The sequence below is a fragment of the Arvicanthis niloticus genome, chromosome 22 (genome assembly GCF_011762505.2).
Source record: "Arvicanthis niloticus isolate mArvNil1 chromosome 22, mArvNil1.pat.X, whole genome shotgun sequence".
Classification (NCBI taxonomy): Eukaryota; Metazoa; Chordata; class Mammalia; order Rodentia; family Muridae; genus Arvicanthis; species Arvicanthis niloticus.
The window spans coordinates 50,047,371-50,324,682 of NC_133429.1; the positions used below are offsets into that span (position 1 = coordinate 50,047,371).

General features: G+C 47.7%; 13 protein-coding genes, 3 long non-coding RNA genes and 3 other non-coding genes across 40 annotated transcripts; 7 read left to right on the top strand and 12 right to left on the bottom strand.

Moving 5' to 3' along the window:
• The first annotated feature begins 9,640 nt into the window (after positions 1 to 9,640).
• On the top strand, positions 9,641 to 31,949 carry Cs (citrate synthase). Of its 2 annotated transcripts, none has more exons than XM_076920623.1 (11): positions 9,641 to 9,861; positions 20,466 to 20,516; positions 21,159 to 21,266; positions 21,973 to 22,038; positions 23,398 to 23,529; positions 23,783 to 23,971; positions 27,659 to 27,858; positions 28,513 to 28,642; positions 28,777 to 28,878; positions 29,330 to 29,539; positions 30,411 to 31,949. In XM_076920623.1, the coding sequence occupies exons 1-11, from the start codon at positions 9,820 to 9,822 to the stop codon at positions 30,579 to 30,581; spliced, it is 1,401 nt and encodes a 466-aa protein (XP_076776738.1). In that variant the 5' UTR covers positions 9,641 to 9,819; the 3' UTR covers positions 30,582 to 31,949. The 2 variants fall into 2 exon arrangements, with proteins under 2 accessions (XP_076776738.1, XP_076776737.1); XM_076920622.1 differs by lacking the exon at positions 9,641 to 9,861 and adding an exon at positions 9,892 to 10,170.
• LOC143436527 (U8 small nucleolar RNA) lies at positions 19,950 to 20,083 on the top strand. The gene has a single exon (XR_013106491.1). It is a non-coding gene; the product is annotated as a U8 small nucleolar RNA (small nucleolar RNA).
• Positions 31,950 to 32,793: 844 nt separating the features above from the next.
• On the bottom strand, positions 32,794 to 40,205 carry Coq10a (coenzyme Q10A). 2 transcript variants are annotated; one of them, XM_076920624.1, is made up of 5 exons: positions 38,302 to 40,205; positions 37,604 to 37,750; positions 34,376 to 34,568; positions 33,741 to 33,842; positions 32,794 to 33,496 (listed from the first exon to the last, which is right to left on the bottom strand). In XM_076920624.1, the coding sequence occupies exons 1-5, from the start codon at positions 38,439 to 38,441 to the stop codon at positions 33,329 to 33,331; spliced, it is 750 nt and encodes a 249-aa protein (XP_076776739.1). In that variant the 5' UTR covers positions 38,442 to 40,205; the 3' UTR covers positions 32,794 to 33,328. The 2 variants fall into 2 exon arrangements, with proteins under 2 accessions (XP_076776739.1, XP_076776740.1); XM_076920625.1 differs by having other exon boundaries at positions 38,123 to 38,308.
• A 5,783-nt stretch (positions 40,206 to 45,988) lies between these two features.
• On the top strand, positions 45,989 to 65,007 carry Ankrd52 (ankyrin repeat domain 52). The gene is made up of 28 exons (XM_076920634.1): positions 45,989 to 46,242; positions 46,562 to 46,645; positions 47,090 to 47,168; positions 47,356 to 47,426; positions 48,377 to 48,577; positions 49,496 to 49,583; positions 49,931 to 50,073; positions 50,357 to 50,569; positions 50,831 to 50,909; positions 51,154 to 51,268; positions 51,456 to 51,538; positions 51,614 to 51,731; positions 51,836 to 51,904; positions 52,056 to 52,196; positions 52,278 to 52,358; positions 55,080 to 55,191; positions 55,391 to 55,462; positions 55,951 to 56,152; positions 56,366 to 56,453; positions 56,571 to 56,688; positions 57,462 to 57,681; positions 57,825 to 57,912; positions 58,017 to 58,100; positions 58,181 to 58,326; positions 58,426 to 58,508; positions 58,845 to 58,927; positions 59,107 to 59,198; positions 59,559 to 65,007. Exons 1-28 carry the CDS (start codon positions 46,216 to 46,218, stop codon positions 59,807 to 59,809), a joined length of 3,231 nt encoding a protein of 1,076 aa, XP_076776749.1. The 5' UTR covers positions 45,989 to 46,215; the 3' UTR covers positions 59,810 to 65,007.
• On the bottom strand, positions 64,740 to 70,443 carry Slc39a5 (solute carrier family 39 member 5). 8 transcript variants are annotated; one of them, XM_076920639.1, is made up of 13 exons: positions 70,346 to 70,443; positions 69,987 to 70,066; positions 69,604 to 69,699; positions 68,941 to 69,294; positions 68,373 to 68,553; positions 67,478 to 67,640; positions 67,144 to 67,313; positions 66,812 to 66,952; positions 66,361 to 66,454; positions 66,116 to 66,274; positions 65,896 to 65,976; positions 65,570 to 65,760; positions 64,740 to 65,224 (listed from the first exon to the last, which is right to left on the bottom strand). In XM_076920639.1, exons 4-13 carry the CDS (start codon positions 69,222 to 69,224, stop codon positions 65,081 to 65,083), a joined length of 1,608 nt encoding a protein of 535 aa, XP_076776754.1. In that variant the 5' UTR covers positions 69,225 to 69,294; positions 69,604 to 69,699; positions 69,987 to 70,066; positions 70,346 to 70,443; the 3' UTR covers positions 64,740 to 65,080. The 8 variants fall into 8 exon arrangements, with proteins under 8 accessions (XP_076776754.1, XP_076776750.1, XP_076776755.1 ...); XM_076920635.1 differs by having other exon boundaries at positions 69,577 to 69,699; XM_076920640.1 differs by lacking the exon at positions 69,987 to 70,066.
• Positions 70,444 to 70,556: 113 nt separating this feature from the next.
• On the bottom strand, positions 70,557 to 78,937 carry Nabp2 (nucleic acid binding protein 2). Of its 3 annotated transcripts, none has more exons than XM_076920647.1 (7): positions 78,792 to 78,936; positions 78,303 to 78,404; positions 77,745 to 77,883; positions 77,579 to 77,650; positions 77,342 to 77,423; positions 77,184 to 77,247; positions 70,557 to 71,078 (listed from the first exon to the last, which is right to left on the bottom strand). In XM_076920647.1, the coding sequence occupies exons 2-7, from the start codon at positions 78,379 to 78,381 to the stop codon at positions 70,879 to 70,881; spliced, it is 636 nt and encodes a 211-aa protein (XP_076776762.1). In that variant the 5' UTR covers positions 78,382 to 78,404; positions 78,792 to 78,936; the 3' UTR covers positions 70,557 to 70,878. The 3 variants fall into 3 exon arrangements, with proteins under 3 accessions (XP_076776762.1, XP_076776764.1, XP_076776763.1); XM_076920649.1 differs by lacking the exon at positions 78,792 to 78,936 and adding an exon at positions 78,479 to 78,785; XM_076920648.1 differs by lacking the exon at positions 77,579 to 77,650 and having other exon boundaries at positions 78,792 to 78,937.
• Positions 78,938 to 80,372: 1,435 nt separating this feature from the next.
• On the top strand, positions 80,373 to 104,660 carry Rnf41 (ring finger protein 41). Of its 2 annotated transcripts, none has more exons than XM_076920644.1 (7): positions 80,373 to 80,614; positions 84,063 to 84,248; positions 94,734 to 94,846; positions 100,879 to 101,150; positions 102,044 to 102,179; positions 102,519 to 102,622; positions 103,295 to 104,660. In XM_076920644.1, the coding sequence occupies exons 3-7, from the start codon at positions 94,757 to 94,759 to the stop codon at positions 103,644 to 103,646; spliced, it is 954 nt and encodes a 317-aa protein (XP_076776759.1). In that variant the 5' UTR covers positions 80,373 to 80,614; positions 84,063 to 84,248; positions 94,734 to 94,756; the 3' UTR covers positions 103,647 to 104,660. The 2 variants fall into 2 exon arrangements, with proteins under 2 accessions (XP_076776759.1, XP_076776760.1); XM_076920645.1 differs by lacking the exon at positions 80,373 to 80,614 and adding an exon at positions 80,758 to 80,777.
• Positions 101,524 to 101,610, top strand: LOC143436504 (small Cajal body-specific RNA 11). The gene has a single exon (XR_013106474.1).
• Positions 104,661 to 107,193: 2,533 nt separating the features above from the next.
• LOC143436372 (uncharacterized) lies at positions 107,194 to 122,513 on the bottom strand. Its single transcript, XR_013106457.1, has 4 exons — positions 120,873 to 122,513; positions 119,823 to 119,974; positions 119,636 to 119,739; positions 107,194 to 109,928 (listed from the first exon to the last, which is right to left on the bottom strand). It is a non-coding gene; the product is annotated as an uncharacterized LOC143436372 (long non-coding RNA).
• Positions 121,736 to 121,817, bottom strand: Trnas-cga (transfer RNA serine (anticodon CGA)). The gene has a single exon. It is a non-coding gene; the product is annotated as a tRNA-Ser (tRNA).
• A 123-nt stretch (positions 122,514 to 122,636) lies between the features above and the next one.
• Positions 122,637 to 152,251, top strand: Smarcc2 (SWI/SNF related BAF chromatin remodeling complex subunit C2). 6 transcript variants are annotated; one of them, XM_076920627.1, is made up of 29 exons: positions 122,637 to 122,808; positions 124,609 to 124,728; positions 126,256 to 126,341; positions 126,984 to 127,065; positions 127,157 to 127,249; positions 128,426 to 128,495; positions 128,704 to 128,773; positions 131,738 to 131,813; positions 131,952 to 132,083; positions 132,193 to 132,308; positions 132,634 to 132,758; positions 137,373 to 137,432; positions 137,551 to 137,588; positions 137,865 to 137,995; positions 138,191 to 138,262; positions 143,286 to 143,399; positions 143,736 to 143,889; positions 144,610 to 144,702; positions 144,990 to 145,109; positions 145,190 to 145,252; positions 145,596 to 145,854; positions 146,095 to 146,256; positions 146,496 to 146,560; positions 146,952 to 147,087; positions 147,166 to 147,332; positions 147,858 to 147,992; positions 149,334 to 149,712; positions 150,022 to 150,447; positions 150,982 to 152,251. In XM_076920627.1, exons 1-29 carry the CDS (start codon positions 122,698 to 122,700, stop codon positions 151,056 to 151,058), a joined length of 3,732 nt encoding a protein of 1,243 aa, XP_076776742.1. In that variant the 5' UTR covers positions 122,637 to 122,697; the 3' UTR covers positions 151,059 to 152,251. The 6 variants fall into 6 exon arrangements, with proteins under 6 accessions (XP_076776742.1, XP_076776746.1, XP_076776743.1 ...); XM_076920631.1 differs by having other exon boundaries at positions 150,022 to 150,105; XM_076920628.1 differs by having other exon boundaries at positions 144,993 to 145,109.
• Positions 152,252 to 152,945: 694 nt separating this feature from the next.
• Positions 152,946 to 155,953, bottom strand: Myl6 (myosin light chain 6). Of its 2 annotated transcripts, XM_076920652.1 has the most exons (7): positions 155,819 to 155,953; positions 155,550 to 155,577; positions 154,620 to 154,763; positions 154,255 to 154,428; positions 154,090 to 154,167; positions 153,786 to 153,830; positions 152,946 to 153,100 (listed from the first exon to the last, which is right to left on the bottom strand). In XM_076920652.1, exons 1-6 carry the CDS (start codon positions 155,819 to 155,821, stop codon positions 153,802 to 153,804), a joined length of 456 nt encoding a protein of 151 aa, XP_076776767.1. In that variant the 5' UTR covers positions 155,822 to 155,953; the 3' UTR covers positions 152,946 to 153,100; positions 153,786 to 153,801. The 2 variants fall into 2 exon arrangements, with proteins under 2 accessions (XP_076776767.1, XP_076776766.1); XM_076920651.1 differs by lacking the exon at positions 153,786 to 153,830.
• Positions 155,954 to 156,158: 205 nt separating this feature from the next.
• Positions 156,159 to 160,715, bottom strand: Myl6b (myosin light chain 6B). Its single transcript, XM_076920650.1, has 7 exons — positions 160,572 to 160,715; positions 159,145 to 159,361; positions 158,544 to 158,571; positions 158,171 to 158,314; positions 157,033 to 157,206; positions 156,569 to 156,646; positions 156,159 to 156,463 (listed from the first exon to the last, which is right to left on the bottom strand). The coding sequence occupies exons 2-7, from the start codon at positions 159,313 to 159,315 to the stop codon at positions 156,435 to 156,437; spliced, it is 624 nt and encodes a 207-aa protein (XP_076776765.1). The 5' UTR covers positions 159,316 to 159,361; positions 160,572 to 160,715; the 3' UTR covers positions 156,159 to 156,434.
• A 108-nt stretch (positions 160,716 to 160,823) lies between these two features.
• On the top strand, positions 160,824 to 176,604 carry LOC143436371 (uncharacterized). Of its 2 annotated transcripts, XR_013106455.1 has the most exons (4): positions 160,824 to 163,835; positions 164,277 to 164,809; positions 167,661 to 167,736; positions 174,229 to 176,604. It is a non-coding gene; the product is annotated as an uncharacterized LOC143436371 (long non-coding RNA). The 2 variants fall into 2 exon arrangements; XR_013106456.1 differs by lacking the exons at positions 167,661 to 167,736; positions 174,229 to 176,604 and adding an exon at positions 165,423 to 167,643.
• Positions 171,671 to 186,649, bottom strand: Esyt1 (extended synaptotagmin 1). Its single transcript, XM_076920633.1, has 31 exons — positions 186,172 to 186,649; positions 183,996 to 184,037; positions 183,369 to 183,503; positions 183,194 to 183,267; positions 183,009 to 183,081; positions 182,809 to 182,898; positions 182,587 to 182,642; positions 181,924 to 182,047; positions 181,664 to 181,840; positions 181,416 to 181,498; positions 180,976 to 181,024; positions 180,783 to 180,869; positions 180,613 to 180,705; positions 180,328 to 180,399; positions 180,114 to 180,200; positions 178,706 to 178,855; positions 178,339 to 178,485; positions 178,045 to 178,221; positions 177,796 to 177,878; positions 177,651 to 177,699; positions 177,477 to 177,566; positions 177,266 to 177,361; positions 177,016 to 177,087; positions 176,815 to 176,901; positions 173,440 to 173,577; positions 173,213 to 173,367; positions 173,021 to 173,119; positions 172,811 to 172,942; positions 172,620 to 172,725; positions 172,426 to 172,475; positions 171,671 to 172,100 (listed from the first exon to the last, which is right to left on the bottom strand). The coding sequence occupies exons 1-31, from the start codon at positions 186,529 to 186,531 to the stop codon at positions 172,061 to 172,063; spliced, it is 3,273 nt and encodes a 1,090-aa protein (XP_076776748.1). The 5' UTR covers positions 186,532 to 186,649; the 3' UTR covers positions 171,671 to 172,060.
• A 24,119-nt stretch (positions 186,650 to 210,768) lies between these two features.
• Zc3h10 (zinc finger CCCH-type containing 10) lies at positions 210,769 to 216,568 on the bottom strand. 3 transcript variants are annotated; one of them, XM_076920654.1, is made up of 3 exons: positions 216,360 to 216,568; positions 215,491 to 215,554; positions 210,769 to 214,223 (listed from the first exon to the last, which is right to left on the bottom strand). In XM_076920654.1, exon 3 carries the CDS (start codon positions 214,169 to 214,171, stop codon positions 212,864 to 212,866), a length of 1,308 nt encoding a protein of 435 aa, XP_076776769.1. In that variant the 5' UTR covers positions 214,172 to 214,223; positions 215,491 to 215,554; positions 216,360 to 216,568; the 3' UTR covers positions 210,769 to 212,863. The 3 variants fall into 3 exon arrangements, with proteins under 3 accessions (XP_076776769.1, XP_076776770.1, XP_076776771.1); XM_076920655.1 differs by lacking the exon at positions 216,360 to 216,568 and adding an exon at positions 215,830 to 216,353; XM_076920656.1 differs by lacking the exon at positions 216,360 to 216,568 and adding an exon at positions 215,830 to 216,353 and having other exon boundaries at positions 215,417 to 215,554.
• Positions 216,569 to 216,783: 215 nt separating this feature from the next.
• LOC143436374 (uncharacterized) lies at positions 216,784 to 217,919 on the bottom strand. Its single transcript, XR_013106458.1, has 4 exons — positions 217,798 to 217,919; positions 217,658 to 217,682; positions 217,317 to 217,339; positions 216,784 to 217,122 (listed from the first exon to the last, which is right to left on the bottom strand). It is a non-coding gene; the product is annotated as an uncharacterized LOC143436374 (long non-coding RNA).
• Positions 217,920 to 223,240: 5,321 nt separating this feature from the next.
• Pa2g4 (proliferation-associated 2G4) lies at positions 223,241 to 231,402 on the bottom strand. The gene is made up of 13 exons (XM_076920657.1): positions 231,131 to 231,402; positions 228,977 to 229,105; positions 228,629 to 228,734; positions 228,473 to 228,542; positions 228,234 to 228,326; positions 226,446 to 226,509; positions 226,147 to 226,225; positions 225,670 to 225,748; positions 225,452 to 225,585; positions 224,911 to 225,005; positions 224,705 to 224,832; positions 224,539 to 224,593; positions 223,241 to 224,440 (listed from the first exon to the last, which is right to left on the bottom strand). Exons 1-13 carry the CDS (start codon positions 231,216 to 231,218, stop codon positions 224,433 to 224,435), a joined length of 1,128 nt encoding a protein of 375 aa, XP_076776772.1. The 5' UTR covers positions 231,219 to 231,402; the 3' UTR covers positions 223,241 to 224,432.
• A 1,972-nt stretch (positions 231,403 to 233,374) lies between these two features.
• On the bottom strand, positions 233,375 to 254,284 carry Erbb3 (erb-b2 receptor tyrosine kinase 3). The gene is made up of 28 exons (XM_076920658.1): positions 253,795 to 254,284; positions 250,454 to 250,605; positions 249,685 to 249,871; positions 248,949 to 249,074; positions 248,279 to 248,344; positions 248,013 to 248,131; positions 247,764 to 247,905; positions 246,741 to 246,854; positions 246,515 to 246,635; positions 244,460 to 244,533; positions 243,723 to 243,813; positions 243,137 to 243,342; positions 242,854 to 242,986; positions 241,953 to 242,043; positions 241,610 to 241,764; positions 240,937 to 240,990; positions 239,483 to 239,618; positions 238,549 to 238,668; positions 238,312 to 238,410; positions 237,922 to 238,107; positions 237,597 to 237,752; positions 237,105 to 237,180; positions 236,794 to 236,940; positions 236,567 to 236,664; positions 236,289 to 236,477; positions 236,084 to 236,155; positions 235,583 to 235,887; positions 233,375 to 235,422 (listed from the first exon to the last, which is right to left on the bottom strand). The coding sequence occupies exons 1-28, from the start codon at positions 253,874 to 253,876 to the stop codon at positions 234,900 to 234,902; spliced, it is 4,020 nt and encodes a 1,339-aa protein (XP_076776773.1). The 5' UTR covers positions 253,877 to 254,284; the 3' UTR covers positions 233,375 to 234,899.
• Between the last annotated feature and the right edge of the window lie 23,028 nt (positions 254,285 to 277,312).

Genomic DNA, 277,312 nt, shown 5'->3' on the forward strand with positions numbered 1-277,312 from the left:
GTCAGAACTGAAGTTACAGGCAGTTATGAACCAAATGTGGGATGTGGGTATGGGGAATTGAACCCAGGTCCTCTTCAAGAGCAACAAGTGCTTTTGACCCACTGACCCATCTCTCCAGCCCCAGTGGTTCTTTATGGAGTTGCTGGGGATGGAATGTAGAAAAGTTTTGCTCTTTAATCTTACATGTATTGTGTTTGTGAACTGCCTTTGGAGGTCAGAGGTCACCTGGACAACCTTTGGGAGTCAGTCCTCTCCTTCGTGGGTCCAGAGATCAAACTCGGGTCTTCAGACTTGGTGTCCTTTGCCTTTATCTGCTAAGCCGTATCACCCACCCCTCAGGTTAAACAAAGACAGTTTCAGCTTTTAAAGCTGGGTGTGTGGGTCCTCACACTAGTTTTCCCAGCAGTTGGAGAAATGAGGCAGGAGGTTTGCCCAGAATCGGAAGACAGCTGGGCTGCATAGACCTTGTCTCAAAAAAAAAAAGAATAAAAGGGGGCTGAAGAGATGGCTCAGCGGTTAAGATCACTGACTGCTCTTCCAAAGGTCCTGAGTTCAATTCCCAGCAACCACATGGTGGCTCACAACCATCTGTAATGGGATCTGATGCCCTCTTCTGGTGTGTCTGAAGAGAGCAATGGTGTACTCACATACATTAAATAAATAAATAAATCTTAAAAAAAAAAAAAAAAAAGAATAAAAGGGCTGGAAAGTGGTTCAGTAAGTAAAGGTAGCTGCTGCCAAGCCTGACCTGAGTCTAATCCTCAAATACCACTTGGGACTTGGGAGGAGGGAACTGACTCCTGCAAGTTGTCCTCTGACCTCCATGTTGTACACTGTGACAAAGAGTACTAAAAATTACAGTGTTTTAGCTGGGCAGTAATGGCATACACCTTTAATCCCAGCATCAGGAGGCAGAGGCCTGGTCTATAGAGCAAGTTCCAAGACAGGATTGTGCAGAGAGACCCTGTCTCAGAATAACAACAACAAAACCCCCAGTGTTTTAGAATCATTTTAGAAAGAGACTTTGAGCTGGGCACCATCATACATACCTAGCAGCTAGGCGGAGGATTGCAGGTTTGAAGCCAACCTGAACTAGTTGGTGAGGCCGCGTCTCAAAAGCAAAACAACTTGAAATTCTTGTGGTTTATCTCTTCCCACTCTACAGGTAAAGAAAATGAAGTCCAGAGAAGCCACAAATTCTAAAGTCTGAATTTAGTAACAGTGATCTATAATTTTCCTGTCAATCAAATCTACAGTAGTTACAAAGTAGCTTCATTTTAAGACTTACTGTATTGTGGTTGATGTTGTTGTTGTTATTATTATTATTATTATTTTGAGTATTTTGAGACTAGGTCTTACCAGGTAGCCCTGGGTGGCCTGGAATTCAGTTCACTATATAGACTATGCTATCCTTGAATCCAAAGAGAACTGCCTGCTTCTGCCTCTCCAGTACTGGGATTAAAAGCACATGCCACAAGGTTTGGCCAGAGCATTTTAACCCCCAGACTTATATGGGGGGTTGTCTACATATATATTTGTGTATTGTATATTGTGTATTGTATATTGTATATTTGTGTATTGTGCCTGGTGCCTATAGAGGCCAAAAGAGGGTATTGAATCTCCTGGAACTGTAGCTGTGAGCTACCATGTAGGTGCTGCAAATTGAACCCAGGACCTCTGGAAGAGTAGCCAGTGCTCTAAATCGCTGAGCTACCTCCAGCCCCTGGAGCATACTTTAAAGAAAAAAAAAAGAGAGAGAGAAAAGAGGGTTGTTTGTATATGCATACATGGGCACATGTAGAAGTCAGAGGAAACCTTTATGAAACCTACTTCTTCTGCCTTGACATTGTTGGGATCCAGGAGTCACCCCACAAACCATATGAACACTGATCTTAGGCAGACGGGGATAGTTTATTGAGCATTTGCACCAGGACTGATGGATCAGGGCTACAGAGCAGACTGTGACCCGGAGCCAGGATCCTATAGAGCTTTTAAGTCTGAAATCCAGAAACATCTATGCCAAGTTATTAGACCAATCAGGATTTAGGGATAGGAGATTTCTTTAGGAACATGCCCTTGTTGTACATTTATCCTGTTTCCATTGGTTGGGGGTATTCAACTGTGGTAGGAAAATTGCCTTGTCTAATATTCATGTTTTAACTTGCCAACCAGGATGTCAGTTACCCCCATACATGTCTTTCTGCCAAGCAGGATGCTAGTTCTCAGGGAGGTCTTGGGAACTTAAACTTTACTTGACCCCTATTCAGAATGGAAGTTTTACACCAAATGGCTTCTTATATTGGAGCGGGTGTCTCTCTTATGGTAGGGTCTATCCCAGGGGCAGTTATAAAGGCAAGAAACCTTATAAAATCTCATACATAGGTGCAGGAAGTACTGCTGGGTGGTTGGTTTAGGTTCAAGCTTATTGTGGCTAACTGTACAAAGCAGTTGTAACTGGCCCCTGTTGTGATTGGTTAACGGCTTATGAGCTGTTAATTGTCTAGCATGGAACTTTTTCATGAGCTGTTACCAAGAAAATTTCTCACACACTGTTACTGCTTTACCAGAATGTTCTGTGCTTTGCTGTTCTGGGAAACCAATCACAATAGAAGTCAGGACTGCTTTGTACAGTTAGTCACAATGAGCTAACTTGGACCCAAACCAGCCACCCAGCAGTACTTCCTGCACCTATGATTGAGCTCTTATGGTTTCTTGCCTTTATAAACTGCCCCTGGGATGGACCCCAATATAAGAGAGACACCCGCTCCAATATAAAAAATGATTTGGAGTAAGACTTCCATTTTGAGTAGGGGTCAAGTAAAGTTTAAGTTTACAAGACCTCCCTGGGAATTGACATCCTGCTTTGAAGAAAGAGACATATGTGTGGGTAACTGAGATTCTGGTTGGCAAGTTAAGACATGAATGTTAGGCAAGGCGAGTCTTCCACCACAGTTGAAATACCCCAACCAATGGGAACAGGATAAGTGTGAAACAATGACATGTTTCTAAGGAAGTCTCCTATCCCTAAATCCTGTTTGGTCTGATAACTTGGCACAGATGTTTGGGGATTTTAGGCATAAAAGCCCTATAGGATCTTAACATCACAACCAGCTTCTGAGTCTGGTCTGTGGCCCTGATGCATCAATCTTGGGGTATGGCATTCAATAAACCATTCCTATTTGACTGAGATCTGTGTTTGAGTGATTTCAGCAGCGATTCCCAGACTCCAACAATTGGTTTCCAAGAACACCAACGCACAGAACATAACTGAATGTGCAATCAACTGAGGCGTGAGTTTCCTAGTAACAGCACATTAGAAACTTTCCTATGCCGGGCATTAATGGCACACGCCTTTAGTCCCAGCACCTGGGAGGCAGAGGCAGGTGGATTTCTGAGTTCGAGGACAGCCTGGTACAGAGTGAGTTCCAGGGATAGTCAGGACTACACAGAGAAACCTTGTCTCGAAAAACCAAAAAAAAAAAAAAAAAAAAAAAAAAGTTTCCTTGTAACATTAGTAAGAGCACAAAATGGCAAAATGGGAGGCCAGACAGGCTGCTCACCCAGGCTTTAACCCACATGACTATGGGGATGGCATTGAGTTCAGTGTGTGTGTGTGTGTGTGTGTTTCGTGTTCACATCCTTTTTTTCTTTTTTACTGATTTTTAAAGATTCATTTGCATTGGTGTTTTTTGTCTTCATGTTTGTCTGTGTGGAGGTCCTGTGGAGTTTGAGTTACAGACAGCTGTGAACTGCCATATGGGGCTGGGGATTGAACCTGGACAAGCAGCTGATGCTCTTAACGGCTGAGCCATCTCTCCAGCCCCTCCGCCCCCGCCCATGCCTGGCTGAGCTTGTATTCTTAACCTTGCAAATCAAGTTCTACTTAAGCGTTAGATGCCTTCTTATTTATTTATCAGCAGTGTTGTAAAGTTTCATCAAACACTTCCAAAACAGAGTTTGGATGCAACCAGGAAACTTTATTACATGAAAAGGTGATCCTGACAGGACCACCTTTTCATGTAATAAAGTAGTGATAGACCAGTGGTTTAGAGCACTTGCTCTCTTTAAAAAAAAAAAAGATTTATTTATTTATGTTATGTATATGAGTACACTGTAGCTGTGAGACATACACCAGAGGAAGGTGTTGGATCTCATTACAAATGGTTGCAAGTCACTGTGTGGTTGCTGAGAATTTAACTCAGGAAGAGCAGTCGGTGCCCTTAACCTCTGAGGCATCTCTCCAGCCCAGAACACTTGCTCTTGCCGAGGTCCCGGGTTGGTTCTCAGCACTCACATGGAGACTCACAGCTGTCTGTTAACTCCAGTTTCAGAGGCTCTGACACCTGACTTTCGTGGGCACCGGACATGCCCATGGCTCACATAAACAAAAGGTTTTTTTAGAAACAAAATGTAGACCAGTAGTGTCATCCAGTGCCAATCGCCTGTCGTTCTAGCTAATCTAGAGGCTGAGGTAGGAGGATCCTTGAAACTATGAGCTGGGAACCAACCAGTGCAATGAAACAAAATGAAAACAAAACAAAATGAAAAAAATCCGTGGGATTTTGTTATCACATCATATAGAGAGGCTGAGACGGGAAGGTCTTGTCTTAAAAAACCAGACAAACATTTATTTTTGTTTATTTTTTTGTTTTTCGAGACAGGGTTTCTCTGTGTATCTCTGGATGTCCTGGAATTCTCTCTGTAGACCAGGCTGGCCTCTTTAACTCAGAGGTCCACCAGCTTCTGCCTCCAACCTGGGATCAAAGGTGTAAGCCACCACACCCAAGTGACAAACTGTTTTAATGGAGGTCAAACCCAGGGCTTTGCCCATGCTAAGCAAGTGTTCTGTCATTAAGCTGTGTATTTCCACCTTAGAACTCTTTGCTGTTGAGAAACAGCAGAGACAAAGTCCTTTTTTCTTTTTAAAGATTTATTTATTTTATTTATATGAGTACACAGTAGGTGTCCTCAGACACACCACAAGAGGGCATCCAATTCCATTACAGATGGTTGTGAGCCACCATGCGGTTGCTGGGAATTGAACTCAGGACCTCTGGAAAAGCAGTCAGTGCTCTTAACCACTGAGCCATCATCTCTCCAGTCTTCTTTGTAACTCTTAAAAAAGAGATGTTATTCCTATTTTACAGTGGCTCAGTGATAAAGAACTTGCCTGGCACGTACAAGGCTCTGAATTTCTCAATAATGGAAAGAAAATACTGAAATAGATGTTATTTCTTTGCTGGATTTTTTTTCTTTTTCTTACTTTGAGGCAGGGGATTGCCATGTAGTCCTGGATGGCTGAACTGGAACTCTTCATTGCTGGGTTTTGATTTGTTTGTTTGTTTTTTTGAGACAGGGTTTCTCTATGTAGCTCTGGCTGTCCTGGAACTCACTCTGTAAGAGTAATCAGACTGGCCTGTGTGCCACCACACCCAGCTTTGCTCTTGACTTTTGAGATTAGGGTATTGCTTGACATCCCTAGCTAGCTTCCCACAATCCTCCTGTCTCAGCTGCACTGCTAGAGTTACAAGCATGTATACCCACACCCAGATATAAATTATTCTTTATTTTTACTTTAATTTTGTTAATTATTATTATTATTTTGGTTTTTCGAGACAGGGTTTCTCTGTGTAGCCCTGGCTGTCCTGGAACTCACTCTGTAGACCAGGCTGGCCTCGAACTCAGAAATCCACCTGCCTCTGCCTCCCAAGTGCTGGGATTAAAGGCGTGCGCCACCACCGCCCGACAATTAATTTATTTTTTATGTGTATTGCTATTTTACTTACATATATGTTTGTGTAAAGGTGCCAGATCCCCTGCAACTGGAGTTAAAGACAGTTTTGAGACACAATGTAGTTGCTAGGAATTGAACCCAGGTTCTCTCAGAATAACAGCCAGTGCCCTTAACTGCTGAGCCATCTCTTCAGGAGCCATCTCTTCAGCCCCCTATTTTTTTTTTTTTTTTTTTTTTGAGACAGGATTTTTCTGTGTAGCCCTGGCTGTTCTGGAACTTGCTTTGGCAGACCAGGCTGGCCTTGAATTCAGAAATCGGCCTGCCCCTGCTTCATGAATGCTAGGATTCACGGCATTTTCCACACCTGGTCTCATTATTCTATTTTATAGATAAAAGGGCAAGCTCAGAGAGGTTGAGTGGTCTTGCCAGTCAATGGGGAACCAAGAATCCACCTATGATCATCTTAGCCAGTGACCTCTCTGCTACACCTTACTCTAGGAAGTACAGTCTGCCTGTGTGTATTTTCTAGTGTTTGCAAACCACCTGGAAGTTTGGATGCATGTGTTCTGGGTTCTAACAGTCGCCAGTAGAAAAGCATCTCATCCTCTGACCCCTTTTCCTAGACTATTTCTCATCAGACGCCCATTTTGCAGGTGAGGGAAGAGGATAGTCAGTTGAGGCTGAATTGTCAAAAAGAAGCAACTGGGTACAGTACATGCCCATTGCCTGAGCTTTTTGGAGGCTGAGACAGAAGGATTGCTTGAGCTAAGGAATTTGAAGTTAGCCTGGGTGATAGTATAAGACCCTATTTCTTCAAAATATTTTAGGGTTGAGGTTGTAGTTCACATGTTCAACGCTTTCCCAGTGTTCATGAGCCCTTGTGTTTGGTCCCTACTGTCTTGTTCACCGTGGTCATTTCAGCTGCTACATGGTCCTTCCTTCCTTCCTTCCTTCCTTCCTTTTTCATCTGTATGCATTTAGGGTGGGTGTCTCCAGTTCACGTACATCAGTTATGGGTGTGCAAAGGTTTTACAGATGGGTGAAACTGCATGGTTCTTATCTTTTAAAGTATCTTTATAGCAACACATTGTGCTGATGTCTCCAGGAGACCATAGACAGTGATTAAAAAATCCTCTATGGCCAGGGTGTGGTTCAGTGGAAGAATATTTGCCTAGTATGCAGGATGTCTTGGATTCCCAGTAGCTAGGGAGTAGATGGTAAAGCTTGGCAGAGAGACATGAGCTCCAGAATGAGGCAGGCTTGAGTGTGAATTAGCTCTAACTAGGCCAGCTATGAGCAATGGCTCTTGGCCAGACATTTTATCTGAGTTTCCTTCTCTTTAAAGGTACTATTACCTATATATCATAGAGTTGTAAGGATTAATTAAGATGACTCATGTACCATGGTTAGATAGTAACTTGAAACAGTAAGCACTAACTACATTTTAGCTTTGTTCAGCTAGGCATGGCAGTGTATGCCTATGATCCAGCTACTCTAGTGGCTGAGGCAGGAATATCACAAGTTCTCCACCAACCTAGGCAATTTAGTGAGATTTTTGCTTCAAAATAAATTTAATTTTTCTTTTAAACACCCCAGGCAGTCTCTATATACACCCCAGGCAGTCCTTGAACTTACTGTGTAACCAAAAATGAACTCCAGTGTTTCCTGCCTCCACCTCCCAAATGTTGGGTTATATATACATGTGAGAAACTCCTAGTTTCTCAACATTTTTAAAACAGGGCATTGATGTAGCTTATGGCTTGGCATGTGTGAGACTCATGTAACCATACACATGTTCCTGTATACAGCGAGAGAGAGAGAGAGAGAGAGAGAGAGAGAGAGAGAGAGAGAGAGAGAGAGAGCAAACTACTGTCTACTAAGTAAGGGAGTTTATCTATAAGTAGACAATTTTAAGAGGATTCTAGATCCGGCATTCTCCCACTTGTTTTTGACCACCAGGGGGCACCATTGTTCCTGAGCATTTTGAATCTTCCCAAGGTCACAATGATGTCAATTCTGTTCTGTGGCCTCTTCTTGTTCTCACTCAGATATATTTGGACCTAGAGTTTAATTAGCTATTATATTCATGGCAGTCTTAACTTTCCCATCTATGTTCAGAAAGAGACTCTAGGTCTAGGGGTGTGGTTTGGTGTTTGAGTATTCGTATAGCATGTTAGAAACCACATTAATTCCCAGCAATGAGGGACAGACAGACGGATACAGACTCAGCTTTTGGACAATACCACTTAACCCCCTTCATTTCTGGGCTTTCACATTGATTTTATAACAATGAACACCAGGACTGAACAACTTCAAATAAATACAATTTTGACGTTAAAATACAGAATCCTATCAAGAGGCTTAAAGCATTTACTGTCCCCGCACTCTCCCTGCAGTTATTAAAACTCCAGTTATCATTACAGTCACCCAATAATCGTCCCTTTGGCAGCCTCACCTGATGGGGACAGCCTCTTGTTACTTAGGGCACTGGAGTTCAGGCCTCTGATCTGGTAGCTAGTCTCTGTGGATAATTAACTATGGGGGGAAGGAACCAGGTCAGACTATTCTGGGCTTATGAGGAAACCCCATGCGAGATGCTAAATTGGGAGCAAATATTGATCAGTGAAGCTTTGAAGTTCCTGGGGAGGTAGTCTAAGGTTAGTGCTTCTCCAGGGGTGCAGCTTTTCTTGATAAAGTTCTCTCTCACCTAAGAACTACCCAATTTCCAAGCAGGACTAATACTGCTGGGTAGGTATGAATATGTATATGAGGAAACTTGGGGAAATGGGGGTTTTCTTTCTCTTTTTCCAAGCCACAAACTATATCCTCTATAATTAAGGACTATCTGAACTTGGCTTACATGGATACTGAGACCTCTGCACTTTGTTACTGCCTTGTGGTAAGATAAAAGGTACATTTGGGGCTTGGGGTTTATAGATAAGGTGCGCTGATCTTTAGGTCAGTTTCTCTCCACCCTTAGGCCAATTACACAGTAGGCACAGGAGAGTACAGAAGTTCTGAGGTGTTCTACCCAGGGTCATTTAAGAGTGATGTGTAAGATCATTAAATTCTTGTGTCATTCACTGCAATGGTTTCTGGGGAAGCAGGAATAAGAGAGAGAGCCAAGTAGGAGAAGTGTCCTTGAGTCCTTTGAAAATACTGTGAGTGATGGGACAAAAAGAGAGAGTGTGTAACACCTGATCTTGAGTGGAGGGTTGCAGCTCCGGATCCTGTGGCTTCATCTAAGGTGGGCTGGCTCTATGGGGTTGTATGAGGAATGACAGAATCATAAGGTCCAGGACCCAAAGACTGAAGGGCTCCTTCATATTGAGGAGGCTTTTGTAAGACTTAGATTTCATACAGTTCACAAACACGACTAAACATTCAGGCTTCTGGTTTTGCTCTTCTCCACATAATGGGGTCAGTATCTGTAATATCAAGATTTCTGCTGTTCACAAATGACCATCAAGCAGCTAACTCTGGCATCATAGCGGGCTTTCTGCATGATGTCACCTCGATGGCCATGAAGTCATTAACCAAAGACATTCTTTAAGAAAGCATGCCAAGCAGGTAGGAGAAGTGCAAAGGTTAGTTGCTGTGTGCTGTGACCTTCAAAAGTCGCGTGCTGGAGCTTTATCTTTTCCGTTCTCCGGAGAATCCGAAATGTGTTAAGGGCAAAGGGAAAAGCCAAAGAAGGAAGTTAACTGAGTTCTCAGGCACATCCTTAGACACCTACAAACCCCTCCCCACCCACTCCTTATTAGCCTAATCCGCATGGGCCAATCCTCCCCGCCATAACATCTGTCAACGGCTCAGGTCCCGCCCCTTCTCCATCTTCGGCCAATGGCTGAGGCCGGGCTGGGTCCCCGGAGAGGGGCGGGCTCAGATTTCGGCCAGGGGGCGGGGCCTCGCCGAGGACCCTGGGCTGGGCGCCTCTGCCGGTTTGTCTACCCTGTCCCTCGGCCGCCTCCTTTCAACCTTGTCGGCCGGTTGGCGCGGTCTCCATCACAGCGGCGGCCGTTCCTGTTGCAGCTACAGCTCTCTCCCTTCGATCCCTTCCCTCCAGGTCCCAGAGTTCGCCCGCCATGGCTCTCCTCACTGCGGCAGCCCGGCTCTTGGGAGCCAAGGTGAGCTTAAAGGAGGGAGCGCGCCGTGGCGCGCGGGGTGGGGCTGAGGCGACCGCAGGGCCTCCGCACCGGCTCTCCCTCCCACACCGGAGCGCAGCCCTCCGCGCCTTAAAGGGGCCCGGCACTGGCAGGCCGCCAGCCCTTCCCTAAGCTCCTAGGCCATGTGCTGCGTGCCCTTCCGGCTGAGGTGAACGTTGCCGCCGCCGGCCTGCAGCCCCCGGCGGCCCGGAGGCCCGCCTTCCGTCATATCAAGCATCCAAGGTGGAAGAGAGGGATGCACGGCCCTGGCTGCGAGGCCAGAGAGCAGAGGTTTGGGGTGCCCCCGAGTTAGGGCGAGAACTGTTTGGAGGAGTGGGGGGGGGATGTACAAATGCGCTCACTTGGTGACTGGGGCTAATTTGAGCTCTGCTTTGTGGGTGAGTCCTGTCAGGACCTGTTTCTTTCCTCAGTGTAATTGAAGCCTTTAAGTGACCCCGCCGTTTCAGTTTTGCTAGAGGACTAGAGCCCCCCAGCTCCTCTTTGTCCTTGGGACTTCTGTACTTAATATATATAGGAGGAGCTAGGATAGGGTGGGGCATTTCTGTTAAACCTGCTGATTGAGTATCACATAAGGCTCTAGCAAGAACCAGAAAGGTTGTTCCTCCAAGCTACAGGCCAATAAATGAAGACAGGCGTGAGGTAGTAACACCAAGGTCACGTGACTCAATTCCACTACTTACCAGGAGTACTTCCTTTTATTCCCTCGGGCCCTTTAATTTGACAGTTTGCCTTTTAAATTTTGAAGTCCAAGTCCAAGCAGGGATAACTCTTAATTTCACATCATCACTACTTTGGGCTCTGCATAACTAGGGCCTTTAAACTGAGGCCCAGCTATGCTGCAGGAATCTCATTTTCTAATCCAAGTGGGGACAGTCCCACAAATGACCTTGCCTTCTCTTTTAGTTTTAATGAAACTAATAGTTTTTCTCATCAGTAGACAGTTTGAAGAAGAGTACATCTGGAGGAAAGAAAAGACTCGCTTTGACTTGCTGTGTGGGATGCATAGTTGTCAGGTGTACCACAAAACCTGTAGGATTTATCTTGGGGTTTTTCTGTGTCCAGCAACAAGGTAGGGACTGGTTATTTGGTAGACACTTGTCTTACTTGGCTGTTGCTACTCCTGCTGCCAAGGAACTGGGTAAGGGAACCTCTTGGGAAATGAAGCAAATTCTAGATGGTGTTTTGGCAAAATGTCGGACCTATAATTAGATCGGTTCAGAGCTGCTCTCCCAGACCAGATAGTCTAACACAACAGTGAACTTGAAAAGGCCCTTGGATTTACTTCTTGCCTCTTAAAGCCCTGGGAAATTTCAGAATGCTTTGGGGGATGACTGGGCCACATTTGTATTGTCATTCTTTTATGTTAGAAATGGAGTTGAGGATCCCAGAAACTTGAAAGTCTTTTGGACTCGTTTGGTCAAGTTGCTTGAATCTCAGTGTGCCTTGGGTTGAACGCAGTGTTACATGGCTGTAATTCCAACACTGGGGAAACGTAGCTACATAGTGAGTTTGAGGCCATCCCAAGCTACATGATACTCCCAAGTAAAGAGGTGAGACTTACTCTTGAAATCAGCAAAGACACCCAGGCAGTGATAGCACACACCTTTACCTTTAATCCCAGTGTTCTGGAGGCAGAGGCAGGTGGATCTCTGTCATCTGGAGCTGGAGGCCAGCCTGGTGTGCAGACGTTCCAGGACATCCAAGACTACACAGAGGAACCTTGTATCAAAAATCAAAACAACAACAAGAACAACAGAATCAGCAAAGCCCAGAAGCAGAGCATGGGGTCCCTCAACTGTAAAACAAACACTGGGGAGCTTAGACAGGAGGATTATTACAAGCTCAAGGTCATCCTGGGCTTCACAGAGCGAGTTCCCTTAAGCTTGAACGCCAAGTGTGAGTGCTTGCTGTGTAAAGGTAAGAACCTGAATTCATATCCCTACTTCCACCTAAAGGCCACCTCAGTTACATCACCTATGGGCCCTTATAGTGCTGGGGTTGGGGGAAGAGTGGAGACAGACAGGACCTCAGGGTCTCCTTTGCCAGTCAGTCTGTCAGGAAACAGGTTTTAGTGAGACTTTGTATTCAGATGTTAGTAAGGTAAAGGCCAGTGGATGAAGACATCTGAAGTCACAGACACACTGGGAAAGAGAACAGTAAAGCAAAACCACACAAAACTGTCAAAGCCTAACAGAATTCAGGGGTAGAAACTTGAGAGGGCCAAGCAGTGCAGCTGGGAGTCTTTCAGCGCCAGCATTGCTCCTAACTACCTAAGATTTCCAAGTCAGCCCGTTTCCTTAGTCGTTGGTGACCAGTTTTACTTTTTAATACTAAGAGAGGCTTTAAAGACTGGTGGTGGTGCACATCTTTAATCCTAGCATAAGGGGGGGCTGGAGGAGCATAGAGGCAGGCTGATCTCTGAGTTCGAGGCCAGCCTGGTCTACAGAGTGAGCTCCAGGATAGTGGGAGCTACACAGAGAAACCCTGTCTGGGGGGGTGGGGGTGGGGTTTGAAAATAGGGAGATAGAGCTCAGTGAAAGAGTATTTGCCTTAGATGTGCGAGCCCCTAGGTTTGTAAACCTTCAGTGTGTGCACCTGCACTGACGCATGGCTGTGGTTCCAGGATTAAAGAGTCTAACATAGAGAGAGCTTAAGTTCCAAAAGTTTCAGGCCAGCCTGTGGCTATAAGAAACCTGTTAAGGGGGGAAAAAAACAATTGGGAAAAGGATTATTATTTTTTACCAAAAAATAAAATCTGTCAAGACCTATAGACAGACATAAGTAGATCTTGGCCAGGAGTTCTGTAGCACAGGCTTGTTTATCTTACTTGAGCTCGGCTTTGTCCTGGTCTTCTCATCGGTGATCTGGGATTGGATAGGGATTGGAATAGGGCCACCGGGTCACCTGCAAGCTTTTGAAGTCAACATGCTTAATCAGCCCTATCTAAAAGGAATGTTGTTTTAAGGATCTCACCATGTAACCCAAGTCTGGCCAAGAACTCTCTTAATCCCCATGTTAAGTCTGTCTCAGGTGCTGGAGTTCAAGACTTGCACCATCACACCCATCCTAAAGGGGATTCTGTATCAGTGAGAATTACTTCTCTAGGCTGGGATGCTTGGAACTTTGAAAAGATCAGTGCAGTTTTATATTAACGTGGCACAGTGACTTACAGCATGTCTGCACCACTACTTTCTTCCTCCCTGACCCCCATTGTTTATTTATTCCTCCCCCAAGACAGGGTTTCTCTGTGTAGCACAGGCTGGGCCCAAACTCAGATACACCTGCTCTGCCTTCTGCTCCCAGGCGCTGGAATTAAAGCCGTACACCACTGTGCCCAGCTTCACTACACGTTTCTGTAAGTCCCAATCTGAAGTTAATCCCAACAAAGCAGAGTCATTTCTCTCCTGTGGAATAGGCAACGTTCCAATCTGTGGCCATTTACCTTCCTTGACCAAGGGGGACTTAGTGTTAACTGTAGGATAGATAAGTCTGTTCCTCTGGCCTTTAAATTGGTATCATAGGACTTCATGGGCGCAGCAAGAACAGAAGCATGGGGAGGAAGTAGAGAAGAGATCTATTGGCATTCCTTGTCCTTAGAACCCGAGCATGCAGCGTAGGGAACTAGACTTGGATCTTAGCTAAAGCCACACTGTGATTTCTTGGGCAGCTTTAGCAGTATCCTGTTAGCGTCTGCCGTTACTAACACAGCCCGGGTCTTCCTCAGCACCATTGCCTGGCATGCTGATTTGATGAGACTGTGATCCTCAAGAAATGAGGTGGGATCTGACAGTTGGTGTTTATATTTTTGAACTGATGTGTGTTGCTGGGATTACAGGCATGACCTATACCCAGCTTTATTATTTTACATTACTTAAGAAAGGATTCTTGTAAAACCTGGACCAAAGTGTTAGGCGCTAAAACTTGTTTTATTTATTTTTTTTTTTTTAAATCTAGCAGAAGTGAGGGAACCATTTATTTTCAAGAAAATGTTAAGGTGATGAATCATGTACATTTAGTGTATATGTAATAATTTGTGTCTGGGCACATGTCACACAGCACTTACGAATTTATATGAGTTAATTTTTTGCTCCTACAAACTCAGATCATCAGATGTGGTAGCAAGTGCCTTTACGTGTTGGGCCTTCTCACCAGCCCAGGGATGAATTTCTAAGTTAAAAGTAATGAAAGCTAATACATTAAAAAACAATAAGTTGGATCTGGAGAGATGGCTTATCACTTAAGAACATATACTACTCTTGAAAAAGGTGAGAGTTTGGTTCCCAGGACCCACATTGGGTGACTTTACAATTTCTTTTAACTCTAGGTTCAGGGGATCCTATGGTCTCTTCTGGCCTTCTGCACGCATATGGCATACGCAGATGCATAAATTAAAAAAATCTTTAAAAATAAAATTTATAACCTAGGCATGTTGGCATTTACCTTAATCCCAGCATTTCAGAGGCAGACACATGTATCTGTTATGAGTTTGAGGCCAGCCAAGGCTGTGTAGTGAGACCGGGTCTCCCACACATAATTTTAAAAATACTTAATAAAATAAATTGATTTACTTTATTATTTATTTATTTATTTATTTATTTTCTGAGACAGGGTTTCTCTGTGTAGCCCTGGCTGTCCTGGAACTCTGTAGACCAGGCTGTCCTTGAACTCAGAAATCTTCCTGCCTCTGCCTCCCAAGTGCTGGATAAATTGACTTACAAAGAACAGAATGGATTTCTGCTGAAACAAAAAATTAAGACTCTGGGGCTGGAGAGATGGCTCAGGGGTTAAGAGCGCTGACTGCTCTTCCAGAGGTCCTGAGTTCAAATCCCAGCAACCACATGGTGGTTCCCAACCATCTGAAATGAGATCTGATGCCTCCTTCTGGTGTGTCTGAAGACAGCTACAGTGTACTTATATATAATAAATAAATAATTGTTTAAAAAAAATTAAGACTCTGTTCTTTGTTTTTGATTTGGGCAACTCAGTCTTTTTCTGAGTATGAATGATAATCTTTTATGGTTTTCCTCTCTGAATAATTAGTGAACTTGTAGGCAAGATACTGTGAGAATGACAGGTAGGAGCCAGCAAGATGGCTCAGCAGGTAATGGCACTTGGCTGCAAAGCCTGATGACCACTCCGGTCCCACGTGGTGGAAAGACAGAGCCAGTTCTGTAATTTGTCCTCTGACCTCCACACCAAAGCCATGGTGTGTGTGTGTGTGGCTCAAACACTTAAGTAATAATGTAAGAGGAAAGTGATAGGTAGATTTTGCCTTTTGTTTTGTTTTTTTTTTAAGACTGGTTGTAGTAGCTCTGGCTGTCCTGGAACTCGCTCTGTAGACCAAGCTGACCTCAAACTTAGAGATCTGCCTGCCTCTGTCTCCCAGTGCTAGGATCAGAGGAGTACACTACCACTGCCTGGCTTGACAGGTAGAATTATTAAGAGAGCTCTTATTAGTATTAAGGGGGTCAGAGTATAAAATCTGGACTACTCTGCTTGGTCTGTAAGTGGCCTGACCAAACATTGCAGGCTAGCTTCCAGCATGACCATTGTGAAACACAGGCTGTAAATGGCTTTAGTTCTCTGACCTGATTCTGGAAACAGAGGAGTCTTTGTTCTAGGCCAGTTTACTGTTGTTGTTTGTTAGTTGGTTTTTCTTTTTGGTTGGTTGTTCTTTTTTTAAATTTCCTTTTCGAGTTCCTCTGAGACAGGGTTCCAGATAACTGAGGCTGGTTTAAACTGATCCTACCTATACCGCCGCCCAAGCTCTAAGGCTTCAGGTGTGCATCACCATGGCAGGCCTTCAGGTTTAACACTAAGGAGGCAGGTGTTTCTATTTATTTTTGAAATAGAGTCTCATAATGTAGCCCTGGCTGTTCTAGAACTTAATGTGTGGACCAGGCTGCCCTCAAACTCACTGTGTCTCCAGTGCTACGATTAAGGGTCGGCACCACTGCACCCTGCCTGATTTATTTCACTATAAGTATGTTTATGTATTTTCCTCTGAGAATGGTGGCTTCAACCCCCACCCCCACCCGTGCACCCCCTTCCCTCCCAAGCTAGAGTTGGAAGGATTATGAGCTATCCAGTGTTGGTGCTGGGAACTGAACTCTGGTACTGCATCTTAGCCACGTAGCCATCTCTCTAGCTCCATCATTACTTGAGGTAAGGTCTCCTATGTATCTCTAGCTGATGTGGAACTCACATATAGAGCAGTCTATAGCCTTGAACTCAGAGATCTGCCTGCTTCTGCCTCCCAAGTGCTAGGATTAAAGACATGGGCCACCACTCTTGGCTTTTCTGGTTTGCGGAGGTTTTGTTGTTGTTTTTGTTCTTTTTGGAGACAGGGTTTCTCTGTGTAGCCCTGGCTATCCTGGAACTCACTTTGTAGACCAGGTTGCCCTCAGACTCACAGAGATCTGCCTGCCTCAGCCTCCCAAGTGCTGCCATTAAAGGCTTCAATACTATGCCCAGCCTCTCAAGGTTTTAATGTTGGAGTTCTGGGGATGTAGTCAGAGTCAGTGGTTGAAGGGAAATTGTCTTGTTCTGATAAAAAAGAGGGAGCCCTTTATAGGAATTAGTGATATAAGAAGATGGAAGGGTATAAGAATACAATATACTGAGTGGCTATCAAATAAGATTCCAGAGTGTGAGGTGCTAGTTCACTGATGCTTGACTAGCACTTTGCCCATTGACCTATTTTAGCAGGAATATTTTTTATTTTTCTAATTGTAATGGTCTTTTTTTAAAAGGTTCATTTATTTTATGTATGTGAGTACACTGTTGCTGTCTTCATGCACACCAGAAGCAGCATTGGATCCCATTACAGATGGTTGTGAGCCACCATGTAGTTGCTGGGAATTGAACTTAGGACCTCTGGAAGAGCAGTCGGTGCCCTTAACTGCTGAGCCATCGCTCCAGCCCTAGCAGAAATATTCTTAAGACTATAGAAAAGTTTTTTTTTGCCGGGCAGTGGTGGCGCATGCCTTTAATCCCAGCACTTGGGAGGCAGAGGCAGGTGGATTTTTGAGTTCCAGGACAGCCTGGTCTACAGAGTGAGTTCCAGGATAGCCAGGACTACACCGAGAAACCCTGTCTCGAAAAACAAAACAAAACAAAAAAGAAAAAAGAAAAGTTTCTTTCACAGCATTACCATATAACTCATTGGTCTTTTTCTCTCTTAGCCCTGTAAAATAGAGGTGATAATATTTTTTTGATGTCAGCCCATTTAAGAAACATACTTCCATCAATAACTGCAGAGTCACTGGGCCAGGTACCTTGTACCTACAATCCCAGTCCTCATGATGCCAAGACAGGAGGATCCAGGCCAACCTGGGCTACATAGTGGGATCTTGTCTCAGAAATGAAACAGATCAGAAGTAATCAGTCAGGTATAAAACAAGCACACCTGTAATCCCAGCACTCAGGAGTCAAGCAGGAGGAGCATAGATTCAAAGCCAGCCTGGGTTACTGTCTCAAATAAAATGAGCAACTGTGTATGATAAGAGGTTTGAAAAAGCTTCTTAATAGTTGTGGCACTTGCACTTTCATGCTTTAGGGAGGGAATCCTGGCTGTCGGCCATTACTCACACAGCTATGGTAGCAGCTCTCCCCATGAAGGAACTAACCTATTGAGTGGAGTGGCTGCCTGGTTCGCCTGACAGCTGCTGTTCAGTGAGGTGACTACTTGTGGCAAGCAACCAGAAGCCGAAATCCCTGGTGCCATGCCTCCAGGGTGGGGGAGGAGCTGGGAGGTAGAAGTTCAAGAGTGACTCAGAAGTTTGTAATCTTCCTGTCCTGTCAGTGAGAATAACCTGAGTGTACTGTACAAAGCTATTCTGCAGCTCTCGGTGGCAACCGATGGTAGCTGAATGGAGGTGTGCCTGGCTTGGGTGTGACCTCAAGCACCTCCTGTCTGGAACTGCTGTCATTTCAGAGGGTTTAAGGAGAAATTAGGCACAGGTTCCAGGTTAGCATGATTATATATATCCTGAGTCCCAGAATACCCTTGGCTATAGAGTAATAACCCTGTCTCAGTAACACCCCCTCACAAAAAAATAGGAGATTGAGGAATTATTTCCTGTTTTGTTGCCAAAGGGAATTAGCGATTCACTCTTTCCTAGTAGGGTTTAACTGACTCTTCGTGTTATAGCCAATACAATTCTGTTTTTCTTTTTTTCTTTCTTTTGAGATAGGGTCTCACATAGCTCTCAAACTGGATATGGTTTATAACTGAGACTGTTGAATTCCTGATCCCTCTACATACTTTCCAGCTGGTCCTGGCTATGATACCAGGCTTTTTTTTTTTTTTTTTTTTTTTTCTTTTTCAAATACACAAATTCACTCTAGCCCAGGCTAGCCTAGCACTTGAGTCCTCCTGCTTCAGCCTTTATAGTGTTTGGATTACAGTCATGTCACCACCATGCTGTACAAGGCTAGTGCATTTTTAAAGAAACAAACACTGAATTTATTACTTATACACAAATCAGTGTCCTGCATGCTTTAAAATTTGTTGTTTTGATTTTCGGCTTTTGGTTTTTCGAGACAGGGTTTCTCTATGTACAAGCAGCTTTAGGTACCTAGGAACTTGGTTTGTAGACCAGCTGACCTTGAACTGCAGCTATCCACTTGCCTCTCCTAAGTATTGAAATTAAAGGTTTCACTGCCAAACCCAGCTTTTAAGATTCTCATTTAAAACTTTATGTATATGAGTGGTTGCCTGCACATATGTCTGCGCACCACCTGCATGCCTGGTTCGTAGGGAGATTAGATCCTCTGGTACCAGAGTTACCATGTTTGTGGGCCAGCATGTGGGTGCTGGGTCTTCTGCAGGAACAAGTGTGCTTAACTGCCAAGCCCTCCTGCATGCCTTCATACAAATTATTTCCTGTGCTTTATTTAACTGTTCTGAAAGTGGCTTATTGTGTGTGGTGCATACTGCATATAAGTGTGTAGGAGTGGAGGCTAGGGTACAAGGTTGGGTGTCTTCTGTCACTGTCTGCAGGTGCTTTGAGACTGGATGATTACCCCTTTCTGGCTAGGCTGATTGACTCTTAGGATCCTCCTTTCTCAGCCCCACAGTTAGTTTCTGAGTTACAGGTACAAGCTGCATGCCTATTATGTTACTTTTTTTTTTTAGACCTATATTTGCAAGATACTAATTATGGATAGAACTGCACTTAAAACAAATATGTTAAAATATTCTGAAAAGAACTTACAGGTTATATTTATTTAATAACAAAATACCTAGTAACTTTAGAAAAACATGTCTTGCTTTTTTGAGGGTATTGGAGATTTGGGCTTGGTCTTCATGCTTGCAGAGTAAACACTCTTGCCCACTGAGCCATCTCCCACACCCCTAGAATTGGCTTTTTATTACCATTTTAGAGATTTTAAATATGAGACTATTATGTTAGGTCTATAGCCAAGATAACAGAATGAAGTGGTAGACCTTTTAGGACTTGCTGCGATTTTTCATGTAAACTGTAGATTGAAGTTAACTCTGAGACACAAGTCTGAATTTCCATTAATTTATTTACTTTTGAGACATGGTACAAGGGTGGGCTCAAACTCTTTCAGCTGAGGGTTATCTTACTCTGATTCTAGTGCCTCTGCCTCCTGAGTGCTGGGACTATCTGTGTATCACTGCATACATAAAGTTTATGGAGTTCTTTGAGGGAGCAGAGAGGGGATCCAAGGCCTTGTGCATATTAGACAAGTACTTCTGTGTACCATCCATGCCTGGTACCTGTGGAAGCTGGAAGAGGGCATTAGATTTCCTAGAACTAAAGTTACAGATGGTTGCAAGCTGCCATATGGCTGCTGGTAATCCTTAGTCCACTGGAAGATTTCTGTTTGTTGAGCTCTCTCTTCAGCCACCTCTGTTTTGATTTTGTGCTGGGATTAAAACCTGGGTCTTCTGCAAGAGCTGGTAGGTAGTGCTCTTAACTGCTGAGCCATCTCTGTAGCCCCTCTACTGATGGTCTTAAGTAGTTGTCTGTCGGTTGCTTCTTTGTAGATATTCTATGTGCTTTTAAAACCAGAAAGGATGGGCAAGTGGGATAATCCTTTCCTGCTTCTCCTTTTAACGGACATGACAGAACATGACAGTTGTAGTTTGCATCAGTTGTAATTAGCATCTTTGTATAATCAGACATGCAACACCCCGTTGCTCCTGTCTGGTTCTCTGGAAAATAAAATAAACTGGGAAGGTTAAAATGCTGTGGTTAAAGGATTGGACAGGTTAATTGAATAAGGAGACTTTAATGATGCAGACATCCTAGCAGCAGCAGCAATTGCCAGTGGGGCCACTCAGACATATTGACAATTAAATGTGGACGCACTAGACACTAGAACAGCTGTTGCCCAGGAACTCAGCTGTGTGATGGACAGGACACTTCTTGCAGGAACACTCGTGACACTATGGATATGAGAAGCAGAATCACTGGCCAGCTGTTCAGCTTTATGACAAATATCCTAACAGATGAAAATGGAGCGAGAGATTGAGTCACCACAACTCCTCAGTAGAAGGGCATTAGTAAGGATTTTGTCTTGTCTCGTTACAGAACTCATCCTGCCTCGTCCTTGCTGCCCGGCACGCCAGTGCTTCTTCCACGGTAAGATCTGGCAAGGACTGCGAGTCCGTGCCGCAGTCTGACCTCAGGATAGAGTGCTTGGCAACTACTTAACGTATTACCCTAAGTCTGATGGAGTTAGCCAATAGTTATGTTGTGATTATTATAACACTATTTAAAGAAATTTGTTTAGTGGAGCATACTGAGGAACAGCAAATGTTCCCCTTCCCTTTTTGCTTTTTGTAATGTTGAGCATTAAAGCCGAGGCCTCAAACATACTAGGGAAGCACGTGACCATTAAATTAAACTCATACCCCCTGGATGAAGAAAAATTTACAGTTAAAGGGTTTTTGTTTGTTTGTTTGTTTGTTTGAATTCCTGGTACAAAGTCCTGTTATGTGGCCCTTCTATTAGATTCGGGGTGGTTTCACTAATCCTGCTGCCTCAGCCTCTTGAGTGCTAGGATTATAGGCGTGTGTCCACCATTTCTGACTTTTTAATCATTAAGTGAGCATCACTGTCCACATCCAGGACATTTTCAACTCTGCAAAATGAAGCTCCCCATTCACTCCTCCCCATGCCTGTCAGACAGAAATGCTAACAAGCATTCACATACCTTTCTCCACAGTAGGAAACCCTATAGATTTTTCTTCTATCACTTAACTCGTCTATTTCTGTTTCCAGAATTTGAAAGAGGTGCTGAGCAATCTGATACCTAAGGAGCAAGCCAGAATTAAGAACTTCAAACAGCAGCATGGGAAGACAGTGGTGGGCCAAATCACTGTAGACATGGTAAGAGCTCTGGTGTCTTAGATGAGGAAAGTAGCTCTGTAATGTGTGCCACAAAGGTACCATTTTCTTTACTGGTAGTTCAAAAAGTATTCAGTTCTGCACAATAAAATGTTGGGGTTTATGGTATTCATTAGAGAGTTGTTCTTTTCTGTAAATTTAATAATTAAGCCTATCCTCATTCACCTCTGACAAAGATGAAGTTTCTATTTCTAGTTCAGTTCACAACTCTTTAACTGTGGCCTGGACTGTCTTCTGATTGATGCTGTGCCAGCCGTCCAGTTAGACTGTACTCCAGTAAGTCCTCTAGCTTTCGGGTAGCTTCCTCAGCCTTAAGAGTTTGGGCCACTCAGCTACCAGTGTCTAATCGTTGCCTCTTTCCCTCGACCTGCCCATAGTAGATCTAATTCCATCTAACTTAGCTTTAAGTCTAGAGGAAGTCGGGAATGGTCAGGAGGAAAAATAAAATACAGTAAGGAAAGGAAGCAAGCAAAGGCACAGTGGTCACTTGGAATGAGCATTAATTCCCAGCACTGGGAATGTGTCAAGCATGTCTTGTGACATGCTAGTTCAGGTCTAGAAATCCAGCCCCAGAAACTGCCTCCTAATGTAGTCTTTCAAGAAAGTGATCATCCTTTCTGGACTCCATGAAGCTCTACCCAGCTTTAGTCCGAGTCACTGACGATTGGTTGCAACTTCTTTCCTTCAGATGTATGGTGGCATGAGAGGCATGAAGGGACTTGTGTATGAGACATCAGTTCTTGATCCTGATGAGGTAAGACTTCATCGCCTGCCAGTGATGGTCGGGCTTCTGACCATACAGATGAGTTTGGAGCACAGTGCAGACAGACTAGGTGTGAATAGGAACTGAAGAACACGCTTTCTCTTTCGTACACCCAAGTACAGAGTAAGACAGCAAAGGCAGAAGTCAGTATGTGAAGAATGAATATTTGAAAGTACCAGCGTTTTGTTTGGTTTTGGTTCTTTCGATGTTCTTGTTTTGTTTGGTTTTTGAGATAGGTTTCACTCTGTAGCCTTGGCTGACCTGGAACTGACTGTGTGCACCAGACTGACCTTGAACTCATGGCAGTCTGGTGCAAGCATGACTTTTTGCTTTTGTTTTTTTAATTAAAAAGAAAAAAATCGCACTCCTCTAATGCACACTCTCGAGACAGAGGTAGGCAGATCTCTGAGTTTTGAAGCCAGCCTGGTCTACAGAGTGATTTCCAGGATAGTCAGAGTTATACAGAAGAAACCCTGATTTGAAAACAATGGTTCAGCCATTCAGAGCACTGGCTGCTCTTCAGGAGGTCGTGAGTTCAAATCCTAGCAACCACATGGTGGCTCACAACCATCTGTAATAAGATCTGATGCCCTCTTATGGGTGGCTGAAGACAGATACAGTGTGCTTGGGCCGGAGTGAGCAGGCTGGAGCAAGAGGGAGAAGGGAAAAGAAAGAAAAAAAAAAAAGAAAAACAAACATTTATGGGACTAGAGAGGTGGCTTAGCAGTTAAGAGCACATACTGCTCTTGTTGATAGGTACCAAGTTTGCCTCTCAGACTCACATGTGTTGCCTCACAAACACTTGGTACTCCTGCGCTGTGGAGATCTGGTGGCTCAGCAACCTGCACTCACCTGTACACCCACTCACAGAGAATAGTAACATGATTAGCCAGGCGTGGTGGTGCTTGTGCAACTCTTGAGGTTGAGGCCACTGTGGTCTCACAGTATATGCCAAGAGTACATTGATGCACTCTATCTCAAAACAAATTTTAAACAAGTGAATATTTTAAAAATACACATTTTTTATTTGTTTTGAGACAGGATTTTCTTTATGTAGTGCTATTTTTGAACTCACTCTGTAGATACAGGCTGGTCTCTAGACAAGCGGTTCTCCTGTCTTGGCCTCTGCCTCCTGAGTGCTGGGATTAAAGGTGTGCATTGCCACACCCAGCCCAATATATATATTTTTAAGTAAATATTTTTACTTTGCGTGTGTGCATTCGTGCATGTGCCCAGGTACAAGTGCCACATTGTAAGTCTGAATACCAGAAGATAGCTTGTGGGAAGGAGTCTATCCTCTCACATTGAAGTGTCTGGTATTGGTTGTAATTCTCTCTCTTCTTTCTCAAGGGCATCCGTTTCAGAGGCTACAGTATCCCTGAATGCCAGAAACTGCTGCCTAAGGCTAAGGGTGGGGAAGAGCCCCTGCCTGAGGGCTTGTTTTGGCTGCTGGTAACCGGCCAGATGCCCACTGAGGAACAGGTATGTCCTAAGAACATGGCTCTTCCCCTTCCTTCCCCTTCCCCTTTTCCCCTTTTCCCCTTCCCCTTCCTTGCTTTTCTCTAGTCAAAATGGACTCCTCACCTGCCCATAGCTAGAGTTCATAAGAGTGCTCTGAGAAGTGTCAGCAGAGTCTGACCAGTTCTAAGTGGAGTGTACTGAACCCTGCGGAATTATCTTTAGTAATATTATTTATTGCTGTTGTATTTTTCTGAGCATGTCTCCTTGTTCACAGGTATCTTGGCTCTCACAAGAATGGGCAAAAAGGGCAGCTCTCCCTTCTCATGTGGTCACCATGCTGGACAACTTTCCCACCAACCTGCACCCCATGTCTCAGCTCAGTGCGGCCATCACTGCCCTCAACAGTGAGAGCAACTTCGCCAGGGCGTATGCCGAGGGGATGAACAGAGCCAAGTACTGGGAGGTAGGAGATCTGATGGGGTGAACTGTTAGGGACTGCGATCAGAGAGCATTCGCTCACCGTGAGTGAGGCCCCAAGTTCAGTCCCCAAAACCAAGAGTTCCCTGTAAGATAGTACTTGTTTGCTGTGGAAGTCATAAAGAAAATAGAGCATGGGCTCTCCTATCTTTTCCCCATTCATCCTATTTATTTGAGCACTCACACAGCATGTGAAGGTCAGAAGACAGTTTGTAGGAATTTCTTCCTAATACGATGTGGGTACCAAGGATCAAACTGTTTGTCAGGTGCTATTATCCACTGAGCCATCTCACCAGCCCAGATAAGGGGAGCTTTTATGAAGCCTTAGGTTTGGGTGGGTGACAGCTAATCAATTACAGTCCAGGAGGACTAGTGCCAGTCACTTTCTGTAGACCACCCAGACACTGTCAGGGCTAGAAAGGTGGCTAGCAAGCCGGCCGGTGGTGGTGCACGCCTTTAATCCCAGCACTTGGAAGGCAGAGGCAGGCGGATTTCTGAGTTCGAGGCCAGCCTGGTCTACAGAGTGAGTTCCAGGACAGCCAGGGCTATACAGAGTAAACCCTGTCTTGAAAAACCAAAAAAAGAAGAAAAAAAGTGATTACAGTCATTGGAACTGTTATTGGACGTGGAAAGGCCACGGCATGCTATCCCAGTGCGTAATACAGTGCACACTGCTTGCTACAGTCCTCTTGCAACTCCACACAGAAGTGCGGATTATATAGCTAGGTTTGCAAGAAGACACCCATTTCTTTGTATGTGTGGAGTTTGTGTGTGTAGAGGCCAGGCGTCAATATCAGTTGTCTTCATTATCCTTTCTGCTTTATCTACTTTGTTTTTTGAGACAGGTCTTTGACTGAAGCAAGCTCATTAAATTGGCTAGCCTGCCTGGCCAGTAAACTCCAGGGATCCAGCAGTCTCAGCCTTCCCAACGCTGTGGTTACAGACACTATTGCTGTGATTGGGTTTTCACATGGTTGTTAGAGATCTAAACTCAGGCACTCATGCTTGAGGAGGGAGCACTCAGTCTTCTCAGCTCCCTTTGTTCATTTGGAAATAAGTAGTATAGGGAAAGTAAATGATACACGGACACATAAACACATACATATGTACACATATACACAGACACCACACAGACATGTACATACATACAGATGCACAGACACATACGTACATACATATATATGTGTATGTATATATACATATACACATATACATCACATATACACACAGACATATACATATATACAAATGCACAAACACATACATACATACATATATATGTGTATATACACATACATTACACAGACATGTACATGTAGACAAACACACATACACACCCATATCCCACACCACTTTATTAAATAGGGCAGGGAGTGGGGCATTGAAAGGATCTTGCTATGTAGCAGTTACTGTCTTTGAACTCACTGTATAATCCAGACTGGCCTTGAGCCTTCCTTTAGCCTTCTGAATGCTGGGATTATAGGCATTTGCCACCACACCATTTTATGAGATGCTGGGGATGGAAGACTAGGTGTATCCTCGGCAAACACCCTTAAAGATTCCACTGTGTGTGTGTGTGTGTGTGTGTGTGTACCAGTGTGAGTTTATGTGCATGGGAACCCATGAAGACCAGATGTTAGAAGGTGCTTGCGTGTCAAAGCATGCATGTGAAGGTCCTCCCATGTAGACCCCAGGAGTTGAACTCAGGTACTTAGGCTTCGTAACAAGCACCTTTACCTGCTGTTCAAATAATTGTTATAACTGGGCAGTTATAACAATTACATACCTTTAATTCCTTGAGAGGCAGAGGCAGGTGGATTTCTGAGTTTGAAAAGAGCCAGGGCTACACAAAGAAACCTGTCTTGGAAAACAAAACAAATAATAATTGTTATTTACTGTGTAGCTTTCGATAATAGGAAAGATTGCCATGAAGTCAATGATTCAACTATAAGTTTCATCTTTTGGGGTGGATTATCTTATATGTATGAATGTTTTGCCTGCATGTATGTGTGTGTGTTCCACATGTGTACAGTGCTTGAAGAGTTCAGAAGAGGTCATCACATGGCCTGGATCTGGAGTTACAGATAGTTGAGAACTCTCGTGGTGTCTGAGAACTAGACCCAGGTCCTCTGCAAGAGCAGCCAGTGCTCTTAACTGCTGAAGTGTATTTCTCAGAGTTAAATGCAGCAGCCATTTTGTGGTAAATGGCCAAACTCACTACAGCTAAAGCCCTGGGTATCTTGATATCTGAGACCTCTAGCTATCACTTGTCCTATCATATTGGCATGATGCTCCTGAGATCCCATATCAGTTGTGTCTCTTATCTTTGTAGCCCCTAAAATTCATGTTTTAGAAATAGACCAATCAGCTAGGTATGGCTTGACTGTCTTGGAGCTCAGAGACCAACTTGGAGCACTGCCACCACCCAGCACATCACACTTCAGAATAAGTGCCTGTAAGATATTTTAGAGGTATCCAAACATTTTATGTGGTTTTGTTGTTTTAGATTTATTTTTTGCACACATGTAAGACCCATTTAAAAAAGAAGCCATCTTTTTCTGCATCTTATGAATGATAAATGGTAGCTAATGCAAGAATCTTGGCCAGAATTTTATAGAGATGCATGAGGATTGTGGTCAGTTATATTCCTTTATTTAAGACAGTTGTCATAGTGGCATGTTACTGCTTTGGGGAAGTCTTTTAAATTTTATTTTTGAGACTACATTATAATTGAACCATTTTGCCTTTATTTTTCCTCCTCTAAGCCCTCCTGTATACCCCTCTTTGCTCTCTTTCAAATTCGTGGCTTCTGTTTTTTATTAATCTGCGTCTGTGGGTACGTCTGCATATGTATTCCTAAATACATAAATATGACCTGCTTGGTCTGTATAATCTATAAAATGTAAATGTGTGTGTTTTCACTGCTGAGCATTTGATAAACAGAATGCTGTCCTTTAGGCGTGTTTTTCAAGGTTTATTTATTCGTTCGTTCATTCATTCACTCACATATATGTCTTGTCTGCATGTATGTCTGTGCCCCACATATATACCAGAAGAGGGTGTTGATGCTCTGAATCTGGAGTTACAGACCACTGTTAGACAACATGGTGTGTGCTGGGAACTGAACCTGGATCCTATACAAGAACAAGTGCTCTTAACCACGGAGCCACCTCTCTAGTCCCATATTTTACAAAAAAATTAAGTGCCAGGTCTCCTACATGCTGCACACAGGTTCTCTGTCAAAGTGTACTTGTATCAAACCTTGTATAATAAATATATTTAGCACAGTGCATACCTAATGCATACCTAAAACGTTGGAGCTTCTGCCAGTAAATAATTGCTCGGCACTTTGATATGGACACTAGAATGTAAAATTGACTTGAAAACAGTAGTTTAATAACTAAGGTCTGGGAGCCTCGGTTCTTCATCTGTGAGTGGCCATCATGCATTTAGGGGAATGGAAACAATGGGGGATTGTGTGTTAATACATAGCAGATATTATAAACCTGGATCACAGTGGTTTACTCAATATATGCTTATTGTTACTACCTCGAAATATACTTAGTGTGTAACCACTCAGGACACAGCTGTCAATGCAAAGGACAGTCAGTATCACAGCCTAATGCCTTGTGGGTAATTCCTTTTTTTCTCCACCTTTCTTGTCTCTCATCAGCTCATCTATGAAGACTGTATGGACCTGATTGCCAAGCTACCATGTGTTGCGGCAAAGATCTACCGGAATCTGTACCGGGAGGGCAGTAGTATTGGGGCCATTGACTCTAAACTGGACTGGTCCCACAATTTTACTAACATGTTAGGCTACACGGACCCTCAGTTCACAGAGCTAATGCGTTTGTACCTCACCATCCACAGGTGAGCCCCAGTTAGTGTTACACCCCGGTGCTGGGACTGATGGGAAACTTTGTGTTTTGTTTTTATTTTTGTTTCTTGAGACAGGGTCTGTCTGTATAGCCCTGGCTGTCCTGGAACTCACTTTGTAGACCAAGTTGCCCTCAGACTCACAGAGATCTGCCTGCCTCTGCCTCCCAAATGTTGGGATTAAAAGCATGTGCCACTATGCCCAGCAATGGAGCTAGGGATTAGGGTATGTTAAAAAACAAAAACAAAAAAACTTCTTAAAGTTATGATCTGGAAACACATGGTCTGTAGCAAATAGGAAGAAACATCTTATAATTGAAAATAGGCAATTAATAAGGAAAGAAGGCTGAAAAGCCTGGGGAAATTGCCTCTGGGAAAAAGAGTAAGCCACTCACATAAGGGAGTCCAACTTCCCAAGAGCGCCCTCTTCTGGTCCTCATTACTAAACTTGGATGCGTAGCTGAGGATGTGTTTGAGCTATGTATTTGATATCCCTGTCAGTGGAAGTAGGCGTGGGGAGTGGGCATCCGCTGACTGGGCACTAAGATGTTGTGAGCCCATGAAGCCAAAATGACAAAAGAAAAGAATTGTCTGCGTCATAATCAGCCCTTCTCTTTCTCCCTTTGGCTCTGCCCTACATGCCCACAGTGACCATGAGGGAGGTAATGTAAGCGCCCACACAAGCCATTTGGTGGGCAGCGCCCTTTCAGACCCTTACCTGTCCTTTGCAGCAGCCATGAATGGGCTGGCGGGGCCTCTACATGGACTAGCAAATCAGGTGAGACTGGCCTTTCTTTTTCTTTCTGCTCTGTGTCTTGTTTTTACGCACATGCTCTGTTTTTTATCTTGACATGCTTTCCTTGGCATGTGTATTCACATTTCTCTTCGCCCACCCTTGAACTTAACATGTAGGAGGTGCTTGTCTGGCTGACACAGCTACAGAAGGAAGTTGGCAAGGACGTATCAGATGAGAAGTTACGAGACTACATCTGGAACACACTCAACTCAGGGCGGGTAAGCAGCTAGGAAAGAGACCAAGACCCACACACTGCAGTTTGATAGAAAATTCTAGACCATTGAGACCTTATCTCAAGGAAAAAATACAGAAAAGAATAAAAGCAGTCCCTGCATTAGCCAAGAAAGGTTTTTTTGTTTTGTTTTGTTTCTGTTTTTTTTTTTTTTTCCTCTGCGTGTTTTCCTTGTGAATTTAGTTTTCTTTTTTATAATGCTAGAGCTTGAACCCAGCGTCTTACGGCTAGGCAAGCATTCTACTACGGAGCTGTTTGCAGCCTGCCCTTCATTTATTCTCAGACAGGTCTCCCTGAGCTACCAGGTTGGCTGCATTTACAGTCTTGCATGAGCACCAGGATCAAATCACCCTAGGAATGAAGAGAAGAACTTTCTACCTGAACATGCCAACTCTGTTTTTTTGTTTTTGATTTTGTTTTTTTCCTGTTCTTTACAGGTTGTCCCGGGATATGGTCATGCAGTGCTAAGGAAGACTGATCCACGATACTCCTGTCAGCGAGAGTTTGCTCTGAAACATCTGCCTAAGGATCCCATGTTTAAGCTGGTTGCTCAGCTGTACAAGATTGTGCCCAATATCCTCTTAGAGCAAGGGAAGGCTAAGAACCCTTGGCCCAACGTAGATGCTCACAGTGGGGTGCTGCTCCAGGTGAGTCCTCTCCTCCCTACTTTCTCTCTCCCTTGTACCCACCATTGTTCTCTGCCAAGCACAAAATCAGCTCCCTAATCACAGCAGGGATGTGGACCCCAAAGCCTCACATGTGGCCCCTTTTTGAGACACAGGTCTCACCCAGTAGCCTTGACTGGCTTAGAACTCTATGTAGACCAGTCTGGCCTTGAACTCAGAGATTCATTGGCTCTGTCCACAAGGGCTGGAGATGAAGACGTACACATAGCACCAGGCCTGGCGCTTTTGTAGTTAGTTGGTGGTGAATGTGTTCATGTGTCTGTCCCATACAAGCACATGAGGACTACGGAGGTGACGTCGAGTGTCTTCCTCTGTTGCTTTCCGTTTTATTTTTGGAGACGGGGTCTCTTAATGAACCTGGAGCTCATTGATGCCACTCCGTGGGGACAAGCTCAAGTGGTCCTGTCTGCAGGATTTTCGGGCACATGCCACAACCCTGACTTATGTTTAAGTTGGGAATCTGAACTCAGGTCCTCAGCCTTAACTGGCAAACATTCTACCAACTGAGCTGTTTCCTTGGCCTCTGATTTTAACTTGATCTCCCACCTCAGCCTCTTAAATAGATGGAGTTTCAGGTCTACTCTACCAGGCTCCACCAGAGCAAGGAATCTTCTGTGTCCCTCCTCACAGAGCCCTTTTGATGTAGTTGCTATGGCAGGGGCTGGGTTCCAGCTCTTGACTGACTTGTAACTGCTTTACTTTTCCTGGTGTTCTTTTTATTTAAGGCTGACTGGACTAAGACTGGAGAAAGGGATGGCAAGAGAGGGGCTGTCTGTGTTACTGTGGACTGCATGTACCACGATCTCACAAGGTTTCTCTTTTTCCTCAACAGTACTATGGCATGACAGAGATGAATTACTACACAGTCCTGTTCGGCGTGTCGCGGGCACTGGGTGTGTTGGCCCAGCTCATCTGGAGCAGAGCCCTAGGCTTCCCTCTAGAAAGGCCCAAGTCCATGAGCACGGATGGTCTGATGAAGTTTGTGGACTCTAAGTCAGGGTAAAATGGGAGACTGGGATAAACTGACTCTAAGAAAATGAGGAAGCTTAAAAATAAAGTATAATTTTGTTTTGTTTCAGGGGCCTTTAAGACTTAAGATTAAACTGTATCTGAGGCACTGAAAATACATTTGAAGTTAAAATATAAATTAAGACTTGAAAGACAAAGTGACCCCCCCCCCTTCTCCCTCACTAGCTCACCTCCCTCTCCTGGTATGAGTTGCCCCCCGGCTGTAGGATGACCGGGACTGATGCATGTGGTCAGGGTTAGATCTGGCTACTCACCATCTAGAGTAAGAGTCTGGCTCCTCTCTTCTTTAGGTCAAAGCAGGTTACAGAAAAGCTGCAGTCACTCGGTGGCACTTTTGTTTCTACTCTGCCAGCCCCTAAATCATTTAGGCCAGGGCCAGGGCCCCTTTATGTCCATAGAAATCATGTTGGATGTCAGCTGTGTCAAACACTGGGACCTTTTCCCATGTACACAAGCACCTCCTACCTAGCAAGATCTATTGGTTATAGCTGGAGGCGCTTTGGCAACTTTTTATGCTATCTGGTGACCATAAATAGCATGGTATTTATTATGACCAGCACCCAACATTTGAATCTATTTCTCCTTTTAAATTATACCATTAAAGATAAGGAAGGTCTAGGGGAGTTCTGTTTCCTTCCAGGCTTTCTATACCTGCTGTGCCTCAAGCGGAGTATGCTCTGGGTCTCCCTGTCCTGGACTCTGCTAGGGTCCTTTCTTAGCAGGTCTGTCCCATCTGTGGTCTTCCCGGTCGTCTGGCTTTATCAGTACTTAATGTGAACTAGGTCTTTTACTTCCATGGAACATAAGCCACTATCTTCTGACCTAAGTTTTTCCTGTTAATATGCTCTGGCACAGAACAAGGGCTCAGGAATGACCAGCCTCTTCAGGGTCTGGTCCCAGGGGTTCCAGCCTTTCTTTTTGAACAGCAATTACATGTAGTTCCCTTGAATATTAGATGGACCTAGGGCTGGGGGCATTCAAAACAGTAAGCCTTCTTCTCATCCCGTGTCAACGAAATGGTCCTTTATTTATCAATGTCTTTTGCTCTTCCCTTAAGTAAGAGCTCATAGCACGGCCCTTATTTTAGCAGCCCCATTTGCACAGATTTTCAGTGACTCAGAATGCTCTACTGCCTTTTCTTTGAGAAAGGGTTGAGATACACTCCTGTTGTGCCCCCTCCTTTATCCCAAAACGCCTGCCTGTGTTTGTATGGAACCCGATTCCAGCACCACACTGTTGAGATGAACACACTGTAAACCCCTGGGTAACTGTTAAAGTCATGATGCAGACTTCAGGTTGTTCTGTATAAAATGAAAAATAATAAATGTTTTTATTAACAATGTTTGAGCTTGCTATTACGTAAGGCCTGAAAGACTCATTATAAGGTAAGGGGTCTGGTTAGCAAGGTCTGAAGCAGTGGGTGATCAATGATTTTGAGCATTCCTCTTTAGGCAAGCTGGACATTCAGAGGGAGGCAGATTTTCTTCTCCCATCTTTTTGTTTGTTTGTTTGTTTGTTTGTTTGTTTTGAGACAGGGTTTCTCTGTATAGCCCTGGCTGTCCTGGAACTCACTCTGTAGACCAGGCTGGCCTCAGAACTCAGAAATCCGCCTGCCTCTGCCAGGAGGCAGATTTCCAAAGACATTGAGTCTTTTCCCAAGGTTAGAAAGTCTTTACCTTTAACCCTCTTTGCTCCTGATTTGGACAGAGCGTAACAGAGACCTCACAGGTACTCACTCGCCTGACTAGTCCAGGAGCTGGTCTAGCCCAGTGGGTGAAAGGAGCAGGAAGTCTACCAAGGACAAGTGCAGGACTGCTAGCTCTGAGCCTGGACACTAGAGGGTGCTTGTAGTTAGTGTGTCTCCTTGCCACTTTCCCTAAGGAGGTCCCCAAACGGGTGGTCCTCAGGGGCATTAGATACATGGGGAAGTCTGAGACCATATGAATCTGTCCTGAAACTCCTGCTACAGATGACTTTTTGGAAATGTCTATAAATAGACATGAGGATAGGTAGTAGGTCCTGGCATACAGGATGTGCTACTATAGTTAGCAGGGACACTGTGTCCAAGAGGCCATTTTAAACCTTTACTCCTGCAGGAAAGGAAGCTATGACTTTCTTCTGCTTATTATGTTATCCCCCACCCCACCCCCAAAAACAATAATCCCTCTCCCCCCAAAAATGCCAAATTCACACTGTCACCATTTATTGAAGTTTTATAAAAACTCAAGCCACATGGAAGAAGAAAAGGTGCATCCCAACAGTATGAACAACACTGTTGAGTGATTGCTCCTCCTTTGCTCCGTGGCTCTGTGGTAAAGCAGCTCCTCACTCTCTACCTCTCAGACAGCATGGTCATGTTCCTAAACTGAGGCAGGTTGCCTTTTCTCCTGAGAAATCTTAGCAGGGTAAAAGCTACTTGCCAGCCAGTGTCTCTGTGTGAGGAAGTTACTACTATATTCCTTGACTGAGTAGTTTCTTGACCTGGCCCAGAGACAGCTACAGCCCTGGCTTTTATTAGGTGTGCACCTGCTGTGGGCATGTGAGGCTTTCAGAGTGTGCCTGACCCTTTCCTGTGTATCTGTCTCTGTGTCCAGACAGCATGCAGCCCAGTTTAGGAAGAATTGAAAGGTGAAACTTAGACCTCTCTCAGAGCAAGAGCCAAACCAAATAAATAAAATTGAGTGGGAAGAGGGGTTAGAGGCAAAGGAGCAATCCCTTGTCTCAAGTTTGGTGCACTTCATGGAACATCAGTTCACGGGGGATGGCTGTTTCTGGGCCAAACTTGGTTGCCGCCCGACGCTCAAAGGCAGCAACGTTCTGTTTTACAACCTCATCAAAAAACATGGTTGCCAGCTGGGAGTGGAGCAGAGAACGAAATTCAAAGGAAATCTGGAAATGCAAGAGAGAAACATCAAGACCATGGTGGATAGCTCCTGGCCAGATCAAAGACACTGATCTGTAATGCCTTTCCCCTCTTCCCCTCCAGACAGCACTTATGAACCCTAACTCAGAACTGAGCAAAATGTAAATCTCATATGGATGTAGACCTCTGGGTACTTGATGACTTGAAGTGTTTAGTGTTCAGTTTTACTCTCAGTCCAGTCCCAGACCCGTGTCACAAGACCTGACTCACAGAGAAGTCCACAGTGCAGGTTCGAGGGTAAGCGGGAATACCAGGGCTGAATCGCCAAATAGTCTCTAAGTGGTTGAAGAGCTTGCCATCAGTGCAAACAGCCTGGAATAAAATACATTTGACTAGTTAACTCCTGTTGTTAAGGAAGAGGGGTAGTGTTAGAGCAGCTGTTCTCAACTTGTAGGTGACAAGCATTTTGGGGTTCATCAAATGACCCTTTCACAGGTCACCTAAAACTATCAGGGGAAATTTACATTATGAGTCATAACAGCAGCAAAATGAGAGCTGTGAAGTAGCAACAAGAATAGTTTTATGGTTGGGGGTCGCCACAACATGAACTGTATTAAAGGATCTCAGCATTAGGAAGGCCGAGAACCACTGAACTAAAGGGTTAACTCGGTGGAACTTCTTACACAGCATATGTGATATTATCCTAGGTTGACCCAGCACGACTCAGAATAATTAAAAGTGGTTTTCCTTCCCTTTAATGTTACATTTGGTAAAAATAAATATATATGTATATATCTTAACACATAGACATCAACTAATTACAGGAAAAGCCAAAGTAGTCTTTGACTATGAAACTGCTAAGGAACATAAAACTTCGTGGGGAGTCCCTCCCAGAGAGGCCTCACCTTGACCATGTGTGGTTTGACCATGGAGACTGCAGAGGTATAACGTTCCAAGACAGGTGGAAACCCAACCTCCAGCTGGGCTTTCAGGTGACCCTTACGGCTGGATACTACCAGTGACTTCTTACACCACGGCACAAACTCTCGGTACTCCTGGACATTGGACACCACCTCAAACATCTCCTGCATTGAGTACCTACAGCAAGAAGAATCGGAGGCCAAGGGAATGCCAGCAGGTCAAGGTTTCCCTGTCATTGGTCTCGAAAAAGACCTGTGCCCACTAACCCAGGAACACAGCAAACCCAGATGATATATTTTACAATTAGAATGAGAGCTTCCCATCCCCACAAGGTCTCATATAGCCCAGGCTAGCCTTAAACTGTAAGTTGAGGTGATCTTGAACTTCTTTCTCTCTTTTTTTTTTTTTTTTTTTTTTTTTTTTTTTTTTTTTTTTTCGGTTTTTTGGTTTTTCAAGACAGGGTTTCTCTGTGTAGCCCTGGCTGTCCTGGAACTCACTCTGTAGACCAGGCTGGCCTCGAACTCAGAAATCCGCCTGCCTCTGCCTCCCAAGTGCTGGGATTAAAGGCATTCGCCACCACTGCCTGGCCGATCTTGAACTTCTGATGTTCCTGCTTCTACTTCCTGAGAGCTGAGATTACATATGTGCACACCACACCTGGTTTGTGTTATGTTAGGGACCAAACACAGACTTGTGAATGCTAGGCAAGCAGTCTGCCAACCGAGACACATCGTCAGACCACAATGCTTTTACATTATTTTATCCCAATACAGACTGTAGATGACAGGTTGTCAGTTTTATTGATGGTCAAATCTCAATTTTTTTTTCTGTTTTGTATGGAATACCTGTACAGATCAGAGAACAACTTGCAGCAGTCAGTTCTCCACTGTGTGGATTTGAGGAATCCCAATCAGGCCTTCAGGCTTACTGGCAGGTGCTTTTACCCACTAAGCCACTAGAGTTTTAAAAAAAGTCTTATGTAGCCCAGGCTGACCTTAAACTCACTGTGGAGCCCAAGTTGGCCTCAAGTTCCTGATCCTCCTGCCTCAACATTGTAAGTGTTAGGAATGACTGGAGATGGAGCTCAATGGTAGATGCTGGTTCGGCATACGGAAAGCCTTAGGTTCAGGCCCCAGCACCACATACATGGGTGGTGCTAGAGCAGTGGCTGCCCTTGCAGAGGACCCAGGTTTGATTCCCTGCACCCACATTGGGGTGCTCACTAGTTTACAACCTCTGTAACTCCAGTTCCAGGAGGGATCGAACATCTCGTCTCCAAGGACAAGTACATTCGTGGATACGCACACACCACACGCAGTTACGCGCACTTTAAGTCTTTGAGAAATTAAAAATAAATGGGTGGGGCAGTATTCACCTGTAACCTGACACTTGGGATTGTTTACCTGTTCAACCTAGCAGCTTGTATGTAACAAGCGCTCAGAGTACTTATCAATTATACTCAGGGTAGGTACATATTTTTATTTGTCAGAAAAATAATGCCCTGTTGTCTTTTTTTTTTTTTTTTTTTTAATATGTTACTCCAAGCATCATATCCACACACCTTTAATTCCAGTACTAGAGAGGCAGGTAGATTGCTGAATTCGAAGACAGCCAGGGCTACACAAAGAAACCCTGTCTTGGCAAATACCAAACCAGCCATTGTTACTATGTAGGTTGCAATCATAGCAACGCTTGCTAAAGAGTGAGTTCCGAGACACCCAAGGCTACATGGAAAGATCCTGACTCAGAGTACTTTACCTTTATCTGTGTATGGGAGCACGTGTGCTACAGTTTGTACTAGAGGTCAGAAAACAAACCCCAGAAATTGGCTCCCCGCTTCCACCATGCAGGTCCAGGGGACCAAACTCGGGTCGTGAACCTTGGCCCCAAGTATCCACCTCAAGAGCCCCTTCACCACCACCATCTCCTTTCTAAAGTCTAGCTGGTCAGCAGTGGCGCACGCCTTTAGTCCCAGCACTTGGGAGGCAGAGGCAGGTGGATTTCTGAGTTTGAGACCAGCCTGGTCTACAGAATGAGTTCCAGGACATCCAGGGCTATACAGAGAAACCCTGTCTCAAAAAAAAAAAACAAAAAAAAAAAAAAACAAAAAAAAAAAAAAAATAAAAAAAATAAATAATAAAGTCAAGTTGTATAGCCTGCAGTACTGGTTAGTGGCTGAAACTGATAGGAATCCTTCTGCCTAAGGTTGCCAAAGCCAGCAAATTTTAAACAATGTGTATGTTTGAGGGAGGGTATGTACACATGAGTGCGGGTGCCTATAGAGTTCAGAATAGGAGACAAGATCCTCTGGAGCTGGCTGCCTAGTGTAGGTGCTAGGAGTTCAACAGTGCAGGCTAATAACCATTAAGCCGTTTCTCCAACCTCCCACCCCCAGTGTTTTTATAGTTAAAAATATTTTTAGTTTTTTTTTTTCATTATTTTATGTGCATGAGTGTTTTGCCTTCATGTTTATCTGTGCATCAAACATATTGGTGCTGGAGGAGGTTGCAGCAAGAAGTGTTCTTTATCACTGAGCCAACTCTCCAGTCCCTGTAGCTTAAATTTTTAAGTATTTTTGTTATAGCTGGACGTGGTGGTACGTGCCTTTAATCTCAGCACTTGGAAGACGGGCCAGCCAAGCCTAAATAATGAGACCTTGTCTCAAAACAAACAACAACAACAAAAAGCTGTAGCTTTAAGTCCCGTAATATAGAGTGGTTTCTTAGCATGTATAAGGCCCTAGGTTCAATCCCCAGCACTGCAGAAAAACAGCAGCATGGTGGCACATGTCTATAGTCCCAGCTCTAGGGAGGTAGGTGGAGGCAAGATGTAAGTTCAAAGTCTTCTTGACTATATATCAAGTTCAAGGCCAACCTAGGCTATGTGAGAGCCTGTCTCAAAATGTGCGCGCGCGCGCACACACACACACACACACAATATATATATGACACGAGCTCTGGCTATGTAGTCCACGGCAGCTTTAAGCTTAGATTACAGGCTGTGCCACCACACCCAACTACCTAGTGGGTCTGATACCTTTCTATGATGTAACACAATTCTAGACTGATGCACACGCAGAGCAACTAAGGTGGGAAATTTAGGTTGAAAGGCTGGCAACAAAAACGTTGCTGGGGAGGTGAGTGGCCCAATATGAATCTTATCCACTATTGGTACATGGTTATTTATTGGGAGGGGGAATAAAGGATGCTCACCCCATGATCCTACGCTCCGAGTAAGCCTTTCGCTTGTTGGTGAAGGGGGCAGCAAAGCCCATGAAGGAACGACTAGGAGGTAGGCCAGCCTCTATCGCCAAGACTTGGGCAGCGCGAGGCAAGAAAAGGTTACAGGAAATCAGAAACCTAGCGCCAAAAAGAAAGGAGAGGCAGCGTCACGATTCTTTTTTTGTATTCAACCAGTTCCAGGTGAAGGGGAAGAGGGATGCAACTCGGAGGAAGGTCGTTCGGGCAAGCTTTTCTCCTCCTAGCACCTGCTGCAGCTAGCGGGGCTGGCCGGCCAGGCAGTCACGAGTGCGAAAGGTCGAGGGCGGCTGAGGACAGGGCCAGGGGTGGGGATGGGAAAAAGGAGGGCACGTCCGAAGTGCCAGCTGCCTTTGGAGCAACGCTAGTGCTGCAAGCAAACTGAAGCGTCTCCACTCCAGGAGACGCTCCAGGTCAGGCCAAGCACTTCAAAGCCAGAGCGCCCGCGAAGGCCAAGAAGTGGCTGGCACGCACCCGCCCCGAGCATCTAACGTGTACTTGTATCTCCAGAGCTCCATTCGAGCTCCCAGGGCACCACCAATGCCAGCCCTTCTCCAGCCTGCCGTCTAAGGGCTGCCACCCTCCACCGCAGAACTTCGGGATGCCGGGAGACCCCCTCCGGTCCTGCGCGGATGCTTGTGCCTGCCTCTCACCTCATTGGCCGCGGCGGCCGCGGAGGGCCCGGGGGCGGGGTTGGGACGGAGCGCGCGCCCGGGCAGAGCGAGAAGCCGCCGCAGCTCCGGGCGGCCGCGCGCGTCGGGGCCGGGAGCCTCCGCGCGCCCGCAGAGGCCATGCGCGCGCCCCTGCCTGGCACTCCGGGCGGCGGCGAGCTGCAGGGGAGGCCGGGCAGGAAGGGCGGCGCGGGCTCCGGCTGCCTTCGCCCTGCTCCGGCCCGCGCGCCGGGTAGGCTGTCACTGAAGCGGTGACCGCAGCTCCCGGTCCCCTCACGTCACGCGGTTGCCAGGGATCGGGATCGGGAGAGCGAGGAAGGAAGGGGTAACGCTGCCTGTCGGGAGATGTAGTTTCTTTGACACCTCTGGCGAGAAAGAAAGGGCGCTGGGTGCTTGTCTGAGGAGCTGCGGAGATGGCTGGGGGAGCGAGGTCGCTTGGCACAAACTACTTGGCGAGTCCGTGGTCACAGGACCTGATACGTAGGCGCAGAGGGGACGTCGTGGGCGTGTCAACGGCAGATGGCTGTAGACGTCCAGAGGAACGTCTCTCGGAGACCTTTAGAGGGAGAGGCTCTGTTCATCCTAGTGGCCTTCGCGGTGCCTGCTGCCGATTTACATCTTTGGAAAAGGATATTAATGTTGCAAGTTCTTGGCTGACTTGCATAATCTCTTCTAGATCTACAAGCCCTTCTCCCTTCCTCCCCATCTCGTTATTCGAGACAAGACAATTCAGACCTTGAATTTGCAGTCCTCCTTCATGAATGTCCCTAGGGGCATAATTTTCTCCCTAATATTTATGGAAAGAAGTCTGAGGCAGAAGCAGGAAGGTTGCCACGAGTTCCAGGCCGGCCTGGGCTACATAGCCAGTTTTAGAGTAACCAAGTCTATACTCTCAGACCAAACCAAAACATAAGATATTGTTGTTTGTTCTCTGCTACGCCCTTACTATATAAGCTTGGTTGTCCTGGAACTCTTGGAGATCCTCCTGCCTCTCAGCTGCTGAGATTACCGACATGCGTCCCAGGAAGGGACGGCTCTGGGGTGTTTGCTTTATTTTGAGACGTGATTTTGCTCATTAACCTGTGCTGGCCTTGAACTCATAGGAATCATCCTGCCACAGCTTCCCAATTGCTGAAATTACAGGTGTGATTCCACTAGCCAAAAGTTACTTTTAGAAAAAAGAACCATCATTGTCTGGAAATAGGTGTACTTAATAGAGGATGAGACATCACAGGCATAAAGAAAGCCCAACAGTGAATATCACTTCCCAGGATTCACGGAGGAAACAACTGCTCTTGTGAAAAGTACGACCAAAGGAGAAGAAGAGAAGAAAAACAAACTACAAATTAGAAACAGACTAGCCTAGATGGGTGCAAAAGCAAGCAAGCAAAACTCTCCCGTTTGAGGCTCAATTTAATGTTGTCTGGATTGCCACAGAGCAAGCTCTGCTTTCCCTCCGCTGGGTTAAAGCTCCACACATTCATTCGAGCTTTGCCTGACAATGGAAATGTGCTGGCCGGAAGAAGACAGGCAATCAAAGCTACATTGTGATACAAGTCAAATGCTTTACACAAATAAGGTCATAGACTCAGAATCGAGATGAGGCTAGCCAGATGGCTCAGTGGGTAAGGGTGCTTGCCACCCAGTCTGATCTGAATTCAAACCTCAGGACCCCCGTGAAGAGAACTTGCTCCACTGGCCTAAACACACACACACACCACACACATGCACACACATACACACCATAAACACACACATACACATTCTCTCACACACATCACGCACACACACACACACACACACGCATTCTCTCACACACACCATGCACAAACACATACAAATTCTCATGCACACACACACACTTTAATAAACAATTGGGTTTTTTAACGACCAAATGAATGGTTTGTCTCTCTTCCTTTTGGCTTTTTTCCACCCTCCTGGGGGCCATGAAACCTCCAGATGCAGAATGATTTCATTTCTTTTCTTCTCCTAGGATCTTTCCTTCTGAGCCCTTCAGGGAGAACCTGCTCTGCCCTCATTCCCAACCCCTTTCTTCCAGTTCAAAGGTGGTGTTCCTTCTGCGTATGACCTTGAAGGGCAGCTTACTCCTTCCAGCTTCACTCTCTGGTCTGAACCCACCTCCTCTGACGTCTGAGACAGCTGCTTGGAGTGAGGAGTAAGGTTGGGCAAAAGAGGGAACTTAACTGGGATACATGACTGAACTGTGACCTCATTAACACCGCCTTAACAGAGTTAACTGCCTCAGAATCCCTAAGGTCCAGGAGCCCTACAAAACCAACGTGCTCGCTGTTCTCCAGCTAATTAAGTAGCTAATTACTCCCATTTAATCCTTTCCTAGTTCATTCCCCTTACCTCTTGTTGTGCTCCTGACATTTTACACCAATAACTTCTTTTAAGTACTGATTCAAAATACCACCTCCAGGAAGACTCTCTTGACTGAACCCACATCAGTTACTGCTCCGAGTACTAGATTTCAAGAAAATAAGAATGTATCTTTACATTTTCTCTTCGTTTTCTGTGTTATATTTTTCCTAGGTTGCAAACATTTCCAAAAGAGACACTCACCATAACTTTTTTCTTTAAAAAACACAAACAAACTTTTGTTTGGGAGCTGGAGAGATGGCTCAGCAGTTAAGGGCACTGGCTACTCTTCTAGAGGCCCTGAGTTCAGTTCCCAGCACCCACATGATGGCGCAAAACCATCTATAATTATGATCTGATGGCCTCTTCTGGCATGTAGGGATACATGCAGGTAGAGCACTCATATATATAAAAACATAAAATAAAACTGTTTGTTTGGTTTTGAGATAGGGTCTCACATAGCCCAGACTTTCCTCAAACTCATAATTTAACTAACCAAGACTGGCCTTGAACTCCTGATATACCTCTTCCTGAATGCTGAGGTTACTGGCTTGTGCTGTCATACTTGGCTATAACTTGTTTTTTTGTTTGTTTGTTTGTTTTGAGACAGGGTCTCTCTACATAGTGCTGGCTGCCTGGAACTTCCTATGTAGGCCAGGTTGGCCTCAAACCCTCAGAGATCTGCCTGCCTCTGCCTCCCAAGTGCTGGGGCTAAAGGTATTCGCCACCACACACAGTTTAGCTAAAACTCCTAAGTTTCTATCTACTGATCAATTACTATGATGAAGTATAAATACTGAATCTTCACATTTGTTAGTGTTGCGGGTATCGCTCAGAGACTACTCAGTCATGGATTTAAGCCAGTAGAAACTCTTTATTAGGTGGTTGGCAGCTACACGGGGTGTTGGGAAGCCCAGTGTAGCTCCTACCCTTTCTCAGAGTGATCTTTTAAAGGACAAAGACCGTGTCCTGGTTGACATGCTTCAGTTAACTGGGATAGTTAGCCAGAACTACAGAAGCCAAAAAGCAAAGTTAATACATTTAGGGACTTTCCCCAGAACTATGGACTTTGATGGATTGGGTCCTTTGTTTTCATTTTGGCAGTAACCTGCCTATGTACCGAGTTTTATGGCCTGAATGATACTTCCATCATGGAGTTTGTTCTGCTAAGGTCTGAAGAATAAAAACCAAAGTCTAAAGAAAGACAGGCCAGCTAGGCTTGGTTCTGCAGATCTGGGATCTCAGAACTCAGAATGAATTTGAGGCCAATCTAGGCTACGTAGTAAGTGTAAGGCCATCTTTAAGAAAAAAGAAAAAAAGAAAAGAGAGAAGGAAGGAAGGAAAATGGAACAGAGAGAAAGAGAGCGAGAAGAGGAGAGGAGAGACTTGTTTTTTTCAATGCCCAAATGTATGTCTGTGTACCACATGTGTGCTTGGTGTTCCAGAGGCCAGAGGGCACTCGGACCCCCAGATGGTTGTGAGCCTCTTTGTGGATACTGGGACTTAAACCCAGGTCCTCTGGAAGAGCAGCCAGTACTCCTAAATGCTGAGCTTCCACGCCCGCCCAGCGATTTCTGAGTTTTAAGGCCAGGTTTTAGCCGTCCAAGCTGACCCGAATGTCAAGAGTGACCTTGAACTCCTGACTCTCCTATCTCTACCTCCCATGGGCTTGGATTACAGGTATGTGTTACCATCCCTAGCAAGTTCCACAAATAACAGTTCAGAAGTTGAATTCAGGACTGAGCGAATAGCCAGCGACAATTCCATTCCTCTCCACACATTCTCCAGGAACTCCAGATGTGTCAATGTTGTTAAACCATTTCCTTTCTTCCCTGGGAAACCCTCTTTCTTGCTCTACATAATATTAGAAAATAACCTCTAGTCCTTCCTCTTCCCATCTGCCCAGAGATTCAGTGTGGCTCTCTCCCTGGTTCACCTCCACTCCTGAGCCAGGCCTCAACACATGACTCCAGCTCAACCCCTGCCTCCAAATCCTCAGGTTACTAAGAGCTATTTTGAGCATTAGAGGGTGTGTGCTCCCTCCTCCTCTTGGGCCATGTCCTAACTTAGCCCATCATACCCAATGGCCAAGCAAGCACCCATGTGACCCCCAGCTATGTTCGGTTCTTATCTCCTCCTCCCTCCTCTTCCTCCTTCCCCTCCTCCTCAGATATAAAGTGCTAGTTCTTGATGCTGATTTCCTAGGCTTAGAAAACCAGCTAACCAACAAACAGTTAACAACAAAAAAGAATACTTCTGTGTGAGGTACTTTTTTTTTTTTCCAATTTGTAATGCTATGGGTCAAACCCAAGACTTCAAACTTGTTAGCTAAGCACTCTTTCATTAAAAACAAAAGTTTTACATTTATTTATTTTCTTCTTGTGTGTACACATAAGCGTTCGAATGCATATCATTGTGCCGTGGCTTTCAGGTAGAGATTAAAGGACGGCCGCGTGCAGAAGTAGGGTCGGCTGTTCCGCTACACCGGTTTCAGGTATTAACCTTCGGTCGTCTACACCGTTTTAACATTTAGTTAGCTATATCCTTATCCTCAGCCCTCTTTTCCTTTTGTCGAGATCTGTTTCATTTTTATTATTTTTTGTTTCTTTGGTTGTTGGGTTTTTCCAGACAGGGTTTCTCTGTATAACTCTGGCTGTCCCAGAGTTTACTTTGTAAACCACGGTGGCCTCAAACTCGCAGTGATCCTCCTGCCTCTGCTTCTCGAGTGCTGGGATTAAAGGCGTGCTCCACCAACACCCGACTCTGTTTTATTATTTATATATATGTGTGTGTTTGGGAGGAGTTGGAGGGGGATGCGGCACATGAGTGCCGGTGTCTGAGGTGGCCAGAAGAGGGCGTCAGGTTCCTTTGAATTACAGGCGGCCCATTGTGGGTGCTGGGAACCAAGCCTGGTGTTGCACTAGAGCCGCGAGTTCTCTTACTGGGTAAGATGTCTTTCCAGCCCCCTCAGCCCTCACTTGACTTTTTGAGACAGGATCCCACTACGTTTTCGTTTCCCAGAGTGACCCCGAACTCAATCTACAGTTCAGTCAGGACTGAGCTCCCCCTGCCTCAGCCTCCTCAATGGTTGGGATGACAGGTGTGTATCTCCACAACCTGTTGGTTCCATTGGTGCGGAAGGTTGAGCCTGAGCCTTCACATATGCTAGGCTCTAGAGCCCTAACCTCTTTTAATTTTTATTTAAAAATAATTTTTAAAAGAATTTTTATTTCTTGCATATGAATGTTTCTATGCATGTGTGTAAGCACACCAAGTGTGTGTAGTGCCTGGAGAGGTTAGAAGGTGTTGGATTTCCAAAAAAACGGGAGTTACAGTTGTCAGCAGTTGATGCTGGGAACCAAACTCTGCCGTTCTGTAAAAATAACAAGCACTTTTAACTGCGGGCTATTTCTCCAGCCTCCCTCCCAAATTTATTATTATTATATTTTATTATTGTTGTTGTTTGGCGGTGGGGTTTGAGACAGAGTGTTGTTATGTAACCCAGGCTGACCTTGAACTCACCATACCAGCCTCAGAAATTCTGGGAATACAGGCTTACACACTATCCCTGGACCTTCTGGGTTTTGTCTAGGGGAGGGAGCATTATCAATAGTTGTAAGAGAGTATGTGCTTATTTTATTTATTTATACTTACTTATATACAGTGCCGTTGTTTAGTTTTTTACTGTTAACTTGACACAACCCAAATTAGTCTGTAAAGAGGGAGCCTCAATCAAAGAATTGTCTAAGGTTGCCTTTACCTTTAATCCCAGCACTAGGGCACTAGGGAGGCAGAGGCAGGAGCATCTCTGGTTTTAGAGGTCAGCCTGGTTTTATAGTGAGTTTCAGGACAGCAGGCTACATAGTGAGAACCTGTCTCAAACAACAACAAAAACAAAACAAAACAAAAAAGCCTTCATCTGTGAGCGTGTCTGTGTGTGAGGCATTTCTTAATTCTTTTCAATTTAACTTATAAATTACTTTAATTATCTTTTATTTTTTGAGACAGGGTTTCTCTGTATAGCCCTGGATGTGCTGGAACTCACTCTGTAGACCAGGCTGGCCTTGAACTTAGAAATCTGCCTAACTCTGCCTCCCAAGTGCTGGGATTAAAGGCATGCACCACCACTGCCTGGCTACTTTTATTATCTTACACACATAAATGTTTTACCCACAAAAATCTCTGGAATTGGAGTTGCAATCCACTATCCGTTACTATGTGGATTTGGGGATTAAACTTGGGCCCTTTGGAAGGGTGGTCAGTGTTCTTCAACTAGCTGAACCACCTACCCAGCCCCTACACTTTCTTGTTGGCTAATTGTTGTAGGAGGGCCCAGACCACTGTGGGCGGTACCATCCCTAGGCAGGTGGTCCTAAGTTAGATACGAGATCTGTTAAGCTTGAGCTGGCAAGCTGCATTCCTCCCTGAGTTCACCTTTCAAGTTCCGGTCTGAGTTTCTCAAAGATAGACTGTATCTTGGAAATGTACTTTTCTCTTAGTTGGTTCTGGTCATTGTTACCGTAGCAACGCAAAAAGGAAGCTAGGATAGACTGGGGCTCATTACGTAGCCAGGCTAGTTCTTGAACACGCAATCCTCCTGCCTCAGGTTCCAGAGAGCAGGAATCTTATATATGATTCATGCCTGGCTCTAAAGCATCTTTTATAAATTGTACCCATTTATCAATCTCCACTTTTCTTTTTCCCCCGGCCAATTGTCCCTGATTGGCTGCCTCTTTTGACCTCTCCAATGGGTGAGGGGGAGTTCCTCTCTACCGCCGTTTTACCGAGAGAAACAGTTATTACCGTAACCTGGCAGGGGTAATTATGGCGTTGCTGTTGGGCTTAGAGGCCTTCGCCAGCTGCCAAGCGTCCTGCTCTTCTCGGAGGTTTTCTGAAGCAGGAGTCTTCCTTGGGATTTCTCTGCAGCTTAGCAATCTTGCTATTTTCTTTCTACCCAGTGGAGACTGGTTCTGGGGCCATCTATAAGCCTCGGGTGGCCACACTCGGGTTTCCACTATCTCTGGGGGACTCGGGGGTGTGAGTGCGGTCGGGAGGAGCATTGAGGACTGGGTGAGCTCTCGCCCGCTGTTTTTTTGGTCCTGAGCTCCGGAGTCACTGGGGGAACGAGACCCGACTCTGTGCCATGGGCTTTCGGGGATCCCTCGGTCCTCCCGGCTGCAGCGGAGGGCACAGCGCGGTCCGCTGGCGGAGCCGAGGAACCCGCGCGCGGGGCAGGGCGAGCTTGGGCCGTCCTGGCCGTCTTGGCGCGAGGCGAGGGCGCCGAGGCCTGGGCAGCCTGTGCGGACCGTGAGCACCCAGAGGCCCGGCCAAGGCTCGCCGCCAGGGAGCGCTGCGGGCTCCCGCTCGCCCGCCCCCCGGTAGGCGGGGCCGCCCTCTCCCCGCAGCCGCCGCCGCAGCCGCCGCCTGGGCCGCCCCGTGTCCCCGGTGGAGCCGCCGCCGCCGCCGCTGCCGCCGCCGCCGCGAGCTCGATGCGGACGGAGCCTGGGCCGGGCCATGGGGATCCTCAGCATCACGGACCAGGTCAGCCCTCCCGCCCTTCCCCACTTCCTCTTTCCAGGCCCGGGCGCCGCCGCCACGCGAGCCCGGGGATGTGCGGCCTAGGCTGGGCCCGAGCCCGGGGTTCCCGCGGCTCCCGCCGCGCCCCACGCCGTGCTCCCCTCGGCGGAGCGGGTGTCCTTGGGGGCCTGGCGACCGGGGGAGGTACCGCGGGAATCCGCTGCAGCCAGGACTCCTGTAGCGGAGCCCCTCCAGCGACGCCCCCCTCCAACCTGTGTGCTCCCCCACCTCCCGGTAACGCTGTGGCTCGGGCCCGCTCCCTGAAAGCTGGTTCTCCCTGCAGCCGCCCCTGGTCCAGGCCATCTTTAGCCGAGATGTGGAGGAAGTGCGTTCCCTCCTCTCGCAGAAGGAGAACATCAATGTACTGGTGAGTTGGGAACAGGGAGGATGGCGAGCTGGAATCCGGGCTCCGGTGTTCGGGACCCCTCCCCACAAGTGGGGCGGCTCCGTTTCTCCTCTGCTGTGATGAAACTGCAGCTCTCTCTACCCAGAAATGGGAGCCTGCTCCGCATTTAAGATTGGTCAGGCATGGAGCACCGACCGTGGGTTCTGGGGATGCCCAGAATACGGCGTTCTCTTCCCAGCCATCGGGGTCTGCAGCGCCCCCACCCCTCCTGGAAGAAGGAGTAGGTTTCTATGTCGGTAGCCCTGACTCCACCCTCCCAGGATGCTGGCTTTTGAAGCCCAGTATTGGGATTTAAGGCCCTGCAGAATCTAGAGAAGGGAAGGGCGCTTGGAGTTCTCATACTTGAACTGGCGTTCAGGATAATTTCTCTTTATAGCTAGCTGCTTCTCTTTTCTGCCTTTCCAGGACCAAGAGAGGCGAACCCCATTGCATGCTGCTGCCTACGTAGGCGACGTCCCCATCCTCCAGTTGCTACTGATGTCAGGTGAAAGTGGGGAGCTGGGAGGTGCGGCACCCAGGGAGGGAAGAAGTCTCTTTAGATCTGAGGATTGATTGCTGGAGCTTGGTCCAAGAATGGCTTTCTGTCCGTTGACGTTCCCCACTCTGATTATTGGTTTCCTTCCCTCCCCCTTCCTCAAATCCCAACAAAATAGGAAATTGTGTCCACACAGGTGCTAATGTCAACGCTAAGGACACACTGTGGCTGACCCCTCTTCATCGTGCCGCTGCCTCCCGAAACGAGGTAATTCACTCTTTCAAAGGTGATGGGCTGAGGGCTAAATAAACTCAGGTCTCTGCCCTACAGACTCTTCTGCCCCACACAGGGAGGAGACCAGAGTTTGGCCTCTCCTTCCTGCCCCTAGTACTGGCTGGTGAGGGGGGGCTGAGTGCTGCCAGCTGATGTGACGTCAGGGAGAGCTAACACTGGGCTGGCAGACTGCGGGGGCCCTGCTGCCAGGCCTGAGTGACTCATCCTTCCCTGGGGGCCACCTTAAGTCTGATCCCCCTCTGGGCACTGAGATTTCTCTCCTTGTAATGGGGTGGGGAATGGCGATTCTTGCATCATTGCCCCCTCAAGCAACATTTAAGTTGACTGCCTAAGGGGCCAAACTCACGGTGGAGACCTGTGCTTTGGTGTTATCAACCCCGCAGAGGAAGGGAAGACCTCTTTGATCTTCCATCACTTCCTTGGCTTCAGCCTCCAGGGGGAGAAAGCTTGAGGCCGTTAGGAATGGTGTGGGGCGTGTTTAATGGAGCATTGGATTTTGGAGCCGATCAGTGTGTTTTTGTTTGTTGGGGTTATAGATATGATTTTAGTGTCTATGTAAGGGCTACAGGGAAGGGTATTTTTTCGCCGTTAATATAGTGGGAGCATCTGTTTTTCCTGGAAGTTTCCTGGAAGCTTGGGATGTGTGGATTTTCCTAGGGCAGGTGTGTGAGTGGAGATTTCCCCAGAGCTGGGTTGCAGGGTGCTAGGTGGTAGGTGGCTTGGGGAAGATATACTTGTTTTCCTCAGCAAAGCAAAAAAGTTTAAGCTCCAACGATCTGATCTCAGGTTTGGAGAGGCTGAGTGTGTAAAGGAAATAGAGACCGTGCTAGGGAGATGGGCTATATGCCATGCCAGCCCCTTCCTTCTATCCTATGTCACTTCCTGCTCCCCTTTGTCTTCTCTCGTCCCTTGCTCCTCCACAGAAGGTGCTGGGGCTGCTGCTGGCACACTCAGCTGATGTGAATGCCCGGGACAAGCTGTGGCAGACACCGCTGCATGTGGCTGCTGCCAACCGGGCCACCAAGTGTGCTGAGGCTCTGGCGCCCCTGTTGAGCAGTCTCAACGTGGCTGACAGGAGCGGACGCAGTGCTCTACACCACGCAGTGCACAGTGGGCATCTTGAGGTGAGGAGCTTCCAGTCTAGGCATAGCCTTCTCTCTTCCTGTTCACCCTTGTGTGTTTCCAGACCTGCTGGGCAGGAGTGGCTCAGAGAGTTATTTAGACACTTGGGCTCCTGCACCCGAGGATTGAGGATTGCATTAGACAGAGGGTTTTTTTGGGGGGGGGAGGGGAGTTGTTTGTTTATTTGTTAGTTTGTTTGTTTGTGAGCTAGGGGTCTTAACTATGGATGCTTGGCTGGCCTGGAGCTTGCTATGTAGACTAGGCCAGCCTTGAACTTGAATTCATTGAGATCTACCTGCCTCTCCTTCTGAACGCTCAGGGTAAAGAAACAGATCCACTAGCATCTCCAGCTTGTACTGAGTTGTCATTGAACCGGTGTGTTCCACGTGCTTGGTAAAGGCTGTGTCACTGAGCTACACTTTGAACCCATAGATTGAAATTTCTTTTGAATTCTAGAGTTGCCAACGGTAGGCAGGTGATAAACTGTTCAGCTATATCTCCAGCCCTCGTTTTATTTACATTTTACCTTGAGACAGCCTTGAACTTACTCTGTAACCCGATTGATTAATCCTGACAGTCATCCTGCCCAAGTGACAGTATTATGGATTCATAAGATTTTGAGAGTCTGCAAGGATCTGAAGAAACCCTTGATTTTTTTTGTTGTTGTTGTTTTTTTGTTTGTTTGTTTGTTTGTTTTTTGTTGTTGTTAATCTAGTGGCCTCTTGTTGGTACCTGTTCCCACAGTTCTGGTCTTCCAGATTGTTCTGCTCAAGAACAGTGGCAATAGCTGTCAGCTATCACCCCCAACACTGCAAACACAAAGGGAGTGCATCTCCCTTTTCAGAGGCCTCTGACCTCTGTCTGCACTTTCGTAGGTTGAGGGCATGAACCTTTCCTGTGTTTTTTATATTTTCATATAGACAGTGAACCTGCTCCTCAATAAGGGAGCCAGCCTGAATGTGTGCGATAAAAAGGAGCGGCAGCCACTGCACTGGGCAGCTTTTCTAGGTGAGAGAAGAGATGGTGTAGGAAAAGGAGGAAGTAGACTGTTAGGATCCCCAGGGCAGGAAACAGGGAGTTTCAGCCTTTGGGAGAGGAGCATGGAGCCTTTGGGGGAAGAACCTAGAGTCCTTGGGGGAGGAGCATAGAGCCTTTGGGGGAGGAGCATGGAGCCTTTGGGGGAAGAGCCTAGAGTCCTTGGGGGAGGAGCATAGAGCCTTTGGGGGAGGAGCATGGAGCCTTTGGGGGAAGAGCCTGGAGCCTTTGGGGGAGGAGCCTAGAGCCTTTGCAAGTGGACCTTAGGGCATTTGGGTTCACCCTCCATTTTCTTCTTCCTTACTTTTTTTCCTTCATAGGGCATTTAGAGGTCCTGAAACTGCTGGTGGCACGTGGAGCAGACCTCAGCTGTAAAGATGGAAAGGGCTACGGGCTGCTCCACACAGCTGCAGCCAGCGGCCAGATCGAAGTGGTGAAGTACCTGCTTCGGATGGGAGCTGAGGTCAGAGCAGTATATACTGGGTCTAGGGCTCAGGACAGGGAGCTGGAGTTCAAAGCCTATGATAGAGTTGGGAATGCTGGGGCTATTGGTTTGCTTTCGGGAGGTTAGAAGGGCATGGGGAAATGGTCAAAATAAGGCTTAAATTATATAACAGTGCCGTCACTGTTTTGGATTGGAAGCCTGAAGGGGCTGAGGCAGTCGGATTTCTAGGACTCTTAGGCTAGCTGGCTGCTTCCAACTTTGTTTAAACTGATGATCTGTACCCTCACTCCTGGAAATCCAGATTGATGAGCCCAACGCTTTTGGAAACACAGCTTTGCACATCGCTTGCTACCTGGGCCAGGACGCTGTGGCCATCGAGTTAGTGAACGCAGGAGCCAATGTCAACCAGCCAAATGACAAGGGCTTCACACCGCTGCACGTGGCCGCTGTCTCCACCAATGGCGCGCTCTGTTTGGAGCTGTTAGTCAATAATGGGGCTGACGTCAACTACCAGGTACATGAGAGGGTAGTCTGTATACTAACGTGTCCAGATCGCCTTCCTAGGGGGGTTACCCATTGGTCTTGTGGGTAATTAGGTCTTATCAGGGACTTGTGAATAAGACTGGGGTGTCCATATAAGATTTCCGTCCTTGTTGATGTGTTTCTAAAAGGCACTTTACATGTATGTATGTATGTATAAGCATGTACATGTACATACGTGTGTGTATGTAAAGATAGAGCTTTATGTTTTGTAACCACCACCATGTTCCCACAGAGTAAAGAAGGGAAGAGTCCCCTGCACATGGCCGCCATCCATGGGCGTTTCACACGTTCCCAGATCCTCATCCAGAACGGTAAGGACTCGGCGTTGTCGTGCTCTCTTCCTCCGAGGAACGCATCCCTAGAACCTTCCTCCTACCTCATCTTCCACTTAGAGTAGGCATTTGGAACTCTGCCTTTCCCAGTCTAAGGTTTCCAAATAATGCATGCAGAATGCTCACATCAATTCAACATATAATGCGCGCGAGTGATCGCTGACCGGTATAAATGGACTTGAGCCTGAGACATACCTGGGTTGTGTATGTATCCTTGTCTCAGGTAGCGAGATTGATTGTGCTGACAAGTTTGGGAACACGCCCCTGCACGTGGCCGCTCGCTACGGACACGAGCTTCTCATCAGCACTCTCATGACCAATGGCGCAGATACTGCCCGGTGAGTCAGGACCCTTGACCCCACTTGTGGACCACACCAGGTTTGTCCATACTGTCCACACATCAAACACAGAGGTCCAGAGATGCTTCTTAAAGGCACATTTGGGGCCCCTCTTACCCTGACTCCTAGGGTGGTAGTGGCCACAGACACAAGCTCTGTAACTCTGTGTCCTCCCACCTCTTCCCAGGCGCGGTATCCACGACATGTTTCCCCTGCACTTAGCTGTTCTCTTTGGATTCTCTGACTGTTGCCGGAAGCTTCTCTCCTCAGGTACTTGCTGACTGGCTGGGTGATGGGGTGGTGGTGCAGGGCTCCTGGATGCAATGTGGCTGGTGTGCCCTCCAGGTCAGCTGTATAGCATCGTGTCTTCACTGAGCAACGAACATGTGCTGTCCGCCGGGTTTGACATCAACACACCTGACAGCCTCGGCCGCACCTGTCTTCATGCTGCTGCTTCTGGAGGGTGAGTTTCCTTCCTCAGCCTTGTGAGCTGAGCAAGAGTATGGGTCCCCCCTGGATTGGTGGCCGTGCTTCAAGACTCTCACACTGACCCCTTGTCTGTCGTAGGAATGTTGAATGTCTTAATTTGCTGTTGAGCAGTGGAGCTGACCTGAGAAGGAGAGACAAATTTGGAAGGTAGGTTAATGTGCAGGGGTGCACATAGCTAGTGCCCGGTCAGAGAAAACGCCGTGAGAGGAGGGGCTTAAGTGAGGGGAGTGTTATTTGTACCTTTTTATTGCACATCTGGTGTTCATTGCTGTTCCTGACTCTTTGACCTGTTCTCCAGGACCCCACTGCACTATGCAGCTGCCAATGGTAGCTACCAGTGCGCAGTGACACTGGTGACAGCCGGGGCGGGCGTCAATGAGGCCGACTGTAAGGGCTGCTCTCCCCTTCACTATGCTGCTGCGTCTGACACCTACCGGAGGTGAGGCTCCTGCCTCGGTTTGGCTCTTTTCATCCCTCGCACTCCCGGAGCTGCCCTGACCTCTTCCCTCTGTTCCGCCAGAGCGGAGCCCCACACCGCTTCCAGCCATGATGCTGGAGAGGATGAGCTACTGAAGGAGTCCCGCAGGAAGGAGGCCTTCTTGTGAGTAGTAAAGAGGCTGTGGACGTGCCTTCCCCACGGAGCCGCCCCGGCCTGTTCATCTTTCCACCCTTGTGAATCTCCACTGCCACCACTTCCACTGCTGCCTTGTTGGTTAGCCTGCAGGCTGGGGGAATGTGCAGGCAAAGACAAATAGGAGAGGTGCTGCCTCTCCTCAATGAACAGGGAGCTTTTTAGAAGGCTGGCAGAGCTACACACGGGATGCTTTAACTGAGTGCTTACTTGTCATGTTCCAGGTGTGTTAGGTGCTAAGGTGCTAGGGATTGGTCTGGGATGGTCTTTGTTCATTCCTGGCAGGCAGGACGCCACTGAGCCACCTCTTAGCTGGTACCAAGGATAAAAGATGAATTAAGTCGGGTGTAGTGGTACAGACTTTTATTTTAGCACTTGGGAGGAAGAGTTTGAGACCAGTCTGGTCTACACAGTGAGTTACAGGTCAGCCAGGGTTATACAGTCAGACCCTCTCAAAACAAAACAGAGCAGATAATTATTCTGGGGCTTTGGTGGTGGGGATTTCACTGTAGAGTACAACGTTAAAACCGTTCCCAACATCAAGACATGACAACCAAACGTCTTGAGGAATATTTGCCTAGAGAGCAGACCACTGCTGTGACTGCCATGACTGAAGCTGTGCTTCAGAAAACTTCATTAAACAATTGAGACAGCCAGGCCTGGGAGGGCACACCTTTAATCCCAACACTTGAGCGGCAGAGGCAGAAGGGTCTTCTCTGTGAGTTCTAGGACAGCAAGGACTCCATGGTGAATTCCTATCTCCCAGCTGGGTGGCACACATCTGTAAGCCCAGCCCTTAGGTGATAAGGATAAGTATCAAGGGATACGTGGAGATCAGGATCCAAAGACAACCTTGTTTGTAGAATTTGAGGCCAGCCTGAGCTACCTGAGACCCTTTTTTTCCTAAAGTACCTACTTTGTTGATTTCTGCCTATAGCCTCTAGCACTTGGGAATCTGAAGCAGGAGGAGTGAATTCTAATACATTTCATGCTATGTGGGTAAGATTCTGTCACAAACGGCAAAAAACTCACCTAAAAATAAAGTAAGAATCCCCCACACCCACCTTCCATCAGCTGCATTACATGGCTGGGACAGGAAGCTCTAGGCTGGGACTACACATTGAGAGCATATCTCAGATCAGGCCTTCAGATAGCTCGGCAGGAGGGACACTTGCTCTTGAGCCTCCGAATGTGAGTTCCATCCCTGGGACCCAAATGATGGAACGAGGACTGACTGCTGAGAGTGTACACACATGCATGCACACACACACACACACACGCATGCATGCACACACACACACACGAGCTGACTGCTGAGAGTCTACACGCATGCATGCACACACACACGAGCTGACTGCTGAGAGTCTACACGCATGCATGCACACGCACACACGAGCTGACTGCTGAGAGTCTACACGCATGCATGCACACGCACACACGAGCTGACTGCTGAGAGTCTACACGCATGCATGCACACATACACACGAGTAAGTTTAAGTTTAAAAAGCAGCCCGAGTCACTGTGGGAGAGGTTGGGCAGGGGAGAACTGAGCGAGAGACATACGTGAATTCTTCATATCTTCGTGGTCTTTCTGTAAATCTTATACTTCAGAAATTCACTTTCAAAAAAGCTAGTCATCATGGCACACACTTTTGATCCTAGTATTTGGGAGGTAGAGGTGGATGATCTCTGTTTAAGGCCACCCTGGTCTATATAGGTAATTCCATGATAGCCACAGCTATATAATGAGACCCACTGTTTAAAAACAAACAACAACAACAAAAAGAGGCAGGCATGGTGTCACAGGCCTTTAATCCTCAGGAGACAGAGGCAGAAATTGGAACTCATTCTTTGTTACAATGTGACTTCCAGCCTGGGCTACAAGATACTGTCAAAAAAGCAAACTAGAAAGCCAGGGGTAGTGGCATCCCCCTTAATCCTAGCACTCAGGATGCAGAGGCAGATGGATTTCTGTGAGTTTGGGATTAGCCTGGTCTACATAGTGAGGGCCAGGGCTATACAGAGAGACCTCAAAAGCAAAAACCAAACAAACAAACAAAAAACATTTCAAAAAGGCTCGGCTCTGTGACTTTGGAAAGGTTATTTATCCCCTCTGATTCAATTTTCTCAGTGCCAGTAGGGATCAAACTACATCTAGCTCTGAGAATAATTATGGTTAAACAGATACATATGAGATGCTTAGCACGCAGCATTCAGCACATAGTAAGTGCTGGATGTCATGGGGTCCTGTACTGTGACAAGGGATGCAAACAACACCGAGGTATTGAGAAGAGAACCAGTAGGGCAGATGGTCTGGAGGGTCGGCCCCAGAGGGCTGAGTTGGCAATGAGTGGGGCTTCTTCAGTCATGTGAGCAGAAGCAGGCCTGCCAGGCAAGGCTTGCTCTGCTTGGAGGCAGGAGTGAGCATATCCAACTACCAGCAAGGCTGGGAGCCCAGCATATGCCCACGTTCTCTAGAAGAGGATCCAGAGGATAGAGGATGGTATTGGAGATGGTGGCCCAAGTATGGCCAGAGCTAGGGTTGTAGAATAGAATTCTACAACCTGCAGGTGTCCTGCAGGGTGAACAGTGGCCTGCAGGGCTCCCTTGTCCCTGTCCTCTGCCCCTCAGAGCTGCCCCTTCACTGGGCTGGGCCTATCCCAGCCTCACAGTCTGTCTCTGACTCCCCAGCTGTCTGGAGTTCTTGTTGGATAATGGTGCAGACCCCTCCCTGCGGGACAGGCAGGGCTACACAGCTGTGCACTATGCAGCCGCCTACGGCAACAGACAGAACCTCGAACTGGTATGTACGGGGACCTGGCCCGGGGGAGAGGGAGCAAGGATAGGGCTAGAGGCAGGATCACAACCTTCAGGTTTGTAATCACAAAATTGGGCGGGCACAGTTGGATCGGAGGATTAAGGGATTGCTGTGAGTGTGGCAGGGGCTTATGTCTTAGAAGTTCCAGAACCTACCTCAACATGTACTTTCCTGTTCATTGCAGCTCTTAGAAATGTCTTTTAACTGCCTGGAGGATGTGGAGAGCACAGTTCCAGTCAGCCCTTTGCACTTAGCTGTGAGTGTACATAGAATGATGTGTGTGTATGGGCAGATGAGTCCGTGTGCGTGTGAGGATCTGAGGACAACTCCATGGAGCTGATTCCCTTCTGCCTTTATGTGGGTGCCAGGGATGGAGCGCTCAGGTCATCTGACTTGCAGAGCAAGCTCTTTACCCACTGAGCCATCTTGCCAGCCCTGTTTCTACATTCTCTTTGGGACGTGACAGGCAGGTTGTCTGGAGCCCAAGGAACTTGTGGGACCTGGAGCTTTCCCTTGGGTCCCAACAGCAGAGTAGGAAGAGGAATATCCTTAGCTATGTTTGCCTGTTGGTTGCCTGCAGGCCTACAGAGGTCACTATGTGTGCCTGTTGGTTGCCTGCAGGCCTACAACGGTCACTGTGTGTGTTTCTTGGTTGCCTGCAGGCCTACAGCAGTCACTATGTGTGTTTCTTGGTTGCCTGCAGGCCTACAGAGGTCACTGTGTGTGTTTCTTGGTTGCCTGCAGGCCTACAACGGTCACTGTGAAGCCCTGAAGACACTGGCTGAGACGCTGGTGAACCTGGATGTAAGGGACCACAAGGGCCGGACCGCGCTCTTCCTGGCCACTGAGCGAGGCTCCACTGAGTGTGTGGAGGTACTGACGGCCCATGGTGCCTCTGCCCTCATCAAGGAGCGTAAACGCAAGTGGACACCCTTACATGCTGCTGGTTAGTTGTCCCTTTAAACCACTGCCAAATCCTCTGAGCAGTTGAGCTGGGAGTGAGCTAGGGCAAGAAGGCTGGAGACTTTAAGCCGTTATTAATAGCTTCCACCTCCAGCTCTTCCCTTGCCCTAGGCCTTTCACAGAATCCTTGAGCCCAGATTCAACCTGCCTCCTGCCCTCCTGGCACTGTCCTGACTGAGGTTCCCTTTTATTTCAGCTGCCTCTGGCCACACCGATTCCCTGCACTTGCTGATTGACAGTGGGGAGCGAGCTGACATCACAGATGTCATGGATGCCTATGGACAGTGAGTGTGTCCAGAAATGGAATATGTTTTTCCCCTCTTTCAGACCCTCATCCTTTCTCTGCTTGGTCCTTGCCAAATAAGTGACAAACCTCATCCTTTGTCCTGCTTGCTCTGTAGAACCCCACTAATGCTGGCCATTATGAATGGCCACGTGGACTGTGTACATCTGCTGCTAGAGAAAGGATCCACGGCTGATGCTGCTGACCTCCGGGGCCGCACTGCCCTCCACCGTGGGGTGAGAAGGCTTCTGGGAGTGAGGTTGTTCACAGGCAGGTCTTGGGGTGGAAGCATAGGGCCCACCAGTGGTAGGCCATCCACAGGGTCTAGTGAGTAGAACAGGGTTTTGTCTTTGGGCCTTACCGGGCTTGCACTCACTCTGGGGTGAATGCCTCCCACCCCTGCCTGATGACACTGGTTTTCTCTTCTCACTCAGCTCATCCCTCCAAGACTGTGCTTCCTACCCACATAAATGTTCTATTGCTACTCTCCTGAAAGGGCTGGTCTCTTATTTTTTTCTTTTCCTTCCTTCCTTTCTCTCTTCCTCCCTTCTGTTTCTCTCTTTTCATAGACAGGATCTCACTACAGAGTCCTAGCAGGCTCTGAACTAACTCTGTAGTTTCCAAGTGCTAGGATTAAAGGTGTGCTGCACCACTATGTCCAGTGATCTTCTGATTTTAGGGATCTCACTATATCACCCAGGCTGGTCCTCCCCAAGCTCAGGTGATCCTCCATCCTCCTGAGTAGCCGAGACTACTGGTGTGCCTGACTTTCAAAACCACAGGACCCTTTGATGCCTTGTTTCTTGCTCTCTGGTCTTTTGTTCCAAGAACCTCAGGATTGACTGGTTTTCGGATGGTCAGGAATGTAGCTGCCAGTCCCAACTCTAGAATTATTATAGAGATGAGGATGGACTCCTGGAAGTAGTTCTTGCTCCTAGGCTGACCCCCCAGCAGCTAGGCCCTGGAAGAAGAGTGGCTTTTTACGCCTTTTACCTCTGTGTGCCTGCAGGCGGTGACTGGCTGTGAGGACTGCCTGGCTGCCCTGCTGGACCACGATGCATTTGTGCTGTGCCGAGACTTTAAGGGCCGCACACCCATTCACCTGGCCTCAGCCTGTGGCCATACAGCAGTGCTTCGGACTCTGCTGCAGGCTGCCCTTTCCACAGACCCCCTAGATGCTGGTGTCGATTACAGCGGATACTCGCCCATGCACTGGGCCTCCTACACTGGTACTGGTGGGGGCTTTGACAGTCATAGGGACCTGCACTGTGGGAGGGGATCTGGAAGTAGATTGGAGGGCCAAAGACAGGACAGAGAGGATGGAGGCTCTTGGTATTTCTCACCCTCACCACACTTTCTTCCTCATGCCCAGGACATGAAGATTGTCTGGAGTTGTTACTTGAACACAGCCCGTTCTCATACTTGGAGGGAAACCCCTTCACTCCTTTGCACTGTGCAGTGTAAGCATCATCAGGGTCAGCCCACGCTCGGTGTGCTGGCCTGGGCTGAGGTGGGGAGGCCCTCTAGTTTCCTGCTTCTGATGATCCCTCCTCCCCCACTCCAGAATTAATAACCAAGACAGCACCACAGAGATGCTGCTGGGGGCTCTGGGTGCCAAGATTGTGAACAGCCGAGACGCCAAAGGACGGTGAGTGGCAAAAGCCCTCTGGCTTTGGCTTCTGCCCATGCAGAAGAGCATCCCTGTTTCATTCTACTCTGGCCCCCCAGGACCCCCCTTCACGCCGCTGCCTTCGCGGACAATGTCTCTGGGCTCCGGATGCTGTTGCAGCATCAAGCAGAAGTGAATGCCACTGACCACACTGGCCGCACTGCGCTCATGACGGCCGCTGAGAATGGACAGACTGCTGCTGTGGGTGCGTAGGGGTCCACCATGGCAGGAGGGTGGTAAGTGGGGTGGCTTCTGCTCTGGAGGAAGACTTCAGTCTCTCTCTTTGCTGCTGTCTCCTTTGTAGAATTTCTGCTGTACCGAGGGAAGGCAGACCTGACTGTGCTGGATGAAAACAAGAACACTGCCCTTCACTTGGCTTGTAGCAAGGTACTGTGCAGAGCAGGGAGTCCCTGTGGAGGCATGGACTCAGCACAGTGCTGGGCTGTATACATCGAAACTGTGGGGGCATGGACTCAGCACAGTGCTGGACTCCATACATCGTAACTGTGGGGGCATGGACTCAGCACAGTGCTGGGCTCTATACATCAAAACTGGGGGCATGGACTCAGCACAGTGCTGGACTCCATACATCGTAACAGAAACCAGAGCTGACTAGGCTACCTGACTGGTGAAACATGGCTCTGCTCACCTCCCTCCTGGTTCCTACCCTGTTGCCTGTTAGGCTTCTGTTCTGAGTGTCTTCTTTCTGTTCCTTTTCCTCAGGGCCATGAGAAATGTGCCCTCATGATCCTGGCAGAAACCCAAGACCTTGGCCTTATCAATGCTACCAACAGTGCACTGCAGATGTGAGTCCCGGGGAAGGGGGCGCCTGGCTGGGGGAGGCAGGTGGGTGAAGAAAGCAACCTGTCCTCCAGGGGCTCTCTAGAGCTCACAGTATTTGTTTAGTGTCCTTGTCACCCACCTTGGGGTGGCAGGACAGCCTGGCACCCTACTCAGTGTGCCTTCTTTGCTTTTCTCTTCCAAGGCCGCTCCACATTGCTGCCCGGAATGGTCTGGCTTCTGTGGTGCAGGCCCTGCTGAGTCGTGGGGCCACAGTGCTGGCTGTGGATGAAGAAGGTGGGTGGGGTCAGGGACTTTCTTCAGGAGGTTGACCTTGTTATAAATGGGGTTTTCTTCCCGGGGAACTGGTGAGAGCAGGGACACATCACCAGTATTCTGACTCTCACAGAAAGTCTGATGCAACTAGGTGGATCTGTTAGGGTCAGGAAGACTTCCCACACACCCCAGTCTGCTGCCCTTTGCCCTGCACTCACCTCCCTGGGTCTCCCTGGGCCCTTGCCACCTGGTTTTCTGGCTGCAGCGGGTGCTTGCTTTCCTTGGCTCCCCCCACAGCCTAGAGAGCCCAGGTCCTAGAAGGGTAGGTAGGGGCTGGAGCATAGGACCCTGAGCCTCAGTTCTCCCCCCTTGGTCCCACAGGTCACACCCCAGCACTGGCCTGCGCTCCCAACAAAGATGTGGCAGACTGCCTGGCCTTGATCCTCTCCACCATGAAGCCTTTCCCACCCAAGGACGCTGTCAGTCCTTTCAGCTTCAGCCTGCTCAAGAACTGTGGCATCGCAGCCGCCAAGACGGTGGGTGGCTGTGGCGCCCTGCCTCACGGGGCCTCCTGTCCCTACAGCCAGGAGCGGCACGGCGCCATCGGGTTAGACGGCTGCTACTCAGAGTAGCCCCTCCAGTGTCCCTCTCCCTGCCGGTGGCTTGATATCTTATTCTATTTATTTAGAAAAAAAGTCTAAACATTTAGGGCACTTTAAAGGAGAACACGACTGGGTGGTGGGGCAGAGGGGACGGAAGCACTGGGGAGCAGCTGCTTACCCCTTTGCCATACCATCCTGGCCTGGCAGAGGTCTGGGACCTATGGGGAGTGCCCTAGGCTCTTGGTACCCTAGGGCAGCCCCTTCTGCCAAGTGACCCAAAATGATTGCTGAATGCCTGGCTCCCCCTTTGACTCCATCTCTGTTTCCCCTGTTTGCTGCCAGCTCCCCCAATTCTTCCTTTGATTCTCCTCTGTGCCCTGACTCCCTTTACCTCTGCTGCCAGGCAGACCCCTCCTTTTCTTCCATACCCATCACTGCCTCCCTGCTTGGCCCCTCCATCCCTGCAGCAGTGAGAAGCCTTAATTTCTGGTACTGTGTGAGCACTCTGGGGGTGTCCCCCTCCCCCTTCAGGGGCAGCTAGAGGATGAGGGGGGAGGGTATTTAGCACTGGGGCCTAGAGCTTCCCCCCCATATCCTATCACCCCTAAAATTCAAATGCAAACACTTGAAGCAGCAACTACTGAACCTGGCCCAGATCCTGCGCCCCCTTACCCCACGCCCCACCCCCAGCTCCTCATGTGCAAACCAAGGGCTGCTTCTGCCCCACAGCCTGCTCCTGTTTCCCACTTCTGGCCTGGCCCCCTAACCACGCACTTTAACCTTGCTTCTTTCTTTTAACTTTTTTTGGGGGAGGGGAGCCTGTGGCCATTCCCTCCTTGGCTCTCTTCTTGAACTTTTGAGGCTTGTCATGAATTTTTAAGTAAGCATTTTATTCTTTTGGGGAAGAAACAAATTAATATCCTGCCCATTTCAAAACTACAGCCCTAGTATATGTCCTGTGTGTTTCAGGCATGTGTGTGCATGTGATTGGAGGTAGGGACCATGCTCTTCCTCCTGTGTCCCCAACCCCAGAGTTCTCCATGCCCTGTGTCTGTTTCTACCTTCTGTCATGTCTGAGAGTACCCACTGCCCCAGTCACTCCTGATATGAAGCCAAAGATGGTGGGAAGGGCAGGGGCAGTGTGGGGACCTCTGGTTAGGGAAGCAGGCCTTCGTCCTTGGAGGGGGAGCACTGGTCAGGGGAGCAACAAACAGACACTGGCTCAGTTCAGTCCCTGCCCTCCCAGCATGGGAGAGATGGTTGAGTAGACGCTGCACTGATAAGGTTCTGGAATGTACCCGAGAAGCCAAACTGGGCTGGACTGGGGAGGGCAGTGTTCTCTTCAAATGTAGCATTGCATCTGGCCCTGGTCCCTTCAGATGCCCTGTCCATCTCCTTGGTGAGCCTCTATACGGTTGGACCCAATCCCATAACCCAGTGTCCCTTCCTCACACGCAATACCTCAGCCAGGGGCCAAGACACAGAACTTGAATAGAGGTCCTGCCCCTCCGCCCACAGTGCGTCCTTGCCCAGTTTGGCTGCCATCAGTATTGCCCCCTGAGAACTAAGAACTGGATGGGCTTCGTTTACACAGCACAGGGGTCTCCCCTGGGATCCCTCCACCTCCTTCCCACCTGCGCTTGCCTCACCCACATTCTTACGCATTTTTCAGTTGTGTCCCTTGAATGTCTTGCCACCCTTGCCAGGGGTGAGCTGAGGGGAGAGGGGCCGTCCCAGGGAGCCCTTCCTCCTGACAGATACCCTGCACCATACCTCATGCTGATTCCCAGAAGCCTGGGGCGTTTGTCTGAATCTCTCCTTTCCATGGTCCCTGCTCTTTGTGTCTTGCTGCCCCTACCCTCAGATCCTAAACCATTTCAAGGCTTCCAAATGACCATTATTGGTAAGAAGGATTGTGCAGCTTTTAGTTTTATTTTTGTTTTCAAAGCCAAAGGGCCTTGCAATGCCCCTCTTGCCCACACCCCTCATGCCCTCTCCTTCCCTGTACGACAATCAATGTGACCTCTCTTAAGGGCTGCCGCCCCCACCCCTGCCCCCACCCTGCTGGTTCTGCAGAGCTTGTCCCCTAACTTCAGTTCTCCTAGACTCTTCCCATTTCACCCCCCTCTCATCTTGGTGCTGGGAATGAGGTGGTGGGGGATGGGGGCAGGGAAGCTTCCCCCATGACTGGGGTATTGATGACTGGGGTATCGGTCGTGTTCTCCTTTATCAATGTTTGGTGATGACAGAGGAGAGTCTGAGGATTTGTCAGGAGCCCCATTTTGTTTTGCTAGATGAGATTTCTGTTCCCTGCTGTCCTGGGCACACTGTCAGCAATGCTGGGAAGATGGCGGGGCTTCTGTCCCTCCTCATGTGGCAGTGAGGAGGTCTGGGGGACAAGCAGCCTCCTCTCCTTATGCCAAAGGCAACCCCACACCCCCGCCCGGGCTTCCCAGCCCCTAGTGTTTTTGAAGCATTTTGACCATTCTCATGGCCACTGCATATTTATTTTAATGTTAAGATTTTTTTTTTAAACCTCTTTGACTTAAACGGGTGTGGAGAAGTAAAACAGGCAGAATGCCCTCCAATCTTAGGGCTGGGTGAGGAGGGAGCGTCTCCTTCCCTCCCTCTCCTCCCCTCCCCTCTCCCCACCGCAGCTCTAAAGCACTTGCTTCAAGTCATAAGCACTTTTGTGAAAAGGCCTATTTACGTGAGGACCCGGGGACAGCCCCAGGTCCCAGCAAAGGAGACAGAGCGAGGGCTACATAGGAGACAGGGAAACAGACGTGGGAATCAGAGGGCGACACGAAAAGAGCCAGTTTTTAGTTTCTGATTTTGGGGGGATGTTTCTGATTGGGCCGTGGCTTTGGTAGGTTTGTGTACTTCAGAAAAACAAATGGCACAAACTGTGGGTCCCAGAATGGACCAACAGACCCGGGTCACTGCCACTGTCCAACTGAGACTCTGAGACTGACGGGCTACCTCCCCCACCCGTGGCCCCCTGAGCCATAGGACTGCTGAAAACCACTGAATGTACAGCCCAGGTTGGGGTGGGGAGTTGCCCCTGGGGGAGGGGGCTTCTCCTTTTGTTTGGTGCTGTGGGGGGTGGGAGACATGAGACTGAGGGACTGCCACCCCACGTAGACATGTTCCTTGGGGTGGAGGGGCTGAGGAGGGCTGCCTCCCTCCCTCCCTCTCTGGCCCCAGCCATGGCCCCTCCTCTTCCTCACCCTATCCGTTCTGACTGTAAGTCCAGCTCACCTTTGCCTTCAATACGTAACCAAAGGAAAACGCAACACTGTCTCCACCGCTGTCTGCCCACCCACGCACCTTCTTCCTCCCTGGATCAGAAGGGGAGAAGAGGCTGGGGGTGGGGATGGTGGGGCCTGAGTGAATGGTTCTACAACTGTACCCCCAAAATCCTCTCTGTGGTCTTGGAAGGGGTCCCGAGAGGCGGGGTGAGGCAGGCTGCCGGGCTGGGAGTATGCACACTGTGTCTGTTATGCACGTGAGTGTCTCTTTGTTGAAGACTCCAGTAACTATGCTCCAGCGGGGAGGCCCCTTCCTCCTTCCCTCTCAGCCGTTTCTCACCCTCTCCCCCAACCCAATGTTCATTCCCTGCCTCCCCTTCCCACCGCAAAGGAAAATAGCCTTACAGACCCTAGCCCAGAAACCCTACTCCAGGGGCAAGCCAGTATGGCCCCATCCTGCCCGCCAAGTTTGAACCCTACCTTTTCAGGAAGGCCAGGGAGCAGAGCAGACTCTTCCCTTCTGTGGTGGCTCTGGCCCTCTGGGCCTTAACCTAGCTTGGGCCAGGACAGAGGTGAGGAATCTTTGAGGACCAAGCCCTGTGGTCTGGGAAGAGGGAGGTATAGAAAGAAGGGTCTGACTTGGGGACTCCCTCCTCCCAACCCAACCCCTATAGAGAAGCGACCAAATTCCCAGAGACAGGAGGGAGTTGGGGTGGGGAGGGTCTGCTCCTTGAATTACTTGAAGGTACTGACTCCGAGGCTGCTGTTGCCCACGTAGGTGTGAGGGGGACACTGTCACTGCATTCGGGAGGGCCGAGGACGGTGGGTGCCCTCGCTCACTCCTGCTAGGCCGTTTCCCTGGGCCCTCCTGCCCCCACCCTCACTCTGGGCGCCCCCCAGTTGCACTAAAGTAGCTGTTGTGCCAGTCTTACCCACGCCAGGTGCCAGGGTGGGGTCTCTGCTTCCAGTCCTTCCTCCCGCCTCTGCTCCCATCCTGGACAATCTTGTTCACTCGTATTCCTGGATAGCTCAGCTTTGTGTGTGTGTGTGTGTTTTGGGGGTGGGGTGGGTTTGGCTGGAGTGGGTCTGGCAGGGGTTTGGGAAGGGATGGGGAAGATGGAGGATGTATCTCCTACCCCCTTCCCCAACTCCAAGCCATAGAAGCCTGGGAGGGTGGGTGCCTACTCTCTGCCGTGTGTCTTGCAGATGTGCCAAAATAGGGGTGGGTGGGAGGGAGGGTGCCTGGCAGAGCAGCCCCAGGGTGGCTCTCTCAAAGCAATACAGTTCTCCTGCTGGGGAACAGCAAGACAGGGGAGAGGGTTGGGTGGGGACCCCAGGGTTCCCCATGTACAGCTGTGTATATTCAGGGGTGTTCTCTGTCTGGTACCCGCTGTGGGCATCTATGTGTGTGTGAACCTCTTCCCCATGCCCTGCATGACCTGTGATGCTGCAGACACCACCATCCTGTGTGCAGGTGTGTTGGGGGGCACAGAGGGGCATGTCCCTGTCCTGTTGCACCCTCCACCCTGTCACCCATGTACTCGGTTGTAGGAAGTAAAGAGAACTGAGCACAATCCACTGGATTCTAGTTGAATCTTTCTCTAAGCAATTTCCTCATTCCTGCCCTCCCCCATCCTGGATCCACCTGTGGTGCTAGTGTTGGGGTCAGGGGTGTTTAATGCTGGTGGGCAGCAATAAAGCCCAGATACCTGCATCCCCAGGGTGCTGAGGGCAGCAGAAAAAAATGGGGACCTTGGTGCATTTGCCCTGCCCCCCCCCACCTGGGCTAAAGCACAATGCTATCCCTGAAGACTGATGCACCCCACATCCTCCAGGCCCCCACGCTTGTCCTCCCCAAACCTGCTTTGAGCCCCACCACCACATCCCGGTTTTCTATGCTGTTTTGGTGCAAGTACAACTGTCGTAGTCATGGCTTTGGGACGGGTTCTGTTTATTAAAATCCTGTTGCTCCTACTGGCCCTGTGTCCCGCCTCCATTCCTGTGGTGGGGGGAAGGAAGGGCAACCTGGATCCTTGGCCACTGGCCCACATCAGCCATCAGGAACCATGGGCAGTAGCTGTTCCTCCAGCAGGGCTATAGTAAACATGAGGCTACCCCCCAGCAGCAGCCCCAGCCCCTGCAGAAGCACATGGAGCACAGGCAGCGGCTCAGGAGGTCGAAGCAGGGTTGGCAGCTGCAAGAAAAAAACTGTCAGGATTCTGCTCTGACTTATAACCTACTTATCTATCTACCTACTTTTCAGGCAAGACCTCACTGTCTGGCCCTGCTAGCCTGCAACATTTTGTAGACCAGGCTGACCTTGAACTCACTGCCTCCCTGAGTGATGGGATTAATAGTGCACACCACCAGGCCTGCCCCATGCAATGCCCTCTTGACACAAGAGAAAGGATGTCTCCAGTATCACCAGCCCCCCACCTTTGGACACTTGGGGTCAAGAGGTGGAGATGGACAGACTGGATTGTCTCTCCACACCACCTGCCCATTGTCCTTAAATTGTCTGTTCAACCCCACATCTCACCATATCCACAAGGGCCACATAGAGGAAGACCCCAGCCGTGATCCCAAACACCCAGGGAGTGAGGGGGGTGGGGCCCAAGCTGAGCCCCACCCCCAGGGCTGCACCCCCCAGTCCCAGGGCTCCAGAAAGGAGGCTCAGCAGCAGCAGCTTCCGAAAGGACAACCCTTCCTGAAGCAGCATTGCAAAGTCACCTGTGTTGGGGAGAACACAGGAATGGAGGGCTAAGTCAGAGCTTCAGAGCTGCCCCTCTATTTTGTCACCTGCCAACCAAGTTCTCAGAGACCTCCCTCTCTGGAGCCCACCTACCCCACTGGTACCATTCCTACCCAGTTCGTGGGGCAGCTCGTGGCAGAAGACTGCTAGGGTAGTGCTGAGGCCGCTGGAGAAGCCGTCAGAGAAGGCAGCACCTATCAGCAGCAGAGTCAAAGGGTGTTCGGAGTTGGTATCTGAGCTCCCTCTGGTTCTCCTCTCTCCCACCTTCCTGGGAGCTCTCCTACCCCTGCTGGCTCAGAGCCCTGCCTCCCACCACTGTCTGTGGCCTCAAACCTAATGCAAGCCCATCAGTAAGGTTGTGCAGGCAGTCTCCCAGGAGGACCATCCATGCGATGCCGCCACCCCGGTGCTCATGACTGTGGCCTTGATGCCCAGGAGGGGCTGGAGATGGTGGGGATTGGCTGTTCTCCCTCTGGCCCTGAACCTCTGGCTCTGCAGCAAGAAGGACCGGGTCAAGTGTTGGTAACTATAAGTGGGAGCTACAGGCTGGTGGTGAGCTCACTTTCTCTGCTAGTCACCTGAGGCTGCCTGTAGGGGTCGAAGCACCATCCCACTGCCATCCTCTGGATCAGAATTTGGTTCTCCAAGATCCCTTCTGTTACCACAGCATCTCTGAAATGGGAGGGTATCCCTCCTGGAGGAGGAGGTAGCAGGGCCAGGGGCTAAGGAGAGACCAGCCCAGCTGCTGAGAAGATGAACACCTGGTTCCACTGCTAGCACCTGGATAGTGTTTTCTGACCCACACCCCTTTCCCAGGTTGGCATCTCTCTCTGTTTAATGTTGATATGAACTGCAGAGAAAAAGCCATTTGGCCAGAAGTCCCAGGTCTATGCTAAAAGGCCCATCCCCACTCAGAGGTGGACAGGTCCTATGCAAGTGGCCAAGGACCAGAAGCACATGCTGCCCCTCCCTCCTGGCTTGGCTAGGACTCTGGGTTTGACAGGAGGAGAAGAAAAGGTTGTCACTCACTGGCCTGAGTCCTCTGTGCCTCACAAGTCCTAGTGCATTCTCTAGCATGAAGAGCAGGAAGAGGCCACCAAGCACTGACAGCCCTGGACCCAGATCCTCCTCTGCTTGCTCACTAGGTCCTGTGTGCCGCCCTCCTTGTGCCTGTCAGAAAGTAGATCAGGGCAGGCCCTGGAAACCCCTACAATCCAGTAGCACCCCCTTCTCCCAGAAGCCCAGGGGTGAGGGGTCAGGATGTGGGAGCTGACAGAAAGGGACAAGGGCTATGGGTAGAAACACATGGCTCTGTGGCCAGTTACCACTGGGTCAGGCTGTGGAGGTGGAGGTTCACATACATGTGGCAGCAGGTGGAGCAGGGCATCCCCACAGAGAGTGCCCACGGCCAGGGCTCCCAGAAAGCCTAGCACAGGCCTCAACAGACGAGGTCCCAGGAGCCGCAGCAGCAGCAGGGAGAGGGGAGCAGGGAGACTGAGGAACAGGACTGCCAGGCCACTGTGAAGCAGGGCTGAGAAGAATCAGGCCTCATGTTAGGTCAGGGATGGTCCAGAGGCATGATGTGGACCGAGATACACTCAAGGGAGGTTCAACCCCAATAAGCCCCCCCTCTTTAGCAAGAGATCCACTCCCTACCAGGATGCAGGGTGTTGCCCACCCCACTCATCCACTGACCAGACAGTAAATCCCCTGGAGGTGCTGGAGCTGGGGTTTTGATGCAAACACGGCTGTCGATCTGATAAAGCAGGGCTGGGCACAGCAGAGCAAACTGGCGAGGGGTCAGAGGAGTAACAGGGCTCAGTCCAAAATTGACCAGTAGCTGGGAACCATTCAGACACTGGAGATTGGGGAGGGGGGCATGTATTAGGGAGTCACCCAACTTGGGTCATACAACCCAAGTCTTGACATCTGTTCTTCCATAGAGTCCCAGGTCTCTCTCAGGGTCCCCTTGGCTCACACTGGCACATGCATCAGAGACAGGGGACAAGGGAACTTAATATGTGTTAATCACTGATGAGTATTCTATCCAATGTAAGTATCTGACATACATTTCTTAATTTGCTAGAGAACACTGCTGTCATTTCCCTCTGACGCCCTGGGATGTGTCAGTGATGAGCTACTTTGGTGACTAGACAAGAAACCTGACATCTGTCTTTAGTCAACACCCCACCATGTGTTGACCCAGCGTAGGCTGGAGTGTTTCTCTGGATGGGGCATGCCAACTGATCTCAGGGTCCAGCAGCTTTGTCTGCTGCCTTTTGTATGTAGAACCAGGGACAAATGGACCATTTTAGATGGACATACCATCATCTCCAGGACTCTTCTCCACATAACCATCCCCACAGCCTACCCTTAGATACCTCCCTGGATTGTGTGTTTGCTAAGTGACACCCTGAACTTGGCCAGCTTGTGCTAAGGTCAAAGGGAACATTTTACACTCAGAAAAACATATCTAAATACTGAGTAGCTATTCATTTTCTGACACTTCACACACTTCAAGCCCCCTAAGGGCCAAATACTTCAGGCTACCTACTCCTGTGGCTCTCCCTGTCTAGAGACTCAGACTTACATCCTCATTCAGATGGTCAGCCAACGAATGGTCCAGCAGCAGAAGCCTGTGGAAGAGGTCTAGGCCCGAGGGTCCTGACCCGTGCAGGTCAGGGGCCTTTGACTCTTCCTTGTCACCCCAACCTGAAGGGCCCAGAGGCATTCTTGCCCAGACATCCACACTCAGCTCCAGTTCCTGCAGCCTATGTTAGATGGATTAGCAAATCAGACTCACTAAAGTTCCCTGACACCTGCCCTGAGCTGCCATCTCCTGGGAGGTTTTGGGAAGGAGAGACAACTACAGTCAGTCCTGGGAAGATCTAAGAGAGGTGTCATTTATAGGAGAACCCAAAATGGGTAGCTGTGGGCTTGGCGGGGAAAGCCTGAAGCCTGGAGACAGTGAGTATGGAGAGCAAGGGCTTTACTGATCTGGAGGAGAATTGAAGGGAATAGAGGCAGACAATTTGTGTTAGAGGACTTGTAATTCTGGGGATTCATCCCCCAAAAGCCAGCACTGGGCAACTGGAGCCTAACCAGACACTGTGTAAAACCAGGAGAGGTCACATTTTGTCTGGGAGAGAGAGTAATACCTGTGTGTGAAATTGTCGCCACTTGTGGGTGCAGCCCGCCCAGCTGGAGGCTCATGGTGTCCAAGGCGGAGCCCCTGAACTCTGCCCAGTCCTAGGCTGTGGAGAAGCCGAGCCAGGCCCCCTGCAGTCAATGTCCCATTCTCTCCATATAGGCCAAACAGCTGGGCCAGGTAGTGGTTCTGTTCCTGTTCAGCTGGGCCCAGGTTGGGGACTGAGCCTCCTACCCAGCCCAAGGCCACCCCCACGCACAGGCCAGCCAACAGATGATGTACTGGGGGCCCCATCACTAGAGCTCTGGGTTAAAGGCTCTGGTTCTGACTTCTATTTCCTTTGGGACATCCTGAGGATTGTACCCTAGAAGAAGGAGGGGTTGGGTCAGAGCTTCTGCTCCTCTCAGAGCTGGGGAGATGCTCACATGCACTTACCACTGTTTACTCTGAGTCTGTCTGAAGCCTCTGCAGGCTCAGGCTTCCTCTGCCCCTCCCCTCACTCTGGAGAAGAACCTTCTGGAACAGCCTCTTCCTGACCCCAGAGCTCTCCTTATATCTAGTTCCGAGACCTGTCTTAGATCCCCAAGACCCACCTCTCGACCTTGTTCCACCTCCCTACTCCCTCCCCCCATATGCAGGGCCTCACCCCTACTGGCAGTGTGAGAGCTGTCACCTCAGGTCCCTGGAAGGCCTCACTGTGGACCTTAAGAGATCTCTGAGTCAGGGAGTTCAGCCTTCAGATGCAGTGGAAGCCACGTCACATAGAGGGCTGGAATGGATAGGTTTCCCCTTAGCCTACCTGTTTTGGGGTGGAGTCAGGGGTGGGGCAAGTGTGGGAAGGTTCATATAGGAGTTAATGGTTCACTGGTCTCTGGGATGGGGGGGTCAAAAGTCAGTCTCTGCTGGGCCCTGACTGGGGAGGGGCCACATTCTGCCCCGAGGAAGCCACATGGTTAAGAACCTGTGCTTACTTTTTCCTCTGAAATATTTTATAATCCGTAACCCATTCAGTTATGGCCACCCAAGCCTTTTCCTGAAGTACCCCTCCCCATGTACCTTACATCTGGTACTGAGCTGCATCTGTTTCCAACCCCATCCCCACATTCCCTGGAGAGTTGAGCCAAGATGTCCCTAGACTGGGTAGTTAGAGGGAGAGGCAGGTAAGTGTCGATCCTAGATGCATTCAGGAAAGAGGCTTCTTAGGGATGATGCCCACCCTGGGAAGTATAAGAGCTGGTGATTCCCCACTCCAGCAAGCATTGACCGTTAACCCCCTCAGCTCTGTAATCAATGAACAAGAAAGAGGAAGCTCTGTTGAGGAAAAGAAGCCAGAACAGGGCTTCCCTCTGACATCTGACCTGGCTTCCGATCAGGGGGTCAGAGTGAGTGGTCGGGGGGGTTGGGGTTAACATTACCTGACAGCAGGACAGGAGACACAAAAGACACCCAGAGGAAGGGGGACCCAGCCTTCTTGTGGCAGGCAGGCTGGACAAGGGTCACCTGCAGGGAGGGGGTAGGGGAGGGACACTACCTTAAAGGGGCAGGCTTGCTTTGCCTAAGTCACTACAATTTGCTAAGTGCACACCTGCTAACTTCTTTCCTAAGAGAGAAACAGAGAGTCCAGAATGAGTGGGAACATTTATTAGGAAGAAGGGATTTCAGTTAGACCCTAATATCCCACACAAAACCAGACTGTCTCTTCCAAAGGAGGGCAGGCAGAGGACCCTGGATCCCAGGGGACAGACAGCATCAGCAGGCCAAGGAGGGCGTGAGTTTGAGGTGGATAAGGCCGCTGCTTACCACCCCTCCACGGAAATTTAGTGGCTAAAACACAGCTACTTCACCCTCTAATCCCAAATCCAGCGGCCTAATAGAAGAGTGTCTCATTCTCTGGCAGAGACACCTGGGTTATGGCTGTGGTGGAAGAAAGGAGAGGACTCATTTCTTGCTATCTCTTGCTGCTTCTGCGAGTTTCTTTGCCGTTGCTGACAGGGTTGCTGGAGGGGCCAGGAGGTCCAGAAGGCGTGTGGTTGGGTTGGCTTCGAGTGATTCGGGTGCTGGGGGGATGTGAGGGGGTGTGAGAAGGATGGGGGCCGCCAACAGGACCTGGCTGGGTGCTTAGTCCATTCCCGTTCTGGCTCTCAGAAGCTGGTTGTAGGAGGGAAAGAAACAGAGTTAGGTAGTTAAGGTAAGATATGGTCCATCCTCAAAGCCCACTTCCAAGCATCTTCACCAAGCACAACTGCATGAATGCTGACCAGGTACAAAAGACTATGGGTTGTGAGTAAGAATGGGACCCTAGCATTGACAATATTAACTTGATACAACCTACAGTCTCCTAGGGAGAGTGAATGAGGGGCTGTTTACATTGGCTGGCCTGTGGGTATATCTATAGGGGATTGTAAGTAACTCAAGTTTTGCAGGAAGACCCAGCCCTACTGTGGGTGGCCCCATTCCCTAGGCAGGTGGTCCTGAATAGAAAAGCTATGGGCTACAAGTATGAATGGGACCCCTCAGTAATTTTGGAAGTTGCTCCATAAACCATATATATTTGTAATTTAATATATATTATATAAGTACAATATATTTAATCTTACGTATTTCTGCATCATTGGAAATCAGACCTAGAATTAGTTCAAGGCTCAAGGACCTGTGGAAAAAAATGTCCTGTGGCCCAAGATGATTGTAAAACTGGAGAAGCATGGGAAGAAGGGCCTTAAGTTTCTGTATAAATGGAAAGTGGCTGGGTCTATCATATGTGAGAAGTTAGTGCTCGGGTTAGATACACAGCACTATAGTAAAATAAAAAATACACCTGGGGATTGAACCTCTCTGCCACCGAGTCAATAGCTACACATCATCCCCTGTGTATATTTTGTATTTACTTGTATGTGTGTGTGTATGTTTGCACATGCATGTATACAACCCTCAGAAGTTGGTCATCTCCTCCCAACATGTGGATGTTCTGGGAATTGAACACAGGTTGTCAGGTTTGATGTCAAATACCGGTTCCTGCTGAACCACCTTGCCAATCCCCATCCGTATATTTTAAACATTATAAGTGAGCTGGGAGTGTGAGATTCCTTCACTCTGGCAGGTGTATGCTAGCACGATCCCCACCCACACACCTACCGCAGTGTATTATAATCCTTACTCCTACAGGGGCTGCAGGCGCTGAAAGGCAGGTGCTGTTTTATTCCTTGACATATACATATAGTAAGCGCTCTATTGATGCCTAGTGGTCAGAGACAGGACTGTCTCTGGCATAAAAAGGCATTGCAGACCATCAGCGACATAGAAACTATAGGTTACTGGTTCTCAAACCATATCCCTACTCAACTCTCTGGTTCTACTGGGCCAAGACTGTAACCTAGATTGAAAAGAAAAGTCTTTTCCTTGGTTCACAGATAAAGTGAATATATACATCTCAATGTTAAGATTTTATGTTATATTAAAAAAAAAAACAACAACAACTTTTGGGGGCTGAGGAGATGCTCAGCAGTGAGGAGCACTGGGTACTCTTGCAGAGTATCCAGGTTCAGTTCCCAGCACCCACATAGCAGTTCAAACACCTGTAGCACGTTCTGTGGGACCCAGCATCCTCTGCTAGCCTTTATGGGTTCCAGGGAAGCCTATGGTGCACACACATGCATATAAGCACACTTTTAATTTGTGTGGGGTGGTGCCATACACCTTTAATCCCAGCACTCAGGAGTCAGAGGCAGGTGGATCTGAGTTCGGAGGCAGCCTGGTCTATAGAGCTAGGGCAGATGGGACTATACAGAGAAACCCTGTCTCAAAAACCAAAACCAACCAACCAACCAAAAAGTAGGTGGGGGCTAGGGGTCATATTGAATGCTAGTCTTGTGTGGTGGTTATGTCTAACCGTCACCTTGACGTGGTCTAGAATCACCTGAGAAGAGGCAGGAAGGACTTTCTGAGTTGGTTGGCCTGTGGGTGTGTCTATGGGGGATTGTAATTAATTATGTGGAAAGACCCAGCACACTGCGTGGCATCACTCTGAGAGTAGAGAAACTGAGCTGAGTGCAAGCAAGCAGGCATGAATTGATTTTCTCTGCTCCTGACCACACACGTGATGTGACCAGCTCTGTCCGCCACAGGGATGTTACCCAGAACTGGAAGCTAGACGAACCCTTCCTCCCTACTGCTTGCTGTCAGGATAACTTAAGACAACAACTTAACCACAACACCCTCACATGGGCTGGCGAGATGGTCCACAGACAAGGCTGTTGTTGCCTGATGGTTTGAATTCGATCCCTGGAACCCCTATGGTGGAAGGACTGACACCCACAGACTGTCACTCTGACTTCTCCACACCCACTGTGTCAGATGAAAGCTCCTTTCCAAATTAAATACATAAATATAGAGAAAATATAACAAAAGGATTTACAAAGCCAAAAAAAAAAAAAAAAAAGAAAAAAAAAAAAAAGAAAGAAAGAAAGAAAGAAAAGAAAAGAAAGACAAAACAAAAAACCAAAACACCTCTCATTTCTATTAGGAGGTGACAAAGAGAGTAAACACCTGCACCTGGCAAGTGAGTTTTAGGAGCACGTGGTCTCAGGTGTATCTTTTCTTTTTTTCCTGTTTGTTTTTTTTCTCTGTATAGCCCTACTGTTCTGGAACTTGCTCTGTAGACCAGGCTGGCCTCAAACTCAGAGACCTGCTTGCCTCTGCCTCCAGAGTGCTGGGATTAAGGTGTACTTTTTCTTTTTTTTCTTTTCTTCTTCTTCTTCTTCTTTTTTTTTTTTTTTTTTTAGACAAGGGCTTGCTATGGAGACCAGGCTGGCCTAGAACTCATTCTCTGGATCCCAGAATGTTCTCAGAACTTGCAATAACCCTTGTTGCTTCTGCTGCTCAAGTGCTAGACAGCAACCATGCCTGGCTCTTGGTTGTACCTTATTAGAAATATTTTTGTAGCTAGACATGATGGCAACACACCCATGGTCCAGCACTTGAAAGATGGAGCAGAGGTAGGAGGAGCGGAGATGCCAGGCCAGGTTTGGCTACGTAGTAAGTTTGAGGCCAGCCTTACAAGAGACCTTCTCTTAAAACAAAATAAATAAAACAAAATAAATAAAAATAATGGAAAAGTAAAAATGGAAAAGTAGTATCCTATTTTATTCTCTCTTTTTCTTCTCCTATTGTTTTTTTTATGCCAGGGACTAAACCTAAGACCGTGCTACTGAACCACCTTCAGATCCGACAGTCATATCTACCTATCTACTTTGCTTCTCTTTTTCTCTCTCTCTCCTCCCTCTCCCTCCCTGCATCCTCGCTCTCTCTCTCCCTCTCTTCTTTGAGGCACGGTCTCCCTGACTGGCCTGATACTTTGGGCTAGCCACCAACATGGAGTGACCCTCCCACCTCAGCCTTGGTTGCTCTAAAGTATGAGGATTATAGGTGTGAGGCACCATACCTAGCATCGAGTCATTTTCCTTTTTTCTTTCTTTTTTTATACACTTATTTTATGTGTAAGAGCGTTCTGCCTGTATTTGTAAGATTGAGCACCACATTGCCTGAAGGGGGCATATGAGGACAAAAAGGACCCCGGATCCCCTGGAACTGGAGTTACAGATCGTCGTGAGCTGCCATGAGGGTGCTGAGAACCAAACCAGGTCTTTTACAAGAGCAGCTCACTGTTCTTGACTGCCAAACCATCTCTCCATCCCTTAAGTCTTCTTCAATTGTAAACATATGCTACCTTTTATGGTGGAATTAAATGTTATCCATTTTGATTATAATATTGGAGGTTCTCTGGAAAGCCAGAAGCAGTAGGAGACATATGCAGTCATAGATCATATATGAGGGACTGTCTCCATCAGTGGTCCTGTACACACACCTGATAGGAACTGTAATTAACTTAATTATGTATGAAGACCCAGAGCACCCACCATAGGTGGCTCGATATGTTTCTTGTTTTGAGACAGGGTCTATTTATGTAGTCCTGACTGTCCTGGAATGCACCAAATACACCAGGCTGGCCTCAGACTTACGGAGATCCACCTGTGAATGATTCCCAAGTGCTGGGATTAAAGGTGTGCAGCTGTCACACCAAGGCTGGGTGGCACATTTTGAGTGGAGAACCTGGGAAGAGCATAAGCATACAGGCATGTAAGCAAGCATGCATTCATCCTCTCTGCTAGTGACTGTGAAGCTGATGTGACCAGTGCTTTCAGTCAGCAATAGGTGGAGGCCCTGCAAGACTACTAGGAAGTTCTTGGTGGCTCAGTGGTTAGAAACACTGGCTGCTCTTCCAGCTGACCCAGATTTGGCTCCCAGCACCTACATTGCAGTAATAACCAACTGCAACTCCAATTTCAGAGGATCTGCTACCCTCTTCTGGCTTTCTTTGGCACTGTATGCATGTGGTAGAGCCATACATGTAGACAAAACATTCATAAAAGGTAAAAATAGATAAAATTTTAAAAAAAGAGAGTCTACAACAAATCCAGAAACTTCCCACTGTCTAGTGACTATGCAGACATAGCAGTTATAATGTAATACAACACTAATGTTTCTTATGATGCTAGTGTAAATCAGCCTACAGAGCTGTGAGCATTAAAAAGCTATATATCCTTATATATATATATCAACTTATAATAAATGGTCATGTGATTATATGTTACTAGCTTTTGTGTTTACCATTCTTTCTTTCTTTTTCTTTTCTTTTTTTTTTTAAGTTTTTCTTGGTTTTTCAAGACAGGGTTTCTCTGTGTAGTCCTGGCTGTCCTGGAACTCACTCTGTAGACCAGGCTGGCCTCGAACTCAGAAATCTGCCTGCCTCTGCCTCCCAAGTGCTGGGATTAAAGGCATGCACCACCACTGCCCGGCCTCTTTTTTGTTTTTTGAGACAAGGTTTTACTATGTATGTGGCCTGGAATTTGCTATGTAGACCAGGCTGGCCTCAAATTTACAGTGATTCTTCTGCCTCTACCTCCCCAGTACTGGGAAATGTACCACTAAACCATGTTATACTATATTTACTATTATTATTTCAGAAAAAGAAATAAAAATTTGTTGTTGCTGTTGTTTGAGATAAGGTCTAGCTTTAAATCCTAGACTGGATAGGAACTTGTGACAATTCTTTTGCTTCATCTCCTCCTCAGTGCTGGGATTATGGTTGTGAAATTTAACCTAAATAACAATAAAATGATTTTTAAAAATGTAGCATATACATTTTTAAAATGTAGCATATTCCAGAACTAGTCAGGCCTAAGCAGGGTGATCTCTGTGAGTTTGTGATCAGTCTGGACAACATAGTGAGACCCTATATCAGAAGAAAAGAAAAGGAGAGAAGAAAAGGAAGGAAAAAGAAAAGAAATTAAAAAAGAAAATGGCCGGAGAGATGGCTCACGGATAACAGCACTGTCTACTCTTCCAGAGGTCCTGAGTTCAGTTCCCAGCAACCACATGGTGGCTTACAACTATTTGTAACAGAATCCGATTCCCTTTTCTGGTGTGTCTGAAGAGAGTGACAGTGTACTCCCCCTCCCCCCGCCCCATACATAAAATAAACAATTAAATCTTAAACAAAAAGAAAAATATAATACAGATGATGCCACATAGCTTAGGAATCAAGTAGGCCACAGAATCAAGGTGTGTGTGTGTACCTACTTCTTAGAATATATTCCAATCACTCAGTGATTTATATATATATATATATATATATATATATATATATATATATATATGCAGACATGAATATATACACACATATATGAATATGAGTGTGCATATATGGACTTATTACAAGGAATTTACAGTAATATTTTAAATGTGGTACATGTGATTCTGTTTGCTCTTCTTCTTTTTTTTTTTTTTTTTTTGAGACAGGGTTTTTCTGTGTAGCTCTGGCTGTCCTGGAACTCACTCTGCAGACCAGGCTGGCCTTGAACTCAGAAATCCGCTTGCCTCTGCCCCCAAGTGCTGGGACTAAAGGCATGTGCCACCACTGCCTGGCCCTGTTTGCTCTTAACAGTCATTTGGCACGTGTGGAGAAACTACTCTCCTTTATTTTTTGACTGGTGGTAAGAAAAGGGAAGATTACTTCAGGTCTTCAAGTCTTTTCACCACTGAGGCTTGCAGAAGGTGTAAAAAATGAAGGTGGACTGGGTTGAGGGAACATCCTGAGAGAGGAGGCACTTGGAAATGGGAGGAGGGAATGCATCTTTCCTGGCTGGGGAGAATGGGGGACTTGAAGGGGTCAGTGGAAGGAAAGAAATGGATTCCTACCTGGAGAGGCAGCAGGGGGTCCTGTGGTAGCTTGTGGGGTAGTAGGGCTGCTGTCATTCTGCACCTGAAGGCACAAATGAGATACTCAGACCCTCCTCAACATTACGTGGCCTGGCCTGATCTGCCATTTTCTCTTAATGTCAGGCCCAGGGACTCACCGATTTGTTGGGCGCCTGCTGGGTGTTATACTCTGGATTGGGCTCGCTGAAATTAGGAACTTCAGAATAAACCATACAGAATCTGCAAAGAAAGAAGCGGAAGCCTTGGGCCTGTCCACTGGGCCACAGACAGATCCAGCCCTGGAATGTGGAAGGCACAGGCTGTGTTGCTTCCTTGTAAACCCTAACTTTCCCACTTTGGGTTCCTAGTGCTGATCTCAATTGCCGACAACTTACTCTCCAATCTTCTGCAGATCGCCCCCACGCCCAGTGTATAGTGTCAGACAACCTTTGAACACTGAAGCATACCTGTGGGTTGGATTGAGGGCAAGCAGGATTCAGTCTTCAGAAAAGTTGTAGGGCTTTTAACCATGCCCTACCGCTGCTAGGAGCCCTGCCTTACCCTTTGGTGAGTCGGATAATGTCCCCAGGTTGGATTAGGTTGCCCACATCATCCCACACTGAGATGTTGATGCTGCCTGTTTTGTCTGCCACTTTACAGGTCCGGACCTCGTGCCCGTCCTTTGTCTTGGTCACGCGGCCTTTAAGGGAAGAAATACATGAGAATGCAAATAAAGTCATACAGGTTGTGGTAATAGTGAGAGTCTGGGTATTGGCTGAGTGAGGTACAGGAATGGAAGCAAAGCCCACATCCCTCCATGATGGCAGGAAGTTTTGCGTGGGTGTACGTTGCGGTAGTGGAGGGTCCAGCACCATGGAGAGAGCCCTGAGTGGGGGGAAAAAAGGCCCGCGTGGCTAGTGAGACTTGTTTAGTTTTACCCATTTTATAGCTGTCAGCAGCTCACTATGCCAGCGATCTAAGAGATTAGAACGAGCAGGGCCTTGGGAAGCCTCCTCCCTGTGCAAGCAAGTTAAGAACGCAGGCGGTGGTCCCGTGTGCTCCCACTCTCCATGCTCTTCCCACTTTGCTCCCACGAGTCCACTGCGCATGCATAGCCACCTGTCTCCAGTACAATGAAGATAAGGTTCAGATTCTTGAGCCCGGGCTTGATATCCTTCACGAAGGTCTCGGTCGTCATGCTTCCCGAGCCGTGGCACCCCGCTGGAAGCGGAAATGGGAGATGAAGGTTCAAGGCTCGGAGCCTTTGCCCCCATGCTCCCGCTCGGCCTACCCACCACAGCAGGCGGGAATCCGGCAGCCTCGGTCCCCTTCTAACCCTTCTGGGAGGTTAGAAACGAACTTCCCTGGGGACCTCGTACTTCAAGATCAGAACTTATAGATCTCTGGGTAAGATGCTTAGGGGCTGGAAGGCCCTCTGTCAGGATGCTTTCAGTCTCACGCTCCGAAGCCGGGAGGCTGAAGGAGACTCGGAGGGAACCCGGTGCAGCTCCAGGGAACAGAATCTCACTCGGCGGATCTTCCTGAACCCTCATCCCCACAACCCAGAACTCGGTCCATCCCCTCCCCCATTCACGGCCCACGACCCACCCAGCCAGCAGGCCGGACTGTGCACACCGCCGAGCCACCCGCAGGGGGAGCCAGGGGGCTGGCTGCCGCCGGATGCTGCCGAGAGAAACGCGGGAGCGCCTACATTCCCGGAAACGTCCCCTGACCTCCTCCAGCCAATAGGGTCCGATCTGCCACCCAAAGCGCCCCACCTCCGGCCACCGCCCATCCAATCAGGCTCCGAAATTCACTCGCCGCAGTTTTAGGTTTTAAAGGAGCCTCGCAGAGTATTACTTCCGTAGGGGAAAAGGTGGACGGATCACCAGGGGTTGCTTCAAATACCAATCTTCCCTTCCGCTCAAAGAATGCACTACAGGCTCTTAAGATTTTATTTTCTCTTTAGTGTCACAACGGAAAAAAGGTCCAAGGGCTTTGGAATGCAGCGGGTAAATGTTTTAATTCCAGCCTGTTTCTTCGTTTCTTTTCTCGGCAATTCTATAACTATTTTACACATGAAAAGTTAGGTCCTGGACATGGCAGGAACTTACACATTATCTTTAATACAGTAAACAGTTCGGCTCAGGGCTCTGGGTCAAGTGGCATTTTCACTATAGAAAGACTCAGCCTCCTTTGAAAGACGTTGAACCCGGGACATAAAAAGCAAGTCTTAAGCCAGGTGGACACTGAGGAGGCAAGCGGCAGGCTGGTCTAAGGCCAGCCTATCCTACACAGTGAGCCAGAGCAACAAAGAAAAACCCTGACTCGGGGGAGGGGAGTGGAAGCAGACTTGGTTCACAAAGGCGCATCCGATTCCTATTTCATCATTTTATTGGATCTCAGAGCCACCTAGAAGCTTTAGTTTCCTCGGGTACTTGTCAGATTGTCTTTAAAGGTAGCAGTTAGCTCTGTATTCTCACGAGTAGGCTAGTTACTAATGCCAATTGCCCTTTTAAAAAGAGAGTATAACAAATACTATTTGACACCAGATTAGCCTAAGAGGAAATGTAATCGTATTCCTTGTCTTGTTTAACCGCTTACCTATCACACAGCGCTTTAAACTCCACCACGACTCTCCTCAGGTTCTCTCCCACCCACATTTCCCCAACCACAGCGTCGCAGCCTTAGGAAATCAAATCCATTAGTGTTTCGGGGCACTCTGAGTTTTTGAAGAGCCATCATGCATACTGCAAAAGTGTGTGGCTACGAGGCGACCCCTAAAGCACCTTAGATCAAAGCTTTGCGGTAAGACACTCCCTCCCTCTCCACCCTGCGGCCTCTTAAGTTAACAGCAGCATCCATCCCCATGACTGTGAGTCACAAGGTTGGGAGGCTCCGGGATGCTGACCACAGCTCTGGAAACTGAGGGGCTGGGAGGACAGCAGGCCACGCTGTAGACCAGCTGCTCCACGGCGACCTCGTCCCAGAGCTGCATCAGGTCTGGCACTCGAGTCGTGCACCATCGAGCACGAAGTGACTGTGCAGGGCGGGACACCAGGGTCGCCCCAGATCGTCACACCTGAAGAACATAGAGCCTTCCCTCCCAAAAGGCTACACAGTCCGTCCTTAAGAACTTCCGGTCCAGAGCGGAGGCCTAGCTAGCCCCCGCCTCTCGTAGGCCAGTCGCCAGCGAGTTAAACAGAGAGGCGGGGCTTCGTGACGAGCTTCCGCCTCGTTGCGTAGCAGCAGTGGGCGTGGTTAAGGGCTACCCCGAGACAGCGAGGAGTGGTCGGAACCTTCTCCATCCTTCCCTTCCCCTTCCCCTACGGGGAAAGGCTGAGACCCGGCACCTAGGCTGCTACGCGGTCGCTGTGGCCTCAGCCGCAGCCAGGCCTCGCGTCCGGAGAAGCCAGGCCGCGTCCTGGGCGGTGCGTAGTGCGCCTGAGCGAGCTTCTAACCCGGGGGGGGGGGAGAGGGGGCGAGGTCCCCGTAGATTGGCGCCTGGGTCCGAGGTGCTGGGTGTCGGGAGAAAGAATGGAGAGGAGGAGGAGGAAAATGGAGGAAGGGAGGTCTGCTGGGAGGAGTCGAGAGGTGAGCTAGGGGCTCTGGAGCTTGGGAAGGTCCTCTGGAGTAGGGGAAGCCTTGGGAAGTGCGGGAGTGGCCTTGGGCCGGTCTGAAGACCCGGGCGGGAGGAGCAGACCGCTGGGGTTAAGGGACAACATGGAGTTTAAATGGCCATGATTGACAGGCCTGGAGGCGAAGAAGGAAACGTTCTGGGGGCTAGCCTTGGCAGGGACCGCGGAACCCAAACCTCCGCCCTCTAAGCGCCATAGCTTGGCTTCTTTCCCATGCCTTGTCTTTGGCAGCCTTGTCTTTCTCTTTTATTTCTTCGCCGCTCCTCTCCCCTCCCAACCCTCCGTGGAGGACTCTTACATTCCTTACATCTTTGCCCCTGAATGATTTGCAGCCCCGCTCTCTGGAACGCACGATCCATCCACTCATTTAATACACTGGAAAACCCACCCCAGCCCAGGAGGCAGGAGATTTGTGGGGTAGAGAGCGGGGGGGGGGGGGGGGCGGGCGGGGGAGAGAAAGACCTGAAAAAGCAGGATGAGGATGTTTTGGGTTGGCACACTAACTGGTAGCAAATACGGTGCTTACCAAGGCAAGTCTTCGAGACTGACCTATGAGAATCTTGGCAGGTTCTTCTTATACGATAGTTTTAACTAATAACAGGGTTGTTGGCTGCTAGTATTCCCCCAAGAAAGAATGGGATTGGATAGTGCCAAGGGAAGGTGAGGGGTGCAATAGTATTGTTATGCAGTGTCTTCGGTACACCTTGTGGCAGAGCCTACTTCCCAATGATTGAAAAGAAGGAACAAGCATTTTCAAACATTTCCTCTGGTTCTCACTGTGAGTTTATTTTGCCACCCTGTTGCGACAGCTAACGAGAGCAGTCTTACAGAAGGCTCTGGAGTTTATTATCTCATTTGATTTGCGGGACGATAGGTTAGGAAAGGCAAGTGTAAACTTCTATTTGACATTTGCTAATATGGCTTTTTTGAAGGTGTCCTGTCAGTGGGTGGCAGAGCTAGGGTTGGAATCAAAGATCTCTCTCTCCTGATTCAGTGCTTGGCTGACAACCCCTGGTCCATTTTCTTAAGGGTTAATTTTCCCAATACAGGAAGCTTTTGGGTTTCTGTGTTTGGAACTTGTCCCTAGGAGAACAAGCACAGCCAATATAGTACATGTTCCTGAAGCTTTTTTTTCCTTCTTCTATGAGGTACAGGTGCATGTGCCAGATTGTTGGGAAATGGGGTGTTGTTCAAAGGAAGGAATTATTCCTCCTTCTGTGTTATGTGGGTTAGGGAGGAACATCAGGTCCCTCTCTGGGCTACAGTGAAGAGATATATCAGGCTTTACACCTTTCTCATTCACTGAGAATACACGCTGAACAAGCCATAGCTGATGATCCCAGCAAACTAGGAGCATGTGTACCAGATTCAGGAGAAAAGTAGCCTTTGTGTTCTGCATGAAAGATCATCATCAAGAAGTCCAGCTCCTAGGGAGCTGGAGAGATGGCTCAACGGTTAAGAGCACTGGCTGCTCTTCCAAAGGTCATGGGTTCAATTCCCAGCAACCACATGGTGGCTCACAACCATCTGTAATTGGATCTGATGCCCTCTTCTGGTGTTTCAAGGACAGTGTACTTATATACATTAAATAAATAAATTAATTAAAAACAAAACTCTATCCTAACTTAGCCCTTGCACTATTGATACACACAGGATAATGAGCCAGGGAGTTTAATTAGTGTCCTGTGTATCACTGACTCCGATTGTCAGGGCCCTGGAATAGCCCTTAGTCCCATCAGTCTACCAGGTTGTCCACCTGGAACAACACTGTCTCTACTTTTTCCTCCTTCCGAATTGTTTGAGAAAGAGCCCTGCCAGGTAGCCTCTGCTGACCTTGAGTTCACAGTGACCTTCTCTTCTCAGCCTTCCAGGTGTTGGGATTGTAGGTTTGAGCTACCGTACCTGACTTTCTGTTTATGAGTACCACCCGCTCTCTAGTCCTCATACCTTTTCTCTGCTTTTTTAAAACCTTATTCCCTTCAGAGGTATTTCCCAGTTTGCACATTATTGAGTATTCTCTGTGTGAAACAGTGTTTCCCATGTGGAAACCTGGATGTCTTGGGGTTTTTCTTAGTTTATTGAAACAGGGTCTCTCTGTGTACCCCAGGCTCACACCCTTGCCTGGCTGATCTGAAGCCCCGCTTTCTCCAGTCCTGGCACTAAAGGCCTGCACTCTCAAGCATGGTGCTAAGGACTGGGTTCCAGTGCCCTGTAAGTCCTCTTCTGTAGAACTGCATCCCCAGGCCAGTTTTGGTTTTGTTTGAGACAGGTTTGGAACTTGCTATGTAGTCCAATCTGGCCTTGAACTCAAATTTTCCTACTTCACCTACCTAGTGCTGAGATTGCAGGCATGGGCTGCCCTCCCTGACCTCTAGAATTGTTTTTACATGATATCATATAAATGAAATCACCTCGGAAACATTAAAGGATAGTACCGGGCGAGCATTATGGACTTGTATTCTGTATAGCTGCCGATTTAGAATATTTGGCATTGCTTGTAGTTATATGTGCTGAGTAAAGAAGTATATATACAGGGCTTTACAGATGGCTCAGTGGCTAAGAGCACTGATGGCTCTGCCAGGGAACCCACAAGGCAGTTCACAACTTTCTGTAACTCCAGTCAGTACAGGGGAATCCACTCTGGCCTCCCCTGGCACCAGGCACAAATGTGGGTCTTAGACATACATTCAGGAAGTACACCCACATATATAGGATGAGATAACATTAATTTTTCAAAATTAATGTGTTTATATGTATGTGTACACACACACTTTTTATTTTGAAACAGGATCCGTGAACCACAGGCTGGCCTTGAACTTTGATCCTTTTGTCTCTACTTCTCAAGTGCTAAGATTATAGGCAGTCTTCACTACCCCCCCCCCCCAAGTTTGTGTGGTGATAGGATTAAATTCAGGACTTTGTGAGTGCGGATGAGCACTCTATCACTGAGATACAACCTCAGCTCTCCTTTTCCTTCTCTGTATGTTTTCAGACAAGTCTTGTCTCCAGTGACTTCCCTCTTCACCTTGGCTTTTCCTTCCCCTCCTCTCAGCTGTGTTTGACTCTACCAGACCAAATGCCCTCCCATTCGTAGGGTAGTGCAGAAACCTGCAGTCCTGGAAGGAGCTTCTCCTCCTCCTGCCTGGATGCCCCACCCATCAGGTCCAAGTCTGTCCAGTCTCACTGCTAAGTGGAGACAGGTGCCCTGTCTTACCTTTTCTCTCCCTCTTCCTATTAATAGAGCGTTCCTGATTGTGACATCACACCCACCCCTGGGCCATGAAACTTGTCACTAGGAAGAAAGACTCAGTTGGAGAATAGCCAACAAGATGGGATACTCGGAGCATCTCCTGAGTGGCACTGAGCGGAGGCATCAGGAGGGGGTTGGAACCTTGTAAACAGGGAACCTGCCCCCGCCACTTAGAAGGTAAAGAACCTTGGGTTTGGAATGTCATTCCACCTCTTTTCCCTGGTCAGGGTTCCTTCCGACCTGGAAAATCTGGTGCCCCTGGAGCTTTCTAAAATTAATGGATGCTATCCTGTTCATGTCTCTATCTTGTTGGAAGTATGTTTAAGGTTTTTTTATCTTTTATCTTTTATACTTACTGGACTATACCTGAGCCTTAGCTTGAAGACAGTGGTTACATTCACTCTTTCTTCTACAAGTCTCTTTTGGCAAGAAGATTGTATTTTAGGATGAAGAAGAGATTTGGGCTAACCACACAAGTAGTGCTGTGTGCTGGTGGACAGCTGGGAGCACCTGCTGCAAATTAGAGCCTCTCAGCCCTGCATTAGGCATTCGATGAGTTCTTGTTTGCTTGTTTTTCTTTCTTTTTTTTGTTTTTTGTTTTTTGTTTTTGTTTTGTTTTTCTTTTTTGTTTTTGTTTTTGTTTGAGACAGGGTTTCTCTGTGTAGCCCTGGCTGTCCTGGAACTCACTCTGTAGACCAGGCTGGCCTCAAACTCAGAAATCTGCCTGCCTCTACCTCCCAAGTGCTGGACTCAAGGGTGCACTACCACCACCCAGTTCTTAAAGAACTACAAGTCCTCTGAATTGTTCTTTAAGAATTTGAGTTTAGAGCCAAAAGATGGTCCAGTGTGTCAGAGCTCTTGCAGTGAAAGCAAGAGGACCTGGCTGCAGCTCCCATCAACCGTGTAAAAGCCTACAAACCAAGCACTGCGGTTCAAAGACAGATGGCTCCCAGAGTGATGGCAGGCCCACGCACACACACCACACACACAGGAGAGAAAGAATTCAAATTAATTAAATATTCTAAACAAACTCAACCTTTCAAGTTCTCTGAGCCAGGTGTAGTGCCTTACACCTTTAATTCCAGAACTTGGGAAGCAGAGGCAGATGGATTACTGTGAGTTGAAGACCAACCTGGTCTACAGAGAGAGGTACAAGACAGCCAGGCTTACATAGGTCCTATCTCAAAAATTAAAAACCAAACAAACAAAAAAACCCCTACATAGATAAATATCCTCTGGTAAATGGAGATTCCAGCATTCTGGGGTTAAACAGAACTTAGAAGTCAGGTAGCTCCTCCATCTCCTAAGGGAGGAAACTGGGTTCTGAAGAGAAGTTTCAGTTTAAGGATTCTCCTGGCAGAATTGGAAACCACTTCTTCAAGGTGGTTGCTAGGGAGAGGAAGGTTAGGGAGTTGGTGGGAAAGCTAGGCACCTCCTGTAGTATAATTGCTATTTAATACCCATTTTTGTTTTATATTCTCAATCTTTGAATCATAGAAATTGTAGAGCCCTTTGGAAATTCATAGCCATGATGTTCCTGTCACACAGTAAGAGACCGAGGCCTGGAGAGCGCACTTGGTCAGGGATGGTGTTAAACCTGAGGCTCAGGTTCAGAAGTGTTGTTACACCTTTACTTTATTGTTAGTCTGTGCATGAAGTGGTGGGCAGGCAGTCAGAGGACACTGTGCACGTGCTTTCCTCCTCCCACCTTTATATGAGCTCCAGGGGCAGCAAGCACTTTCACCCTGCTCAGCCATCTCATCAGCCCCTTTTCAAATGCAGTCATGGAGATTAAACATAAGCTAGGCTAGGCTAGCAACTACCACTGAACCGCATCTCCAGCCCTGAGTGACTTTATTCTGTTTTGAATCAGGCTTCTTTGTTCCATAAAATAAAAGTTCTGTTGGGTGAGCACAAGAGTTTAGCTTTGAGAGATGGCTCAGAGGTTAAGAGCATTTGACTATGATTCCTGAGGTCCTGAGTTCAATTCCCAGCAACCACATGGTGGCTCACAACCATCTGTAATGGGGTCTGATTCCCTCTTCTGGTGTGTGTGAAGACAGCTACAGTGTACTCATACGTAAAATACATGAATAAAAGAGTTTGGCTTTGAGAAACTGAAGAAAACAGAAACATGAAATACAGGCTAGTTACTTTAAACTGATTAAGTTACAGTGTTAGTTCAAATGTATATAAGGATTAACACAAAGGAACATCATTTCTCTTCTAGATCTATTCATTAGGAGACCGGAAGATATGATGATATGTTGTAGGGACATGAGGTCTTTCACCAGCTAATTTTTTACCTAATTAAATTTCCTACGATTTGTCTGTCTTCTTAGGTGGGGCAGGTTTTAGAGCCATTTGTCTGTGTGTTTGATCTTTTGGTAGTAATTGAGGCTGGTCTGTACAAGGGTATGGAGAAAAGAGACCACATCATTTACCCCTGACTCGCCCTTATTCATTTGTCAAGAATGGTGGCAGCATGCCTGTTTACCTTGACATGCCTATGACTTATAAATCTCGATTCTTTTTTAAGATTTATTTTATGTATATAAATACATATATATATGTCTTCAGACATACCAGAAGAGGGCATCAGATCCCATTACAGATGATTGTGAGCCACCATGTGGGTGCTGGGAATTGAACTCAGGACCTCTGGAAGAATAGTCAGTGCTCTTAACCACTGAGCCATCTCTCCAGCCACCATAAATTGTGATTTTAAATGGCTGCTTTAATGCTTCGATTAGCATGTGTGTGTGCACACGTGTGTGTGTGAATGAATGCACATGCTTTACATATCTGTGCAGATAGAGTGAAGAACCTCTAAATGGTTGAGCATGGTGGTACATGTCTTTAATCCAAGTACACATAAGAGACAGAGGCAAGTGAATGTCTAAGTCTTCAAGGGCACCTGATTTACTCAGCCTCCATGAGTCTGGTCTTAATCACTGTTGATTCTCAGCTCCAGCTGAGTAAAACAAAGGTTTTACCTTAATGGTTCTGGTCTTTTGTTAATCCCAGCTGATTCTTCAGCTCTGGCTCACCAGAACCATAGATACTCAACTGAGAATATGCAAAGGCCCTGATAAAGTCTTTAACTTTCAAACTTCCCCCTGGAACTTCACAAGCCAGACTGGCCTCAAGTAACATCTTAAAAACACGGATTATATGAGATTCCTATGCTCCCAAAATAACTAGCATGGAATGTCCTCTGAGAGTACACAGACCACCGTGGGGAACTGAAAGCTTGGAATGGCTAAGGACTTCGCAGTAAGAGTTTATAGCACCCTGTAGAATTGCTGGGCATGGAGTCTTAAGTATCGATCAGTGGTAAGATTCTTGACTGGCATGCTCGAGGTCTTAGGTCTAAAACTGAGCCTCACAGTCAGGTATATTGGTGTTCATCTTTAATCCCAGGCAGGGGTAGCTGGATCTTTTCTGAGTTTAAGGTTAGTTTGAAGTTTCAGGACAGCCAGGGGTACACAACTGAGAGGCATGATCTAAAACAAACCAAAAAACCTAGCAGAAGCATAGGCATGTTTATTTCTTTTTTAAAGATACTCTGCTGGCTAGTTTTATGTCTACTTGACACAACTAGAGTTATCAGAGAGGGATCCTCAATTGAGACAACGCCTCCATAAGATCAGGCTGTAGGCAAGCAAGTAGGGCATTTTCTTAGTGATTGATGAGGAAGGGCCCAGCCCATTGGGCTGGTGGTCCTGGGTTCTGTAAGAAAGCAGGCTGAACAAGCCATGAGGAGCAAGCCAGTAAGCAGCACCTCCATGGCCTCTGCATCAGCTCCTGCCTCCAGGATCCTGACCTCCTACTTGGGTCCCTGTCCTGACTTCCCCTAGTGATGAACAGTGCTGTGGAAGTGTGAGCCAAATAAACCCTTTCCTCCCCAACTCGCTTTTAGTCATGGTGTTTCATTACAACAACTGTTGAGGCCCACATTCTGCCTCAACACTTTTGGGGCTAAGTGCTCTGGTCAAAAGAGAGAGTGGGGCTGCAGGGGCAGGAGACTCGAAGAATGGAGACAAGACCGGGTGTGATTCAGTCTCTTCTATTTTCTCAAGTCTCTCTTATTGAAGGGAATTCTGAGGTATTTATATACACAAGCAGGAGAACACAGGTGAAAACACTTTACCACGTGCACCATACAGCTGAGGTCACTAAACAGCAAAACAAGCTATGTGGGATAAACAATATATTTATCAGAGTGTGCTTCAGCTGTTGTAGGCTTTTGACAACCAAGTCTTTAATCAGGGTATATGGTTCCAGATGGCTGCAAAGTTGATCTAGCCACTTTCTACTAAAGTCAGCTCCCAACAAACAACAGTAACTGTAACCAAAACAGAACTATCTAGCAGGATTATGTTGTTTTTGGAGGATCGTGGAAGGACTTTGGGATTTTGGGTTAGAAGAGCCATTGAAGAATGTTCACAGTTTAGTGAGCTGTTCTATGGGAGCTTAGAAGATAAGAATGTAAGTGGAACTTTAAAAGCAAGTTCTCAGGACAGCCGAAGCTATGAAACAGAGAACCCTGTCTCAGAAAAACAAAACAAAATTATATTTTTTTTATTACACTAAAAAGGTTTTGTGTTTGTGTGTGCGCGCACGCACCCCCAAGTGTGGGCATGTACTCACATGCACTTGTGTGAAATCAGAGGACAAGAATCAGTTTTTTCTCTTTACAATGTTGGTTCCAAGGAATAAACTCAGGTCATGAGGCTTAGCATCAGACTCCTTCTTTCTGACCCCTCCCATAGCCATGTACATGCTACTTATAAAGATTGTCTTTATAAAGATGGACTTGTGGTACATTTATTATTTTTGTATTTTTTTTACCCTGGGAGGCACCAGGGCACAGTGGTTAACAGAGCGTCAGCCTGGCTCTGATTAAATCTGACTTAGCACTAGTTTGTCGTATGATTTTGACAAACTAAGTTTGTGCCTCTCTTACTCAGCAGGAAGATGTAACTGAGTAACAACAGAGCTGTTCCAGGCTTGGTTATAGGAGTGCTTAAAATGTGACAAACACATCGTAAAGCTCCGTAATCATCCATCAGTGTAAATAAAACATGACCATTCTGTGTTCCCTCCCTCCAAAAACAACCCCCCCAAAAGACCACCCCAAGCTCCATGCCTCTATCATTGTTGGGAAGGTAGGAAAATAAACAATAAAACAAATGTCAGTGTTTTTTTGTTTGATTGGTTTTTTATTTTTTAATTTTTTTTTTTTTGTTTGTTTTGTTTTTTTGAGACAGGGTTTCTCTGTATAGCCCTGGCTGTCCTGGAACTAACTCTGTAGACCAGGCTGGCCTCGAACTCAAATGTCAGTGTTTAAGATTTATTATTATAATGTGGATGAAATATATGTAAAATACATATGTAATACACACTAAAGATTTAGTTCTCTATGTATGGCTTTTCTCTGTGCACTGTGAAAGCAAGAGACAGATGTGAGTCCCTGAAACTCAAGCTGTGGTTGGTTGTTACCACTGTGGGTGCTGGGATAGACCTGAGCCCTCCACAAGAGCTAGGCCTGCTAGGCCTTCTCAGCAGCACCTTCCCCTACCCCACCTGTACAAAACTGTAAACTTATTCTAGTTAGTCTTCGTACTTGTATGCATGTGTATATGCACAGGTGCATGCATTTCCTGTGGATTCCAGAAGTGGGTGTGAGAGTCCCCATCCCCCCCCCAGCTGAGTGCACCTGTGAATTGTCTGCTGATGGTCCTAGGAGTTGAACTCTGGACCTCTGTAAGAGCTGTAGCTCCAGCCCCAGTTATTCTATTTATTTACTTTTTAATTTTTGTTTGTTTATAGGTAGGGTGTCACTGTGTAGCCCTAGCTGGTCTGAAATGCACTATGTAGATCAGACTGTCTCAAATTCACAGAGGTCTGCCTCCTGAGTGCTGGAGTTAAAGGCATGCAGCCTTTTTCTTTTTAATTTAATGTGCATTGGTGTTTTGCCTGCATGTGTGTCTGATCTTGGAGTTATAGACAGGTGTGATTTGCCGTGTGGGTGTTGAGATTTGAGCCTAGGAATAGTCAGTGCTCTTACCAAATGAACCATCTGTCCAGGATCCCCCACTACCACCACCGTACACATGCATACCGTTTGTTTGTTTGTTTGGTTGGTTGGTTTAAGACTGCATCTCATGTAGTCCAGGCTGGCCTCACGCTCTGTAGCTGAGAATGACCTTGAACATCTAATCTTCCTGTCTACCTACGTGTCAGGATCCAGGTGTGTACCACCCCACCTGATTGATGTGGTATTGGGAACCAAGCATGACGCTCACCAGTCCCACGCTCTGCAAGTTGAGCTGTATCTCTAGCCTTGAATACTTTATATGTTTTGAAGCAGGCTCTGCATCTGTACTACTTCAGCCAGTAAAATTAGAAGTCTTGGGGCTGAAGAAATAGCTTAGTCCGTAAAGGCACCTACCACCAAGCCTGACTACCTGAGTTCAATCCCAGGACCCACAAGGTGGAAGGAAAGAACCATCTTCCACAAGTTGTCCTCTGCCCTCCACACTCAAGCTATGCATGCATGTACCTATAAACATACATGCACTGACCAAGCCAGCTCAGTCAGTCAGCACGTTCTCCAGTGCAGGAGTGAGGATTAAGAAGACAATTAGACAACATTGTAGCATGACCCCAGCCAGTTCTGAGACTGAGGCCGGTTTATTTTTTCCCAGTCTGTTTTTATACCATTTTAATTACATGCAAGTATTAAGGTCAGTTCTAGATTGAGGAACTAGCAATACAATAGATGCAAATAGTCAAGGAGCTAGCAAAACAATAAAGTACCTTGATCACTGTTTCTAAGGTGCTAATTAGGGTGATCAAGATATCGGAGCCTACTTCCCTGTCCTAGCCCAAAGTCGTATTCATGCCTGAAGCCTACTTCTTTGTTCTAGCCTAAGATTTAGATTCCTGCCTGAAATTACTTTCTTGTCATGGCCCAATGTCAGATTCCTGCCAAGCAGCCCTAAAAGCTATCCACAATGCACACACACAAAATTAATAAAATGTAACAAGAATCCTAATCTTCCAAATGTAGGTTTCAGGAGATGGTACAGTCAGTAAAGGCCCTACCAGATAAGCACGAGGACATAAGTTCAGATCTCTGGCACCCATGTCAAAGCCAGGTGTAATCACTGAACTTGTGACTATTGCCCTAGTGCCCCACAGGGTCAGACAGGTAGATCCCAAGAGATTTCTGGCCAGTCTGTCTAGCCCGTCTGAATCCAGGCTCACTGAGAGAACTTCTTATAAAGCATGAGGGCTGATGAGATGGCTCAGCGGTTGAGAGCTGGATTGGTTTCTCAGCGCCGACTCGGTGGCTTACAACTGTCTATAAGGCTACTTCCAGGAGAGCCAGCACCTTCTAGCCTCCATAGGTACTTCATGCATACGGTGCACAGACATCTGTGAAGTTAACATACAGCACACGTAATGACAAAATTAATTTAAAAAACAACAACATAAGGACAGAAATGGTTAGACTCTGATGTTGACTTCTGGCCTCTATACACAAATACACACACACTATAAAATAAAGAAAAGGAAACACTTCACAAATCCTTGCACAGGACTATGCTAATCTTTTTATAGTTCTAATTTTAGTATATGTGCTGCCAAAGTGAGCATACGTTTTTGTAATTAATTTCTTTTGGGAATCTCATAGATGTATACAATGTGTTTGGATCACAGTCCCCCACACTTCCCTGTAGCCCTCTTTGTCCCCCCACTACTTTTCCCTCCAACTTCATGGGCTGCTCTTGGTTTTTGTTATGGTAGTATAGTTAGAGTTAGTGGTTTGGGACATTTTTCTAAGGCATCCATGTTCCTTGCACTTGTGTTGATTCATCAGTGAGTTCAGAGAAGCTAAGATTTACCAGGCTTCTTGATGTATAGCTGGTACTCAGGAGATGCTCACTGTGTGTGTGTGTGTGTGTTATAGGTTAGGAAGCTGTGTTTGCTCTTCTCTAAGATGGGCTCTCCATATAGTCTAGAAGTTACTATATAGCTCAGGCTGGCCTTAAACTTGTGGCTAACTACCTCCCTCAGCCTATCTAGAACTAGGAATAAAGGGATGTGTCCATATACTAGCTAGAGATTTTTTTTTTTCAGTGTCAGGGGTTGAGTCCAGGGCATTACACATTCTAGGCAAAAGGTCTACCACTGAGTTACACCCCCAATCTGCAGCTAGAAAGATTTTTTTTTTTAAATTAAACTGTTATTTTTGTGTGTGTGTGTGTGTGTGTGTGTGTGTGTGTGTGTGTGGCTGAGCAGTGGTCACACAGACATTTGATCCCAGCACTTGGGAGGCAGAGGCAGGTGGATTTCTGTGAGTTTGAGGCCAGGCTGGTCTACAAAGTGAGTTTCAGGATAGCTAACACTGTTAAACAGAGAGACCCTCTCTTGAAAAATAAAAAACAAAACACTTCTGTGTTTGTGATGCTGAGGCCTTGAACAGCCACCTGCGTGCCTGACAAACACTACTGCTGAGCCGAGCATGAACCCTGAGGGTGTGTGCATGCATGTGTGTAGAGACCAGTGTTCAGTGTTCAGTGTTGTCCCCAGTTGTTCCCGTCCTTGTTTCTGAGACAGGATCTATCCCTGAGCTTGGTGCTCCTAGGTTGGCAGGAGGTCCTGGGCCAGGACCGCATCTCTGCTCCCCAGCATGGTCCCCATGCTTTTCTTTCTTTCTTTTTTTTTTTTTTTTAAGATTTATTTATTTGTCTCATGTATGTGAGTGCACTGTCACTCTCTTCAGACACACTGGAAGAGGGCGCCAGACCCCATTACAAATGGTTATGAGCCACCATGTGGTTGCTGGGAATTGAACTCAGGACCTCTGGAAGAGCAGTCAGTGCTCTTAACCGCTAAGCCATCTCTCCAGCCCTGTGGTCCCCATTCTTTTTTTTTTTTTTTTTTTTTTTTGGGTTTTGTTTTTTCGAGACAGGGTTTCTCTGTGTAGCCCTGGCTGTCCTGGAACTCACTCTGTAGACCAGGCTGGCCTCGAACTCAGAAATCCTCCTGCCTCTGCCTCCCAAGTGCTGAGATTAAAGGCGTGCGCCACCACCGCCCGGCTTGTGGTCCCCATTCTTAAGGCATGTTTCCTACTGCTCTGTCTCCCCAGCCTCTTGTTTTGTTTTTTTAACATGAGTCTCAGTATGAACTTGTAGCTTGGAACTGTGGAGCAGGCTGACCCTCAGCTTGCTGTGCTCTGCCTGCCTCTGCTTCCAGAGTGCTGAGATTACAGATGTGTACGCTGCTCGTAATTCACCCTTCTTACAGACTTCCTGGGTGATGATGAGATGTTATTTTTGCTCTATATAAACTTTTTAAAAGTTCAGGAGAGTACAAACTACTAAAACATAGCTGTCTACTTTTCTGTTACTGTGATGAAACACCATGACCAGGGATGATTTAAGGAAGGGATTCTTTCTGCCTAAGGTTCCAGAGGGCAAGAGTCCATGATGTGAGGGGAAGGCTTGCGCATATTGGCAGGAATAGGAGTAGGCACATGGCTGGTTACATCTTTTGTCCTCACAAAGAGAAAACAAGGTTGAGAGTGGGGAACAGGAAATGGGGTGGGATTTTAACACCCCCAGTCAACACCATCAGCTGGGGACCAAGTGTTCAGTGCTGACCCTATGAGCACATAGCTCATCCAGACCTCTGCAAACCTCCATGTCTGTTCCTGTGCCACAGGTGCTCCCACCCTACACACAGAAATAATAAGCCAGAAAGTTAAAATTGGGTGGCCGGATTCTAAATTCCTGAGAGCTAGCTGACCCTCTTCAGGAATACCACGGGTTGATGGGTTTGGTTGGCTGTTCCAATATCAAGAACTCCTGATCCTCTTAGTCCACCAGCTGGATGAAGAGAGGGGTCTTAGACATCACTGACGTCGGGTTCCGCCTGTGGCAGGGCAGCATTGCTGTTCTGTGGCCTGGTCACAGCCAGTTATTTCAGGTTCACCATCTCTCTTGTCTACAGTTTTCTTCTTGGCTCCAGTCTCTCCCCTGAGGACACATTGTTGGTTCTTCTTCCTTTGTTTTTGGTTCTGCAGATTGAACTCAAGGGCTCACACGCTGTAGGCGAGCACTCGACCACTGAGCTGTGTCCTCAGCGGCATTGATCTTAAAAGATGAATGTTTTCAGCTCAGTGTAAACTGTTCAGTGATAGCCCCACGGCCTCTGTGACAAAAGTTCAAATTCTAAATTCTTAGTGGCCAGGCCCTTGCTTGCCTTTCAGACTTCTATTTTGACTTCTTTATATCTTCAGGCCAGCCCTTTTCTGAGCCCACCTGGGCCTAGTGCTCTGTCCCAGGCCTCCACCTAACTAGCTCTTCTTGGCCTGAAGGACACATTTCTGGAAAACTTCTCAGAACCACTGTTCTTTCAGCCCGGATCAGGAGTCCTCTCCTTCGATGCCTCCATTGAAACTTAGACTGCATTGTCATTTGTATGTGTGCTTATGTAATGTCTGCTCTCAACTGGATGTGTTCCTCACATAGCTACATTCTTAGTATCTGTTGGATAACTGAATGGATTTTGGCAAGTAAGCTCATGCTTTGACACATAGACTTGGCTTTTTCTGAAGTGACGTCTTTTACTTGTAACTCCTTTCAGGACCTGGGTTTCAGTGATGAGACATGGGGTATGATGTAACCCGTTTCCAGGGGGACGTTGATGAGGACCTTATCTGCCCTATTTGCAGTGGCGTCTTGGAGGAGCCAGTACAGGTGAGTGGGCCTCAGTACAGGTCTGTGGGGTCAGTGGCAGTAGAACTACCAGAAAGTACTCTTGAGGAGTGGGCTCCTGGGAAACTTCCACTCGAACCCCCAGTAGCCCTTTGGTGCTGAGAAGGGTGATGTTCTGGCGTCTGTCTAGAGTTGGTTCAGATCCTGAGGTTACTGAGACATCTGTAGTAGTCGGTGCTAAGCTGCTTGTTTCTTCACGGTGACGTGATAGTTGCTTTTCTACAGGAACTCCAAGGTGTGTGCTCTGTCTGACTGACCTTGTAGACGTGCTGGATTGGTTCTCGCAGCACTTGAACAGTGTGATCCTCTGTGTCCCTGGGACCCCTCGGGCCTGCCTCTAGTCTAACATACAACAGAGGGGGACTCTGCTTTCATCCTGGGATCTATTGAAAAGATTTGATGTTGCCATGTACTTTGCACTTTGATGTGGAAACTGCTGGGTCAATAGGTCATTTCCTCTACTGGTCACCAGGCCCAGAGGCACTTGTTCTGGGAATGCCAAGCAAGCTATAAGGTAAATCGCTGACAGTGACATTCTCGGGACAGCATCCTACACAAGCCTTATTACCCTTATTTGCAAATACCAATCAGTCCATTGACACTTGGCCAATTGAGGCAATATCATTTCCAAACCAGGACACCAGCTAACGCCATCTCATTTGCTTCTTTTAGACAGGGTGCCTTTAGGACTTTGATTCTTTCTCTCTAGTTTTCAGCCATCAAATGGAACAGAGATTTGAGCAGAGTAAAGTTAAGACTCCACTCCAGGGGCTGCCAGTCTGGGAACTTTTCTATGTCTTTGTACCTATTGCTATCAGAGGCGTATTAGATGGGTGTGGAGCAACTCTCTGGTGGTGTGGAGAGGTCATTGGGTAGCTCTTGCACCCTCAGGTCGTGGCAGGATATTGTCTGCTTTCTGGCACTGTCATTTAAGGGAGTCGCTTACAAAGCGATGAATGGTTGTTAGTGAGCCCAAGTCAGAAGCCACCCACCCATCGCCAGCGTTTACCTCCTCAGGGAGAAGGCAGGCAGCCTTCATGTCGTTGGCGTAAGCCCAAGGGCCTGTGTGCACTTGTCCTACTACTCTCTGCTTACTTAGGAATGGGTGATAGATTGAAATGATTAAGAAATCAAGCTGCAGCTGGACAGATGGCTCATGGTTAAGAGTACTTGCTGATGTCCCAAAGAACCCAAGGTTAATTCCTAGCAACCACATCTGTGCTGTCATGGCTCTTAGTAACTCCAGCTTTAAGGAGATCAAACCTCAGGCACCTACGCTTATGTACGCATATCCCATATAAGAGCTCACACCTATACAAAATTAAAAATAATAAATACATTTTTTTAAGGTGAAAGGAAAAAACTAAATTTTCCTTTGTAGTGGTTATCAGTTGGAGATAGCTTCTAGGTTAGGGATGGGGCTTATGTCCACTTTCCCCATGAAATTCTGGGATCCCCATCTGGCTTGGACCTGTGCTTTCTGCCAGAGTCTCTGTGAGTTCATGTTGTTACTTGAACATTGGTGTCTTCGACTCCTCTGGCTCTTACAGGATTTCTACCCCCTCTTCTGCAGAATTCCTCAGTACTGACTGAGGGGAGGGGTTTGATGACAACATCCCTTTTAGGGTCTCGGGCTCCAAGGGCTCACTCTCTGCACATTGTCCAGTTGTGGGTCTCAGAATACATTGTATTTTTCCAGTAAAAATAAGAAGGGGAGGAGGGTGGTGCGGAGAGATGGTATAGTGGTTAAGACCATTAACTTAGAGCAGGAGAGATGGCTCAGTGGTTAAGAGCACATACTGCTCTTCCAGAGGTCCTGAGTTCAGTTCCCAGCAACCACATGGTGACTCACAACAGTCTGTAATGGGATCCAATGCCCTCTTCTGGTGAGTCTGACATACCAGTGTACTACTCTAAAATAAATAAAATCTTCAAAAAAAAAAAAAATTATTAGAAGACCAGGGTTCAAGTCCCAACATCTGCAGACAGTTCTGTAACTCTAGTTCCAGGGCCCTCTTCTGCCCTCTAATGGTATCAGACATGTATAGACAGAGATAAAACATGTTGGCAAAACATTTAAAATAAAAATGAATTTTTAAAAAACCAGGCTGGTTGTGGTGGCTCGTAAAGTTAGATGTGCTGACAAGGCAGATGAAAGAGGATCTCAAGTTCAAGATCAGCCTGGACTCCCCTTTGTGCTCTTGAGATGGCTAGAGGTCAGAGGTCCTGTCAAGCAAGCCTGTGACTCCAGGTTAATCCCCGGCCAGATTCCATGTTGGGGAAAAAGTCCCTGCAACCTGCCTGTCCCCCATCTACCTCTCTGTCTTGTTCTCCCATATATACACACGTAATAACTTTTAAAATAAATCAAAATAGTCTAAAAAGATACACTGAGAACACCCATGTGCCCTGCCTCCTAGTCAGCTCCTCAGAGGAGCTTATTGCTTGTGACAAGGCTTTGCTGTGTAGCCCAGAAGGTTTCGATTTTTTTTTCTCTAAAATTTATACATTTGTGTGTGCGTGTGTGTGGTGTGTGCGTGTGCACGCGCGTGTGTGCACCATGATGTGCGCGCCATGATGTGCTCATGAAGTCAGGTCAAGACTTGGAGTCACTTCTCTCCTTCCAGTGTGTCCTGGGGATTGACCTCAGGACATGAGCATGGCAGCACCTGCTGCACTAACCTACTGAACTGAACCAGTCTCATCAGCTCTGGCCTCAGACACCTGATCCTCCTGTCGAAGCCTCCCTGTCGTGAGGACTGTGCATATGTGATACCATGCCCAGCCTATAGATCTATAGATATCTGTTTTTATTCATCTTTTTTTCTCTTCCCTTGGTAGTGCTCTGTGTGGCCCCAGCTGTCCTGGAACTCGCTCTGTACATCAGGCTGACCTTGAACTCAGAGAGATCCACCTGCCTCTGCCTCACTGAGTGCTGGGATTAAACTTGTGTGTCACCACACCCAGCTTTAAAATTATTTTTACCTGGGCAGTCGTGGCGCATGCCTTTAATCTCAGAGCTTGGGAAGCAGAGGCAGGTGGATTTCCGAGTTCGAGGCCAGCCTGGTCTACAGAGTGAGTCCAGGACTACACAGAGAAACCCTGTCTCGGAAAAATAAAATAAAATAAAATAAAATAATTTTAAAATGTAACTTAATTACTATTTTTAAAATTTAATCACATTTTTAAAAATTAATTTTAAAATTCCATTGAGTGTGTATGTACACACATGCACACAGGCAGAGGACAACTTGTGGAAGTCAGTTCTCTTCTTTACAGCATGAGTCAGTCCTAGGTGTTGAACTCAGGTCAGCGACTTGGCACCCCGTCCTCCAGCTGTGTCCACCAGTCCCTCTCCAGTTAGTCTTCTGTAGATGAAAGCGAGTGTCAGGAGGGAGGGAACCCCCTTTCTCTTTCCTTTCCTTTCTGTGCTAGCTATGAACCCAGGGCCGTGTTCTCTCAGCAGGACCTCTGTCTGTCACTGAGCTGTACCCCAGCTCTGGTTGACTTGAAATGATTATTCTAACAGATAATGTAGACTGAGAGGCAAGAGAAACCAGTTGGAAAGCATACTTGATAATTCAGGTAAGAGATGATACCGAGGAGCTTGAACTGGGTCAGAAGCAATAGACTTTAAGATGACCCAGTAATGGCACCTGCCTATAAACCCAGCACTCAGGGGTCCGAGGTAAGACTTCCCTATATAGCTACTACAAGGACAGGATAGCCTGCATGTGACTTTCAAAAACATGGGGGGCTGGCTGTGGTGGTATGTCTTTAGTCCTAGCACTTGGGAGGCAGGCGGATTTCTGTGAATTCGAGGACAGCCACGGCTACACAAAGAAACTCTGTCTCAAAGGAAAAAAAGAAAAAAAAGAAAAAGAAAAAAGTTTTGAGAAGAGTTATATGTTAAGGGTTTTATATATACATATACACACATACACACACACATTCATAGTTAGCTTTTTTTTAATTAGATATCCTTTTAGTTAACACTTTAAATTACATTTGTCACGTATTTGTTCGTGTGTGTTTGTGTGTGTGTGCGTGTGCCCTGACACATACTGAGTTAGATGTGTTTGTGTGTGTGTGTGTGTGCCCTGACACATACTGAGTTAGATGACACTCTGTAGGAGTTGGTTCTCTGCTTCTACCAGGCTTAGTAGCAGACACCTTTACCTGCCAAACTGTGTCCCCAATCCGGTTTCTCTGTGTAGCCCTGACTGTCCTGGAACTCACTCTGTAGACCAGGCTGGCCTCGAACTCAGAAATCCGCCTGCCTCTGCCTCCCAAGTGCTGGGATTAAAGGCGTGCGCCACCACCACCTGGCAGCTTTTGAGCTTCTTAAAAGTGAACTCTGAGCCCATGTGACAGCACAGGGGTTTGAAGCGTATTCTGCACAAGCCTAAGATCAGTCTCTGGAACCCACTGTGGAAAGGAGGACACACAGCCGTGCGTGCTCCATGGTGCGTGTGGCTTGCACTTACACATGCTCCTCAGTTCTGGGCACACACGTAATAAATGCAGAGTTCACTTGACTCAGGTACTGCTGTCCATTGCTGACTGCCAAGTAGTGTCTTCACAGGGCCCAGGGACCTTCTCAAGGAAGCAAAGGACAAAGGACGTCTTTATATATATATTGGGGATGGGGAGGGGTCACTTTGGTTTTTGAAACAGGGTATGGTTATATAATCCAGCTAGCCTGGAACTTGGGACTGTCTCTGTTTAGCCTTCTGAGTGCTGGAAGCCCCACCCCCACCCCACACGTTATTTATGAAACTGAGAACAGTGTCATTCCACAAAAAAAACAATGCTAGTCCTATTTAGGATCCCAGGTGTGGCGTTTGTGACTCAGGAGCAATACCTCATCGAAAGTTCATGACAAGCCTCATAGAGAAAGGACTTGAGTCCACACAGAGAAGTTGCAACTTCTCAAGAGAGTTTCTCTTACTTTTCAAACTATGTGATTTGTTGTTGGGTCTTTGATTTTTTAAAAAAAAAATTAAAATTTTTTATTTTTGTATATGTGTGGGTAAGAGAGAGGAGAGAGAGAAAGAATGTGCCTTGTGTATAGGTTCCTGGGGAGGTCAAAAGGAACTGTTGAATCCTCTGAAACTGAAGTTAGAGGTTGTCATGAGCTGCTTTGTGCACTGGGAACTGAACTTGGGAGACTAGCAAGTGCTGTAACTGCTGCAAAGTCTTCTCCAGTTGTTGAAGTTGTTGAGACAGGTCTTACTATGTAGACCTTGCTGGCATGGATCTTAAAGAGACCTGCTTTGCCTCTGCCTCCCAAGTGCTGGGATTACAGGTGTGTGCCAGTATGCCTGGAATTTTTTTCTTACGTTTACTTACGTGTGTGTGTGTGTGCATCCTCATGAATACACACACAGTCCATGGGACGTGTGGAACTCAGCAGTTTGCAGCAGTTCTCTCCTTTTACCTGGGAGTCCCCTCTCCAGCTCCATTTGTTTTCTGAGGCAGCTCTTGCCATCTAGGGCAGGTGCTTACCAGACTTCCTCCTCAGCCACATTCAGCCCTTGTACTCTCTTCTGTTGCGGTTAGTGAGGCTCTGCCCGTCCCTAGGCTGTGTCTGAGTCATCTTTGAAGTCCTATGTATAAAACACACCTATCTCCATAAGGGTCTGCTGTGGTCGCCCTTGCCTGCAGAGCTCACCTTCCTCTGGACTTACTTGGCAGTTACTGTGTATGGGCTCCTGTTGGCTATTAGTGATGGACAGCCTTGTGTCCTCATCTCCATTGTCCTGGAGCATCCTGTATGTCTCTTACTGTTACAGAACCTTTTGCTTGTTTATCTTGTCTCTCAACTCATTTCTACACCTGAGCATAGAAAGCAAGTCTTATGCCTGACCTGAAAATGCTCTGTCCCCCAAAGATCTGTCATTTACTGTGAGCCCTGGACTTCTGCTCCTAGAATCTGCTTGCAGGCTTTATTGGCTTCATAATGACTGGATCCAGGCTCTCAGCTCTTGCTAATTCCCTTGTGTCCCTTCTAGGCGCCTCACTGTGAGCATGCCTTCTGCAACGCCTGCATCACCCAATGGTTCTCTCAGCAGCAGACTTGTCCGGTAGACCGTAGCGTTGTCACGGTTGCCCACCTGCGCCCAGTACCTCGGATCATGCGGAACATGTTGTCAAAGCTACAGATTGCCTGTGACAACGCTGTGTTTGGCTGCAGTGCTGTTGTCAGGCTTGACAACCTCATGTCCCACCTCAGTGACTGTGAGCACAACCCGAAGCGGCCTGTGACCTGTGAGCAGGGCTGTGGGTGAGATTCCTCCTTCCACTTCATTCAGACAAGGGCCTTCCTGGCTGCACTCCTGTAGACAGGGAACACTCCTGACCTTCTTGGCTCCCTGCCCACAGATCTCCAACTACGATCATTTTGCTCTTGTTAAAAGAAAGAGGACAGCAGTCCAGTGACCTCTGGTAGCTCTGAAGATCGAGGTGCTTTATTTTTTCTCCAGGCCAATATACTCTGTCGGGCTGCCTGTGCCAGTCTCTCACCTCTCATGTTCCCTTGTACCCTATTTTCTGTCTGTGTGAGGTGGGAAGTATTAAATTAAACGCTGATACTTTGAGCAGTGATGTAGGACTCCTCATAAAAGAATGAGTGTGGGTGCAGGTAGACTGCAACAGAGTTGCCTGAGAGACACATAGCAATTTCTCTCTTAATTCAGGATGGCTCCTAAGATTTGGGCTGGCTCTTAACGGCACAAGAGGAGAATCCATGGAAGAGGCGCTGGGCTTGTGTTGCTGGCTCAGTTGGTAGAGTGCTTTCTTAGTATGCATAGCTGGTTCTGTCTCAAGCACCATGGGAGCTAGCATGTGATCACACATAATCTCAGCACTGGAAGGTGGAGGAAGGAGATCAGAAATTCAAAGTCATCCTTAGCACAAGTTGGAGGACAGTCTGGGCTAAGTAAGACTTGTCTTGAGGTGTTTATTGGCGGGCCCCTCACAATGCTGTCTGGTGGGTAAAAGTTCCATATAAGGGCAAGGAGCATGTTTGGAAAAATCGGAGAAAGAAAGGCCTGGAAAGATTGTTAGAATGTGAGCTGCAGAAAGCTCACTCAGCAGTTTTCTGTCACAGAATAAGCCATGAGCCTATAGTGTCCCATTGAATAGCCTGTTCTGCCCTTGTCTCATTCTGGACTGCAGCCTGGAGATGCCCAAAGATGAGCTGCCAAACCACAATTGCATCAAACACCTGCGCTCCGTGGTCCAGCAGCAGCAGACGCGCATTGCAGAGCTGGAGAAGACATCTGCTGAACACAAACACCAGCTGGCAGAACAGGTGGGGCCTAGAAAATGGGGTGGGGGGGACATGTCTGCCTTGGTAAATAACCTCCTGCCCATCCCAGATACCACTGTGAACACCACAGCCTGTGTCCTCCTCTGTATACAGTTTAGTAGAGAATCACTGGACCTGTCTGCTCTCAGTTCCTTTCATCCCATTCAACCATTCAGTTATCTGACACGTGGAGTGCCTTCTTCATGAAGCCATTTTGCTATCTCTTTCCCATCTTCCTAAAGAAGCTTATAGTATACTGTTCCTGAGATCTCCCAAGCACCCTCATTTTCAGACCCGCTGTTTGGCTTAAGTGTCCTCTCTGGTTCTCTTTCCACCCAACAGAAGCGAGACATTCAGCTGCTGAAGGCGTACATGCGAGCCATCCGCAGTGTCAACCCCAACCTTCAGAACCTGGAGGAGACAATCGAGTACAACGAGATCCTTGAGTGAGTGTCACTCGGGGCGTAGCGTCAGACGGAGGGCGGGGCCGGAGAGGAGAGCAGAACCCTCAGCTCCAGTGCAGGGTGGTGGTTCACTGGGGTGTGTGGCGGGAAGTCCTGCCTGAGGATGCAGTGGTCCAGAATTACCTGAGGACCACCGTGTACAAAGCATGTCCTAAGAGCTTTTGGGGGGGGGTACTCAGAATCAAACGGGGTAGCTTAGCACTCAGAGGAGAAGGGGCAGAGTGTACATCCAGGAAAGTCTCTAAAGTCCAGCAAAACCAAGCAAATGAACAAGGGAAGTGTAAGACCACGTAAGACCCTTTCCATTTGGAGGCCTGTGTGGTTGGTAGACTGGACTGTGAGTATGGAAGTAGAGAGGAATAGGACCAAGGTCCACAGTGTAGAAGACATTTCTTCACTCAGGACAGTCTGGCAGTTGCTGTGTGGTAGGCATGCATACATTGGGATTTCAAAGAATAACAGCCTAGACTCTGGGATTGAGCGTGGCGAGTGATGTGTCGTGAATAGCAGGCCCAACTAGAGAAGCATTTGGGTTTTCTGGACCAATGCTGGAAAGAAAGAAAGTCAGGTGGCCTGCAGAGTAGAGGTCACCTCTGAGGAGAAAAAGCCAAACCAGAGAAAGGCTGGAATGACCATCCCAACCCCTCTACACAGGTGGGTGAACTCCCTGCAGCCAGCAAGAGTGACCCGCTGGGGAGGAATGATCTCCACTCCTGACGCTGTGCTCCAGGCTGTGATCAAGCGCTCCCTCGTGGAAAGCGGCTGCCCAGCCTCTATTGTCAACGAGCTGATTGAAAATGCCCATGAACGCAGCTGGCCCCAGGGACTGGCCACACTAGAGACAAGACAGATGAACCGGCGTTACTATGAGAACTACGTGGCCAAGCGCATCCCTGGCAAGCAGGCTGTAGTGGTGATGGCCTGTGAGAACCAGCACATGGGTGATGACATGGTGCAGGAGCCAGGGCTCGTCATGATATTTGCGCATGGTGTGGAAGAGATATAAGAACGTAACTGGCTATCAGGGAGAGGTAGAGTTGGAAAAACCCATTGCTCCAGCAGCTGAGCCCTGACTTTTCCCACAACCCTTATGCCACGGCTTGTACCTGAGCCACGTACTCCCTGCTTCTGACACAAAGGACCTTGGGGCACTTAGCTCAGCCTTTCAGCGGAGAACCCAAATTCTTACCTTTTGCTATATTCTTTCCCCCACAATGTCTGTAAATTTTCAGTCAGGGTGGAAAAATCCCCACTTCTGTATTTTCCTGACTAAGATCCCTGGTTCCCAAATATTTTCAGAAAGCACAAAGAAATTTGTTTTCCCTAGAGGATCAGGGTGGAGAGAGGCATATCTAATTGTCCCTCTCTTCTAAAACCAGGGAATCCGAGCAGGCAGGCTTGCTGACTCCATGTAGCATTGAGAGCAGCTCTGAGGAGCCAGCATCCAGGAGAAGGGCTAAGGGTGTGACCAAAACCCTCTAACTAGTGAGGCCAGGCCCTGGTCATCACTAACAGCCCTTGGGGAAGACCTTTGTGCCAAGCATATCCCTGTCCAGGCCCCCTGTGAGGATGCAGGCCTTGGGTGTGCAGGGTGGCTCCCAGTGAGGGTGGTCAGGGTGGGTTGCTGAAATGTTGTCAAACTCTTTCCTACATGTTTCATAATTAGGGAAGGGAAGGAAGGGGTAGGCGTGAGAGCACTGGTGTTCATACGTTCAGCAGGAAGCTGCTGTCTGGCTCTGCTGACCTAAGACAGCACCGCCTCTTGAGGCTTGTCTGTGTTGCCTCTGTAGCCCCTCTTCAGCCTGTGATTGCAGTCAGCTTGACTTCCTTTGGTGTTGTTTGTTTGTATTTCCAAAGTCACAGACCCCATCTGTTACCCGGTCTTGTTTTCACAGGATGGACTGGCTGTGTCTATTCTCTGATCCAGCCCAGCCACATTGTTGGCAATTTAATTTATTTACTTTTTTTTTTTTTTTTTAAGAAAGGAGAAAAGAAAAAAAAAAAATCAACAAAACTTAAAGTCTTTCTTTTGCTGTTCCTGTTGTGGGATTTTGGGTAGGGTGGGGCTGGGTAAGGTCAGTTTCATGTTTCCTTTTCAGCACGGTCTTTAGTCTGATACCTGATCTGACCCTCCCTCCATCTCCCTGTCTGAGCAGGAGCTTTGGCTGTGGCAGTCTGCCATCGATGCCTGTGCCCCATGGTCTTCTTGTGAAACCCTAGAATTAATTGGCACCTGCATTTTGAAGGTGACTGTGCCATGTTTCCTGAGGAAACTTCCTGTCTATCTGGGTTCTAACCTTCAACAGCCAAAATAGGATACAAATTAGATATGTCTCCAAAACCAGGCTGAATACACTGCCTAACTTGAAGTTCATCTAAGGACTTTGGGTCCATTTAAGGCTCTTGGGATCATTGCTAGGTTCCCTGTGATGGTCAGCAGAGTGAGCAAGGAGAAATAGTAGGTATGCTTATTTTAAAAGCACAGCTGGGAGTGTGATTGGAGAGGCGAGAGGGCTCCCCTTAACCTTACAGTAGCTCTTTTCTCTGGCAGTTCCATTCCAGACTAGCCTGCTGTCTGTCTCAGTAGTTGAGTCAGGGCTCCTTTGGGATCAGGATAGAAGAATATAGCTTGAGGACAGTAAGAACAGGTTGGGTGCTCCAGCCCCAGGGCGTTGTGCTCAGGAATGTGAAAAGGCTGCTGTACCTGGTTGGGTCACTGCACTTCTCCTTCCTCTTTGCCCCTGTCTGGAAATTGTGTCCACTCCACATGTTGCACTCTGTGCTCTGCTGTGCTAGTGAGCTTAGCTGTATTCTCTTCAGAGTGTCCCTTCAGCCCAAAATCTGTTTTCCTAGATGTTCTTGCATTTGGAGGACACTACAAAAGACTTTCCACCTCTTTCCAGAAAGTGGGGAAGCTTCTGCCCCCTAGAGTCCCCTGACATAAATGTAGGGAGGAAACCTGAAACAGCTCTCCTGCTGTCTTCAAACCTTGATAAGGGCTTTCCTGTGGCCTAGGGAGATGGCTGTGGAGGTAAGAACTCTCACTGCACATGAGAATATGAGTTCAAATTCCCAATACCTGCATAAAACCTGAGCATGGTCAAGAGATGACTCCGTCATTCTGTGGGCAGAGGTAGAAGGCTTACTGGGGCTTGCTGGTACCTATCCAAGCTCCAGAGTCAGTGACAGCATCTCAGAGGAATAATGCAGCCAGGTGCGGCTTTAATCCCAGCACTTGGGAGCCAGCAGGTAGATCTCAGTGAGGGGCCAACAAGTGTAAAGGAATATGGCATAGTAATAAAACAGGACGCCCAGCATCCTCTTTCAACCACCTTAAAAGCATGAATATGCACATACACGTTCAACATGCTCACACAGTTTGGCTGAACATTTTTGTGTTACTACCTTATTTCTGCTGTGAGAAACCATCCGTGTGTGTTTGTGTGTACGCGTGTGCACAACACTCGCACACGCATGCACACTCGCACGTTTGTGTATGTGTGTGTGGTTTAAGATTTATGTATATGAATGTTTTGCCTGTATTTCTGTCTGTGCACCACATGCATGTCTCTTGCCCACAGAGTCCAGAAAAGGGCACTGGGTCTCCTAGAACCAGAGTCACAGAAGGTTATGAGCTACCATGTTGAATTTGAAACTAGGTGCTATAAAAGAGCGGCCAGTGTTCTTAACCACTGAGCCATCTCTCTAGCCCCCACCTGTATATTGAATTTGTTGACCATTTATCATGCACCTAATGTAAATCTAATGGAATTCTCCTGACACTTAAGTTGGGGAAAGGACATTCTTGTCTCTCTGAGTCTTCCCTTTCATGCAGTCACTGATCTGTGATGCACACGGGAGGTATGGTTCTCTAGAGATTGTTGAGTCAGAGGCCATTTGTTCTACATAGTGAGTTCCAGCCTGGGCTTCGTTCTGAGACTCAGAGAATGATTGGCAGTCACAGTGTGGAACACTGGGAAGTGAGACACGAGCCTGTCAGGAATGCTGGTACCCTCTGTTTCCCTTGAATCAGTTTGTTGTTGTTGTTGTTGTTTTTTAATTTTATGTGTTTAAATATTTTGTGTGTATATATATTTATGTACCACATACATACATGCCTGGTGTCCAGCTAATGTTACAGGCTGTGGTCCAGCTAGTCCAACAATGGCTGTCTACCACTGGAAAGTCCAAGAATCCAATGTTCAGTCCATGAGACTGGATGTCTCAGCTGGTCTTCAGCGTATGCTGGGATCCTGGAGGCATAGGCTCTAATGTCTGTCCGTGAAGGAATGGACTTGCCGGCAAGAGCAAGGAAGCAGAGAGTGAGAGCTTCCCCTTCCATATCCTGATATGGGCTGCTTGCAGGAGATGTGGCCCAGATTAAAGGTGGGTCTTCCCACTTCTAATGATTTAATTAAGAAAAAAATCCCTCACAGTGTGTCCAGGCTCTAATTCCAGACATAGTCAAGTTGACAACCATGACTAACCCTTGTAAGTCAGCTCAATACACAATCATGCTTTGCTTAATTTCCAAACAAAAACAATAACCAGGTCATAATTATGCCGAACACGAGAGAACTATTTTTCATAAAACTGCAAACACATTATAAACTCTAGACTAGGTGCAGTGTCCCTTGAGGGACATTTCTCGTGGCAACTCAAATAGAACCGCTGATCTTCTCGTCATTGGTGCTCCAGTACGTGACACAATGAGCATGTGAAATGACACACTCTAATCCCAGCACTTGCAGAGGCAGGCAGATCTTTTGAGTTCAAAGCCAGTCTGGTCCATGACAACCAGGGCTACACAGAGAAACCCTGTCTGGAAAAGCACATTTAAAAACAAGAAAGAAATAGAAAACACACCAATATCTGTACAAACACATTGTCTTAGTTAAGGTTACTTTTGCTATGATGAAACACCATGACTAAAGCAACTTGGGGAAGAAAAGTTTTATTTGGCTCACACTTCCGTATCACTGTTCATCATCAGTAGAAGTCAGGACAGGAACCTGGAGGCAGAGGCCGTGGAGTGCTGCTTATTGGCTTGCTTCCCATGGCTTGCTCAGCCTGTTTTCTTAAAGAACCCAGGGGTGGCCCCACCCACAATAGGCCTGGCCCTCCCACATCCATCACTAAGGAAATGCCCTACAGGCCTATAGCTCAATCTTTTGGAGGCGTTTTTCTCAATTGAGGCTACCTCAGCTCCAGTAATGCTACCTTTTGTGTCAAGTTGACATAAAACTAGCCAGCACACACATTTCTTTTTTTTTAATTAATTTTTATGTATATGAGTACCCTGTAGCTGTCTTCAGACACACCATAAGAAGGCATTGAGTCCCATTACAGATGGTTATGAGCCATCATGTGGTTGCTGGGAACTCAGGACCTCTGGAAGAGCAGTCAGTGCTCTTAACCGCTGAGCCATCTCTCCAGCCCAGCACACACATTCTTAACAAAATAGAACAGAATCTTATCAATTATACTCCTCATTTCTACAACTGGTTACATAGCCACAGCTGGTATTACCACCTGCCATTCTGTGTTCCTTCTATGCTGAGTGAGCACTTCAGGCGGGTGCCCTTAGTCATCCTACCTAGATTAGGCTGTTGTAAATTTCCCATTGTCTTTAATCACAGGACACAGTAGCACCAAGATATACCCCAAAGGATCTCCTGCACTCCAGACATCACCTCTTTCCTCCATTGTGGAGAGGCAATCCAGTTTCCCCATGGTAATCTGGATCTATCAGCCCTCCTGACACTGTTATCCTTTCTGAGCCTGATGGCTTAAGGGCATCAGAAGCCCAAAGTGGCCAGGGAGAACCCTGAGCATCCAATTCAATGGAATGTTTGTTGTGGCTCCTGGCAAGAGCCCTCCCATCTCTAAAACCAAAACTTTAGTTCTTAGTAGGCCTTAAGGTCACAGGAACAGGAAACAAAAGTTTTCTTAATGGGTCACTAGGAGTGACAGTGGAACTATTCCCTCTTCCACCCCTTAATCCCTGGGCCAGTCGGCCCTGACAAGGAGAGAAACTGAACCATGGATTGGAGGCTGATTCAAAGCAGATACTGCCTTCTGAAGAAGTCTGTCTCAGACTGCTGCAAACTCACTGGCACTGCCAAACCAGCCGCTTCAGGACTGTGGGAAACATGTTAAGACCAGTGGGTTCCATGATTGTGGGCCCAAGGTCACACTTCAGCTGTGAAGTCAGTTCCTCAGTCAGAAACAGAACAGTGTGGGATACCATGATGGTAAATAAGACATTCTGTAAGTCCAGCGATGGTAGTTTTGGCAAAAGCACTATGTGCAGGAATGGCAAATCCGTAAAGATCAAGTATCTACTCCAGTAAGGACAAAGCGTTATCCTTTCCGTGGAGGAAGTGGTCATAGCTATAGCCATGTCAGCTTTGTTGAGTGGCAGTGCATGTGGTGTAGCCCAGACACAACCTGTCCGTCTCTGCCACCATGACCTCTTTGTTCATTTGCCCAGTGAGCAAATGGCAGGGCTGGGACAGAGGCTGCTGCCCACAGAGCAGACGGTTCTCTACCTGATGGCGGAACAACTTCTCTTCTGAAGACACCTTTTTGGTTTGTTTGTTTTTTGATTTTTTTTTTGTTTTGTTTTGTTTTGTTTTTGAGATGGAAGTCTCTTCACGTTCTTCACCCATTTCAGGTGGTGAGGGTAGACATCTGCTGAGGGGGAGAGCACGTCCTCAGGTGACAGAAACCGTGAGAATCTGAGGGCTCCCACACACTTCCATCCCAAGTTACAGGATCCCAGTCCTTGACAATTACTGCCCTTTAACTGCCAACACCCTCTGGGGCTGGGGCCTATTTATTTATTTATTTATTTATTTATTTATTTGTAATTCAGGCAGTCGTATAAGGAGCACTTCCTTTGATTTCCTGCAACTTGAACTCTGGCTGCTGGAGTGGATTATCTCCCAGGGCACACTTAGAGCCCCTTGAGACTGTTCATACCCACATGGAGCTGGTCAGTTTTATCACTAAGTCCACTGTTGTTCTTTGCAGTATTCTGAGATGTTAGAAGTTGGTTAATTTTTTATCACAGAGTGCATTCTTTTCCTTGGCCAGTTTATCCAGAGATGATGAGCAACCAACCAGAATCAGCATTTCCCCCCAAATAGTCAAAGTTTTATATAGTCGCCAAATCCATTGTCTCTCACAATTGGTGAATTAGGATATCAAATGCATTTATCATCTTTGCAAAACAGTCCACACCATGGGCTTTCAGTAATCTTCTCCAGGCTCTCAGGAGAGGCATCTGCAAGTGGAGAGACTTTGCTAACTGTAGGTTTTGACAAATTGGAAAGCCTATTCCAGATACCTAAAAAATTCATCCATATACTTACGTTGCTCTAGAACCACTTCTTGTACTGAGATGTGTATTAGGGTTCACTTGTGTGTGAGTGTGTTATAGGTATATATTTGTGTATGTGTGAGAGTTTGTGTGTGTATAAAGGGGATTTATTAAAGTGGCTTAAAGGCTGTGGTCCAGCAAGTCCAGCAATGGCTGTCTACCAACAGAAGGTCCAACAATCCACCAGTTGTTTAGTTTGTGAGGCTGCGTGTTTCAGCTGGCCTTCTATGTATGCTGAAATCCTGAAGGAAAAAGTCTCAAATGCCAGTGTGGGAATGGACCTGCCAGTGAAAGCGAGGGCTTCCTTCTTCCATGTTCTTTATCTAGGGTTTCACCAGGAAATGTGGCCCAGAGTGGATCTCCTCACCTTAAAAGATCTGGATCAAAGGTGGTTCTTCCCACGTCAAACAAACAATCCCTCATATGTGTATACAGCTGCTTTAGTTTCAGTTGGTTACAGAGTCAAGTTGACAACCAAGAATAGCCATCATGGCCCTCTTACAACCCATACTGGCCTCATTGCTGGGCAGGAAGCTGGAAGATAGCAGTTCAGAGCTTGTACTGTTTCTTTTGGAAGACTGGAGTTTAGTTCCCAGCACCTGGGATAAGGCAATTGACTTATAACAACAGCTTCAGAGGATCTAATGCCCATTCTGGTCTCTGTGGGTAAACACAAATACACACACACATAATCTCAGCTCTACCTCCTGAGAGCTGAGATTACAGATGTGAACCACCACCTGGTTTATCCAGAGCTGGAGGATGGAACCACTCCTATGTGGCAGGCAAGTTGATTCCATCCACTGAGGTGGTCACCAGATTTTTGGGACAGTTGGGGGATGGGACAAATATTCAATTAGTCTAACCTAAAAAGTACTCACTAATATAAGGGAAGATTCATGTGGCAAAATGGCACCCGACTTACTAGAGATGAGTATGTAATTACAATTGGAGAGAATGTGCTAAGATGTAACCAGAGACCGATAAAGGATGCTGAAGCCCCGGGCTCTGGGAGTCAGGAGGGGTTTCTGAGAAGTGTTCTTTGTAGATCGGAGTGGTCTGAAACTACAGCGTGCATCCTGTTGCCTGCTGTTGCTTTATAACAGTGGAGTGCAGTCTTGCTCCTTGGTGGCTGAGGAGGGGACATGGTCTTGCACATTCAGGGCATTACATCAGCAAAGTTGAAAGTACTTAATCTTTTACTGAGTGAAATCTTTTACTAAGTGTAAAGGTGGGTGAACAAGAAAAGAAGGGAATCGGACTGGTGGTTTTAAATTTTTAATTCAGTGAAGCCAGTGAGGTGGTCCTGCAGGTAAAGGTCTTTGCCACTGATCCTGGCCTGGGTTTGATCCCCAGAAGCATAAAGGTGGAAGGAGAGAAACAGCCCCATAAAGTTGTCCTCTGACCCACAGGTCATACAAATGCACAGTAATAAAACATTCTACAGACCATGCACATACAGTCTGAGTGTGGGTCTCTGAGTGTCTGGGTGGGTCTGTGCACAGGTGCAGGTGTCTGGGTGGATCTCTGCACAGGTGCAGGTGTTTATGTGTGCAGGACTCTACACAGGTGTAGGTGTCTGGGTGTGGGTCTGGGCACAGATAAAGGTGTCTCCTGGCTAATTTACATCTAAACCTGGATTCAACCCAAGACTGCATTGTTGTTGCTTCTGCCTTCCTCACTTGGATTCCTAGGGTAACCTTTGTTTAAGATTTGGTCACTTCGCTTTTTTTTCTACATACAACATGATCGGATGCCAGCTTGTTGGGGAATTGTGGGATTGAAGTTGTTAGGCCTAGTGCAATCAATTTTACTCCAAGCCATGTACAAGCCCCATCCTTTTCTCTCTCTTTTTTTTCTTTTTTTGACACTGTTTTGTGTGGCCCAGGCTGTTGTTGAATCCCCCATCTGCTATCTTTATTTCCCAGTTCTGGAGTGACAAATGTGTATCTTCATACCACAGTTTCAAATTTTGTCTTTTGTTTAGGCAGGGTCTTGCTTTGAAGTGAAGCTGGCGTCTACTGTGGCCTCCATTAACGTGCACATTACCTGCTGCCAAACATGGCTTCTGCTTTACAAAGCCTGTATTGTTTCTGCAGTAGTGGGAATGGAGGCATACACCCTGGTCTATATAGTGAGATTCTGTCTGTCCCCTCCCCAGTCCAAAAAAGAAATGCCCTGGGTTTGGACAGCTAGAGGTGCAGCTGGGTAGGTACAGTACTTACTCAGCATTCACAAAGCCCTGGATTAAATACCCATCTCGAGGTACCACACCTATGATCCTAGCATTTTGGAGGCTGAGACACAACTGAGTTCAAGGCCAGCCTGACTGCATAGCAAATCTGAAAGCGTGGGGGCTGGGGAGGGGGGTGTTATAGAGATGATTCAGTGGTTAATAGCACTCCATGATCTTGCAGAGAACCTTAGCCAGAATTCACCATGGGCAGCTCACAGCTGCCTGTAATTCCAGTTGCAGGGGATCCACTGCCTCTTCCTTCTATGGGTACCCCCACACATGTGCACATATATGTACAAGTACACACAAAAAAAACCTTTTAAAGGGGGGCTGGAGGAGATGCTAAGCAGATAAGAGCACTAACTGTTCTTCCAGAGGTCCTGAGTTTGATTCCCAGCAACCAGGAGCCACATGGTGGCCCACAGCCATCCGTAATGGGATCTGATACACTCTTCTGGTGTGTCTGAAGACAGCTACAGTGTACATACATAAAATAAGTCTTTTAAAAAAGTGTTTTAAAGGGGAGCTAGAGAGATGGTGTAGCAGTTAAGAGCACTGCTCCTGCAGAGGACTGAGGTTCAAGCCCCAGCACCCACATGTCGGTTCACAGCCATCTGTAACCCCAGTCTAGGGAATCCAGAAGGTAAGCACATGGTGTACATATGCATGGACATAAAACATACATACACATTTCTCTGTGTAGCCTGGCTGTCCTGGAACTCAGTCTGTAGAGCAGGCAGGACTCAAATTCAAAAGAACTGCCTGCCTCAGCCTTCCTGGTTCATAAGAATTTTTAAAGAATATCTTTGGAGAGGTAGATTGGGGGTTAAGAACACTCATTGTTCTTGCAGAACCTAGAATTGACTCCTAGCATCTACACAGTGGTTCACAACCATCTGCAACTCTAGTTCTAGAGAATCTGACTCCTTCTTTTGATGTCCACAGGCAGCAAGCATGTGTGGGCTTCTATACACACACACAGGCAAAAACACTCATGAAGGTAAATATTAAAAAAAAAAAAAAAAAAACAACAGGCGGGGCTGTGGTGGCACACGCCTTTAATTCCAGCACTTGGGAGGCAGAGGCAGGTGGATCTATGTGAGTAGGTCAGCCTGATCTGCAGTGGCCAGAACAGCCAGAGCGAGACAGGGAAACCCTGTCTTGAAAAACCAAAATAAATAAAGCATAAGCTGAGCAAAGTGGTGCACCCCTTCAGTGCTGGGAAGGCGAAGGCTTTCCTAGTCTACATAGTGAGTTCTAGGACAATCAGGGCTGCATAGTATGAAACAAAAAAAGATGGGACTGGGACCATTGTTCAGAAGGTGAAGGTTCTTGTTCCTGAGCTCGGTGACCTGGTTCAATTCTTGGGACCAATATGAAGACGAGAAGGAAGTCCTACAGATGTCCTTTGAACTCTGTATTCTTACTTACGAACACAGAGTGATGTGTGTGAATGGATTTGGGGCAGGAGAGAGCTCAATGGCTAAGAGCCCTTGCCTTTTCTTCCAGAGGACCTGAGTTCAGCACCCATGTCACAAAGTTCACAACCATCTGTAATGCCAGTTCAGAAGATCCACTGCTGTCTTACGGCATATATATATATATATATATATATATATACATACAGATAAGATGCATATACATATATATATGCAGGTATACATACATATATATATGCAGACACAAATGAAAATAATTTTTCAAAAATGATGGATTTGGGAGTTATTCAGAGGTGATCAAGAAATTCTAGGAATTAGTGCCAATAATTAGGTGAGGTAGTGCATGCCTGCCATCCTAGTGCTCGGGAATTGGCAGGAGGAAGCCTGCCATACGTATAAGTCAAACACAGACTGTTTATCAAATACCAAGCCGTCTCAAGAATAGTAAAGCTACGTGTGGTGACACATTCTGTAGTCCCAGTGTGTGGGAGGTAAATGCGGGAAGGATAGGAAATTAACATTCTGCAGTATACTGAGTTCTGAAGCTACATGAAACTTGTCTCAAAAAACTACACAGAAGACAGGCAAAGCAATGGAAGGCAAGAAATAGAACCTAGATAAGTCCTATATATCAGAGGAGGTATAGATCAAAACAGAAGACATGATATAGTCGACTGTTTTTTCAAGTAATTTTGAAGTAGTCATTCAAAAATGGCTCATAAACCAGGTGTGAGGTCCTGAAGTGTTTATGTGTGACATCCTAACAGTTTTAGGTTAAAGTAGGTTTAGCCCAAGCCCTCCAATTTGCTTTAGGATAAACTACCAAAGCTTAACCAAGCCTTTTAAGATTTGGGGCAAATTTAGAAGAGGGTATTATGCTATGGAGTGTTGGGTTCTTCCTATAGTCCCCCTACAAACTTACGTATGTGTGTGTATGTGTGTGTGTGCGCGCGCACACATGTGAAATTAGAGCAGGAGGAGGATTCAGTGGATTAAGAGCATTTGCTGCTTTTGCATAGGATCTGAGTTCAGTTCTCAGGACCCATGAGAGCTCAGAACTACCTATGATTTCAGCCCGGGTGATCTGATGCCATACCTCTATGGGTACTGACACACACACACACAAATTTAATCCCAGCACTGAGGAGGCAGAGGTAAGTGGATCTCTGTGAATGAGAACCCAGCTGGTCTACATATCGAGTTCCCAGGACAGCCAGGGCTCTTACACAGAGAAACCCTTCCTCAAAACAAACAAACAAAAACCATTTTGATGAAAATAGTGGTATTAGTCTGCTGCTGTTTATAACAAGAGCAATGAGAACAAGCAGGAGTTAGGCTATCACATGGAGATGATCAACTTGTTTAGATGTCTAATATCTCCTGGGAAGAGCAGAACGTTAGAAGGAACGAGGCCTACAGAACTCATAGGAATTAAGCTGTATCTCACCAGAAGGTTTCTTCCAAGAACAGGCTGTCATCATACCAGGAGGTCTTGTGCAGGCTTCGAAAGAAAACTAATCAAGAAATCCCACCTACCTATAAAGTCTATGAACTGAAACGACAGCCAGTATGGCAGGATAATCCTAAATTTGCAATCGTGGCTATAAAACTGGATTTAAGGCCCACTCAGCAGTAAGAATCCACACCTGGTAAACCTAGCCGACTATTGTAGCTACTGAGGTCTTGGCTCTTAGAGGACCTACTGGTACCACTCTCTTGAACCAGTGCAATTTCCAATGGCATCCTAAATACTTACTCTGATACCCACAGATAAGTGTAGCTTACACCCCTCACAAGAGATGCTTCATTTTGAAGCAGACATGAGGGCTGGAGAGATGGCTCAGTGGTTAAGAGCATTGACTGTTCTTCCAGAGGTCCTGAGTTCAATTCCCAGCAACCAAATGGTGGCTCACAACCATCTGTAATGGGATTCAATGCCCTCTTCTGGTGTGTCAGAAGACAGCAACAGTGTACTTATACATAAAATAAATAAACCTTTTTTTTTTAAAAAAAAAAAAAAATGAAGCAGACATGAGACCATTACAGAAAGACAGAGCTGATCAAAATGCAGAGGCAACTGACTACGGGATGGCCAGTACCCACTGATACATCTCCAACACAGCCCTACACCTAAGGTTCAGGGAACGTCAAGGGAAGAGGGAGCAGAAAGATTGGAAGACCCAGAGCACACGGACATCTGCTGTGAGATTGTGTTTCCTACAGCAGGGAACTGCCCCTATGAAACCCCAACAGTGTGACCAAAGATGTGCACAGTTGTGACACCAGTTGACAGGCCAGTGTGGATAAGGGAGATCTCATGGAGCCCCACCTCTAATGAAAAGCTACACGTAAGCAACGACTCCTGAGAAAGGAAGGATTATTATTCTCAGCATTGAGCACCCTAACTGGTTATCCAGTCAGCAGTCGGTCCTAACGGAGATACAGATACAGATGAACAATGCAAAATGGACTTGCAAGTTGTGTGTGTAAGTGTGTAAGAGAGAGGGGAAAACAATAAAGAAGCGGGTTGGGCACAGTGGTGCATGCCTTTTTCTAGCTCTTGGGAGGTAGGGGCCAATGAATTTCTGTAAATTCAAGGCCAGCCTGGCTGCATAGTGAAACCACGCCTCAAAAAGAAAAGAAAAGAGAAAAGAAAAGCCATGGATTTGGGGGTTGGGGATAGCATGAGTTGAGTTGGTGGGAGAAAGGGGGGGGATGTTGTAAGTACAGTACACATACATGAAATTTAAGTTTAACCACACCAAAAGGTGGTAGGAAGCTAGAGGCAGAAAGATAAACATTTTATTTGGAAAAACAAAATGAAAGCCAGTGGCAGTGAAATGTTTCAATAATTAAAGGCGCTTGCCACCAGTCCTAAAGGTCTGAATTTGATCCCTCAGCCCAGGCCACATGGTGGAAAGGAATCCTGAAAGCCACCCTCTCACGTCCACAGGCACACCAACACTTTACACACACACACACACACACAACTTTAACGCGTGGGGAGTGCAGGAAGTCCTGTGTGAATGTGTGCCATGACCTGGGCACCAGCCATGTAAAGTACTATAACCTCAGACCCATGGGAAATGGGCAAAGCCCTCCAACCCAAGGAGGCTCAGGACCACAAAGCCTTCCTCTCATCCATGTGCAGAAGCTGATAGTGTGTGCAGAAAATGCCCATCCTAGCTTTCTCCCTCGTCCCTGATACTTATGGCCTCTACTGAGATGAATTAAACCTTCCTCCTGTTCAGCTGTATATAATAATCCTGGCTCCTTGTTCAGATGTCTGTAATAATGTGCTTCTCGCCTCTCTGTTCGACTGAGTAAACACACTGAGCTTCCTTTGAAGTGGTGTAGTTTCCTCCTCAGAGAACCCTGACCACCTGATCCCAACTCTCCTGCGTCCATGTTTCTGTACATAAGAATTGTCATTTCTTCATTCCCGAATGCTCCAGTAAGGTCTGTCCCTGGAGCTGTTCAAGGACATGGCAGTGTTTCTCCTCTGTACTCCCAAGTACTAGAAGGCTGAAGCAAGAAGACTGAGAACTCGAGTCCAGGGTAAAGCTGGAGGTCAGCGGACTTGCATGCCAGCAGGTTCAGTACCCCAGTGCCAAGATGGGACCAGAGTTGGAGCACATCTGAGACGACTCAGCAAGTTCCAGGCCAGCCTGGACTACACAGTAAGACCCTGTAAATCAAAACAAGCTGGGTATGGTAGTGCTTGCCTTTGATGCCAACTCTTAGGAGATAGCGCCCACTGTGGCCTACAGAGTAAGTTCCAGGACAGACAGGGCTACAGGACAGACAGGGCTACACAGAGAAGCCCTGTCTTGAAAATACAAAACATCCAGGAATGATGGAGCTTGCCTATAATTCCAGCACTGAAGAGGCCTAGGAAAGAAGGCGATGGGTTTGACTAGCCTGGGCTGCATAGCCAATTCTAGGCCAGCCTGTGGTAGCTAGTAAAATTCAGTCTGGCCAGCCTGATATACAGAGTGAGTTCTAGAGCAGCCAGGGCTACACAGAGAAACCCTGTCTCAAAAACAAACAAACAAACAAACCCTATCTAAAACAAGAAAATAGTGACTAGTGATTATCATGTGAAGGTGTGTGGCTTTGTCTGTCCTAATTCATGAAGTGTTTGCTGACTCAGAGGAAGAGGAAAATTTCAAGGCTGTGCCGGTTAATTTCATGTCAACTCGACACAGGCTAGGGTCATCTGAGAGGAGGGAACTGTAATTTAAAACAATACCTCCATGGGATCAGGCTATTGGTAAGCTTGTGGGGCATTTTCTTAATTAGTGATTGATGGGGAAGGGCCCAGCCCGTGGAGGGTGGTGCCATCCCTGGGCTGGTGAGCCAGGGTTCTATAAGAAAGCAGGCTGAGCAAGCCAGTGAGCAGCGCCCCTCCACGGCCTCTGCATCAGCTCCTGCCTCCAGGTTCCTGCCCTGTTTGAGCTCCTGTCCTGACCTCCTTCAGTGGACTACAGTGTGGAAATGTAAGCCAAATAAACCCTTTCTTCCCCAATTTGCTTTAGGTCATTGGTGTCTTGTCACAGCAATAGAAACTTAACCAAGACAAAGAAATTATAGATTACAGAGGAAGCTGGGATGGGCAGGATCAGGGAGGATGAGCAAGGCCAAATACCACAGGGAGAACCAAAATTCTGAGTGAAACAGGAACGGGGACAACAGCTCATGCGACACCAGGTCAAGGGGCAGATGCCATCTGTTGAGGTGGAAAGCAGGGTGGGAAAGTAAGGAGTTAGAGGAAGCCTTAGGATGGAAGAAAAAAAAAAGAATTGATACATAATTCTTTTATTATTTATTTATTTATTTTTGGTTTTTCAAGACAGGGTTTCTCTGTGTAGTCCTGGCTGTCCTGGAACTCACTTTGTAGACCAGGCTGGCCTCGAACTCAGAAATCCGCCTGCCTCTGCCTCCCAAGTGCTGGGATTAAAGGTGTGCACCACCACTGCCCGGCAATACATGATTCTTTTAAAATTGATTTTGAGACAGGTTCTCATTACAGCCCAGACTGGCTTTGAACTCAATATGTAGCCCAAGTTGACCTCTAACTCATGATCCTCCTGCCTCAGCCTTGTCCTTTCTGGGATCACAAGGATGTACAAGCATTGGAACCCCTGGTGTTTCACACTTAAAACATTCTGAGTGATGCATTTAAGAGTTCCAAGCTTGCCACGGTCTCCACCATCTGCAGCCTCCATTTTGTAAACTAACTCTCTCTCTCTCTCTCTCTCTCTCTCTCTCTCTCTCTCTCTCTCTCTCTCTCTCTCTCTCTCTCTCTCTGTGTGTGTGTGTGTGTGTGTGTGTGTGTGTGTGTGTGTGTGTGTGTGTGTGTTGGGGGTGGGGGTGGAAGGGTGCGCTTCTTTCCTTCACAACATGGATGTTGACTGCCCTCTGCTGGTCAACTCTTGGTTCTCCAGATAGTTTAATTGGAAGCCAAAAAAGGGGATTCTATTAGTTACTGTAATACATCTGTGATCACAACTGTGTTTAAAGCCTTGTTGAAAAAATGCCCAAAAAGCCCCCACCAAACACACACATGCACACCCTATGTGTGCATTCGCATAGCAAGGTAAAAGATTTGAGGGGTTTGTCTGTGTGAACCATTGTTCCCGTAAGGTACAGGATGGGCGGGATGGGCAGCAGGTGATCGGAATTCTTTTTTTTTTCTTTCCTTTGAGACAGGGTTTCATGTAGCACAGGATAGCCTAAACTCGCTAGGTAGCAGCAGAAAATTTTGATTTCTGATCCTCCTGCTTCCACCTCTCGAGTGCTGGGATTACAGGTGTGCACCCGTCAGGCCCAGTTCCAGGGACTGAACCCAGGATTTCACATACATTAGCACTCCAGCAACTGAGCTGCGGCTCCAGTCCTTTCTCAGAGAAGGCATCACCGTAGCTCAGCCTTACCTTGAACTAATAGCAATCCTCCTGCTGCAATTTCCCAAGTGCTGGGGTTGTAGCCGTGGGACATCACATCCAGCCAGAGGAAACTGTCCAATATTTACATGGAGCTGAGGAGGTAAGGGTGAGAGAGAGGGTGTCAGCCATGGAACAGCCCAGACAAGGTCATAACCACGAGATGGTAGTTACAAACCAGCTAAGAGAAGACGCAGGTCATCCACACACAGGGCCATGGTAGGGTTTCGTGGTTGCATGGCTGCCTCAGTACATCCAAACATAGACGAATTCATGTAATTCTCACGGGTAGACTGGGTCTCAGTAGGTAGCCCTGGCCATCTGGAAACCCTATAAATAGAGAGGCTGGCCTTGAACTCTCGGAGATCTCCTGAGTGCTGGAATTAAAGACAGGTACCACCTGACCCAGCCAACTGCAGCTTTTCAAATAAAGGCTCTCTCTAACACGTGGTAGGCTTGCTACATGCTCATCCATCTCTAAATTATGGTTTGATTTAAACCATATTTAGAAGGCAGAATAAATAGAACTTATGTTTTTATGGAGGAAGAGATTCCTTGTGAAGTGGGTGTGGTGGCTCATGCATGTAATCTCAGTACTCTGGGGACAGAGGCAGAGGGACTGCCACGGGCTGAGCAGGCCACCCTGGGCTACGGTGAAATTGTCTCAAAAAGGAGATGTGTGCCAGGTGGTGGTGGCGCACGCCTTTAATCCCAGCACTTGGGAGGCAGAGACAGGCGGATTTCTGAGTTCAAGGCCAGCCTGGTCTACAGAGTGAGTTCCAGGACAGCCAGGACTACACAGCAAACCCTGTCTTGAAAAACAAAACAAAACAAAAAAAAAAAAAAAAAAAAGTGTGATGGTTTGTGTATGCTCACAGCCCAGGGAGTGGTACTTAGGAGGTGTGGCCTTGTTGGAGTGGGTGTGGCCTTGTTGGAGTGGGTGTGCCATTGTGGGTGTGAATTATAAAACCCTCATCCTAGCTAACTGGAAGCCAGTATTCTGCTAGCAGCCTTCAGATGAAGATGTACAACTCTCAACTCCTCCTCCACCATGTCTGCCTGGATGCCGCCATGTTCCTTCCTTAACGATAGTGGACTGAACCTCTGAACCTGTAAGCCAGCCCCAGTTAAATGTCCTTATAAGAGTTGCCTTGGTCATGGTGTCTGTTCACAGCAGTAAAACCCTAAGACAGAAGACAAACAAGAAGACTTATTGCACGAAACTCACTGAATGGTCACAGAAGGGTGACAGGTTCCAGCTGGTGTGACAGTGATCAAGCACCTTAAAGGGGAGTAGCCTGAGGAATGCGGAGGGTTCGAAGGTGACTGTGGCTGTGGAGAGGGTAGGAGACCGTAAGCAGCCATATGAAGGTGGGAAATAAGGTAAAAAACCAGAAGCTCCATGAATTCTCAGAGATCCTTCCTGGAGAAGGTTTTGCTATGCAAGAAAAAAAAAAAAAAAAAAAGAGCAAGTAATCTCCATGAAGAACTGGGTAACCTGTGAGGGTTAGAACCCGAGAAAGGAGTTCCCTAGGTTGGTTAATAGACAGATTTTAACCAGCATCTGTTACCCAACAAATCCTCAATGTAGGCCTCCTCCTAGGCCGTGATACCTGAGGAAAACTCAAATGAGGGCTTGAGAACGTAGCTCAACAGAATGCTACCTAGAACCTGGTCTGCTCCTGCACACCTGTAACTCTAGCACTTGACAGGTAGAGGCCGGAGGGTCAGAAATTCAAAGTCACTCTTAGCTGCAAGGCAAGTTCAAGGGCAGCCTGGATGCTTGAGGCCCTGTCTAAAATTTAAAAAAGAAAAATCCAAATGAGAGAATGCTTGTTTCTTGGGTCTCCAGTCATCAGACTTCAAAGTTTCACTTTTGGTCACATACTCCAAAGATGTCCTGTTTAGAAATTCTAGGTTTGATTATTGTTGCACGACACCAAGATTTCCCAAACAAAACAGCACTTAATTATCCATGAAATGTTACAGAATTCTCAAAGTGCCTGTTATCCTAGCAGGGAATGCAGCTTTTTCACTTCAGAATTCAGCCACTCAACCACTGGTTAAAAGGAGGAAAAAAGGAAATGCTGCCGTCACGAACAGGATTCGAACCTGTGCGGGGAAACCCCATTGGATTTCGAGTCCAACGCCTTAACCACTCGGCCACCGTGACTCCCAAAACCATGGTTGGCCGCGCGCTTACAGAAAGGGTCCGCAATGGGCGACCGGGGAGGGTGCGAGCAGACCGGCGCAGGGTCGCGGCCCCGAGGCGCATACCCGGAGAGGCTCCCTCCCTTGTAGCTTCGCGCCACAACGCTTGAGGTTGGGTCGGGGAATCGGGGCTCGCCAGCCGACTCCTAAATCGGAGGTGATTGGCGAGACCCGAAGATCAGAGGGAGGAGACCCCTCACCTGACCCCCGGGTGGCACCAGGGGTGCTGGGTGCACCAGGCGCGGAGCGTCAGGGACACTCTTGGGTTGAAACAGGAATGGTTGGAAGGAACTTATTGGAGCGAAAGAGTTCCACGAAAACGTGCGTGCTGGGGGCCACTCGGGGCTACGGGGCGGGGCTCCCGGAGACCCGGGGCTCCTGGCTTCCCCGTGGGATGGAACAGTAAGCCCACTCCCGCTGCGAGATCAAGTCCGGGGCGGCTCATCTGTGGGACAGCCGCGTCCCGCCAGACCCCGGGAAGCAGCTGGGGCGCCCGCCCAGTGCGCTCCGGTCCGCCCGCCTCCCGCCGCCGCTGCCAGGGGTGCCCGCCGAGCGCACTCGGGTTCGCCCGCCTCCCGCCGCCGCCGCTGCCGGGGTGCCCGCCGAGCGAGCTCGGGTTCGCCCGCCTCCCGCCGCCGCTGCCGGGGTGCCCGCCGAGCGAGCTCGGGTCCGCCCGCCGCGCCGGGCCACCGGCAGGGGGCGCTCCGCCGGCCGGGGCTCAGGCGGCGGGAGGTGGCGGTCGTGGCGGCGGGAGGCGGCGGGAGGCGGCGGGAGGCGGGCGGAGGAGGAGGCGGGAGCTGAGCTGAGCGGGGCGGGCGGCGGCGGGGCCCGAGCCCGAGAAGATGGCGGTGCGGAAGAAGGACGGCGGCCCCAACGTGAAGTACTACGAGGCCGCGGACACCGTGACCCAGTTCGACAACGTGCGGCTCTGGCTCGGCAAGAACTACAAGAAGGTACGCGGGCAGCGCTGCGCGGGGGACCGGCCGGGACAAAGGGCCCGGGGCCGCCGCTCCCGGGGGCCGGCCCACCCTGCGGCCGCCGCGCCCCTCCCCGAGGCCTCCCCGCGCCTCCCGCCCGCCCGCGCCCCTCCCCCACCCCGCCCCCACTGTGCCCTCTGCCCGGGTGCAGCCGGCGGCTCAGGGCGGCGGCCTGGGCCCGGCAGCCCTCGCTCTCCAGGCTGACCGGTGCCGCCGCCGCCGCCGCCGCCGCGCGCCTCCTCCCCTCCGGTGTGCGAGCCGCGGGGCCCCGCCGGAGCCCCCCGCCGAGCCAGACACCGGCGCGGCCCAGGCCTCCCCGGTGCTTTGTGTACGTCCGGGGACAGATGGCAGAGCAGGAGGGTAGACAGGCGCGGAGCAGGCCGTTGAAAGCGTCTCTACCTGGGGAATCACCTGTCTCCCAGGGTTACACTCCCCTCCTTCTAAAGGGCTGCAACCCTCTCAGGGGACCGGGCATGGGAGTGCAGGGCAGCAGCCCCTCCAACCCTCCTTTCACAATGAAGTCGCTCTGCAAGCCAGCTTGGCATCGCTTTGGGTTTGAGGTCCAGAGGCTAGGATAAGCTTCATATCGCTAGTCCCCACCCCCACCCCGTAACTGGAAATAAGGATGGGGAACAAAAGCGTTCAAGAAGCCCTACCTGTCTTATTTTAATATTTAAACTAAAATTTATTCTTGTGTCTTCATGACGTCTGGGTTTTTCTCTTTTGTCTTTTTCTTTTTTTTTTCCTACCCTTTATATGGCCGGCTTCCTCACTAACCCCAGCTAAGGGTCCTTTTTCCAGCTTTGTTTTACAGCCCCCAACTCTTGCTATTCCAGCTTTGCAGCCAGCCTGTCAGAAAACCGTGGACAGCTTCAGGAAGCTAATCCTGGTTTGAGTTTGGCCCTGAAACCATTTGGGGTCTCTGTGGGTGTCAGCTCTTGACAAACAGCTGTTGGGTCTGTGACTTGTGTGTACCCTCAGCGTGAGGCTGCAGTTCCCAGTCTTCTGCCTTTGACCTTTTAAAGGGAGATCAGTCTAGGGTCTTAGTGTGAAGCCCCGAGGGCATTGACAGCTGTGACTTGCTTCAGCTTTCAAGTGCTTAACTCTTTGTCATTTACTTCTCCCCTCTTTACACCTCCCACGGAGAGGTGCTGACTCCGATTAGGATAGAGGATATAAGGGTCAAAAGGTAAAGAGAAAGTAGCTTCCTGGCTCAGCGAACAGAACAGAAAGGTAGGGTTCCAGGTAGCTTGAAACGGAAGTGTTTGAGGTTACGTATTATCACGTGGTCTGAGATCCTTGCTAGAGAGGAGACCCTACAATGCCCACCATGCCCAGCCTCAGTAGGACCTTCGTTTTTAAGTGATCTTGTCCTGCCTCACCCCCACCCCCAACACACCATTATGGACAGAAGCCTAGTCTTTTATCACGTTCCCCCAAGAAATACATTGTTGTATCACTGAGAGCTTCAAAGGGGTTTTTGTTCCCTGTGAACTCCATCAACCTTCAGAATTTTTACAGTTGGTTGGAGATGAGGTGCGGAGATAGCAGCGTCCTGCCATTCCGACGTCAGGACACTTTCCCCGCTGCCAGTCCCGTCCCGGCAACTGGGCTGCTGGCAGTAGAATCCAGTCCCTCCTGAATCCCTCTTTATATAAACTAGACGAGCGGAGGGTAAAGGCACAGCTCTGTCTGTTCCAGACTCACGGGAGAGACATGGGAGGTGGTAGAGAATTTATCTGGAATTTGTTTCTCTTCCCTTCCCTCCTTCCCCAGTACATACAAGCAGAGCCACCAACCAACAAGTCTCTGTCCAGCCTGGTGGTGCAGTTGCTCCAGTTTCAGGAAGAGGTTTTTGGCAAACATGTCAGCAATGCCCCGCTTACTAAACTGCCGGTGAGTCCAGGGGAGACGGACAAATCCTCCGAGCTGGGAAGAGGGTTTTCCTTTGTCTTGCTCTTTAATTTTTCCCCCCTACGGGCCTGTAATCCAGAATTAGGGAGGTTGAAGCTGGAGAATCAAAAGTTGGAGGCCTGCCTGATCTATATAACAATTCAAAGACAGTGTGAGTAGTACCATGTCACAAAAGAAAAACAAAACCCACCTTTTTTTTTCAAATTTCAAAATTTTGGGAGATTTATTATTTTTTTACTGTCCCCATCAATGGTCAGAGCGTTATAGCTTGACCTCGTCCACAGTTGATCATTCCTGTTATTTTAGAAAAACAAATATCTAGGAATGTCAGGTTTACTCCACCAGTGTTTCTCTCATGCTTATGCTTAAAGGAGTATGAAGTTTGGGGGATGAAGAGATGGCTCAGTGGCTAAGAGCACTCGCAGAGGACCTGGGTTCAATTCCTACCAGCCACACGGTGGCTCACAACCATCCATAGCTTCAGTCCCAGGGGATCTGATGCCTTCAGGACACTCATGAGATGCACATGCAAGAAAAGCACTCACTCATGTAAAATAAAATTTGAAAGGTTAAAAAAAAAAACCCAAAAGAGCAAGCCAGCGGTGGTGCACTCCTCGGGAGGCCACCTCCAAAAGGCAACCGTGCCCTTCTTCCCGAGTTGGAATCCCGCTGTCTCTCCCTCTTCCCGTGTGACTCTCCCTCCTTGTCTCATGGGGAAAAAAAAAAAAAAAAGTTAAAAAAAAAAAACCCAAAAGAATGTGAGGCTTTAGATCAGATATGGTGACACATACCTGGCATGTCCACTATTTAGAAGCCTGGTTCAGGAAGATTACAAAATCAAGCCAGTCTAGGACACTTACCTGTCTTCAACTTTAAGAAAAGGGGTACTGGAGGTATAATCCTAGTAGAACACTTGTCTAACCTGTGAGAGGCTGTGATACTGAATTCTGTCTTCAGTATCACAGAGGAAGAGCTGGCCCAGAACCTAGAACTACCCACATGGTGGAAGGAGATAACTGACACCCTGTGATGTTCATTTGTGCACACACATACATAACATACACACACACACAGCATACATATATACACACATACATAGAACACATACATACACACATAACATACATAACATATACACATACATAGAACACATACATATACACACACGCATGTATAACATACCTATACACACAACATACATATATATACATATATGCACACATAACATACACATACATAGAACATATATCTACATACACATCATACACATAACATATACACACAGAACAGACGTATACACAAGCAAACATACATATACACGTACATATATACATAGAACGCATACATTTACATACATTCATACACATACATACAGAGAGTAAATAGGTAAGTAAATGTAATTCCTTAAAAAGAGGCAGTGGGATTTAGATGTGCATGAATTTGCCTTTTGTCTCTGTGTGTGTGTACAATGTAACTTTCACATACTTCTTCCCTCTCTCAATTTTGTAGATCAAATGTTTCCTAGATTTCAAAGCAGGAGGTTCCCTGTGCCATATCCTTGCAGCTGCCTACAAATTCAAAAGTGACCAGGGATGGTGAGATGCCTTCTCTCTCTGCCTTTCATATTTAGTTAAGAGAGAATTTTCCATTATTTCCTGGGGTCCTTCTGAAGTGAACATGTAGAAGTTCTATGTGTCTCTTATTTTGATCAGAAGAATAAATGTCATGGCCAAAATAGTCTCCAAGGATGAATGAACTAGGAATGAATTCTTCCAGAATGGGGTTCTTGGGTTGTCACCTAACCTTTCTTTGTCCTTTTGGATTAAGTGCAGAGGGACTCATGCATTTGAGACCCGGACACCTGGGTTCCCTGTGATTTGAGTGAAATTTTTTGCAAGTGTACATCCTAATTTCCCATTAGGAAGTTATACCTTTGGGCCTCCGTGGTTAAGAACACCGGCTGCTCTTCCAAAGGACTCAGTCCCATTCCAAGCAGCCACATGGCTGCCCCACAGCCTTCTGTGACCCTGCTTCCAGGGAATCCCATGACTTCCTCTGGCCTCCACGGGCACTTGATGCACACGGTGCACAGACATACAAGCAGGCAAAAGACCCATACACACACGATGACATAAACTTAGAAAAGAAAAGAGACAAAAAGGTCTTGTACACCCCCCCACACACACACACCCGCTTTTCCCTGTCATAAACTTACTAGATTATTGTCTCTTCACAAGGCGGCGTTACGATTTCCAGAATCCATCGCGCATGGACCGCAATGTGGAAATGTTCATGACCATTGAGAAATCTTTGGTACAGGTAATATACAAGCACATCCCCCATCCCTTTCCCTCCCCTCAGTAAGATACAAAGTAGCTCTTCCTCATCTGTCTACCTCTTCTCTCCACAGAATAATTGCCTGTCTCGACCTAACATTTTCCTGTGCCCAGAAATTGAGCCCAAACTGCTAGGGAAATTAAAAGACATTGTTAAGAGACACCAGGTGAGTGGGAGGCAGGGTGAGTAACTTGGAGGTTTCTGAAGTAGGTGACTGGTTTACACATTGTTACCACTGTTAGCACTGTTTCTGTTAGGAAGCAGCTGATAGTACCATGTTTTCTCCTGTGCTGCAGCCTTTCTGGTTAGAGCAAGAGCTAAGTCTCTGAGCAGCGCTTGTCTTGTTTGCTCTGTCCCCGGGCTTGATGAGGTTATGACTGCTCCTGACCCCGCTTTGGCCTGGGTGATAGAAATACCTGATTTCAGACAAGTCCAACCTTGGAATCAGGTGTAGTGGTGTACTCTGCTTTGGGAAGTAGAAACAGAAGGATCAAGAGTTCAAAGTTACCCTTGGCTATGTAGTGTGTTCAGGTCTACCCACAACCTCAGTAAAATCTCTGCTCTTTGGAGCTCCTTTTAAATAAGCAGATATTATGGATAGGCATTCATAGCCCACTTGTACTCTCCCATAGGTAGGATGGACCAATGGGTAGAGTAAGTGTTTGTTATGCAAGCATGAAGATCAGAGTCTGGATCCCCAGAACACATGAAAAATGTAGGTGCTATGCCTGATACAGATCCATGCCAGGAGGTGGGAGCAGGTAGACCTGGGGCTCGCTAACAGCCAGCCTAGCTGACTTTCAGAGGTTTCTGAGGCAGGTGGCTGGTGGAGAGTAATAAAGGACACTTTCCTCGGACCTGTAGCTTGTGCCTCCACACACAGGCAACACACTACACACATGTATCCAGTGTGTGGGGTGTCTGTGCACAGGGTTATCTGTAGGGATATTTTTCAGCCTTTCTCCAGTGCTAACACATCATTAACACTGTGTTTCTTTGCCACTTAGGTGGTGTTGCAAGAAAATACAAACTAATTTTGTTTTTTGTTTTTTGTTTTTGTTTTTGTTTTTTTCGAGACAGGGTTTCTCTGTGTAGCCCTGGCTGTCCTGGAACTCACTCTGTAGACCAGGCTGGCCTCGAACTCAGAAATCCTCCTGCCTCTGCCTCCCAAGTGCTGGGATTAAAGGCGTGCGCCACCACCGCCCGGCACAAACTAATTTTAATACCACTTCAGGAAAGATATAATTTGAGAGGCAGATCTACAGTTATATTTTACTTGTTTTTCTTAACCCGAGAGTAATTCAAAAGGAAGTAGATTTACTGCTTTTCCTTATGCTTCTAGGGAACCATCTCCGAGGATAAGAGCAACGCCTCCCATGTTGTGTATCCTGTCCCAGGGAACCTAGAGGAAGGTGAGGCTTGGGTTTTGGTGGCCTCTCCCATGATGGCTTGGGCTGTTGCATAGAGGACTACTTACACCCCAACACCGCACCTATGGTTCCAGCCTTGCAGTTTGAATCCCTGTGACTGAGTGTCCGGCACAGCAGCAGGGTGCTTAGTCAGACCCCTTGTCTAGTCGTCTTTCCTCTCAGCGTATCTCTCTCTTCTGTCTGTCCTCAGAGGAATGGGTACGGCCAGTCATGAAGAGGGATAAACAAGTTCTCCTGCACTGGGGCTACTATCCTGACAGGTGAGGATGGGCTCTCAGGAGCCAGACACAGGTCCATGTGGCAGAGCCAGGAGGCTGCTTTGCCTCCTTGTTGTTTATTTACTTGTTTGGTTGGGTTTTGTTTTTTTGTTGTTGTTTTGTTTTTTTGATATAGACTTTTGCCATGTAATCCAGGCTGGTAAAGAACTTACTATGTAGATCGTGCTGGCCTCAAACTTGTACCAGTCCTTGTACCTGAGCCTCCCGAGTGCTGGGATTAAAGGCGTGAGCCACCCACTGGCTTTGTGTGTATGTTTGTTCCCTTTTTCTTTGTTTGCTTTTGTCTTTTTAGGTTTAATTTTTATATGTATGGATGTTTTGCATGCATGTATGTCTGTATACCTTAAACTAGAGTTATAGACAGTTAATGAACCATGTGGGTGCTAGGAATCGAACCTGGGCCCTCTAAAAGAGCAATAATTGCTTTAAATGCCGAGCCATCTCTCTAGTCACTGCTTTCAGTGTTTGTTTATTTTCCTACCAAGCTCAGTGGGAACTTCTGCCTTAGCCTCCTCAGTGCTTAGATTACTGAGAAGTGCCACCATGCCCAGTTCCCAGTGCTTGTTTTGTTGATTTTTCAAGATAGGATTTCTGTATGTAACAGCTCTGACTGTCCTGGAACTCGTCTGCCTCTGCTCCCCAAGGTCTGGGATTAAAGATGTGTGCCACCTTCAAGACAGGGTCTCACTATATAATTTCAGCCAACCTAGAATTCACCATGTAGATCAGGCTGGCCTTGAACTCAACAGAGATCTGTTTGACTCTGTCTCTGCCTCTAGAGTTCTGGGACTAAAGGTGTATGCCATCACTTTTGCTTAATATAATTTTTTTTTTTTGTTTGTTTTTGTTTTTGAGACAGGGTTTCTCTGTGTAGCCCTGGCTGTCCTGAAACTTGCTCAGTAGACCAGGCTGGCTTTGAACGCAGAGAGATCTGTCTACCTTTGCCTCCTGAGTGCTGGGATTAAAGGCATGCACAACCACCATCACTTGGCTATAAATTTTTAAAAAATGTGTGTCTATTTGTGTGTTGGGGGCTGTGAGTGTGTGTGTGCAGGCGTGCACACCCAGAGACAGGAGGATAGCTCTTAACTGCTCATGCCTCATGCCCAGCATTTTTATATAGGTTCTGGAGATAGAATTCAGGTCCTTATGCTTACTGATTGGTCATTCTCCAGTTCAGTTTTATGTTCATTCTCATATATATATACACACACACATACACACATATATACATACATATATATTTAAGATAAGGTCTCATGTAGAGCTGTGGCTAGCCTGACTTGGTTATAGACCAAACTGGCTTTGAACTTCCAAAGATGCACCAGCTTCTCCCTCGTGAGTGCTGAGATTAGAGGATTGCTCTCCCATACCTGGCCTTTTTTAAATTTGTGTGTGTGTGTGTGTGTGTATGCGTGCAAGTGTGCGCATGCATGCGCACACGCTTGCATATGTACAGAATTGGGTCAGGATTGGGACCCTATGCTTCCCTTCCACTTTGGGTCGCTGAGATCTAGCTCCAGTCACCAGGCTTGTGTGGCAAGCACTTTTCCCCAGAGTCATGTTCACGAGTTTTGATAATTAAATATAAAACAAAGGCAAGCATGGTATCACACACCTGTATTCTCAACACTTTAGGAATCAAAGAAAGAAGATCAGGAAATCAAAGTCATTTTCAGTTTCCTGGGAAGTTTAGGGCCAGCCTAAGCTATGTAAAGTTGTATCTTAGAACAAAAGTCAAAACCGCATGGTAGGAAAATGTTTATAATTAATGTATATAATTACCCTGGGCTATCATGCAGCCTTTAAAGTGACATTATACAATTAGTTTATTGGCAAATTTAAGTGAGAAAGGGAGAATAGTGTCTACAGCTACAGCTACCCAGAATATAGAGACAGGAGCCTAGGACTTCTAAGCTCTTCTGGGAGACTTAGCGTGACCTCTCTTAGGGAGGGAAAAAAACCCCAAAAACCAAAACCAAAACAAACAAACAAACAAACAAACAAACAAAACCCAACTAAATGTCAAGTGTAATATAGCTGAAGTTACTTCTGAAGGAGTGGTTGGTCATACCCACCCGATGACCAGGTCTCACTGTGTGACCCAGGCTGACCTTGGACTCAGGAATCCTGCTTCAGTTTTCCATAGCCACCTATGCTAGGTTGTTTTCATACTTTTTGGAGAACCTTTTTGTCCTCCTGTGTTTAGTTTGTTGGTTGGTTGTTTTGCTTTTGGTTTTTTAGATGGTCTCACTATGCTGTCCAGACACAAGACCCCCGATTGCTGGGGTCCCAGGCTGGTGTCCTATTTGATTGTTGATAGTTTCCTGGGTCCGAGAGCCTGTCTGTGCTCGCCAAGCACCCTACCACTGAGCCACCCCAGCCCTCGTTTACTTATTTATTTATTTATTTTGTTTTTTTCGAGACAGGGTTTCTCTGTGTAGCCCAGGCTGTCCTGGAACTCACTCTGTAGACTAGGCTGGCCTCAAACTCAGAAATCCTCCTGCCTCTGCCTCCCAAGTGCTGGGATTAAAGGCGTGTGCCACCACTGCCCGGCTTACATTTTTATTATGAGACAGGCTCTACACTGACCAGGACGGCCTTAAATTCTCCCTGTCGTTGAGGCTAGCCTTGAGCTTGCATCAATTTTTCTACCTCGACCTCCTGAATGTGGAGATTGTAGACATAAGTCACCACACCTACCAGCTTGAAATATTTTATGATTTGCTTTTATTGCCTGTGGCAAAAAGAATCCCAGTTTAATTGGGGAGATCAACAGTTGGATGTTTTTTGTAAATGGAAAAGGCAGGACTGCGTGTGAGTCAGTTGTAGAGCCTGCTAGTGTGTGCAAGGCCAGGGTCCCTCCTCACTGAGGAGCGAGCAAGGCTGCCTTTGTCCCCAGCACTCCATCTTCGTCTCCACCTCATGCTGAATCTCTTCTGGCAGCTACGACACGTGGATCCCAGCGAGTGAAATCGAAGCATCTGTGGAGGAGGCTCCCACTCCTGAGAAACCTAGGAAGGTGAGCTCTCCTTGTGCCCTCCACCGTGGGAAGAACATCCAGGACCAGACCTCTCTGGGGAGCTGGGACTCTGTAAGAGTTCCTAGACCCAGCCATAACTTCTAGTAACTTTCGGACATGGACTGCCCTGTGTTTCAGGTCCACGCGAAGTGGATCCTGGACACAGACACGTTCAATGAGTGGATGAATGAGGAAGACTATGAAGTCAGTGATGACAAGAGCCCAGTGTCCCGCAGAAAGAAGATCTCGGCCAAGACGCTGACGGATGAGGTGAGTGAGCTTCTGCTCCTCCTTCTCAGAGCTCTTAGCTTCTATGTGAGACAAGCCTCACTGGGAACTGGAGGGTGAACTGGTGTTCATTTCACTTCCTGGTGTTCAGGTAAACAGCCCGGATTCAGACAGACGGGACAAGAAGGGGGGGAACTATAAGAAGAGGAAGCGTTCTCCCTCTCCTTCGCCAACTCCAGAGGCTAAGAAGAAAAATGCTAAGAAAGGGTATGCTACCCATCCTGTGCCCACACACCCTGCTCTGGTGCCATGTCTAAGTAAAGACAATGCTTTTTGAAGTCACTAGTCCCTGGCTGGGTGTCTGAGAGGAGGGTGAGAGGACCTTCATGTACCTGCTTGATGGTCTTAGTCCAGGTTATCATTAAACTGAAAGAAAGCTTAGTCACCCAACAGAAACTTCTGCATGACCCCCCCCCCCCCCCATTACTCTGCATGTACAGTTTCTGTTCCACCCAGCTCTGCCAAGACCATTCTCTCTCTTTCCTTCTTACACACTCCTCTAACTTCCAAGGATGTCTCTCTTCCTTCCCAGACCCTCAACACCCTATACCAAGTCAAAGCGAGGCCACAGAGAAGAGGATCAGGAAGACCTGACGAAAGACATGGATGAGCCCTCTCCAGTCCCAAATGTGGAAGAGGTGACGCTCCCCAAAACAGGTATGGGCCAGGCTGAGCTTCCAGGCCAGTCCCACCCTCTCCTGTCCCTTCTGTGCCCAGCTCCCCAAGGGACTGTTTTCCATATCTAAAGTAGCTTTTCTCCACATAGCTGGTTACTGAATTATCTCTTGCTTTATATCCATGTCTACTATGGACCTGCTTTGCAACTAATATCAGTTGTCTGCAAACTTTGTTTTTCTGTGCTGAGAATCAAACCTAGGACCTCCTGTGTACTAACTAGCAACTGGTCTACAGCTGAATTACACCCCCAACCTCCAAATCCTTTATTGTATGTATTTGTATGTGTTAGCCAGTTGTCAGCTTCAAGTATCATTAGTCAGTAGCTTCTACCTTGTGTGTAAACATTTGTGTGTGTGTGTGTGTGTGTGTGTGTGTGAACTTGCCACAGTGTACATGTGGCGGTCACTGGACAACTTGTAGGAGTTGTGGGAATTGGTTTCTCCTTCGACCATGTGGGTTCCAGGGATTGGCAACAAGTACCTTTATGCCCCACACCATTGTGCCAACCTCTGCCTCCTGTTTTGAGACCTGGGACTTGAAGGTTAGGCTAGTCTGGCTTGCCAGGAACTTTCAAGGGTTTCCTCCTCTTTGCTTCCCTAGCATGTGGTGACAGGTCTGTGCCACGTACCTGGCCTTTTACATGGGTTATGAGGATCGATGAGATCTTCAAGCCTGTGCAGAAAGTACTTTACTGACTGAGCCATCTCTCTACTCTGATAGGTGTTTGATTATACAGCCCATCGATAAAATATATTTCAAGACAAATTATGCAAATTATACTGCCCAAACCTCATTTTAGGACCATTTTAAAAGTATATGCAAACATTATTTTTTTAAAAAGGGAGTGGGATAGAGACTGGACTGTTGGCTCAGTGGTTAAGAGCAATTACTGCTCTTTCAGGGGACCCAGGTTTGATTCCCCAGTGCCACAATTGTGGTTCACAACTGTCTAATTCCAATACCATTGGATCCAGCACCCTCTTCTGACTTCTGCAGCCACTGCATACAAGATGGTGCACAAGGATACATTCTGGCAAAACAGTCCTATACATATAACTCAAAAAGTTAAATAATAAAAATCTACCAGGGTGGTGGCACACGCAGAGGCAGACAGATCTCTGAGTTCAGGGCCAGCATGGTCTACATAGTAAATTCCAGAACATCCAGAATTACACAGAGAAACCCTGTCTTAGAAAGAAAGAAAAAAAGAAAGAAAGAAAGAAAGAAAGAAAGAAAAGAAAAGAACAAAGAAATAGTTAAATTTTTTTTTGTTTTGTTTTTTTGTTTTTTTGTTTTTTTTTTTTGGTTTTATTTTTTTGGTTTTTCGAGACAGGGTTTCTCTGTGTAGCCCTGGCTGTCCTGGAACTCACTCTGTAGACCAGGCTGGCCTCGAACTCAGAAATCTGCCTGCCTCTGCCTCCCAAGTACTGGGATTAAAGGCGTGTACCACCACTGCCTGGCAGTAAAAATCTTAAATAGACATTTTAAACAGAGTTGGGAGACTGAAGAGATGGCTAAGCAATTAGGAGTGTTTGCTGTTTCTATGGCACCCAAATTTGATTTTCAGCACCTATATTAGGTGGTTCGCAAATGTCAGTACCTCCACCTCCAGATGATCTGGATCTGGTCCTGTATTCTAGGCTCTGTGGATACCTGCTTGTGTGCATCTGCACGCGCGCGCACACACACACACACACACACACACACTAATAACAAACCTTCTCACAGACACATGCAGATATATACATAAATAAAAATCACTATAAAAAATGGACCTAATGATGAATGCGGTGGCTCAGTGGGTAACAGTGCTTGCCACGCAGGCCTGAGGACCTGAATTTGAACCCTGGAACCCATAGCAAGATTCAGGAGCTTGTGCCTGGAATCCTAACACTCCTACAGCAAAATGTGATATGAACAGGCCCAAAGCTTCCATGTGAAGCATAGCAGAAACAACAGCAAGACCTTGCCTCAGAACCAGCTAGAAGGAGAGAATGGACTCCAAAAGTTTCCCTCTGGCTTCCACACATGCAGCATGGCTTGTGCCTGTGCACGCACATGCACACATATGCACGCGCGCGCGCACACACACACACACACACACACACACACACACACACACACAAAACCAACCCATCAACTTGTCCATCCTTGCAAAGCAAAGTAGCTTGCCTGGGCAGTTGTTAGTAGAGTTTTTGTCCAATGTAGAAAGCCCTGAGTTGAGGGCAGTGTGCTGCAGCCCTGTAGTTCTGGCATTGTGAAGCAGGGGAGCTGCTAGTTGAAAGCTAGCTTCCACTACATATCAAGTTCTAGGTTAGCCTGGGATACGTGAGACCCTGTATGCAAATAAATAAAATAAAATTATGATGGCTCATGTTGAGGACCTGAGTTGGATCCTGAGTACCATCTAAAAAGCTGAGTGTGGTAGTATATGCCATAGTCCCAGTACTAAGCTGGAGGCAGGAGGAACCCAGGCCCTTGCTGGCTAGCCAGTCTAACTGAATCAGTGAGCTCCAGGTTCACTGAGAAACTCAGTCTCAGCAAACATAGGAAGTGGTAGAAGATAACACCAGTGTAGACCTCTGACCTCCACATAGACACACATAGTAAATCTGAAATTTAAAAAAAAAGAAATGTTGGGGCTTGAGAAAAGTTTCAACAGTTAAGCATAGACTGCTTTTACAGAGGACCTGAATTCCCAGCACCCTCATCAGGAGGCTAACACTAAATAAAAAAGCTCCAGCTGACACAGTGCTCTCCCCTGGCCCCCATGGCACCTTTTACACATGCTCCCATACATGTGGTCATAAACTTAAAGACAGAAGAAGAAAAATGTAAAAGGTGCAGGAACAACTCTAAAGAGAGATAGGAGCTCCTCTAAGTCTGCCCTGCATGAGCAGCCCTCCGTAGGGAGTGCGGGGTTGGGGGACTGCACTATAATACTGATTTGTGTCTGTCTCCTGTCCAGGAGCCTCAAATATCAAGACATGTATTTCAGGGGCATTAGGAAGCTGTTTTCTCCTGAGCATTTGTACATGAAATCAAGGGGGGGGGGTCTCCTTTGCTTTACAGATTCCAAGATTAGGTTGGGGTGCAGCTATGGTGAACAGTGCCTAGCAGGTGCAGAGTCCTGCATTCTAGTCCCAGTCTTTCAGACAGTTTAAAATATCTTTTTAAAATATTTAAGCTAGGCATGGTGACACATGATTTTAAATCCCAGCACTCAGAAGGCAGAGGCAGGGAGGGCTCTGTAAGTTAGAGACTAGCCTGGTCTACATCACAAGTTCCAGGACAGCCAGGTTTCATACAGAGACCCTGTCTTTAAATTTTAATTAATTAATTAATTGATTGATTAATATCTGACTGAAAGTGGTGGTAAACACCTTTAATCTCAGCACTCAGGAAGCAGAGGCAGGTGAATCTCTGTGAATTCAAGGCCAGCCTGGTCTACATAGTAAATTTCAAGATAGCCAGAGCTACATAGTGAGACTCTGTCTCTAAAAAAAACAAAATAATATAATTAATTAAGAGCTAATCATTTAACTAGGCCTGGTGGCATAGCATAGGCTATAATCTCAGTGACTTGCCTGGCTGAGGCAGGAGGATGTAAGTAGTATAAAATCTGCCTGGGCTGCAGAATGACCCCTGAGGCCAACCTGCATAACTAAAGGGGACTGTCTCAAAATAAACAGGAAAGCCAAGTGTGGTGACTCACACCTGTAATCCTAGCACTGGGCAGGCAGAGGCAGCCTGAGCTACATAATGAACTCAAAACCAGCCTGAGCTGCTTGAGTCTGTGTGTCTTTATTTTAAAAAGCGTTAAATAAATAGGTAAATAATGATATAGTTATGGATGTATTTCATGTATAAGGGTGTTTGTCTTCCAGTACAATTTGCACACCAAAAGAGGGCTTTAGATTCTGTGGGACTACAATTACAGATGGTTGTGAGCCACGGTGTGGGTGCTGGGAATTGAGCTCAGGACCTCTGAGAGAGCGGTCAGTGCTCTTAACGTGTCAGCCTTCTCTCTAACCTGAGGCTGTTTGAAAAAGGCAAAACCAAAATAAAAAGTTTAAGAAAAAAGAAAAAAAAGGAAGTGTTGGGGAGCTGGGCTTGGTGGTGGTACACACCTGTCACCTCAGCACTCAGGAGCAGATGCAGAGAATCAGGACCATTCTTTGCAAGTTAGAGGCCTGGAATATGAGACCCTGCCTCAAAAAAAAAAAAAAAGAAAGAAAAAGAAAAAAAGGTTGGTGCTGGGACTGTAACTCTGTAGAGCACTTATGTACACTTGCATGAGGCCCTAGGTTCTGCCAGTAGTATATCAAGGGATGATATCTAACTACTTATCTAGTATGATCTAGTTCAAATTCAGCCCATTAAAAGATTGTGTAGGGAGACAAGCTGGAGAGTCAGGAGTGCACGCACACAGATGAGGAAGCTAAAGAAGTCGTTGGCTAGGTAAGGCAGTCAAATAGAAAACGATTTCAAAGGTTTTTGAGAAAGCGACATGTGTGTAAAACTATCAACAGTTGAGAAGTGAGAGCTTGACGTGGCCAACACGTCTAATGCAGCGGCTTTTTCTCCTGGCAGTCAACACTAAAAAGGACTCCGAGTCGGCCCCAGTCAAAGGCGGCACCATGACTGACCTGGGTAAGATAGGGAGCCTTAAGCAGGCAGTGCCTGAAGCATGGGAGAGCCCAGCCCACCTTCCCCTAGTCCTCTGTTCCCACAGAGGCTCTGCCTTACACCCGGCTTCTTTCCCTTCCAGATGAACAGGACGATGAAAGCATGGAGACCACGGGCAAGGTGCAGCCAGTTTAGACAGGCTCTGTCTCTGATTGGTTTAGAGAGGCTCTACCTCTCTGCGGTTAGGATCATAATGTTCCTTCTGCCCAGGCTTTTCCTGCCGTAGATTAATTCTAGCTGTTGCTCAAAACTCCAGCCCATTTAGAGTCCCAGGGCCCACAGTGCTCGTCCTCATCCCCCTGTTGGTGTCATGCTCCTGGGTCTACATAGGAGAAGCTTGAGGGTTGCTAGGCGGGGAAGGGAGTGCTGAGTGTCCAGCAGCCTCCATGCTCATAGGATGAGGATGAGAACAGCACGGGCAACAAAGGGGAGCAGAGCAAGAGCGCAGACCTGCATGAGGACAACGTGACTGAGCAGACCCACCACATCATCATCCCCAGCTACGCGGCCTGGTTTGACTACAACAGGTAGGTCTGGCCCCTACTTACCCCTCCTCCGTCCTCCCCCGTGCTTCCAATGCGTGCTTCCAATGCGTTGTTTCTCCTGTTGCCCCTCTAGAGCTTAGAGCTGCTTACCCACCCTGCCTCTCAAGTCTTTCTCCCTTAGGCTCCTAGTCCTCCCCTGGGGCCTCCTGACCTGACCTGCTGTGATTTATCTTGCAGTGTCCATGCTATTGAGCGGAGAGCTCTTCCTGAGTTCTTCAACGGCAAGAACAAGTCCAAGACTCCAGAGATGTAAGATTTCAGCTTATCATTTTCTTTTGGGGTCCTCTCTGCATTCACCCTTCCAGACTTAACAGCCTTCCACCAGGCTCTCCGTTACACTTACAAGACATGATAGCCGCTATTAGACAGCCACAGCCCAACACTTTAAAACACATTCTTCAAGGGTTGCCTGAGGGTGATAAAGTAGAGCAAACTCTTCTGCTCAAAACAAGTACCTGCCCGTTGTTCCCAGTGCTTCAGGTTTTTAACACATGCAGAAAATTTCACTCCATAATTGCTATGTTACCCAAAATTCACATACCCCTAGTGTATGAAACAACTTTAATTAAAATGCAAATGATGATTAGGTTGGAAAACAAGTCAGGTGGTGGTGGTGCACACCTTGAATCCCAGCATTCGGGAGGCAGAGGCGGGCAAATCTGTTGAGTTCAAGGCCAGACTGGTATACAGAGCTAGTTCCAGGAGACCCAGAGCTGCAAAGAGAAATTGTCTTGAAATACCAAAACCAAAAAAAAAAAAAAAAAAACCTACAAGCCTGGTGGCACATTTGGATAGTCCTAGCACTTGGGAGGCCACCTTGGGCTTCCTAGCTAGACTTTGTCAAAGAGAAGGAGGAACTAAGAGGTCCAGAGATGGGAGCATGCATTCTGAAAGAGTAGCATGTATGTGCAGGATTCAGGCTGGAAGATGTAGCTCCATGATAGAACACTTGCCTAATGTGCACAAGAGTCTTGTCTTTGTACCATCGTGCATGCCAAAAGGCAGACGCGGGCATATCTCTGAGTCTGAGTCTCATCTGCATAGATGGAGGCCAGGCAGGACTCAATCGTGAGACCTGATCTTGAAAATGAATAATAATACAGGTTTCGGGCTTATAAGTTGGTGTTTATTGAATCTGATAATTGCATTCTCCATGTGTCAGGTAGGACACACTCTTCCAGTATCCTCCCACCTTGAGCCCTCAGCAGACTTCTTATTCATCTCTCTGACTCTTTGAAGATACTTGGCATATGATGGCTTGTAGTTCCAGCCCATGGAAAGCTGAGGGAGGATTGTGAGTTCAAGGCCAGCTTGGGCTACAGAGTAAGACCCTGTATCGAACAAAAAAGAGTTGCTTTAAAGTTTTGTTTTCAGTCAGTTTTCTTGGCTTGGGTTGTGTGTGGAAATCTGGTTAGGGCTCACCACGGTGAGCACATAACGAGGTAGGTGAGGCTGGCCGCTGGCATAGTTTCCCTGCCTGTTTCTCGGCCTCGCTCTGTGGGATCATCCATTTTCAGCTTCTTTCTCCATAGCTTGGTGTGGGTCTCTTCCTCTGAGGAGAGAGCCAGGTTTATGGCAGGAAGGAAAAGGCATTACTAGCTAACATGACTGTGGTATGCTGTCAGGAATAGTGAATGGTAGCTGCCAAAGAGCTTGTCATCCCTAGCAGAATCTCCACCACGCACTGGCTTATTAGTCTAATTGAGGCAGATAAACATTGTCATCTCTAGTTTACAGACTAGGATCCTGGTAGGAGGGAGCATTTGACTTGTTACTTGAATAAGATTGTATAGCTAAGAAGTAGTAAAACCAGAATCTGGACATATTCTCAAATTTTATATTTTATACTTTTTAATTAATTATATACTTTATAATTTTATTAATTTTTAAATATTAAGTCGCATTTTATTTTAAAAATTAATGTATATACGTGGGTATGTGCATGTGAGTGCCATGCCCACAGAGGCCAGAAAAAGGTGTTGGGTCTGTTGGAACTGGAGTTACAGGCCATTGTGAGAGGTCTAGCTCAGGTGCTGGCATCTCCATCGATCCAGCCTATCAGCTGTCATCTTTCGGGCTCCTATAATGCCAGATAGTGCTAGTTCTCCTAAGACATCCTGTTTGGCGCATAAGGACTTTAAGTTTCAAATAGCTTGACATCATCATGATAAGACTGGCATTTGAATTTAGATCTTTCTAACTTTAAAATATAAATTATATCTGTAATTCCAGCACTTGGGAGGCTAAGACAAGATAATAAGTTGTAAGCCAGTCTGTGATATAATGCAAGTTCCACATTAGCCTGAACTACAGAAAAAATACTATCTCAAGAAAACAAACTGGCATGTGGTACATACCTTTAATCCCAGCACTGGGGAGGCAGAGGCAGTAAGTTCAAAGCCAGCCTGTCTTCATAGTGAGTCCCAGGACATCCAGGGCAAGTGTGAGCAGAGAGATGATGCTCCATGGTTGAGAGTGTGTGCGCTCTCGCAGAGCGCCTGAGTTCCTTTCCCAGCGCCTGTCCTGAGAGGCTTTTGACTACTTACACCTCAGCTCAGGAGGATCTGACAGATGCCCTTCATGGGCATCTACGTGCAAGTGCACACCCCACACATAACTGAGGCATTTACATGTAAGTGCACACCCCACACAACTGAAGCATCTACATGCAAGTGCACACCCCACACACAACTGAGGCATCTACACGCAAGTGCACACACCCCACACAACTGAGGCATCTACACGCAAGTGCACACACCCCACACAACTGAGGCATCTACATGCAAGCGCACACCCCACACACAGCTGAGGCATCTACATGCAAGTGCACACCCCACACACAGCTGAGGCATCTACATGCAAGTGCACACCCCACACACAGCTGAGGCATCTACATGCAAGTGCACACCCCACACAACTGAGGCATCTACATGCAAGCGCACACCCCACACACAGCTGAGGCATCTACATGCAAGTGCACACCCCACACACAGCTGAGGCATCTACATGCAAGTGCACACCCCACACACAGCTGAGGCATCTACATGCAAGTGCACACCCCACACACAGCTGAGGCATCTACATGCAAGTGCACACCCCACACACAGCTGAGGCATCTACATGCAAGTGCACACCCCACACACAGCTGAGGCATCTACATGCAAGTGCACACCCCACACACAGCTGAGGCATCTACGTGCAAGTGCACACCCCACTTAAACACAACTGACACTATAAAATGTTTTAGACTTATTTCTGTGTACTAATGGTTTTCTACATGTGTGTCTGCACCATGTGTGCACCTTGTGCCTGTGGAAGTCAGAAGAGGATGTCATGTCTTCTAGACTGGAAGTCAGAGATGGCTGTGAGCTGCCATGCAGGTGCTGGGGACTGAACCAGGGTCCTCTGCAGGAACAAGTGCTCTTTACCATTGAGCCATGTCTCTAGCCCCCCAAATAAAGTAAATAAATCTTTCTCTCTTTCTTTCTTTCTTTTTCTCTCTCTCTCTCCTTCCCTCCCTTCTTCCCTCCCTTCCTCCCTCCCTCCCTCCCTCCCTCCCTCCCTTCCTTCCTTTTAATGAAATAATGGGTCTGTGAGATGGCTCAGTGGGAAAGGAGCTTGCCACCAAGGCTGATGAACTGTGTTTGTTCCCTAGAACCCATATGGCAGAAGGAAAGAATGGACTCCCATAAGTTGTCCTCTGACCTCCACACACTTGCCTTGGAGCATGCACACACACACACACACACACTGATTAATTTAAAAACAAAACAACACCACCAAAAGAGGCAAGAAAGAGAGTCAGGTAGATGGCTTGGTGTGTAAGATCCCCCGCCTGCCAATCCTGACAGGACAAGTCCTTATGTGTGTCATGGTGCTCGTGTGCACACATACAAAATAAGTGTGTGTGTGTGTGTGTGTGTGTGAGAGAGAGAGAGAGAGAGAGAGAGAGAGAGGAGAGAGGAGAGAGAGTGAGCATGAGCACGTGAGCTCATAGGATGGCTCAGCCATAAGGACTCTAAGTCTGAGGACCTGGGTTGGGAGGAGAGCCTGTTCCTGACAGTTGTCCTCTAACCTGTGCATGTGCTACAGACTGTGAGTGCCTACATACACAGAATCAGGAAATGTAAATAAGTTAACAAGACTATTACATGTAAAACTAACTTTAAAAAATGTGCCATTACACATTTGTGATCTTAGCACTTGGGAGGCAGAGCTGGAGGATCAGGAGTTCAAGACTACCCTCAACTACTTAGCAGATTTAAAGCCAGCTTGGGCTGTGGGAGACCTTGATTCAAATAGATAAATTTTTTAAAAAATGATTAAGAGCCAGGATGGTGACCTATGACCCCAGCCTCTGGGGTATGGAACGGCGCTGTAGATCAAGTTGAAGGTCAGTCTGTACTACACAAGACCCTATCTCAAAATGACAAGTTAAAAAAATCATAAATCACAATTTTAAGAGCCAAAACAAAAGCAACCCTTAAATGCTGGAGAGATGGCTCAGTGGTCAAGGACACTAGCTGCTTTTGCAGAGGACCTGGGTTTGATTCCCAGCACTTACATGGTGACTGACAACTGCCTCCAACTCCAATTCCAGGGATCCAACAACCCCTTTTTGCATCCTTGGGCACCAGGCAGGCTTGTAGTACACAGACAGGCCAAACACCATACACATGAAGTATATTAAAAAGACAGTCTTTAAGTTCCTTCTCTGGCATCAGGCTGATTGCTGCATGGATAAGGACTTTGATTTCTGAGTTGGGAAACAACGGCTTTGCTTCCCCCCCCCCAAAAAAAAAAAATTGGGTAATGAGCGTCCTGTAATCTCAACACTTAGGAGGCTGAGATTCCCAGGTAAAATTAAGATGATAGTTCATTTAGTTAAAAAAGCCATCAGGAAAAAATACAAGAAGCTTTTTTTTAATATTTACTTATTTTGTGTCTTGAGTGTTTGGCTTACATGTATGTATGTGTAACCATATGCCACACATGCCTGTGTAACTCATGTGCCTGGTGCCTGCCCTGGAGTTCAGAAGAAAGCATCTGATTCCTAGAACTGAAGCTCTGGATGATCATGGGCCACCATGTGGGTGCTAGGAACTGCACTTAGTCTTCTGCAGGAGTAGCAAGTGCTCTTAACCACTGGGCTACCCCTTCAGCCCCCAGTGAGAAGTACATGAATACTATGCAGTTGGCATATTTTTCCTCTCCTTGGGCCTCAACAAACATTAATTTTCTTCCTCTTACTTGTCTTTCTGACTCTTCTAAGCTACCTGGCATATCGGAATTTCATGATTGACACTTATCGACTGAATCCCCAGGAGTATCTGACATCCACTGCCTGTCGGCGGAACTTAGCTGGGGACGTCTGTGCTATCATGAGGTGGGTCTTGCTTCTGAAGAGAAAGAGTTTGAGAGGACACCTGTCTGTACGTCTTGGCAGGGCTGCAGATACTTTGGAAGAAGATAGGGAATAAGCAAGAACAGCACCCCTGGGGAAGCCCCATCAGAGCAGGTGGGAAGGGAGTGAGGATTGGGAGTGTGATGTGGCCTCTGCTGAAAGACACTTGGATGGGCTTTACTGTCTAGGAAGACATGGTCCCTAGGCTGTGCCATGTGTACTTGGGGACCACTGCTCCTTAGGTGATGAGTTGGTGATAGGGGATGGGCTCCTCCTTTTTGGTTTTCCCATTTGGCCTAGCCTCCCTTTCTCTCGCAGGGTCCATGCCTTCCTGGAACAGTGGGGTCTTATTAACTACCAGGTAGATGCTGAGAGTCGGCCAACCCCAATGGGGCCTCCACCCACTTCTCACTTCCATGTCTTGGCGGACACACCATCAGGGCTGGTTCCTCTTCAGCCGAAGCCCCCACAGGTAGGCTGAGGGGTTCTGGGGACAAGGCTGGGTGGGGCGGAGTGGACTCCTTTGGACTTTTCTTTTTCTGTTTGTTTTTCATTTTTTATGTTTTTAGGGCAGAGATTCCTCAGAGTTGTAGACTTCTTTCCTGTGAGGTGGAGAGGGCCACAGGCATTAATTAGCACATGTGCCCAGTGCTCTCTCAGCCCTGCTACCTGAGCTGGAAGCAGTTGCTGAAGGGGAGAAGTCGTCCCTTGCCCTCAGGGAATAGGCAGGCCAGTGTAGGAGAGGAGCAGATAGAGAAAATGGCTCATGGTACCTTGTGTAGGATTTTTATACTTTGTCACGTTTCCTGTATTTTTTCATTTTTCTCATACTTATCACCTTCATACTGTCCTTTCCACCTCATCCATTCTTTAAGAAGACATTATGTGGCTTACACAAAGATACTGACTGACTTAAGACTAGGATCTATTGTCCAGCTCCTAAGAGAAGCTGTAAAGATACACGTAACTACAAATGTCAGTCATGCCAACTGCATGTCTAGTTAATCATGGAGGCAGTGTGGAACAGTGGCATATCTACATGCCAACTACATGTGTAATTAATCATGGAGCAGTGGCATGAGTGTTCCCAGAGCCCATGGGCCGCCCGCCCGGCATTTGGTCTTCAGGCCTCCAAGGCCTTGGCCTGCCCATTTCCTACCCAGCTTCCATGACGCCAAGCTCTGTCCCCCAGGGCCGCCAGGTTGATGCTGATACCAAGGCTGGGCGGAAGGGCAAAGAGCTGGATGACCTGGTGCCAGAGACGGCTAAGGGCAAGCCAGAGCTGGTAGGTGGGGTGCAGACCCTGCTGGGCTGTTTATTTGCCCCTTCACTGGGGGGCCCCTGCCTGGGAAGAAGAGGCAAGAGATCAGAGGAGCTACAGCAGTAAGGGAGGAAGTCCCGCCCAGGGCATCCCTGGCTTCGGGAAGAAAGCTCCTTCTGTCTGTTTGTCTGTTCTCTCTCTCTCTCTCTCTCTCTCTCTCTCTCTCTCTCTCTCTCTCTCTTTCTCTCTCTCTGCCTCTGGCTCCCTGTGACCACTTACATTCAACTCCTTTTTTTTCCTTCCATAAATAGCAGAGCTCTGCTTCCCAGCAAATGCTGAACTTCCCTGACAAAGGCAAGGAGAAACCAGCAGACATGCAGAACTTTGGGCTGCGCACAGACATGTACACAAAGAAAAACGTTCCCTCCAAGGTACAAGGTGCAGCCAGCCTGGGGTTGACACCCACATGGCTGAGACTTCTCTGTGCTTACTCCCCACTGCTTCCCCACAGAGCAAAGCTGCAGCCAGTGCCACCCGGGAATGGACAGAGCAGGAGACACTGCTGCTCCTGGAGGTAACTGGGGAGGCAAGAGGGGTTGTGCTGTATAGACAGTGGCTGGGACACAGCTGCCCTGTCCTGTGAGTGGGGAGCACCCACAGTCTGCTCTGGCATTGAGAGGAGCATGAGCTTGCCTCAGTCTCTCCCGTTCCTGGTGCCTGTTGTAGGTGTACCAGGAATAGCTTCAGGTCAGGGATTTAGGCCCGTCGATAATTCCATCTTTTCTTAGTGCTGCTTGGAGATCCCCCCTGGATCCAGCAGAGCTTTGAAACCAGCTGCCCTTAGTAGGATGGGGGGGAGTTGACCTTCTAGAACAGTGGCTAAGTAAACGGAGTTGTGTCTCCACCACTACCACCAGGCTCTGGAAATGTACAAGGATGACTGGAACAAAGTGTCTGAACATGTGGGAAGCCGCACGCAGGATGAATGCATCTTGCATTTTCTTCGCCTTCCCATTGAAGACCCATACCTGGAGGACTCAGAGGCCTCTCTAGGCCCTCTGGCCTACCAGCCCATCCCCTTCAGTCAGTCAGGCAACCCTGTTATGAGCACTGTTGCCTTCTTGGCCTCTGTCGTCGATCCCCGAGTTGCCTCTGCTGCTGCAAAGTCAGCCCTAGGTAATTTGGGGATGGGAGGGGGGGGGTTTGGCCTTCTTAGTTTGCTTTTACAGCTAGATACTCAGATTGAAACCTCTCAGATCTGCCCTGCTGGCCTTGTCTGTTGCTGCCTTAGCTCAGGCACCTGTCTGGGCTTCGTTTTGGTCTTAGAGAACAAGATGGACTTGTGAGAAAGCTCTCACAGGCATAGTCAGAACAGCCCACTGCCTTGTCCCAGCCTCTTCCCCTCTGGTCTTATAGAAGAGTTCTCAAAAATGAAGGAAGAGGTGCCCACAGCCTTGGTAGAAGCTCATGTGCGCAAAGTGGAAGAAGCGGCCAAAGTCACAGGCAAGGCAGACCCAGCTTTTGGTCTGGAGAGCAGCGGCATTGCAGGGACGGCTTCCGATGAACCTGAGCGCATTGGTGAGCACACTGTTAGATTTCTTCCTCCTTGTGCCCTCCCCTCCCTGTGCCCTCTCCACCCTGTGTCTGCCCACATTGACATCAGTCACAGCCCCTGGGGTTTTGTTTTCCTTCACGACATCACTGTGGGAAATTTGGCTTCTCTTATCCCTGTCCCTGAGGTTTCAGCTACTGGGAAATTGTTACGTAAACGAAGCTTATCAGACATCTCTCCTTCTTTCCTGTCTCCATGGGCCCAGAGGAAAGCGGGACTGAGGAGGCACGGGCGGAGGGCCAGGCAGCAGACGAGAAGAAGGAGCCCAAGGTATAGAGGAACCGACCTAGGTGCAGCAGCCCAGTGGTGACAGAATCCAGGGGCAGGGACACTCCTGTGCAATGGGTTCACTGGATAAGAGTGCTTGTTCTACAGACCTGAAAACCTGAGTTAGAATTCCTCGTACCCACATAAAAGCTTTGGCATCATTTTATGTGCCTGTAACCCCATCATTGCAGGACCCCAGCGCTGGAGGGCGGACAACATCTTGTCCCGCTCTGTCTTTGGCATGTGCACACATGAGCTTACACACCTACACAAGTGCATGCACTACTTGCACACACAGAGACAAATAAGGACAAGAGGGTCAGTCACCCTCAAGCCTTGGCAGAGCTTTTGAGAGCTGCATCCTCTGATGTCTTCCCCCCTTTTGGAACTACAGGAACCACGGGAAGGAGGGAGCACTGTAGAGGAAGAAGCAAAGGAGGAAATAAGTGAGGCTCCCAAGAAAGACGAAGAGAAAGGGAAAGAGGGTGACAGCGAGAAGGAGTCAGAGAAGAGTGACGGGGACCCGATAGGTGAGCTGCCTCCCCAAAGGGCGAGGGACACAGGAGAGAGACGCTCAAAAGGCTAATTCAACCTATGTCCTGACACAGTTGATCCTGAGAAAGACAAGGAGCCAACAGAAGGGCAGGAGGAAGTGCTGAAGGAAGTGGCGGAGCCAGAGGGGGAGAGGAAAACCAAGGTGGAGCGAGACATTGGTGAAGGCAACCTGTCCACGGCTGCCGCCGCTGCCCTGGCCGCTGCTGCAGTCAAGGCCAAGGTGAGGGCAGAAGCTGGCACTTTCCTCATTGTGTGTCAGTCACTCTCTTCTCACTCCTTAAATAATGCTGGCCGGTTTGTTCCCTTCTTATTTTATACTGAGTGAATTATCACTAAACTTCTAACCTCTCTTATTAGCTGTTTCCAGCCCTTTAATTTCTTTTACTTGTTTTATCTCTTGCTATTCTTTTTTTCATGATATAGATATAATATATATGTGTGTTGTTTCATAATACAGATATATCTAGATCATGAATATATAATTATGATATATTACATTATGTATTGATATGTAAATAATATATACTATATAATGTGTAATATTTACTATAGTATGTATTAGTATATATAGTACATATATAAACTACAGTTATACTATTCTGAGTTGTGATTGCAGCTACTTCCTTCCTAAGCTTGCCAGCATCTGCCCTGCCCCCCCCCCCGAGTTTCTGCAGTTGAGCGCTCTGTCTAATCTGGCTATTGCTCACCCCCCCCCCCCCCCCCCCCCCCCGCACTCCTTGCCTAGCACTTGGCTGCGGTTGAGGAGAGGAAGATCAAATCTTTGGTGGCTCTGCTGGTGGAGACCCAAATGAAGAAACTAGAGATCAAACTCCGACACTTTGAAGAGCTGGAGACAATAATGGACAGGGAGCGAGAAGCGGTGAGTGGCGCTCAGTCAGGTGTCAGCAAGAGCCTAGAACCTGCCAGAAGACAGAAGACAAGGCTTAGAAGTGCCCAGGCTGACACAGGTCACACACAGAGGGGAGAAGGGCAGGCAGCCTAGAGGGTGAGGTCCGCAGGTGAGCTGCTAGTCAGGCTTTCTGACCTCTGCATCTCCAGGTCCTCCAGCGATGCTTGCCTCTCGCTAGGTTCTCACAAATCTGAGTGACTGAGTAGATTTGAGAGATAATAAGAGACTCAGCAGGTAAATTTGGGAAGTTGACAGGACAGACAATATTGATTCAGTTTCTTTGAGAAGGCTTAAAAAGAAATACAAGATGGGGACCCCACTCTTAGAGACAGTAAATATACAACATGGAGATTTCAGAAACACTTAACAATGCTTAACCTACTGGAAAATCCAGATTCAGAGATTTCTTAGTGGAGCAGCTTAGCAGTTGAGAACAGACTGCTCTGCCAGAGGACCCATATCAGTCCCTAGGGTCTTTTCATGGGCACCCTAGAAATAAAGAGAACACTCACATACACACACCCTCAGACAGACAGACAGACAGACATTAACTCATTAAAAATGTTTTCTTAAAGATTTATTTATTTTATGTATGAGTACACTGCAGCTGTCTTCAGACACACCAGAAGAGGACATCTGATCCCATTACAGATGGTTGTGAGCCATCATGTGGTTGCTGGGAATTGAACTCAGGACCTCTGGAAAAGCAGCTAGTGCTCTTAACTGCTGAGCCATCTCTCCAGCCCCTAAAAATAATTTTAAAATAAGAGATTTAATCTCAACACTCAGTAGGCAGAAGTAGGTGGTTCTTTCAAGAGTTCAAGAGTTCAAGGCCAGTCTGGTCTGCACAGTGAGTTCCAGGACAGCCAGGTCCACATAGAGAAACCCAGCTTTGAAAAACTAATAAACATAAAAATAAAATTAAATAAAATTAGATGCTGGGAGAATCAGAATAAAATCAAAATTCAGAGGTGAATCCACCTGAAGTGTTTCCCTAAGGAATACTAAGTTGGTAGCTGGTTTTGAAGGAAGGAAAGAACTTGAGTTGACAAAAGCTGGAGGCATTTTCAAATCAGAGTAATAACAAATTGAGAGCTTTGAAATTGAAGTAAGCCAAAACCACACCATATTAACTCCAGTGCAGTGAGGCACAGTGTGGGTGCTCTCAGACCTGTAAGGACAGAGGAAGTACACAGTTGAGTCTTGGGGAAACACCAGCATGAGAGATAGGGTCTTTCAAAAGGAGTGGGAGGCAAAGTGTTTGCCAACGGTCTTCTGGTACCGGTAACAGTTTCCCATTGGTACTGGCAGCTGGAATATCAGAGGCAACAGCTCCTGGCCGACCGGCAAGCCTTCCACATGGAGCAGCTGAAGTATGCAGAGATGAGGGCCCGGCAGCAGCACTTCCAGCAGATGCAGCAGCAGCAGCAGCAGCAGCCAACCCTGCCTCCAGGCTCCCAGCCCATACCTCCCACCGGGGCTGCTGGGCCACCTACAGTCCATGGTCTAGCTGTGGCTCCAGCCGCTGTGGCCTCTGCTCCTCCTGGCAGTGGGGCCCCTCCTGGAAGCCTGGGCCCTTCCGAACAGATTGGGCAGGCGGGGACAGCTGCAGGGCCACAGCAGCCACAACAAGCTGGAGCCCCTCAACCTGGGGCAGTCCCACCAGGGGTACCCCCCCCTGGACCCCATGGTGAGTGTGGGATCCAGAACATTTGTTTGCTATAGAGTTCTAGGAACATGTTCTGGTTCCTTTAAAGGGAATACCTGATGGGCCAGGATGTAAAAGTTTGTTGCAGTTCCTACAGGTGGACTCCTGTATTATATATTATGTCCCCAAACTAGCAGGAATGTTTTCCCAAACACAGATCCGTGGAGTTTTATTCCAAGAATCTACAGCTTATTCTAGTGCCAGGAGAAGGGGTGGCACAAGCAGGTGGCTGTGCAGCTTGTGCTGTGGGCAAGATTTCACTCCCTCACCCTGTGTTCTCTTTATTTCTAGGCCCCTCACCGTTCCCCAACCAACAAACTCCTCCCTCAATGATGCCAGGGGCAGTGCCAGGCAGCGGGCACCCAGGCGTGGCGGGTAATGCTCCTTTGGGTTTGCCTTTTGGCATGCCGCCTCCTCCTCCTGCTGCTCCATCCGTCATCCCATTCGGTAGTCTAGCTGACTCCATTAGTATTAACCTTCCCCCTCCTCCTAACCTGCATGGGCATCACCACCATCTCCCGTTTGCCCCGGGCACTATCCCCCCACCTAACCTGCCTGTGTCCATGGCGAACCCTCTACATCCTAACCTGCCGGCGACCACCACCATGCCATCTTCCTTGCCTCTCGGGCCGGGGCTCGGATCCGCCGCAGCCCAGAGCCCTGCCATTGTGGCAGCTGTTCAGGGCAACCTCCTGCCCAGTGCCAGCCCACTGCCAGGTGAGAAGGGGCCAAGAGGGGAAAGGGTGAGGGCGAGGGCTCGACATTACGGGAGGGAGGCGAGTGGGGAAAGGGTTAGATCCTAGAATCTCCACAGCCCTGTTCAGTGCTTTGGTAAAACTCGAGCACAGGAGGAAGGCCTCTCTCTCGGGCTGGCCTCCACTTCCCAGCTTGGCAGCTGCCACCTCTGGGATGATCACTGAGTGGGCCATGGAGGAGTCCAGTGGCTCAGAGGACCTCAGCTGTAAACCTGGAACCTAGCTACCCGTCTGCATGACGATGGCTTTTCTTTGCTTGTTCCCACCACATTCAGATGCCCCATTTAGAGTCCTTGGGGAGAGGAGGATGATTTGGGGTATAAGAACATTTTTCCAATGTCAGGCGCGAAAGAGTGTTGGGAAAAGGAAATTAATACACAGTGGGTACTTCATTCATCTACCCACCCACTGCATGCCATGCCTGGTTCTGTGTGTGTGGAGCCTGGGACCAGATCTATCCTCTGCTCCTGCTCATTCACCTTCCTTTTCTCCACAGACCCAGGCACCCCACTGCCTCCAGACCCCACAGCTCCAAGCCCAGGCACAGTCACTCCTGTGCCACCTCCACAGTGAGGAGCCAGCCAGCCATCTCTCCCCCTCACTCCCCATGGAGATCACAGTTCCAGGAACAGCCCTCCCCCACTACTGGGACCCTCCCTCAGCCCGGAGAGTTCATCACTACGTAAGGAAAGCTCCTCCTGCCCCTTCACCACCCCCACCATGCCCAGCAGAGGTGTGCAGTTTTATATCCAATTATTATTCACGGACTTCTGACTAAAAGATGTTTCTAATGCCTGGGAGAGAGGATAGGAGGGACGATGTTTATATGAGGATCTACTGACTGGTTCTGAGGGCGCACCCCTTCGGAATTACTGCATTTTTGAAATGATAACATGAAAATGAAACCCTTTAAAAGGGAGGTTTTAAAAAGACACATCAGAGCCCACAAAAAAACTTTTTTTAATTATTATTTTTAGGGGAAAGGGCAGGTTTTAAGAGGAATTAAGTTTTGGGGCAAGCTGTGGAGATGGAATAGGGCACTGAGCCTGTCTCCCTGAGCCCTTGGCAGTGCCGAGTCGGCCCCTCGCCCATTCCAGTTTATTCATACTAACCCTCTTGCTGCTTGTCATGGTTGCTGTTTTAGGCCCAGCTCAGCCAATGACCTTTCCCTCAGAGTGTCAGCTTTGTGTTTGTGTTTAGGTCACCTGCTTACTCAGTCAGCGTCTGTGTTACTGTGGGAAATGTAGTTTGCGGGGATTCTGTGGTAGGTCATAGAGGAAGGGGCCTCAGTTGGGCTCTTCTTCCTGCGTTCCTGGTTGTATCTGTGAGTGCCCAACAGGCATCAAAGAGCTCTGAGGATGAGGAGTCTGCAAACCCTCGAGGTTGAAAAGCACTTAAGCACCCACTTTTGACATGGGACAGTCTAACTTCTGCCCTCACCAGCCAAGCCTGACAGAACCCACTGATAGCTAGGAGTTCCCAAATGAGGACAAAGATTTGGGAGCAGCACAGCGTGGCTCTGCTCCCAGGACTTCAGTGCCTCCACACTCCAGGTCTCCCTCCTCACCCTCGGTGTGTGGAGGCAGACACAAGTCCAGGCCCACCAGTGCTTGGCCCCTCCCACCATGTGCTCTGCTTCTGCTGTCCCAGTGTTTTCCTTCCTCTGCATCTCCGCACCTTTCTTCTGTTCAAAGTCTTCTGTAAAATTTTCTTTTCTTCTTTGTTCTTTTCTTTTTCCTTATTTTTTATAAATTAATTTGCTTTCAGTTCCATCTTGTGGATGCCTCTGTGTTCTCTTACCTGTGGCTGCTAGGCAGGGAGCAAACTGGGCTGGGGTCAGCCTTCCTGGAGTCCTTCACTGGACATTCACCAGGGCTGCACTTTGAAAGCCACAGGCCCACAGACTGTCAGCCTCTTGCCCCAAGAGGCCAGAGACCACACAGCAATTAGGAATGCAGCGGCTCCAACCTACTCAAGACTCGCTCTTGAGGTACATCCCTACAGTGTGCATCTGATCCTTTCAGACAGCGAGCGGCTACATTCCCTCCCTTATTAGGGAGGAGGCAGGCCCCCAACCCTGCAGCAGCCAAGACAGGTTTTGGCAGTACTAATATGTCCTGGAATTTTAGCTTCAGTAAACATTGACAGGCTTTTCCACAAAAGGTGTTTGGTACTTGGGTGGGTGGGGACCTGGTTCAAAGAAGCCCAAGGACCAGGAATTTAACCTGGCAAGGAATAGATACCCACACACACAAACATATGGCTACCTTGATCCTATGGGGATTTATGACTTTCTTCATTTCCCAAAGGGGAGCCTTTCATTGATGAAGCCATGGTTACTACAAGCACTTAATCTAGTTTCCCTAAACCCCTGCCCCAGCTTGAGCTTTGTTTGAGGACAGACATCATTACCACCTCACCTTTTCCTCACCCTGCTCAAGGAAAGAAAGAACCAAAAGAGCAAAGAGAGCAACTTTTATTTGGTGAAGGCAAACATCTTCTAAAAGAAACCAGATGGGCAAGGTGCTGTGATACAGGAGCCTCTGGGGCCACACAGAAATCTAGGCTCGGGATACAGAAATGTCCTCAGCCATTCAGCACCATCCGGACAAGCTCTGTAGAGAGGAGAGGTGGAATCAGCCAAAGAGAGGGCTGGGGAGGGGTACCCATGGGCCAGGAGACCACAAGACCATGAAGGTGGCAGGTGGGAACATGCCCATAGCAACCAACCTTGGGTCAGTTTCCAAGAGAGCCACCATGAGTGGCCAGTTCTCTCTGTCCCTGGTTCCCCTCCCACCAGCTGTTAGCCCCCACCCCACTCTAAAATAGCAAGAACATAGCAGAGGGAAAAAGTTCTCAGCTACACCTATAGTTATGTCAGCCACTGGCGGGAGGAGAGGTCAGGTTGGGTTAGGGTACCTCCAAGCTGTCCAGTAGGGATGGAAAAAGGACTGTTGTTTTAGTAGCAGAATGGGGCCAGTAGCCCCCCCCCCAACTCTCCATGCACCGAAGAATCACCATAAGACAAGCCCTGTCTACAAGCTGGTGAGAGTTCCCAGACACCAGCACCAAGACCCCTGTAAGTCAAACCTCAGAGACCATTCTAGGAGAGAAGGAGGTACCACACCCCCAAACTGCTTTCCTCATTGAGGAATTCCTTCCCTCCCAAGCCAGCTCCATGCAGAATCATGCCAGGAGGAAGTCAGATGGTAGTAAGGTATGGGCAGGGGCGAGAGAGCACAGGTTGGGAAGAAGAAACACTAGGGAGCTAACTAGAGGAGAGGCTGGGAGGAGCCGTACCCGCCCCATGGGCCCGTCACCCCGACAGGATATGCCTCACAAATGCTGCAGGAAGGAAGAGACATTAATGGTGAAGACAAGACACAGACATAGGGTGAAGGGGTCAGGCAGTGGGGACAGACATCTTGTTCACTCCCCATTCCTAGCCCACCCTTGGCACTCATCACTCCTCCCTTCACTGTTCCGTCCACAACAGTCCCCTCCCAGGCCGGACTAAGCCTTGCCCCCTTCTGGAACCAAGTCTCCTTAACATGCCCTGAACGACCATTTCCTCAGAGGCCCCAGTTTATAGTTTGCCCCTCACCTTCATAGTTGATGCAGCCGTTGCTGTCCTCATGCCCTGCCACTAGCATCTCTACCTCCTCCTCTGTCATCTTCTCACCTGCAGAGGAAGGAGCATTCTTAGAACTGGGTGACAGGTGAAATATATATCAAGGTGGCAACTCATCTCTAGCGCACAGGCCCTTACCCAGTGTGACTAGGACATGACGGATTTCAGCACCCATGACGGTGCCATTCCCTTCCTTGTCAAACACACGAAGGCCTTCAACATAATCCTCATAGGTCCCCTGGTCCTTGTTCTTGGCCACGGTCTGCAGCATAGGCAGGAAGTGCTCAAAGTCCAGCACCTTCACATTCATCTCTGTCGTGTGGGAGGTAGAAGTGTCAGACAAGAGAAGTCACACACACATGTTCTCAGGACACGGTGGTGGTGAACACAAGCGCCTGGCCAGAACTGGCCGAGACAAAACTTGCTCAAGTTTGGCACTTATGAAGATAAGAGATGATTTTGGCTGAACAACCATGAACCCACTAAGTTCTGGAAACGCTCACCATCGCTCTTGGGGTTCCCCAGGACCTTGAGCACCTCAGCGTTGGTAGGGTTCTGGCCCAGGGCCCGCATCACGTCCCCACACTGGCTGTACAGGATCTTGCCATCGCCTGTTCGGTCAAACAGCTGGAAAGCCTCCTTGAATTCTGAGGATTCAGATGAACAGCAGCACCAGGGATCAGCCCAGTGCTTGCCTCACAGTTCTGCTGCCAATGCAACTTCAGCCATGCTGCTTAGAAACCAGATCTCTTGTCTCCTGTGCACTGAAGACAGCTCCTAGGGATCTATTTCTATCAACTCAAATGCCCCATATAAAGACACCCAGCCTTCTTTCCCTTACCTCACGGTGGTAGCCATCTGTTTACACACCCCCTGAGCTGCAGCAGGCTAGGCTCTCCACCACTACTATACTACTTCAGGAATTTGCCACCGCCCAGGCTAGATCCTGCCCATATAAGGAAGTAGGAGCAGTGGCCTGGACTCTAGCCTCCCATTCCCACCCTTCCCCTCCAGAGACCTTCCAGGAGGTGAGGCTCAGCCACTTCCTTAGCAAACTCTCCAGTCCTCATGTTAACAAAATATCAGGTCATCGCTCTTTACAGTACTCACAATCCAAGCTTAAGGAGGGGGCAGTTATCAGAGGAGAGGCAAAAAGCAGAACACAAGCATAATAGACCCGACATACAACAGGCATCAATCAAATTGTTTCACATACCCACACCACCTAAAACTCACCCTGTGCTTGGGGCTCAGATCTAGAGTGGAAGGGGAAGGAAGAAAGAATGAGAAAAGAAAATGGAGGATCTAGAGCAGAGAAGAGGAGGAGATCCTGGGGGTGCTGGAGATGACAGGTTGGGATCAGAGGATAGATGCTAGAGGAAGGGGTCCCTCTCGGTAAGGATGACCTCAGCTGCGGGTCAGAGACTGCCTACCTGCGGTCTGGTCCTCAGTGAAGTCACACTGCTCGGAGAAGAAAGGATTGGTCAGTACCCGAGGTCCAACCCCGCAAGCTTCCATCCCGGCTTTACAAACTCCTGTTTGAAGCTGAGGAGTCGCTTCCCAGGGCAGAGCCTTAGACCTTGCAACCCCACATCCAACCTTCCAAAACCTGGGCGTGCCCACGTCCACTGCTTTCTCTACCCCCACCCATGGTCCTCTCCTTGCCCCAAATCCTCCTAATCTCCCGATTCCCGGCGCCCACCATCTTGGCTGCTGAGCTCTGCGGGACCTTTTCCGGCAGTAATGGCTCCGACTCCGGACCCAACCCCAGACTTAGTACGTCCCACGGCGCATGACGTCACCCTCCGCAGTTTCATCCAATAGGCATGCTAGTCTGGGCTCATGCAGATGACATCACTACATTAGTAATGAGGTGAGGGGGGCGTCCTACCTCGGCTCAGGAACCTAGCAGGGGCCTGGGGTGGGACTCTTGGAAGCCTTTCTTCCGAGCTCTACCAAGAGCAGGGGATTTGGGCTTTTGCAGAAGAGAGGACTACCCGCTCCCCTCCTTCCCCTTTCTCAAAAGAAAACAATCGGAAACCAAAGCGGGAACCATGTTTTTATTTCAAAACTGTCAGTGCCCCCTAGTGGCAGGAACGCGCTTCTGGCCACACAGGAGGTGGGGCAAATTTCCGACACCGCAGGTACTACGTGGGGTGGGGTGGGGTGGGGTGGGGTGGGGTGGGGAAGAAAATTGTCCAGCCCTGGCGGCTGTGCTACAGTCGGAAGGAGAAACGCACTGCCTGCGCTTCTGACTGGTTGATCGAGGACCCTTGCCTCTCAAGAGGACACTAGGGGCTGGAGGACCATTGCGGAGCTCAGAGGCTTAGGATGTGCTTCAGGAAGGCTGCACAAGAGGAGACGAGAGGACTTCAGAAACTGACCTTCCGGTAACTGAGGGTCCTCCCACACCCCTCAAGACTCTTCACCCCCGGTCATCCTGACACCTCACCCTCATAGTTGATGCAGCCGTTGCTGTCCTCGTGGCCTGCCAGAACAGTCTCTACCTCTTCCTCAGTCATCTTCTCTCCTGAACCCAAAAACAGAGACCCCGACTTCCATGCCTCACTAAACCCAAGCCACTCTCAGGGTGGCTCGTCCTCCCACCCTGCCCTTTTTCCATCCACATGTATCAACAGTGCCTTGGAGCTGGTCAAAGCTTTGAACAAGCTTCAGGGGTTGAGACTTGCATGGACTCGGCACGAGTGTGGCTTGCAAAGAGGGACACGAGGCTCCCACTGCATCCCCTGACCTCGGGACTCACTGCTGGATACTTTAGCCTCTAGATGATTGAGTCCCTCAGGTTCTGCCTCCACAATGCTGGCCCTCTGTAGGGCCATAAGCCCATTCCAAGCTCTACCTAGCTCTTCCAGGTCCACCCACTTCTCCACTCCACATTTCGGGGCCCTGCCTTACCGAGAGTGGTAAGGACATGTCTGAGCTCTGCTCCCATGACTTTGCCGTTGCCCTCTTTGTCAAACACACGAAGCCCCTCTAGGTAGTCCTCATATGTGCCTTGGTCCCGGTTCTTGGCCACTGCCTGCAGCATGGGCAGGAACGTCTCAAAGTCTACACGTCGGGACTTCAGCTCTGGCAATTAGACAGAGGTGAGAGGTGGGGGGAGGACATCACTGAGGTGTGGGATCCAGTGTCATCCAACCCTACTATAGTGACTGTCATCCCCTTCAGCATTCAGGGTGTGTTCCTTCCTTGTGTTTGACAGTTTTTGAGTCCTGAGATCCATCCCAGTATCCTCTGTCACTTTACCAATATTCTGTCATTGAAAGTCGATATTGTTACCAGGCCTGGTGGTGCAGTTTTGTAATCACAGCTACCGGGCAAGTTCAAAGCCAGCCAGAACAACTTAAGACTATCTCAACCGGAAAAAAAAAAAAAAAAAAAAAAAAAAAAAGAGGAAGGGCGGATGAAGCAGGATACACTCAAAACAGAGAGAACTGCTAATCCATGTGTGGTGGCCACACCTTCAGTCCCAGCACTCAGAGGCAGAGGAAGGCAGATCTCTGAGTTTGAGGCCAGCCTGGTCTATATAGTGAGTTCCAGGCTAAGCAAGGGTATATGTAGAGAGACCCTGTATAATATTACCATTAATAATAACAATAACTATCTAAAGAATAATAATTAAAAAATTAAAAAGAGAAAGAAAACTGGGGCTTAGGGCTGCTAACTGTAGGTTCCAGGCCAACCTGAGTAATTTAGTGAGGACTTGTCTCAAAAAGTAAAAAAAGTACCTCCATAATAAAGGCCTTGCCTGGCTTGCCTGAGGCCCTGGATTCAACCCAGCACCACATAAAGTGGAGTAATTCTACCACTCCAGTGGGCAGTAGACAGGAGGTGGAGGTAGGAGGGTCAGAGTTTAAGGTCACCCTTAGCTAGGATACTGAAATCCTGTCTCACAAAAGAAAAAAAAAAAAAGGATGAAGAGAAGGTTTGCTGGCTAGAAACGGGCTTGGTGGCCCAGGCAGAACCCTCTATTCAACCCCCAACACCAAGAAGAAGAAAACTGAAACCCTGCAGATCTCAAGGTTCCTCTCACCATCGCTCTTGGGGTTCCCCAGGACCTTGAGCACCTCAGCGTTGGTAGGGTTCTGGCCCAGGGCCCGCATCAGATCCCCACACTGGCTGTACAGGATCTTGCCGTCACCTACTCGGTCAAACAGCTCAAAGGCCTCTCTGAACTCTGAGATGTAAGGAGAAGGCAATGTGACCAGGGGTTCCCATCACCTCCAGACACAAGGGAGGTTTGCTTCAGAAATTATGTGCTCGAGCTGGGCACAGGAGGGAGGAGAACAGGACGAGTGTGGGAGGTGTGGGAGGTTTCAAGGTCAGGACTGTCGTGAAGAGAACAGAGGATCTGACCGGGAGTCTGGGGTTGGACAATAGGGCTTAGGAAATGGGCTTCTCCTCACCCTCCAGCTGGTCCTTGTTAAACTCGATCTGTAGGGGACAAAAAGGGCAGGTGAGGAGATGACAGGGCTTATTCAGTCCCTCTCTACCACAACCAACTGGCAGCCACTTCTGGGGAGGGGCCCAAAGGGATGAGGCTGGGAGCCCAGCCACTTTAGTCCCATTCCCAGCTCTAGGCCTTGGGAGAATCCCAAGAGGAATTATAGGGGGAGGGTTTCTTGGGAACAGGGTTAATCCCATGCCACCTGTTCCCTTCCCTCCTGCTACCCCAGTCCTGCATCCCTCACATAACTGGGGGCTGAACAAAGGCTAAATTTACCCCTGCCCCCAGCTGTGATTGTCTAACAAGTCTGTCCTCTTCAGTCTCCCCTCCTGGGGTTCAGAGATGTGGCCTTCTGAGTTGAACAGCCGAATTGGGGAGGGGGGGCAGACAGCACCTCTCTCCCTTCACCTTGAAACTGGCCTGACCTGGGAGCCCCAGCCTCATTCCAGTGTTCATTCATTCCCTACCCTTTCCATATATTCCCTGATCCCCAAGGCTGCACCGCATCTGTGAACTACGCCTTCCAGATTCACACTTCCCCAGGACTCCCCAGAACTCACCACCACTTTGGAGAGATCAACAGGAGGCTCCTGGGTTTTTGCAGGGGCCTGGGGGGCAGCTGGCTCAGCCTTGGTCTTGGCTAGAGGGGTCCCTGCTGTAGACTTGGCAGCAGGCTTAGAGATGGAGGGCCCTGCTGGTTTCTTCACGGGAGCATCCTTCTTGGGAGGCATGATGTCAGGTGGCCAAAGAACAATGTGCCGATGGGGGCACCCATCTCTGTTTAAATAGGCAGGGAGTCTGGGATGTCAAGGGGCGGGGGCAGCGGCAGGGACAGGGAGCCAGTTGGCAAGGGTGAGGGAGAAGAGACTTATGCCTGTCTGCCCTCACTCCCCTGGCCTCCTGTGGTTCAGGACTTCTGCCCCCAAAGTATTCTTCTCTCTGACACCACTCCCCTAAAGCTGAACAGAATGTTTTCTTTAAGGGTACAGGGAAGAAACAAGAATAGGCACTGTTAACCTCCAGGGTGAAGATAGGATGTTTGCCAGTGATTCTGAGATAGGAGCTAAGGGAAGAGGGAAAAAAAAAAAAAAAACTAAACTCAGAAACAAACAAAAACTTGCATTAGTTTTAGACCGTGGAAAAGCCCAAGCAAGGCAAGGGCTCCGGGTGGAGTGGGGGTAGGGGAGGGGGGCTGGCATCAGATAGTGGTAAGTTTTAAAATATGTTCTGGGAACAGTAAAAGGTGAGAGGAGGAGGTCTTTTCACTCCCTTCTGTCCATTCCTGTATCCTGAGAACTTACAGTCCTGGGCCCCCACCTACCTGGAACTATGCACAGAAACCGAAGCATGGCATTACCCACTGTCTCCTATACCTAATGCTGATTTAGGGGTTCCAGTGTAGGTAAGGTTTAACATCTGTCACACATAATTCTAAAGAAGGAACATTTTCCAACAAGACACAATGTTATTCAAACCAGACAAAAGGCTATGATGCCTAATGAACATGGAAGGAACACAGACACACACACACAGAGGGAGGGGGCTCTGGCAGACAGCGAGCCCTCTAATAACCCAAAAGGTTACAGGATCTCCTAAGGAGTTCATAGGTACTCACTGGCACACCACCAGTTAGGAGCACAACAAAAACCTTAGCTCTTAGCTCTGAGTCACAAACCTTGCTGGAAGCACTGGCAACGGGAAAGAATGATGTTTGGGAGCTAAAATGAGGTTCTGGCTACTCTGTTCTTGGATATAAAGAAGATTTAGGTGGCATTCTGAGAAACTGGTCATTCCACTTAGGCCCCGGAGTTCACAGAGTAGCAGTGTGTCTCCCATTTGTAAAAGGGCGTCAGACTCTTTTTACTGCAAATTGTCCCATTTTTGGAAAATAAGGAATCCTTCCGCAAACACACACCTGTTTCCCACACTTACACTCACTCCTAAGCCTTAGAGAGGAAAAAAGTCCTCCCAACCCCGCAAAACTCACCTTGCCGGGTCCGAGGAAGGGGCAGGTGGGGGGCGGGACTCAGGGCAGCTCCCGTCCCTGAAGGGTTAACTGTGCCGGCCGCAGAGCATGCTGGGAGTTGTAGTCCGCGCGCAGCCGCAGGCTCACAGGAAACCTTTCGCAGCGGTGAGAGTTGGCGGTGACTTCCGGCCCGTGGTGGCAGTTGGTGACTCAGGCTCTGAGGCGTGCGCCGGTTCCGGAATTGAAAGGGCTTGAGCAATCCCCACCCATGACCCTGAGGCTGCAGACCCACGGAATACCCGCAAGGCTAGGGGCGGGACCGGGCGGCGGGCGTGGCCGGTGGATGGGCGGGGCGGCGGCTAGGGCTGCTTTCGTTGCCGTCGGTAGTTAGCTGCGGGATCGTGTAACTTGGAGAGTTTTGCATTTTTATTTTATTTTATTTTATTTTTTTTTACACATTTGATCTTAGCCGAAGGACCTAGAAGCTGATGGCTGAAGTAGATGCTAAGATTTACAGTTTAGCCTGGTCATCTGCTCCCGAATCTCATCTCCTCCGTGTGGAGGCGTCTGCTGAGCGGTCTGCCCCGGGAGATAACACAACAAATGCAGCTCTGGCCTCTGCAGCCCTTCCTTCCCTTTCCGACTCCATTCCCCAGCCTGAGTATTTGCGCTTTCTCCGTGGCGTTTACCAAAGGTTTGGGTGCAGAGAGGGAACCGGCCCATAGTCCCGAACCAGATGAATAAATAACTTTGGCGGCGCGCCTCATACTAGAGCTTGTGCAAGAAAGTGGACCAGAAATAGCTCAGGGTAGAAAACTCCCAGCGGCGCCGTAGGAAGAATGAGACATAAGCCAGTTTTGTAGCCAGAAACAGACCTTCCCTGGCAGGAGAAAGCTCCGAAGAGTAAAAAGGTCTGTACCGGCGCAAGGGTTGTTGTGCAGTTGGTAGAGGGCTTGCACAAAGCTCTAGAGGTGTCCGAGCACTCAGGAGGTGGAGACAGGAAGAATCAGAGTCATTGGTCATTGGTAGGGAGTTGAGGCCAGCCTGGGCTATGTGAGAGCCAGACTCAGAGCAGAAAAGAAAGGAATAACCTGATTGTACTAATAAAGGGAGTGACCTCTCTGGAGGTACTCTCAGTGGAGTCGATAAGGAGTTCAGGCTCAGAAGAGCCTGTACTGTCATTTGGCTCCCCTGTAAAGTAACTCTCATGATTAGACATAACATTTTTTTAAGGTCTCACATTTGTTGGTTTTATTGAGACAGGGTCTGTCTACATAGCCCTGACTGTCCTGGAACGAACAATAGATCCACCTGCCTCTGCCTACTTGCTGTAAGGATAAAGGCATGCACCACCATGCCTAGCCCAGGGTTTTATTTTTATGTGAGTGAAGTTCCAGGACAGCCAGGACTACACAGAGGAGGGAGAAGGGGCCGGGGGTAGGGGTGGGAGTGGGGGCAAGGGAGGGAAGGGAGAAAGAGGTGGAGCCAGGAGAATTAGAAGTTCTAAGTTAGTCTCAGCTATGAAGTTTTTAGTCCATCCTGCGACATAAAAGACATTGGAGTTTTTGTTTGTTTGTTTGTTTGTTTGTTTGTGGATTTTTGTTTTTGTGTGTTTTTTTTGTTTGTTTGTTTGGTTGGTTGGTTTGTGGGTTTTTTTGTTTTTTGGTTTTTTTTTGTTTGTTTTTTGTTGTTGTTGTTGTTGTTGTTTTTTTTTTCCGAGACAGGGTTTCTCTGTGTAGTCCTGGCTGTCCTGGAACTCACTCTGTAGACCAGGCTGGCCTCAAACTCAGAAATCCGCCTGCCTCTGCCTCCCAAGTGCTGGGATTAAAGGCCTAGGCCACCACTGCCTGGCTTGGAAGCAAGAACAACAAAGCAGACGTGGTGATAGATAAATGTGGTTCTGGATGAACCAACAAGCCTGGTCTCAAAAACAGCAGTGAATAAGGATTGAAGTTAGGGCTTGCTGGCAGGGCAGTTGTCCACAACCATCAGGCTCTGGGTTCAGTCTCCATCACCATCAAAAAGGAAATTTTTTTCTGTTTTTTTGAGGCAAGATGTTATGTAGTTATGTAGTGATCTTAATGTGTGATCCAGTGTGACTCCCCCCCTCAGTGGTCTCACTCTGCTGCTCTGATGCTCTGCCTCCCAATTACTCGATGTCCTAAGATTCTTGGGGTTGAACCTAGAGCTTTCTGCATGCCAGGCAAGCCCTCTACCCGAAGACCCCTGAAAGGAAAAAAATATTGATCATCACATATCAGTGTATCATTTCAGAAACTTGAATAATTGTGGGTTCACCCCATACAACTAGCTGTTGTCTTTGTTTTATTTTTATTTTGAGACAGGGTTTCTCTGTATAGACTTTGCTGTTGGCTCCCCCCCCCCCTTTTAGCTATTTTATTGAGTTCTTATACTTCTATCTCCCTTGTAACCCCCAACACTAGGTAGGAGAGAAAGGGTAGAGGGAAAAGAGAATGGAGACCTCTATAGGCTACTTCCTGCAGGTTAGGGTTGTGGTGTTCTAGGCAGAGACCTCTATAGGCTACTTCCTGCAGGTTAGGGTTGTGGTGTTCTCAGGGGCAAGTCAGCAATATAGCAAGGGGAGCAGCAGCTGCTGCAGGCCTTCTCTTCTTGGGGCTCTTGTATTTACACCCTCCAGAGTCTCCAGAATTAAACTCTGCAGGTGGCAAAACCATGCCCCTCTTGGAGCACAAGACAATCAAAGTTAGCAGCTGTGGACAAACTGAAGTAGCCCATATCCCACACCTGGGCTTAAAACAAATGTACATAACATGATGGGTTTTTAAAGAAACCAAAACTCTCAGTATACCCACCTGTCCTGGGCTCCCTCTGTAGACCAGGCTTACCTCAAACTCCCTCTGAGAACAGGCTTACCTCAAACTCAGAGACCCTCCTGCCTCTGCCTCCTGAGTGCTGGGATTAAAGGCCAGAGCCATCTGAGAGGAGGGAACCTCAATTGGGAAAGTGCCTTCATACGATAAGTGGGCGAGCCTATGGGGTATTTTCTTTGCTTTTTTTCATTAATTTATTCACTTGACATCCCAATATCCACCCCTCCCCCAAGTCTCCTGGATATTTTCTTAATTAGTGATTGATGGTGAAGGGCCCAGCCCATTGTGGGTGGCGCCATTCCAGCTGGTGGTCCAGGATTCTATAAGAAAGCAGGCTGAGCAAGCCAGTAACCACACCCCTCCATGACCTCCGAATCAACTCCTGCTTCCAGGTTTCTGCCCTGACTTCTTTGATGGACTGACATCTGAAAATGTAAGCAAAATAAAACCTTTCCTCTCCAAGTTGCTTTTCCTTTTGGTGTTTCATACAGCAGAAAAAAACAACAACAACAACAACAAAAAACCTAAGACACAAATCGTTACCAGGACGGTGGGCTGTGGCTATGACAGAGATGCCTGGCCATACGTTTTTACTGTTTGTCGTTTGTAGAGGGTTGTGGTGGCATTTGAGCTCTGGGCTGGAAAAGCACTGAGTGCTGAGTGCACAGTGAGCTGCTCTGTGGGAGTTTGGAAGATACAAATGTCCAGAGCAGTGCAGAACACAGAGGCATGGCCTGTGGAGTTTCAGAGGGAAGCAAAGACTCTCTACCTGGCCTTTTGTTCAGGAATCTGGTGTCTGGTCAGCTGGAGCTGAAGAATCAGCTGAGACTAACAAGAGGCCAGACCACTAGTGTAAAACCTTTGCTTTTTCCAGGAAAAGGATGCTGATCAGCTGGGGCTGAAGAATCAGCTGTTACTCACTGAAGTAAAATCTCCTGGGAAGTGTTTCCTCAGAAGCTGTGGTCCAGAGGCGGCCAGGGTTGAACCTCATTCTGGCAGCTGGACTTGGTGGTGTAAGAGTGACCCAGCTAATAACTGCTTTAAAGGTACAAAGGAGTCATGGGCAGCAGCTGAGGCTTGACCCTATGTGCCAGGCTTGAAGTCCCTGAAAAGAGCCCAGGAGAGGTTAAAGGTGAAAGTGCAGCCCAGCTGCTGTAGAAGAGTCCAGCATTTTGGAAATGCCAGTACCAGGGGACAACCACCAAGAACAACAGGTGTGGAGTGGAGCCAGTCTGAGCCTAGAAGACGAGCTGTGTGTGCTGCAGAGGACAGAGCCAGAGAAGTGACCCAGGCCCTTGGGTGGAGCTCAGATCATGAGAGAATCCCAGACATTGGATGCTGAGTTGTTTACACTGTTGGGACTTGGTTTTGCTTTGTTCAGACTAGGACTGCTTCTTCTCTTTTGAGGTAAGAAAGTAACTTATTTTTTTTTATTTTACAGTTTTGAATAGTTTAAAGAGACTTCGGACTTTTACTTCTGAATTTTTTAAAGATTTATTTAGGAGTTGGGGATTTAGCTCAATGGTAGAGTGCTTGCTTAGCAAGCACAAGGCCCTGGGTTCGGTCCTGAGCTAAAAAAAAAAAAAAGATTTATTTATTTTTATATGTACTAGTGTTTTTCCTGCACGTATGTCTGTGTGATGGGCCAGAACCCCTTGAACTGAGTTGCAGATAGTTGTGAGTTGCTGTGTAGGTGCTGGGAACTGAACACAGGTCCTCTCAAAGATCATCCAGTGCTCTTAACCACTGAGCCTTCTCTCTAGTCCTAGTGTTTGAAAATTTAAAGTCTATGGGGCTTTTAAATTTTGTGATGTCAATATTAATGTGTGATTTTGGGAATGAACAGAAAGGAAAGGTTACGGCTTAATACTGAAGTGATGTGTTTGTGTGTCAAGCTGACAAGGGGTTAGTTATTCTTGGTAGACTGATGTCACCTTGATACATAGGCTGTAGTCATCTGAGGGACGGGAACCTCAAGTGAGAGAAATGACATCACGCTGTAGGGCATTTCCTTCACTAGTGGTTGAAGGTATGGGCTCCTCTCGGCTGATGATCCTGGATTCTATGAGAAAGCAGGCTGAGCAAGCCATGAGGAGCAAACCAGTGAGCAGTGCCCGTCCACAGCCTCTGCATCAGCTCCTGCATCCTGGTTCCTGCCCTGCTCGAGTCCCTGTCCAGGCTTCCCTCAATGATGGCCTGTTACCTGGAAGTATAAGCAAAATAAACCTTTTCCTTCCCACCTTGATGTTGGGCATGGTGTTTTGTCACAGCAATAAAAATCCCAAGACAGTAAGTGACCCACAGTAAGAAGGAGGGTAATGAAGAGGCCTCATGCACATTTTACAAAGCCTTTCTTAGGTCATTTTTATAGACCAGTGTGAGAGTGGGGTATAAATAGAAAAGTTGGTTTTAACAGGTAAAGCTGGTTTCCTATTGCAGTTTACTAAGGCAGAGGTCAACAGACTCAGCTGTTGTTATAAAATCTCCTAGGAACGTCTTATAACAACAGACTTGTAGATTGCTCCTCTGGAAATCTTGTTTCACATAGGTAATGTAATCTAAGCTTTTTAATAATCATTTCAAAACATACTTTTTTTTTTTTTTTTTTTTTTTGAGGTGGATAGGAGCTGAGGCCAAGGGACAGCTTGTGAGAATTGGTTCTTTTTTCTGCCGGGTGGGCTCTGAGTGTCAACCACAGGTTGTCAGGGTCAGTGGCAAGTAGCTCTAACAGATGGGCCATTTTGCCCACCCACCTCTCATTCTCCTGAACGTCATCTCCCTATTTTAAATTCATCCATATTTGGGATTTGGCCTGCAAGTACTTTATTTTTGTTTGTTCTCAGACAAGGCAGGCCTGGAACTAGTTATGTACCCGAGGATGACCTTGAACTTCTGGTCTTCCCATATGCTGAGATCACAGCATTTACCAGCACGCCAGGCTGTCCTGGAACTCACTATGCAGCCCACTCTGGCCTCAAACTGTGATGATCCTTCTGCCTTAGCCTCCTGAGTGTCGGGATCACAGACCAGAGCCAGAACACCAGCCACAGGCCCAGCTTTCCAGTGCGCTTCTGTGTGCTCTGATCAGGGTTAGGTGGTGGGTAGAGCTCAGAGGCTGAGCTCTTGCCTAGCATCCTGGCACACACTGGCTTCCAGTAGCCCACAGAGGGGCCACGGCTTCAACTTCAAACACTTACTTCCTGTCCTGGTCACATTTCTGTCCAGCCACACCCGGTAGCTTGCAGATCTTCAAAGATATCCTGTCTCTGTTGCTGAGCTTCTTCCCCTTGACTTTTATATTCTCTTCCAAGATACACACACACACACCTACACACACCTACAAACACCCCCCCCCCACACACACACACACCTACACACACACACCCCTACACGACTCACTGTCCAGCACCAAGGATCTCCAGGTCACCTGGTCCATACGAGGTCCTGAAATATTTGTAGAATGAATGGACAGATGTGACACCACAGCTGGTGTTATCAGGGAGGGACCCTGGGGGCCTGAGGGATGGGAGCATGGCCATGCACTACTGTTTTTACATTTTCTCCCTGAAATTGTTGAGGTGATTTGACTTGATAAGGAGGAGGTAGGAGAGAACTCTAGGAAGTAGTAAAGGTTTAAAATAGATGCTGCAGAAAACGGGAGAAGGGTTGCTGGGCTCCAGCCAGATGATAAACACTTGGTTAAAATTAGGTTTTTTGAAACATAGTCTCACTATATAGCCTTGTCTGGCCTGGGAGCTCTTCCTGAGGCAAGTTTCTGTGAGTTCGAGGCCAGCCAGGGCAGCCAGGTGAGGCCCTGTTTTAAAAACAACCCTCCGCCCCCCTGCAATTTTATTGTTTGTATGTGGGCATGATATATGCGTGGGCTTGATGTATATGTGTGGGCATGGGCGTAGTGTATGTGGGCATGTGTGACAAGGCACATGTGTCACAGTCACAATGTCTTTGTCTTTACATGGGTCTAGGGCTCAGACTCCAGTCACCAAGACTGTGGCACGTGCTTTGTCCACTGACTGTCTACCTGTCAGTGGATACACTACCTGTGTGCCTGGTACCCACAGGGTCCAAAAGAGGGCGTCAGATGCCCTAGGGTCCCCTAGGATGGTTCTGAGCGGAGCTGCCACATGTGCTGGGAACCCAGCCCGTGTGTACTTTTAGACAATAGCTGTTGTTTATTTTTTAGGCTTATTTTATGTGTACGGTCGTTTTGCCTGCATATATGTATATGTACCGTGTACAGGTGCTCAGCGTCCACAGAGGCCAGGGCAGAGCATTGGCTCCCCCCAGGAACTGGAGTTAGACCGTTGTGCCACCAGGTAGGTGCTGGAAACTGAACCTGGGTCCTCTATGCAAGAGCGGTAAGTCCTTTGTTTTAAAACAGGGTCTCGAGGCCTGGCCTTGGTCGTTCTGGAACTCTCACAGATCTTCCAGAGTGCCGGGATTTAAAGTGCACCACTCTCATGCCCACCCAACTTCAACTGCTTTCTTCGGATGTCCCAGTTCCTAACTGACTTTCTTTTATATCTTGTTAACTATAATTGGGTCAGAGTCACCCCAGGTTGGGAAGGTGGCTGGGAAAGCATGATAACCCCTCAGAGGTAGTGCACCTCCACCAGGAATGCCTGCCAGAGGGTTCTCTATGTAGGGAAAAGGCTGGGCAGATGACCGAGTTGCCACACCCTCTTCAGGACTGCACATAGTTTGGTCCAATAAAGCTATATTCCAAGAAGGGAGTAGCCGGTATCAGTCACTGTCGAGAGCAAACTGCTTGGAGGCTTAGCTAGGGCAGCTGCTCAGTGGTAGAGACTTTGTCTGTCCCCTACCACTACACATACAGAGAAAGAGCTACAGGGCATGGTGACACAAGCTTGTAAACCCAGAACTGTGCGGGCAGAGGCAGGAGGACTGTCAGACGTTTAAGGCAAGATGTCTCAAAACAGGCTGGGGAGATGGCTTACTATCCAAGCATAGGAACCTGAGTTTGGGCCAGCATTTAGGAGGCAGAGGCAGACAGATCTCAATGAGTTCAAGGCCAGCCTGGTCTATACAGCAAGTGCCAGGATTCATAGTAAGATCCTGTCTCCAAAAGCAAGGCTGAGGTCAGCAGAATGGCTCAGTGTGTAAAGGCTGATCACCTTGATCTCTGCACCCACATGACAGACCAGGAAAACCAAGTCCTCCAAGCTGTCCTCTGACCTTCACATAGACACAGCAGCATGCAAGCATGCGTGCATGCATGTGCACACACACACACACACACACACACACACACACACACACACACTAATTGTAATGAAAAGCAAAGGTGGACAGTTCCTGAGAAGCAACACTTGAGGTTGACCTCTGGCCTCTACACACACGCATGCGAGGCACACCTGCACCCTCACATGCTTACACATGAATGCATACATATACCATAGACACAAAAGTTAAAACATTAATCCACAAGTCAGGTCCTGTAGTCCCAGCTACTTGGGAGGCTGAGGTAGGATCACAAGTACAAGGCCAGTCTGGGCTACAGAGTGAGTTCAAATCCAGCCTAGGAAACTTGGTGAGATCCCCTTCTCAAAATTAATAGAACTAGGGATATAACTCAGTGAAAGAACACTTGGCTAGCTAGCATTTGTGAGGCCCTGGGTACAGAAAAAATAAACCACCCCCCAAGCCCCCAAAGTTTTACTAAATAACAAGTATATTTAATTCCATGACAGATGATTCCTTTATATTCTTTTAAAAACAAAGACAGTGATTTTTTTTAAGAATTGTTTTATGTGCATGAATGGTTTGCTGTATGTGTGTGTACACAAACATGCATCCCTGCTGAGTCTCCTGGAACTGAGGCCACAGACAGTTGTGGGCTATCCTGTGTGGATGCTGGGTCTCAACTCGAGTCTTCTGCTAAAGCAACAAGTGCTTTTAACCACTGAGCCAACTCTCCAGCCCCTCACTCTAAAAAATTCATCCCCATATCTGTTTGAGGACGACTGAGTGCCGCAGCCTCTAGTAGCTGGTAAGCCGCTATTCCTCCCTTTTGTAGCCGGACTTGGACAGCTTGGGACAGAGTAAGAGCCTTCCCAGAGCAGAAGCCATGCCAAGTCTCCTGGTTTTCTGGGAAAGTAATTGCTTAAAGTGGTCAAGTAGGCCAAGATTGTCTTTTGAAATCATACATAACAAAAACAAAACCCCCATTTATATCTTCTCAAGCCTGCTAAAATGGCAGGCCTCAGGCCGTACACGCCCTGCATCTCATAATTATAGAAGGGACGTTAAAGTTTCAAGTTTCTTGACTCCCCCTCACAGACGTTGGAGTGATCGAAGGTGGTGGTACAGACTGTGATCGTAGCACTAAGGGAGATTGCCGTACGTTCCAGGCCATGGACTAACTGCTCAGCAAGAGCCTGTCTAAAAAATGTGTAAAGAATCCGGGTGTGAGGTGTCGGGACCTATTAGTGGGTGTAGCAGAGTGTACACGGTGGCTGGAAACATATCAGCTATGTTTACTGTTTGGACTTTCTTTTTCTTTCTTTCTGTCTTTTTTTTTTTTTTTTTTTTTTTTTTTTTAAAGTTGGGCACAGTGGCTCTTGCTTGTAATTCCAGCTCTCCAAAAGGAGGCTGCAGTAGGATTGCCTTGAACTTGAGGCTAGCCTGGGCTACAGTGTGTGACTCTGTCTTAATTTAAAGACAAAACCAGGGCTGGAGAGATGGATCAGTGGTTAAGAGCACTGACTGTTCTTCCAGAGGTCCTGAGTTCGATTCCCAGCAACCACATGGTGGCTCACAACCATCTGTAATGGGATCTGATGCCCTCTTCTGGTGTGTCTGAAGACAGCTACAGTGTCTTCATAAAAATAGATAAATCTTAAAAAAAAAAAATAATAAGAAAAGAAAAGAAAAAAATACAAATAAAAATAGCATTCTTTAAAAAAAAAAAAAAGACAAAACCAAAACAGGCCAGTTGTAGTACCACAAACCTGTGATCCCAGCACTTGGAAGGAAGACATGAAGTTCAAGGTCATCCTTAGCTACTACATGTGCAGTTAAAGGCAGCCAGCCTGCATTACCTATGGAGTTACTAAAGGCCAGCCTGTGCTACACAAATCCCTGTCTCATGAGTGAGAAGATTGTCCTGCAAGGTGAGTAGATCCAGATGGACATGAAATATTTGTCAGCTCTCAGATGGCCCTGACGCCATTTTGGATGCAGCTGCTGTCCTTGACAGTATGAGCTTGTGCTGGGCTGGGGGTTTATGAATGGCAGATGGGAGTGGTCAGTAGACAAGCTGTATGAATGAGGCGTCATCACTGTGTCTGGAGAGCAGTCTCCCGACATCAGCTATCGCACAGAAGAGCCTTTCCCATGCTCAGTGGTGACTACAGTCTCACAGGTTCCCATCATTGAGTAAACCGATCTTCTCAAATTGAATGAAGGCTTTGACAGTTGGAGAAAACACTGATGGACAGGTTGGAGTCCAGCCTTCCAGGGAAAGGGCCACAGCTGGTTTGAACGTAATGTTTAATAGAGCAGTGGTCTGACACGGTGGCCTGACATGGGCGGTGGTCAGATTAGTTCTAGACAGTGAGTTTACAATCTAGGCAGTTGGTCAGAAAACCAGCCCTGCTGTCTAGAGTCCTTTCTATCCATCTGCATATTACCATTCTTGGGGTGTCAAGACCAATTTCTTTTCTTCTTTAAGATTTACTTTATGTATGAGTACACTGTAGCTGTCTTTAGACATCAGAAGAGGGCATTGGATCCCATTACAGATGGTTGTGAGCCACCATGTGGTTGCTGGGACTTGGAACTCAGAACCCCCCAAAAGAGCAGCTGGTGCTCTTGACCACCGAGCCCACTGAGCCATCTCTCCAGCCCCAAGACCAATTGCTAACAACTTGGAAGCTTCTATAGAATCCACATGTTCCCAATTCACACAGTGCACTGGACTGAGGCAGCCACCATAGCACATATATTTTCAAGAGTGGATTGAAGAAGGTGTGTGTGTGTGTGTAGCTGGACATGGGGCCCGGTTGCTGCTCATCTTGTACCCACAGTCCAAGAGCCTCAGTGTGAGGAGCTAGGCTGTCATCTTCCTTCGCACCCCTATGTTTGTTCTCCCTGATGGTTGGTAGGTGACCACGCAATCACAGAAGACCTTATGCCATTCAGCAACATACAGACTAACTTAGAGCAGAGTAGAGATTAGCACTGCCCCGGCAGCTAATGTGGTACAAGAATGCATGCAAGTTCATGAAGCACTGTTTTCTGTATATTTTTTATTATGTTAAAAAAAAAAAAAAAAAAAAAAAAAAAGCTTTCCAAAAGCTGCATTTGGCATGAGCAGAATGCCACTGCTAGTGCTGCCAGCGGCCAGGCACAGGTGCGTGAGGCCCTGAGGAGTGGGAAGGAGGAGGAGGTGCAGGCAGAACAGGAAATAGCCAGCTCAAGTCCCTGCCCTGGGAGCCTGCAGGATAAAGGCCGTGCAGTGAGGGGTAAGGTGATCCTCTTTGGTCAGGCAAAGACCCTTATTCGGGCCCAGAAGGCAAAAGGGCTTAGGCTCAGCCCTAGAGCCGCGCTGTGGAGGCTCTTCACACTGGGGCAAGAGGCAAGAAGACCAAGCAGTGCCAGGTTGTCATCCCTCAGCTCCTAGGAACCGCCCTTTTCTCTGTCATCCATCAGATCGTACCTAGGGAAGCAAGGACACAGAGTTCAGGCAGAATGAGGACTCTAACGTTGGTTTTTGTTTTCTGAGATTCTGTCTGCTTCCCAGGCTGGCTTAGAGCTGGCTACATAGCCCAAGCCGATCTTGAACTCTCAATTCTCCAGCTTCCCGCAGGCTCTAACTACAGCCATAAGCCACCATGCCTGCCAGCTATGTTCTCTCCTACATGAAAGACATGCCAAAGGGTTCCATGCTTAAGGGAACCCGCGGTCCTCACTTTGATTACATCCTGTGATTGGGATTTCTCCAGTGTGCATAGCCAGTTTCACATGCCTATGCAGACACTCACCACTGGGCTGCACCCTGGGAAAGGTCTATCTCTGCTAGATCCAGCTGCACCTGGGTTGGAGGGTGACAGGGGACAAAATGACATTTTGGCATTTTCAAAGAACCTGTCTTATCAACATTATCATTCTGAACCACCGCGTGACGATACGGTCACACACCAGGTGGCACCAGCAGCGTTAGTCCTTGTCTGCTCACCTTCCCCAGAAGCTCACGCTCTCTGGACATGAAGGAGGAGTTTGACTTCACAGAGACATCGAGCTTCCGCCTGAGAGTCCCATCCAGGGGCAGATCCCACTCAAACCTGGGGAAAGCACTAGATCTTAGAGCCAGGGGCCCACGCGAAGCCCCTCCACGCCCCACCTGCCACCCCATGCCTGTTTACTGACCGTTCATTGAACTCAGGATTGAGGGTCCTCTTCTTCTGTGGGGTCTTCCTCTTGGTGCTTCGGTTCTTGTCTGGGAGCAGCAGCATCGACACATAGGGGTCTGGGAGATCACGTCCATTTTGTCGAAGGGCCCTGCCGCAGAAGGATGTGGGCATTGGAGCACTCAAGAAGGACGGAGGAAACCAAGGAGGGAGGTGGGCGGGGTCTCACCGGCAGCTATGGACGATGCTGATAAGCTTTTGTTCGTCACTGTGGTACCACACTGTCAGCTTCACCTGGCCCAGGGGCCCCACAGGAGCCTCAGAGGGACTGTGGGAAAACAGACAATAGCATCTAGGCACCTGGTGATTCAACTTCATACTCCCGCCTGCCTGCGTACCACCTCCCTTCCCAGCCTCTTACCTGTCACCATGGGTTAGGCGATGCCTAACCTCTGGGACTGGGGAGGCGGTGTGAGTGGCTCCCCCTAGGGCCTCGGGTTCTTCGTTGAGCGAGGAGGAGCTGTGGCTATAGCTGTGGCTATGGGCTTCCACTCCCGAGTGCTGGGATACCAGGATCTGGGGGCAGGAGAGGTGTGAGCTGGGCCATTCTCAGTCCGAGGCCCCAGCCTTCCTGGCCCTGGTACTCACCCCTAGCTGCGCTCTCATTAGCACCTGGCCCTGACCGCTGAGTGCAAACCAGTGGTCCAGGCAGAGTTGTTCCGCCTGGAGGAGCTCAGAGAGAGGCAGGGATACGGAGCCCAGGGTGCCGGTCCCTTCACCCCGGACCTGTGGGGCAAACACAATGATAAAGTACCGACGTTTACTTGACATTTGGGATCCAAAGGCTCAGGTGGTTTTGGTGAAAGTTCCAACTTCAGCCTCTCCAGCGCGAGGATTACAGACGTGTGCCGTCAGTCAAGCCCCCTGCCTGCCTTCTCTCTCAATTAAAATAGTCTCTATTTTGTAAGCTCTGACTTACCAGTAGAACCAGCAGAATGGAAAAAAGAATGGCAGAAAACTACAGCCAGCACTGGTGGCACACGCACCAGCAGGCACAGCCGCGCACTCGTGGCACACGCACCAGCAACTGGGAGGGAGTGGAAGGCAGAGGCAGATCTCTGGATTCCAGGCCAGCCATGGCTACACAGTCTCAAAAAGAAAAAAATAACAGCATAGGGCTGGGGGTGCAGCTCACTTGGTAGCATGCTTGCCTAACTTGCCTGCAGCTCTGGGTGGAGGCCCCAGCTCCACATCGGAGCAGGTGTGCTGGTGCAAGTCTGTCATCCTGGAACTGTGGAGGCAGGAGGGTGGCCCTCAGCTGCATACTGAGTTTGAGGTCACCTTGAGCTCCATGACTCCCTGGCTCAGAAAGTTCCCTGCCTGTCACGCTCTCATTTCTACATCCCACACGTAACGTTTAAAACCTTCCTGTTGCAGATGTGAGTGGTGGAGAGAGAGCCCAGCCACAGAGTACTGGCTGCTCTTTGAGAGGACCTGAATTTGATTACCAGCACTCCCACGGCAGCCTACCACAACTGTTGCCCGCTTCTGGCTTCCCTGGGCACCAGGTATGCACTTGGTACATAGACATACATGTAGACAAAACACCCATATGTTTTGTATTTCCTAACTTTTTAAACTTGGTTTTTTGAGACAGGTTTTGCTTTTGTTTTGTGAGGCAGGGTTTCTCTGTTTAACCCTGCCTGTCCTGGACTTCTCAGAGATCCACCTGCCTCTGCCTCCCGAGTACTGGGATTGATGGTGTGCACACACCCAGCTCAGTAATTTGTAATAGTCTTATTTTCCCTCTTGGTAACATTCAGCTGCTTCCACTTTTGAAACTTATCTTGTTTCCTGCAACCTGCTCCCTCACAGTGTTCGGGCTACACTGCAGGTCCCCTGAAGGATACCTCCATTATGTCTGTGTTGTTAGGTGTGAGCTTTTGCCCACTGCTTCCACAAGGGGGAAAGCAGTTAACACCAAAGACTTCAAATTCAAAGACTCTTCTTTGTCCTTCCTCTCCCAAACAAGAACAGCAGGTGGGTGAAGCATGCCTGTAATTCCAGCATTCTGGAGGCCAGTCTAGGGTACAGTGCAAGATGTTGTCTCAAAAAGTCATCAACAACAAAAATGCCCAGAAGTTTTTTTGTTGTTTAGATGTACTAATATCTAACAGGGAAAAACAACAAAACAAAAAAGAGAGCCAGGCTTGGTAGCACACACCTTTGACTCCAGCACCTGGGACACAGGCAGGAAGATGGCTCTCTGTGAGCTCTAGGCCAGCCAGGTGACATGAGCATGAGGACCTGAGCTCATGCCCCACAAACCAACACAAGTGCCTGTACTGTAGGGAGGAGATGAACCCTGGAAGCTTGACCAGCCAGCTTCAGTCGACCGAGAGAAAAACAACAGAGAGACCTCTTCTAAATGAAGGCAGCAGTCAAATAATGACATCCAAGGTGTTCTGACTCCACATGCATTCCCTGACATGCACACACCCTAACAAAAGCCCCAGAGGAATCCTAGCAGGCCTCTGTAACAATGTCTTACTTTAATTACTCTGAGGCCTCCCCTCCTCACTTGCTTGAGACAGCGTCTCATTATGTGGCTCTGGGTGAGCCCCATTTTACGATTATGACAGGACTACAAGCCTGTGCCACCACACCCAGACCAGCAGTCCCTCGTGGTGGGCCATGATCCTCCTAACTTTGGATCTGAAACAATCACTCACACTTTAGCATAAAATACAAAGTCCTTTCTTTTTTCTTTTGAGACAGTGTCTCATGGAGCTAAGTGACCTTGAAGTAATGAATTACGTAGTGAACCCAGAACTCCTGACCTCCAGCTACCACCTCTCCAGTGCCAGAAGCACAGGCGTACACCAGCTATAGCTGGCCAAAATTCCTTTTCTTGGAGGGGGGATTGAACTTAGGGTCTCAAGCATGCTAAGCAAACGTTCTACCCAGAGCTACATCTTATCCCAAACCCAAAAATCTCAGCATGATACTGAGAAGACCTTATTATGAAATTTATCTTTTTTTCCCCCCTCACCCTGAAAGGCATTCCTGCTGTATTTTAAAACTGTGGGTTTCACACCTGGTGCTTTAATCCCAGCACTCAGAAGGATCTCTGTGAGTTCCAGGCCAGCCTGGTCTACAAAGCAAGTCCAGGACAGCCAGGGCTTGATACACAGAGAGAAACCCTGTCTCAAAAAATGAATGAATGAATGAATGAATGAATGAAATTTTAAAATTCTGGTTTTATGTTATTTGTGTATGAGGCATCTGAGCCTACGGAGCTGTAGTGCAGGTGTAAGCTGCCCACTGAGATCCACTGCTGACCTTTCTAGTCTTGTTGCTTAGGGCCTATCTGCCCTTACGTTTGGAAGCCTTCCAAGATGCTTCTTTCACTGCCCCACCTCCATGGTCTGATAGGACCCCTCCTCTCCTCACCTTCTGCCTTTAACCTCATCATTCTTCTAGAAGTGTCCTCCAGTGACACTGTGACTAAATCTGAGGACTCAAGCTTTCCTTCCTGTGATGGTTTGTATATGTTCAGCCCAGGGAGTGGCACTATTAGAAGGTGTGGCCTTGTTGGAGTAGGTGTGTCACTGTGGGTGTGGGCTTTAAGACCCTCATCCTAGCTGCCTGGAAGTCAGTATTCTGCTAGCAGCCTTCAGATGAAGATGTAGAACTCAGAACAACTCCTGCACCATGCCTGCCTGGATGCCGCCATGTTCCTGCCTCGATGACAATGGACTTGAACCTCTGAACCTGTAAGCCAGCCCCAATTAAATGTTGTCCTTTATAAGAGTTGCCTTGGTCATGGTGTCTGTTCTCAGCAGTAAAACCCTAATACACTTCCCTTTTGTTTGTGGTGGTGGTGGTGTTTTTGAAACGGTCTCACTAGCCCAGACTGGCCTTGAACTCAGGGCAATCGCTTTGCCTCAGATTCCCACGAGCTATGATCACAGGTATTTCTTTCCTTTCTGTTCACCCATTCCTGGACTGAGTTCACAGTACCTGCAATTCCAGGCTCTCAGTATGTGGCTTCCTGATGAGAAAGGAGGCGCTCTCCTCCCAGACAGGGGCTGAAGTCTGGGAGACAGTCTGTTGGAAACAGAGCAGGTGGGGGTGTTACCATGATGAGTGGCCAGACTCTTGCAGTCTCCTCCCTCCTGTCCTTAGCAGTGAAGGATCCCCTTACAGAGCCTCTCCTTCTACCTTGGTTTTATGGGAAATCTCTCCCACGGTGAGAGTGGCATAAGGGCTGGGATGCTTGGTGCCTTTTCGGAGCTGGAAAGAGAATACCAATTGCTGTTAATTTAGAGCTGCCCCCCCCCGCCCTTACACATTAAAGCCACAGAGCACAGAGCCACATCTCCATTTTCACATGACAGCCCCCACCCTCATAGCTTCGGATAATCTCACCCCAGCACCATCCCAGCCAGTAACCCACAGGGCTTCCTCTTACCGGCAGATCCTCTGCCCGCTCCAGGTAGACGGACAGCAGGGCTGCTGCCAGCTCTGAGCTCTTCTGAGTCTGGATCAGGCTGTTCACTTGCAGCACCTGGGACACATAGTGGGCTGTGGACGGGACTGACACCCTGGGACCTGAGACGCACTTTGGACGCTAACACAGGGTGCACCCTGCCCGTCCTCCTCCAGCTGCTCCTCTCTCTCACCTCCTCTAACTCGGCAGCAGTTGGTCTAGGGGTCAGACGCTCCAGGCGCAAGTGCAGGCGCCCAGATGGGACATCCTCCAGGGTCAGCCACTGTGGATACAGGCAGGAAAAGGTGAGAATGAAAATGAGGCGTCCGTCAAGATCGGGGGTCACTGGCTCTCAGCACATGCTCACCTCATCAAGAAAGCCACTGTTGAGCACTGTAGTGAGACTCACTTTATACCTGCGGTGGAGAATAAAGACGAGGCTGACTGGTTGATACCGTGGCCTATGGTGCCCAGCCTATCTGTCCGCCTGAACTGCTATCCTATCCTCTTACCTGCCCAAAAAGTCATCTTTGTCCAAGTCCTTATCAAAGACCTCAATCTCAAGCTCTTGGCCAGGGATTGATGTGACAATCACCTAGTGGGAGAAAAGGGAAGTCTCTCCTTTTCTTCTCCAAATGACTACCCCTCTCCACCATCAGCTGACCACACCCCCATCCGCCCCACCACACCCCCATCAGCTGACCACAGAATGGCAGTCACTGTTGGGGCAGATAGAGGAGTCCCAGCCACTCACTTCTGACCTCAAAAACCTCATTCCAGCGGGGATTGAGATCTTCCCGAACAACATGGGTCCGGAAGCTTCTTCCTGCCACCTTCAGTTTGACGTAGGGGTCTGATTTGCCCTTCACCAGTCCCCCCAAGAAACGGTCTTTGGCAATTAGGTCCTGAGCTTCTAATACATGGATCCGAAGAACATTCTACAGAAGGAACAGATGCTGACCGAAGGGAGCAAGAACTCTCAGAAACACCCCTAAAACAGGCTTGGTACACAGTGTGGGCAGATGGAGCCTTCTAGTTTCCAGGTATCAATTTACCTCAGTCCCAAAGTGGCTGTTAGGAGTTGTGTGATAGGGCCGAGGTGGGGCATCCACACTGCTGCCTGTGTCTGGGCTCTCACTGTCCCAATCCTGGGTACCAGGCACCGTGGGGAAGTGGATTTCCGAGTAATCTAAGTATAAGATCTGCAGTATAAGACAGACATCGTGATTGCACAGCACGGGCAGTCCGCAGATGAGCTCTTGCGCAGGCGCAGGCTGAGGACAGCGCTCATCTCATTCCTTCCCCGAGTCAGCCCAACAAACACTTTTTGATATGCTTGCATAAGGTAGCTCCTCTTCTACGCTCTGAATACCAATAGATCCACAGGTCTCCCAGCCCCCAGCACTTCCCCCATTGCCATACCCGCATGACCAGTTTCATGTAGAGCCTGGAGTTTGGGCCTGAGCCGCTGAGCTGGAACCACTGGTCCAGGGTGAGTTCAGAGGCAGTCAACAGGCGAGCAAGAGGGAGAGTCAGGGCCCCTAAAGTCAGGGCCCTGGAGTCGTCCTTCACCTGGTGGTACGGCACAGAATGGAGGTGAATGTCAGAGAAGGAGGCATATTGAAACTATAACACGACTCCAGCTCGGTTCTCCCTCCCGGCTTCTTACCATCTTTTGTCAACTCCACCATCTCCTCTTCTACCTTTGCTCATTCCGTTCCCGAGAACGCTTTCATTCTCTCCCTTGCCTATTTCAATCCTACTTACTATCCTTCAGGCTCAGTTGAGATCTTTGTTCGGAATGTTTGAAAAAAAAAAATGTTCATTGTGTGTGAGTGTGTGACATACATGGAATGTGTCCCAAGCCCATGTGTGGAGGTCAGAGGACAATTCTGTGGAGTTGGTTCTCCCCACCTTTATGTATCTTCTGAGGATCAAACTCCGGTCACCAGGCTGTATATCAACGAGCGGGGCCAGTGCTTTGCTGGCCCAGTCTCCAAACCCTACTTGCTCCAGCCCCTTCAGAGGCTGTACAATCAGCACCTACATGTTTCCTCTATGAACCTGACCAGTTAGCAAGGAAGCTATGATACAATGTTTCATGATTGTTCTAAGACCTTTAAATGCTAAATGTTAATTTTATTGGGATACAATCTGCCCACTATAAAAATTACTCAAGTACAGAGTTACCAATTATAAAAATGAATTTTAAGCCAGGTGTGGTGGCACACCTTTATGCACTAAGGCAGAGGCAGGTGGATTTCTGTGAGCTTGAGGCCAGCCAGGTCTACACTGTGAGACCTTATCAAAAAAAAAAAAACAACAAACAAACAAACTCAGGGAAGAATTGTGGGAGGGGGTGATTAGGAGGGGACAGTGAACAGCATGTAAAGTGAATAAGTAAAATAATAATAATAAACCAGTTACACTGGGGCTGGTGAGATGGCTCAGTGGTTAAGGGCACCAACTGCTCTTCCAGGGGTTCTGAGTTCAGTTCCCAGCAACCACATGGTGGCTCACAACCATCTGTAATGGGATCTGATGTCCTCTTCTGATGTGTGTCTGAAGACACTGACAATGTACTCAGATACATAAAATAAATCTTTCTTAAAAAGCTACACTGACAAAGCTAGAGGTGTTGGCTCACACCTTTAATCCCAGTACTTGGGAGGAATAAATGAAATAATTCCTCTCTCTCTCTCTCTCTCTCTCTCTCTCTCTCTCTCTCTCACACACACACACACACAGGTAAAAACAGATCTCAGAAAGCAGGGAAAGGGGAAAACACGTACCAACGAAGCCTGGGAAGACGGGATAAGGCAGCTCTCACCTGCACATCAAGCTCCTGGCTTCGAGGGTCTTGCAGGAAAAATCGGAAAGCTTCTTCCCACACTGGGCTGTTGGTGTTGTAGGTAGCCTGAGGGTGACGACATAGCACATGTACCCAGCACCACTCCCATGTGGGTTGAAACCCTGAACTAGCAAGCATTTTAAGGCGAGGCCTGCTCCCCCTGATCCTGAACCAGCGCTGTGCTCACCCCTACCTTGCTCTCCTGGGTCACATCCTGAACTGACAGTTGCACCATGGGGTTGGGCTCCTTGTTGCCTTTCTTCAGCTGTGTTGGGGGATAGAATTTAGACATCATCCTTCAAGTGTTGGGTGTCTGGGGTCTGATGATGTAAGGTAGGGCCAGCAGACTCTCCCTCAAGGTGGACCTGACCCCTCCTCAGAACTGTTACAGGCAGGGGTATCTGTATCCTCAGCAAAGGAGGAGTGGCCGTCCTTTCCCCCAAGGCTCTGATCCACCTATGCTAGGAGCCAAACTCACAGGAAGATCCTGGGCTCGATCCAAGTAGACAACAAGGATGGCAGCTGATGGGGGCTCTGGCCGAGAAGTGATGCCCCGATTCCACTGGAGAACCTGGGAGGAGGGAACAGTGGTCAGCCCCACCCTCCCACCCCCGATGTTCCCAACCTCCTGTGTCCTATGCAGCTTACCTGATCCAGCTTCTCTGCATCTGGCAGAAGTGATAGCCATTCTAGCCTCAAGTGAACTTGGCCTTGCCCACCTTGTAGAGGGTACCACTGAAGGGAGTCAAAGACAAGCAGAGGTCAGAGGCCACCCAAAAGGCAGCACCTGTCACTTCCCAGAGGGTGAACTCACTCCCACCTTCCTCTTGTCCCAACTTACACTATCCAGGACTCCAGCCTGTAATACTTTTCCTACATCCAGCTTCATTCTGGAAGAGGGGGTGGGGTGGAGAGAAAAGTGACATAATTAGTAGCAAGTCAGCAGGTTTCCCTCCACTCACTATCCAGGAGTAATTGGAGAATCCTTTTTATTACTTTTTAAAAATTCTGTGTCTGGGTATGTGCATGTGAGTGCCGGTACCTAAGAAGGCCAAAGGAACGGAAGCTGTAGACACAGGGGATTGTAAGCCTCCCTGGACACTAGGGATCGAACCCAGGTCTCTGCAAGAGCACTACATGCTTAATGTTTACATGGAGGGGAAGGATGGAGGGAGAGAGGGTCTGATGAGGGACAGAGGGAGGGTGTGTGTTGTGTGGGCTCTGCTACCTCCAGAATCTTGGTAGTGCTGGGACTTTAGAATCTAAAATGGGCTGTCTCACCTTCCCAGAAAATCATCTTTGTCTGGATCCTTGTCAAATACCTCCACCTCGATCTCCTGTCCTGGAACCTCATGGACTATCACCTGGAGAGCACAGAGGACTGCAGTCTTATGAGCTGTATCTGTGAGGGCTCCAGCCAGCAGCTTCTCCCCCCACCCCATTGACTCTCAGGGCCTCATGTCACGCACGCGCACACACACACACACACACACACACACACACACACATATGCACCCCTTGGCTCCTACCTCATACGTCTCCCCCCAGTGAGGGTTGAGATCTTCATCTATGACACGGCTGCAGAACGTCTGGGTGCCCACTCGAACAAGGGCATAGGGATCTGATTTACCCTCAATCAGGCCTTTCACATACTTGTCCTTGGAACTCAGACCTCGGGCTGCCAGCAGGTGAATCCGGATAATGCCCTGGGGTCAGGAATCCACTGGTGAGAAACTAAGAACTCAGCAAGCCTTTGAGAAAAAGCTCGGTCTTCTGAGAGATGCCATACCCTGGGTAGTGGGGACCGCAGCTGGGCCACATCTTGAAGGTCAGGCACAAGGGGCACCAACAGTCGGTTAGGGAGCACAAGGAAGGCAGCAATGGAGTCCATGATCATGGTGTCAGAGAGTGAACTAAATGAGGAGGCAGGGAGGGAATGGTTCAACGTCTAGGTTTTTTCCCCCTACCCCAATTGTGGTTTTTCCTACAGAGAAAGACTTAAACCTTTAAATCTCACTGCATATCTCTGGCTGAGCTGGAATTTGTTACGTAACCCATGATGGCACTGAACTCCAACCTCCCAGGTCCCAGGACTACAGATGTGAGCCACCACACCTAAGTTTAGGAAATACAGTCTCTTTTTTTCTTTATTTTACATTTGTTTTTATCTGTGTGTGCACATGCATGCATGCCTGCCATAGGGTATGTGTGGAGGTCAGAGGACAACCATGCCGTACCCATTGGGCTTGCAGCAGGTACTTCCACCCACCGAGGAGTCTCCATTTCTACCCAAGTGCATGTTCCTCCCATGGAAGAAAAAAACCCCAGTCTGAAACTTTCCTGGAGTTTACGTCCGATCTCCCCAAGTGCAAGGACTCAGGCGCAGAGTGAAGTGTCCTGCTTTGTATCTCTGAACCCTCTGCCCAGGGGTACTTGGGAGGGTGCCCAATACCTGAGTCCTGGGATATCCAGCAGGTTGGTCATCCCTGTCCAGTTGATGTCAAGTGTCTGGAACAGAAGGGCAGAAGAATCAGGACAGATCCTAGGGAGCACGGGCACACTCAGCCTCTGATCTGACTTCTCAATGTCCATAGCTACCTGTCTGTACCGCCTCTCTTCCCAAACCCCACAGTCCCATGTCTCCCACCTCCCAACAATGTTCTCTCTCTCTTACCGGGCGTTTGATAAAGAACATGGACACAGCCCCCACAATAGGAAGGTCTCCTGTGAGTGGCTCAAGGATCACCCGCAAGACGCCGTGGAGCTGGAGGGAGAAGAGAAGATCAACGCCCTGGGTCCTCCCACACTTCCCAAGCCTCAGTTGTTCTGAGCCTCCCCTCCCCAGAGTCCATGACACTTAGGGCAAAGCCCCACCTGCATGCCCTTGACTCCGGCTTTGCAGAAGTATTTCTTCACCTCCACATCAATCTGTACATCACCTACGTAGCTGGGGGGCAATGAGAAAGAGAATAAAGAAGTGAGTACTAGGTGTCCAGGGGAGCTGAGTAGTCAGGGGTGACTGGGACCCACTGGCAGGGGAGCAGGAGGCGGGAAGTTACCTGACATTCAAGTCCAGTAGAATCTGATCTTTTCTCTGACTAGGGTGAACCTTGACGCCAATGATTCGTACTGGCTAAAGAGAGAGGTGATCTCAGGAGAGGCAGGAGTGAAAAAGGTGAGCCTCAGCCCTTAGGGTGCCCCACCACCCCCTATCCACTGCTTCCCACACAGCACCTTTTCACCCAGCTCCACGCGTGTAAACGTGAATGTCTGCAGATGGGGGTTAGCTCCCCGGACAGCTGGGGCCACCGTTTCAGCCAGAAGCTTCTCCATATACTGGCCTAGGAAGGGCCACACTTGAGCAACAATCTGGGAGGAAAAGAAAAGAAGGAACATTGTCAGAGAAGAGGCCACTTTCCTTCTAAAGCAGTGGTTTGTGACCCTCATGGGGTCGTATGACCCTTCCACAGGGATCAGTCTAAGAACCAGAAAACACAGATATTCTCGTTACAATCCATAACAGTAGCAAATTACAGCTATGAAACAGCAACAAAAGTAATTTTATGGTTGGGATCACCACAACATGAGCTGTATTAAAGGGTCACAGCATCAGGAAGTTGAGAGCCACCCGTCTAAAGGCCAGTTCTATCTGGGCGTGACAGCATACAGCTGTTTTCTGAGGCCTGATGCCACAAGTGGGAGGAGGCGGCCTTGGGCTCAGTGTCCAGAGCTGGGCATGGAGTCAGACTCACCCCATGGGCAGCTCTGGGGACTGTGCTCTAGCTGAAATGGAGGTGTGGAAAAAACATTGAAAGAGGAATAAACCCCACCCAGGAAAAATCAAAACAAGGCAATCCTCACCTTGTTCAGCCATTCCGCCTTTTCTACATCTGGGAAGCTGACCTGACGTGGAGAAGGCAGAGACAGTGATGAGCACATGTGACATCCATGCTTCCTGAGAGGCTCGTGTCTATCCCACAGTGACTCCTTACACCCAGGACTTGGTGCTGAGGTTTCTTCCCTCCCTCTCCTCCACCACCTTTTGTGTTCTGGTGACTTATTTTATATGCATTGGTGTTCTACCTACATGTATGTCTGTGTGAAGATGTCAGATCCCTTGCATCTGGAGTTACAGGCAGTGTGAGCTGCCATGTGGGTGCTGGGAATTGAACCCAGGACCTCTGGAATAGTCAGTGCTCTTAACCGCTGAGCCACCTCCCCCGCCCCCCTTTTAAGGCAAAGTTTGATTTTATTAAGAGAAGGTTTTAGCTGGCCATGGGACACAAACCTATATTGCCAGCACTTGGAAGGTAAAGGCAGGAGGGCCGGGAGTTCAAAGCCATCCTGGGCTATATGAGACTATGGGTTAAACAAAGGGAGAAAAAGTTGTTTTTCTCTGTTTGTTTGTAGTGTTTTATTATGTAGCCCTGGCTGACAGGGAACTCACTATATAGACCAGGCTGTTTGTTAACAAAAGTCCACCTGCCTCTGCCTCCCAAGTGCTAGGATTAAAGGCATGCCACCACGCCCAGTAAGAAAAAGGTTTTAATACAGATTTAAGCACACAATCCTGGAGGTAGGAGAATTCTCTTCTTAGAATTTGGGGACACTGAGGCTTTTTTAATAAGAGGAGCAGGTAGGATGTGGGGCCACACAGAGATGCTTCAGATAGCTCTGAGATGCGAAATGGCAGCTTCTGGGGCAGAGGAGGGGGAGGGGGAGGAGTCTTGAAGAGAAGGGCACATTCTTTCAGGAGATCCTGTCAAATCAGAGCTCCCGGGGATCCTGGGACGAAGAAGTCCTAGTTCCTTTGTCCAGCAGCCTTCCCTGCTCCCCTGGGACTGGGCGTGGGCTCCAGTATAAGAAGGTGAAGAAGAAACCAAACCCTGATAATCTAGAGACTGGCAGGAAGAGACTTAGGCCTGGTGCGCTGGTGCGCTAGTGCCTGCGCAAACCTCCGCACTGCCTCTCTCTCTCCTCATTCCTTTCCTCCCTACCTCCTTTCTCTCTCTTCCTGAGTGGGAAAGGACACCTGCGCTGTACACGGAGGTGTGGAAGTGTTGGATTAATTCCAATGATAAAAAGTAGCAGTAATAGTTGCTACTTAGGGTGCATAAAACCACTTCTTCCTTTTTTCTCTCCAGGGCATGGCAAGTGTGACTGGTGTCTGCCTCTCTCTACCTAACTGTCACCTCTAAGTGAGAAGAGTAAGGAGGGTACCCCCAAAGGGGCTGGTAACCCGCTCAGCTTAACAAGGTCAGAGAGGCATCTGCTTCAGCCCAGGAGACAGGGTGTAGTAATAAGGGCCTGGGTCAGCTGAGCAAACTGAGCAAGCTAGCGAAGGCTACCCACAGTCCGGAAAAGGGTGGGGCCGCCCAGGGTGCGAGTGGAAAGGAGCAGCGGGAACTGCTGCCGCGCTACCCTCTTCCCAGAACCTCCTCCCTTAGCCCAGCAGCCCGGCTGGCTTGAGGCTGGAAGGCGACCGTGGCAGGTCATTTCCAGGTGCTGGGACTCAGCGGAACAATGCTTGCAGGGCTGGGTCTCAGCGGTTACCTAGGGACAAGGCAGGAAACGGAAAACCCTTATGCCTTTAAGTAGATAAAAAGCTTTGAAAGCGCTAGCAAAGAGGAGGGAACCTCTGTGCCATCACAGGGTGGGGTGGGGGTGGGGGTGGGGTGGAGGGATCCCCAGAGACAGCGCGGCAAAGGCGCGCGAGTGGCACCAGAAGTCAGGAGGAGCGAACATTCTACACGCTTGGCTGGGAGCGGCAGCTCAGATGCACTGCTGTAGTCCGAGGAAGAAGTCCCGATTCCGTGGAAGGATCCGCTCTGCGGCAAGGGTGGGCGGGGAGAGTGGGTGGCCGTCCGGGAGTGGTGCGTCCCGGTCAGCACACAAGCGCTAACGGGACGATGCAAAGTCTGGGGGTGGGGGCAGCCTTAGCTCCTAAGTCGGGGAGCTGACTTCGTAGGAAGGGAGAGCCCGAGTTGAGGGGCTGGGAAGAGCTATACTGCAGCAAGGGGCTGACGTGGTAACTCACCCAGGCAGGTAGTTCCCGGTGGCTCATATAAAGCGTTTCTGCCGTGATCCGCTCCTCATCATCCAGCAGCTGCCTCGCTGCCCTCAGGCTGCGTTCTTTCCCATCACGGACCCGGCGCCAGCCCAGGTAGAGGGCGAGGCCGAAAAGCACAAAACCCACGCTAAGACCCGCTGCCCCTGCCAGGTACACCGGCACCAGCACCAACAAGCGGCGCCCAAAGGAAGTCAGCACAGCCAGGGCCTCGCTCGCCGCACCTGGGCCGGCAGGTGGGACCCCGGATTCCCCGTCCCGCGTGGAGTCCGTAGCAGGGGGCTGCCCTGAAGGCTCGGGGCCGGCGCCCTCTTCTGGAGAGTGCTCCATGGGGCGGCTTCTGGGAGTGCCAGCCCGAGTGGCTGCAGGCAGCTCAATGTCTGGTCCAGCTCCCCCCAGTAATATATGGTGCTCCCCCCGGGACCTCAAGCCCCACCCCTGCCTGTTGGGGCTGCGCCTTGTAGACTTGGGAAGCTTGAGAGGAGTTGGGATGGCAGGGCCTCCGTGATTGGACCAAAGGGTCAAGATGGGAGGGCTGGGTGGGGGGGAAAAAGGGGGAAAGAAACCAAAAGGCAGTATTTGACTGGCTAGGGCGAGAACAGGGCGTGGTGTCCCACTTAAGAGGCGGGAGCAGCTGCTCCTCCCACGTGGGATTGGAGCGCCTGTGGAGTTACGTCATGCAGAGCCGCTACTCTAATTACTGAGTTCAGAGTGAGCTAGTGTTGAGGGTTTATCTCTCTGCTCGTTCAGATGGTTTGGCAGTTTGGTCTGAATCTTACATATTCTTTGTCAACTTTCCCAACATTTTTGATACTCGGAGAACGTTCGGGTTTGCCTCTAAGAATATTCTTTGAATTTTTACTAGCTGCCCTTGCAAAAACGTTAGGGAAATTTCCCGATTTAGAATGAAAGAAAGCCTAGGATGACCGACCCTGTCTAGCGGCCCTTGTCCGTCCTGTCCTCAGTCCCCCTACAAGTCAGTGACAGCTGGAGCATGAACATTAGAGTTCTAATACTCCAATCTTGAAGAAGTGGGGGAGGGGAGAAGAGCAGTCGATAAGTGAGATTTTGTTTCTTTGTAGAATCTCCCAGTTAGTCATCTCTATCATAGAGGCTGATTAAAATTAAAGTGTGGGGGGGTGGGGTGGGAAGGGAGTTTCAACTGCAGCAGCAATTATTAAATTTTCCAATTTTCCCCCCCGATGCTGACCAAAATCAGGCCGGGGAGGAAAGGGTCTATTTGACTTATACTTCCACACCATAGCCCGTCATCAAAGGAGATCCACGCAGGAACTGAAACCTGGATTTCCTGAAGTTAAGAGCTGGTGCAGAGGCCGTGGAGGGGTGCTGCTTACTGGCGTGTTAAACCTGCTTTCTTATAGAAATGGGCTGGGCCCTTCTCCATCAATCAATTAAAAAATGCTCTATAGGTTTGCCTACAGTTCTTATGGAGGCATCGTCTCAATCAAGATTCCTTTCTCTCAGATGACCTATATCAAGTTGATATAAAACTAGCCAGCACATTTGGGAACTTCTAAGACACTAAAATGAAGAATTCTGACAGGCAGGATGGCTCACAGCTGTAAGCCCAGCATTTGGGAGGCCAAGTGACCCAAGTTCAGATCTCTGCCATCCTGTCTGTAAAAGCCAGACATGGTAGCTCCCTAAGAACCGTCAGGAAGCAGGAGGTGGAAACAGGAGACTCTCCAAAAGCTCCTGGGACAACTAACCTGGTTTATGAAGCAGCAGAGAGATCCTGCCTCAGAGGCAGAAAGGTGAGTACTGACATCTCAAGGTTGAACTCTGACCCCATGTGTGTCCCGCCACCACCACCCCCCACGAGTGTGGCAGCATGTATCTGAATCCCAGCTCTGGGAAGGCTGACAGGAGGATTTCTAGGGCTTGCTGTCCTGCCACCAGTCTAGCCTAATTAGCAAGTTCCACCTTCAGCAAGACTCTCTCTAAAGATAAAGTGGAGGGCCATAGAAATGGCTCACTGGGTGAAGGGACTTGCCACCAAGCCTGATGACCTAAGTTCAATGCCCCAGACACACCTGGTGGAAGTGGAAAGCCAACTCCCGAGAGTTGTCAAGTTGTCCTGTGATCTCCCCATGTACCCTGTGATACACACAACTTTAAAAGATGGTTTCACTCTGTAGACCAGTCTGGCTTTGGACTTAGGGAAATCCAACTGCCTCTGCTTCCAAAGTGCTTAGATTAAATGCATATACCACCAAACTTGGCCTTTTTTTAATTTTTAAGTTAATATTTTATGTGAGGTATGAGTGTAGGTCAGAGAATAACTTTCTGGAGTTGGTTTTCTTTACATGGAGTGTGTGTGTGTGTGTGTGTGTGTGTGTGCACAGGTGTGTAGAGCTCAGAGAACAACCTTCAGGACTTAATCCCGCCACCTTGTGCTTTCAATAGACCTGAACTCACATCCTCAGGCCCTGCACAGAAAGTTCTTTTACCTGCGGATTCTCTGGCAACCCTATAGAAGAGTTGTGGGATTTTTCTTTCATTATTTTGCTAAAGGTTTATTTTTATTATCTTTACTCATGTATATGTGTGTCTGTGTGTGGATATGTGCATGCATGTGCAGGTGTCTAAGAAGGCCAGAGATGTCAGATGCCCCTGGAGCTGGAGTTGTGCCCTACAATAATATTTGGCATCGAGAACTAAATTCTTGGCTTCTGGAAGAGTAGTATATGCTTTCAATCACTGAGCGGACTCTAGAGGCCTTCATATCCCACACTGGTCTCAAACTCAAATGAGCTAAGGCTGACCTTGAACTTCCTCCTGCCTCAGCACTTTAAGTGTTGTTATTACAGCCATGTGATACCATGTCTGATTCCTCATACAGAAATTCTAATAAAGAATATAAACACTGTAGGACTGGAGAGACAGGTCAGTGGTTAAGAACACTGGCTGTTCTTGCAGAGGGCCCAGGCTCAGGTCCTAGCTGTGGTTGTTTTGATAGGAAGGCCTCGATAGGCTTATATGCTTGCATGCATGGTCATTAGGGAGTGGCCATACTTGAGGGGGATTAGGAGGTGTGGCCTTGGGGTGGACTTTGGGGTTTCAAAGCTCAAGCCAAGCGTCTCCCTTCCTGCTGCCTGAGTATCCAGATGTGGAACTCTCAGCTACCATTAACCATGCTCCTTGCCTTGTGGAGGATAATGGAATAAACCTTTAACTGTAAGCAAGTCTCCCTTAAATGCTTTATAAGACTTGTTGGGGAATGGGGGGTGTGCTGGAGAGATGGCTCAGTGGTAAAGAGCATTAGCTGCTCTCTCCCAGAGGTCCTGAGTTCAATTCCCAGCAACCATATGGTGGCTCATAACCATATGCAATGGGATCTGATGCCCTCTTCTGGTGTGTCTGAAGACAGCTACATTGGACTCATATACGCTAAATAATTTTTTTTTTTGAAACAGGGTTTCTCTGTGTAAGCCTGGCTGTCCTAGACCAGGCTGGCCTCTAACTCAGAAATCCGCCTGCCTCTGCCTCCCGAGTGCTGGGATTAAAGGCATGCACCACCACTGCCTGGCTAAATAAATTGTTGCTATGGTGGTGGTGTTGTCTTCACAGCAGTAGAATGCTGACCTTTGTGCCCACAGGACAGCATACAACCGCCCATAACCCAGTCTGGAACTCCATTTGCAGAGGATCCTGCACTCTCTCCTGGCATCTGCAAGCACCAGGCATGCACACACATACATGCAAGTAAAACACACCACTTCCCAGATGCTGAACCCTTTACTCTCCTCCACTTAGGAGCTGCCTATGACTCTGTGAGACCTGGTTCTCTTGTTCTCTCAGCTCTCACCTGCAGGTCTGCCCAGCCTATGGCTCTCGGCTCCCTCTGAAAGTTCTCTCTCCCCTCAAGGAACTGTTTGCTGTGTTGTCTTTTCCCTAAGAGCTTTCCGCCTTCAGCTTCTCTATGTACAAATCCATCTGGCCCACTACGTGTTTTCTCTCTCTCTCTCTCTCTCTCTCTCTCTCTCTCTCTCTCTCTCTTTCTCTCTTTCTCTCTCTTTCTCTCTTTCTCTCTCTTTGTCTCTTTGTCTCTCTCTCTCTCTCTCTCTCTCTCTCTAAGTCTGTATCAATTCCCTTCAGCTGAGTTTTATTTGTCCACCCTTCCATCCACACCAGATTTGTGACCATTTTCAAGGTTAAACCTAAGCATACTAGATGACAAACTCTCCAGAGATCTGATAAATATAGCATTTAAAATGTTTAGTAATTACCGGGCGGTGGTGGCGCACACCTTTAATCCCAACACTTGGGAGGCAGAGGCAGGCAGATTTCTGAGTTCCAAGCCAGCCTGGTCTACAGAGTGAGTTCCAGGACAGCCAGGGGTTCACAGAGAAACCCTGTCCCCCAAAAAGCAACAAAACGAAGCAAAAACAGAAACTTCTACCTCCTCTGAGACCTTTGCTCCATTACATTGTCCGTTGTCCGTCTTCACTCCGTAACCCCGGCCATTACACATCCTACCCACAATCCCTGATAACTCGAGTCACTTCTCAGTCCTCAGCCTCAAGGATGGCTTTTCTCAACACCCCTAGACGTTCATTCTCCAGGTCTTCTTGCCTTCACTCGGCCATTCCCCGGTACTCAACCATCCCAACTACTGACCTGGATTGTCCTGCCCTAGGGATTCAAAGACGGGCTAGCCTCCACCTTTTCCACCTGCCTTCTTCTTTTCCCCTCCTACCTGCTTCAGTGTGTTGATGTCCCTCTCTTCCTCTGTTTCCTCAGCTCCAGGATTTACTGATCTCACTTCTAAAGCTCAGCTCTCCTCCCCCCAGGTTACCTGTCTTGGATTCTCTCTCACCCCAACCCATGAACACCTCACTTTGGATGGCCTTAACCAGCTCTGCTCCTTATCTCTACCCTCAAGAGAATCTGAACTGCTTTCCTTTTTGGAGGTGGCCAATTTTCCTTGCTCGTGGATCGCTGGGTACCGATTTCTAGAACACCCTGCATACTAGGCTACTTCTGGATCTCCCCATGAGCCTCCTCCTCCCACTTATAAACAGTTGTTAAAAGAACCACTCTCCTTTCAGCCCTGGCCCTCATCTAGGCAGACCTTTCCATATTTACACTTCCAAAAAGCAAGCTTATGCCATTGGGGTCTTGGGACACTTTCTAGGATTATTCTTTGCCCCTGTGGCTTACCTCTCCAAAATTCTAGACACCATCATCCACAGAGGACCTCTTTGTCTACCTGCTCTAGCAGGGGCCTCTCTACTTATCTCTGAATCTAACCAGTTAACGCCAGATCCCACCACTTTCTCAACTCTTGATTTACAGTGCATCCCGGCCCCTTGCACCATTCTCAGATTCTATCCCTCTAAACTTCTGCTATGGAAAACTCATCACTAACAAGTCTTGCCTGTGGTCTGTCAATCCCTCATTTATCCTTTAACCCAGCGTTCCCCAGACCCTCTTCACTCCTGTCCCTCGACTCTGAAAGACCTCTGCCTTCAATTGCACATCCGTGAGGGCTCAAGGACCCTCTAGCCACTTCTGTCTACATTTTTATATAGAGGCCAGCTCCCTCCTGTCAGACAGCCACCGAGTTGCAGACTACACAGTGGTCTCAGATGATGTCATTGTCATTGCGGCCTCCTTATCCTCACACACTACCAGTCAACAGGCAGAATTAATAGCCCTCCCCAGAGCCTTCCAATCCCCAACAATAATAATACATCATTAGTGGTGCATCCAGACTGCAGGTATGCTCTCCCTATCTTGCTAACACACTTGGCCATCTGGAAGGAACAGGTTTCCAAAACACATATATGTCACGACTTTCTCTAGGCCTCTCTTTTACCTTCTCAGATTAGCTTGGTTCATAGCAAGGCACATCAGAATGACCCCTCCGTTGTCAGTAAAGACATTAATGGAGCCAGTCAAGCTTCCTCCCTAATAACTTAGTGTACTTCTCTCCAGCCTACCCTACTACATAACCTAAGAACAACATAGCTAACCCACCTCCCACACAGGACATTACCCCCTACTTCATGAAATATTTCATTATAGTGCTAAATCCCTTCTATCCTTTCTCCAAACACAGAAATTATATAATTTATGAGGGTCAGGGGATATAAAATCTTAGTTATGAAAGTCTGTAAATACAGGTTATAGAGGTCTAAGATCATAGGATATGGAGGCTTAAGTAAGTTGTGAGGTTTTGAGAAAGAAATTTACAGGTCTGAGGAAGTGATTTAAGGTAGGAAAAGTTGTTTCGGATTTCCTTTTCTGTATGCTATTGTTTGGATTCCAAAACTTTTACTGTGACTCAGAGACATAAATCTACTGCTCTTTTTATAGTATGGGTTTCAGTATAGATTACAAACAGTTGGTAGTTTAGATACTACATATCTAAAACTTTTATCTCTTTTATAAACTTTAAAAAAAAAAAGTCTTGGACTGGAGAGATGGCTCAGCAGTTAAGATCACTTACTGCCCTTCTAGAGGTCCTAAGTTTAATTCCCAGCAACTACATCCATCTGTAATGGGATCTGATGCTGTCTTTTGTTATGTCTGAAGACAGCAACAGTATATTCATACACATACTAAATCTTTAAAAATTAAAAAAAAAAGTCTTATAAGCCTCAGATCCACCTGTCACAGGTCAAAGACTACAGATAAGTATTACTGTCAGCCACCAGACTAATAAGTTCCCTCAGCTGTCTATTAATGAGGGTGGGATATTTCACTCTTTCTTCGTTTTGGGACTACACTCTCCCAACTACCAAGACCATGGGCTTAAAAGTTTACAATGTTTGGGAGGCAGAGGCAGGTGGATTTCTGAGTTTGAGGCCAGCCTGGTCTACGGAGTGAGTTCCAGGACAGCCAGGGCTACACAGAGAAACCCTGTCTCCAAAAACCAAAAACCAAAAAAAAAAAAAAGTTTACAATGTTCACCCAAGATAAAAAAAAAAAAGTGTTCCTCAAGCAGTGGTACACATGCCTTTAATCCTAGCACTTGGAAGGCAGAGGCAGTTAGATCTCTGAATTGGAGGGTAGCCTTAGTCTACAGAGTAAGTTCCAGGAAAGCCAAAGTTCCAAAGAAACTGTCTCAGAAAAAATAAAAATTTCCCCTAAACTCCTGAACTTTACCTTCTGTCCCTAGGCTATCTGTCCTAGCAAATCTCCAATCGACTACAGACTATTCCAGCAGCTCCAGGTGCTCTCTCATCATCTGCATCCTAGACTGCTCCACAGGAGTTAGTCCCAGGTGATCCAGCCTCAAGAAATGCTCTAACACTGCCTACACTTCTTTAGCCCCAGATGGTCCTGCAGAGCCTGGACATCGAAACAGCCTGCTCTTCCCAGACTTGACACACATTCCAGCTGCCTTGGGTCCCTAACAATGACACTCCAATGTAGAAGAAATCACCAGAGAGAACAATGCGAATTTACCAACTCCCAACAACCCAATAAAACAAAAAGGAGTGCTCTCTAGCAAGGGTCTTCCCACCCCACATCTGTCTCCCTTGCTAAACCATTAGATTACATTCTGAGATCTGGCCCCTTAGGTCTGCTCCTTTATTTGGCCATGGACTCTTTCCTGAGGCAATTACCAAGGTCTAACAATCAAAATTCTTCATTATTTGGCTAACATGTTCAATCAGAATTTACCAACTCACTCTAGCAAAGGTTTCTTTTTTCCCTTAAAAAACTACTCCTGTAATGTGTGTGTGTGTGTGTGTATATATATATATATATATATATATATATATATATATATATATATATCTTGCTGTCTGATTCTGATACCCCCCCTCCTCTGCACCCCCTCTTGTCCCTCTTGGATAATAAATCTTTGTGATGATAACTTGCTGTGTGTGTGTGTGGGGGGGTGTTCTAAGATGACTCCAAGATGGGGTAAAACCCTTACAGATAAAATAAAAATTGTAAAGAATATACTGAGCATGGTGGCAGACGCAGACACCTTAATCCCACCACTTAGGAAGCAGAGACAGGTGGATCTTCTGAGTTCGAGGCCAACCCAGTTTACAGAGTGAGTTCCAGGACAGCCAGGGCAACCCAGAGAAACCTGTCTTGAACCACCTTTCTCTCTCTCTCACACACACACACATATCATGGGCAGAAAAACAAACACAGTGAATTGATTCACAGAACCACAGCCCTGAGAGGGAATGGTGTCCCTCTATAGCAGTTGAGACTTACCTAACCTTGTCACATGAGTCATTTGTGTGCAGTAATAATATCTGAGTAGATGAGAATTGAGTAATGTGGGCATTGGGCTATCTGGTTACAGAGTAAATGTTCTAACTCCATTTGTTCCTCACTAGAGCCTGAGATGAGGCTCGTTAGAAGTTAGGCGTTCGCTCAGACATCTGTTGACATCAAGGCACCACAAGTCATCGTCAGGTCTGCTCGTTAGAGAGCAGAAGGTTTGTTTTGTTCCGTTTGTGCATATTTTATTTTTTTTTTTTTTCAAAATATAGGGTTTCTCTGTGTAGCCCTGGCTTTCTTGGAACTCACACTATAGACCAGGCAGGCCTTGAACTCAAGAGATCCACCTGCCTCTGCCTTCTGAGTGCTAAGGTTAAAGGCCTGTGCCACCATTGTTGGCGTTAGGGGGTAAAGGTCAGTGGACAACTCAGCAGGCTTGCTTCTCTCCAGCATGTGTGCTGTCAATCTTGGGGCAGATGACAGAGTCTAACCACCTCACTGGCTCTTGCCTCTTTATTTTGGCTTTAGGTTTGGGCTTTTTGTTTCCGAATTTCCCTATGACTGTCAGCCAGGAGGAACCACTGGGGAACTGATTCAAGGCTGAGAGGTGTTGGTTGGGACTGGTTAGCACTGGTGATCTAATCTTTAAGATGGGAGAGAGTGTTGACCATGGCCAAGCTTGGACATCCTTTGCTTGGACTTTGAGAACTCCTCAGTGTTGGAAGACTGGGGTTGATGGCAATGGTTGCTCTCTCTGGGCTAATACCATCTTCCCATCTGTGAGCTAGCTTTAGACCCTGGCAGTAGGCAGCAAGGTTTAAGTTTGACTATGGGATTGTAAAAGAGGAGGCTCCTAGCTATTAATCTTGTTACCTGAGATGCAGTATGGAAGGCCCTCCAAGGTTGAGAGTTTCAAGGACTGTAATCATAAGCTTTTCTACCCAGCCTCTGTGTTCCCAGAAATGACTCTGACAATATTTCACAAAGAAATGCTGCCGGGCAGTGGTGGCGCATGCCTTTAATCCCAGCACTTGGGAGGCAGAGGCAGGCGGATTTCTGAGTTCGAGGCCAGCCTGGTCTACAGAGTGAGTTCCAGGACAGCCAGGGCTACACAGAGAAACCCTGTCTCGAAAAACCAAAAAAAAAAAAAGAGAAAGAAAGAAAGAAAGAAATGCTTAGGCCCTAAGCTTTGGCTTGTTCCCCTGACTAGCTCATAACTATCCATTTACTCTTTTCTAAGTCCTGCCACCTAGTTGGGGTTGGGTACCTCTCCTCAGATTCTTGCAACCATCTCTCCAGAGTTCAGGTTGAATCTCCCATGCCTAGCAATTTCCCAGAATCCAATCCAATCCTCTCCAATCCTCTCCAATCCTCTCCTCTCCTCTCCCCTCCCCTCCCCCCCCCTCTCTCTGAGCCAGATGTCCCACCTTATAATCCTGCCTCAGTTCATTGGCCATAGGCTTTTTATTGACAGGTGATGCTTCCATACACAAGATATTCTGTCTACAAAGGACAATTAAAGTTTTTACCTGGACTATAGCTAGTTAATTGAATTACTGTCTTTGTAGGTCTTTAAGAGCATTGATGGGCTGGAGAGATGGCTCAGAGGTTAAGAGGCTCTTCCAAAGGTCCTGAGTTCAATGCCCAGCAACCACATGGTGGCTCACAACCACCTGTAATGGGATCTGATGCCCTCTTCTGGTGTGTCTGAAGACAGCTACAATGTATTCATGTAATAAATCTTGGAAGAAATAAAAAGCATTGATGACCCCCGAACTAAACCAGGTCAGAGTAAGAATCCTAGTTGGGGATGGGTAATTTTGTAACATCGTTTTGGTTACATTTTCCTTGGGTGAGACCATATAAGTGGCCAGAAAATGAACACATTTTGTTCTTATTGTGGCCAGTTGGGGTCCTCAGGTGCTACTTATAGGGACTTGGGAAGAGCGGCTGTCTCCTTTAGTTTTCCCTACCAGTTGTGGGATCTGCTGAATAAGTCAGGGTCTTGCTGATTGAAGGGTTCTAGGAGGCCGGAGCATGACAAACACGGCTCTGGCAGGCCTTGCCTTTCTTCCCTTCCCTTTGCCTTGCTAAACTGTTAAGATAACATTACTAAAGCTAGCCCCTGAGGTACATTCCCTTATATGGTCACTGACTCATTCCTAAGACAAATCACCAAGGTCCAGCTACCAAAGCAATGTCCAGCAATGAGAAACCCCCTTTGTCAGAGGCAGGCGGATTTCTGAGTTCGAGGCCAGCCTGATCTACAGAGTGAGTTCCAGGACAGCCAGGGCTACACAGAGAAACCCTGTCTCAAAAAAAAAAAAAAACAAAAACAAAAACAAAACAAAAAAAAAAAAAAAGAGAAACCCCCTTTGTTACCCTAATCAACACTCCTGATCAAAATTAACCAACTTGCCGGGCAGTGGTGGTGCATGCCTTTAATCACAGGACTTGGGAGGCAGAGGCAGGTGGATTTCTGAGTTTGAGGCCAGCCTGGTCTACAGAGTGAGTTCCAGGACAGCCAGGGCTACACAGAGAAACCCTGTCTCAAAAAAACCAAAAAACCAAAAAAAAAAAAAAAAAAAAAAAAAAATTAACCGTGGTTCCATCTTTTCCTTTATAAATTGCCATTTGCCTATGGGCCACGTCTGTCTCCTCTCCGTCCAGAGGCAGTTCTTTGTCCCTTGTCCCTCTAGGGTAAATAAATCTTTGTGCTGAGAACTTGGTCTTGAGGTGTCTCTAATTCCTTTCACTGACCACGTGGCTTCCTTTGAAGACAGTAGGACATTCTCTCTGTGGTGACCTTCCCCTCCGCAGAACATATGCTGGTTGGAGTCCAAACTGATGGGTCCATGACTTCTCTGATCAAACTGACAAGTAAGGGTTGGTTGAGGATATTGCTCAGTTGTTTGAGTACTTGCCTGGTGTACTGACTTGTTTTAAGTCAAACTTGTCACAAATTAGAGTCATCGGAGGAATGAGCCTCAATTGAGAAAATGCCTCTATAAGACCCACCTGTAGGACATTTTCTCAATTAGTGATCAACGGGGGAGGCACAGCCCATTGTAAGTGGAGTCATTTCTGGGACCTGAATTTGAAAGAAAGCAGGCTGAGCAAGCCATGAGGAGCAAGCCAGTAAGCAGCACCCCTCCATGGCCTCTGCATCAGCTCCAGCCTCCAGGTTCTGGTCATGTTTGAGTTTCTGTCCTGATTTCCTTCAGTGATGGACTTCAGTGTAGAAGTATGGTGCTTTGTCACATTAATAGAAACCCAAACTAAGACACCTAGCATGCACAAAGCCGTGGGTCCCTCCCATCCCCAGCATCACGTAAAACTAGGTATGGTGGTGACATACACCTGTAATCTCAGTTCTCAAGAGGTGGGGGTGAGAGTATTAGAAAATCAAGGTCAGCTTGGGTTACCTGAGACTATCTCAGAAAAAGATGACACGTGCTTCTGAGCTGCTTGACCTTTCCAGAGTTATCCATCATCTTCTGGACCGATAAGACCTAGTAGACTGTGGCCTGGGAAGGTTTAAAGCAACTTTGGTGAAACACAGCTCCAAGCACACCTGGATAAAAATCACCAACTCGTGCTGGTTTGAATGAGAATGGGCCCCATGGATTTGAATGCTTTGTCACCAGAAGTGGCACTAGTTGAAAAGGATTAAGGGGTGTGGCCTTGTTGGAAGTGTGTCACTGAGGGTGCACTTGGAGGGTTCAAAAGTCCATGCCAAGCCTACCCATGAGGGTGTAGCTCTTAGCTACTTCTCCAGTGCCAGCATCGTGGGCTGCCAAGCTCTCCTCCATGATATAACGAACTAAACTTCTAAAATTGTAAGCAAGCCTCCCGTTAAATGCTTTCTTTTATAAGGGCTACCTTGGTCATGTTGTCTCTTCATAGCAGTAGGACACTGGACCTACTCTCTCTCTTCTAACAAACCCAACTTCCCCTGCTAAGCAGAAAAACACAAGACTTGAAATATATTCTGCATCAAAAAGTAATGATAAGTTTTACTTCCCTTTCTCTACTGCCCCAGACTTCCTGAACACAATTCTGGTTTTTTGTTGTTTGTTTGTTTTTTTTTTTTTTTTAACCCAGGCTCCACACATTCCCAGATGTGAGCAGGTAGAAACAGAAGAGGTTGGAGGGGAGATGGGTGATCTGCTTGCTGGGACTACCATCCCTGCAACGTGAGGAACTTCCTTAGGTGAAGCACTCTCTACACACCAGAACTTGCTTAACATCTCAGTAAAGGAAAAGGCTCCTCTGAACGGACAGGCTGAGCTCTGAAGGTGTATGCATTTCTAACTTTTTCTTCCTCTACCCACCACATCCTGAGACCCTCACATAGACATTATTATACGGTGCACAGAACATCCTCAGGACGTGTTTGTCGCAGATCAAACCCAGGAGCCACGGGGTGCCATGCCTTAAGCACACAAACAGGGTGGGGCTCCATCTGTTGTCAATTTTGTGCCTCAAGCGCCACCTGGTGGTGATATACTACGAGTCCACGTCTCACGGACAAGGCTTGAACAGAGTACCTACACTTCCTGGTTTGTGTATATAAATTCTGGCGGGAAGCACAGGGTCGGATTTGGTATTTGATCTCAGCACACTCTGGAAGACGGAAGGAGAAACAGGATTTGATGAAGCTTTCATTTGCACTCATTTTCAAAAGCTACTATCAGTCGGGTAGTGCTCTTGTCCTCGGATGGATTTATGCCTTTATTGTAGTCAGGAGTCAAACTGCCTAATTGAATGCCAGCCTCATTCCTTATTAATGACAGAAACCTAGCAAAATATAATTGTATGTTTTGTTATAAATGTCTTTTTTTGTTTGTTTGTTTTTTCAAGACAGGGTTTCTCTGTGTAGTCCTGGCTGTCCTGGAACTCACTCTGTAGACCAGGCTGGCCTCGAACTCAGAAATTCACCTGCCTCTGCCTCCCAAGTGCTGGGATTAAAGGCGTGCGCCACCACTGCCTGCCTATAGATGTCTTAATTATACATATACATGTACATATGTGTGTGTGTACACACACACACACATATATATATGTACACATGTATATATACATATGTGTGTGTGTTGTCTGAGTAGCACATGTGTGTCTGGTACCTGAGGAGGCCAGGAGAAGGCTTCATTCCCCTGGAACTGAAGTTGCTTAAGGTTGTTGTGAGCATTTGCTCCAGACTCAGTCTTCTTTATGTGATTTAGAATTTCTTGTACCCCAAGGCGCCTTGGAACTTGCTATGTAGCTGAGGCTGTCCTTGAATTCCCGATCCTCTGGCATCAGCCTTTCAAGTGCAGGAATTACAGGTGTGAAAACCACCACCATCAACCACATTTTTTAAAAGTAAACGTGCCTGTGTGTGCTCGTGCATGAGTGTGCATATCTAGAATAACAGGTGATTGTGAGCTGCTGACTTGGGTGCTGGGAACCAAAATCAGGTCCTCTGCATGAACAGTGTGCTAAAACTGCTCTTGGGGAGACATACATTCTACAGTTCCAAAGACAAACTAAGCAACAAGTCCACCAAAGTTCACCCAGGAACCAGTGAACTATTAGGCTTACTTACAGAGCAGTGAGTGAGAGCTACAAGCAGGAGCACAGGTGACCTTAAAGCAGCCACACTGGAAGGTCTGCAAACAGGAGGGATGATGGCTTCTCCAGATGCATAGAGAAGGCCCCTCCCCTCAGCCTTTCCCACTTAGATCCTCTAACCCCTACCCCAAGAACCATGAGCAATTAGGGCAGAATTGCATGCAGTTGGTTGGCAGGACTGGCTGGATCCTCAGGTGACCTGCCTTCTAGGAGGGATGGAAATGGCCAACAGGCCCAGCTGTGGTGAGCTTCTGTGAGCAGGCCCTGAAGAACTCCTGGGTGGCAGTTTAGCTTGGCGCACAGTCCTGCACAAAACCTCTTCTTCTGGCTCTTACGTTCTTTACAACCCCTCTTCCACAAGGCTCCCTGAGCCTGGGAGCCGTGGCACAGATTTCCGACCATTCCTTAACTCCAGTGAGGTACCAAACCCTTGTGCCTTTTCTTCATTCCTCTTAGCTCCAGAACGTGTCTGATAGAAAGTCTCAGGGGTATGCTACCTCAAACACAAATGAACAGAAATGGAGGAAAGTTTGAAAAATAGAAAAAAATAGTCTAAATAATACCACGGCCTGTGGTAACAGCCTGTGGCCTGTGATAACAGCCTGTGGCTGGAAGCACACATGTGGGGAAGCATCTGATCCAGTGTGCCCTGGAACCAAGAGATGGCAGTTGCTTCTCCACTGGAGCCTGTGACTTCTCCAAACACAGGTTTTTGTCTAAGTTCCCAGTTCTAGAAGAGTCTTTCCTCCAAGAAACAGCCTTACATCCAATCAGAAAGCAGGTTCTATCTATAACCACTTAAGATACGATTACATCCAATCAAAAAGCAGGTTGTATCTGGAACCACTTGTGCAACTATTGCACTTGCTGAAGTGTGCAGTTTCCACAGATACACAGGAATTTTGGACTTAATTCTCTACAACTTCCCCGCTAGCACCTACTGGCACTTACAGGAGCTAGTTGGCAGGAAAGGGACAGATAGTCCCTGTCCACCCCTAGCTTTATTTCTCCAAGTCCTGTCACTGAAGCGTGTGACATCAGCAGCAGGTTACCTCTGCCACCAATAACCTGTGAGTGATCTTTGTTTCAGAGGCTGTTAGGCCTTCTTCGGCCAACAACTCTTGGAGATGACCCGATGGTACCAGGGCTCCCAACTAGCAAGCTTCTGAGAGAATCTAATTCTACTCCCACAAGATACCCTTGTTCACTCTTTTGCCTGCACAGGCCCTGGTTGTGGCAGAGTTTCCTAATCACCTTAGGTCTTAGTCAAACATAAAGCTCCCGAGAACATCACAGCAGTAACTGGCTTCTGAATGCTTTGTGAATTACTCCCCCATGCTTGATGAAAAGGCACTCTATGTCTCTTAAAGGAGCCTCTAAATCTGTGAAACACTCAAAGGTTACCATTATGCCGTCTGTATAAAACAGAACTTTTGTATAGATCAGCGGTTCTCAACCGGTGGGTCTCAACCCCTTGGAGGGGTTAAAAGACCTTTTCACAGGGTTCACCTGTGACTGTCGGAAAACACAGATATTTACATTAGGATTCATAACAGTAGTAGCAAGAAGATGATTTTTATGGTTGGGGGGTCACCAAAACTTGGGGACTGTATTAAAGGGTGGAAACATCGAGAAGGTTGAGAACCACCACTTCAGAAGGATCTGAGGCACAGGGATGCATAGTTCCAAACCACCATCCCATAATGACTAGAGGAACTGTGGAGATAACCTGGTGAAGCACTGAGGAAATTCATTACTGTCTGTTCTGAGGAAGGGTCAGATGTTGGAAGACGTTCACAACTAAGGAGACACTGAAGTCGGACACAAGCGAAGTCCATTGCAAGGTGTGTTGGTGTGCACACCTTTGTTCCCAGCACTAGGGAGTTATCGGGAGGCAGATCTATGAGTTCGAGGCTAGCCTGGACTGCAAAGCAAGTTCCAGGACAGCCAGGACTATACAGAGAAACCCTGTATGAGTTGTTTTCTCACAGGTCTGTGTTGGGGACAATTGCATAACAGAGTTCTCCACAACCTTTAGTGGTCCTCTGAGCCATTCTGTGCTCATGCCTCCCTGAATTTCCTCACCCCTGATGAACTTAGTGGGGCTAGCTCACACTGCTTACCAAGGGTGGGGATGAGGTCTGTCTTAGGGTTGTCCATGACCAAGGACAACATTTAATTGTGACTGGCTTACAGCTTCAGAGGTTCAGTCCATAAAAGCAGCACACCCCACCCATCCTCTCAGTGCCACAGGCTGCTTTGCCTCCTTGACACTGACTTCCCTCCCTCAGAAGTGACTGTCCTGTCTCTATTGTTCTCCAGCCCTTGAGATGCCTGGAGGTCTTCACGGCTGATGATCAGTGTCTCCGATGGCTCCTAAGAGGCAGGCAATAGCTGGATAGCTTGTCTCAAGGACAGAGACGTGCTGCTCAGTTTCTCTGCTCCCACAGCACCAGACTGATCCCGTTTGTCCCATGAGCCATGAGGGATTTTTACCTTACTTGCTTAAGGCTTTTTCCCAATTGCAGAACCCAGTGTTGAGTGTTGATTACCATGGTCTCCTGCACCAGAGTGCTGCCGAGACCCTGTGTGCATTCTGTATCGTGGATTTTACCTTGCTCTGTAACAAAGGTTGGACCGGAGGGGAGTCGGGGGTTTCTGTGTTGCACTTTCTCATTACCTAATTTCTCCAATGGCCTCCAGGTTTGGAGGTTCCAGGGAGAGGGTTTGTTGAAACAGATTTCATCTGTGTTTTTTTAACCCTTGACCTCCCAGCTATGAGAACTGACAAGCCAACATCTCCATCTCATCCTCTCTTTCATCCACTTTCCCTGCCAACTCAAGGGCTGGCATGGCAGAAGCCTTGTGTGTGTGCAATTCCTTCCTTAAATGACCGGACCGTCTCACTTTGAACTTGGCTCTACAAGTTAGTCGTTTTCTTTTCTCTTTGTGGTTGTTATGGCTGTTTGAAGGTTTCACTTTTTAGCCCCAGCTGGCTTCAACCTCATAGAGATCCACCTACCTCTACTTCCTGAGTGCTGGGATTAAAAGTCTGTGTCACCATGCATGGCCCAGGATTTATTTCCTATCACCCTCAGCAGCGTCCCAGGAACCTCTGCAGCCACTTCCAGTGCCGTAGTCTCTGGTGTGCTGCTTTCTCAGGGCATCTCCATATTCAGGTGGTGGACTCCACTCCCCAAGTAATCATGCTGCTTGTACCACACAGAAGTCAGCAGGGATTCCCCTCCAGATGCCCTACCTTCAAGTGTCCACAAGTAACCACAGTTACATGTGTCAGTATCCTCCACAACGCTATAGAATCAGGCCACCATGTCAAAATTCCCTATGCAATGGGTCTACCTTCAGACAGTGACACTTCAGCTGTTTGGCTCACACTGTGCCAAGTGTTGGGAAGATTCCTTCCCTGGGGGAGACAGATATACATGGTGTCTAAAGTTCCAAAGACAAACTAAGCTACAAGTCCACCAAAGTTCACCCAGGAACCAGTGAATTATTAGGCTTACTTACAGAGCAGTGAGTGAGAGCTACAAGCAGGAGCACAGGTGACCTTAAAGCAGCCACACTGGAAGGTCTGCAAACAGGAGGGATGATGGCTTCTCCCCTCAGCTTTTCCCACTTAGATCCTCTAGCCCCTCCCCCAAGAACCATGAGCCTGAGGCAATTAGGGCAGAATTGCATGCAGTTGGTTGGCAGGACTGGCTGGATCCTCAGGTGAGGGTCTTGTGACCTTCCTGCCTTCTAGGAGGGATGGAAATGGTCGACAGGCCCAGCTGTGGTGAGCTTCTGTGAGCAGGCCCTGAAGAACTTCAGGCCTTGAAGTTGGTGGTAGTTTGGTTCCTGTACAAGAAAAGCAGTAGGCACCCATTGTCAGGTCTCAAACTCAGGACAAACAGGCTGAGGTGCCTGTTAATATAGCAAAGGGGACTCAGACCATCGGTCTCCCTCAGGACTTCTGTGACAGGGTCATCCAGGCTGGTATACCCTGCCACCTACCTCAAACTCTTCAGCCCAGAGGCTGGCTTGCTCTTCCCCCAGCTTTTCCAATTCCTATATAACACAGCCATTTTGGCTATGCTGGTCGCTTGCCCTCTTGACAACTTGATCTGAGGCTCTTCTCTTAGCTCTCCCCTGTCTCAATCAGAACAGGTACCCCACAAAAGGGTAGATTAGATCAGTACCCTACAAAAACTCCTCCCCAAGCTCTTCAGCTTTAAGTTGCCACATAGACGGTGTAGGGTCATTAGACCCCTCCACACGAGACTCCAGCAATTCACTCTCTCCTGTGCCAGCCTGCCCAGTTTCATAGGATCTCAGGAGATGCTCGAGTATATAAGGCATGGGTCTGGAAAAACCCATCTACGCAGCTTTGGGGAAATCATCAAACATGTTGAAGTGACACTTTGGCTCATAGGCTGTTTGGGTACCACTCATGCTCCCTGAAGTAAAACCTAAAGAACCCATTGGTTTATCAGGTTAGTTTCAAATGCTTCATCACTATGGTTTGTTGTTCATACCCCAGCTCAGGTGAATAGGGGTTGCCCACCTTTTCTCAAGAAGAGTTCACAGAAGTGTGGTTTCTTGTGGCTTTGAGACAGGGTCTCATGTAGCCCTGACTGGGTTTGAACTTAAGTAGCCAAGGTTGGCCTTGTAGTCTTGTTATTAACTTATTTTATGGCTATGTGTGTGTTCTTGAGTACATACGTGTCTGTGCATCACTTGTCTACAGAACCAACTAAAGTCAGAAGAGGCTGTAACCCCTGGAACTGGGGTTACAGACTGCTGTGAGCAGCTGTGTGGGTGTTCGAAATCAAAACTTATCCTCTGGAAGAGTAACCTAACCAGTGCACATAACCACTGAGCCATTTTTCCAGTTCTTTTCTTCCTCCTCCTCTTCCTCTTCCTCATCTTCTTCCTCTTCCTTCTCCTCCTTCTTCTCCTTTTCTTGGGACAGGGTCTCTCTGTATAGCCCTGGTTGTCCTGGAATTAGCGCTGTAGACCAGGCTGTAGACCTCAAATCTACAGTGATCCTCCTGCCTCTGCCTCCCGAGTGCTGGAATTAAAGATGTGTGCCACCACTTTTCAGCTTGACCTTTTTAAAAAAGAAACTATTACTATGTATATGAATACACCGTAGCCAGAGTGAGTTCCAGGACAGCCAGGGCTACACAGAGAAACCCTGTCTCAAAAAAACAAAAACAAAACAAAACAAAATGAATACACCGTAGCTGTCTTCAGACACACACCAGAAGAATGCATCAGATCCCATTACAGATGGTTGTGAGCCACCATGTGGTTGCTGGGAATTGAACTCAGGACCTCTGGAAGAGCAGTCAGTGCTCTTAACCACTGAGACATCTCCCCAGCCCTCAGTTTGACCTTTTTAAAAACGATTTTATGTGTATGAATGTTTTTCGTGAATGTATATGGTGCATCACATGCATGCCTTGTGCCTGTCTAGGTCACAAGAGGGCATCAGGTCCCCTGGAACTAGAGCTATGGATGATTGTGAGCCACTATGTGGGTGCTTGAAGCTGAACCCAGATCCTCTCTGCAAGTGCAGCTAGTGTTCTTAACAGCTGTGGCATCTCTCCAGCCCTTGACATGGAACTCTTTTCTTCTTCTTCTTCTTCTTCTTCTTCTTCTTCTTCTTCTTCTTCTTCTTCTTCTTCTTCCTCTTCTTCTTCTTCTTCTTCTTCTTCTTCTTCTTCTTTCTTCTTCTTCTTCTTCTTCTTCTTCTTCTTCTTCTTCTTCTTCTTCTTCTTCTTCTTCTTCTTCTTCTTCTTCTTCTTCTTCTTCTTCTTCGTCTTCTTCTTCTTCTTCTTTTTTTTTTAATATTTATTTAGAGCCAGGCAGTGGTGGCGCATGCCTTTAATCCCAGCACTTGGGGGGCAAAGGCAGGCAGACTTCTGAGTTCATGGCCAGCCTGGTCTACAGAGTGAGTTCCAGGATAGCCAAGGCTACACAGAGAAACCCTGTCTTGAAAAACCAAAAAAAAAATTTATTTTTATGTATGTGAGTTCACTGTCACTGTCCTAAGACACACCAGAAGAGTTGGTCTTCTTTGGTTTTTCAAGACAGGGTTTCTCTGTGTCACCGTGGCTGTCCTGAAACTTGCACTGTAGATCAGGCTTCTTCGAAGTCAGAAGTCTATGTAGTTATTAATCCTTTAAATTACATTTTATTTTGTGTGTGGAGGTCAGAGGACAGCTTGCAGGAGACAGTTCTCTCCTTCACTGTGTGGGTCCTGGGGATTGAACTCAGGTTGTGCAGCTTGGTAGCAAGCACTTTTACCCACTGAGCCATGTTGCTGGCCCTTTTTATTTAAATTATCTCAGCTCACGCTAGCCTCAAACTCACTATGCAATCAAGGATGGCTTTCATGCTTCTGATCCTCCAGCCTTCACCTCTGAGGGCAGGGGCTTCAGGTGTGTAGCACTCCCCCAACTTCATGGGAGGGATTTCCTGTGTGGTAGACAAACAGTTCACCGACTGCAGTTCTAACCCTGTGTCTTCGTGCACACCAGAAAGGGGTGTCAGAGATCCCGTTACAGATGGTTGTGAGCCACCATGTGGTTGCTGAGAATTGAACTCATCTCTCCAGCCCCTTGCCTGATCTTTGTTTTGTTTTGTTTTGAGACAGGGACTTATATAGAGCCCGGCTGGCCTCAAACTTGCTCAGTTGCCAAAGCTAGACTTCAACTGTTATTCATTTATTATTTTCATTTATTAATTTGACGCAGGGTCTATATCACCCTGGCTGTCCTGAAACTATGTAGATCGGGCTGCCTGCCTCTGCCTCCCTAATATGTCACCACTCCCAGTTTTGAACTCTTTCTAAAATAAGATTTCCTTTGCTAGGAAAAGTAGCACATACCTTTAATCCCAGCACTTGCGATGCAGGGGCAGGTGGATCTCTTTGAGTTCGAGGCTACCCTGGTCTACATAGTGAATTCCAGGACAGCCAGGACTACATAGTAAGACTCAAAAACAAAAACAAGATCTAATCAATTTTTAGATCGATGTGTGTGTTTCGCCTGTGTATATGTGTATCACATTTGTACCTGGTGTCCCAGGAGATTAGAAAAGAGTGTCAGATCCCCTTGAAGTGCAATTATGGATGGTTAGGAGCTACTATGTGGGTGCTGGGAACTGAACCTAGGTTCTCTGCAAGAACAAGTGCTCTTTACCACTGAGCCATCTCTCTAGTCCTAGTTTATAATTCTGTGTATGTTTCTGTGTGTCTACACAGAAGGGCCCTCAGAGGTCAGAGGTGTTCTTTCTCCTGGAGCTGAAAGTGGTTGTGAGCTGCCTGACGTGGGATTATGAACCGAACTCAAGTCCTTAGCAGCAAGTAGTCCTAACCACAGAGCCATTTCTCCAAACCCATGGCCTTGAGTTCCACCTCCACCTCTCAAGTGCTGAGTTTACAGGTGTGTGCACCTGACACCTGGCAGGTCCACTGCTCTAGGCAATCCTGGTATTAATGTTGGCAAAATTCCTTTTCTTCTTTTTCAGTGCTGGAGCTTGAGCTCAGAGCCTCACATATGCTAGTCAAACAGCTATTGATCTTCACTCCAGCTCTTCAGTGTGTGTGTGTGTATATATATATTAATTTTATATATATTAATTATATATATATATATACATACACACACACACACACACACACACACACACACACACACACACACACACACATATATATATATATATATATATATATATATATATATATATATATATATATATATATATAAAATTAATCCCTAAATAGGGTTTCTCTGTGTAGCCCTGGCTGCCGGAAACTCTCTGTACAACAGGCTGGCCTTAAGCTTAGAGATCCACCTGCTTCTGACTCCCGAGTGCTGGGATACCACCACTGTCCAGATGGGTTTTTATAATCTAGATTAGTTTTTTATTATTTTTTTTATATTTCTTTTCTTCTTTCTTTTTAAAGGCAGTTTCTCTATGTAGCCCTGGCTGGCCTGGAATTTGCTCTATAGACCAATCTAGCTGCCTCCATTTCTGAGAGCTGGGGATTAAAGGTGTGCCTGGCTTTATCTTACTTATAGATTTTTGTTTTGTTTTTGAGACAGGGTCTTCTGTAGCCTACATTAGCCTCTTCTTAGGTAGCTAAGAATGACCTTGGACTTATGATTCTCTGCCTCCCCCTCTTGAGTGTTGTGATTACAAGCTCAGGACATCACACTTAAGTGTATGAGGTGAAACCCAGGGTTTCATGCCTGCCAAGCACACACTCTACCTACTTAGCCACAGCCCAGGGCATCCTTTCTCTTTTTAATATACACGTATTAAAAAATATGTGTATATGTGCATGGGTATGTGCACATGAATGCAGGTACCCATGAAGGCCAGAGATGTCCATTCCCCTTGGTCCTAGAGTTACAGGTGTTTGTGAGCTGCCTGACATGGCTGCTGGGAACTGAACTTTGGTCTCTACAAAAGCATTATACACTTAACCTCTGAGCCATCTGTCCAGAGCCATCTGTTATGTGTTTCCTTTTTAAACAAACAGCTCTTGGGTTCATCACTGGAAACTGGCAAGCTCCTACATACAACAACATTGTGTTCTTTTCGATTCTTCAAATCTTACTTACCTGCTTCACAGGGTTTTTTTTTTTCTTTTTTCTTTTTTGAAGATGTATTGTATATGAATGCTCTATCTTCCTGCCTATACAACTGGTGTGCCAGAAGAGGGCATCAGATCCCATAATGACGGTTGTGAGGCACCATGTGATTGCTGGGAACTGGACTCCAGACCTCTGGAAGAGCAGGCAGTGCTCTTAACTGCTGAGCCATCTCTCCAGCTCCCACAAGTGTTTTTTTTTTTTTGGGGGGGGGGTTGTTTTGTTTTTTTTCGAGACAGGGTTTCTCTGTGTAGCCCTGGCTGTCCTGGAACTCACTCTGTAGACCAGGCTGGCCTCGAACTCAGAAATCCACCTGCCTCTGCCTCCCAAGTGCCGGGATTAAAGGCGTGCGCCACCGCCGCCCGGCTAGTTTTTTTTTCTCCTTAAAGATTTATTGATTTTTATTTGTATCAGTGTATGCCTGCATGTTTGCATGTATGTCCACCCTTTGCCTGGTGCTCTCAGGGGTAGGAGAGGGCATTAGAATTCACTGGAATTGGAGTTACCCAGTTGTGAGATTCTCTGTGGGTGCTTGGAACTGAACTCAAGTTCTCTGCAAGAGCAGCAAGTGCTTTTTGTCCCTGAGCCACTTCTCCAAGGCTCAATACCCATGCACACAAGCAAGCGCCCTTTATCTGCAAGAGTTAAAGTACTGAGAAGAAAGCAGCTCCCAATCCCCTACATCCATACCCACACCCACACCCTCCCTCCTGACAAGTAGGGACTGGACTGGCTGGACAAAGCCAGGTTTCATCACTGAGCTCATGGGCTCAGTCAAGGTTTTGCTGTTGAGCCAAATTAAAAAATATATATATCAGAACAAGACTGTCTTAATGACTTTGATGAAGACAAAATATAAAACTAATCCACAATCTTAAGCATAGAACAAAGTTAGTGTGCAAGCCACAGAGACGCAAATATCTGCTGCTAATGACAGCCGCTCCATCACTGTTGAACATTCCTGTAGCCTGCTCTTTTAAAGATGCCTGCTTATAGAATGATCCTGCCTCCTCTGACACCTGATCCAGAACACTCACTTCCTTGAACCCCCAAATGCCAAATCATCCCTCCCCTCTTAAAAAAAAATTATGTATGTATGTACGTACGTACGTACACATGGAGTGCAGGTGCCCTGAGTGCAGGTGTCAGACCCTCCAGAGATGGGTTACAGGTGGTTGTGAGGGGCCCAATGTGGCTACAGGGAACTAAACTTGGATCCTTTGTGAGAACACCTTCTGCCCTTTCCTTCCAAGTGTTGGGATTACAAGTTTGTGCTATCATGTCCCAGCCCTTCTATGTTCTGTCCCCTTCATGCTGGAGCACATTCTGATGCTCAATGGTATGCTTTCCCTTCCACTGCGATGAATGTTAAACCTAACTTGATCAACTACTTGTGTATTGCTGGAGTGTATTCATACAAGGCATCTGGTATCTAAGTTGCCAAATTTACTTCTTCTTAAGGCATAAAGGACAAGAGGCAGGATGTTGTTTGGTCCAATTGCTGTGTTGTAATGCTAAATTCTGTCTCCTCTCAAAAAAAAAAAAAAAAAAAAAAAACAAAAAACAAAAAAAAAAAACGAGGAGAGCCTTGCATAATACCACCTTTTGTTACATAAACCTTGCCACCCACCCTAGGTTATCTGTGATTGGTTAATAAAGATGTCTACAGCCTGCAGCTGGGCAGAAGAGAGGTAATAGACCAGGCTTTGGTTCCTGGGCTTTGGGTGGAGGCAGAGACCATGAAAGCAGAGCAGAAAGGAAAAAGGTTACATGGGGTAGGTGGATGTGAGCACATGGTCAGGAATGCCGGCCAGTTGGGAGTAGAAGCGGCCCAGATGGAACATGCTAAGTATTATCTCGGGGTTAGTAACAAGAAGTAGACAAAATAGCATAGAGAGTTGATATCTGTCCAGCTCTAGTGCCTTAAGGCTTATTATGAATATGAAGGTTTTATGTCTTTCATTGGGGAACTAAATGATCTAAGGTGGGGTAGAAATCCCCAAATATTTACCCCAATGGTAAGACTTGAGAGTTCATGGTGGTGTATAGGTAATAATATTCCTAACCATTCATAAGCCGTCTCTTTTAATAATCCAAAATTGTGTCAAAAACAAACATTAAGTTTAACAAGATGTTTCTAAAATACATAAAACAATGTTTACCCACTTTAAAAAAATTGTATCTGCCAGGCATGGTGACATATACCTTTAATCCCAGCACTTGGGAAGCAGAGTCAGGTGAATCTCTGAATTGGAGGCCAGCTTACTCTACAGATGAAATTCGGGGACAGCCAGGACTACACAGAAAACCCTATCTCAAAAACCATTAATACATAAATTTTTAAAAAATGTGTGAGCATGTGCCAGGCTATAGTATGTGTGAAGTCCAGAGGCTACTTACAAGATTTGGTTCTTTTTTTTTTTTTTTTAATACATAAGTCATTTTTATGTTCACTGGTGTTTTGCCTGCATATTTATCTGTGTGAGGGTATCAGAAGCCCTGGAATTGGGAGTTAGAGACAGTTGTGGACTACCATATGGTGCTGGGAACTGAGCCTGGGTCCTCTGGCTCTCCTATGTGGAGCAGGGAGCAGGCAGGACTGGCAGCACGTGTCCTCCTTTACTCCCTGGGCCTCTCTCCATCCCACCTTCTGTCTGTGTTTTCATTTCCTCTCTTCAGCCTTTGAGTAGCTGGGATTACAGGCATGTGCCTATGGAATTCCCTAATTTTAAAACATTCTTTCTCAGTGACTGAGCATGATCTAGCACCCATCTCCAATCCCAGGTGTGACCATCCTGAGTGATCAACCGGACGGGAGAGCCAATAGGTAATTAGAGACGTAATGGAGGAAGTATGCACAACCCAGTATCACTTCCTATACCAAGTCTGCTCCCCCGTTCTGTTAGCCACAGATGGAGCCATTGGCCTTAGTGACCTTTTTATTATTACTACTTTTAAAATAAGGCCTCAGGTTGACCTGGAGTTGACTATGTGGCTGAGGCTGACCTCTAACTCTTGATCCCCAGGTCCCATCCCCTTCCAAGTGCTAGGATTAGAGCTATGCCACCATGCCTCTCTTTGCCTAGCACTTCTGAAGCCTGGAAAGCCGAAAGCACTGGCCCTGCAGCAGTTGGAGCAGGAAGACATAAACCGCCATCAACAGCTTGGAGAGGCAACACCACCTGTCCTGCTGTTTGAATAAGGGCATCTGTTAACTACACAACACCCCAGAGCCCCATCTCAGCACATACACCCTCCTTAGTACCTGCCCCCCTGAATGACCCTAAGAGCCCTGGTTACCAAGGCAACCTGGGAATAGCACATGAAGACAGAGACTAGAAACAGACAGGGTTATTTTTAAACTAGACTAGGTGGCTCCACTTCTTTTATCCCAGAAAGTGCCTTCCCCAAACCAAAGCCCCATTTGGCCGTTTGACATCTTACCCAGGCTACCTGGGGGTGGGTCTTTTAACCTTTTTTTTTTTCTGGCATGACATCTACTTTCTGCTCCAATCTTCCCCAACAGCCATCAAAGCAATTTCACTTCTTTAGTTAAAAAATAACGTTCTTTTACTTCTTTGGAAAGTAGTGGGCACTGCCCTACAGATTTCCAGGCCAAGCGAGGTAAGTGAATGTTCCCCTAGTCTGGGTTGGAGTACTATGGTCCCAGCCTATCCAGGGGCCCAGGAGTATTTTTGGGCCCCAAACCATCTGAAGGCTCATATAAGGTCTTCGCTCCTGACCACTGACTTTCGCTTTCTTGATCTTTCCTGGCTCTCTCTCTGGGTGGGGAATTTTTCTCTCCCACACCAGTGCTGGAATCTGTGCTGTTCACAATGAAAACAAGACCAGGGACACCACCAACTTCCTATGAGAAAACACAGTCCCTTAGTCCTTTCTTTCTGCTGGCTTCAGTCTCAACTCCTATGCAAGCCTGTTTGAGTTGAGGCCTGAAGGAGAGGACCCTCTCCAGAGTGGAGAGAACACACCAGCACAACCCTGCCTCAGGAGATGCTCCTACCAAGTATACTCCTTGTAGTCTCTTGTCCTAGTTTCTGAGTGGCCCTTCGGACAGAGCCTGGGAGGGCTATGCAAGTGGAGAAGAGCCCCTTGACCCCAACCCTCAGATGCTGTGACAGGGAGTAGAGTGTCCGTAGGTCCTGTCAGTGTGGCATGGCTGTGATGCGCATGCTCTGGGAAGCGATGGGGTAAGTCACCATAGGAGTAGTAGTGTGGCTCATTGTGATCCCTGCTAAGGGTTGGGCCATGGACACAGCCACAGGAGCCACGGGGGCCACAGACACAGCTACAGGGGCCATGGAAACGGGTGGGGGTGCCATCCCCTGGGCAATGGTTTGAGCCAAAGCGGCTGACAGCGGTGTGATCTCTGGGTTCAGGTGTGGAGGTGGGGGTGGCGGAGCAGCAGGAGGTGCAGCATTAGTTGGGGGAGCAGCCGGTGCTCCAGCAGGAGCAACAAGTTCTTGCTGGGACACAGGACGAGGCTGTAGGGCCTGGCTGCTCAGAGTAGTGTGAGTCTGGGCAATGCCATGGTTAAAAGTGGCCACAGTGCCCACAGTGGGGGCCAGGGTCTGCTCAGTCGCTGGTGCAGTGGAGCTCAGGGTCATAACCTTGGCCTGATTTCGGAATTGGGCATTCTGCTCCAGAAGTACCTCGTTGGTGGCCAGCAGGTTGCTGACCTGCTTCTTCAGCTCCTCCACACGTTTCCTGAGCAGGGCATTCTCCTCCTCCAGCAGTCTGCACTCAACTCCACGCAGCGGGGCCAAGTTACATTCATAGGACTCAAAATGGGGGCCATCAGGGGGGCAGCAGCCACCTCTCCGGCGCTTAGGGGCTGGTTCGTGGTCCTCAAAGCCCCTCTCCGGAAGGTCGTAGATGTCGTAGAGATCGTGCCGTCGTCCTGGGGGAGCAGAGCCTGCTGGGCCTCCACAGCCAGTGCCTCCTCCACCTCGAGCATCAAACTCAAAATCCCTTTGCAGGTGCCGAAACTTGCACTTGGTTCCTCTCTGACAGTCGCCTTTGAGGAAGTCGCGGCAGATAGGGACCTCCTCCTTACCATTGGGTAGGTCAGCAGGTGAGAGACCCAGCCCAGCGGCTACTTTCTGCCTCAGCCGAGGAGGCAGCTCTCCTGTCTTCTTATAGCCATCCTCATCCTCCTTGGAGCCATGGATGAAACGGCAGTTGGGGCGGCTACACTCCTTGTTTTGAAAGTCATGGCAGAAGATAAATTCATTTTTGCTTACCCCCAGGTTGGATACCTCACTCATGTCCGGGTGGCGGTAACGACAACGCTTGCCTCGCTTGCAGACATTCCTCAGGAAGTCTCTACAGATGGCATCTGAGGTGGCCCCCCCACTGCCTGTCCCTGCCCCACTGGCCTCCTCACTGCCACCACCTCCAGGGCCTCCACCGCTGCTCCCAGTGCCGTTGGCATAGCTGTCCCGGTCAGGCATCCTGGTCCCCCCCAACTCAGGGTCTTCTTCCTTTTCTTGCCACTCTTGGCGACTGTTAATAAAAGAGAACCGTGTCAAACAGGGGTCCTCTGGAAAGCTCCCACTCTCCTGACTATACAGTGGGCAGGCCTCTGGGGCAATGGCTTTGGAGATGGAGAATCTAAGGACATGCCAGAAGTCCCGCCCAGGCCCTTGTGCACCTGGTCTTGTTTGGAGTGATTCACACTTGCCTGGCTAACACAGGAGGGAGAGCTGGGGTGAAGCCACTTCATCTTACTCTGAGGATCAGCCAAGGAGGGGGCGGGGAGGGGACAGTGTTAAGATTTTACCTTCTCTTATTTAAGTCGTGGGAGAGAAACTAAAACAGGTGTTGGTGTGTGAACAGACTTGAGACTGGTAATACTGCTCTACCATGGGCTGTTTAGCTTTGAGAACTCGTGGATGAAGTGACACCAGAGACAGAACTTCCCTTAATCCCTCTTCTATGTGAACTCAGCTCAAGTCTCCACACATTTTAGAAATCCTTGGTTAAAAAGACTGGTGTCACTAGCTACAGGGTAACCCTTAAACCTGTTCATCTCCCAGCCTGTTCCACACACAAACACCCTCATTTCAAGGAAGGGCGTTCTGGGCTGAACAGTCTACTTCTAGATCCCCAGGACAAACTGTGGAAAGGTCAAGGTGGGAAGGAGTTAATTTCACAGGAACGGTGACCTTTCTTTTCCCATTCTCCACCCTGCTCCATGAAGATCCCACTGGTATCAATCCATAGCACTCCTTACCCCATAAAAATCCTCTTTATTTATAGACTCTATAAAAGCTTTTTAAGTCTCCTGTTTCTCAAGAGAGCTCTGGAATGTCAGTCCACTGCCCTAATTCTAGCCCTCCCTTCTCCCTACCCCTAAGTAAGACTGGGAGTTCCTGCTACCACGTGTCTCATCTTCTAAATGTTCCCTAACTAAGACTCAGGCTCCCCCTACTGGTCAAATAGTAGAAGTTCCTAGTTTCCGTTGGGAATAAAGATACCTTTCTTGATTTCTTTGACCTATCCCATTCACACCCCATTTCCTTGACTTTGCGTTTAGATTTCCCTAAAATGACTAACCAGATTAGAAGTCAGAGATACACAAGAATATGCAAAATGGGAAGAGTAGCCCCAGAATAAAAGAAACAAGTGGTTAGAAACTAGCCCTTACTATATATAAATGACGACCAGGTGAAGACTAAACGCCTTCAAAGCCTGACCTGTTTCAAGTCCCACCAGAAGCAGATGACTGGATATGATAGTCTTCCTCACCCCATCATCCCAGAATTAATACCTGAGGTAGCTCAGGTGAAGTCCGGGGCTCCCGTGAGTCTCCACCTCCACATCACTGCTGGGTTCTGAACAAGAAACAAACAAAACAAAACAAAAACAAAACAAAAAAAACGGAGATTTAAGTAGAACAAGGAAAAACACGTGAGAGGGCTATGAGGTGGTTTTCATACACTGGAGTGAATTCTGACAAAAAGGTAAGAGCTTTGCGGCTTTTAGGCTCTCTTAAGAGTCAAAGTGAGCTCTATCATAGGGAGAAGCCCCTATTAAGAAGGATAAGAGCGAGAACCGACCAATAAAGATTGGGAAGCTGAACTGAAAAACAAAAACAGTTTCTGATTACCTCAAGATGAGAAGGATAGGGAGGGGGTTCAAAGTCCGATCTAGGGTTGTAGCTCGGAACGCCAGACCTGAAGGCTGCACAAGGGCAACAACTGAGTACTGTCAGTGGGAAGGCGAGATTAGACTTGGGGGCGGTGACTACGACGGCCCCCCAACACCCTAGAGTTCACGAAAAGTCCTACGAGTTTTCCTGGAAGTCGTCTGGCTTGGCCGGCTCCGTGATGCGGTGCCAGCACTCAGCCGTGGACCGGGTGACTAGGACACTAAGGAAGCGAAAAGTGGAAGGGGAGGGGGCTCAGGGTGACATCAAGCTGAGGGGATGGGCAGGGCTGTGACGTCACGGAGCTGGCGTTTGCTCGGGAAGCGAGGTCAGTCAGAAAAAGGGCTCTGTGCTGGGTAACGAGGAAGAGCCAGGTCGGTTCCGGGGGGGTTCGGGGAGGCTCGTGTGGCCCGACGGAGCCCAGCGGCTGGGCCATCCCCGACTCCTCCCCTCCGGGCGCGGCCTCCACCTAAGTCTCCCGCCTCCCTCACCTGCCGCCGCCGCCGTAGTTGCTGCTGCCGCCTGCCGGTCCTCTAGCTTCGACAAAGAGCCGCCCACCCTACGGTTCTTCCGCTTCCTGCGGAAGAAAGGGACGCTCTAGCCACCAGACCCGGAAACACACTCTATGGTCCAAGTTGCGTGCTTCTAGCCGCAGGAAGCTCCCAGCAAGCCTTGCGCATCACCATGGTAACACGACTCCGCCGGACCCGGAACTCGCAGTGTCCATCTCTAAGCAATGGTACCCTCAAAACGTAGGAGGGGCGCTGTGAACGCACCAAGTCTGTAACTTAAGCCTCGCCTCGGGCGCACACTAAAGATCAACCGGCTCCAGCCGGATCAGACACCCAGGCTGCTGCCTACACACAACTACACAACTCCCCACCCAAAGGAGCCGCAAAGAACACGTAACAGCGATTTGATTCTTCAGCTGACAGCAAGAGGGTTTATTGTACACGAGTTACACTTGGCCACAACAGAGAACAGAACTAGTCCGGAATGCCAGAGGTCCGGGGCGGAGGGCCAGCGGGACTGGGTTTGGTTGTAAGAAAGGCAGTCATTTCCCCAGGTGATCTCGGCGAGGTGACGACGTTCCGGGTCTGCCGAGACTCAGTACCGACAGCAGCTACAGTCCAACAGCTTGTCCCCGGTGTCCCGGCCTGCAGCATCCCTCGCTTCTGCTCCCGCAGGCGTCGTGGGTGCACGAGCTGGTTCTACTTGGACCTCTGCCTCATCTTTCTTCTCTTGCGCTTCAGCCTGGGACGGAAAGCACACAACACTGAATTATCCTTCTCTTTACGTCTATCAATCTGCACTTGAGACAAAAGACGATGCAGTTAGCAAGCACTAGCTCTGCTGTACCGCGCCGAAACTCCTGGTTCCTCCAAGTACAAAACGTCCCACCCCGAGCCTTACCCCACCACCCCAACGTAGTCTTAAAACGAACCTACCTGCGCATTCTCTTCTTCCGCCACTAAAGACACGATCGTGTGAGAAGACAAAAAAGAACGTTAGCGACAGGGTCCGGTAAGGACGTTAAACCACTCGGAAAACAGGGCTTGACAAAGGACCAGAGCTGGTGCGACACCGGCTCCATCTCAGACCCGAATCCCTTCTTTTCCCACCCCACCCTTTCTCCAGCAGGGGCTCAAGCCTCGACTCGGCTCCGTGAAAACCCGCAGCAAACCGTTTAGAAACCCGCAGAGGGACCATGGCGGAGATTCACGGCCCGACTTTCTCCGCCTCACAATTCCTTCCTACCGCCCAAGCTCGCCACTTAAAAACCGCTCACCTTCGCTCTCATGGCGCAGGAGTCTCTAGAAAGAAAGGGGGGGAAATTGCCGTTAGTCCGCTGTGATGATAGTAAATGCGGAGATCGGATGTTAATGGATTGAACTCGAAGCCCGAACACAGGCTAACAAGGCGACTCACCAAGGAAGATGGCGCTAAGACGGAGAGAGCGGGGAGTACGGCCTACTGCTATTTAATGGCGTGCTCGGTGTCGTCACTTCCGAGCCGCCTCTTCTGTTTCCCTTAGGGCGGGGCTGCTCCAGACAGTGACTTCCGGCTGCCTTACTAGAGGGTACAAAACATTTTTAGTGCGCGTTATCAAGCCCCACCTTTCCTTCTATTTTAAGGATATTGTATTATTTCAGCACGAGCACCAGTTTCCAGTATGGAACTGAGAAAAAGTAGGCGGAAAAAAATAACCTCCGTCTTCTCCCTCGTTGCTTTATGGGAGTTGTAGTTTCTTGGTAAATGCCTCCATTTACTATTAATAGACGTGGCTTGTAGTAAAAATTACTAGTTTTGCCCTGGCTTGGAGGTGCACACCTTTATTAACAAGTCCTGGGAGGCAGATGGATGGATTTCTGTGAATCCGGTCTACATAATGAGACGCTGCCTAAAATAAATAAATACATAAACAAATAGTTCCTAATTATCACTTCTGTTTGACCTTTCCACCATCCACCAGGTAAACGGTGTGTCAGTCAATTTCTAAAAGGTTTAAGATTTTAGAGCCAGGAGGTGGTGCTACACGCTTTTCCCGCGGAAGAGGCAGGAGGATCTGAGTTCAAGGCCACCCTGATAGAGTGAGTTAGTGAGTTCCAGGACAGCCAGGGCTATACAGAGAAACCCTGTTTCGAAACAAAAATTTAGAAACCGGAGGATGGAAAATGGCAAGCGGAGAAAGCTTTCATACTACAAAAGGACATAATCATGGTATTTGGTTTTCAACCATTATACCTAGCATTTTTTTTTTTTTAATTTGTGTCTTTATGTTGGTATGGATATAAGGGCTTGCAGGTACCAGCTGAGGCCTGAAAGAGGACATTGGATCCCTTGAGTCTATTTCACAAGCTGTTTTGAGCTGCCCACCTGGGTGCTGGGAATGGGAATAAACTCAGGTCCTCTGGACTACACCTGTTACTTACTCCTCCTTTGTTTTGAGAGGGTCTTAAGGGTTTAGAACTCTTAAGAAGCCTTTAAGTCCCCTTTATAGTAGTGTTTTAGTCATGGTTCTCAACAGCAACAGAATTTATAGATTTATAGAATTTATACATCTAAGAGAGAGAGAGAGAGAGAGAGAGAGAGAGAGAGAGAGAGAGAGAGAGTATTATTAAAATGAATGACTTACAAGTTGGCTGGCTGTGAGCAGAAAGTCCAAAAATCCAGTAGCTGTTCAGCCCCCAAGGCTGGGTGTCTTATCTCCTCTTTGTTAGAAGCTGGAATCCCAAAGAAGGAACAGACTTGCTAACAGGTGAGGGCAAACTGGCAAAGAGCAAAAGCTTCTTTGCTCCATGTCCTTATATACGATTCTAATAGTCCTGGCCCAGATTAGATCTGAATTAATGATCCGGATTTCAGGTGTGTCTTCTCAACAGAAGATCCGGATTAGAAGAGTGTGTTTTCCCAGTTCAAATGATCTACCTTCCTACCTCAAAGACCAAGATTATAAGTGGATCTCCCGAGCGGTGGTGGTGCATGCCTTTAATCCCAGCACTTGGGAGGCAGAGGCAGGCGGATTTCTGAGTTCGAGGACAGCCTGGTCTACAGAGTGAGTTTCAGGACAGCCAGGGCTACACAGAGAAACCCTGTCTTGAAAAACCACAAAAAAACCAAACAAACAAAAAACCCATAAGCAAACAAACAAAACCCCAAAACAGATATGCCTTCCAATTTTAGGTTTTAGTTCCAGATGTAGTTAAATTGACAACCAAGAATAGCCATTACAGGTGGTAGATCAATTCTGTTTTGTTTTATTTTGTTTTGTTTTGAAACAGGGTTTCTCTGTATAGTCCTAACTGTCCTGGAATTAGCTCTGTAGGTCAGACTGGCCTTGAACTCACGGAGATTTACCTGTCTCTGCCTACCAATTCCCAAGTGCTGGAATTAAAAGCACGTGCCACCACTGGGTAGATTAGTTCTTTAGGAAGAGAATCAGTAAGCAACTTTGGTCCTCATTGATTATTTTGAGGCCAACGTCACTAGAGATTTCTGACCACAAAGCTCATCTGCTGACTAACTAAAGGCTAGTGGAGTAGTGGTGGCGCATGCCTTTAATCCCAGTACTCAGGAGGCAGAGACAGGCAGATCTCTGTGAGTTCAAGGCAAGCCTGGTCTACAAAGTTCCCAGACAGTCGGTGCTGTTAGATAGAGAAATTGCCTTTCAAAAACAAAACCAAGAACAACAAAAACAATGAGACAAACAAAAAACTCCCAAAATTATGGAAGAGTTAAGAATTTAAAAAGAAAGAGAGGGCCAGTGGTGGTGGTGCACACCTTTAATCCCAGCACTCAGGAGGCAGAAACAGGCAGATCTCTGTAAGGAGGCCAACCTGATCTGCAGACCTATTTTTAGAACAGCTACAGCTACACAAAGAAACCCTGTCATGACACGGGGCAGTGGTGGCACAGGCCTTTAATCCCAGCACTTGGGAGGCAGAGACAGGCAGATTTCTGAGTTTTAGGCCAGCCTGGTGTACAGAGTGAGTTCCAGGACAGCCAGGGCCACACAGAGAAAGAAACCCTGTCTCGAAAAAACCAAAAAAAAAAAAAAAAAAAAAACAACCCAAAAAAAACAAAAAAACCAACAAAGAAACCTGTCATGAGCCCCCCCCCCCCCAGACAAACAAACGAACAAACAAAAACAAAAAGGGAGAAAAGGCCATTTCTGGTGGTGTATGTCTTTAATCTCAAAGAAAGGGAGAGCAGGCATTATAGCACAAAGACTGAGGCAGGAAGATCATAAATTCTGTTAGCTTGTGACACATAGCAAGTTCAAGGCCAATCTGCTTTTAAAAACAAACAAACAAACAAAAACCCCAGAAACTTAAGTAGACTTCATCTTGTTAAAATATTTAAGAGACTTTTATTTTGAGATGGGATCTCATCTCACTATGTAGCTTTCACCAGCCATGATCCATAGATGACATAACCTCAAGAGATTAGCCAGTTAAATCTAACCAGATTAAGCACTAGGATTAAAACTGTGCACAACCACACTTAGCTCTAAATTTAAGAGATTTTTGTGTTGGTTGTAATCCTTCCTTTTCAGTGGTTTAACATTTTTTCCTCATTGTAGCCAAGTATGGTGGTGTATGAACCTAGCACTCAGTGGATCTCTGAATTTGAAGCTAGCTTGGTCTACATAGCTCCAGGAAAACGAGAACTTCGTAAAATGACCCTGTCTTAAAAACAAAACGACACAGAGAAACCCTGTCTCGAAAAACCAACCAACCAACCAAACAAACAAAAACAAAAAACAACCCCCCCAAAACAAACAAACAAACAAACAAACAAACAAACAAAAAACCGGGGCTGGAGAGATGACTCAGAGGTTAAGAGCACTGACTGCTCTTCCAGAGGTCCTGAGTTCAATTCCCAGCAACCACATGGTGGCTCACAACCATCTGTAATGGGATTCGATGCCCTCTTCTGGTGTATCTGAAGACAGCAACAGTGTACTCATATACATAGAATAAAATTTAAAAAAAAAATCACACTTGATATTGTAAATTTGATCAAATGCATTAAAAAAAAAAAAAAACCCCAAAACGAAGTCTGAGGACAAACTGCTGAGATTGAACTACTACTGAATGTAGCCCTTCAAATTTCCTTCTTCACAAGGTCTAAAAGATAGTCCTTGTCTCTCCTGGAACTCAAGATCTGTCTGCTTTTGCCTCCAGAATACTGGGATGAATAGTGGGCACTTCCATACCCAGTTTAGTCCTTTGAATTTCTTATTCTTTTTTTTCTAAAGATTTATTTATTGTATATGAATACACTGTCACTGTCTTCAGACACACCAGAAGGCATCAGATCTCATTACAGATGGTTGTGAGCCACCATGTGGTTGCTAGGAATTCAACCCAAGAGCGATCAGTGCTCTTAACCCCTGAGCCATCTCTCCAGACAAGCTGGCCTCTTAACTCACTGCAATCCCTCTGCTTCTGCCTCTTGCCTAAAGGATAGACCTTCAAATTTTGAGAAGGGATTTACCTAAATTAATTGCTCAGGCTGACTTGAGTTCATGACTCTTTTGCCTCAGCCTCCTGTTTTCTGTTGAGTCAAGGTCTCATGTATCCTGAGCTGGTCTCAAACTTGATAAATAGCTAAGGATGCCTCTGAACTTCCAACTCTCTTGCCTCCCCTTCTGAATGCTGGGATTGTGGGCACACACTATGTAGAACTGCAAACCCAACCTTAGGGCTTCATGTATGCCAGATAATCACTGTTAACTGGGCCAAAGTTCCACCTGGAGCTCACATTTTAAAAATCCAGATAAAAATCCCAACAGAATGATTTTACAGCCTGAGCTAGTGTCTCAAACTAAGAGAAAAAAAAATTACAAACCCATCCTTATTACCAGTTTATATGAACTCTGAAGGAATCTGGCTCATATTTAGTTTGCTTATGGTGGTTTGGGGTTTGCAGAAAAACTGAGGAAGACTTTTCCACATTACCGTGTCCATATCGTGTTAAATCAGAATGCCCACTGACAGCCAACAGCCAATCAGGTATGGTGGTAGACACCAAGAACACCCCGACCAGAGGCTGAGGCAAGAATATTATTACCATGATTTTAAGAACATAATTCATAAAGTAGCTGTTTCAAGAGTCCAGGAAAACCAAACCACTGTTTTAGAGGACATGAATATTTATCCTTCAGCTTTGCTCACTTAAGTATTCATGGCTCAGGAGTTGCTTTGTATGTAGTAAAACTAAATCATTTTAACCAGTTACTCCAACCACCATAGCTTGACACTGAAAACTTGTGTAACAGCTGTTAGAGTGCCTGCCTAGCATGTACAGAGATCCCCAGCAGTGCATTGACTGCCGTCCTACGACTCAGGATCTCATGGCGAACTTGCCATATTGCTTTTATAGTGCATAGTTAAGTGCCCCAGTCCTAACCATGCTTGTATTCCAGCTTAACAGGTAGGTGCTCATTGAGATTCTAAAACCAGTTGATATGGCATCTGCCTTTAATTCTAGCACTTGGGAGACTGGCAGAGACAGATCTGAGAGTTCTGGGTCAGCTTGGTCTATACAAGGACTCAGGACAGCCAGGGCTAGAGAAAAAACTGTTTCATAAGCCCAGATAGCCCTTCAGTTGATCATCACTTCCTTGAGTGACATGCTTCCAACCTCTATCAAAGAGCAGGAAAAGCTTTAAACATAGCTTGGGGGTGGGGGGTGGGGGAGAAAGGGACCGACCAGTGATGATGCTTGGATTTAATTCCAGCACTCAGGAAGCAGGTGTGTGTGTGTCTGTGCCTGAGTCCAAGACAGGCTGGTTTAGAACTAGGGCTACACAGAGAAATCCTGCCTTAAATTGTTCCATTCCCACCACAAAGAGAACACATAACAGTGAACAAATTCAAATTTATTTTAATGCCATGTCATTTCAAAAACCTCGGCCTTGGTTCCCTGGGACAGCATGCCAGAGATACAAATCGAAACCTTTCTCTAAAACCCCCAGCAAGTCATCCAAGTCCACAGATTCAGAAAGTCAGTTCTCTTCTCTACTCCTCTGGTTCCTGGTTTTTCTTTCAAGGGAGGGAACAAGAAATACGTAGCTGGGTGTGGTGGTGCACACCTTTAATTCTAGCACTCAGGAGGCAGAGGCAGGTGGATCTCTGAGGGCTAGCCTGGTTGACATAGTCTGAAGCCAGCTGGAGCTAGTGAGACCCTGTTTCAAACCAACTCCACTCCACCATACACACAAAACAATTTAAACAGGGAACAAAAACCCACTGGGATTTTCAATATAGGGCCTAAAATCAAGTGAGGGAAAATGCACTGGATTCAGAGGCAGGAAACATGGTTGGCATGAATTACAATTTTGTGAAAATAGGTGGAAGGGTTGAAGGACTCCACAGAACAAAAATGACTCGAAGTTTTACAAACGAGGATCCATTCAATAGATAAAAATCTCTTCTTAATGGAGAATTCAGCTTCTAGAAATAGAAAGAGCCTAAGCAGATACCCTGCCTAACTAAGCAGGTCACGAAGAATCTGCCACAGCCAGCCCTCTTTGAGGGCAGATTAAATACTTGATGACAGACAGGGGGAACAGAAAAAACCCCAAGAGTGAGAAATGCTACCAGTGACATAAGAATCTCAGCTGAGGTTTCAATGTTGGTGGCTAACTTCGCCTTTCTGTCCTGTAGTAGGGCCACAAACCTTGACCAAGCAGAGTAGAAAAGGCTAGAAAGAGGGGCTTGACGACGGTGGATTTTGACTCCTGATTTTATTATTCAATTTCTTTTTCTACTAAAAGTAGTCTTCGGTGGCTGGGAAGCCTGGCCTCCCAACACCAGAGTCAGTCGGAGCTGGTTTTTTGTTGAAAGGAGTGGGTGGGTGGGTGGGGGACCGGGATGAGGGCAGAAGACCCCCGCTCTGCTGGTAGTCTTGGGTGGAGAAGACGAACTGCACTTGACAGAGCCTGGGGTGCGGTGGGAGGGGGTGAGGCAGGAATGACAAGCTGGGGAGGGGACCCACCTCAGTCCCCAGCTCCATTCTCTTCTAATGCATCTCCACTGGTGGCGTTCTCGGCAGTCTTAGAGGCCTGGAGACAGGAGAGAGACAAGTGATTGATTTGTATGCTGATGTCTCTCAGTCAGAGCAGGGGTGAGCTCAAACCCTACCCATTTTAACTTCACACACCTTCTTTTTCTTCTTTTTCTGGGTTTTTTCGACTTGCAGAACTCTGGAGAAGAGCCTGGAAAACAGAAGGCAAACTCTGAGCAATGTGGGATAACAAAGTGCAGCCCTTTGGAAATCTTTCCAGGATGGCAAGTGTCCCACGACCGCATTTCCATTCAACACTAACCTTCAGCTCTGCATCCTGGACCTCCATCTCAGACTTGTACAGGTCAGGCTCAAAGGGACCACTGGTTATCCGCATGGGTCCATTGGGCATGAGTAGAACTGTAAATTTAAACTGGGCAACAAACTCACCTATAGGAAAAAAAAGTTACTTAGCTTTTTCTGAAGTTGCAAGGAGGGAACTCTTGAAAGAAGACCCTTAGGACTCACCCTCCTTCTCATAGAGAACGTTAAATGGCTGTAGTAACTCATGTTTGGCACACTCTACCACACCCATTCGAGCCTTCTTCTCATCTTCAAATGCTCTGGGGAGAGAAAAACAGGATTCAGGTTTCCTTAACACCTTGTAGGACTGCATGTATGCTGGGGGCAGGGAATGGGTGTGGAGGCCAGGGGACAACCTATAGCACACATCAAGTGACCCTGCTGTTTAAGACAGGGTTTTGCTCAATGTAGCCCAGGCTGCCTTGATATTCCTGCCTCAGCCTATGGAGTGCTGGCATCACAAGCATTTGCCACCACACTCAGTCACACATGTTCTAAAATCACTGCTATCCTTGTGCAGAAACTGGGGCTGTTCTGTGTTATATTCAACAAGGAGATGGGTGGAACAGAGGACGTGTGTTCAGGCAGGAGCTACAGGTCTGGGCAGGAGAGGGAGGGAGGGAGGGCCAAGGGATGGGGAAACCATTCCTGGGTGTACAAACTGAGTCAGACTGGTTTCGCAGTACTATTCTTGCCATTGTAGTACCTTAAAGTAAACGGCATGGCATCAAAACGCCTTTCCACCTCACTGAAAAAGGCACGTGAAGTTTTCATTTTCAGGCCATATTGTTTAGAGGGGTCTCGTTTATAAATGGTGGTTCTCTGTCCTGCATCTTTGGCCTAAGAGAGAGAAGTCAGTCAGGTCAAATTGGTCTGGTGAACACATCTTCAAAAAGTCATCCTTTTTGATAACTCTGGCATTACCTTGCCTTCTCCTGAGCTGACCAGGACATCCACAGCATAAACCTCATGCACCTCAAATTCCGCCTTTTCATGGTCCTTCCTAAAAGGAACAGAGAGGGAACCCTAAGAGTATAAAAGCCAAATACAGGGGAGCAAGCCTGTAACTTCAGCATCAGGAGGCAGAAGCCTTGCTACAATTTCTAGGCCAGTCATATCACACAGTGACATCAGTTCCCCCCAAATACAAACACACACACTCCTCTTTACAGGACCCAAGTTCAGTTCTCAGCACCCAAACCAGGTAGGTGGGTTTGCTACTGCCTTTAACTCCAGCTCCAGGAGTTAAAGACACACAGACATAATAATTGAGATCCAAAAACAAAAACAAAACACCCCAGAGTACCCTGTAGTGGTTTGAAGAAGGGAACCCTGATCAAAGTAGGGTCACAGACAGACAAAACCCAACAGTATGGTAAAGGCAAATGGGTTGGGACTCACTTCTGCTGGTCTGTAGGATTCTGGATAATGGTTTTCTCTCCATCAATCACATGCTGCTTCAACTGGTGTGACAACATACCTGCAGATAGGATAAAAAACTATGGTACCAGCTATAGGGCTGTACTGCCCCCAATGGCTTCCAAACCCACTTACATAAGTAGTTTGATGGTGCAATTACACCTGACTACGGAAAGAAGGCACAGAGAGGTTTCTGCCTTAGACAAAGTTAGAGCCAGGATAAAGCCTTAATTCTACACTATTTATGGTCAGACCTTTGACCCTGTTATCTGAGGTCTCACCTTCTATTGGCGTGCAATTAAATGAGTGAGCAACTTTGTTCCAGGCTTCTGTCACTTGTGTGTTCTAGAAGTACAAGAGCAAATCAAAGGTGAGACTATCTGCTTTCTAGCCTTTTCTCATAACAGACTTTCTAATACCCTCTTATCAAATGGCAAGGATTCATACCACCCCATCATTTCTACAAACAAACTTAGATCCAGGGGAGGGTGGTGCACACCTTTATTCCCAGCACTTGGGAGGCAGAGATAGGAAGATCTGAGTTCAAGGCCAGCTTGGTGGATAGAGTGAGTCCAGGACAGGCAGGGCTACACACAGAAGAAACCTTGTCTCATCGCCCAAAAAACTGCTCTCATAAACATGATCCAAGTAGACAACACTTAAGAACAGAGCAGATGTACACCCCAATCCGAGGACAGGTTAACAGACTCAAAAACGTTAACTGACTTGTCCAAAGCTAAGCAAGTATTTAGTGAAGAAACCTTGTCATAAACGCATATTTCCCAACAAGACAAGGGATATAATTAATTTCTTCCCGTGGAACCTATAAAGGTCATTCTTAGATGCCCAGTTGGAAGCCTCTCCAGTGCTGGGAATAAAGGTATATGGCACCCTCCCCTAGATCTAAGTTTGTTTGTAGAAATGATGGGGTTGTGTGAGAATCATTGGCCTTGGCATTTAGAGAACAAGTAAAAACAAAAGTTTATTCTTAATTAAAAAAAAAAAAGTTGGGCGGGGGTGGCGCATGCCTTTAATCCCAGCACTTGGGAGGCAGAGGCAGGTGGATTTCTGAGTTCGAGGCCAGCCTGGTCTACAGAGTGAGTTCCAGGACAGCCAGGGCTACAGAGAGAAACCCTGTCTCCAAAAACAAACAAACAAACAAACAAAATCTGTGCCAGGCAAAGCAGTGCATGCCTTTACTCCCAGAATTTGGGAGGCAGAGGCAGGAGAACCTGCCCAACATACACAATATACGAGCTGTTTCAAGACAAGCAAAAGAAAACATGTTTATTTAATGTGTTTGTGTACATACATTTATTATTACTAAATCATAAATGTAAGTTCTAGGAGACAGTTCCTATTTTTTTTATCAAGTAAGTCCTAGGGATCAAACAGGCCAACAGGCTGAGTGCAGAGGGTCCTCGCGCACTACAGCTTCCTGCTGACCCTAACAGCCCTCTCATCCAAGCTACTAGTCCCTGACACTTTTCCTAGTCTACAGATGAGAAAATTCCACACATGGTGATCCCAGGGGAATCAGGGACACCAGGGAGGAAAAGATGACTTCAAAAATTGAGTTCACAGACTGCATCTGATTCAACAGCTACAGACTAACCATTATGCAAATAGCCAATAAAAAAAATCAAATATAAAAAATAATAGGAACAACTAGCCTAACTTACCATAAGCTAGGTACCTTCAAAGTGCTAGAAAACTCTGAAGTTGTTATCAGAAGGACACAAAGAATTTAATCAGGAGAATGAATACAAACTGAGTACAGTGTGTGTACTCAGCACACAGAAAGGAAAAGCAAAAACAAAGGCACACACCAACACACCCGGCACTCACATACAACTGTAAAAAACTGTTTCAGTTATGTAGCTCAAATTATTTTGGGGCCAAAACACACAAACAAAAATCTAAGAGTGGCTTTTATAGGTTCCACAGGAAGAAATTACATCCCCTATACCTTGCATGGATAGTAGGCACTCAGTTAACTGCTGTTTTTAGATGCCTAATTCATCTTTCCTTCTGTTAAGCTTTAGAATTACAAGGAAGTAGTACCTTACCTGGTTTCCAGGTTTGACCAGTCGTAAAGCAGCTTCGGCACATAGGTGAGCGGCCTTAATGACATCTGCTTTCCGCCCTGTTACCTGGGTCCCCTGTAAATAAAGAAATATAGCCTGTATTATTCTGGAAAGTCCACTAATGTGTGACCAAATTTCATGGCACTACAACGGAGATTAAAAACAAATGGCAGTATATCCCCTTATCAAGACTTAGCAAAGTTCAAAAGCATGCTACCTACCTGAGCTACACCAATTACAAAAGTGTGAGCCACATTGGCAATGAAGCCATCCACATGAACCCCAAGGTCACTGGAAAACAAGACAGCACTGCATTAGGAACCGGCAGTGTGAACAAGCAGGAAAATAACAAATTCTTCACAATGGCTTAACCTTACATTTTTACCAAGTCACCTTCCTTGAGTATATAGTCCTGGTCACTCTTCAAAGGGGAGAAGTGACACACACAGTTATTTACGGAAATGCTGGTAGGAAAGGCAATACCTGTAAAAAGAACCATCAACCTTATTGCCTTGCTCTCGATTGGGAATATCCCCTGCCCTTTAGAAAAGCTCAAGGGGACTTGCTTTAGAGTACTCAGTTTAGTCTGGGAAGGAAACTGTACCCACCCCACTTGCTCTCAGATTTCCAAATAGCTTAAAGAGAGATGGGGGGTGGTTTGCAGGGGAAGGGCCACTAGGTGGCTGGGTTCAAATAGGAGACATTAAGAGTTTTCCCCTTCTTACCTTTCTTCATCTCTTTTTCCTTTTTGAAGATCTTCCCTGTCTCTTCCATAATCATGGCATCACCTTTCTCACACAAGCTCAGTACAGACACACCTGAGCTGGAAGCTTCCACCAATGATCGGAGCACCCCTGGGGACAGAAGAATCCCATCAGCCCTGCATTCATCCATCATCTCATCAGCCTAGGAACTGAATTTAGTTTCGAAAACTCCCTATAGCCATTCATTGTCCTAAGGTAGAGAGACATTAAGGAAAGGTTTATGTCCTGGAATAATCTACCCATCTTTAATGTCTTTTCTTGAGACATACCCCTGGCTGTCGTACAATTCCGTGTACACCTGCCTGCCTTTGTCTCCCCACAAGTGCTGGCACTAAAGGTGAGAACCATTACATTCAGCTCTACTTTCTACCTTCCCTTCCAAAAATAAAAAAAAAGGTCAGCACTCCTCTCCTGTAAATTATTTGACACTTGGGTATATGCTTTAGGCCTTATACACACCAAGGATGCTATGGCAATGCAGAATCACAGTCAGGGAACTCTGACTGTCCTGGTCCCAAGATACCCCACACTCACAAGCAGACCAGAAGAAATTTATAGGCAAGCAGACCAGAAGAGATTTATAGGCGTCGGGGACAATGGGAAGGTAGAGAATTGCTGAGTCAAAGTTGAAGCATTGTTAAATGTTACCTTCTTCCCTCCCCAGACACTAAGTAAGTAGTAATCATAATTTATGTGGCTGTATTTCCCCACATCTAAGTATATAAGCCCAGGGGAATTAACCTAAGGTCTCAAAAGATTCAGAGGGCTAAAAGTTTACTTCCAGTATATCAAGAAAACATGCAACCAGATTCAAAACTTATCTAGAGTCACAACTGCCTGTGGGGATGGAAATTTTGTCTGATTCAAACCAATATCAAATACTAAAACATCACCCCAAATAAGGTTATTATTTTTGTATATGTCTTTATGATACATGGGAATTCTAGGTTTGATGATTTCTTATGTGTTTTGGTTATTCTTTGGAATCCAGAAGAACTCAGATTTGACCTAAGACATCCTAAATACCTTCAAGTATTTTGTCAAGACCATTCTAAAGGCCTAAAACAGTTTTCATCTCAAGTGACTTAAAAATGGAAAAGAGCCGGGCGTGGTTACACACTCCTTTAATCCCAGCACTCTGGAAAGCTGAGGTGGGCGGATCTCTCAGGCCAGCCTGGTCTAAGAAAGGAGTACCAGAACAGCCAGGGCTACACAGAAAGCCCCGGAAAATAAAGGGGTGGGGGTGGAGGTGAAGAATTGTAAAGAAAACAGGAAAGTTTATCTGCTCAAGTGGCAGACAACTGTTGAGAGTAAAGACCACATAAAAAATGCTTATAATCCTAAAATCCGTGTCCCTCTCCACCCCTTTTCAGTATTATTGACAGGTTGCCCAGCTGTCTAAGCAGAACCTCTAAACACTGTAAAGGCTCTAAGAACAAAAATTAAAGGCCGCCTTCACAGGCAGGGGCAGTAGTCAGTCATACAGGAAAGCCAGGTATCTTTAAGAGTTGTGTTAGAAGCTCCAGACATGTCTTCCAACGGTCCCTCGAGCTAGGTCAAAGGGAGAAGGGGGCCCCCCACTAAGAAGACCAAAGTAAAGACTTTAGCAAAGCACGTGGTGGGGAAGCACGGTAGGAGAGGAAGTGGGGAGTCACCGATCCCCACAGGGACCTGGCAACACGTGCCGGCTCGGCTCCCGCGGGTCAAGAGCCGCGACTGGCAGAGGGGCGCTTCCGTCGCCAACAGCTGGCCGCTTCCTTTTCGAGGTGGCCTCACTGCTGCCAGTCAGGAGCAAAGATCCGACAAACCGAAAGGTGATGGGCAGAAGACTACGCGCCTTGCCTCCTTACCAACCGCCTAGGGTCGTAGCATGCCTGGGCCCCTTCCCTTCTCTGCGCTCCTCGCGGTCGCCGGCCCGCACCTCCACTCTCCAGCCCAGGCATGGCTGCTCGGTCCCCAGGGCGACACCAGATCTCCCCACCTCGTCGCCCCTGGCCGTCGGCACGCGCCCCTCGGTGGCTCACTCCGCAAGACCCAGCCGCTACAGCCCTCCGGAGACAGCCCCAAACCTCTCCCTCTCAGCCTCGATTCCAAGACCCCCGAGGCCGCACTCACGGTTGGCGATGTCGCCCCCCATCTTATACTTGGTCACGACCAGGTCCTCGGCGATAGTTTGCTCTTGCTGCTCGTCTTCGCCCGACATCTTCCTACTGCCACTACTGCAGCTTCACTTTCCCTGAGCTGCGGCCTCCGTCTCCCTTCCCAGCCACAAGCTGTAGCTAGAGTCTCTTCGATCCGCGAGGAAAGCGCGAGCAAGCAAGGGAGCCGGAGGGCGGGCAGAGAGAGCGAGAAGCTGCGAGCGCGCGGGCTGAGGCGCAGAGCACACTGGGACAATGAGTCCTGCCGGCGTCTAGTCTCCAGCCGCCCTCGGAGGCTCCAGAACTACAATTCCCAACCTGCTCCTCGCGCCCCTCCGCCTGGCCCTGGGTTCCTCGCCCTCCCAAATCTGCGCACGCCGGAGTCGCCGGGCACGCTGGGAAGAGCCTGGCTCCGGCGGGAAGGCGGAGCCGTTGGGGAGCTTGAGGGAAAGCGTGGTCTCTCCGGGAAAAATCTCTCATTCACGCCGACCCAGAGCTCATAACAGCGAGGGGCGGGCCAAGCGAGGCAGGGCGGAGCTACACGGAGAAAAGGGTTGAGAGGCTGGTGGGCCGGGTGGAGCAGGGCGGAGCAGGGTGGAGCCATAGGATCAGGGTCAATGTGTACGTACATCTTGGGCGGTTGTCCCGTGCGGGTAGCCTCGGATTCCCCGGTCGGCAGGCGCGACCGGACTGGCTGGTCAAATCCTGTGCTGGGAGAATGGGGAGGGGCTGAGCGGAGGTGGAAGTCCTAGGGTGCCGGGAGTGATCACTAACTGGACAGCCTGAGTGATTATACATGTACCATGGCCTGCTAATATAAAGGCCAGACTTCCTACTAGACTAGAATAAAATGGCAGTATTGTTCCAACAGTGGGTTTTGATGGGGGCATCTAAGGGAAATGTTTAGGAGGGATTTAGTCACTCTTAAGAGAATGAGTTCTGAATCATTTCAAGTTTTCAGTATTCCACCTGTGGGAAAAGAATAAAAACCCAAGGCTTGAGCTTTTGCTTTTTGTTTGTTTGTTTGTTTTTGTTTTTCGAGACAGGGTTTCTCTGTGTAGCCCTGGCTGTCCTGGAACTCTCTGTAGACCAGGTTGGCCTCGAACTCAGAAATCCGCCTGCCTCTGCCTCCCAAGTGCTGGGATTAAAGTTGTGCGCCACCACTGCCTGGCAAGTTTTTTCATTTTCTCCAAACCGGGGTTTGGGGATTTTGTTTCTAATTGTTTACACTTTTCCTCCTTTGTACCGATCACCAGTAAAACCCTTTAGTAAAAAGGACTAGAATGCAAACAGGGTCTGGAGAAATGGTTTAACTGTTATAACCTGGTATTTTTGCAGAGGGGAGGGAGTTCAAGGCACCAATGCTAAACACATTACAATCACCTGTAACTCTAGCACCCTGTTGATCTCTGTGGGCGTTGCGCTCACGTGCACATAACATTCCCAAACTCCCACTCACATACACGTAATTAAAAATTTAAAAACACAACAAATAAAGCTTGGTTCCATTACTTCTGACAGAATGTCAGAAACAGAGAAAGCCACCCATTGTTAAGAAGCAAAGAAAAGGGATGGTCTCATGCACTTTTCACTTGACAGGAATCCACAAAAACAAACCACACACACACAAAAAAACTTTGACATTTTTATTTAGACACGTATAAAAACAAAACAAAAAAAAAACTTTAATGATGCAAGAAGACATTTCCCCCCAGTTCTCATCCAGGAAGACTGAGGTCTGAAGATGGATCCTCTTTCTATCCCACCAGAAGTTTCTCATTACTGGTTGAGAACAGCTCCGAAAATGAGTCTTGGAACCTTTGTGAATTGGCTTATAAGGAGTATATATCTGCAACATAAATGGGCTGCAGCTTACATGAAAATGTCTAGTTACTTGTCCTTCTGTGTTGTCTCCACTCTTCCTGAGATGAGAGGCCTGGGCACTGGAAGAAAATGTGGCCGGTGGCATTTGCTTGATTCAGTGCATAAACAAACAGAGTCTGGTAGCTCTCTCTCTCCCTTGTAGCCACAGCCTTGAGAGGTGAGGACGGGATTGTTGTGTGGAGTTCAAGGCCATCCTGGGCTATATAGTTCCAGGCCAGTCAACAGAGGGAGACCCAGTTTTACACACAACACTTTACAGTAAAAGCACAGGCATGGGAATTGGGAGGATTTTGAATCCTGGACCTGTTGCTTTATTTCTTCAAGGCTCAATTCCCTGTTGTTGTTTTTTTTTTTTTTTTTTTTTTTTTTTTTTTTTTTGAGGTTTTTGCTGTCCACAGTTTTAGTAACCTGTGATCAACTGCAATCTGAAAATGCTTGAATGACAAGTTCCTGAAATAAATTATCCCTACAGTTTACATAGTACCCATTCTGAGTAGCATGATGAAATCACAGCCGCCTTTCCCGTTCCACTTGGTAGATGAATCATCTCTCTGTCTAGTCACCCACAAGGAATAACCCATTTGCTCTTCAGTCACTTAATTACCTGCCTGGTTATTAGACCGACTGACAGATATCATACCATAGTGTTCAAAGATTCTCATTTTACCTAAAAATGGGCTCAAAGTGCAAGAGTAGTCATGCTGTCAATTCAGACGTGTCAAAGAGGAGTGGGGTTGTTTGTTTGTTTGAGAAAAGGTCGCCGGGCTTAATCCCAGCACTTGGGAGGCAGAGGCAGGAAGATTTCTGAGTTCGAGGCTAGCCTGGTCTACAGAGTGAGTTCCAGGACAGCCAGAACTACAGAGAAACCCTGTCTCAAAAAAACCAAAAAAAAAAAAAAAAAAAAAAAAAAAGAGAGAGAGAGAGAGAGAGAGAAAAGGTAGAAGTTCTTGACTTCACATGGGGGGTAGAAGGTCATATTATATGGTAATGTTTATAATAACAAATCCATTGAATTAGAAAAATAGAGAAATCAGTACAACTTCTGCTGTGGCACCTCAAACTAAAAAGAACTTTAAGTTCTTAGTTAAGATGGAAAAGTCACTGAACACAGAATTCGGTTTTGTACAACTAAAATATTTTTTAAAATAAACAAAACAAAACTACTGGATTCAGTACTAGTCACAGATTCCGGACCTGTTGGCTATCTTGGAACACTCAGAAAGACTCTGTATTGGTGGAACGGAGTCAGCTCTACTTCACAAAACTGGAAAGATTATAATTGAGACAATATAGGCAGAGTTCAGCATGAAGATGCCTGGCTCACAGTACATGTTCAGTTCATAGTTACTGGTATCTACTCCTAACTTTACTCCTCAGAGCTTTAAGCTTCCCAATCTTCCCCTGGGATTAAAAGTCTCATAAACAAAAGTTTTACTTTCCTCTTCTATTTCATCTCCCCTTCTTTGGAGTCTGACAGGGAAGAAAGGCAAAGTTTAAGAGTCTAATCCCAATGATCCTGAGCGAAAGGGTCTAGAGAGTAATCCTTCATATCTCCAGGGAGTCTCCCTGAGGAAGCTGAGGAACCAGGATTGGGAAAGGAGATACAACAGGGAACCTTCTCTTTCCTAGGGTTGGGAAGAGAAGAGAGCACTCAGCTGGCTACGTACCACAAAAAAAAAAAAAAAAAAAAAAAAAAAAAAAAAATTTGTGAGGATAAGTTGACAAGTCTCCAAGAACTGGATGGCATTGTACAGGACTGGAGAAATGGAGGTGGGACCTCAGAGCCAGGGGTAAGGAAGGGGTACCCTCAAAGAGGCACTAGCTGCCGTCAAATGCTTTGCAAGAGTCTGAAAGAGCAGAGGTTAAGTTCTCTGGGCATTAGCCTTCGGGAAAAGTCTGCTATGCCAGTAATCAGGGTTGTCAAAGGCAGAGTCAGTGGCTTCTAAACTACGCAGAGTTTTGAGGCGGGCATAACGTACATGTGGGGTTTGATGTCCAGGTCCCTGGAAAGCTCGCATCTCCTCATACCCTTGTTCAGCTGCAGGGCAGGCCCCCATAGCGGCATAATCCCCTCCGGCACCACCCGCACCGCGCTTTCGGTTCATGTATTCATAGTCCTCATCTGGAGTTGTGCCAGCAGAGGGCACGATGGCCATGGGATGGAGTGGGCAACTCTGTGTACTGCCCAGAGAAGCGCTGAGGTCTGAACCCACATCCATGTACTCATAACCCAGCTCTTCAAGGGAACCAGGCCTGGGGCGCCGAGCAGGACTACCCCTTCTCTTCCGGTTCATGTATTCATACTCGTCATCCTCATCTTCCTCTTCAGTACCCAGCACAGAACTAAGACCTACTGACGAAAGGGTGCCTTCCCGGGAAGAGGATGTACCTATGGAGGAAAAAAACTCTTAAGTACAGATAGAACTAACTTCATGGAAATAACCAGAAGGAATGGGAGTGAGCGAGTTATTAGAGAAGATAAAAGAACTAAGGGGAGCTTGGAGAAAAAAATGATGAGATTTGAGGGAAATGCTGGAAGAGCCAGGTACCTCTGAGGTGCGTATCTGGCATGACGTAACCGTTGCCATCCTCTTCCTCTAACCCTGTCGGGGAGAGCGGGGTGACGGGAGTAAGCAGGCTGTGTCGCTGCGAATGGTAGGCACTGTCCCCACGAGGCCGTGGGCTCCGACTCCGGCTTCGGCTCCTACACACTGACATTCTCTCTTGGAGTTCAGCCTCAGAGCCCGTCACATGGCCCTCTGATGACTCTGATGCTAGCCGTCCCCGTGGAATCGGGTGCAGAGAGATCGGGCGGGAGAACTGTTCACGGCCTCCCAAAACCGCAGAATCCTACAGAGAAAAAGTCACAGGAAGCAATTCAAGGGTCATACAGAGTATATAAATATACAGACTCAGAGGGAGGTACAGTTGTTCAGGGAGGGCTTTCTCCATTTCAGGACGCCGATTAAACCTTCAAGATCTGAAACAGCTCCCTGTTTCTATAAACCCTCCCAAGTCCATAAGACCCTTTGCCACCACATCTTACCAGACAAGCCTCCCCGAGATTGCTCTGGTTCATGGGCATGTATCCAGATGAGGGACTTAAAAGACTCTGGCTCTGGGATGAGAGAGGAAAGGGTTAAAATGAAGAAAGAAATCTACTCTCAGTGTGGAAGCTGATGAGTGGTGATCCTGAGCAGCGTCATGGGGGTGCACGCAGCAGAATCCTGTGCAGTTAGAAGATATCTTACCCCACGTGGACGGGTAAGCGTTCCCGTAGGCAGGCTGAGGGCAGAACCCAGTGTGGTCGTCAGGCCGTCCTCCTCCGCCTCCAAGTCTAGGTCTAGGTCCAGTTCTGGCTCGAGCTCTGCTTCCTGTAACTCTTTGGTGCTCAGAGCAGAGGGCTCTGCCGCGGGAGGTATTCCAGGCCCACTCGCTCGCTACAGGAATAGAGATCCATTAAGGTGGATTCCAGTTCTCCCTCAGTCTTTCTCCTAAAAGACTTAGACATTCTATAGCCCCGACTCACCTTGATGACCAGATACCTTGGTGGGTCACGGGCCATCCTGGTAAACTCATTGGCTAGTTCTTTAAAGGTTGGGCGAATATTCTCATCAATCATCCAACCTGGGGAGAGATGGAGGAGGTTGAGCCAGAAGAGCAAACAGAGCCATGGAAGAGGAGAGAACAGAGCCATGGCAAACAAAGGAGGGAAATCAGTTAGAAAAGGTGAGTGAGGGTCAGCAGACAACTCACACTTGACCATGACCATGTAGACATCAATGGTGCAGATCTGGGGCTGTGCTAACCGTTCTCCCTTCTCTAGCAGGTCTGGTATTTCAGCCAGTCGAAGTCCTGCATAGGGCTCTGCCCCAAAGGTCATCAGCTCCCAAACTGTTACACCTGATACAAGAAGAAACTGAGTAGTAATTACGAAAGATAGATATAGGTATGAAGGGAAGGGGGGGGGCTGGCCTTGCTTTAATACAAGAATTGCAAGGACATATAGTTCCTGAGAGGAGACACAAGAGGGGGACTTGAGCTGGTGATGACATAGGGGTGCTTACCGTAACTCCAGACATCACTCTGGTGAGTGTATTTCCCAAAGTGGATACTCTCAAGGGCCATCCACTTAATTGGAGTCTGAAGATTAAAGATAAAGGTGCTACCAGTTATTTTTCACAAATTTTCTTATTTTAAAACTCTAAGCCGGGCGGTGGTGGCGCACACCTTTAATCCCAGCACTTGGGAGGCAGAGGCAGGCGGATTTCTGAGTTCGAGGTCAGCCTGGTCTACAGAGTTCCAGGACAGCCAGAGCTATATAGAGAAACCCTGTCTCAACAAAAAACCAACCAACCAACCAACCAACCAAAAAAAAAAAAACCCACCCTCCAAATTCTCAGTCGCTCTTTTTTCCTCCTGAACTTGTATTTTCTGTCATTCTCAGCTCCCTCCCCTTGAATCTGCCACGACTCATTTACCTATCTCAGAAAGAGCCCCTTGACTACTCTGTATTCCAAGCTCACACCACCCGACCACTCCCACCCTTGTCATCTCACCTTGGCCTCACTGTGGAGTAACTGCTTGTCATCTGGTGGCAGCAGGTCAGCCACACCAAAGTCTGCCACTTGGACCTGACTCGGTGATTTGAGCATCACATTCCGGAGAGCGAGGTCCCTGTGCACCATGCTATGCTCCTCGAGGTAATACATACCCTAGAGGAGGAGGTGGTCTCAGGGTTGGGGAAGTCAGCCACTGAGCAACAGCAGATGCCCACATCGTGAGGACAGCTCTCAGAACCTCAAACCTTTGATCTTCTTCCCTCGACCCTGACCCTCCCCAGCCAAGCTGTCGCCATCATAGACCTCCCCTGATGCCCCTCACCTTGGCGATTTGTACGCCCCAGTTGAGTAGCAGCTGTGGTCCCAATGTCTCACGATGCTGTTTCACATGATCAAGGAGGGAGCCCAGAGGCAAGTACTGAGTGACAAGCTGCAGAGATGACCCTGGGCACAGTCCCAGCAGCCGTACGATGTGAGCATGGTCCAGGCTGCCAATGGCCAGCATGTGCTGCAAAATATAAGAGGTGTTAGCCAGGAAGTAACAGGTTCGCATACACTCCGAAAAAAACCCAATCCAGAGGTCCCCTAACATATCAGCTTGCCTACGACGGAGCTAACACACTATTTGCCAACACAAGATCATATGCCTACTTGTCCAGAACCAACGCTGCCTCTCTTCTAGCAACATAAAGAATTCTCTTCTTTAACTTACATCAGTCACAGCCTGAAAACTTTGCCGTCCACTCTTGTCCTCGATGACTTTAATGCAGACTGGAATCTTGATGGATTCGCCCTCAGGAATCCAAATCCCCTGGAAAGTTCGGAGTGGAAAGAGGTTTTTTTTGTTTTTTAAAAAATCACTCTTTTCCGACAGTCTTTTGAGACAATCTTTCTCCCATTTTCCCTCCATCTTGTCCCCAATTCTCCAGACTTCCCCAGAGTCACTCACCTTGTGTACAGTTCCAAAGACACCAGATCCAAGCACTTTGAGTTTCCTCAGCTCTGTCTCTTTGAAGATTCTAGCCAAAACTTTGTTTGCCTTCTCGCTTGGGTCCAGAGGCTCGATGCTCTGAGGAGTGGACGGGGAGGAGGTGTTCAGAAAAGCCCACGCCCACAAGCCACGTCCCGCCTGCCTGCCTACTGCCTCTGGGTGGATGCCAAGGACAGCGGAGCCCAGGGCCCAGGGTAAGAGAGAAGTCCTGAGTCTTGGAAAGCTTCATAGTTCTACTGAGCAACAACAGGACCTCCAGTAACAGTGGGACTGAAAAACCTGTGCCGATGAGAAGGATCAAGAAGGTCGGTTTCCCTTTGAGTAGGAGGAGGGAGCAGAGGAGAAATGGTGGTACTCCACCTCGAACGAAGACCTTTCACACACCATTGGTTCTTGTTTTCTATCACTCTCTCCTCTAAGGTGAGGGTTTGCTGTGTAGATCAGACTTGTCTTGAACTCAGGGCAATCTTTCCTGCCTTGGCTGAGTGTGGGAATTACTGCCATGGACCAAAACGCCCGAGCTTTCAAAGCACTTGCACATACCATATCCATCACCTTGGAAGGATGAATGCTATTCTGTATCTAAGATACATAAACTGAGCCACAGAGAAGGAAAGCAGTTTCTTTTCTTCAGCGTTGTGGCAAACGGCAAGAGCAAGATGAGAACATCTTCCTGCTTCTTGGACTGGTGTGTACATGTATGTGCATGTGTACATGTGCGTTTCTAGAACTGAGCCTGGATCCTTATACAGGTTAGGTAAGCATTCTGAGCTGTATCCTTAGCTCTACACCATCCTCTCAAAGAGAGGGACCATATTTCCAGAGAAACTGCTTTTCCCTGAGAGCAGACTGTAAAAGACGCCTCCCAAAGTTGAGCTAAATAAATACTCACCTCACCCCGCTCCAAGTAGCGTCTCATGGCCCTTTTATTCTGAATCCTGCGTCCACGCCAATAGAGAAAAGAGCCTCCCAGAATCAGGAAGATCACGGTCAGTCCCACCGTCACCGCTATTACCAGATGGGGTTTGCTGTGGGATACACAAAAGGCCAGCATCCTGAGTTTACAGTAGCTTCGCAAATGTCACTTATATGGTTTAATCTGAGTCAGTACTCATCCCTACCAATGTCCACGAGCACTGAGGGAGTCAACCTAGATATGGGGCTTCCCCTTTTAGGCAGTGTAAGTTAATTTAGGACGAGAACTCGAGAAGCCAGGACTTGAGTCCTGTGCTGGTGGACTGTATATATAAAAGGGAAGAATGACCCTAGTGGACAGTCCCATACCCAAGTGCATACCAGTGGCACTAAATGGACCCAGGGTGTTATTAATAACAATGAAAAGGAGGACGGGAAATCAGGATGAGGCAGGGTGAGGGCACAAGGGTAAGCTGGAAGGAGATAATGGTGGATTGCTCTATGATCAGAAGACATCACATAACTGTATTACATTTCCAAAGAATAAATAACAAATATAATTTAAGGAGGGGGAGGTTTTAGAGATATCGCTCAGCAGTTTGGAGTTCCTAAAGAGGACAGGTTTGGTTCCCTGAACCCACATGGTGGCTCAGAACCATCCTAACTCCAGATCCAAGGGAATACAGTGCCCTCTGCTGGTCCCCCTGAGCACCAGGCATACACAGTGCACATACAAACATCCATCCAGGCATTATTCATACATACAAAGTAAAATAAATAACTTTTTAAATGTAAGTATACTGCTACAAGCCTTTAATCCCAGTATTTGGGAGACAAAGGCAGAAATGATGTCTGTGAGTTATCAGACACTCTGGTGTACATGGCAAGTTTCATACCAGGCAGGGCTATATAGTGACACCCTGTTACAAAAACAAAATAAACAAAAATATAAAAAATAGTTTTTGTGGGTTTTGTTGTTGTTGTTGTTGTTGTTGGTTTTTTTTTTTTTTTTTTTTTTTTTTTTTTTGAGACGGGTTTCTCTGTGTAGCCCTGGCTGTTCCTCGAACTCAATGATCTTCCTGCCTCTGCCTCCCGAGTGTGCACCACCACCACCAGGCTAAAAAAATAAAATACGTAAAAGGGCAGAGCTAGCCACTGGAGAGAGGCTCAGTTTTTAAGAGCACTGGCTGTTCTTGTGGAGGACTTGTGTTCAATTCCCAACACCTCCATGAAGGCTCATCGATTTGTAACTCCAGTTCCAAGATATCTCACGCCCTCTTCTGGCCTCCAGAGGGACCAGGCAAGCAAGTGGTGCAGAGACATAAATGCATATACATACAAAAATTTAAGAGGCAGAATGAACAGTGTTGCTCTTCCCCTGACCTTTCTCCCAAATATTCCTGAATTCCACAATCTCCAAGCCAATCTTACCTCATTAATACCTCTGTTTGGCCTAAACAGTCTTGTAGTTCTGGTCCCTTACACCTAGAAAAGAAAATCACCTTCTTAGACAGTAAGTAGACAACAGAGAATGGGGCCAGCAAGATGGCTCAGCAGGTGAATACACTTGCTGCCAAGCCTGAGGGCTCGAGTTTGATCCCTGAGAACCATGTAAGGTAAGGAGAGAATGAACTTCCTCAAGTTGGCATTTGATCTCCACACACATACCGTAGCACACACGAACGCACAGTTCCCTCATTCACAATAAAGAAATGTAATTAGAAGAAAAAAGTTGTAAAGACAGTAGAGACTCAAGTCTAAGAGCCTCCATATATAAAAGCTTGTTCTAGAACAAATCTACTGTGGCATCTCATCCTGAAGCCCCAAACCTAGCCCCAAAACAGGGAGGACCCCACCCCTATCCTTCCTGTCTCATCCTCCATGTCTGGCTCACTAGTGAGCCTGTCCTGAACAAAACTCCTGAGCTAATGCTATTCCATCTTCCCCTAAGTATGGCGTACTCTCTGCTGAGTTTCCCTTCCTCCTGTCCTTTATAGCTGGAAGTGAGTCTTAAGTAGTCAACCTGTCTTCTTGCTGCTCTACACCCTAATTCTGGGTTCCTACCCTCTCCTTAGCCCCTCCTCTTTTTCATCCCATCACTGACCCCTGGGTGCAGTTCTCGTGGCAGGGCCGGCACTCATTCTGAGCGTCTGGATATTTGTAAATTGGACCTTTGGCACCTAGGATTCCATGGGGGCAGCTGTTCACACAGTGGGGCCCATCACGAAAATGGGCACATTGAGCACAATCGTCGGAGCCCTGAGTAGAAGAAGGAGGATCTTTAAGAATGAGATGTCAGGGTTAATTCCAGTCTTCCCAGTAAGGGTCAGCCCATCCCCTTAGCATTCTCCATATACAAACTCCAGGGCTATCTGAGTTCTCTGGGCTGACCTGGATATCTGGTCATTTTCCCACCTCCCTTACAGATCCCAGGGCTGCTACTATACCGAGCCATTGCACGTGCTGGTACCCTCCATGGGTAGGCATTCTGGATGGCAGGAGAAGCATTGAGCCTCATGAACAAACTCACGGGGTTCCCTGTAGTGGGGGACACAGGGAGGGATCACTTCTGCCCTTCATCCCCTTAACCTGTAATAAAGATCTTCTACTTCATGCCCACCAAGACTCGATCAGAAAGCTGTCTACAAAGCCAGGTGCAGCGCCTTACAGCTGTAATCCCAGCACTTTAGAGGCTAAGGAAAAAAGATTTCCTTGAATTCAAGACCTGCCTGGGTTACAGAGTGAGGTGCTGTCTAAAAACAAAAGCCAGCAGACAAGAAAGCAAGAGAGGGCCAGGTGTGCTTGGCACACACCTTTAATTTTAGCACTCAGGAGGCAGAAGCAGGAAGAGCTCTTTGAGCCCTGTCTCGTATACATAGCAAGTTCTAGGTCAGGACCATGAGATACTGTCTGTCTGTCTGTCTGTCTGTCTGTCTGTCTTTCTCTCAAATGCACATGCACACACAAAACACAAAAGTAAGCCAGACATGGTGGCTCATAGCTGTAATCCCATCATTTAAAAGGTTAAGGATTACAGAGTGAATAGGGTGGAGGGAGGGGTAGGAGGGAGATGAAGAGGGGGAGGAAAAGGGAGAAAGAAACTCAGCCTATAGGGCTAGAGAGATGGCTCAGTGGTTAAGAGCACTGACTGCTCTTCCAAAGGTGGTGAGTTCAATTCCCAGCAACCACATGGTGGCTCAAAACCATCTGTAATAGGATCTGACGCTCTCCTCTGGTGTGTCTGAAGACAGCTACAAGTGTACTCATGTGCTTTAAATAAACAACCTGAACTACTCCATCCATCCCTGGGCCTTAATTCCCACCCTCTTGGTCTTCTCCCCACTGTACCCTTGCAGAAAGTTGCAGTGAGTCACACAAACACCTTCCCGGCTGTAGTTTCGACAAGACAAGCACTGACCAGGGCCTGGGCCCCAGCATCCCCCAGAGGAGCACAGTGGATCACACACTTTACCCTCCGCCACTGGAAAAGAACAGACACATTAGGAAGACTCTGAGGACACCCAGGAAGCCTTCTGAATGTTTTCTCCTTATTGCCTCCATCCTCACACCCCCTTCTCATTGGTTCCATTCCTCAAACATATTCTCACTCCCAGGAAGCCCTTCCTCTCACCGCATTCTCTCAGGGGCCGGTTGTACTTGATATCAAGTCTCTCTTCCGAAGGCCCCCGGAGCAGTCTGGTCCAGTTTAGAGTGTGGTGGTAGCAAAGTTGCTGATTGGCACTTATGTAGACACGCCCAGCACTAATTTCCTTCAGGGACCGGAAGCCCAGAGATGTGACGTTTAAGTTCTTCATGATCAACAAGGAGAAGCCCCGGCTGGAATAAGGAGTCAGAATTAGAAGACAAACCACAAAGGGAAAATTAAACATACAGGGGAGTTACTTTCACTCAACAAATTTGCTCCAGGTTAAGTTAGACCCGTGGAGAGGGAATAGCTCTTCTGGCAGGTTTGTTTTTTGAAACAGGTGTCCGGGTATTGCTGAGGCAGGTCTGGAACTCACTATCTGGCCCAAACTGGCCTCTGAACTAGCTGTGATCCTCCTGTTAGAATTAACCAGATCTGGGATTACCCTGACTTTTTGCCTCCCCCCCCCCCCCGCCCCCATGTTAGCAGACTGTTAGGGCCTGTTGGTTGAGAAATACCCTGTATATCATAACTGTCTAGGGATGCTACCACCTCCACGCCGGTTACTCACTTGTAGAGGCTTCTGCCCCCGATGGTCGTCAGATTGGAAAAAACACTGAAGTTGTGCATGTGAGGGGGCCAAGACTGGATGTTTAGGTAGCCTGAGGGTCGGAGAGAGGCGTATAAGCAGAGAGTCTGTAGTCTGTCCCCGTCCGTGTCCCTCCCTCAACCCCACCCCCACCCCCCCAGCCTCTGCACATCAGGTTCTCAGTAACCTGCTTCACTGGGCTCTAGAATAAGATTTTTCTTTATTCTTTCCTTTTAAAAAAAAATTTTTTTTTTTTTAATGATTTTATTTATTTTGGGCTCAGCAATTAAGAGCACTGACTGCTCTTCCAGAGGTCCTGAGTTCAATTCCCAGCAACCACATGGTGGCTCACAACCATCTGTAATGGGATCCGATGCCCTCTTCTGGTGTGTCTGAAGACAGTGACAGTGTACTCATATACATAAAATAAATAAATAAGTCTTTTTTAAATTATTATTAAAGATTTTATTGTATACATATGAGTGCTCTACTTGCACATATGCCTGCAGGCCAGAAGAGGACATCAGATCCCATTATACATGGTTGTGACCCACCATGTGGTTGCTGGGAATTGATCTCTGGAAGAGCAGACAGTGCTCTTAACCGCTGACCTATCTTTCAAGCCCCAAGTGCGACTTTCCTTAAGTCACTTAACTGTAAAGTGTGCCTGTGTATGTCACCTGCTCCTTCCAGCAGGGGAAGCCTGCCATCTTCCTTACCTGTGATCTCCCGGACTGTCCTGAAAACATTGAGCTTCTCTGGATCCAGTGCAGGGATCTTGTGCCAGGGGTCACTAAAGGAGCAGTAAAACTTATCAACAAAGGAGAGATACGACTCAGTGGTAATAACACACTGAACCTCAAAGCACAGTTCCTAGATGTCAATGTTTTCCCCAGTGCTAGGGCTCAAACCCAGGGCCTTTTGAACGTTAAGCCAGCTGCTTCACTATCTAACATAGCCTCCTGGTTCCTAAGTCAGTCTTCATCTAAAGGAAACTGAACTCCTTGGAGAGATGCTGATGGCAGGGGAAACATAAATATATAGAAGCCTGGATGATCTTATGCCAAGAAGAAAAGGAATACTCAAGGGCTGACACAGCCAGTAAGGTTACTTACCATGCAAGCCTGACACCCTCCCCCACCACCCATGGTGGCTCACAACTGTCTGCAACTCCAACTTCAAAGACTCGGACGCCCTTTTCTGGTCTCAGGCACATGGCACACAGACATAGACACAGGCAAACCATCCATGCACATAAAACAAACTAGGGTATTGGCGATAACACACGACTATAATCCCAACACTAATATTTGAGAGGCCAAACAAGGGTGGCATGATCAAGACCAGCCTGGGCTACAGGTATAGACATTTAATTGAAAAAAACAAAAACTGAGATAAGGGGTGTATGTATAAAAAGAAAAAGAGAGAAATGATGAAAACAAATAAACAAACATGTATCTGGGCATAGTGGCACTTGGCTGTAATGCCAGCACTTGGAAGGCAGAGGCAGGTGGATCTCTGAGTTTGAGGCTGGTCTACAGAGCAAGCTTCAAGACAGCCAGGGTTACAGAGAAACCCTGTTATGAAAAATAAAATAAAATAAAACATGTATATTATGCTAATATTAGGGGAATCTGGGTAAAGTATGTGTGGAAATATGTCATTTTTATAATTTAAGTGCTACTCCAAAGTTATATCTACATAAAAAAATTTAAAAGAGGTGGCCAGCAGACAGAATTGATCCAGCAGAACCAGATCTGGGTTAATCCCAGGTTCCACAGGGTAGAAGAAGAAAACAGATTTCCAAAAACTGACTTCTGAGTCCCATACTCGCTGTGGTACATGCATATCTATACATGTATGCATGCACACGCGCACACACACACACACAGAGGTCTGTATACATATGTACATACATACATACACATGTCTATACACACAAACAAAACTAGCAAAAATTAAAAGAGGGTCTGGAAAGATGTCTCATCAGCTAAGAACACTGCCTGCTCTTGCAGAAGGCTAGGGTTTGACTCAGCTATTTGTAACTTTAGTTCCAGGGGATTCAACAGCCTCTTCAGATTTCTGTGGGTACCAGGTAAACGTGTGGTGCAGAGACACGTGCATGTAGGCAAAATACTCAGGTACATAAAATAAAAACCGTAAAAAAAAAATCTGAAAAATAGACAATGGTTTTTATTATTTTCAGTTGGGGGTATGTGCAAGTGCCCACTGAGGCTGGAGACATCAGATCCCCCTGGGCTGGAGTTCCAGATAGCTGTGAGCTTGTGGAAGAGCCGTACATGGTCTTAACCACTGACCTGTCTCTCCAGCCTCCTTTTATTTAAATTTAAGGGAAAACTTAAAAAAAAAAAAACAAAAAACAAAAAACTTTAGGTAACAAACACTGTCCCTGAACCTTGTCACTTCTTGAGGTAAGACTGAGCTGCTTAGGGGTATCCTTGGGGGATGCAAGCTCCAGGTGGAGTTAAGCATTCTCTCAGGCCCTTTATAGCTCCTAAGACTTCCTGACTTACATTTCTATATTGGTTTATTTTCTGTGTAGCCTTGGCCATCCTGGAACTCCCACTGTAGATCAGCCTGGCTTCAAGCTCACAGAGATCCCCCTGCCTCTGCCTCCTGAGTACTGGGACTAAAGGCACGCACCTGGCTGTGATTTACATTTCTAGTCAGCTGCATGTAGAGACTTAAGCCATTGAAATGAACCGTGTGGCAGATAGGGCTAAGGATCTAGGGTGGAAAGCAGAAGTTCTAACCCATTGAGGCCGGTGATGAGAAAGTCCAGGTTGCCTAGGATCTTGGTACAGTTCACGAACCCATCGATGTTGCTGGAGTCCACAGTCTGGTAGCGGCTTCCAGAGCCCGTCCCCTCACAGGCTGCAAACACAGAACAGTCTCAGTGCTGGGTTCTGAGTCACCTCATAGAAGAAGCTGGGTGTACGATCTCCCCTCTTCCTGCCTCTTCACCTCCCACTTCCTCACCTTTTGGGCACAGCCCTCTGCAAGGTTCACACATCTTGAGTCCATTCTTATCGACTTCCATCTTGTCAGGAGGACAAGCCCTGACACAAAATGTCTGATCCACCACAAAGTTATCTAGGAAAGAGGAGAATGCAGTTAGAAATGAGTAATAGCCAATCACTGAGACCCCTCCTCTGCACCCCTGACCCCTCCTCTGGCCCCTGCCTCTTCCACTCTGCCCTGGGATTTGCTCGACCTATAACCTAGGGTTCCTCAGGTCTGCCCTATAGATTAGACAGTCTCTTTGTTCTTAAGATGGCCTCAAGCCCCCTTTAAAAAAAAAAAAAAGAAGAAGAAGAAGAAGATTTAAGGGGCTGGAGAGATGGCTCAGCAGTTAAGAGCACTGACTGCTCTTCCAGAGGACCCAGGTTCAAATCCCAGCACCCAAATGGCAACTCACACCTATCACAAGATCTAACAATCTCACAAAGATATATATCACATTTGCACCTGATAGTCCAAGAGTCCAGAATAGGTGTAAGATCCCCTAGAACTAGCATTATAGCCTATTATAGGCTGTCTGATATGGATGCTAAGAACTGAGTCCTTTGGAAGGGCAGCAATTGCTCTCAACTGCTGAGCCATGTTTCTAGCCCTGGTATCAAACTCTTCATGTAGCTGAGGATGACCTTGGGTGTCTGATCCTCCTGTCTCTACCTCAGAATGCTGGGATTCCAGCATGCTATTTCACCCAGTGTATGTGGTATTGGATTTATCAAGCCCAGGGCTTCATGTACACTACTAGGCAAGCACTATCAGTCAAGGTGCAGCCCCGGGCCTCTTAGCTCTTTGTTGTCCCAAGTGGCCCCTGCCAGAAGTGGGGGAGGGGGGGAGGGAGGGGGGAGACTGACAGAGATGTCACTCGTTAGGTGAGGTCACATGATCACATCTAGGTTCCCCCAACTAACACCTAACTTCATCCCTTTAGCATCCCAAACTTTTCGTGTTGAATCCATGGTTGTCCTTTCCCCCTCAGACACTTACGGGGACAACTGGCAACACAGACTCCTCCATACTGATACTTGGTATGGGGGTTGGGCTCAAGCTGGAAGGTTAGCTTGTTGTACACAAGAGGCTCCGGACACCGGGGCACACAAGCCCCACTGTCATTGAAGCGTCGGCAGGCCTGGGAATGTAAAAGACTCCTAGAATTTATATTTTCTATAGACCCCTTCTCCTCCCCAAAGCCCGTAACCCCACGTCAGAGCACAGGCTGATGGTACCATTACATACAAAGCAATCTGTGTCCTGCGGTCCAGAGCAGCCCCCTGCACATTCATCGTGACAGCACTGGTTAGGATTGGGCCCAAAGCAGCGACCATTACACTGAGGGGCACAGATGGTCTTGGTCACTATGGAAAGAGAGAACACATGACATTCAGGGATAAATTCAGAGGCTGTCGCTCATTCTGAGTGTTCTGGCTGACACAGGCAGAATTGCATAGGTAATGGGTATGAGGGTGTGAGCTTTAACTTTTTAGAAGAAAATTCAAACCCACATATTTGGCAGTCTTCTGGTCCAGGCCCCCAACATCTCCCCTTGCAGACCTCATGACAGGGTGGACCTGGTTGGGAAGCGAGAGGACACACAGAACCATCAGGGTTGAGAAAGGCTTGCTTGAATCAACAGGGGATGATGTCAGCACACAGGAACCTCAATCCCAGGAAGTGAGAGCCCTGGGCTGTGTCCCTCCCTGCCCTTGGAGAGCAGGGCTGGGCTCAAGTGAACCTGTCAACAAGGGGTGGGGCTACTCCTCCACACTACCCACTGGGCAGCTGAAGGGGAGGGACTGGGGCAGATGCCAATCTCAGCCCAGTGCCATCCCCAGGAACTTGGTTCCTTCCAGACAAGCAGATTCTGTGCCTGAGTGGACAGAGGCAGTAGACTAGCTCAGGGCAGCTGAGAGATGTTACATTGGCAAGAGCATCAGGAAGCTACTCCAAAGATCTGGGTTCCCTGCTTAGCACCCAAGACAACTTTTGCCTCTTTTCCTGATACACTGGTTTGGAGGCTAACCCAGTCCCTCCTGGCAGGCAGGCTCTTGGGTCAACGGTCTGAGGTGACTGTTTGGGGAAGGTGGGTCCAGATGAGAGAATGCAGTAGGCATGGGAAAGAAGTCGCTCCGGTTAGCCGGGGCAAAGTGAGCTGCCTTGATCATATCCACTTACAATTCCCCCCGTTGTTCTTCACCACTATCTCAGCGCCTCGAACCCTCACGATGTCCCTCCAGTCAATTGTATCCACGTGGCAAAGTTTGTCATTCTTCTCAATGTAAACGCCCCCTGACAGAATCTCTGTGGTGGGAAGAGAAGCGACAGGCTGAAGACACCACAGTGCGACTCCCCTTCCACGCCTCTTTACCAATCCAAGAAAACACTCAAGCCACAGATGGTCCAATCAGATTCAAGCTTCAAGAAAAGCTGGCCCTCAAAGAGGAGGAGTCAAGCCAAAGAAACTCCCGCCTCTTCAGACACCTGTGTAGATCCGGTTTTGCCAGTGGGGGAGGGGCAGGACGTCCTGATTCAATCTCCTGGGCCTACCTGAGTGTTTTCTAAGCCACTGGGACAGGGAGAGCAGAGATCGCCCAGGGGTAAAATGTGTTTTACCCCTACATTCTCCTAGTTGGGGGAAAGGTAAGATTCCAGGGAAGGAGGGTTATCAATAGATCTAATTCCCAGTCCAACCCCCGCCGTCACATAAGGTCCCTCCTTCCTGGAGCAGGTGCCCCCAGCTGCCTCCCGGAGCCCTCTACTGCGTAGTAAAGAGCAGTGGACTTTTAGACCACCAAGGTAGTGGGCATCCAGGAAGATGAACTGAAGTGAGCAGTCCTGGGTCATCACCAAGGAGGTTCCTGTTGGCAGGAAGGCTCGGGGGCAAGACCAGAAGGGATTATCAGAAACTAACCAGTAAGCTGAGTGAACCGAAGCTGGCGCAGAGCATGGCTGGAGTTGGTGTTGTAGTTCAACATGACAAAGATGGCAAACTTCCCATCGTAGACCTGGGTTCCCCGGACCACTCGGAGGTTGGGCAAGGGCAGTACAGAGAATTCATTCATGGCCACGAGAACATAGCCTGTCACTTCTCGGATCCACTGTGGATAGAGCAACATTGAAAAGAGCAACATTTTCGTTTTTTGAGACCGGGTTTCTCGATGTTTGTAAACCAGGCTAGCCACAGACTCACAGAGATCTGCCTTCCTTACCTCTCCAGGTGACTCTGGGTCCTCAGCTTACTGATTGACAGAACACCATCTGCCCTGTTCCTTTCTGGTGTCCAGCTTTTACATACCCCTGGTTATAGGACCAGGATACCCCACCCCATGACTCCCACCACCCCTACAGTTGCTGTCTCCCTAGGTTTGAGCCTTAAGAACTACTAAGTCAGGCTAGAGAGTTGGCTCAGCAGTTAAGAGCACTGACTGCTCTTCCAGAGGTCCTGAGTTCAATTCCCAGCAACCACATGGTGGCTTACAACCATCTATAATGGGATCTGATGCCCTCTTCTGGTGTGTCTGAAGAAAGCAATAGTGTACTCATATGTATAAAATAAATACATAAATCTTAAAAAAAAAAACAAAAAAAAAAAAAAACCCTAAGCCTTAGGAATGCCAACTGCAGCAAAAGATGGTCCTCAAAAAGGGAAAGCCTAGGAGGGACTGAGTGGGGATACTCACTTGCAGGAAGGAAAGGTCAGCATTGTGTCCTGTGAGCACAATCTCCAGGTTTCCCATGACTACCTCACATTTCTCATACAGTTTGTACAGAGTCTGGTACTGATTGTCGGCATCGCCTGTCACGCTCAGCCCATTCAGAGTCCCGGGACACACTGTAAAAGTGGAGGTGAGACAGATGGGTAAACTACATGTCCCCTCTGTGAGAGCCTCACGGTTGCCCTGTTCCAGTTACTCTGCCCACAAGGCCTCCATGGGCCTCATTGCTTCTCACAATGTGGAAAGGTGAAATGTGTACTTTTCCTCACCAGAGTTCCCTCAGTGCCTCCTTTGGGCACTAATTTGGGCAGTGAGGGGTTAATACAGAAGGAAGACATGATGGACTTTTCCTCTCTCTGGAAAGGACACTTTAGGCAGGGGGCATTTACCCTCTCCTCCTCAACTAAGGCACTTACTTCTCTGCCCCCATCCTGCCTCTCTCTAGGCCCTGAAATAAACATCTCTTTGGGGCTAGCACACAGCCCCTATTGTGTCTACAGAGGGTGGGATGGGGGCAGAGGGTGGGGGCAGTGCCTGGGGCCACAGTTCAGCCCACAATGAAGCAATTCTATCCAGGAGGAGGGGGCTGCCCCACCCTGCCTCAGACACCCCATCCTTAGCAGCACCCCCCTCTTACCCTGGAGCTTTGGGCTCAGAAAAGTGACCTCACTGGAGGCAGAAACCCTGGTAGTGGTGTGTGTGTGTGTGGGGGGGGGGGTCAATGGGCGCTTTGTCTTTAAAGCTGGACGATAAGGAGCTGGCGGCGGCCTCCCCCTTCCTAAACTCTGGTTTCCCTTCTCACTCCCTTCTCCTAAGCCAACATACTCCAGCTCCCCCCACCCACCCCCCACCCCTGAAGTGCTTTGCACCAAACAGAGAAGATTGGAGAGAAACAGAACAGAACCTCCACTCCCAAGCCTTCTTCCCAATTTCATTGTCAGAAGGATTCTTTAAAGAGACTGCTAACAGGACAGTGTTCCCCAGTAGGCACTCCAGGGGAGAGCCCAGAAGAGAGGCCAGAACCTTTCAGTTCCTGGGCTTTCACTTTCCTCCCTGGAGCTCTAAGTATCTTTCCTCTGGCGAAGTAAGAGCACATGGGGAGGGTGGGGGTAAGGGGTACAACACCAACCACCTGTTCTAACCGCCCTTCCCTGAGGCGGGGCAGGAGGCAACAGAGGGAGAGAGAGTCAGAGGCCCCAGCTTCTCCTGTTAGACACACGTCTGGTCTGACTCCTTCTTCTATATCCTTTCCCCTACCCTCTCTCCATGATGGAAGGAGTGGGCCAGTTCCAGCAAGGAGGCATAAACAAGCTAGAAGCTCCCAGAGGAACCTGGGGGCTCCAGGGTCCTTGGGCTGGAATAAAAGACCGGGAAGGTTAGTCATTTCTGGAATAGCCCCACCCTGGTCCCCTTCCTGGCAGGACACCCCTCTTTCAAGTTAAGGTGCCAACCCTTCTCCGATAGAGGAGGAGCTAGGATATCTATCTGCATAGGGAAGTGACGTGTACCTGTGTGTGTGTGTACTGTCACACAGGTACGTCTGGCACACAAACATGTACGCAGTTACCCTGGTGCAGAAATATATATTGTTTGCTCCTGGGGCCCCGGATTGGGAAGTATTACAAGTAGCCAGTCCATCCCACCTGCCCACAATGCCTTGCACACCTTGTGTCTTGTGCTTTGCAAGGCCCTACAGGTCTCACTTACCTGCCACCCTGAGGGTAAAGTCCATATTTCACAAACAGGGGCAAAGGGCCTGGGCAGGACGGGAGTATAAACAACTACCCAGGAGGAACCAGGCAACTTGGGGAGCACAGCAAGGAAACATTGAGAGCTGCCAGGTGGGGGTGGGGTGGGCCATGCTCACAGAGGAGCAGAGGCTCAAAGTCAGAGCCTTTCTCTGTGGAGAGCATTGACTGCTTAGACCAAGAACCTCCAGCCCTTCAGAAGCCTCCCCTCTATAGCCGAAGCCACACACACAAGGGGACAAAGGGGCTATACAAGGCTTGAGACAGGGCCGGATGCCCAGAGGCTCAGGATGGAGATAAAGGGTAGAGAACCAAGCATGCCTGCTCCCTGCCTCTTGAGGAGGGTGATGGGAATCCCGGATTCTTGGGTTCCTGGTTGGTGGGGGCACAGTCAGATGGGACAGTGATCCAGTCACTCCCCTGACCCCTCCCACTCCAGTCTCCAGACCACCCCCTCCACCAGCTGGGAGTGTTCACATCTCAAGATCCCAGGGGCTAAATTTAGGCCCAGCAACTGTGGGGGAAGCACAGGTGGTTTCCCCCACTCCCACTATGGGGAAGGGGCACTGACTGTGCCAACCCCCAAGCTGAGATCTGGGGGTCGGGTGGGGGGGCAAGATCAACAGGACTCTAATTATACCAACTCTAGGGCTCTTTCAGGTGTCCATAGTCCTAGAGACACCCGTAGCAATGGGCTCAGATGGCACTGAATGGGGGAAGGGCAGAAGTTGGGTCTAGGAGCCAGTTCACAGAATAGAAATGTTCAGAAGGTGGGAGAGGTGACCTCAGATTGGAGAGAGAAAGAGGTCTGATTGTCTTTTCCCCCACAACTCCAGTTTAGGGTATATACCCTGGAAATAGTATAGTATGTAATAGATGCCCAAAGAATTAATTGAGTTGACCTGGGTCTTGATAAAGAGAAGTTGGTTAAGTTGGGGACCGGCTTATCTTATGAGAAAGCAGGCAGCTAGCCTCTGTGAGACCTCTCACTGATGTCACCTGGACTTGGCCCTCAGGTTAATCTCAGCCTTCTCAGGACAGCCCCACTCACGGAAGAGGAGGTGCCATTCTTGTTTTTCCAACATTAGAAAACAACAACTTCCAACCCTTGCATTACCCCGCCCTGTCGGCAAAACAACGAAACTTGGGGGGGGGGGGGGAGTGTTGAAACCTGGGTTGGGGTGGGGGGACCAGGGAACCTGAAAGCAAACTGAGACCCTTCAAGCCGAGGCTTTTTACGTTTACAGAAGGGTCCCTGCCTGCCCTCCTCTCAAGGCTCTCAAGTGTGAACTACTGTTCGGCACCAACTAGATCAGAATAAAACCAATTAGAGGGTCACCGATGCCCTGGGAAGAAGGGGAGGCATCCAGGAATGCAGTCCCCGCCCAGCCCACTCCAAGAACCGAGCCACACGGTCCCCTCTTTGGTGGTCCGAGCAGACCGGGTGTCGCATCCCCCAGTTCAAAGCGTCAGAACCCACACTCCTCGCCCAGTGTTAGCGAGCGCTCAGGTTTGCGCCCCCAGCTTCCAGTCTGCTGGGGCTCCCGCGCGGCTTACCTGCCTGAGAGTTGCCTATCTCGGAACCCCGGGCCAGGCTGAGAAGGAAGCCCAGCACCTGCAGAGTCCCAATCGCCCTCATGATTCCAGCGGAGGGTGAAGGGAGCCCAGCCGAGTCTGGCCCGGGGGGGCTCCAAGATTAGGAGGACATCGAAGCGACAGCCACCTGAACAGACAGCGAATAGGTGGCCGAGGCGGCAGCGGAGGTTGCAAAGTGCAACCGGAGCCGTAGTCGGAGTCCCGAGCGGGACGACAGGGGAGGGTGTCTGTCTGGGAGGGAAGGAGGGAGGGAGTGAAGGGGGAAGGGGGTGAGTCACGGCCGCGCCCCCTCCCGTGAGAGGAGGCTGGAGTCCTAATGGTTGTAGCCCGGGACACCCGCCCAAGCGTGCTCCGCCAGCCCGCAGCTTGGACAGGAGGGTAAAGGAGGAGTCTCACTCCAGCAATTTCCCCCGGAGATGGTTAAGAGCAGATCAAGATTCCGAAAGTCCCCAGGCCGGGGAAAGGTAGTGAATGCGAGTAGGGAGAGCGCTGCGAAGCCCAGCCCCCAGAAAGCTGGCCTCGCCCATTTAACCAAATCACTCAACTCCCCTAGCCGGTTGGATCACTTGTGGGATTTTTTTTTTTTCCTTTCGCAGTGTGAGTATTTCTATTTTTTCGAGTGGGAGGTTGTTTTTTAGCCTAGTGTTCTTGCCACCTCAGTTTCCCTGGGACGCAAAGCCAAGTAACTCATGTACCCGGCTCGGGAACCCGAGCCCCGGAGGCCGCGTGAAATCGCACTGTCTCCGGCCGCTTCCTCCTGCAGACCCGGCGCCGGCTCGGCCTCTCGGGGGGATTTGCCTGGGGGGCGGGGGCGGTTTCCAGCCTGGGAACAGACCCCGGAGTCCGCCTTCCCACTTCTGCCCCGGGGAGGGGCTCCCGCACCTGTCGCCGTCCCCTCTGCTGCCCCCCACGGCCGCCCGAGAGAACAGCTGTCTCCGAGGGACCGACCGCGCCGTCCGGACGGCCGCGGTTCCCGCCTCTCCTCTGCGGACCCAAAAGGGCACAGCAACGCTCACACGGGGAGTCGACAGAGAAGAGGGGCGCGGGGAAGTCACCGCACATGACCTCCGGGACCCTGGGTTGCCACGTTCCGGACAGGTCCGACGGGCGCCCCCTGGTGCCCAACTCCTTGCATTTCGCACCCCTTACATTGGCATTCCAAGATTTTACTCTGAGAATTTATGGTCCCCTCCCCCTCGGCGAAGGCTATCGGCTACAACCCTTTCTTTTCTTTTGCTTATTTTTTGGTCTCATACAGCTCGTATAGCTCAGGCTGGCTTCGAGTATATTATGTGGCAGAGACTGGTGTTGAACTCAGAATGGTCTACTTGCACCTCCCAAGTACGCCACCATGTCCGGCTCTCCTGCTACATTTTTTAAAAATGTGTTATTATTCCTGTGTGAATAACTGTTCGTGCTCATTCGTGTTACGATACCTGTATGGAAGCCGGAAGACGACTTTGGGGAAATCGATGGTCTCTTTCCACTTTTACATGAGTTAGGAGATGGAACCCGAAGTCACTAGGCTTCCTCTGCAAACGCATTTAGGTATCTGTGGAGGTTAGAAGAAGTCATTGAATCCCTGGTAACTGGAGCTACAAATTGTTGTGAGCTACCATGTGGGTCTGGGTATCTAACCCTGGTTCTTTGGAAGACCGAGTGCTCTCAAACACTGAGCCATCTCTTCAGGTGCCCCCATCCCTCACCTTCTTGCAACGATTCATTAAACTTGCTATTGTACGGATGTGCTTATCCACTCTTGCCCTTTATAAACCTATGTAACAGTTACACTAGTAAAAGCAAGAGCAAAACCATTCATGGGGGTCAGCTGAGGCAGGAGGCCAGCACGTTTGAGACCATCCTGAACAACTTAGGGAAACACTATTTCAAAATAGAAGCCTGGAAGCGTGGATGGTGTTTGTCTACTATTCCTGAGGCTGCAGCTTCTGTCTCCTGTAGCCAGATGCAAACCCACGAAAGCATGTAGGCTAAGGATGACACCTTATCTTATCTTTTCAGAAATGGAAATGTGAATTTTCTAAGTCTCTCTACCTGGTGACTGAAGGGGAAGGACTCAGAATGTGACCCATGATTTCTTTTTTGTTTGTTTGTTTGTTTTGTTTTGTTTTTGTTTTTTGAGATAGGGTTTCTCTGTGTAGCCCTGGCTGTCCCGGAACTCACTCTGTAGACCAGGCTGGCCTCAAACTCAGAAATCCGCTTACCTCCACCTCCCAAGTGCTGGGATTATAGGCATTTGCCACCACCTCCTGGCTACCCAGGATTTCTTAAGATAGTATACAAAGACTGGAGCTTCATCTGGTCAGATTCTAACTCCTTTCAATGCTAGGATGTAACTCAATATTCAAACGCTGCTTAACTATAGGCACAGATTCAGGGTTGATAGCCAGCACAATAGTGGAGGAGTGCCTCCCATCAGGTACCAACGTTGACAACTTATGGATCTTTCCACATACGTACCCCTGATCAAAGAGCCTCTCAACACATTCACCTCAGTCTAGTGTGCTGGATAGTTTTATGTCAGTTTGACACAAGCTAACGAGGGAACCCTGTAGCCGCCCGCGGCCACAAGTCAACTGGGTTCACCTGAAAGGGGGGCTGGGAATGAAAGGGGCTGGAGGGCGAGAAGAGATGAGGCCAAGACAAAGTTCTCTGATCAAGGCCCAAAGCTTTAATGTTCGGCTCTCAATTTAAAGGGGAAGACCCAACCCACAACCCCTCCTGGTTTCAGATGGGTGGGATAATCCATAGTCCATTCCAGGTCACGGCCGGAGATGCCTCAAGGCAAGCCCAGGGGCAGTTCTGCTGTGTTCCGGGAAACCAAGGTGGGTAACTCCACCTAGATCCCGTCACTTGACCTTGTTGTGGTAACCAAGGTCTCTTCAGGCTTGCTCATGGGGGGAGAGTACAGAACCCCAATAGAGAAAATGCCTCAGAAATATCCAGCTGTAGGGCATTTTCTTAATTAGTTATTGATGTGGGAGGGCCCAGCCCACTGTGGGTAGGTCCACCCTTGGATTGGCAGTCCTAGGGTTCTATAAGAAAGGGTGAGCAAGCCATGGGGAACAAGCCAGTGAGTAACACCCCTCACCCATGGCCTTTGCATCAGCTCCTGCCTCCAGGTTTCTGCCCTGTCTGAGTTCCTGTCCTGACTTCCTTCAGTGATAAGCTAGGATTTAGAAGTGTAAGCCCAATAAACTCTTTCCTCCCCAATTTGCTTTTGGTCATGGTGTTTTATCACAGCAATAGAAACCTTAACCAAGACAGTTAGAATTCAAGGCCCTGTTCTCACAAAGAGGTTTTCCCTTGTTTAAAAGCAGTTGTAAAGCTGAGGGAGAGGGGTTGCCTAGCATGCACAAGCCCCTGAGTTCACTGCCCACCAAGAGAGAGAAGAACTGTGCCATCTTCTACAGTTGTTGTTTGGACTAGGAGGAAGAGGCAGGCCTGGCTATAACGGCTCACACCTGTAATCCCAGCACTGTCCAAGCAATGACAGAAAGATTGACAGGCCAGCCCAGGTTACACAGCTAGTCAGCTAGTGCCAAGCTGCTCAAGACTACATAAAGGGAAATCATGTCTCCAAAAAAAAAAAAAAAAAAAAAAAAAAAAAAAAGGAAGAGGCAAGCCAGGAGTCTTCGGTAACTGTGCTGTTCTCAACATCTTAGTGAATGCTAGCTGTGTTATCTTCAACCCCACCCCTGCCAGCTAGATCCAAGATATATGCTCTCTGGGCCCTTCAGTTCATTCTCTGGCTCTAAGTGAAACAGCATTCTAACTATCCCGGATATAAACAGTGCACAAAACGGCCATATTGCTGACTGGCTTTGTTAAGGACTTCCTTGAATAAATTAATTGTTGCCATGAATAAATTAATTGAAAGAAGGGAGCCTTGGTGAATGCTTTCTGTTTTCCCTGCATCTCATTAACTTTCCCCACTCTTGCCCCTGACGGATTTGTTTTTCCTTTTGGCTTTTAGAGACAGGGTTTCTCTGTGTAGCCCTGGCTGTCCTGGACTCACTCTGTAGACCAGGCTGGCCTCGAACTCAGAGATCCACCTGCTTCTGCCTCCGGAGTGCTGGGATTAAAGGCGCGTGCCACCACTGACCAGCAAGCCCCCTGACATTTATGGTTGTTTTTTAGTTAGTGTGTGTGTGTGTGTCTGTGTGTGTCTGTGTGTGTGCACGCGGGCGTGCTCACATGCATTCCTCAAGATCAGAGGACAACCTGGGTTGGGGAAATCAGTTACCTCTGTCTACATATGAATCTTGGGATCAAACTCAAGTTGTCAGGTTTATCAGCAGGTTTTTTACCCACTGAGCTGTCTCACTAGCCCAAGCACTTATTTTTTGTTTTATTGATTTTAAAATTACATTTATTTATTTATGTGTGAGACAGCCATCTCATTAGCCCCCCTCCCCCTTTTTGTTTTTGGAAATGGATTCATGTACAAAATGGCATGGGGCTATGGTGAAAGAGGAGTGTAAAGACTGTAAGAGGGGGCTGGAGAGATGGCTCAGCGGTTAAGAGCACTGACTGCTCTTCCAAAGGTCCTGAGTTCAAATCCCATCAACCACATGGTGGCTCACAGCCATCCGTAATGGAATCGGATGCCGTCTTCTGGTGTGTCTGAAGACAGCTACAGTGTAACTCACATACATAAAATAAATAAATACATCTTAAAAAAAAAAAAAAAAAAAAAGACCGTAAGAGCCAGAGGATCGGGTAATTTACCATGAAATTCTGTCTCCTAGTAATGTCTGGAGCTGCAGTCTCAACACGATGGCCCAAATCCTAGTTGAACAAGGAACAACAGACATGCTGAAGTAGGTAGGGCAAACTCAGGGAGCCTCAGTCCTACACTACGAACCACAGGGAGAAACAGCCTTAGAGAACAGGTTATCCCAAACGGCCAGCCCTGAAAACGTATGTCCAAATAACATTATACAGACCGAGCAGGTTGAGCAGGTTATATTAAGGGATACACACGTACATATATGTATACATAGATGTATGCAATAACCAATAACTAACGAAAAAAGAGCCCATGAATTTGAAAGAGAGCAAGGAGCTGTACATGGGAGGTTTTGGAGGGGAAATGGAAGAGAGAAATGATATCATTATAATTTTATAATAAAGAGGACTCCTTAGTCAAAGGCAAGGTGATGGCTCATGTTGGAAATGCTGCTAAAGACAGCTAGTGAGCTTTTTGGGTGAAAGTATGCAGGGCTCCTGGCGATTACCTGAAGGCTTCTTTTATGGGTCTAAAGAGAAGACAGGCTCAATGGTAACAGGTGTAATTTTTTTTTTTTTTTCGTTTTTCGAGACAGGGTTTCTCTGTGTAGCTCTGGCTGTCCTGGAACTCACTCTGTAGACCAGCCTCGAACTCAGAAATCCGCCTGCCTCTGCCTCCCAGGTTTTCTCTTTTAATTGACAATTTACACAAGCTTTACTCTACTGCACATGTCCCATGATGTGTCTGAGTTGAGTCATGTGCACACCCAATTATTTGTAGGCATAAAATGGTAAATCAAAAAATTCTCCTATAGTTCACTCAGAGAGCAGACCTAGCTTGATTTACTGGGCCTATACACAAAACTAGGTGTGTGTGTATCAGGTCAGCTGTCTATTTTCTGTATGCAGATATGTTCTAGACTATGTTTGACTGTTCATGACCAAGCTGTGTGGTGCAGGACTTTAATCCCAGAATTGGAGAGTCAGAGGCAAGTGTATCTCTGTGAGTTTGAGGCCAGCCTGGCTTACAAATTGAGATTAAAGATAGCTAGGGCTACACAGAGAAACCCTGTCCCAAAACAAAACACCCAAAAAGATGAAGAAGAAGAAGAAGAAGAAGAAGAAGAAGAAGAAGAAGAGGAGGAGGAGGAGGAGGAGGAGGAGGAGGAGGAGGAGGAGGAGGAGGAGGAGGAGGAGGAGGAGGAGGAGGAGGAGGAGGAGAAGGAGGAGAAGGAGGAGAAGGAGGAGAAGGAGAAGGAGGAGAAGGAGAAGGAGGAGAAGGAGGAAAAGAAAGAGAGGAAGAGGAAGAGGGAGGAGGAGGAAAAGAGGAGGAAGAGAAGAAGAAAGAGAGGAAGAGGAAGGAGGAGGAAGAGGAGGAAGAGGAGAAAGAAGAAAATTATCTTTGAAAAAGGAATTAAACATTTTTATTTTACATTATGTGTACAGAGGCTTTGCCTGTATATACTATGTGTACCACATGCATGCCTGGTGCCCAGAGAGGCCAGAGAAGGGACTGGGGTTATGGAAGGTTGTAAGCCACTTTGGGAGAGATGGAAACTCAACTCAGGTTCTCTGGAAAAGCAGCCAGCCAGGGATCTTAACTTCTGATCCATCTTTTCAGTCCCTACAGTTATTTTATTAAAGTATTTTACACTTATTTACTTGTTTAATCTGTGTGTGTGTGTGTGTGTGTGTGTGTGTGTGTGTGTTTATCCATTGCGTGCTCATGGAAGACTGTTGATGATTTTCAAGAGTCAGTTTTCACCTCCTGCCCTGTGGGTCCTGAGGTCTGAACTCCTTTTCAGTTTTACTTGCCCCAAGTGGGAGGGAGTTCTTGACGGTTGTTAGGGGAGGAGAAACACCTCAAGGGTGAAAATGAGGTGCATGTGCAGCTTGATGCCAGCAGGAGTCCTAGGTTGCCAGAGTCATTGTAAGAAGAGGGACAGCCCAAGCCAAGCGGAGTCCCAGACTGATAAACTATTCTCTATGTTTTTCTGAATCTTCACCACACCCAGCTTGATCTCTGAGTTCGAGGCCAGCCTGGTCAGAGTGAGTTCCAGGACAGCTGGGGCTACACAGAGGAGCCCTGTCTTGAAAAATACATTTAAAAAAAACTACCAAAAAATATGACTAATGTGCGTGTTAGGTGTGCGTGCACACTTGCGTGCCCACATGAGTGTGTGCGATTTGTGTGTGTTTGAGAGCATGTGTGTGTGTGCTGTGCATCTGTGTGTTCAAAAGCATCTGTGTATATGTGTGTGATGTATGTATATGTGTGTGTGGTGTGTGTATGCGAGTATGTGCATGTGTGTGTTTATGTGTGTATATGTGTGTGTATTGTGTATGGTATATGTGCTCGTGCACATGTGTGTAATGTGTATATTCGAGTATGTGCATGCACGTGTATGTGTTCCAGAACATCTGTGTGTGTGTGTGACAGTGTGCATGTGGAGGCCAGAGAACAACTTCCAGGAGTTGGGTCTCAGGGATCAAACTCAGGTCTTCAGATTTGCTGGTAAACTCTAAACCACTGAGGCATTTCTTTCTCACGTTCCATTTTCTTTTTTCTTTTTTTAAACCTAATTTTGTCACTTGTTAAAGTCCCAACTTTCTTTTGGATTCTTTCTGCCTACTTGGTACGCTCTGTTGGTCATGGCAGGAGTTTCCTAGAAGCCAGCCCCAGGGGAAAGTCAAGGTGCAGGACATTCATGAACAAGAACTTTTGGAATCAACTGTTTTAGTAAAGGAGGAAAGAAAACAGAACAGAGGCCACTTGACCGCAGGGTGTTCTTCCACTGCAGCGTTATCTGAGGAGTCTGACAGTCCTGGTTCAGTCTGTCCTTGGTGTGATGTTATCGATATCAATTAGGTTCTGGGAGATGACCATCTGGTCAGTTGCCTTCTGGTTATTTTATGGTAGGGGACAGGAAAGCTCACAGAGCCCGGGGCAAGATTACAGAGGTCTGTTGTTGTCTCGTGCAGGTGAATGTGGCATGTTGCTTTCTGCTAAATAGGGAAGAGCTTGGCCTTCTGTGTTAATTGGCTGGGCTGAGAATCAGATCGATGTCAGATATGTCTGGAGAGTCAAAGGTAGTGGCTCATAACTGTAAACACGTTATTTAGGAGACAGAGGCAGGGGGACTATAGGTTCTAGGTCATCCTGGGTGACATGGTGAGTTCCAAGATAGCCTGGGCTACATTAAGGAGTAAATTATAGTTGAAGAAAATAGAAGAAAGCAACTGACAAAGAGCAGGAACTAGTAAAAACATAGCTGGAGTTGCAAAGCCCACATCTGTGACCCAGTCTTTAAAAGAAAGAGGCAGGAGGATTGTTGCAAGTAGTAAAAACATAGCTGGAGTTGCAAAGCCCACATCTGTGACCCAGTCTTTAAAAGAAAGAGGCAGGAGGATTGTTGCAAGTTCAAGGCCAGTCTGGCCTTTATAGTGAGCTCCAGGCCACACAGCAAGACATTTTGTCAGGAGGAAGAGGAAGAAACTAACGAAATACAAAATAACTGTATAATTCCAAAAATGGACAAAGCTGTTTGTTCTGATATTAAAGATTTTTAAAAAGCCTGGCCTGTAATCCTAGCTATTTGAGAGGCTAAGTCAAGAGGATCACAAGTTCAAGGCCTGTCCAGTCAATTTAGTGAGAATCTATCTGTTGGTGGTGGGGTAGAGTGAAGGGTGAGGGGAAGCAGCTCAATATTAGAACTCTTACCTAGCATTCGTGTGAGCCCCTACATTTAATCTCCAGTATTTCCAAAGAAGTCATGCTTGTCCATGTGGGGATAGGGGTGGGGGTGAGGGTAGGGGTGGGGGTGGTAACTATTATCTTGCCCAGGCTACTCTGGAATTTATAGTTTCTGCAGAGTGTATCAGATCACAGATACCTGACACTCTACCTGATAAGAAGCTGGCTTTTGTGGACCAGTGAGATGAATTTTAGTCCCTGGACCCACAAGGTGGAGGAGAGAATCAATCCTGAAGGTAGTCCTCTGACCTCCACACACAAGCCATGTTGTGAGTGTATGGACACATGTGCACTTGCGCATGCGCGCGCGCACGCACGCACACACACACACACACACACACACACACACACACACAAATAACCACATAAACGTAATACTTTTAATTTTTTTTTTTTTTTTTTTTGTTTTTTCAAGACAGGGTTTCTCTGTGTGGCCCTGACTGTCCTGGAACTCACTCTGTAGACCAGGCTGGCCTCGAACTCAGAAATCCGCCTGCCTCTGCCTCCCAAGTGCTGGGATTAAAGGCGAGCGCCACCACCACTACAACGGAACCGCTACAACGGATATTTTGAAGGATCCAGATGATGAGTCTCGAAGAATGTTAACTCCAGAGCTTCAGGTCCTGTGGACTTAGAGTGAGCTCAACAACCTGGATGCTCTCCTGCTCCAGCCTGTTGGCTTTGCCGGGCAGCTTTGGCACACAAGTATGGTTGGTGGTTTAAATGAGAAATGTTGTCTATAGTCTTAGACATTTGACTGCTTGGTCTCTAGTTGGTTGCACTATTTGGAGAGGTTTAGTTGGTATAGCCATACTAGAGAAAATAGGTTATTGGGAGTGGATTTGGGGATGTGAAAACCTCACCTACTTCCAGTAGTGTTGTCTCTGCTTCTTGCTTGTGGTTGAGGATGTGACCTCTTAGCTCCTGTTTTAGGTCGCCACGCCTGACTGTTACTATGTCTTCCCTCTGTGAGAGTAATGGACTGTTAACTCTCTAGAACCATAAATCCAAATAAAGTCTTGCTTCTCTAAACTGCTGATGTCATAGTGCTTCATCAAAGCAACAGGTTCATACAGTTCGTTGGTTTCATCTGTGGCCACTGATGAGCAACTTACCTGCAGTGCCTCTCTCCTTCCTGGAGGTCCAGGCTGGGACTGAAAGTTCCAACCTTTAATTACCTGGTTGTTTACCCTGGAAACAGGCCAGTGTTCCGTGGTTATCTAGGGACTTTGCTACAGAAGTCATCTTTTTCTTTTCTTTTTTCTTTCTTTCTTTCTTTTTTTTTTTTTTTTTTAAGATTTATTTATTTATTTATTTCATGTATTTATTTCATGGTCACTCTGTTCAAACACACCAGAGGAGGGCATCAGATCCCATTACAGATGGTTGTGAGCCATCATGTGGTTGCTGGGAATTGAACTCAGGACCTCTGGAAGAGCAGTCAATGCTCTTAACCGCTGAGCCATCTCTCCAGCCCCCAGAATTCATCTTCTTAATACAAATTCAAGTGTAGCTGAAATGGGGCTCATTATGAACAAAGGAATATGTTTCACGTCTGCAACACTGAGCAGTAATGAACTGACCTCCGAAACTGTAAGCAAGCCCCCAATTTAAATGCTTTATTAAAAAAAAAATCAAGAGCTTCTGATAACACAGGACAAATACTTTATATAAAGGCGTACATTTCTTTTTTTTGGTTTTTCGAGACAGGGTTTCTCTGTATAGCCCTGGCTGTCCTGGAACTCACTCTGTAGACCAGGCTGGCCTCGAACTCAGAAATCTGTCTGCCTCTGAGGCGTACATTTCGAAATGCAAATTTTTAATAATTCAATAAGTTATATGCTTAGGGGGCTGGAGAGATGCACAGTGGTTAAGAGCACCTGTTGTTCTAGAGGGCCTGAGTTCAGTTCCCAGACACCACCTGTAACTCTAGCTCCAGGGGCTCTGACTTCCTCATCTAAGCCCTTTAGGCACTTCTACTCCTGTGCACGTACCCGAACAGAGACACACATATTTACTAAAAATTAAAACAAAACAAAACAAAAAACTGTAGGAGCTGGAGAGATGGCTCAGCAGTTAAGGGCACTGGCTGCTCTTCCAGAGGACCTTCAAGTCCCTGCACCCATATGGTGTCTCAACTATCTGTAACTCTAGTCCTAGAGGATCCAGTGTCTATTCTGGCCTCCCAGGGAACCAGACAGTATATAGTTCACAGATATACATGTGGATGAAACACCAATAAATAAATAAATTGAATAATTATTTTTTAAAAAAACATCTATGGTTAGGTTGTTTTGATCAGTGCAGTATATTAATGAGGTGCAGGGTTGGTAGTGTTGGTGGTAGAGGGGTGAGAAGTTGCCTTCCAATTCCACATGAACAGTAATGGTAACAACCCTGTCCAGGAAAATATTTAATGTAGTCTTATACTAGAGGTATAAAAGAGTAAATTCTGTATGCGAACCTATTTTTGTACACAAGCATAATCAACAAAAACCTTCGATTGTTTTGTTGTTTTTTTGTTTTTGTTTTTCAGGGTCCCATGTAGCCTAGGCAAGCTCAGAACTCCCTAATGTAGCAGAGGGTAGCCGCCAATGCCTGATTCTTTTAGCTTCTACTTGCCACCTGCTGGGATTATAGATAGCCATGCACCACCGTGCCAGGCAATAAAACTCCTTTTCATTGAAATATAATCTAATTATATTTCTAATATTAATATCAGATATTTGTCTCTAATAACATCTAATAAAGTTTTGTGAAGGAAGAGAACTTAATACAAACTCAGGGCCTGTGAGATGGCTTAGCAATAAAAGTGCTCTCCACATATGCCTGATGGTTTGACTTCAAGTCCCTAAACTCACTATAGAAGGAGGGAACATACTCCCCAAAGTTGTCTTCTGACCTCCATATACTTGACACATTATAGCACACACATAGTTACACGCACGCACACTTACATGCACACACATACTTCATACTTTCGAGCTTTGGTTTTGAACTTCTGGTCTTCCTGATTCCACTGTGTGAGTGCTAGGATTGCGAGCCTGTGCCCCCATGCTTGGTTTTACTCTGTGCCAGGAGCGAGCCCAGGGCTTCGTACATGCTAAGCAAGGAGTCTATTACCTGAGCTGCATCTTAACCCTCTGTCTCCACTTTTTATCACCTCAAGAAATCTAAAGCTTGGGTATTGCAAAACAAAGACAGAACTTTGTGCACAACACAGGTACTTTACAAGGAACATGTAGAATATGGATAGAATCTAAAAGCCTCTTCTATATATAAAGATACAAAAACTCCTGTCCTAGCAGGGTAGTGTGGTACACACCTTTAATCAGAGCACTTGGGAGGGAGAGGCAGGCAGATCTGTGAGTTGGAGGTCAGCCTGGTCTAGAGTGAGTTTGAAGACAGCCAGAGCTACACAGAGAAACCCTGCCTAGTAAACCAAAAGAAAACCTCCTGCCCTTACCCTGTCCTCCTTCCTCTCCATCACCCTAGCAAAGAAATCCAGGCCTATGTGTAGGGTAGCTCCAGGAGGTAGGCTAACGAACGTCTTTCCTAGGGAGACAGTCCTTCCCCTGTGACATAATACCCGAGGACTCAAATTGAGTTAGGAACTAATGTTCGTGATTATAGAGTCTATGATCAAAACTCAGGAGGTAGAGGCAGGCAGATCTGAGGCTAGCCTGGTCTACAGAGTGAATTCCAGGCTAGTTCCAGAATGGTGGCAGAGGTTTGGCTCTATTGGTACTGTTGTTCCTGGGTGTATGCATCCATCTTGAGGCAGAATGTCATGATGAGAGAATGTGATGGAGGAATACACCTCACTTCATGATGGAGAGAAAACCACAACCCAGCAGAAGCAGCTAGGGCACGACCTACCATCCCGGGATAAAGTCCTTAGGAGCTCTACCTTCTTGGATGGGGTCCATGTATGTCTACTTTCCCGAGAGGAAGCCTCAACTTGAAACTATCTGAAGTGAAAACTTAAGGGTTCTTTGGAAAGTCAGTTGTGTTGGATGGTGTTTTCCTGAGGTGGACACAGGTGAAAGACTAAGGGAGACTCATGAAGGAATGTTTCACTGAAGCAGACACAGGAGAGAGGGCGTTCTGCCAAAGGAAACACATGAAAGGACATGTGATGAAGGATTCTTTGCTAACAACAGGCATGTATTGGTACGCCTTACATTGTATAGTTGAGCTCCATTCATCAGGACTCTGAGGACTTGGGCTGATTAAACACACGTGCTGAGGCAAGGCACATAGAGGACACGTGATGTTTGGAGGGTATAAATAGGACTTGACAGCGTGCTGGAGAGAGAGCTTGGCTTGCTGGTACAGCTAGCTGTACAATGCTTGGGTCTCAAGTCTTCACTGATCTTCTCTTCCCTGAGCCAGTCACAGCGAAGAACTTCCCCTGGTGTTCCTGCTGGTCCCTCCTGCTGACTTGTGCCAAGGCTGAGGCATAGCTGTCTCTGCTAGGTAGTGCAACTGATACTGATTTGTGTTTACTATCCGGACTCTATCGAACTAGACTGCTGGTCTATCTGTGAAATGTTTTCGAGTAGATTGAGCTGCCGCTGCTGACCTGTGAACTTAACTGCCAGTTTCCAGACAACACAGACTGGAGTTGCTCCAGGGAAGCTTTCTAAACAGGTCCACTCCCCCACCCCCACACCATATTCTTTCTTTTCCACCACCCCTGGTGGGATAAAAGAGAGGTTAAAGCATTTATGAATCATCATTAAAAATAAGGTTAAAAAAATTAAAGCTACAACTATCTGTTGATTAATCTATGGATGAAGTCAGAGCCCTTAAGTTCCAGTCCTTCCTAAAGCCCGATCAGCAGCCGTTCCTATGCAAGAGGGCCTTCAGGTGGCATTTCAGGCTCCAGCCAAGCATTCTCCTGTTTGAACAGTTGGTCCCCAGCTGGTGAAACTGGGAAGGCTTAGGAGATGTAGCCCTGTTGGAGGAGGTGTGTCACTGGGGGTGGGTCATGAGGTTTCAAAAGCCTCCCACCCTTCCTACTGTTCTCTCCCTCCTCATTCCAGATGTGAACTTTCAGTCACCCTTCACTCCACCATCATGGACTCTAGTCCTCTGAAACTCAAGTGAAATTAAACCCTTCAGGTTGCCCCCTCCCCCTGTTTTCCCACAGCAACAGAAAGCAACTTAAGGCAATTCCCAAAAATTAAACAAGAGAGGCAGGACCTGATGGCACACACGGAGAGGCAGAGACAGGAAGATCTGAGTGTGAGGCTGGCCTGGACTCCACAGGAAGATCCATCTCAAACAACAGGGAGACATATATAAAAGGAACATTTGACTCCTTTCTGTTTTTATTATCCTACTTAATGTAGCTCAGGCTGGCCTTAGCTGAGGCTGGCCTTGAACTAGTTAGGGAGCTGAGGATGACTGGGGAATCCTGATCTTGTCTCTGCATCGCTGGTTCTGATTACAGGCATATGTTGCCACACCCGGTGTTTATGGTATTGGGGATGGCTTCCAGCCTGCTAGGAGAATACCAACTGAGCCGTATACCTTTGGCTGAATATTTCATATTTCAGGGACACAGTAGCTTCCTGTTTTCCACAACCAACTGATATTTTTATTTTATAATTGCCAATGCTGAGATGACATTTTGTATAATACATAGTACAAAATGACACACTGTTTAAGATCAGTTCAGAAATTGTTAGAAATTGTATTCTAATCTTAAACTAAAATGTAGTCGGTGGTCATTTATTTTTGACTGGCCTGGAATATTTTCTATATAGACCAGACTGGTCTTGAATTCACAGAAAACTGACTGCCTTTGCTCCTGAGTGTTGGGATTAAAGATAGATGCTTTCATATCTGATGTATCATTCAGTGATTTTCTTTTTTTTTTTTTTTAAATAGTACTTAAGTCAACAACACAAATAGCATTTTAAAAAGGCAAACATTCGCGGGGCAGTGGTGGCGCACACCTCTAATCCCAGTACTTGGGAGGCAGAGGCAAGTGGATTTCTGAATTCGAGGCCAGCCTGGTCTACAGAGTGAGTTCCAGGACAGCCAGGGCTACACAGAGAAACCCTGTCTCAAAAAAAAAAAAAAAAAAAAAAAGTGCAAACATTCTGTGGGCATGGTGGTGAACACCTTTAATCTCAGCACCTAAGAAGAAGAGGCAGGTGTATCTCTGAGTTTGAGGCTAGCCTGGTCTACATAGCAAATTATGGGACAGGCAGGATGACAACATTCTAACATAATACACTCTAAAGATACACTACTGTGGCCAGAAGGCATGCATGGTGGAATGCTAGCATGCTTTGTGTTCAGAAGCAGGACTGCACTGAGGCACGTGGTATAACATGGACACATGCCGTCAGAAACACGTCAGATTCATTTCATGTTTGACTTTGAATTCGGTTTTGGACTCTGCATGTCCAGAAAACTTCTGCTGCTGACAAATGTCTCACACAACCGCTTAGGTGTCCATAGGGGGTCTCCACTCACAGCCTAGGAAGCTATAGGTCAGTGAGGTGCTGCGTGACTGTAACCCAGCATTTGGGAAGTGGAGGCAGGGGGGAAAGGTGTTCAAGGTCAGCCTGGCTTGTGTGAAACTGTCCAAAGAGAGAAAGTGGTGGGAGCAGGAAGAAAAGAAAATGAAACCAAATGAAATCATGAGTCAGGCAAGCACTTTATGGCTAAGCTATAAACCCTTAGCTTCTTTTTCCTCCTCCTCCTCTTCCTCTTCCTCCTCAGCCCCATCCTCCTCACCTTCTGTTTGTTTCGATAAGATCTGGTCTCACTATAAAGCCTTGGTCTGGAACTTGCTAAATAGACCAGACTGCCTTTAAGTTTGAATTGATGTCCTTGGAGTACTGGAGAGCACACCATGCCTGTTCTCTGTCTCATCTTCTTTCAGTTCCAGGAGACTCCATCTGAACACCACCTACAATCTCCCCACCACCAAAATAAAAAATGTAGTGAACCTGGGTAAGGGAGCTTCCTTGAGAGAGTGATTCTAACTGAAAGCAAAGGGGCTGGGGTGTCGTTCAGTCCACAGAGTATTTAGCACACACAAAGACCTGATTTGGTCTTCAGCATCATATGGTCTGAAAATTTTTGTGTGTTTGTAATCCTAGCATTTAGGAGGCAGGATGCTTGCAAGTTTGAGGCCAACCTGGGTCACATAGGGAGTTTAAGGGTACACCTCCCAACCACATAACAAATTCCATTTCAAAAAATAAAAACAGGGGGGCTGGAGAGATGGCTCAGCGGTTAAGAGCACTGACTGCTCTTCTAGAGGTCCTGAGTTCAATTTCCAGCAACCACTTGGTGGCTCACAACCATCTGCAATGGTGTCTGATGCCTTCTTCTGGTGTGGCTGAAGAGGGCAATGGTGAATACATAAAATAAATAAATCTTTTTTAAAAATAAAAAAAAAAAAAAACCCCAGAGCCTGGCAGTGGGGTTGCCCTGCCTCCCGTTTTCAGACCTGAACATGTTTGTCTTCAAGTGTCCTCTAAGGTCCCTTGTCTGGGGATGGGGTCCCCTCTAAACTCTGTGACTGGGAGGAAAGAGAACAGCAAAACCGGCCTGGTAAAACACTGTCCTTGAGAACAGCCAGAAGGGGAATGTTTCTCAGAGGTCACCATTGTTTATCCCATGGTTTAAAAACACCTGCAGGCCGGGCGGTGGTGGCGCACACCTTTAATCCCAGCACTTGGGAGGCAGAGGCAGGTGGATTTCTGAGTTTGAGGCCAGCCTGGTCTACAGAGTGAGTTCCAGGACAGCCAGGACTACACAGAGAAACCCTGTCTCGAAAAACCAAAAAATAAAATAAAAAATAAATAAATAAAACAAACAACAACAACAAAACAAACAAACAAACAAAAAAAAAAAACACCTGCAGTAAGAACTCAGCCTGGAACTCCCCAGAGGCTGTCCTGTTGAGGCTGTCCTGCTCAAGTGAGGTTGTCTTCCTGCAGCCAGCTTCTGGGTGTTAAGGGCTGAATTTGATGTTTCTCTGTCTGTGACTGTCTTAGTCAGAGTTTGTATTCCTGCACAAAACATGCATCCCCAAGAAGCAAGTTGGGGAGGAAAGGGTTTATTCAGCTTACACTTCACATTGCTGTTCATCACCAAAGGAAGTCAGGACAGGAACTCACACAGGGCAAGAACCTGGATGCAGGAGCTGATGCAGAGGCCATGGAGGGATGCTGCTTACTGGCTTGCTTCCCATGGCTTGCTCAGCTTGCTTATAGAACTCAGGACCATCAGCCCAGGGATGGCACCACCCACAAACGGCCCTCCCCACCTTGATCACTAGTTGAGAAAATGCCTTACAGCTGGATCTCATGGAGTCATTTCCTCAACTGAGGCTCCTTTCTCTGTGATAACACCAGCTTGTGTCAAGTTGACACACAAAACCAGTCAGTACAGTGACTGTTGTTTTGCTTGAAAGCTTCACCAGAGGGGACACTCTGCTCTGCCCAGAAGTCTGGTGGGGAACTCCAATTGTTGCCTTAAAGGAGCTTCCTTCATAAGAGATTTTGCTGTCTGTCTGTCTATCTACCTACCTACCTACAGAAGCTGGTTGTGCAAACATGCACACATACACATAAGAAGGCAGAACATTCATACACGTAAAAATAAAGTTTTAAAAAACTGAGAATATTTTTTTTACACACATGTACATGGGAGTTGGTTTTCACCTTCTGCTATGTGGGCTCTGGAGATGGCTCAGGTTGTCAGACTTGACAACAGGTGACTTTATGGAGCCATCTCAGCTCCCCTCTCCTGTACACTGCAAATATTCCCCCCCCTCCCTCCATGGCATTACAGGTGTTTAGCGCCCATCACTGCACTCTATGTTATAGTAAAGCTGTGAAAACATTGATCTTCTGAGAGGCGGAGACTGTTAGGGGCTAAACCCAGGACCTCACATAGGCTAAGCATGTGCTTTACCACTGAGCTAATTTCAAACCCCTAAATGGTTAGGTTTTACTTTGTTTTGTCTTTGTCTATAAGGGCACTGGAGACTGGCCTCCTGCCTAAGTAGGTGATCTCGTTGAGCTATGTTCCAACCTTAAGTGTTGGTTTTGTTTGTTGTGAATCAAGGTCTCAGGCAGCACAAGCTGGCCTTGAATTTACCATGCATCCATCCTGATTTCGGTGCCTCCTCCCCACCCACCACCCTGAGGGCTGGGTGCCAGTGCTACCAAATCGGGCTGCACACTTTTAAAAATCAACTTTAGAGTTGCACTTAGTGTTACATACCTAGAATTCCATTCTTGGGGGGTGAAGGTAGGAGGACCAGGAGTTCATGGTCATTCTCAATTACAAGGAGAGTTTGAGGCCAGCCTGGGCTATTTGTGATGCTATCTCAACAAAAAAGAAAAAGAAAGAAAGAAAAAAGCGAGCCCAGTGGTGGTGCACATCTGTAATCCCAGCATTCAGGAGGCAGAGGCAGGCAGATCTCTGAGATCAAGGCCAGCCTTGTCTGGCCTACAGAGTGAGTTCCAGGACTACTGGGGCTACACAGAGAAATCCTGTCTAAAAAGAAAAAGAAAAGAACCGGGTGTGGTGGCGCACAATCTTAATCTCAGCTCTTGGGGGGCAGAGGAAAGAAAGGCAGGAAGACCTCTGAATCCCAGGCCAGCCAGAGATATGCAGTGAGACTTTATCAAAAAGAAGAGGAAAACATATGGGGAAAAAACTTTTAATAAAGGCTCAACCTCTCCTCTAGCCCACCACCGAGCAGAGGTAGTAAAAGAGAAAAGTTATTAAGATGTGGGGGAAGTGGACCTGTTCAGCAATAGTTCTTTGAGGGGGCTCCATCTTCTTTGGCAGCAGTTCAGTCAGCAGCTGCAGACCAGTCCTCTAGGCAAGTAGTCAGCACACATGAACTAGCAGCTGTAGCTCAATCCTGAAGAAACAGCCAGGCTCGCCAACTGGCCTACGGTGAGACCTCGAAAGCAGTTCCTTGTCGAGTTCCTCTCAAGGTTGGCGTTAGTTACCACAGCTCACTATGTAAGGCGAACCAATACGTGTGTGTCATTAGTGAGGAATAGCAAGGCAGGGCAAACCGAACATCAATTCTCTGTGCTCGTCTCCCACGCTCTGTGGGGTCACATTTATACTTCTTCATCACGCATCCTTCCACGTGTCTGCTATAGCAAAACATCCTTTCACCTGTGTCTGCTTTAGTAAGACATCCTTTCACCTGTGTGCCCCAGCAAAACATCACTTGACATAACTGACTTTCCAAAGAAACTAGAAGTTTCTGCTTCAGAGGAGAAGAAACATGATCAAAATATATTGTATGAAAAGAAGTGGTTTTTGTTTGTTTGTTTGTTTGTTTGTTTGTTTGTTTTGAGACAGTGTCTCTCTGTTTAGCCTTGGCTCTCCTGGAACTCACTGTGCTGGCCTCTAATTCACAGAGATCCCCTGCCTTTGATCCCTAAGTGCTCACCCCACCTGTCCATAAAACTTGTTAAATGGAAATATTTACAATAATTCAAAGATTGCTTGACTTTGTATAGGTTGTGGGTATGTCATGTACACGCATATGTGTATTACTATATGCACATGTATGGAGCCCACCATCCACCGTGGGCACACATGTGTGTAGCCAACATTGATATTGAGTATCTTCTCCTATCTCTGCCTTATATTTTGAGACATTTCTTGCTGAACCCAAAGCTCACCAGTTTGGCTAGTCTGTCTAGACTTCTTGCTTTGGGTGTCCCTTATCTCTGCCTTCAAGAATGCTGGGAATACAGGTGAGCCACTGTGCACACCCTGGTATTTACAGGGATCCTGGGGATTGTTGCAAGCACTTTCACTGAACCATCTCTCCAGACCCTTTCAGAACTTTTGTTATTATTGTTGTTGCTGTGTGTGTGGTGTGTGTGTGTGTGAGAGAGAGAGAGAGAGAGAGAGACAGAGACAGAGAGAGACAGAGACAGAGAGAGACAGAGATAGAGACAGACAGGGGGCACGCCAGTATACAAGTAGGAGGCTCAAAAACAGTGTAATAGCTTTGAAAGTCTCCTTTTGTGTTTACATGCATCCTGGGCACTAGACTCAGGTCACCAGGCCTACATGGCAAGTCTAACCTCTGAACCATCTTGCCAGTGCAAGGCTATTCTGAGAACTAAATATAACACATTCAAGACTGGAGGGATGGCTCAACAGTTAAGAGCATCTGCTGCTCTTTCTGAGGATTCAAATTGAGTACACCGGCTCTGATTCCGATTCCAGTTTCAAGGGACCTGACACCCTCTTCTGTTCGCCACAGGTACTGCACATATGCTGTCCACATACATATAAGCAAAACACTCATACACACAATTTTTTAAATTAAATATTTAAAACAATATAAAAAGTGATATATTAATATTACTTAAAGAAATATATTTCTAAAAATAATCGAATGACTTTGTATAGAATCACCAGGACGCCAGGCAGTAGTGGCTCACAACTTTAATCCCAGCACTCAGAGGCAGAGGCAGACAGATCTCGGAGTACGGGGCCAGTCTGGTATACAAAGCAAGTTATAGGACAGCCAGAGAACAACATAGCAAGACACCATCTCAAACAAGGGGGTGGGGGAAGGATCTCCCTAGAAAGAAGGAATAGAATAGATAATTATGGATGGATGAGGGTTGGAGGCTAGGACAGGAAAATCAAACAGGGAGAGGGAGGGAAGGGGTTAAGAGAGCAAATATGGGAGAGACAGCCAAAAGCAAAAGCCATTTCAGGGGTTACGTGGAAACCTAACACAGTAGAACCTTCTTTAGTAAAGGTGGAGAGAAAGCTCTAACGAGGAATTTCTTGCCACCAAATGCAACCCCCATTGCCGGGAATGAGTGACATCTAGTTCAGTTATTGGTCCAAAGGGCCCCATGGAAATCCCTAAAAAAAAACACAGGCCATTGCCAAAGATATCAGTTGCTCTCCACAGCCTTATGATAAGTCCCTATTGCTGAAGGAACACCTACATAATTCACTGAACACAAAGAAGTCAACCTGGTGCCCACCTTGAGCTTCACCTCTACTGACTAGAGTTCACGTACTGGAAGGTGTTCTGTCCACTATCAGAGGTATCAAAGGTGATCGTCAGCTTGGCCACATAAATCCGTCAGTCCACGGTGTTGACCTCCCTACAAGACACATTGGTACAATGATGACACAAGAGTTGTGGGGGTAACCAACCACCACCTGATTGGATATGAAGCCCATTCCATGAGATGGGACCCATATGCCTGACACTGCTCTGGAAGCCAAGAACCTGAGACTAGATAAGCCGTAGACCTAGGAGGAAACAAACAATGCTGTTCTACTGAAGAATGTAGCGATGGCGTGATTCCTAACGACATTCTACTCTACTCATGGATCTGTGCATTCCTCAGACGTCATCAGAGATGCTCCCTCCTGCGGTAGATGGGAACACAGAGACCCACAGCCAGACAATGTGCAGAGAGTGAGAGACTCTGGAACACTCACTCCAAATGGGATGTCTCCATCAAATCCTTCAGAGACTGAAGCAGCATGCACATGGCCTGCACAAATCTAAGCCAGATGGGTCCCAGTGCCGAGAGGGGAAGTAGGCAGAAGGCTCCGTATCTAACCCAGAAGTTATCTCCAATTGATAACTGCTCACAAAGGAAAAATTAGTTTTCTCCAACAGAGTCTCATTGGGTATAACAAACCACACACTTAATGCAAGCTTCGGGCCCAGCAGCAGATGGTCAACACAGAACAAACTCAATGATGTTTTTGAAGGTTTTTTTGTTTGTTTTGTTTGTTTGTTTGTTGTTTCTGCCTCATAGTGTTTTGTCAAAGCATTAAATAAATAAATAAATAAATAAATAATTGGGCTGGAGAGATGGTTCAGTGGTTAAGAGCTCTGACTGCTCTTCCAGAGGTCCTGAGTTCGATCCCAGCAACCACATGGTGACTCACAACCATCTGTAATGGGATCTGATGCCCTCTTCTGGTGTGTGTCTGAAGACAGCTACAGTGTACTCACATAATAAATAAATTAAAAAAAAATCTTGTACAGGTTTTTTGCTTATGTATGATGACTTCTGTTTTTGTATTTTTATGGGATTTCTGTGTGTGTCAATGTGTGTGCGTGTGTGCACCTGTATGTGTGTCAATGTGTGTGCGTGTGTGCGCCTGTATGTGTGTCAATGTGTGTGCGTGTGTGCGCCTGTATGTGTGTCAATGTGTGTGCGTGTGTGCGCCTGTATGTGTGTCAATGTGTGTGCGTGTGTGCGACTGTATGTGTGTCAATGTGTGTGCGTGTGTGCGCCTGTATGTGTGTCAATGTGTGTGCGTGTGTGCGCCTGTATGTGTGTCAATGTGTGTGCGTGTGTGCGCCTGTATGTGTGTCAATGTGTGTGCGTGTGTGCGCCTGTATGTGTGTCAATGTGTGTGCGTGTGTGCGCCTGTATGTGTGTCAATGTGTGTGCGTGTGTGCGCCTGTATGTGTGTCAATGTGTGTGCGTGTGTGCACCTGTATGTGTGTCAATGTGTGTGCGTGTGTGCGCCTGTATGTGTGTCAATGTGTGTGCGTGTGTGCGCCTGTATGTGTGTCAATGTGTGTGCGTGTGTGCGCCTGTATGTGTGTCAATGTGTGTGCGTGTGTGCACCTGTATGTGTTTTTTTTGTGTGTTTTTTCCTTTTGCTCCTTTTTTCTGTTTATTTTACTTTATTTTATTATCATTATCATCATCTCTATTTTTTCCCCGAGACAGGGTTTCTCTGTGTAGCCCAGGCTGGAACTCACTCTGTAGACCAGGCTGGCCTCGAACTCAGAAATCCACCTGCCTCTGCCTCCCAAGTGCTGGGATTAAAGGCGTGAGCCACCACTGCCCGGCATCTTTATTATGTTTGATGCCTGTTTTGTTTGTTTGTTTTGTTTTTGTTTTTAATGAGAGGAAAGAAAGGCTGTGGGTTGGTGGGTGGGAACTGGGATGAGCTGGGAATGGGACAGGATAATCAAATATATTACATGAAAAAAATAGATTTTCAAAAAATGGCAAAAATACATAAAAATAAATAAAATTTTTATTTTCGGAGCTGGAAAGATATTTCACCAATTAAGGGCTCATACAGCCAGGCAGTGGTGGCGCACAACTTTAATCCCAGCACTTGGGAGGCAGAGGCAGGCGGATTTCTGAGTTCGAGGCCAGCCTGGTCTACAGAGTGAGTTCCAGGACAGCCAGGACTACACAGAGAAACCCTGTCTTGAAAAACCAAAAAAACCAAAACAAAACAAACAAACAAACAAAAAAAAAAAAAAACAAAAAAAAAAAAAAAACTCATACAGCATACAGCTCTTCCAGAGGACCCAAATTGGTTCTCAGCACCCATATTAGGCAGCTTGCAACCACCAGTGACTCCAGGTCCAGTGGTCTCAGCAGGCATCTACCTATCCCCACCTCCACAAATACATATAAATAATAAAAATAAATATTCTAAAATAGTTAATCTTAAAACAAAATGTAAGCATGAATTACCATGTTGATCTCAAAAACATGACTATTTTATTATGTTTATTTATTTAGTGTATGTGTGGGCTCCTGTGAGCCCCTGCCTCTTGGCATCGGGGCTTGTGGCGTTCACAGTTATTTCTCTCCTTTTCCACCCTGTAGGACCATGGAGACTCAAGTTGTCAGGCTTGGGGGCAAGCATAGCATTGTTTGCCTGATGACCTCTCTCCCTAGCTCAAGTATTACCGTTTAAATAAGTTATTAAGGTTTGGAAAGAATAAATTGCACAAAACTGCAAATGAACAGAATAATATGGGAAAAATTGAAACTCAGGTTAGTCTCCTAAACAGGCTCTTAACTGTTGCACCATGTCGCCCCCTACGGTCTGCCTAATGCACTGACAACCATGTCGCATCATTTTTAACCATAGCCAGAGGAGCTCTAGTCTGAAGCTGGAGCAGCTGGGTTCATGTCAGTATGATGTGCTTTA

Coding starts and splice junctions, on each gene's coding strand:
- Rnf41 (XM_076920644.1), top strand. CDS start 94,757: ATGGGGTATGATGTAACCCGTTTCCAGGGGGACGTTGATGAGGACCTT. Junction 101,151..102,043: donor ACCTGTGAGCAGGGCTGTGG/GTGAGATTCCTC, acceptor TCTGGACTGCAG/CCTGGAGATGCCCAAAGATG. Junction 102,623..103,294: donor GAGTACAACGAGATCCTTGA/GTGAGTGTCACT, acceptor CCCTCTACACAG/GTGGGTGAACTCCCTGCAGC.
- Myl6b (XM_076920650.1), bottom strand. CDS start 159,315: ATGCCTCCCAAGAAGGATGCTCCCGTGAAGAAACCAGCAGGGCCCTCC. Junction 158,572..159,144: donor TTGATCTCTCCAAAGTGGTG/GTGAGTTCTGGG, acceptor TGTCCCCTACAG/ATCGAGTTTAACAAGGACCA. Junction 156,647..157,032: donor ACATGTCCTTACCACTCTCG/GTAAGGCAGGGC, acceptor TTTTGGGTTCAG/GAGAGAAGATGACTGAGGAA.
- Myl6 (XM_076920651.1), bottom strand. Junction 154,429..154,619: donor GGGGAACCCCAAGAGCGATG/GTGAGCGTTTCC, acceptor CCCACACGACAG/AGATGAATGTGAAGGTGCTG. Junction 154,168..154,254: donor TCATGTCCTAGTCACACTGG/GTAAGGGCCTGT, acceptor CTTCCTCTGCAG/GTGAGAAGATGACAGAGGAG.
- Pa2g4 (XM_076920657.1), bottom strand. CDS start 231,218: ATGTCGGGCGAAGACGAGCAGCAAGAGCAAACTATCGCCGAGGACCTG. Junction 226,510..228,233: donor TGGTCAAACCTGGAAACCAG/GTAAGGTACTAC, acceptor TTGTACTTCTAG/AACACACAAGTGACAGAAGC. Junction 225,006..225,451: donor GCCATGCCGTTTACTTTAAG/GTACTACAATGG, acceptor TTCTCTCCCCAG/AGCATTTGAAGATGAGAAGA.
- Smarcc2 (XM_076920627.1), top strand. CDS start 122,698: ATGGCGGTGCGGAAGAAGGACGGCGGCCCCAACGTGAAGTACTACGAG. Junction 128,496..128,703: donor CCCAGGGAACCTAGAGGAAG/GTGAGGCTTGGG, acceptor GTCTGTCCTCAG/AGGAATGGGTACGGCCAGTC. Junction 146,257..146,495: donor CGATGAACCTGAGCGCATTG/GTGAGCACACTG, acceptor CCATGGGCCCAG/AGGAAAGCGGGACTGAGGAG.
- Esyt1 (XM_076920633.1), bottom strand. CDS start 186,531: ATGGAGCACTCTCCAGAAGAGGGCGCCGGCCCCGAGCCTTCAGGGCAG. Junction 173,368..173,439: donor TAATGAGAGCGCAGCTAGGG/GTGAGTACCAGG, acceptor TCCTGCCCCCAG/ATCCTGGTATCCCAGCACTC. Junction 172,476..172,619: donor AGCGTGAGCTTCTGGGGAAG/GTGAGCAGACAA, acceptor CCTCCAACCCAG/GTGCAGCTGGATCTAGCAGA.
- Coq10a (XM_076920624.1), bottom strand. CDS start 38,441: ATGGCCTCTGCGGGCGCGCGGAGGCTCCCGGCCCCGACGCGCGCGGCC. Junction 33,843..34,375: donor TCAAACCACACATGGTCAAG/GTGAGGCCTCTC, acceptor ATTTTATTCCAG/GCTGTTTGCACTGATGGCAA. Junction 33,497..33,740: donor CCTGCACTGTGGACTTCTCT/GTGAGTCAGGTC, acceptor TTGCATTTCCAG/ATTTCCTTTGAATTTCGTTC.
- Erbb3 (XM_076920658.1), bottom strand. CDS start 253,876: ATGAGGGCGATTGGGACTCTGCAGGTGCTGGGCTTCCTTCTCAGCCTG. Junction 236,665..236,793: donor CTACATGGTCATGGTCAAGT/GTGAGTTGTCTG, acceptor ATCTCTCCCCAG/GTTGGATGATTGATGAGAAT. Junction 236,156..236,288: donor CGCTTACCCGTCCACGTGGG/GTAAGATATCTT, acceptor CTCTCATCCCAG/AGCCAGAGTCTTTTAAGTCC.
- Slc39a5 (XM_076920642.1), bottom strand. CDS start 69,224: ATGGGGCCCCCAGTACATCATCTGTTGGCTGGCCTGTGCGTGGGGGTG. Junction 65,977..66,115: donor TACTGATGGGCTTGCATTAG/GTTTGAGGCCAC, acceptor TGCTGCTGATAG/GTGCTGCCTTCTCTGACGGC. Junction 65,761..65,895: donor CGAGCTGCCCCACGAACTGG/GTAGGAATGGTA, acceptor TCCCCAACACAG/GTGACTTTGCAATGCTGCTT.
- Cs (XM_076920623.1), top strand. CDS start 9,820: ATGGCTCTCCTCACTGCGGCAGCCCGGCTCTTGGGAGCCAAG. Junction 9,862..20,465: donor CCCGGCTCTTGGGAGCCAAG/GTGAGCTTAAAG, acceptor GTCTCGTTACAG/AACTCATCCTGCCTCGTCCT. Junction 28,643..28,776: donor TACATGGACTAGCAAATCAG/GTGAGACTGGCC, acceptor CTTAACATGTAG/GAGGTGCTTGTCTGGCTGAC.
- Nabp2 (XM_076920647.1), bottom strand. CDS start 78,381: ATGACGACCGAGACCTTCGTGAAGGATATCAAGCCCGGGCTCAAGAAT. Junction 77,651..77,744: donor ATTATCCGACTCACCAAAGG/GTAAGGCAGGGC, acceptor TCCAACCCACAG/GTATGCTTCAGTGTTCAAAG. Junction 71,079..77,183: donor ACCCCCTGCTGCCTCTCCAG/GTAGGAATCCAT, acceptor TCCTACAACCAG/CTTCTGAGAGCCAGAACGGG.
- Zc3h10 (XM_076920654.1), bottom strand. CDS start 214,171: ATGCCTGACCGGGACAGCTATGCCAACGGCACTGGGAGCAGCGGTGGA.
- Ankrd52 (XM_076920634.1), top strand. CDS start 46,216: ATGGGGATCCTCAGCATCACGGACCAG. Junction 46,646..47,089: donor AGGAGAACATCAATGTACTG/GTGAGTTGGGAA, acceptor CTGCCTTTCCAG/GACCAAGAGAGGCGAACCCC. Junction 58,101..58,180: donor AGCCGAGACGCCAAAGGACG/GTGAGTGGCAAA, acceptor CTGGCCCCCCAG/GACCCCCCTTCACGCCGCTG.